The following is a 288,358-nucleotide window of genomic DNA, read 5'->3' as shown; positions in this document are numbered from 1 at the left end:
TTTCTGAGATAGAATATATTTGATGTACATTGTTGTTTATGGAACTAATGGGTTTTTACACAACTCCTTTTAATGATACTTAACAAACAGAATGCAGAAAGTTGTTCTGAACAATTAAACAATATCAGAAAAGTAGAAAATTTTAGTGAGAAATCACAAAGGAAATCCCCTGGTTCAGTTTTGCGTCCACTCCTATTACTATGGCTGAAAGGCATTACAGAGAAACAGGTTGAAAGCAACGAAGTGGCTTGAGCTAGAGTAAAACGTCAAATACGTGGTGGAGGGAGGGGGGAAGGGGTGTAAGAATAAAGACATACGTGAACACCACTAGCCCAAAAGCAAATGTACATTAAATGTATTTCATCTCGGAAAGAATTGGGATAGGACATATTTCCATATAAAGTTTGCTTCAAATGAATATTCCTCTCATATCCCTGAATAATGACTATTCCTCCTGTAACTCTCTGTCTCTTTATTATTGAATTTGTAGAAATGGCGTAGTCTACAGTAGAAACAAGGAACATTAGGGTTCAACATTCCGTCGCCAACGTGACCATTAAAGACTGCAGAATGTATCTGGCCATGCCTTTTCAAAGGAGTAATTCAGGCATTCGCCTTAAGTGTTTTAGGGAAATTCCAAAAAACTTAAAATGGATAGGTATTAGACCAGCCCTCACTCCGAAAACATGTCCAACGTCTTACAATTCCGTGACTTCACTTGTTGCTGTCTACTGTGGGAATTACTGTGGGAAGATACAGAATAACTTAGAACTTTTATTTGGTATGCTGAATGGCAGCTACTCGAAATGCCGAATGGGTCAGGAAAGATCTGTGGCAGATGCCTGTGACCAGAATATCGGTCTGACTGTACCATACTGGATTGAACAAGGGATCTTCATAACATTAGTCTAGTGTGCTAGGCACACATGGTTACCTGTGGAAAAATGTAAATTAATGCAAATGCTTACGAGAAACAATCCGATAATATTCGAATACCGTATTAGGAAAGTGCTGCTTGGCATAGTCAAACTGAATGATTTTTAGGGGTATGTAAAATTGCCTAAGGACATGAAATGTAACGAATACGTACACTGAGGTGATAAAAGTCATAGAATACCTCCTAATAGCGTTTCGGATCCCCTTTGGCCGGATTACGAGGTCCCGGGTTCGGGGATTTTCTCCGCTCGGGGACTGGGTGTTGGTGTTTTCCTCATCATATCATCATCATTCCAAAAAAGTGGCGATACTGTACAGTGAAACGATTGGGACTTTGTACGGGCGATGATAACAGCGCAAATGAGCGCCCAACAAGCCAAATATCATCATCATCATCATCATCATCCTTTCGCCGGTGTAGTGCAGCAGCTCGAAGTGGCTCAACAAGTCGCTGGAAATCCCCTGCAGAAATGCTCAGACATGTTGCGTCTATAGACATCCATAGCTACGGAAGTGTCGCTGGTGCAGGATTTTGTGCACGAACTGACCAACTGATAGGGTCACGAACCCAGAAGAGGCGCTGCAGGCGACGTAGTGCTGTTAGCGAAGGCACTCGCGTCGGTTGTCTGCTGCCATAGAGTACTGACGAGAAATTTCGCAGCACCGTCCTGACGGATGCATTTCTCGTACGTCCCACGTTGATTCCTGCGATTATTTCACTCTGTGTTGTTTGTCTGTCAGTACTGACAACTCCACGGAAACGCCACAACTCTCGGTCGTTAATGCCGTGGGCCTCTGGGTTGTCGATGGTGAGAGATGATGCCTGATACACTATGTGATCAAAAGTATCCGGACACCACCAGAAACATACGTTTTTCATATTAGGTGCATTGTGCTGCCACGTACTGTCAGGTACTCCATATCAGCGACCTCAGTAGTCATTAGACATCGTGAGAGAGCAGAATGGGGCGCTCCGCAGAACTCACGGACTTCAAGAGCGGTGAGGTGATTAGGATTCACTTGTCTCATACATCTGAACACGAGATTTCCACACTCCTAAACATCCCTAGGTCCGTTCTTTCCGATGTGATAGTGAAGTGGAAATTCGATGGCATAGTGTGGGTATAGTGAATGACCGGTGAACGTCATCTGCCAGCGTGTTCAGTGCCACCAGTAAAATTCGGAGGCGGTGGTATTGTGGTGTGGTCGTGTTTTTCATGGAGGGGGCTTGCACCCCTCGTTATTTGCGTGGCACCATCACAGCACAGGCCTTCAATGATGTTTTAAGCACCTTCTTGCTCCCCACTGTTGAGGAACAATTTGGGGATGGACATTGCATCTTTTAACACGATCGATTGTTTAGATGACATTGAATCTGGTAATGTAATAGATATACTATGCCTGTCTGAGCATCACATTGTGTCTGATATGGAAAAGGTAAATATCAGTGGTTATAAACTAGCTGCACATGTGAGTAGAGAGAATAAGGTGAGAGGAGGAGTTGCCATATATGTCAAAAGTTATCACTGTGTAAAATGCTTAGATACAAATAATTTTTGTCTAGAGCAACATATAGAAGAATGTGCCTGTCAACTTAAACTGAAGAAGGGCCCTTTTATAATTGTAACAATATATAGGTCCCCTTCAGGAAACTTTCATTTAGTCCTGGAAAACTTGGATGCCTTGTTGTGCTATCTGTCAGATAGGCGAAAGCAAATTATTATTTGTGGGGACTTCAATGTTGATTCACTGAAAGAGTGTAATAGGAAGAATGACCTGGAAGTCTTGCTCACTCCTTTCAATTTGATAGCTGTCATTAATTTTCCTACTCGGGTAGTAAAGGACAGCAGCACATTGACAGATAACACTTTTATAAACCAAGATAAGTTTAAAAACATAAATTCTTGTCCTGTTGAGAATGGCCTTTCTGATCATTGTGCTCAGCTAGTTACAGTATACGACATAGCTCCATTCAGTAATTCAAAAACTACCCTCCAAAGCTGTGCGTTCAATTAATGACTCAACAATTAGAAATTTCAGAGAAAATCTTCAGCAGTTAGACTGGGATGAGGCGTACAAGGAAACCGATGCTAATTTAAAATATAACTTTTAAGAGAATTTGAAAACTGTTTCCCTAAGAAAGTAGTTAAGCCTAATTACAAGGAACCATGCAAAAAACCTTGGATTACTAAAGGAATAAGAATAGCTTGTAACCACAAAAGGGAACTGTATCTAACAACAAGAAAGAGTAATCACCCAGAAACAGCCAAATATTATAAAAACTACTGTGCTACATTAAGAAAGGCTATTAAAGGTCCAGAAGCATGTGCATCATGTCTGAGATTAATACCTCTGATAACAAAATCAAAACAATTTGGAATATTATTACCAGGGAGACAGGGCAACCAAGAGTACAGGATGACGGACTTACCATCAAAGTGAATGGAAACTTGACAAACAAAACGCCGGAAGTTGAAAACATTTTGAATAATCATTTTTTAAATGTTGTAGAGAAAATAGGATCCAAATGTTCATTAGAAGAAAGGCAGTTAATGGAAGAGGCCTTACCCACACAATTTGATACAATTGGAATTCCACCCACACCTCCTTCTGAAATTAGGAAGATAATAAACTCTCTCAAGAATAAAAGCTCACATGGAATTGATGGCATTTCCAGCAGGTCAATAAAATCTTGTTCCCAAGAGATTAGTGGGATTCTTATCCACATATGTAATAGCTCTCTGAAGCAGGGTATTTTCACAGACAGACTGAAGTATGCTATTGTTAAACCACTGCATAAGAAAGGGGATACATCTAATGTCAACAACCACCACCCAATCTCTCTTCTGACTGCCTTATCCAATATTCTTGAAAAAGTAATGTATTGTACAGTAGCTTCACACCTTTGTGAAAATAAAGTTTTAACAAAATGTCAGTTTGGTTTCCAGAAGTGTTTTTCAACGGAAAATGCTATATATATTTTCACTAATGAAATATTAAATGCTCTGAGTAACCGGAAGTCACCCGTTGGAATTTTTTGTGATCTCTCAAAGGCTTTTGATTGTGTAAATCATGGAATACTTCTAGATAAGCTCAAGTACTGTGGTATGAATAGGACAGCGCTCAAATGGTTTAAATCATACCTAACTGGAAGAGTGCAGAAAGTTGAAATAAGCAGTTCACATAATATGCAAAAAACTGTTGATTTCTCAAACTGGGGAACAATCAAGAATAGGGTGCCGCAAGGTTCGGTCTTGGGTCCTCTGCTGTTCTTAATGTATATTAATGACTTGCCATTTTATATTCACGAAGATACAAAGCTGGTTCTTATTGCCGATGATACAAGTATAGCTATCACACCCAACAGACAAGAATTAACTGATGAAATTGTAAACGTTGTTTTTCAGAAAATCATTAAGAGGTTCTCTGCAAATGGGCTCTCATTAAACTCTGACAAAACACAGTATATACAGCTCCACACAGTAAATGGAATGACACCATTAATAAATATAGACTTCGATCAGAAATCGGTAGCTAAGGTACAATATTCAAAATTTCTAGGTGTATGCATTGATGAGGGGTCGAACTGGAAAAACACACTGCTGAAACATTTGAGTTGTGCTACTTATGCTATTAGGGTCATTGCAAATTTTGGCGATATACATCTCAATAAATTACCTTACCACGCCTATTTTCATTCTCTGGTTTCGTATTGCATCATATTCTGGGGTAACTCATCATTGAGTAAAAGAGCGTTCATTGCACAAAAGCGAGTAATCAGAATAATTGCTGGTGCTCATCCAAGATCATCCTGCAGACATATAAAGAGATAGGGACCTTCACGGTAGCCTCACAATATATATATTCACTTATCAAATTTGTTATTAACAATCCGAACGAATTCAAAATTAATAGCAATGTACATGGCTACAACACTAGGAAAAAGGATGATCTTCACTAATCAAAGTTAAATCTAACTTTGGCTCAGAAGGGGGTAAATTATGCTGCCACAAAAGTCTTCGGTCACTTACCTAATAGCATAAAAAGTCTGACAGACAGCCATATGGCATTTAAAAGGAAATTAAAAGAATTTCTGAATGGCAACTCCTTCTACTCATTTTTGGATATAGTAAGTGGGTAATTTCCCCACCCCCACCAGAAAAAAATTAAGTGTCATGTAATATGTTGTGTAATGTAATATCTTGTAAAGACACCTTTTATCAACCTGACACGTTCCACATCATTACGGAGTGTCGTAGTCATGATCTATGGAACAAGTACTAATATAATCTAATCGAGTACCTGTTCATAATTCATGGCCTGTGGCTGAGTGGTTACACGACAATAATATCCCTGTAATGGACTGGCCTGCACAGAGTCCTAACCTGAATCCTGTAGGACACCTTTGGGTTCTTTTGGAACGCCGACTTCATGCCAGGCCTCACCGACTGACATCGAACCTCTCCTCAGTGCAGCACTCCGTGAAGAATGGGCTGCCATTCCCCAACATTCCTTCCAGCACCTGGCTGAACGTATGACAGCGAGAGTGGAAGCTGTCTCCAGAGTAAGGGTGGGCCAACACCATACTGAATTCCAGGATTACCGATGGACGGCGCCACGAACCTAAGTCAGTTTCAGCCAGGTGTCCGGATACTTTTGATTACATAGTGTATTTATTATTCTCGGCGTACTCCTGGCACTCTGGATCTCTGAATATTGAATTTCCTAACGATTTCCGAGATGGTATGTCCCGTGCATCTAGCTCCAACTACTGTTCTTCCTTCAATGTCTGTTAATTCCCATCGTGCGGCGAAAATCACGCCGGAAATCTTTTCACAAGACTCACACGAGTACAAGTAACAGCTCCGCCAATGCACTGCCCTTTTGTACCTTGTGTACGCGACACTACCGCCACCTGTATACGTGCATTTCTCTATCCCATGACTTGTCACCTCAGTGTAACCTTTTTCACGTATTCCCGTGTACTATGTCTCGTGTCATCCACAAATTGTCGATTAGATTCGAAAGCAGCGTTCATAAAGCTGTGTTTTTATTTGTTGTTAAAACTGAATACGTTGTTTGTCAATACATTTATAGAAATAACGAAATGTAATTCAATGAAGATTTGGACAATGTAAAGTAACAGTCATACCGACAGTTGGAACTATGTAGTGATAGGCGGTATAAAGTAGAAGGTTGTGCGTTCATAATTACGACAGTGCGAGACTATAAACCTGTAGCAGATTAACAGCAGACAGAGCCGACTTTAATCAAAAAATGGCTCTGAGCACTATGGGACTTAAAATCTGAGGTCATCAGTCCCCTCGAACTTAGAACTACTTGATCCTAACTAACCTAAGAACATCACACACATCCATGCCCGAGGCAGGATTCGAACCTGCGACCGTAGCAGTCGCTCGGTTCCGGACTGAAGCACCTACAACCGCTCGGCCACAGCGGCCGGCAGACGTTAATCAGTTTACTAGCTTTGGAGTTACTCACGTTTGCGGACACAGCTGTGGAAGCTCAGTCGTGTACCTTCTCTCACGTTCACACTGCCTCTGCAATGTCTCTGGGAAGTGCAATGCCGACTGCTGACTTGTTTTGACTTCGAAATTACACACGTCAAAATGGCTAACTAGTTGCTCTTTTGCCGCATGCTTTACCACTACTTACAGTATCCTAGCGTTTTCTAGTCTTCATAATATTCCGGTTATAAAATTTCGACTCGTGGATTTTCATAGTAGTTACTATGACAGTGACAGTCTAAGAATCCCTGACAGAAGCAGCGCATCCTTGTGGAACCGAGGCTCAGATATCTTCGGCAGAAGTGATTAGTTCCAATTCTGCGACGAATCTTAGTTTGAACATCGCAACTGGCTACTGGTTAAAATTTTACCACTCTCCCCCCCGCCTCCGCCATCTGACCATCGCAACTGGTTACTGCTGACAACTGTACCCCCCCCCCCCCCCGCACTCCATCACCCCCTGCCATCAATGCCGCAATGTTTCTTCAAATGGTTCAAATGGCTCTGAGCACTATGGGACTCAACATATTAGGTCATAAGTCCCCTAGAACTTAGAACTACTTAAACCTAACTAACCTAAGGACATCACACACACACCCATGCCCGAGGCAGGATTCGAACCTGCGACCGTAGCAGTCCCGCGATTCCGGACTGCAGCGCCAGAACCGCTAGACCACTGCGGCCGGCCGCAATGTTTCTTCCTCGACTTCTTATCGCATAGTAATTCATGTTAACGTCACCGCAACTAGAAACCTTCGTAGTTGCAGGAACATGTATGACGGAAAAGGGGAATAGTCGGCCTGAGTCATCTTTCACTGATTGTAGTTCTGCACACAAACTGATGAAACAGATTCTTTGCACCAAGCAAATGCCTGACTTTTTTTTATGGAACATATAAATGTTGTAATGGTTAACCGGTCTGTTAAACCCTTCAATTTTGTGGTGCCAGGTCCCACGTGAAACGTATTACAACAGTACGCACACGACCACTGCTTTCGATAGTAATGATTTTGTATCTTTTCATTGTCACATTGTTCGTTACTGTTTTGTCTACTTACATCTTACCTCCGCTCATCAGCACTGCCTAGGATTGGAGTGTTTGTAATAATTATTCTCTAGAGTTGACTGTAGACATTCTATGCTGACTGCCACACTTCAAATTTTGGAGAAGAATCTCGAGAAAAATATTTCAGATGAAACGTGTTGCGGACGAAGGCGAGCCACAAGATGACCATACTAATCTCTGCATTCAATGAAAAAGAGAGATACAATTCCTTTTTCTCTAAGTTTTCTGGTACAGTATGACTCTACTAAAATCAATTATCTCTTGGATAGAACTTACAATTACCCTACTATATGATGCTATAATTAGTGAAAACCGTTTTTTAATATAGTAATTGCACGCGAAAAAATAAAAACAATATATCTATAAAAGCAAACATTTGTGAAACTGTCCTTTACTAAAAGTCAGTTAAATCGGAAATAACTTTACCCGATGAAGCCAAGTATAAATTAGGAAAGAGGACACTGCACGTCATGTGGTTTTGACCAAGGGCATTGTTTCTTACTACTTGAGCCTTCGCTTGCACACTACAGCATGCGATGATGTGAAGCAGCTCGCACTGTTGTAACTCCTGCACTGTTGCAAGTGATCGTCACGAACTCCCACAGAATGATTACAAGTTTTAGTCATCTGAGCTGTAGAAATTTGGAACACATCTGAAACGTTACCGAGCAGCCGCAGTCTGTCGTAGTTCAGAAATGGTTCAAATGGCTCTGAGCACTGTAGGACTTAACATCTGAGGTCATCAGTCCCCTATAACTTAGAACTACTTAAACCTAACTAAAATAAGGACAACACACACATCCATGCCCGAGGCAGGATTCTAACCTGCGACCGTGACAGTCGCGCGGTTCCGGACTGAAGCGCCTAGAACCGCTCGCCCATCTAGGCCGGCCCCTTCTTAGTCAGAAGTAATTTACGCTTAGCAATGCAACATAGCGCGAAGGTAATTCCGTCTATTTGTTTTTATGAATTTATTTTTTATCTTGAATCGGCATATCCCGGGAAAATAGGGGTTAATATAAGCACTCAATCTTCAGGCCACGAGTGGCCTCCCGGGACCATCCGACCGCCGTGTCATCCTCAGATGAGGATGCGGATAGGAGGGCCGTGGCGTCAGCACACCGCTCTCCCGGTCGTTGTGATAGTATTCTCGACCGAAGCTCCTCAATTGGCATCACGAGGCTGAGTGCACCCCGAAAAATGGCAACAGAGCCTGGCGGCTGGATGGTCACCCATCCAAGTGCCGGCCACGCAGAACAGCCCTTAACTTCGGTGATCTCACGGGAACCGGTGTATCCACTGCGGCAAGGCCGTTGCGTAGGGGTTAATATGAAAAAGTAAATTTATGCTCTTTTTCCCCAATTACAACGCCATCTAATATGCTCATGGGATAGAAACTTAACATGCAAAAATAGTGTGATTCACATTTTGTTAAAAATGAAGTTTACCCCATATTAATCAATTCCTCAGAGAGTAAGAATGAAAGTAATGTGGTTATGTTGTGATCCCTTTGTCCAAAACAAGATTTATCTCAAAACATTTCTGTCATAGCATGTTTACATCGTAGAACAAATACGACAGTGGTCCCTAATTTTAAAAGAAAGCTGGTTTTGTGCCAACCACGTTTCATTTTATGCAAAAGCCACCATATGATGGTTCAGATAAAAAATAGTATATCAGAAGTAAAAGGGAGAACTTTGCAGTTATCGTTGCTTGAGCAGATCAAGCGAAGCTTTTTCGCGAAATCATCAAGCACGAAACGAGAGTTTCTATCCAGCATTGCAACTGCGCAAAGTTCGAAACGTTATGGGCGAGAAAAAGATTCAATTTCGCCGACGAATCAGTTCGGCCATTACGGCTCCCACCGCGAACTCGCGCGAGTTATTCCGGCCGTTACGTAATAACGAGCGCCGCCCCAGGCGGCTCATGCGAGGGGCAGCGGACTTCCTGCGCGCCGCGCCGGCGGCGTGCGGTCTGCCCCAACTTTTATTTGGATGCGAGGGTTCACGTAAGGGCTGGATTTCCATTCAGACTAGATTGCCTCGTCAAAGAAGACTGATTATAAGTCGTAAACACCACAAGATCCTGGTGGACGGAACACAACCTTGATTTTATCTTTCCTAAGCAATCTGCCTATTTCCCCTGCATGTGGAAGAAAGTTTATTTATAGTTGTCATCAGTGCCCTCAGTGCATTACTTCTCTTTATTATAGCTGTGCTTGGCCTTCCTTGTTTGGTGTGAATCGTTGCCAATCTTTCTAAAAACCTTCTCCAAGTGTCCTAATTCTGCATGGAGGTTCCCATGCATCTGCATCTACATCTACATGGATACTCTGAAAATCACATTCAAGTGCCTGGCAGGGGGTTCATCGAACCACCTTCACAATTCTCTTTTATTCCAATCTCGTATAGCGCGCGGAAAGAATGAACACCTATATCTTTCCGAACGAGCTGTGATTTCCCTTATTTTATCGTGGTGATCGTTCCTCTCTATGTAGGTCGGCGTCAACAAAACATTTTCGCGTTCGGAGGAGACAGATGGTGATTGGAATTTCGTGAGAAGATTCCGTCGCAACGAAAAACGCCTTTCTTTTAATGATTTCCAGCCCATATCATGTATCATTTCTGTGACACTCTCTCCCATATTTCGCGATAATACAAAACGCGCTGCCTTTCTTTGAACCTTTTCATCTACTCCGTCAGTCCTATCTGGTAAGGACCCCACACTGCGCATCAGTATTCTAAAAGAGGACGGACAAGCACAGTGTAGGCAGTCTCCTTAGTAGGTCTGTTACATTTTCTAAGTTTCCTGCCAATAAAACGCAGTCTTTGGTTAGCCTTCCTCGCAACATTTTCTGTGTTTTCCTTTCAATTTAAGTTGTTCGTAATTGTAATACCCATAGCCCGACATTACGTGCGCCCGATGTGTTAAGGAACTAAGAAAACCAGTGGTTTGTGCGGGGTGATGGCTACTAGATCTGTGTGCATGGGTTTTTTGTAGACAGAATGTCACAATGACCCATCATTCTTACGACGCACTAGCACGTCTAGAGATGCTAAAGTCCCATTTTGCTCAGTCTCCATCGTAAACTTGATGTTCTTACGTAATGAGTTTAAGTAACAAAGGAATTTCTCCATTTCTTGTCTGCCGTGAGGCCATACAACAAAAGTCTCATATGCACAGCGCCAGAAAACCGTGGGCTTTAATACGGAAGACTCAAGTGCTTTCTCCTCAAGTCCTCCATAAAAAGATTAGCCGCCACTGGGGACACCGAGCTCGCAATGTCGACGCCCTCTGTTTATTCAAAGAATTCATTATTAAATAACAAGTAGGTTGAGGTGGGAGTATGTCCAAAAGAGGCCGTCAGGTCAGCACTGAATAATACATCGGGCGCACGTAATATAGGACTACGAAAACCTTCACGCAAATTTAGAACACTTGGAGCAGGTTTTGGAATATAATGGCTACACTTCACATAAAATAAGAAACGCCATACGTAGCTATAATAACGAGGAGCATTGAGGACCCTGATGACGACTGTAAGTCAACTGCCTTCCTTCCATAGGCCGGGAATGTGTATTCTAAAATAGACAGATTGCTTAGGAAAAATAAAATCAAGGTTATCTTCCGTCCAGTAGTGAAGAGCTTGGCCTTGGCTGTATCCGTTAAAGACGACTTCCAACTGTAAAAAAGAGGGCGTTTACAAAATTCTCTGCAAGTTTGCTGCTACATATAAGGCCCAGAGACAAGTCCAGCAGAGTTGTACAGAACGCGAAAGATACACCCGTCTCCGGCAACCGTTAAAATCAGCAGTAGCGGAACAGTGTATTTCCATCGGACGCTCAGTGGACTACAGTAGCAAAAATTTTAGCTCCAGCTTCCACATTTTTGGATTCGGTAATCAGGCAATCGGTGGAAATACGTCGTGCCGATAATCTTATAAGTCGTGACTACAGCTTTAAATTGGATAAAAATTGGAATCCTATAATTAAAATTGTCCACTCACAGCGGAATCGACGAAGTCAATCTATACTTAGTGATTAGGGCATCTCTCACTTCCACCACCGAGGGGGCACGCACAACTTGGCTGTCCCGCCCATATCATCACTTGACGCATGCGCCGAAATGCCAGCACATTTCGCATGAGCGAGTTTCGGCATAAATTTCGTGAATGCACCTGGGCCCTTTAGTACTTGTCTACTCACCTGAAGATGGTCGGAAGTTTCTGGGCCGAAATAATGAGGCAGTATGTCGACGGGATACGGCTTCACCCCCGAAAATTATCAGATGAAATACGCAGCGAAAATTTCAGAAATTAGACTAGCCTGGCTTTCTGGAACGTGGACGATCTAATATCCATCAGGATGACATACTGTAAGGCGACAGTTTGGAAGTAGTAAATACCTTAACAACAGTTTTATCAAAAGGTGACGTACATGAAATGCGTACGCAGCATGGACAACCATACCTGTATAATGGAATGAGTACAATGATAATATGTGCTGGACCGGGATTCGACCCACAATTTCCTAGTAAACGTGAGCGGTTGCCTTGTCACTAGGCTGTCTGAACACGACTCACAGCCAGACCCAAACTTCCATATGTCGTCAAGCATGTGTCTCCAACCTGCTCTTGTAGATCCATTATATATATTCCTATACAGGGGAGACATTTTTAATCAAAAGTCGTTTGCCAAGTGTCGGCGGATAAATACGATATTGCAGAGTCTGTGTTGTTCAGAAATACGATGCAATGTTTACTCAGACGTACATCAATTGCATCGTATTTCTGAAAAACACAGGTACTGCAGTACCGTTAAGATGCAACGTCCATTTGCAGAATCGTTACATGGTTACATAAACTATGTGGTCAGAAGTATCCGGACACCTGGCTGAAAATGACTTACAAGTTCGTGGCGCCGTCCATCAGTAATGCTGGAATTCAATATGGTGCTGGCCCACCCTTAGCCTTGATGACAGCTACCACTCTCGCAGGCATACGTTCAATCAGGAGCTGTAAGGTTTCTTGGAGAATGGCAGCCCATTCTTCACGGAGTGCTGCACTGAGGAGAGGTATCGAAGTCGGTCGTTGAGATCTAGCACGAAGTCGGTGTTCCAAAACATCCCATAGGTGTTGTACAGGATTCAGGTCAGGACTCTGTGCAGGCCAGTCCATTACAGGAATGTTACTGTCGTGTAACCACTCCGCCACAGGCCGTGGATTATGAACAGGTGCTCGATCGTGTTGAAAGATGCAATCGCCATCCCCGAATATTCTTCAACAGTGGGAAGCAAGAAGGTGCTTAAAACATCAGTGTAGCCCTGTGCTGTGATAGTGCCACGCAAAACAACAGGGGGTGCAAGCCCCACCACGAAAAACACGACCACACCCTAACACCAAGGCCTCCGAATTTCACTGTTGGCACTACACACGCTGGCAGATGACATTCACCGGGCATTCCCCATACTCACACCTGTCATCTGATCGCCACATTGTGTACCGTGATTCGTCACTCCACACAACGTTTTTCCACTGTTAAATCACCCAATGTTTACGCTCCTTACACCAAGCAAAGTTTGTAACCTCCCCCTCACTTATCGACCTTAATGACAGTGAAAAATTAAACCGCGTGTACCTAATGGAAATTTGGGAAAAGCAATCGTCACCGAAGTTAATTTGTCGGTAAAGAGGGAGGAAAGGGTTACATCTAAATGAAAGGAAAAATGCAAATGAAACTGTTGGAAATTAATTTTGAAAAGGGGTAAAGTTAATAAAGAAAGTAAATGTGCGGCCGTTACGTTAACAATTAACTAGCGGTAATCAGATATTTGAGGTCTGGGGGAAATTACGGTCGCCAGTCCTAAGGACAATTACTATAGTAACTGAAAAAGAAAGGCTATTACACATATAATTAGCACTAGAAGCGTGGCAACTGAAGGTTGACACGTGTAGTGTGAAAACTGAATGTTTGTCAGAAGTAATAAATTTCGCTAAACTCTGGCTTAATTTAGCAAAAGAATTAATAAAACCGGAAAATCGAAAGTTAATTTAGTGACTGAAGTTAATAGTGAGCTTTCTTTCTGAAGCACATCGAAATTAAGTAAATTACGGTTAGTCTTGGACTACCTCAACAATCATTTCAAAAGCTACTTGAATCTATGCAATTTATAAATAAGATATTTAACTTTGAACTTGAATTAAATGATTCTGAACAATTAACAATAGTAAAATTTAGTACGTACCAAGCTGAGCTGCAGTCACAGGTAAGCTAAAATACGGTAACAAAACTCGTACTCTTAATTTGTGCTTGTGTAATCTAAATATTGTAGCCAGCTATGAATACCTTAACTGAACTTTGAAATTAAAGCAGTGAAATCGAATGATGCTGGCGTTTGAATTTCAATGACACTCGGGTTCAGTCCGGAAAAGGAAGGGACCCTGCTTGGTAATGCAATTGGAACAATGAGCAACAAAGGTTCATGCTAAGTTGCTGTAATTTTGTGATGCAACAATTTTATAAGTTTGAAAAGCTGAGGTCTGCCATACAGTTCTAAAACTTTACGTGCTTCCAGCCTTCCTTGTTGGTTGATTGAAGGTTTGAAGCCGTCGATCGAGGAGGTGGCGACAGTAACTCATTGTCGGCCGTCGCTGTTGCAGAAGCTGGATGTTGGCGCGCCTTCTTCTCGACACGGCCACCAGACGAAACGGGCTCTTGATGTGCGCCAGCTAATGCTTCCCGTCCGCGACACCATGTCAGAAACCATCATCGCAAGTCGAGCGCAATTACATGCTGCCAAACCCCGAAAGCGCGGCGAATCGCGGGAGCTTCACACAACACACCTGCTCCGCTGCACCACCCCAGCCAGACTCTCCCTCTGCCCGCGCTCCACGCGACTGAGTTAACACTACCAAAGATCCTAAACACTTTGGTTCTCCACACGACCTATCGATGCATTCGTTCGACAGCATAGTTTTCCCTAGGCCAGACCCAGTGTATAAATACAAATAATATTCACAAAACAAACCAACATAAATGCATAAATATATATATACAAACAGTAAAACAATTACAATATATAAAGACACAGAAATGTCATATCTTGAGGTAACAAAACAAGGAAAAAGAATTATAGTACAATAGATGGAAATAGGAGGATATGCATTTCCGGTGTTACAAGTTTTGTTTGGCATTTACTGGCTTATGAGCAGTCGCTCGACCATGAAATCCAAGTTTTCTCATCTCTCGCCTAACTGACACTGTACTTGCAGTGGATCCTGATGCAGTTTGGAATTCCTGTGTGATGGTCTGGATAGATGTCTGCCTATTGCACATTACGACCAAATGTCGACGGTCTCTGTCAGCCAAGTCAGCCAACAGACGAGGTCGGCCGGTACGCTTTTGTGTTGTGCCTGTCATTCACATTTCCACTTCACTTCGGAAAAAACGGGCCTAGGGATGTTTAGGAGTGTGGAAATCTTGAGAAGAGACGTATGACGCAAGTGACATCCAATCACCAGACCACGTTCGAAGTCTGTGAGTTCCGCGGAGTGCCCCATTCTGCTCTCTCTCACGATCGCTAATGGCTACTGAGTTCGCTGATACGGAGTACCTCGCAGTAGGTTGCAGTACAACGCACCTAATATGAGAAACGTATGTTTTTGGGAGTGTCCAGATACTTTTCATCACATAGTGTGTCAAAGCCTTCTGCAGAGAAGAAAATATACACACTCTCACACAGGCAAGCACATGTCAATTGCGCATGGCCCCTATCTCCAGCTGCGCCAGTCAGAATGGAATTGTATCGCATCGAATGGAAGCAGCAATCAGGAGTGGGATGGGGAAGGGGCAGGTAGAGCAGGGTACAGATGGGGAGAGAAAAGTCATCGCTGCCTGGCGGAGATTGCAGGGTCCAGATGTGGCAGGACAAGGCTGCCAGGTGCAGCGTGGGGGGAGGTGAGGGTTCTAGGCGCTTCAGTCTGGCACCGCGCGACCGCTATGGTCGCAGGTTCGAATCCTGCCTCGGGCATTGATGTGTGTGATGTCCTTAAGTTAGTTAGGTTTAAGTAGTTCTAAGTTATACGGGACTGATGACCTCAGATGTTAAATCCCATAGTGCTCAGAGCCATTTGAACCATTTGGAGGTGAGGGATCAGAGAGTGTAAAAGGAGAGGAGCAAAGTAGGGGAAAATACTGGTGGGTGCGTTCGCATAGAGTGGCGCACATTGAGGGACAGGGGACGTGAACTAGAAGAAGGTGACAGGACAGAGGTGGTGGAAAGTGTTGGGTAGTGGGTGTGGGGACGGTAGGTAACCGTAGTTTGAGACCAGGATGATTTTGGGAGTGGAGAATGTGTTGTGAGGATAACTCATCTGTATAGTTCAAAAAAGCTGGTTGTGAAGGGGATGATCCAGATGGACCGGGTTGTGAAGCAGTCATTGAAATCAAGCATGATACGTTGACCTTCATGTTGTACTACAGGGTTGTCCACTTTGTTCTTGTTGACAGTCTGGCAGTGGCCATTCATCCTTGTGAGAACTGCTTGGCAATTATACCAACATAAAAAGCTGTGAAATGATAGCAGCAGAGCTGCTTTCACATGCAGCCCAGTGTGTGATCCGGTGGCATAAGAAAATGCCTGTAAAAATGATTTTTGTTTCATGAACTGTAATACTATGATATGGCCAGTATCATTGTAAAAGACTCCACAAACTACTACTACAGAAACATTTAAACATTCCTTTCGTCTGTGCCGCGGAGCTTCAGCGGCGCTTAGTGTAGTCCCAGTCTCGTGGCTGCCTCCTGTATACACACACACTGTGCGCTGTGCGGCGCGCTGTTCACATTACGTGCCCCACAGCACCGCGGATTTAATCGGAAACGTTTATCGACAGACGCGAATTAATTCTATACTTTGGAAATTATTCCAAATAAAGGCCGCTAGCCTTGAAACGTGAGACAGGCTTAAATTCTCATCACTCCAGTCAATAAGTAAGGGATCCTTAGCTGTCTCACTCTCCCCCAGTTGACAATTCACACAGTGCCTCCAACTGGATCTTATCAAATTCTGCCGATAATCTCAGCTACAAAACAGGTAACAGCAAAAAATCAATACAGAAAGAGTTACGCCAAAAAACCACAGAAACGAATATAAGATATTGGCTTCAACAAAAAAAAATTCGGGAAGTGCGTCTTCTTCCTGAAACGTCATCGTCCAGCTAGGTACTTGGGTCCGCAACCAAATATGAGGTCTTTGCCCAGAAAACTGTAAATTCAGATTCACGCACAGGAAAGCACGTTCGGATTTAGTTTTTACAGACAGCAACAAATAACTCAGTTAATCACAGAGTATTTCCTCCTTTCAACCTCTGAAATACACTACGAGACACCTCCGCCCCAGAGGGCACACGACATGGTTACCGGCTGACTCCTAAATTTTGCTATGCACTATAGCTCCACGAAATTATGTAACATTTACGCTCTCCAGCCATTCGCAGTCAGTAGAGATCGTAGCCATTTTCCCTGCTCCCACTAACAGCGCTTCCGTTCGAAGTTGCTTCCTGGCACGACATTTTGAAGTTTTCCAGCACTGGAAATCAGCGCAATCATACTTACTCGTCCTTAACATCAGCTTATTCGGCTCCGACCACCCTTCAGGAAAATTAGGGAAAGACTGGCCCTTCATATCCAGACCTAACAAGAACCCATTATACGTCACCCAAAACTATACGAGGCGATTACAGTACCAACAAACGAAGCACATATGGATGCCAGGAAATTATACGTACTATAACTACCACGAGACCTTCTTACAATAAACTGCAAGACACAGTCATGCATAGATGGTAGAATCGGCATTGTTATTGGAACGCCCTGCTAAACCCGCAGGACAGCACAAGTAGTTTGATGATGATAAAGTCTCATACTCCGTGACAGAGCATAGGGGAACGAAGCGCGAGACATGCACCGCCGTACTAGGTAAGGTCCTAGTGGAGGTTTTCCATTGCCTTCCTCCGACCGTAATGGGGATGAATGATGATGATGATGATGAAGACGACACAACACCCAGTCATCTCGAGGCAGGTGAAAATCCCTTACCCCGCCGGGAATCGAAACCAGGACCCCGTGCTCGGAAAGCGAGAACGCTAGCGCGAAACCACGAGATGCGGACACACTACGTTGTGAAAGGGGCCAAAATAAACGGCTGTCACATAGACTCGAACATGCAACCTTTTATCTGAGCAAACATTACACGAGCCAAGAAAAACTTTTTTAAAAAAGTACATAGCTTTTGTTTTGGAACTTAATTAGCGGCTGAATACGCCGTACAATCTCATGCCTTAAGGGCAAGACCACTTGAATTTAAAAACGGCTGAAAGCAAATAACTTAAAGCTCGACCAAAATCAGAAATTTAAAAGGCAAAGCCTTATCTTAAAACAGTTTCTTGATTAGGCTGAAGGCCCAAAGAATCTGAAACTTTAAGAGCAAAACAACTTAAATTCAAAATCGGCTGAAGGCCCAGCACTTAAGACTCAATAACATTTACTTTAAAAATGCCAAAGGCTTTACGTAAAACAGTTCTTAAATTAGGCAGAAGGCCCAAACCATCTGACGCATTAAGGGAAAAACAGCCTTAATCTAAAAATCGGCTAGAAGCAATACAAATACAAACAACAAGAACAAACAAAAAAAGGCAGTACACCCAATGGCGCTCAGAAGTTCCAAAGGTCGACCTGGAAGTCAAACACTAACGCTCGCTTAGGTGAGACAGACAGTCGGCTCAACCATTGTCGATCCGACGACAACCCAACCGACAGACAGTCAATGGGCCCACTAACAAAATAACTTCCGCTTCACCTGACCAGCGCCAACAGGACGTTCAATGGAACAACGCAGAAGATATTGGCGCCCACAACCAATTATAATTTGAGCTGTCAAACGACACACCATGCTGGACAGCGACAACACGATGAGAAAAATACACTGCCTGAATTTATGTCAACGGCCATGGCAGGTAACCGGAACGTTAACGGCCACAAGGCAGAAGAAATCCGCTGCTGCACTTCAATTCAAATAACCAAGTACAGTTAAACTCCACCGGAGGGTGGCTAAAATTTGCCAACTTGAAAACACACGTTGCTGCTCGCGGGAATATCCCAAAAGCCGACAACAAACTCCAAACGGCACAATGTGAACAGTCGTGACTCGCTGGAAGATTAACTTTCATGTCCAGGATCGGTGAACCACGAACCTCGTAGCAGTGGGAACAGCACCACACCCTCTGACACCGAATAGAGGCCGCCAGCGGGCCCAGCTAAACTACATGCCACGGACATTTTCCTCGCTGCTCCACGCCAACCGATCAACTGCGCAGGCCCAGACACGGTGAAGGACCAAATATACGTCGGTCGATGAGACGACCGACCGAACGACCAACCAACGGTCGTCCTGCTCCAATTTCCCTCCGTCGGACAGTGCATGTGTGTCGCCAGTCGTCGGCGAACACTGGCTGTCGGCGCCTCACTGGCGCTCCGTTCCCCGACTTTACTGCTGCTGCGTCCTGATTGCACTGCTGGTCCATCCCGAACTGACTGCCAGACACACGACGACCCGGAAATACTATCGGTCGCTCCAGAGATGGTACGACTGTGCACTTGTCGATACGCGCTGCTGCTGCCGCTCACGGGCAAGTAAGGCGGGAAGTTAGTGACGCCAGTAAATCGAATAAGAAAATGAGGCGGCAGTACCTTAGTAGAAGATGACAAACAATAAATGGGATAAACGCGAGCGACGCACGGCTCAATTATTTTCAATTATCACGAAATGCTGATTCCAACCATATCACTTGATTAGAATGTCACTAACACCGCCATAGGTACATTTGGAATAGTTGGATCGTGTAGGAGACAATTCATCAATAACCATCTGTGTACATCCTGTTATATTCGCACATCAAAGAGTACAGCGTGGAGGTTACCGATGCAGCATCAGTTCCTGTCATATCGTAGAAACAACGTGTGCAAACAATTGGGGCCAAATGATTTTGAACATGGTATTCATCTCAGTCAATTTTGAAATGAATACGTTGAGACTGGCAGTTGTCACTTAGAGCTTGTTGGCACTGTAGTGTATAGCTTGTTTAGGTCAATAACAAACCTAAATATTGTAACGTAGGAAACTAGTAGCGAAAAGTGGGTAGGATGGTGTGGTTGTAAATTCTTAACAATATATAAATGTATTTATTAATCAATTTCAGGAACTCCAAACATATACTCAAGATGAAACAAGTAAAGAGTTCAGCCTTCAGTTATCACAATACAAAGCTTAATACGTAACGCAATATAACACAGGATAAAATAATATGCACCTTTGAATATCACAAACTTTACAGTAAAAGGTGCCAGAAATGTATACCAAAATAGTAACAAAACAGTAAAAGGAGAACAAAAGAACAGACAATAAAGAATCTTAAGGTATAATACAAAACCTTAAAATATAACCAACCAAAAGCCGACACCGTAACTAGCACTAAAGAAGCAATTAACAACAAAACGAAAATCGGCAATAAAATACACCAACACAAGTTAACCCCTGCTGAGAACAATACATGAGAACAACAAAACAGTGAATGGTAGCAACAAGGAGAAATCAAAATTTCACACAACAGAACAAAAGTAAAATAAACTTTTCCATCTTTAACACAGCGGCTTCAGCATCGATTGAAACACTACCGATTAACATGACGTTTGTTATTAATGGAAATATCAGCCTAGTGAAACCCAGGCAACAGGTTCAGGATAGGAAACGATCAAACATCAACACATAGAAGGGAGACCCATCAGATAGTTCGTCGTTTTCACCAAATTAACATTTATTTGAGAAAAACATACTGATCAATTAAATTCCAGATTAACAACTTGAAAACCATCAGATATATAGTGACACGTAAAGTGTCAAACTACTGAGATTTATTAATATAAGCAAAAGGAAACGGTTTTCAATAAACACAAAGCGTCTAAGTTTATAACAGTAAAAATGAAATTTGAATCGTAATTTACAAAGTTCATGAATTAATCACCCTAAACTCCACGGCCTACAACCATGGCGGCAGCCACTCAACCCAGGTATAGATCCAAGGAACAACACAACCACTAACTTTTGCTAGGTATGGCAGACAACGCGGCAAAGCGTTCCCGCCTCAATAGCTTTGACCTCGGGCGTTGGGCGGGATGCCGCCAAGGTAGCGGACCGGAAGTCATGGTTGCAAACATCAAGGTAGACTCCCGTGTTTTGCAATCAACTGTGAACATAAATCACACGCGAGGCGGCACCTTCAAACAACAACAGAATATACACTCACAAATAATGAGATACTCTTTAGCAAAGCAAATACAACTCGTAACTGTAGATAAACAACTAGTTAAAGCCAAACTTAAATAAATAAACTAATGTATATATATATATATATATATATATATATATATATATATATATATATATACACGCCTTCGCAAGGCTTTCAATCAGATCAGGGGAAACTAGCTAAGATTGACTGAGGTAATTAGAATGGATGTTGGACGTACACAATAATTACATACGCCTCTGTCTTGGTAATATGATAACTGTGTATATGTAAATGACAAGGTGCACGTACGACAAGAGCAGTTGCAGTTAAACCCTTAAGCAAGGCAGAAAACTTCACTCAGTTGTAGCCCTACGTAATTCTATTATGACTAAAACTTATCAATATCCGTTAGAATAACCACCCTTTACTAAATCACAATTAGATTTCAAATTCATACCCAGTACCATTGACATTACCACCGGGTACAAGTCACTCGCCGATGTTACCTCTCCAATTCATAACATTGCACCACAAGCGGGTGCACACAACCGGTTTACCAGTTGACAGAATCGCATGGCTTCAAAGAAGACGCACTAACAATCATTGGCCAAACAAATGCACATTCCAGAATGAAATTTTCACTCTGCAGCGGAGTGTGCGCTGATTTGAAACTTCCCGGCAGATTAAAACTGTGTGCCAGACCTTTGCTTTTCGCGGGTAACTGCTCTACAACTGAGCTATCCAAGCACGACTCACGACCCGTCCTCACAATTACTCACAATTTGGATATGGCTCCACACCTCAACCAGAAAAAGCAAAGATAATCCAGATGGGAGGTGACTATTGATACCGGTGCCAGAGGTAGTTAGGCCAGCAAACCGAGCCGCCACGGCCCACCTAGCTTTAATTTTGATGTGACCTTTAACCCAATAGGCAAGTGCTAAACGCATTTAGCTGCCCCTGGAGTCATTTCTAATCATGATGCGGTAGCGCAACGTTCTGTATGCACTACAGTGTTCACTGAGCGTACGAGAATCCTGTCAAATTAAGTTACTTCACAGTTTTGTGGTCACCTGGCAAAGATTGCCATTTGTAATATTCAAATGCGTGCCGATATGACCAGATTTTTTCTGAGCTGCAGCATTGTGACCCAACGTAGCCATCTAAAACTATGATGTTATGTCCCCACTTCAGTATCTCCAGTTTATTATCCACTTTCTACCGTCAGCTTTTTTATCTCCACCAGTACCAACTCAAACAGAAGCTCTGGTAGCATTGCCAGCATCTACGTTATCATCCCCTACTCTGAAAATAATATTAATGAGGATGAAATGATGATGAAAGACACACAATACCCAGTCATCTCGTGGCAGAGAAAATCCCTGACCCCGCCGGGAATCGAATCCGGGACCCCGCGAGCGGGAAGCGAGAACGCTACCGCATGACCACGAGCCACGGACATTGCGCAGATATTCCAATAGAAGACACTGTTCCAATACCTGACCCACCCCAGAAGCCAAAACAGCTCACACTAACTCACCAACACAAAACCATCACGGCCCAAATTCCTACTGCAAGGCATTCATTTCTCCCGTCCCAACTTCTCTCAAAACTTCTTAACCCCAAGATCACATAACTCAGAATCAAAATGTATCTCCGTAGCATGATCGGCAACTAACTTGTAATTAGATCCACAGTTCCTGACTTTCACAGTACTCTGTTACATGGACACCATCACTTCATTCACCATTGCGTTGTTGTTCCTTCTTGGGTCCTCATGTTCCAGGCAGCTCTCACCTCCACGTCACCGGCCAGACATTTCTACTACGATCCAGAGGATACAGTTTTATATCAGGGACGAGGAAATTGAAATGAAGTCCCATCCTGAATCTCAAATCTGTAAAACATCCGCAACAATACTGGCCCCTATTTTATTAACCCTATATATATATATATATATATATATTTAATTTCCATCAACCATTGGTACTCTCATTTACTACTGTGGAACCAAACAAAACCCTGCAGACCCCAGGCCTAAACATACCGCCGCCAAAACTTCCTTACCTAACCAAAGATCTTAAGACTCCCTAATCTGTCTCCATTTTATATCCAGTCACCCTCTAAAACAATGCACTAACCTTCAGTCCTCACTTCAGTGTAACAACTGTAATGTATTCCATTGATCTACTGCTATAGTGGACAGTGTTAAATTCTTGGGATTACAGCTTGATAATAAATTCAACTGGGAGGAGCACACCACAGAACTGCTCAAGCGTCTTAACAAACCTCAATTTGCAATGCGAATTGTGTCAGACGTAGGGGATATAAAAATGAAAAATCTGGCATACTATGCTTACTTTCATTCCATAATGTCATATGAGATTATTTTTTGGGGTAATTCATCAAACCAAGCGAAAGTTTTCCGGGCACAAAAACGTACAGTAAGAGTTATATGTGGTGTGAACTCAAGAACATCCTGCAGAAGCCTGTTTAGGGAACTAGGGATACTAACTACTGCTTCCCAAAGTATTTATTCCTTAATGAAATTTGTCATTAAAAATATATTACTTTTTCAAACCAACAACTCAATTCATGCAATCAATACTAGAAATTAGAATAATCTTCACAAGGATTTAAAGACACTTAGTCTAGTACAAAAAGTGTGCATTATGCAGGAACACACATTTTCAATAACTTGCCAGCAGCCATAAAAAGCTTAACAACCAATGAACTTCATATTAAGAGAAGCCTAAAGGCTTTATTGGTTGCCAACTCTTTCTACTCCATTGACGAATTTCTTAGTAGAACCATCTGAAAATATATATATATATATATATATATATATATATATATATATTTTTCTGCACAATTCCAGTACAGTAACGTGTTCATTGTAAACAAGTGTGTGCGCGCGTGTGTGTGTGTGTGTGTGTGTGTGTGTGTGTGTGTGTGTGTGTGTGTGCGTGTGTGGGTGTGTGGGTGTGTGGGTGTGTGCGTGTGTGTAAGTACAATCTAACTTCTGCACTATCTCAGTGCAGTAATGTGTTCATTGTAAATAAGTATTATAGTAGCTGTATTACACGTTTATTACTATATAAATAAAAAAAAATTATTTTAAATTCAGTGAATCAGCATTTGTAAAATGATTCTTTCATATATTGTTCTTTAAAAATGACGATCATTCCACTTGGAACCTGTGGACTGGTACATTAGTTTATTTGTTTGAGTTGTAAATATTTGTCATGTGTTCTTGTTTTTTTCTGACATGTTCTACATCCCGGAGGACCTCCTCACTACGGATCAATTGGAATGAAAGTAAATCTAATCTAATCTAATCTAATCTGCTATATGTGCAAGGCAAAAATCAACCCTCCACAAAAGTTAGAATGACTCCCTGTATCCAGTCCATTGACACTTTTCTCCACCTTAACAACCCCGTAATCCCCCTCTCTACAACAGAAGATGCAATCAGGTTTATCACACCTGTGCTTCAAAATATTTCTTTGAGCGATTGCGTATCCGACATCAAAATGACAGCCCATTCCATGCATCTATGACAGCCCATTCGATGCATCTTTGTAAAAGCGATCTACGGATGAATAGAACTACTACTACCATTACATCTAGACACTCCTGCTTAATCCAAGTACCATGTGCAGTAGCTGTTCCACAAATAATTCGTATGCTGAATTCTTGAAAGCTGAAAAATGTATCCTGGTTTGATGAATTACCTCCAGACACAATAACTGTTCCCCAACGTCATAGAATTACTATAACCACAATAAGGTAGCTTTTTATACGATGTGACTCTTTCTTACTACTTTCACCCACATCTACACCGATATCTATACTCTGTACATACATGGGATATCTAACCTTTTAACTTACTGATACAAATTGGAATAAGATGTCTAAATTTGGGCCACACATGATATATTTAACACTAGTAATAACCGCCGAACAAAAACAAAACGAAATTATAGTCGGAGGTATATAGTTAACATATTAAAGTAATTTGGATTTATTAATTTGGTTTTCTTCTAGAGTGCTGTGGACGACCTACTGTATCCTGAGCTGCCGACCTCTCACTGCTGCGGACGAGTTACTTCCACACCAAGGTGAATAAAGAAGTTTCGAGTATCATACTACATATGTGCCTCACTGCATGCTGTCATTTGCAGAAAACCTCATTTCGATACCTTCAGTCGTTTATGAACTATGGCGATCGTTATGGCCACATGATTCGCGATGCGCTGGGACGTGAACGTGCACGTAGCGCGCAACTGTATTCGGATATAAAACCCAGTAGCTCGAGAACGAAATGAGATATCCTTCTGCTCTCGGTTTTAAATAAAATTTCTATATATTATCTATACCGAAAAGTATGAGCTAAAATTAACCATTCGAAAAGTTTACGCAATGCGTTTTAGTCTATGAGAACTCTTTAAAACTTCGTGCAACTTTTTGCTTAATTTGATGTAGCACTGTAAGTACGATGTTTAAAAAAAAAGTTCTTCGCTGCGTGAAGGTAATAGATTGTAACATGTGCAAAATAAAATTCCTTCACTCAGTAGTTTCCGAGAAATTGGATGATAAGTTTTTCATATCAGCCGTAACGCCGTATCACAGCATAGGCACCAGGATTAGCCCCTCTGTACCGCCGTAGCAAAAGCAGCCTGAGCACGGAATGTAAAGAGCTCATCTGTAACAGTGAAACGGTTAAGGCCTTACTTGACTTTGTATTTGAGAAAGTGACGTGTCAACATCCAGTTCGATCGAGGTGACGGCAATTCTCGCGTTTCTCGATGTGTTCATCTGAGATTTTGGTTCTATTTTTATTTTTTGAATGCTTTTCTCTTTAAAATAACTTCACAAAGATACGGGCTCCAAATATGACATGTATAGTACATGACTATGCAGCAAGGGTTGTTTGTCTCTGGGCAAGTATGTTTTGTAAAAGTCCAACAAGGTATATGATTATGATTTTTTCTTTTAGTTGCATGGCGGACTGCAAATGTATGCATTTCATCTGAAAATCTTCTGACGGCATATCTAGTGTCTCATTTTTAAAAAGTGTCCATAAATATAAATTGATTATTTTTTCGAAAATCCCCACCGAGTGAGGTGGCGCAGTGGTTAGCACACAGGATTCGCATTCGGGAGGACGACGGTTCAAACCCGGATCCGGCCATCCTGATTTAGTCTTTCCGTGATTCCTCTAAGTCGCTTCAGGCAAATGCCAGGATGGTTACTTTGAGAGATGACACGGCCTATCCATTCCTAATCCGAGCTTGTGTTTTGTCTCTGATGACTTCGTTGTCAACAGGACGTTTAATACTGATCTCCTCCTCTAAAATCCCAAAATCGATTTTCAAATTCTTGCATCAGATCGAAAAGTATGGTTGCGCATTTCATCCTGTATTTAGGACTCTGCTTGGCCCCAAAGTGTTGACATGAAAAAAATTGTTTGCATTTACTTGTGCTTGAACTATTTTGGTTATTTGGAATGTGTTTGAAGCATTCTACTGAAAATAAGGATCGTATCATGAAGACACCTGTTTAAGTCACCTAAAGAGCAATCAAATCCAAAAAAAAAAAAAATATAAATCTGCTATCCCGTGTCATCGACAAGTTCTAATACACATTTTGATTTTGATATAATGAACGATTTGACTTCATTAATTATGCTATAACATCTTTTTAGCATCTGGCCTCGACCGAGCCACCTTACTTCTGCAAAATATACAATATCATCATAGTCATAATCCAAATTTTTGAGGAATTCCTTGGAATTGACATGATTCAGTTCCAAGGGGAGGCAGTCCGATCTATGGTAGAAATTGCGCACAAAAGGATTTTATGAAATCCCATTACAGAGACATTCATATTCAAATGCCAAATTAATCCTTCTGTAACAGAATTACAGGACTCTTACATAGCAAACACTTGCAGTAAATGCAACCCACATAAGATTTCTAGCTTCTACCGACTTGAAGGGATCATAACCACAGTGTAAAAGGTTCTTTATCACAAATGCAGAAAAAGAACACAAAATTTTCCTGTATTTCCATTAATTAATCTCATTATACGTCTCTAAACCCATAGTTTTGCAGTTGCAACTGAAGTACCGTAACACAACACATCAGCGTGTCTGACGGATCGGCCGGTTATAAGAACGATACCCCCGGGCATAAGGTATAGCATAGGTAGCAATGTTAAGAACTGGACGGACCAATGAAGCAATAGCATCGTGTGAGAGGAGTGTCAAATAGAAAATATTCAAACTTCCTCGAAGATTAAAAGTATGTGCCGGACCGAGGCTCGAACTTGGGACCTTTCCCTTTCGGGGCCAAGTGCTCTACCAACTTAGCTACCCAAGCACGATTTAAAACCCGTTATCAGAGCATTACTTCCGCCAGTACGTCATTTCCTACATTTCATACTTCATAGACGTTCTCCTTCGAAACTTGTAGGATTAGCGTTACCTCAGAGGGTACCTGAAGCTACTTCTACATTTGTCGCGAGTCTCCGTTCAAGATAACATGCTGTTTTTCATTACCAAGAGATCCACAATCCAGGCACAAATTTTGCTTGATACGCCGTATGATCGTTCTGCAAGTAAGAATTTGCTTAAGTATTTCAGCAACTTTGTGGTATGCGTCTTTCAGTTTAATTTATTGTTAAGTTTTTTCCGTTTGCTACCTTTTATCTGGACGACGAGTAACGTCCTCCAGGGACACAGTTCACGACCTTGTATACAGCCTATCCATATCTCATTGTTTCTGTTTTTTTCTTAGCAGGCGGCTGTTGAGAAACACGCAGTTATTATATTCTCCCAAAGAACTGTCCTCTCCTTTTACCTCAAACTCCTTTTCTCAATGTTTCCAATATATGATTTCATACAATATTGACTCAGTATAAGTTATGAAGCTGCCACAGTTAACGAAATCCGTAGAGTGAAAATTTGATTCTAAAATAAAATTTCGTATGATTTCTCCTCGCTGATATCCAAAATTACCTCACGCACGAGTGTTGTTTCTTTGCTCTTCTAAATATATACTAGCATCCACTCACTAATTTCTGTGATTTTTCCTGAGTCTTCTCGTGCGGTTGTTGTTAATATTTTAGGAGCATATCAAAGTTATCTCCCTCTACCTTCCTCTCTCACTCTCTCTCTTTCTCTCTCTCTGTCTCTCTCTCCCTCTCTCTCTCTCTCTCTCTCTCTCTCTCTCTCTCTCTCTCTCTCACACACACACACGCACACACACACACACATAGTGGAATCTACTTTGCAATTACGCCTTAGTGCATTGGCTATCGTTTGATTATTATCGCTGTAGCATTACGGGTATTGGAGGATCATTTATCGGCCACAACAGCGGATATAGCGAACCACTTCGTAATTAAATGAGAGGCAGTTTCATATTGCTTACGTACTATATTACTGACTCCGTTTCCACATTAATGCAGTAGTGATACTTTCCTCGAAGCATTCCACTTTGCGGAGACTGTTCAAAATCATTCACTCCGAAATAGGCGAGCAGTAAACACCATCTTATTCGCATCTTTCTGGAAACGGCCTTCATAAACGTTTACACGATAAATGAAACTCCAGAAACATTTTAGAGACCTTCTCCTAAAAACTGAAACATAAAATTCAGCACCGGCCGGCGTGGCCGAGCCGTTCTAAGCGCTACAGTCTGGAACCGCGCGACCGCTACGGTCGCAGGTTCGAGTCCTGCCTCGGGCATGGATGGGTGTGATGTCCTTAGGTTAGTTAGGTTCAGGTAGTTGTAAGTTCTAGAGGACTGATGACCTCAGACGTTAAGTCCCATAGTGCTCCGAGCCATAAAATTCAGCATTGCAACAAAAGTTGTAACAGTGGATAGTAGCAGTTCCGTGTTACATAACTGCTTGGATTGTGGCTCAACATAAGTGTGAGATTTTGCTTCGTTTTAAGACAAAAGACGGAACCGGAAATCTCCTTCCAAATATTCCCAAGAGGGTATTCCTTTGTCACGTTCCCAGGACGCTGAAAAACCTCAAGAAGGTAGAAAGAGCTCAAGAGTTGATAGTATCTCTAGTAGTCCGCCCTGAGTACTGGGTTTAAAGGTAAAAAAGAAATTGAACTGATGTTTGGATGTAAACCTATAATGCTTTAATTTGTGCGCATAATGTAAATTGAGAATGCGCTAGGTGACGATCAGTTTGGCTTTAGGAAAAGTAAAGGGTCGAGAGAGGCAATTCTGACGTTACGGCTAATAATGGAAGCAAGGCTAAAGAAAAATCAAGACACTTTCATAGGATTTGTCGACCTGGAAAAAGCGTTCGACAATATAAAATGGTGCAAGCTGTTCGAGATTCTGAAAAAAGTAGGGGTAAGCTGTAGAGAGAGACGGGTCATATACAATATGTACAACAACCAAGAGGGAATAATAAGAGTGGACAATCAAGAACGAAGTGCTCGTATTGAGAAGGGTGTAAGACAAGGCTGTAGCCTTTCGCCCCTACTGTTCAATCTGTACATCGACGAAGCAATGATGGAAATAAAAGAAAGGTTCAGGAGTGGAATTAAAATACAAAGTGAAAGGATATCAATGATACGATTCGCTGATGACATTGCTATCCTGAGTGAAAGTGAAGAAGAATTAAATGATCTGTTGAACGGAATGAACAGTCTATTGAGTACACAGTATGGTTTGAGAGTAAATCGGAGAAAGACGAAGGTAATGAGACGTAATAGAAATGAGAACAGCAAGAAACTTAACATCAAGATTGATGGTCACGATGTGAATGAAGTTAAGGAATTCTGCTATCTAGGCAGTAAAATAACCAATGACGGACGGAGCAAGGAGGACATCAAAATCAGACTCGCTATGGAAAAAAAGGCATTTCTGGCCAAGAGACGTCTACTAATATCAAATACCGGCCTTAATTTGAGGAAGAAATTTCTGAGGATGTACGTCTGCAGTGCAGCATTGTATGATAGTGAAACATGGACTGTGGGAAAACCGGAACAGAAGAGAATCGAAGCATTTGAGATGTGGTGCTATAGACGAATGTTGAAAATTAGGTGGACTGATAAGCTAAGGAATGAGGAGGTTCTATGCAGAATCGGAGAGGAAAGGAATATATGGAAAACACTGATAAGGAGAAGGGACAGGATGATAGGACATCTGCTAAGACATGAGGGAATGACTTCCATGGTACTAGAGGGAGCTGTAGAGGGCAAAAACTGTAGAGGAAGACAGAGATTGGAATACGTCAAGCAAATAACTGAGGACGTAGGTTGCAAGTGCTACTCTGAGATGAAGAGGTTAGCATAGGAAAGGAATTCGTGGCGGGCCGCATCAAACCAGTCAGTAGACTGATGACCAAAAAAAAAAATGTATTGTTGTCTGCACTTCATTTCACTCTGAATTGAACTTAGTTGTTGTTCCTTAAGTAGGAATGCTATGGGCATTCTACACTTAAAAGACCTTTGACCTTTAGTTTGCCTACTCATCAGGAGCAATGTTGTTATCAATGAACTTCGACCTTGACCTAATGACGTCATTACCCTTGTCAGCGACGTTATCATTATTATGTGACAAGCCGCATTTTCAAGACAGTATCGCTCTGAACAGATGCCTGGAAAGGTATCTCAGCTTGATTATAAGGGGGAATTACGTTGTCAATAGAAGAAAAGTGAAACCTGGTGGTCAAGGGAAGGCAGGTTTCGGTTACAATTGTGGACGAGGCCATAATCAGTTACTATTGGTTGTCTTTTACAGTTACACACAATTTATTTTAAATCAGTAATTCCAGACTCAACAATAAATTTAAAAAACCACCACACGTTATTAATGAAGTAATAAACAAGTGTAAGTAATAGTGTTTTCAATGAGTTACAATTCAGCAAAGCACAATTAAATGCAGATGCAACAGAAAATGTTTTAGAAGCAAGCCACTGTGATCTGGGCAGAAGGCCTTACATGCCAGGATGGCAATAAATTTCAGATATTGAAATATTGAAGTGAAGTCGCCACAAACACCGCAGAAGGCATCAGACGACAGGAATGGCAGTAAATAAGGTTTAAAGCTTACTGCTAAAATACAAATACCAAATAGGTTTTAAAGCAAATGACCACAATCACGGCTGATGGCCTTACACGCCAGGAACGGTAATAATATTAAAAAAAAATTGAAACCTGCTGTAAAACAGCAAATACAATAGCAAAAGTTAATTTTAAGAAAAAAAGCAACTGATCCATACGGTGCTCCAGGAATCGACCTCCGAGAAGGTCCGGCAAAAAACACTTTCGCGAGCGAAGAGATAGGCAGCCAAGAGTTGCATTTGCTTCACAAGATGGTAACTCAGACTAGTGGCAGTCTAATAAACGACTAATGATAATCTTACTGAAGCTACCTGACTTCCGATAAATCAAATGCAACGATGGAACAATACGTCCGCGGAATACTGTGTTTAGGGCGCCCGAAACGAGAAAGGAACCACTACCAGATTTCCGTCCGATTTCACAAACCCGAAAATCTGAACAAGCAAGTCAAGTACAGAACATCAGACAGACTAACAGTAACTAAAACCCCACTCGATTTTCGTGTGAGGCAAAACCGAAATGTAACCAACCAGAATCAGCAACCACACGCCATTGCGGAAACAATCGCAAAGCGAGCCAAAACCAAGTACCAAATGAGTGACATCAAATTCATTAGGCACACGTACGCACACTGAACTCACCGTGACAACTCTGACGACGGTTGGAAGGATGAAACAAGTCTCTTCATTGCTTTATTAATTCACAGTTGAGTAACTACATCGCCTAAGCACTGGGCCAAGTGCTTTTAACACGGTAGGGTCTTCAAGTACTAAGCGGTATGCAGACCCACCAATCTGCACATAACGACGCGATAATAATCTGTCACAACATCACATACTAGTACAGGGCCCACACGGGTGACTGACTCCACTCTACTTGGACTAAAATGCACTCATCTTAAAGTTTGCTGGATCCTGTTTACAATGAGGTCGTGCACTCTCGTGACCACATCCCTTCCATCTAGCAGTCCATGCGTGCCACCAGCAGTCCCGGCGTGTTATCGCACTGCACAGACCTGGCTCCTCATGAGTCCCCAAACGAACTAGCCACTCACACGACCCGTAAAAACAACGACGTCGCTACAAAGATAGGGCAACAGTTACTACACATCGGTAACAGCCGCTGCTGCCACTAGCGGGCAGACAACGCTTGCGAGATGAGTGGCGCCAGTCAACACGCGAAGAAGACAAACAACCGCAACCATGCCAACTAAACGATACCGTCTGGCCTCCAGTAGAGTGCGGAAACCTACAAACAGCACCAATACGAGCCGCAGCACGGCTCAACAAGGAATCTGACAATGAATGTGGTGTACTGCACAGTGCTTTTAAAATATTCAGAACAAGAGTATTAGACAGTCAAGAACTAATCATATCATTTAGTGCGTGAATGCTAGTTTGTATTTAGAAGGGGAAGGAAAGTGTTCATGCATGGAGTAAATGTGGACATTAACGAGGAAAGATCAAGAGACATTTTATTGTTAGAAGTAAATTTTCTCTCTACAGGGTTCTGTGAAGTTTAGAAAGTAGCAGAAAGTTTCTGGCAGGGATGAAGCCCTTGAGGTGAGGGAGGGGTGGAGGTGTGGAGAGGGGTTGAGTCGTACCTAGATAGCTCACCCAATAAGGGCATTTCCAGAGAAAGGCGAGGTTCGAGGTTATGTCTGGGGCACAGTTTTAAACTACCGTGAAATTTCAATTTTTCTGTCGCTACAAGAATGAAGAATTGTTATTCAGTCCACACTGGATAGGCAATGATCGAGTTTTGTATTTCTTTTAATTTTTAATTCTTCCACATAATAGCTAGTATTGCATTTGATAACGTGATCACCAGTGGACTGTTTTATCTCTAGAAAGTTTCTTGATCCCATAATCAATTCACAGAAATCAGAACTATGATCTCACAATGCACACCTGTACAAAATACAAACATGTAATGTCAGCTTCTGTATACATTACTTTCTTTCTTACGGCCTTTGTCCCACTTCAATGCGGGGTCGCCAGTGTTATTACAGATTTGGCAGTGTTAGTTGCAGAGGGTGGCCGGATGACCCTCCTGCTGCCACCCCAAACCCCCTGGGTTTAAGCAGTGTACTGCAGCTGTCTGTGTCTAGTGTAAACGATGAAATACTGCGAACGTTTTCAAATTCTGTGAGTCATGTAACTGAGGTGGAATGTGGGGATCAGCCCGGTATTCACCTAGCAGGATGTGGAAAACCGCCTAAAAACCACATCCAGGCTGGCTGGCGTACCAGCCCTCGTCGTTAATCCGCCGGGTGGATTCGGTCCAGGGCCGGTGCGCCAACCCGAGTCCAGGAAGCAGCGCATTAGCGCTCTCGGCTACCCTGGCGGGTTATCAGCTTCCGCATACATAAATAATAAAATTTCCATCCGAAAATACTATTTTCCTTTACTGGATAATATTCGTAGCTACTATAAGCGCAAATACTACCTAGCAATCGGCTATCCCCCATCTGCCTAATAGCAGAGTACAGCTCCTCCCCCCCCCCCCCTTCCCAGCGATGTCTAGTATTCCGGGTCTGTCGTTTCCTTGTTTACTTCGTTATTCCTACGCCATCGAGTGTACAGCGCTTTCTAGCACTGTTTCTGATGAGCTTTGACAGTGCGTCATTCGATCAAACACTGCAAGCTTTCATTGCCGTATCTGCATCCTTGATGACTTCTGTAACGTTTCGGTGCGTAATTGTCTGTCTCCTAATGCTGAAGACGTCATCAGAGGTATAATGACAAACTTAAAGAAACTCAGGAAACCGAGCTGTTTATACGTATCCACGCCTACGGTCTGGTCGTGACGTCATCAGACCACTTTCTAAGATCGCGCGTCGAGCCTTCGTGTGTTTGGAGCTCCTTTGTTGTTATGGTCTTCAGTCCTGAGACTGGTTTGATGGAGCTCTCCATGCTACTCTATGCTGTGCAAGCTTCTTCATCTCCCAGTACCTATTTTATATAATCTCGAATAAGTATTGAAGCGATGTTTGATATATTTTTGTTATGCAATGTCTTAAACTTTACGTTTCTTGAGGAAATTGAGTTTCCTAGCGCTACATGATAAATCCCTCCATTTCGCGTTGCGGATCAACAGTTTTTTAATAAAACTTGAGTCAAACATTTACACTTTCAATGTTTTTATAAGTACTTCTTATGTTTAAGTAACAGACAGGAGGCTAACTGTATAATTAAAATGTTTCATAGGTAACGCGGCCATTTATATACCATCATTAAGTTTGTAGACGGTTCAGCACTTTGTACCGCTATCGCCCAGGTGCGGACACAGTCTCAAGTGTATTTACAGTGTACTCAACGAATTTGACGAAAGACTTAACGCCTAACTTTATTGATATTTACGCCCGGCAAGAGTGTGATAGAGCACTTACTTGGCGGAGAGGACACAAGAAAGAATAATGGTAATATGGGGAACCCGAAATCTATGCTTTCGTAAAACACTTCTCTGAGTATTCAACAACACGCGACTCACCGCCTTGTTAATGTAGGATTGCGTGAGGCGCCTTTAGAGTCCGTTTAAACTGATGTCTACGTGGAGCGTTCATAGAGACAGAAACGTAAACTTAATCTCAGGGCTTACATTAAGATATTGCTGCAGGATATTTTCACCGTAGAGAAATTAATTAAAAGAAACCTTTTAATTAAAGAAACAATTTCCTTTTTAAACGAAATAATTTTTATTGGTTATAAAGAATCCGTGTCGATTGCAAATGGCAAATTGCAATCGAGGCGAATTCTTTATAATCATTAAATTATTCACGATTGCTGACGCTCTGCAATGTTGAAAGTGCTCAAGAAATAATCTTTGTTTTGCCGAGAAGCGGACAATATCTATACTGAACGAAAAGTTTATAGTTTTTACTTTAATACGAAATAAATTAATTTATGCACTTTCTTTTCTTTACTAATTACTATGCGAGTCTTTTAAAGCGTTCGTTTATCACGGAACGCAGTGAAATTGTAATGAAATTATTCCTACGCAAGATGTCTGCCAAGAATGGTCGATTGTTCGGCCTTTCTTGTTCGTTATCCAGCGTACTGAAAACCTTACAAATAATACATTTACTTCTGCATGAAGGTCACTATGCACATGAAATAAAAATGCACAATCAGCATAAATTGCCGTATATTATTTAAAATTCACAACTTACAATGCGAGATGGCCGCCTTAGCGTGCGTTTTCTCTAAGGCTTGAACAGAAAGTGAGTGTAACAACGCTGGACTTTTTGGTTTCTTGGACCAGCGAGTAAAAGAACAATTACATTGCTACATAGATTCTATACAGTTACCTTATAGAGTCGTTTGCTTCGCTATCATTTCGTTTCATTACGAATTGCCGTTCTGACAGTTAATTACATGCGCATTTTCAGAGTTTTTCATTTTTCGCTTTACTTTGTTTTGTGTCTGACTTGTAGCCGCACGATTTAATATTTTGTACCACGTATCGGTACAACTTCTAGTTTATAGGGGAATATAGTAAGACAATGATCACATATGCAAACAAAGCGAACGAAATTAGGTAATGCCCGACGAGTATGCAACACACCTAACATGCAGGTAATGTGGTTACGATCTGAGCAAAGTTACCAGGAAAACTACCTAGTCTACGCTTACTTATGCTACCATGCTGTAGTTTTACATCTCTAGTCTCGAGTAATTTATGTGTAGCAGAATTCTTGTATTACGCTTCACCCGCGGCCTTCAGCACAACAGAACATTAACGACAGCCCTCACACGGCTTTGTGGGTCCGACCCGCATTGCGTGACCCCTCACGCCTTTAGGCCTACCAGCAGGCAGCAGGCAGGTGCAAGACAACCCCCAACCCCCTTCCCAACCAAAGGACGGATGGCAGCCATCCGTCGCCCGCGCCCTGCCACACACACACCGGCCACACGGGCGGCCGTCCCATTTGCTCCCATTTCCTCGCGAAAGCTCGTTTCTTTCCCCGTTACAAATCAGCCGAGTAATGTACACCCATTCTCACTGAGACCTGCTGCGACATTCGTCTCCCTTTCTGTGCAGCGGCGGCACCGCCTCCGCGAAGTCACCGGAGTCATTTTAACAGCGAAGGAAAGTCGTTTTCTAACGACCCCTTCCCTCCTTTTCTCCTCTAAAGGTATAGTGTTGTTCATTTGTTAGCTCTGTGTCAACACAGTACGGCAAATACTTGAAAATGAAGCTGTTAGTTCTTTCGGTTGCACTCTGAGGTCGTCTTTAATTCCAGAACACTAAAAGGGATAAAATATTAATTGATGAAAGTAGAAAATACAAAAATGCAGTAAATGAAGCGGGTAAAAAGGGATCTCAAAAATGAGATCGACAAGAAGTGCAAAATGGCTAAGTGGGGATGGCTAGAGGAATAATGAAGGATATAGAGGCGTATATCATTAGGGGTAAGATAGATACTTCCTACAGGAAAATTAAAGAGTCCTTTGGAGAAAAGAGAACCACTTACAGGAATATCAAGAGCTCAGATGGAAACCCAGTTCTAAGCAAAGAAGGGAAAGCAGAAACGTGGAAGGAGTATATAGAGGGTCTATACAAGGGCGATGTTCTTGAGGACAATAGTATGGAAATGGAAGAGGATGTAGGTGAAGATGAAATGGGAGATATGATACTGCGCGAAGAGTTCGACAGAGCACTGAAAGACCTAAGTCGAGACAAGGTCCTGGGAGTAGACAACATTCCATTAGAACTACTGATAGCCTCGGGAAAGCCAGTCCTGACAAAACTCTACCATCTGGTGAGCAAAATCTATGAGACAGACGAAATACCCTCAGACTTCAAGAAGAATATAGTAACTCGAATCCCAAAGAAAGCAGGTTTTGACAGATGCGAAAATTACCGAACTATCAGTTTAATAAGCCATGGCCGCAAAATACTAACACGAAGTCTTTACAGACGGATGGAAAAACTGGTAGAAGCCGACCTCAGTGAAGATCAGTTTGGATTCCGTAGAAATGTTGGAACACGGGAGGCAATACTGACCCTACGACTTATCTTAGAAAATAGAATAAGGAAAGGTAAACCTACGTTTCTAGCATTTGTAGAGAAATCTTTTGACAATGTTGACTGCAATACTCTCTTTCAAATTCTGAAGGTGGCGGGGATAAAATACAGGCAGGGAAAGGCTATTTACAATTTATACAGAAACCAGATGGCAGTTATAAGAGTCGAAGGGCATGAAAGGGAAGCAGTGGTTGGGAAGGTAGTGAAACAGGGTTGTAGCCTATCCCCGCAGTTATTCAATCTGTATATTGAGCAAGCAGCAAAGTAAACAAATGAAAAATTCGGAGTAGGTATTAAAATCCAGGGAGAAGAAATAAAAACTTTGCGTTTCGCCGATGACATTGTAATTCTGTCAGAGACAGCAAAGGACCTGGAAGAGCAGCTGAACGGAATGGACAGTGTCTTGAAAGGAGGATATAAGATGAACATCAACAAAAGGAAAACGAGGATAATGCAATGTAGTCGAATTAAATCGGGTAATGCTGAGGGAATTAGATTAGAAAATGAGACGCTTTAAGTAGTAGATGAGTTTTGCTATTTGGGGAGCAAAATAACTAATGATGGTTGAAGTTGAAAGGATATAAAATGTAGACTGGCAATGGCAAGGAAAGAGTTTCTGAAGAAGAGAAATTTGTTAACATCGAGTATAGATTTAAGTGTCAGGAAGTCGTTTCTGAAAGTATTTGTATAGAGTGTAGCCATGTATGGAAGTGAAACGTGGACGATAAATAGTTTAGACAAGAAGAGAATAGGAGCTACAGAAGAATGCTGAAGATTAGATGGGTACATCACGTAACTAATAAGGAGGTATTGAATAGAAATTGGGAGAAGAGAAATTTGTGGCAAAACTTGACTGGAAGAAGGGATCGGTTGATAGGACATATACTGACGTAACAAGAGATCACCAATTTCGTATTGGAGGGCAGCGTGGAGGGTAAAAATCGTAGAGGAAGACCAAGAGATGAATACACTAAATAGATTCAGAAGGATGTAGGTTGCAGTAGGTTCTGGGAGATGAAGAAGCTTGCACAGGATAGAGTAGCATGGAAAGCTGCATCAAACCAGTCTCTGGACTGAAGACCACAACAACATTACATTGAAACTAATCTGTCTTAAATTTTACTACTCCACATATAATTCAAAGAAAGTCATAATATATAGTTTATGCACAAGTTACTTACAATTAGAAGATCACCAATGGTACGCCATGTACTAAATAAGTACAAACTGTCCTGTTTGACACCCTCTGCTGACAATACCAGATTGGCGGTAACCGTGAAGTTGTGGCAACTGCAATCGTAAATTTGATGAGGTTTAGTAGTGTAGAGTTCATTCACTATAGTTATTTTTCACTATCCTTCGCTTTCTTGAACAGTTTTGTTTCGAAACGGGAAAAAATTTTAAATATTGCTGTTACTATCCGATTTCTGAATTTCACTGGCAGATACGCAGTCCCTACGGAAGCTACAGGTATCAAGTGTGGTAACATTAAAATTCAGGTGTTCAGTCTCATGGGAACTGATTTGAAAGCGATTTACTTGATTTGTACATACTCACTTACACTTGAATCTCTTTGGCAGTGTTTCATGTTAGGTCTGAAATCTAAAATCTTCTGTTGGAAGTCAAAATTCGTCATTGATTTTACTTACTGTTGTGAGTTCTTTTTACAAGAACACTTCACGGTTTTTGCACAAAGTTAAAAAAAAATGAAACCCTCCGTGGCATCACTCCGCGTTCTGTTTATTCCGTCATACGAAGTCTGCTGATTTTTGTGGCAAGTTTATTTTATTTTAAAGTCGGGCCGTACGCCATTCCTATCGCCGGTTTACGTCAAGGAGGGAAGTCGTGTGTGAAATCTGTGAATCGCGTGACTTCTTTCTGTACATCTGTATGTTATCTTACTTTCAACTGCTTGTGAATCGCATTTTATGAGACATAAACTGGTAACTAGTCCAGAATTTGCTTAAATGTTCGGGTAAAACAGCCTAAAAACCTCACTCAGTATGGCTGATGTACCACTCATACGGTCATTAACCCAGGCCTGGCTCACTTCCCTCTCTCACAAGCTAGCGTGTTACGCTTTATATGTACAAAAAAATCCGTGAATGGATTACGTAAACATATAAATAAAATAAAAACACTAAAATCACAATACTTCTAATACTGATATTACTATAAAATTATTTGGTACTCGCATGAAACTTTCCATGACATCCGAAATTCTCTTATGACTCTGCTATCCCAGGTTATCGGATATGTCATCATAGGCCCGCTAGCGAAATCGATAAGATTTTGGAGTCATGTTCCAGTCACGTTCTGGTTAAGTCGAAGAATTTCAGTTTTGTATACACGAGAGTTCGAGGAGTCGGCTGCACGGCCGTGATATTTCCAATTACTCTATGAACCTGGTAAACCAGAAGACCAGAATCCGTTGTAGAGCTACAGTTACAGTCGAAACAGAGCCATCCATTTTCTCTGTCTTCTCTTCTACAAGCTATACTTTGTAATAATCATGGAAGAACTTATAGAACTAGAAACAGGGAGAGAAAACAACCGATGGGTTGAGCATCTGACGTAAGTGGTAATGCATGCTCAGGACGTCAAGAAAGAGTCCTACTCGGAATATCAGCAACTAACATAATTTTCGAATAATAAGTAAAACTAAAGATGCAAATACAACCATTAACAACTATTCGAAACACCCACTGACACACAAACATTTACGTTTCAGATACATACTACAAAGCCTTAACAGTGAGAGAGGACAAGTTACTCCCTCACCTATTTTCGTATACAGAAAATTATTAAAGATTTTATCACAACCTGATGCACCTTGAGCGAGACTCTAGAAAGTTAACGGCCTGAGCAGACGTTGATGGAGGCTGGTAGGGCGCTAAAAGCATGAGGTACTTTTATGGGTCTTAGCTTGTAGAAGCGACATGTTTGGAGTTGAAAGCCATTGGCGGCAAGCCCTTCCATCAGTAAATATTGCCGGACAGGCCCACAGCCGTACAGAGCAGACAGAGCAGCCCTCATCAAGATAGGTCTCCAGCAGAACAATGCTGCATTGGACAAAGGCTGGGCTGGGGGCGACGAACTGAAGTGATGCGTCTGCACAGTGGAGTCATAAACCGGTCATTGTGTGCAGAGCCACATGTAATAAAAATTCACAAGTTCTTGTGTTCGCCGATACTACAAATAGTCCTTTGACCCACTTCCATCGGCCGCCTCGGTTGTATAATAAACTCCAGAGTCTGAGAAACGTTTAGAGATAGAATCTTCATTACACCTCATAGCTAGGACTAACAAGCTCCAAGGCACAGGCGATTTAGATAAAGATCTTTAAGATTGTACTTGCTAGCTTGTTGCCATGGGAAGTGACGCGACTTTGGAGAAAAACATCTTCCCTCTCCGAAAAAACTTAAAAAAGCCAGTAATTGGCGATTTCCTTTATTTCCAGAGATGCAGGTTTCGTATCTCTTGCCCTAATTCGACAGGTGTTTGTGCTATCATGTGGGAGGGGAGATTTAGCACCTCTAGAGCCCTGTGATTGGCTCAAGACTCTTGTGCACTTTGCTGGAAAACGGATTTTTTTTCTGAAGAGGTGCAAAGCACTCGGGTGCTGCACTTTGGTCTGGTAAGGGGACTTTTGGTCGACGCTCTGGCTTGTGTGGTTGGTGCTTGGGACCTGTCCTGAGACTGACTTCACTTAAGAGTAGTTAGACTGGAGAGCCTGTGGTCAAGTTCTTACTGTACCAACAGTGTGACTTCAAATGTCTCGCACTACTCGTTTGCCAAGGGCACACTTATTCTTTTTTGGTTAACCGGTCTTGACGTTTGGTATCCATGTGCAGTCTGTCGTATAAGTGAGAGGTATTGATCCTTGGTACGACCAGTGAATGGGTGTCATGCATTGAAATCTATCAAGATCTCAGGGCTCTGGTAGAGAGTAAATTGCGATCTGTCTGCCCGATTTTTGCATTTCTTTCGTGATCGCTATCGATTCACAGGTGCCGCCTCACGTCTCAACGCCGCGGACCCATCTAAACAGCTGCAAGTTACATCGCCGCACGAGTCAAACGGGTAACGTACTGCTGCTCCGGCGTTGTCAGGGGTCTCAGCTGCACTTATGTAGTGAAACCACAGTACATTTAATCAAACGAAGTCTGATCAGCGTCGGGTCGATTCAGATTGCATTATCCACATTTTTAGGGTTAGAGTACTTGATTCACTTCTGCCACCCAGGATCCTTGTCCACTGTACTCTTAAACAAACTGTTAGATGTTTACGGTTTTCAATCAATAACCTGCTTAGCATAAATTATGTCTGTTTTGGGAGAATAAGTGCTGTTAGTAAACTAAATTTTGCATACATCCTCAATCATTTTATAACAGCCCCAAAGGGTTATCTTTCATTGTGGCATCCCCTGCAAGGATTTCGGATTGGTGGCACCTTCTGTGACTGTCAGCCGGTGTTGCCTAGCGTAGTCATTCAATTTTAAGTCCCTTCCGCAGAATTTTGAATTTATGGTACCTTCTGTGACTGTCGGATCGTAGATAGTGTTGCCCAGTGAAGTTTCTATTCCCCATGGTTAAAGTGGTGCACTGGCTGGAGCAGATTCGCCTTGCTGGCGCCTAGACATAGTACTAACACTTAATTATTTTATGTGTGTATTTTCATGTTTTGGTGATGACTTCTGTGTCACTTGATTGTTTGTTTCTGATGGTGAACGACGTTGTGCTGATTTGTTAGGATAGACTGAGATTTTCGTTAGTGAGCATAGATAAGCGTGCTGTTATTTGAATTCGTTGTCAGGAACTAGGAATCAGTAGCTCACTGGAGCGTAATTTAGTGTAGAATCTGTGTGGTACAGGAATGTGCAGTTTTTAAATTCGTTTGCATCAGAATTAGAGCACATGCTTACAAGAAACAAGGCACGTTTGCTGCAGAGTAGCGGGAGTAATTGTGTTTTGTTAACCATGGATCCCCGTCAGACTACTAGCAGTGACCAGGCAGATATTACACGGGATTCTCAGATAAATGAGGTTGCAGACCGGGCAGAAAAGTCGGACGTAGGACCTGCAGTGTATGACGACATGTTTCAGTCAGGTGACGAAAGTGAAAGGGAAACCGCGGCAGAACGAAATGTAGGCGCTGCCGGTACGAGACGCACCATCAGTGAAACTGGCAGACCAGAATCACGAACGAAACGTCACAGAATGATGGAATCTAGTTCATCTGGTCCTGGAGGTTTTAGCGGCGAATCTCAGTTTGAGGCTCTCATGCAGTTCATGCAAGAGGCAGAGAAAGAGATGGGAGGAAAAGGAGGAAAGACAAAAAGTAATCATTAGATGGTTCGAGTGGCTCTGAGCACTATGGGACTTAACTTCTAAGGTCATCAGTCCCCTAGAACTTAGAATTACTTAAACCTAACTAACCTAAGGACAGCACATACATCCATGCCCGAGGCAGGATCGAACCTGCAACCGTAGCGATCGTGCGGTTCCAGACTGTAGCGCCTAGAACCGCTCGGCCACCCCGGCCGGCTTAGTCATAAGAACGGGCACAGACTGTATAAATGGAGTCAAGACAGAGATAGTAAGAATCCAAGAAGAACTAAAGAAAGTCAAGAAAAAGTTAGGAGAAACGCGTGATGTCGCGGACCAGGCGAAGCGAAATGCCAACAGCTCGACAGGTAGCGCAAGTAGAACGAAAGGACGCGTCAGTGGCCAAAGAACAATTTAAACTGGCAAGAGCTGATATGTGTAAGACAAAAAAGGCTCTAGCAACTCTCCAAAAGCAAGGCAAAAAAAATTCAAGAAATACAGGAAAAAATGAGTGAGGTTGCGAATCGAATAGAACAGATAGAAATCAAACAGACCGGAATCTCTGAAGTCAAAGATCAGCAGACCAGATTCGCCGCGCAGCAAAATTAGTTGGCTAAGGACGTTCGGCAGGCACATGAGCGGGTCGCTCAATTGCAAACACAATCTCGTCCGGTAGAGCGCCATCGAGAGCATCACACAAGTGAAGAAAATGTTTTGGGACACACCCCCTGCACATGGGCGAATGCAATAGGAATATGCTCCTGCCGCGGCAGAACGCGTTTCTATTACTCCGTCGGTAACACGCAGCATGTCAGAGACCGAGCCCGAAAACAATTGTACACGTCTTCGGAGGTCAGACACGTTATTACGTGAATCTGACAACACGAGGGGATACGATAACAGTGCACGAGGATCGTTTGGGCACCGATACATGGAATAACGCGCTGCCGACGAGAGGGAAAATTCGACCACAAACTTTTCCTCACCATCCAGAGTTTTCAAGTCTACAAATAGGCAATACCTGGGTGGCACAGTTCGATCACGTGCTAACAAAATCATAGCCACTGAAATACAAGCTCCAGTTTATCTGTGGTTTCTTAGAAGAGTCGATTGCAGGACATATGCTCGGAGTTGCGGAGAGCTGTCGCTCCTACCTAGAATTTAAGGACGCATACGTTAGCACATATTGGTCGCAAGACACACAGGTAAGGATAAAACAGGAGATCATTTTAGGAAAGGACTTAGAAGCATCAGGATTCCGCAGTCCTGTCAAATTCTTCGGATCCCTGGTCAAGAAGAACCGATTCTTGGATTAACAGTACAGTCCCAAGAAAATTATTAGGCACCGCTACATTAGGTTACCTTTACGTTACCAGCATCTGCTCATTGGTAGATGCAGCGATTCAATCGTAGCTTTCAAGAGTGTGCTGTGCTAATTCGATTACGTGAATGAAATTCACAACTCGCGGGAAAGAAATAGAAATAATGTCCGTAACTGGCCAGATTCGCCAGAGAGGCATGACGATGGACGAAATGGGGGAAAACATCGATCGAATCGAAACCAAAATTGAAATTTCAATGGAATAACCAGCCATCATGGGAATATAGAAGAAGAGTAGGAAATTATAATCATAACAACAACAACTACTACCGACGAAAGGGAATCTGGAGAGAGCGAGAGAACTCGAACCAGGATCAGCAGGATTCTATGGACCAACAGCAAAACAATAGCAGGACATACAATGGTGAAGGTTAAGGGAATGTCCAACGTAGCGAATATGTGGAATTGAGGCCACCTAACCCATAACAGGGGTCAAGCAGAGAAAATTCAAACAGGACTTGACGCACAGCTCAAATCAATACCGCAGAAACTATCGGAAAGAAAGATATTAACCTGTATGGCACTGAGATGCAAGAGGACTGTAATGGGAAAAGAAGGTGCAGTATGCAAATAGTCTCCATGGATGAGCTATTTAACGTAATTTAATGTTGGTATTGTGTCGCTTAGCGCATTTGTTCTATTTCGGTGTTATTTTGTTTGTCATTTCCATTAGTTTTCAGCATGAGTCCTTGTTGATGAGTTGCGTATTTGTGACATATTCACGGCAACATTCACTGGCAGGTTGTATTAAAATTCCGTTACTAATCATGTCTCATTACCGACTGGCACTTCCTGTGGCATACCAAACCAGGCACTTTACAATATTGAGCGCTCCAAACAACTGAATACTGCTATTAGTTCTTTGGACCTCACAATTGTTGTCCGATTTCCGCAATTGAGCATCATACTCTGTCATAGCATTCTCGTAGAAGAGCCTTCACGAGTATCACCATGGTCACTGAAATTGTTTCTGTTTGCTTTTCGTGGTTTCTCGTACACTGCCCAAGGGACGGATGTACGTCACTTTATGTTATTCGTTGTGTCTAGACTGTAAATCGTGCCATAGAGCATGTGCGTCTCAATTTTCGGATGTGGTTCGTATGGTGTTAGCGGTCCACACATTGGGCGCGTGTCGGCGCTAAAACTCGGTGTGATATGAGACATTGCCTGTCGTGCTGTATAGCCTGTCTCGTGGTGGAATTTTGCCAGCGCCATTTGAGCGCCATCGGCGAAATATTGTGTATGAGGAATTAGCACGGACAAGTGCAACTCACGGTAGAGTGGCGAACCCTAGACCCGGCAATAGGAAGCAGAAACGAAATGATGGACCATGGATGATACTTATATTAGAAAAAATATATGTATCTATATTCACTCCTGGAAATGGAAAAAAGAACACATTGACACCGGTGTGTCAGACCCACCATACTTGCTCCGGACACTGCGAGAGGACTGTACAGTACAAGCAATGATCACACGCACGGCACAGCGGACACACCAGGAACCGCGGTGTTGGCCGTCGAATGGCGCTAGCTGCGCAGCATTTGTGCACCGCCGCCGTCAGTGTCAGCCAGTTTGCCGTGGCATACGGAGCTCCATCGCAGTCTTTAACACTGGTAGCATGACGCGACAGCGTGGACGTGAACCGTATGTGCAGTTGACGGACTTTGAGCGAGGGCGTATAGTGGGCATGCGGGAGGCCGGGTGGACGTACCGCCGAATTGCTCAACACGTGGGGCGTGAGGTCTCCACAGTACATCGATGTTGTCGCCAGTGGTCGGCGGAAGGTGCACGTGCCCGTCGACCTGGGACCGGACCGCAGCGACGCACGGATGCACGCCATGACCGTAGGATCCCTACGCAGTGCCGTAGGGGACCGCACCGCCACTTCCCAGCAAATTAGGGACACTGTTGCTCCTGGGGTATCGGCGAGGACCATTCGCAACCGTCTCCATGAAGCTGGGCTACGGTCCCGCACACCGTTAGGCAGTCTTCCGCTCACGCCCCAACATCGTGCAGCCCGCCTCCAGTGGTGTCGCGACAGGCGTGGATGGAGGGACGAATGGAGACGTGTCGTCTTCAGCGATGAGAGTCGCTTCTGCCTTGGTGCCAATGATGGTCGTATGCGTGTTTGGCGCCGTGCAGGTGAGCGCCACAATCAGGACTGCATACGACCGAGGCACACAGGGCGAACACCCGGCATCATGGTGTGGGGAGCGATCTCCTACACTGGCCGTACACCACTGGTGATCGTCGAGGGGACACTGAATAGTGCACGGTACATCCAAACCGTCATCGAACCCATCGTTCTACCATTCCTAGACCGGCAAGGGAACTTGCTGTTCCAACAGGACAATGCACGTCCGCATGTATCCCGTGCCACCCAACGTGCTCTAGAAGGTGTAAGTCAACTACCCTGGCCAGCAAGATCTCCGGATCTGTCCCCCATTGAGCATGTGTGGGACTGGATGAAGCGTCGTCTCACGCGGTCTGCACGTCCAGCACGAACGCTGGTCCAACTGAGGCGCCAGGTGGAAATGGCATGGCAAGCCGTTCCACAGGACTACATCCAGCATCTCTACGATCGTCTCCATGGGAGAATAGCAGTCTGCATTGCTGCGAAAGGTGGATATACACTGTACTAGTGCCGACATTGTGCATGCTCTGTTGCCTGTGTCTATGTGCCTGTGGTTCTGTCAGTGTGATCATGTGATGTATCTGACCCCAGGAATGTGTCAATAAAGTTTCCCCTTCCTGGGACAATGAATTCACGGTGTTCTTATTTCAATTTCTAGGAGTGTATATTAAGTAATGGAAACATATTTGTATGCATCATTATTTTCTTTTTATGTAAATGGATTATATCGATGTAATAACATTTACGAGAGAATATGGCATTTGACAACACTTGAGGATTGTGCAGACTCAAGAACCAACATTGCAGACTCGATGTCATGGCCCACACCAGCCAGTGAGGGGCAAAGGGAGTGGGCAGCCATAATGAGTTAACTGTGGCAGCCCAGTTGAGCGGGGGACCAGACCGTCCGCTGCGAGTGAACCGACCTGCCAGCTGACGCACCTACGCCATGCAGTCCGGTCATCTATCAGGAAAGGAGGGACGTCTCACGCCATTCAGACAGCAGGGCGACACCACGTGCTGGCAGCAACCCCCTAGCAGCCAGTGACCCACCAGGCCGCTAGTCGAGGGTCAAGCAAGTTGCGTGGCACCACAGATGTCACATGCACTGAGCCTAACCGACTCAGCGGGTTGCCGTGGGGGCATGTCCTGTCGACAGCAGGCAAGCTAATAAGATGTCCCCCACTGGCAAGCGCGTTCCGATGCAGAGGTAAATGGGAAGAGCGGGACTGCCCCATGTCCCAGTAATGCTGAATGGATTTCCACGCCAGGGGGCGGGCTGCACGTCAAATGAAACACTGTCACGCCAGCCGCTGATGGATAACCGCTTCCTTACTAGGATGACGCCAAGGGTCCAGCTGCAGTCCGTAAGCTGCCCAAGATGCCGGTTGCTGCCCGGACACTAGATGCTGTGAGACAAAAGGAAACGCCAAAGACGTCTGCCGCCACTTCCGCCACGTCATGTGCTGAGTGAGAGACCATTCCACTCTGGCACAAATTGCTGTTTTTCAGTCCTACCAGTCACAAAAATTGTTCAAATGGCTCTGAGCACTATGGGACTTAACATCAGAGGTCATCAGACCCCTAGAACTTAGAACTACTTAAACCTAACTAACCTAAGGTCATCACACACATCCATGCCCAAGGCAGGATTCGAACCTGCTACCATAGCGGTAGCGTGGTTCCAGACTGAAGCGCCTAGAACCACTACCAGTCACAGATTGTGTGAGTACCTAAGTGCCATGTTTTCAGTTTGTGTGAAATTTTCAATTGTACATTTGTCTCCCCAGGTATCCTTGTGGAGGGAGCGATAGGATACCTTTCTGTAATATCATTACGTAATATTTTTTGTGTTTTTGTATGTATCAGTTGAACTGCTTGATTGTGAGATATATATTTGTTTGCGCATTTACTAATGCTCTGATTATATGCCTGTATTTGTTTTCATGTCGTAGAAAATAATACACAAATTTACAGAACTTAGGTAAGAAGACAAACAGATTGCACATATTGCACATCTGATTTTCCTTGTTCATTGAGAATTTGAGAATGTATGTGTTTCATGATTGAGACCAAATGAGTGATAGAGCAGGGGTAAATCAATGCGCTGAGAACAGTTCACACTCCAGGACATTGTAAATGATTAGGGATATTAGACATCTCTGACCTCAGGAAATGGTGTGAATCGGTATAGTTCTTTGCTGCAAGGCCTTTTAACCACCTATAAAATATTTATCAGAAGTCTGTCTAAAATAATTCAGACTACTCATGGCATTGTTTACATGTATTGCTGACCTGCAGCTGAACCCTGGAATGAATGAGATTAACCAAGGATGTGTTTCAGCCATGGGCAATTGTGATTGACAAAGTTACCTTTTTCACATGTATATCGCTTATAAGGATGAGATTTTCCTATTATTTTCAATGATTTCCTCTGGTTTGTATCACACTAAACAATATTGAAGTGAGACACTACCCATGCAGAAATCGACAGCAGGTAGAGTGCAGTGAGAGAGGACAAGTTACTCTCTCACCTGTTCTTCATATATCGAAAATATTAAAGATTTTATGACAACCTGACGCACCTTGAACGAGACTCTAGAAAGTTAATGGCCTAAGCAGATACTGATGGAACCTAGTAGGGCGCTAAAAGCATGAGACATTTTTATGGTTCTTAGCTCATATAAACGGCATGTTTGGAGTTGAAAGCAGTTGGTGGCAAGCCCATCAGTCAGTAAATCTTGCCAGACATTTCCACAGCCATACAGGGCAGACATAGCAGCCCCTCATCAAGACAGGGCTCCAGCAGAACAATGCCATGATACCTGCATTGGCGCCAGCCAAAGGCTGGGCTGAGGGTAATGGACTGAAGGGACTCATCTACACAGTGGTCATAAGTCGGGCATTGTGTGCAGAGCCACACATAGTAAAAACTCACAAGTTTTTGTGTTTTCGATAATGCGAATAGGCCTTTGACCCACTTCCATCGGCTGTCTCGGTTATATAAGAAGCTCCAGTGTCTGCGAAACGTTTAGAGATAGAATCTTCATTACACCTCATAGTTAGTACTAACAAGCTCCAAGGCAAAAGAGATTTAGATAAAGATTTTTAAGATTGTATCTGTTCATTTGTTGCCATGGAAAGCGACGCGACTTCAAAGAAAAGCACCTTCCCCCTCCACGAAAACTTAAAAAAAGCCAGTAATTGGAAGTTTTTTTTCCAGAGATGCAGGTTTCGTAACTCTTGCCCTGGTTCGACAGGAGTTTGTGCTATCATGCGAGAGGTGAGATTTAGCACCTCTAGACCCTATGATTGGCTCAAGACGGTGTGAAGGCTGAGTCGTTTGTGCAGTTTGCGGGAAAACGGATTTTTTTTTTTTTTTTTTTTTTCTCAGGAGGTGCGAAGCACTTGGGTGCTGGATATCGGTCTGGTAAGAGGACTTCTGGTCGAAGCTCTGGCATGTGTGGTTGGTGCTTGAGACCTGTCCTCAGACTGACTTTACTTGGGAGTAGTTAGGCTGGGGAGCCTGTGGTGAAGTTCTTACTGTACCAACAGTGTGACTTCAAACATCTCGAACTACTCGTTTGCCAAGGGTACACTTATTCGTTTTTGGTTTACCAGTCTAGGCGCTTGGTATCCTTGTGCACTCTGTCGTATAAGTGAGCCAAATTCGTCCTTAGTACGACCAGTGAATGGGAGTGTCACACACTGAAATCTAGTGTGATTTCAGGGCTCTGGTAGAGAGTAAATTGTGTTCCGTCTGCCTGATCGCTTGACCGTGAGATTTTTGCATTTCTTTCGTGGTCGCGATCGATTCACAGGTGCCGCTTCACGTCTCAACGTTGCCTCACCCTTACCACAGTAGATTTAATCAATCAAAGTCTGTGCAGCGTCGGGTCGATTCAGATTGCCTTATCCACATTTTGAGGGTCATAGCACTTGACTCACTTCTGCCAGCCAGGATCTTTGTCCATTGTACTCTTAAACCAACAGTTAGTTGTTTACAGTATTCAATCAGTAACTTGTTTAGCATAATTTATGTCTGTTTTGAAAAAATAAATGTTGTTAGTTAACTAAACTTTGCATACATTCTCAATCATTTTACGAGGGCAGTTCAATAAGTAATGCAACACATTTTTTTTCTGAAACAGGGGTTGTTTTATTCAGCATTGAAATACACCAGGTTATTCCCCAATCTTTTAGCTACACAACACTATTTTTCAACGTAATCTCCATTCAATGCTACGGCCTTACGCCACCTTGAAATGAGGGCCTGTATGCCTGCACGGTACCATTCCACTGGTCGATGTCGGAGCCAACGTCGTACTGCATCAATAACTTCTTCATCATCCGCGTAGTGCCTCCCACGGATTGCGTCCTTCATTGGGCCAAACATATGGAAATTCGACGGTGCGAGATCGGGGCTGTAGGGTGCATGAGGAAGAACAGTCCACTGAAGTTTTGTGAGCTCCTCTCGGGTGCGAAGACTTGTGTGAGGTCTTGCGTTGTCATGAAGAAGGAGAAGTTCGTTCAGATTTCGCTGAAGTCGTTTCTTCAATTTCTGAAGAGTAGCACAATACACTTCAGAGTTGATCGTTTGACCATGGGGAAGGACATCGAACAGAATAACCCCTTCAGCGTCCCAGAAGACTGTAACCATGACTTTACCGGCTGAGGGTATGGCTTTAAACTTTTTCTTGGTAGGGGAGTGGGTGTGGCGCCACTCCATTGATTGCCGTTTTGTTTCAGGTTCGAAGTGATGAACCCATGCTTCATCGCCTGTAACAATCTTTGACAAGAAATTGTCACCCTCAGCCACATGACGAGCAAGCAATTCCGCACAGATGGTTCTCTATTGCTCTTTATGGTGTTCGGTTAGACAACGAGGGACCCAGCGGGAACAAACCTTTGAATATCCCAACTGGTGAACAATTGTGACAGCACTACCAACAGAGATGTCAAGTTGAGCACTGAGTTGTTTGATGGTGATCCGTCGATCATCTCGAACGAGTGTGTTCGCACGCTCCGCCATTGCAGGAGTCACAGTTGTGCACGGCCGGCCCGCACGCGGGAGATCAGACAGTCTTGCTTGACCTTGCGGCGATGATGACACACGCTTTGCCCAACGACTCACCGTGCTTTTGTCCACTGCCAGATCACCGTAGACATTCTGCAAGCGCCTATGAATATCTGAGATGCCCTGGTTTTCCGCCAAAAGAAACTCGATCACTGCCCGTTGTTTGCAACGCACATCCGTTACAGACGCCATTTTAACAGCTCCGTACAGCGCTGCCACCTGTCGGAAGTAAATGAAACTATACGAGACGAAGCGGGAATGTTTGAAAATATTCCACAAGAAATTTCCGGTTTTTTCAACCAAAATTGGCCGAGAAAAAAATGTGTTGCATTACTTATTGAACTGCCCTCGTATAACAGCCCTACAGGTTTATCTTTCAACAGAACCCCACTGGACAAACTCATATATACACAGTAAATAAACACAGTATACCAAACAGCCCAAAGGAATGGGTACAACACAGTAATAATAATAAAAAAACTAAACAACAAAATAAGAAAGCAAGGTGAAACAGAACAAATATGTGACAAAAACAGAACTCAAGGATCCAGGTACACTTACAAAGACCACAGCATGGCACTCACTAACATACAGCAACGAAAACGTGCGCAAGGTGGGGAACATTCTGAAGAAACAAGGAGTAGAAACATCATCCCGAACAAATAACTTTGCATAGAAAAATCTAAAAAACTAAGAACATCTCCACAGAGAAGTTTTCCGAAGCAGGAATCTGTCAGCCTGATATTCATGCCAGTCTGTCTACATAGGCCAAAAATGCAGCAGTTATAAAACTCAATATTCTGAGATCCTTAGAGCCTTAAAAAGTGACAGTACACTCCCCATAATAATCATTGTACTGAAATGTTCTCGACTATGCAAAGACCACGGTTCTTCAGTGTCTTCCAAAACTTTTTCTAGCTCTCTCTCTCTCTCTGTCTCTCGCTCTCTCCACACCCACCACACAACTTCTGCCACAGCAGAACACTACAATAGTTTACTCCAAACGTTCAAAATTAGCGCTACACTGAAGAGAAACAATACGATGAACAAGTGAGCGGCGACGATAACATAGCGCTTCTCTGTGAGTACACTGACTTAAGTGCTTGCGAAAAAAAAATTTGTCTGGGAACAGGTAAGATTGAAACACGAAAAATGTGGCGGGAACGTTGCATACAATTGCAGTAGAAAAAGAAAAATCATCAGATTTGCACAACTGCGCAAAAAAACGTAAGTATAGTGATACACGCAAAAACTACTCACGAAAAATTATTTCAAAAAAAAAATTTCTTTACGATTATTTTTCGTATTATATGCTGTCAAAGCGATAAAAAGATATAAAAACAAGCCATTTCCACGAGTAATAGACGCACTGCGAAGGAATTATCCGAATGGGATGGAAATTGGTAGATGTAATTCGGACCGTCGCGTTATTTGTGAAGCTCTTTCTCTTGAATAAATCACCAATTTTTTTTTAATTGTAATCATCTGTTTGTCTGTACATGTGCATCATATCTACCGATTTCTTTCCCATTCGGATAATTCCTTCTCTTTGTGGTGCGTCGTGTTTTTCCGCTTGGAGCGTAATTCCAAGAGAGCTATCGAAAGAAATTAAACAAAACGCACGTGCTAGGGTTTTTAGGCCTAAAACAGAAAAACTACCATAAACTTTGTGTGATATTTTACAGAAATAAATCGAGACACATACAGGATGACAAATAGGTATCGAAATACTTATGGATAAACAGAAGAAGAAATACATTACGTTTTATATAAGGCAGACTTAAAGAGAAAGAGATGGTCAGTGTGGGGATGAAGTAGAAGACACTATTCACTTGGTAGGAAATATTCCTTCAACAAGCACCCGGAATGTTCGTAAACATACCGGTGTTCCACATACAAGAAAATGGCGGATATTGTATTTGCACTCCCTCTAGCCTCATCGTTTACATCGCATTCAACACCTTAGAGAATATGATGAAGACAAAGTTGAAAATTATGTTGTTGGCTAATTGCAAATTGCCGAGTAATCCCATTACTGATGAAATCAGTTTCGCTCGTGGCAGTATCAATAACAGCCGTAAATCAGATCAATGGTCCGACAAAACTACTTTTCTTGGTGTTTTCAAGAACGTTCCTTTGTCAATGCGTGATGCGGTATGACAGAGAATTCAGTTTATCGGGCTTGTGGAGTTACCGCATCTTCTTACCGATTCCGTTTTCTAGGCTTTCTTGAAATCGAGCTTTTACAATTATTGGGATTTCCTTTGAGGAGGCATCGGCGTATAAAGTTCCCTTTCCAGACATTCTTGAAAGCGAGCTTCCAACATTACTGGGAAAGGTTCCTCTGGCTACAATGATGGATGTCTTCTTCCAGAATGATGAGCACCCTGAAGTTACAGTCGAATGGGTACGAACTTCCAGAAAGCTGGAATGTGTGAAAAAATGGCTCTGAGCACTATGGGACTTAACTTCTAAGGTCATCATTCCCCTACAACTTAGAACTACTTAAACGTAACCAACCTAACATCACACACATCCATGCCAGAGGGAGGATTCGAACCTGCGAACTGTAGCGCCTAGAACCGCACGGCCACCTCGGCCGGCTGGAATGGGTGAGCTTCTGTTTATCAATATTACGAAAAACCAGTCCGAAGTTGCAAATTTTATCTTTTTTTATTCACTCGACGACTAGTTTCGGGCCGAGACCCAACTATTCATCGACTGAATAAAAAAAGTAAAATTTGCAACTTCGGACTGGTTTTTCGTTGTACTGATAGTCGTCAGGTGACATAATCTAATCCTGACATTCTCCAGAAGACGGATCGGCAGCAAATGGTCACGTTCCTTGCCCCTCACGGTCCGTGGACCTTGCCCCTTTAGATTTGTGCTTGTGGGGATGTTTGGAAAATAGCATATACAAGATGATCATAATTAAAGTTAAACTTTCAAACCACTGTGGAAATAACACCACTGGTCAGAATGACTTCAGATTGTAATGGAATATTATCGGAGAACGGGGATAACGTATGGCAGAAGAAAAATAAATAGTCACAAAATGTAGTAATAGGTGGCGCTGTAAACATCATAATTTAATAGTGGTTGATGACAAATGACGAATGATTCATACAACAATGCGTAAGGTGCACGTTTGACGTTAAAGAAACTGTACTTCTCAATATGCATGGGTGCACAGGTGTGATATTGTTAGTTACGTAAGGCCATCCACCACGGCAAGGTCATAGCACATCGGATGTGAAAAATCGGTTTTTGATTTCCTGAGGCCAGAAACCGCATAAAAAGCATCACTCACATCGGTTTTTAATTGTCCTGAGCCAAAAAACCACATAAAAAGCATCAATCAAAATCAAATCGGATTCTTAATTTCCGTGTGACTAGTGCAAAACATGTTCAATATGATATCCATCATTTTCTGCAACAAGTTGAAATCAAGAAACAGCATGTTCCACAACTGATCGAACTGTTTCCGGGGTCACGTTTACGATGTGTTGTGCAATGCGTACCTTCAATGCAGCTAAGTTTGCAATCGTAATACTGAACACAACATCTTTCAGATATCCCCACAGACAGAAGCCACACGGATTAAGATCAGGTGATTGGGACGTCCAGGCTGTAGGCAAACGGCGGATGATAATTCTAGCATTTCCGAAATGCGCTTCAGCAGCTGCGTAACTGGATTTTCAATGCGCGGAGGTGCGCCATCTTGCATAAAAATGATCACATCCACGCTGTTGGAGAGCTGGAATGACGTGGTTGCGCGAAAGACACTCATAGCGCTTACCAGTGACGGTACAGGTAACAGGGTCGGAAGCACCTGTCTCATGGAAAAAATATGGCCTACGATAAATGATGCTGTAAACCCACACCACACAGTGACGTTTTCAGGAGGAAGTGATACTGGTTGATTTGCGTGTGGATTTTCCGTTGCCCGTATTCGACAATTTTGTGTATTGGCATATCCTGTCAGATGGAAGTGGACTTCGTCTGTCCACAAAATCTTACACGGCCAATCACTGTCCACTTCCACGGGAGCAAGAAATTCTAAAGCGAAGGTCTCTCTTGCTGGCAGGTCAACGGAAAGCAACTCGTGCACACGGGTAATTTTGAATGGACAGCAAAGAAGGATATTTCGTAGGATTTTACACACTGTGCTCATGGGTATGCCCAATGTCCGGGCAATTCTCCATGCACTAGACGTTTGTACACTACCACTCTTCTCCTCCTGCACTGCTGTGGCCATTGCTTCCACTGACGTCGAATCAATTCGTTTCCTCCCTCTAGCCGGTTGCATACCAAAAGAATTCGTCTTTTCGAATTTCCGAATCATTTTCTCCAGACCAACGGCAGTCATCGGACCAACGCCTTTTTTCAGACCCTTCAGTGTCCGGAACTTCTGCAGAGCGACGTGTGCACAGTCATCATTCCTGTAATACAGCTTTACAAGTAGAGCACGATCCTGCATTGAGACAGTCATAGCGACCGTCGCAGACGCGAAAGGAGGGAAGAAGAGGCCGTCGTGTTTATACCAACTTGAGTAGGTCGTGCGCATGACAGGTATTTTCATTTACGTATTCTGACACATACAGCGTCACCTATTGATCAATTTTCACACTATTTCTTTTTCTTCCTGAAATACGTTTTCCCCATTCTCCAATAATATTCCGTGGCAATTTAACGTCATTGTGACAAGTGGTGCTTCCCGCGCCCAGGTTCCCGTAATCGATTCCAGGTGCGGTCAGGGATTTTCTCTGCCTCGTGATGACTGGGTGTTGTGTGATGTCCTTAGGTTAGTTGGGTTTAACTAGTTCTAAGTTCTACGGGACTGATGACAATAGATGTTAAGTCCCATAGTGCTCAGAGCCATTTGAACCATTTTTTTCACAAGTGGTGTTTTTTCTACCGCATTTTGAAAGTTCAACCTTAATTATGATCATCCTGCATTTTAACAATTAGTAAACCGTTGCCGCTTAGATTAATAATTTTACCATTACCGAGGTAGTCGGATCTTGTACTATATGTACCTCAAGCTTTCTAGAAAACATTTTTTTAAAGTAAGTTTCAAAACGTTTGATGAATTAGTTGATGGACGACAACATCCCACAAACCAATTGGCTCGCTTTGAATAACAAATGTCTGTTATGTTGCAACAGAACCAGTTCTCATCAGGCAAAATTTACGTTATGATGAACAATGAACCATCCGCCTTGCAATCGATCATACAGACTGAGGAAACAGAGTCGAGAATTCAACAGAATTATGACACTGCCACTCATTCCCTGGCAGCACACAGCTCATTTGCTTGCCGCAGATACATTGTGAATATTGGGCTGCAGTCTCTGACACCGCCAGATGTAAACAGTCGTTGCTGTCCATCACAGCGGGCGCCAGCAGTCAGCTGCGTTCGTTAAAGTGGAGCCGCGCCGGTGCGGTAATTACCAGTGACACGGCGTGACAGCCGAAAATAGTGGCCGTAGCTGTGGCTGTGCCGTCTGCTAATGGTGTAGGGGAGGGGAGGTAGGTAGGCGGAGGGGAACCCGACCGCACAGAGCCAGCAGCAACAGGAGTGAACGGAGAGGGAGGGGCACGACGCCCATTACGTGGCTGGTGGCTGCCGGAAAGACAATGGCTGCGATTTGCCTTAATTAGCGCCGCCACACGCCTAATTGACGGCTCCGCCAAAATGCAGGTGAATTGCGCGGTTGTTTAGCGCACCCGAATTCGATTTGTTAGAACTGTACTGGCTTCATGAGAACGACAAAGCGACTGACAGCCGTTCCGCACACACAGTAGGAATACGTCTGGAGTGAACTGAGCGTATTACGTGTCGCCAACAAGGAACGACAAGCATCACACAACATCTGACAGAGCGCTAGTTGTTTACATTTTGCGCTAATATCGAAACTGTCTGGTGTATTTTAAGTGATTTGCAAATTTATTTATTAGTAAAAGCAATAGTCAATAGCTGTGGCTATTACGGATGCAAATCGGAACATGCGAAAGAAGAAGTACACTCCTGGAAATTGAAATAAGAACACCGTGAATTCATTGTGCCAGGAAGGGGAAACTTTATTGACACATTCCTGGGGTCAGATACATCACATGATCACACTGACAGAACCACAGGCACATAGACACAGGCAACAGAGCATGCACAATGTCGGCACTAGTACAGTGTATATCCACCTTTCGCAGCAATGCAGGCTGCTATTCTCCCATGGAGACGATCGTAGAGATGCTGGATGTAGTCCTGTGGAACGGCTTGCCATGCCATTTCCACCTGGCGCCTCAGTTGGACCAGCGTTCGTGCTGGACGTGCAGACCGCGTGAGACGACGCTTCATCCAGTCCCAAACATGCTCAATGGGGGACAGATCCGGAGATCTTGCTGGCCAGGGTAGTTGACTTACACCTTCTAGAGCACGTTGGGTGGCACGGGATACATGCGGACGTGCATTGTGCTGTTGGAACAGCAAGTTCCCTTGCCCGTCTAGGAATGGTAGAACGATGGGTTCGATGACGGTTTGGATGTACCGTGCACTATTCAGTGTCCCCTCGACGATCACCAGTGGTGTACGGCCAGTGTAGGAGATCGCTCCCCACACCATGATGCCGGGTGTTGGCCCTGTGTGCCTCAGTCGTATGCAGTCCTGATTGTGGCGCTCACCTGCACGGCGCCAAACACGCATACGACCATCACTGGCACCAAGGCAGAAGCGACTCTCATCGCTGAAGACGACACGTCTCCATTCGTCCCTCCATTCACGCCTGTCGCGACACCACTGGAGGCGGGCTGCACGATGTTGGGGCGTGAGCGGAAGACGGCCTAACGGTGTGCGGGACCGTAGCCCAGCTTCATGGAGACGGTTGCGAATGGTCCTCGCCGATACCCCAGGAGCAACACTGTCCCTAATTTGCTGGGAAGTGGCGGCGCGGTCCCCTACGGCACTGCGTAGGATCCTACGGTCTTGGCGTGCATCCGTGCGTCGCTGCGGTCCGGTCCCAGGTCGACGTGCACGTGCACCTTCCGCCGACCACTGGCGACAACATCGATGTACTGTGGAGACCTCACGCCCCACATGTTGAGCAATTCGGCGGTACGTCCACCCGGCCTCCCGCGTGCCCACTATACGCCCTCGCTCAAAGTCCGTCAACTGCACATACGGTTCACGTCCACGCTGTCGCGGCATGCTACCAGTGTTAAAGACTGCGATGGAGCTCCGTATGCCACGGCAAACTGGCTGACACTGACGGCGGCGGTGCACAAATGCTGCGCAGCTAGCGCCATTCGACGGCCAACACCGCGGTTCCTGGTGTGTCCGCTGTGCCGTGCGTGTGATCATTGCTTGTACAGCCCTCTCGCAGTGTCCGGAGCAAGTATGGTGGGTCTGACACACCGGTGTCAATGTGTTCTTTGTTCCATTTCCAGGAGTGTAGTTATTTGTCATGAGTATGCACCCAAGGAGGTTGGAATATGGGAAGACACCTTTACGCCGAAGAAATGGACAATTCCTCCCCAATACTGGTGAGCCTTGGTGAAATGACTGTATTGCAGCGCCGCTCTTCGACTTCATTTAAAACAGGATTAAATGGTGTGTTTGTTTTTCTGCGATGTCCACGACTCTCGATAAGTAATAATTGGCATTGAAAGAGTTTCAACAAGGGAATACATTTGCCTAGGTTACATATTTCAGTGATTGACTTTGCAAGTTCACAGGTTAATAAATGCACGAGGACCCATTACAAATGTGACATGCTGGTACGTTAATAACCAGCGTAACCACCACAATGTTGAATACCAGCATGCAATTTTTGGTACAGGTGCCGAATGTCAGTTTGTGGGATGGAGCTCCATGACTGCGCACTTGGTGGGTCAACATGTGGACAGTTAATGTTGGTCGTGTATGACGCTGGAGCTATGTCATCCCATAAATGCTCGTTAAGAGACTAAGCAGGCCAAGGTAACATGCCGGCACTCTATAGATCATATTGGGTTACAACGGCGGTATGTGGGTGACCTTTATCCTGTTGGGAAACACCCCTTGGAATACGTGGGGCGGTGGGTGGAATAATAGAATAAATGTTTTGTATTTATGCTGTTGGTCGCCGTTCTCAACACTGGCTCTCTAACTACAATATTGGCAACCAGAAAGTGATTAGCAAAACGTGAAGCCTGCAATTAGAATTCCTAGTGCCCACTTCATCTGAAAAATACATTTATAGCTACACCTTATAGCTCTGAGGAATTAAGAGATTGTCTGGGATTCATAATCAAAAAACATTCTCTCTAAAATGTTCACTATATTCTGAAAGTCACAGACCGAAAAGAATCCACACAATGCAACTACCAGAGCAGTTCAGAGTCTAATGCGCTGATGCAACTATAACTGTTCAAATTAAATGTTTAAGTGAATACTCGCCATAATTTGATGATAATGTTCATCAAACGCCACGCTAATAATGGTAGAATGTCTGTCCTGTGAAAATACGACATACGCAAACTAAAGATAGATCATTAACGTTATCCCAAAATTAACACTTCGCTCGAAAACGATTTCATGGTTACGCGTATCCCGAGTAACTTATTACTGCATCCCAGGCTGTTTATACCAACGATACCGACATGACGCGATTCCCGGCAAAGGTGGTGCGCTAATCAGCGTCTGGACAGAACTGGGGCCTTCTTTTCTCGCACGGCGTTCTTACATATAAAGTATAAAGCCGCGGTGCGGACGGCTGAGGGAACGCCTGATCAAATCTGCTCTCCCGACTAGCCGCTGGGCTAGTAACGCATCACTTTAAGTTATCGAATAAATCATTGCTTCCTTTGCTGATGGCCGATGAAGCTTGCAATTGAATTGTGCAATCAACACACAAGTAAGTAATCATAAGAAAAGTCTGACATAGCTAAGTCAAATATTTTGGGCGAGAGAACTAATTTAATTACACTACACGCAGTAGACGAGCTCTGAACTTGCTCTTTGGAGATACGCTATAGCTATAGTTTTATAGTTATTCTGTTGAAACTTCTCACATTTTTATGATTATAGCGGATATCCCTTCTACTTAAATTTAAGCATCCTAGCTTTATTTATTCGCCTACTTAATCTATCTTGCTTCCTTAATTTCTAAGACAAAAACCAGAAAATCGTGAATTTTAACTAAAATTTTAATTTGTGAGATCCAGAATACTGTTTCTACTAAATTATTATTCAAAAGGAATCTAAATATAAATTTCTAAGTTTCTAGCTCTTTTCTTTTGCGCCAATGATTTTTACAGAAAAGCGTCCAAATTTCAAAAATGGTTAAAGTTACGGAACTGATATTCAACACTTATTGATTTAGTATTATTCCTGACATGCTAGAAAAGTTTCAGGTTTTTTACTCGATTTTTAAAGTAATGCGCAACGTTTATGACGTCAGAGGTAGTTACAGCGGACTGGCTGGCACGCAATGGAAAGACTGATGTGAATTTTATAAGGCGTGAGTATGCTGCTTCCCTACATCACCCACTACTTAATTTTTTTGAATGTAAATGAAAAAAAGTTAATTACAAAAAGGGAAGCAAGAGTACAGCTTAACTCCCTATGAAAATTAAAATCGAAATTTAAACATATAGAAATATTAAAAGAAAACTTATTACTTAATTCAATTATTTAAATTGCTGGCATGTTCACTGCCTCTTAAGCAACATTATCACTCAAAATATAAGCAAAATAAATGAAACACTTTGGCATAGATATTGCCTTAGACAAACACATAAAAATATGTAAAATTACGAAAATCCATTAAATTGTCTGTAAATACTTTTACATACACAAATTCAAAGCAGATAACACAGTTATTCATGATACATAAACAGATAATTATATCTTAGCAGTCTTTTCTAAACCTGAAAGAAAATTTCACAAATCATGACAATTTCATTTTTACACACGTGGTTGTAGCCACTTTGGCTGACGTTCTACACTTCCATTCACAATGGTAGAGGAGGGGAAGTTGCTATGGTGTGCGTCCTTCACGTTCACTCTAAATTACATGGGGAAAGGGGAGGGGTCACTGTGAGTTTTGTCCAAGTCACTTCACGCTTTCACGCAGCTACCAGGCTGCCATTATCTGGTTTGTCCTGTAGAACAAACAAAAAGAGTGCCTCAGACTCTGTTCATTTGAAATCTAAGGCTGGGTCACAATGAAATGAGGATATATATACATTTTATCTTTCAATATGTTGCTGGAACAAAGTTAACAGAACTTTTTCAATTTTACTCTCACGATTACTTAACTGTCATAAAATCGGTAAACAAATGGCTCAAAACGCCGTTAGTCACATACTAGAGAAAATTTATGCTCAAGGCATACAATCATGAATCCTATTTAATCTCAATTTATTATTTCTGGGCCAGAACACTGAACCAATGCTCGGTACATTCTTGATACATTTGTATTTTATTTACTTAGCTGACTCATCTTCAGTTACCTTATTCTTAGAGATAGTATGAGTATATTTGATTAGTAGTTGTCTTCTCAGCTTCTTTTACATGTGAGTAATTTGTGGTAATAGTACAGTTCTGAGTGTTCAAAACACACTACGTTTAGTTGACTACTAAATCCACTTATTGGTCTTCTGCTGTTGTGTCAGTTCCATATCTGCAATTATGTACTTACTTACTTTGCTAGTGTATGAACTTAAGTAATACTCACTCCATTAAAATTTAAAGCATAGGATAGCACATTTATTTCATATATATAGTGTATTGCAGTTGATCAGTTTGCTCACGTGGCAATCCATTTCCACTCGATCGGACGCTGAAACCACAGGTAGTCTCTCTCGACCTACCACTAAAGTGCATTAAGTAATTATGGACGAGCGTAATGCTAAATTCCTTAAACCTATAGGACACCATGAGCTGCTCTGTCTCATCTAACATAAGGGTACCTATGGTCGCATTCACGCCTCCAACTCATAACCTCAATACATGTAGGTGTGTCAACGCACACCCAACACCAAAATAATGGCCAGCTCCAACCTTATAAATACTTCAGGGACGTGTCCTTCACGTCTCTACCACAAACACTACTCAATTCTATTACACTGCCATTCCTTGCTACACAAGGTGAGTTCATTTTTATAACTTATCTGTCTATTTTTCATAACACTAAGCAATCTCTTTTACTATTAATTAGTTAGCTCTACAGCATACAATAGGTTTCACTGCCACTTCAGATCCTGCTTGTACACGAATTTGTATATCTTTTTAAATTACTGTTGGTGGACCATTTCCAATAAAACAACAACTTTGTACTTATAATATTACCAGGGTTCTATACATACTTGTTACTCAAATACCTTTGTATCTTAATTACATCACACTTCTCTGTTGTTTATGTCACTGTTAGGTTCGTCACATGTGGTATTTTCTTCACTAATCGGTGGATAGAATGGTTACAGAACTCATGGCTTGATAGCCATGACGGAAAATTTTTGTATTGCAAAGAAGGAGTCGAAACTTTGGTGGATAGGAAAGATGAAGAATGAGTGAGACCTGAAGAGGAAAGAAGATCTCACACAGCTGGGACTGCACAGCTCCCACACTGTGTAGAGGTTACAGAACAACCCCCTCCCTACAGAATTCATTAGCTTAATGCTGGCTTGATAGTCATACCGGAAGATTTTAGTATTTGAGGGTAAGAGCCGAAATTTTGGTGAATAGGAAAGATAAAGAATGAGTGAGACCTGAAAAGGAAAGAAGATCTCACACAGCTGGGACTGCACAGCTGCCACACTGTATAGAGGCTACAGAACAACCTCCTCCCTACAGAATTCATTGGTTTCAGAAAAGTTTCGTATTGGAAAGAAGGGGTCAAAATTTTAGGTGGATAGGAAAGCTGAAGAGAGAGTGAGATCTGAAATGTGAAAGAAGATCTCACACAGCTGGGACTGCACAGCTGCGACACTGTGTAGAGGTTACAGAACAACCTCCTCCCTACAGAATTCATTCACTACCTATGAACTTCTTTAGGTCGAACACGTTCCTAAGACCTAATAGCTTTTTACTCTCAGGGTACTCTAGCCTATATGCATTGGCATGTTGTTTTCCTATGATCGTGAAAGGTCCTTGGTATACGAACATGAATTTCTTTGTTTCTGCATTTATTTTCTTTGATTTTTCCTTGGTTTTGACAAGGACTAACTGACCTATTTCAAAACTGGTGGGTACAACTTTTGCGTCGTGACGCTTCTTCCTTTCCAAAGCTCTTTTTCTTATATTTGCCCTAGCCTTTAACTTCTTCTCGTCTGTGTTTAGCTTACTTTTACTAAGATTAACACCTTCGTCCCAATATCTCCCATTTTTCAGAACTCGTATAGGCAGCTCCCAAGTTTCATCATTAGTTACTACATGTTTATCAATAAAAGGTACCGTAATTACTCCGGTTATCGGCAAGACCATTTTTAACTGGCTTCCTTCAAAGTCAACAACACTCTGATATTTTGACAAGAAATCTATGCCAATTAAAACCTCAATACTGAGATTATATACAATTAAGCATGGATGATCAATTAAGTTACCATTAATATTGAAGGGCAGCAAAGCTTCTTGTTTTATCGCTTTTGACACCTTGCCAGTAGCACCAATTATTCTTAGTCCTGATTACGGTAAGCTTGTCTTTACTAGGTAATGCATCAAAGAAGGGCTGAGATATCGCACTCACCTCACTTCCACTGTCTAAGAGACAACGTACATTGATACTCAACATATTCACTATTATTATAGGGTGGCTTATTCTAGGTTGTACAGGTGGTTCCTCAAACTCATCCAATAGTTCCTTTTGGATTTGTCTCCAACTAAAGTGATCGACATCTGTCTTCATTACATTTAGGTTAAAGTGTATAGGGGTTTCCTGAATTACATTTTCAGCTGCCTTTTCCAGTCGGTCTATTAATTTTAAATCGAAACACCGCACGACTTCATTACATTTAGTTTGCTCAAAATGACCCAAATTACTGTAGTCTGAGCGATTCTGCACCTCCAGACCGGGCATAACACTAGTTACAGCTAAACTACTTTCACTATTATCGTCTGGTTCCTTCCCAAGTTACAACTGGTGACAGCTACTGGGTTCATCGACCCACGACAGGCTATCCTCTACATTCTCACTTACCTCCTGTCCTAAATCTATTAGTACAGTATCAACATCCTGCACAGGCACTTTAGATAAGAGCACATCATCCTTATCGTAAATATAAGCATGAATTTCTTCTGCTTCTTCACCTGACAATTCAGTATTTTGTAGCACTTCCCTACCGTTACACTGCTGCGCCTTCTCTTTCTCTTCCCACTTAGAAAGCGTCTCTAACATGGTATCTATTAAAAACTGTGAATGATCTAATATTTCTGCTGTATCCTTAGAAGCTACCGACCCCTCATCCACATGTTCAGTCTGAGTATTCTGATCTGTCTTACCAATTACTGTAATTACTGGCTTAGGAAAAGTAACCGCCTGGTGAGCGCCAGTGTCCTCATAGACGGGAACTAGTTTTCCTGCCTCGCCCTACTACTGTTTCCTTTATTTCCATTATAGTTAACTGGCACAGCATTGCTTTCTGCATTGTTGTTTACCTGCATAATTTTGTTCGGAACAAAATTACTATCATTTGGATGCCATTGTTGGTTCTGATAATTATTTCTCCAATTCCTACCTCTCTTAGGATGGCGAACATCTACTGTTCTGATGTTTACATTGCCATTCTGCTCGTTCTTAAAATTACTACTAGTGTTATTAGCATTTCTGTTATTACGTGCTTGCTCCTCATTGGCAGCAACACGTTCTACGCGTTGCAAATATTCAATGAAACGATCCAGATTGTCTCTAGGGGCAGATATAATTCTAGTTTGCCAATACCATTATAGTTTGGCTTCAAGACCTAGTATTATCATTTCAGGTTTCAGCTTTTCCGCCAAATGTGACAAACGTGATATCCACGACCTAGCAAACTCTTTAATAGGTTCTTTGCCTGCATTGAAGCTTTTTCCACTCCAAAATTCTCTCAACACTTCATTTTGCTTATTGCTAGACCAATACTCATTAATGAAAGCTGTTTTAAATTCCGCTAATGTTTTACACTTCAACACAACATCAGCTGACCAACGCATGGTGTCACCTGCTAAATGGCTTCTAATAAATGAGATTTTCTCTCGTTCCGACCAAGCTGGTGGAATCACATCTTCAAAATCGTTCCATAAATCTAGCGGGTGGATATTTTTATCTGGATCGAACCGCAAGAACTGCCAACACCCGATAAAAGCGGCGTTTGCAGCTACAATTTGTTGCATACTACCATTACCAGAAGTTACTGAAGCTACTTTACTCTCAATGTTAGCAATGTTAGTACTAATATTTTCTACTCTCATTTCAACATTATCTACTCTTTGCACAATATGAGTAGTATTAGTTTTGATTGCGTCTACTTCTGCTTGACATATGTTTACTTTTATATTAACATCTTTAAACCTATCTGAGCACAGTTCAGATTCCGCCTCGATCTTTTCTGTTAACTTGTGCTCCAGCTTCGCATCTTCCATTTGGAAGTCTTTGCGAACCTCAGAAACTTCGAATTTTACTGTTTTATACATCTCATATAACTGCTGAGCAACCTTTTTCTTAATATCCTCATGGTTGTAATCAATTTTATAATTTAAACTGTCCAGATCCTCTTTCAACTTATTGCAGCCAGTCTTGAAGGCAGTTTCTAATTCAGCTTTATTGGATTCTAATTTATTGTCCATTCCCTCAAACCGTTTATTAAAATTGGTTTGGCTGCCCACAATCCTGTTATTTACCTCAGTTATATCAGATTTTAACTCAGCTGTCATTCTAGCATTACTGGCTGACATTTTTTCATTACTGGCAGCTATTGCTTGTAATAGAATTACATTTAAATCAATAGCCCCCCTATCTTTGGGTTGCTCACTAGCTGACTTTTTATCACACTCAGTTGACGAAAAACTAGCTCCAACACCAGAATCATCAAAACTAAATGAGACTTCTGATTGATCAGTCATATCTAACTTCTCCTTTTTAAAATCTACCATCTCTGACGACTGTTTCATTTTTAATTCATCAGAGAAACTATCATCCAATAACTTAACACTTTCTGATTTCTGCTTTACTATAGGGGTCTCTACGATTGAATCGTTGCCCTTTTTCACACTACTGTCAGGAGACACTAGTTCGGATTTCACTTTAACATTACTATTTTCATACATATTTACACTTGAAGCGTTGTCTGGATTTACAGTTCCTTCGACAGACATAGGTCCTGATTTAGGTTTAACTTCTGTTTCTTTTTGCGGTTCCATCGCCGACAGTCTTTTAGTGCAGGTTAGTAAAAGTTTGAACAGCTTTTCACTTAACTCAGTTCCTTCTGCACGACGTATGGCATTGCCAGCGCAGCGTACCAGGATTACTGATGCGACGTGGCGCGTTGAACTGCTGACAGCACTTCAACGGCTGCTGTGTGTTTGCGTGGCCCGCAACTGCAGGCGCGGCTCCGGTTGCTCCGGCGGACGACTGCGGTGAGGCGAAACTGGCTTCTCGCAATGCCGGCAGCGCCGCTAGACTCAGTGCCAGCTCCGTCAATCCAGATGCGTTGTTAATCCAATTACGTCGTCCACATGCACCCGTAACACTATCACGGTTCTATTACTCAGTTGCGTGTCGCACTTCACTCCCGAATCCGAATATTTAAAAATCACTTTCACTTTTACTCACTTTCTTTCCTGGCCGATGCACCACATGTGGGGCGGCAGGTGGAATAATAGAATAAATGTTTTGTATTTATGCTGTTGTTTCCCGTTCTCAACACTGGCTCTCTAACTACAATATTGGCAACCAGAAAGTGATTAGCAAAACGTGAAGCCTGTAATTAGTATTCCTAGTGCCCACTTCATCTGAGAAATACATTTATAGCTACAGCTTATAGCTCTGAGGAATTAGGAGATTGTCTGGGATTCATAATCAAAAACCATTCTCTCTAAAATGTTCACTATATTCTGAAAGTCACAGACCAAAAAAAATCCACACAATGCAACTACCAGAGCAGTTCAGAGTCTAATGCGCTGATGCAACTATAACTGTTCAAATTAAATGTTTAAGTGAATACTCGCCATAATTTGATGATAATGTTCATCAAACGCCACGCTAATAATGGTAGAATGTCTGTCCTGTGAAAATACGACATACGCAAACTAAAGATAGATCATTAACGTTATCCCAAAATTAACACTTCACTCGAAAACGATTTCATGGTTACGCGTATCCCGAGTAACTTATTACTGCATCCCAGGCTATTTATATCAACGATACCGACATGACGCGACTCCCGGCAAAGGTGGTGCGCTAATCAGCGTCTGGACAGAACTGGGGCCTTCTTTTCTCGCACGGCGTTCTTACATATAAAGTATAAAGCCGCGGTGCGGACGGCTGAGGGAACGCCTGATCAAATCTGCTCTCCCGACTAGCCGCTGGGCTAGTAACGCACCACTTTAAGTTATCGAATAAATCATTGCTTCCTTTGCTGATGGCCAATGAAGCTTTCAATTGAATTGTGCAATCAGCACACAAGTAAGTAATCATAAGAAAAGTCTGACATGGCTAAGTCAAATATTTTGGGCGAGAGAATTAATTTAATTACACTACACACAGTAGACGAGCTCTGAACTTGCTCTTTGGAGATACGCTATAGCTATAGTTTTATAGTTATTCTGTTGAAACGTCTCACATTTTTATGATTATAGCGGATCTCCCTTCTACTTAAATTTAAATATCCTAGCTTTATTTATTCGCCTACTTAATCAATCTTGCTTCCTTAATTTATAAGACAAAAACCAGAAAATCATGAATTTTAACTAAAATTTTAATTTGTGAGATCCAGAATAATGTTGCTACTAAATTATTATGCAAAAGGAATCTAAATATAAATTTCTAAGTTTCTAGCTCTTTTCTGTTGCGCCAATGATTTTTACAGAAAAGCGTCCAAATTTCGAAAATGGTTAAAGTTATTGAACTGATATTCAACACATATTGATTTAGTGTTACTCCTGACATGCTAGAAAAGTTTCAGGTTATTTACTCGGTTTTTAATGTATTGTGCAACATTTATGACGTCAGAGGTAGTGACAGCGGACTGGCTGGCAAACAATGGAAAGACTGATGTGAATTTTATAAGGCGTGAGTAGGCTGCTTCCCTACATACTGTTTGTGAATGGCAGCACAACAGGTCAACTCACGAGACTGACGTACAAATTAGGTGTCAGGGCGCTTGGAATAACCACGTAAGTGCTCCTGCTGTCATACAAAATCACACATTAGACAATAATTCCCGGTCTTCATCCAGTGTGTCTAGCACACAGAGAGGTTTGTTGCTGGTTCTCAAATGGTCCCCTTCTGATCAACACACGGCCATCACTGGTACCGATATACAACCAGCTATTAGCAGAAAACACAATACACATCCACCATGCTCTCCAGTGAGCTCGCACTTGACACCACAGTAGTTGCAAATGACGGTGGTTTGGGGTCAGTGGAATGCACACTACAGGGCGTCTGGCTCCTAGCTGTCCTTCAAGTAGCTGATCTGTAAAAGTTCATTGCTCCACCCTGATAGCTTGTCGTACGTTTGACCTTTGTATCTGCTAAGTGAGTGTACTAATGTGTACTTAGCTAACCACCTAGCGCACAAATGGACTAACACAATTGAAATGTCTTCTCAAGCCCAAGGTGTCAAACAGACATTCTAAATAAATATGACCCTGGCCCTGTAAGACAGCTAGTATCAGGTGCAGATCGTAACAAAAATCATTAGAAATGCTGCTGTCACGTACCTAGAATGCATGAATTAATAAAAGTGAAAGTTTGGGGTCTATTCTAGAAAGACAAAACAGCTATTCCGTTTTTCATTCTACCTATAATTTATCGACTGTTGCTTTCTGGGATAAAATGATAAACAACAATCATGTTCAATTACTTTTGACGCTCAATAAGAAAATACACTCCTGGAAATGGAAAAAAGAACACATTGACACCGGTGTGTCAGACCCACTATACTTGCTCCGAACACTGCGAGAGGGCTGTAAAGCAATGATCACACGCACGGCACAGCGGACACACCACGAACCGCGGTGTTGGCCGTCGAATAGCGCTAGCTGCGCAGCATTTGTGCACCGCCGCCGTCAGTGTCAGCCAGTTTGCCGTGGCATACGGAGCTCCATCGCAGTCTTTAACACTGGTAGCATGCCGCGACAGCGTGGACATGAACCGTATGTGCAGTTGACGGACTTTGAGCGAGGGCGTATAGTGGGCATGCGGGAGGCCGGGTGGACGTACCGCCTAATTGCTCAACACGTGGGGCGTGAGGTCTCCACAGTACATCGATGTTGTCACCAGTGGTCGGCGGAAGGTGCACGTGCCCGTCGACCTGGGACCGGACCGCAGCGACGCACGGCTGCACGCCAAGACCGTAGGATCCTACGCAGTGCCGTAGGGGACCGCACCGCCACTTCCCAGCAAATTAGGGACAGTGTTGCTCCTGGGGTATCGGCGAGGACCATTCGCAACCGTCTCCATGAAGCTGGGCTACGGTCCCGCACACTGTTAGGCCGTCTTCCGCTCACGCCCCAACATCGTGCAGCCCGCCTCCAGTGGTGTCGCGACAGGCGTGAATGGAGGGACGAATGGAGACGTGTCGTCTTCAGCGATGAGAGTCGCTTCTGCCTTGGTGCCAATGATGGTCGTGTGCGTGTTTGGCGCCGTGCAGGTGAGCGCCACAATCAGGACTGCATAAGACCGAGGCACACAGGGCCAACACCCGGCATCATGGTGTGGGGAGCGATCTCCTACACTGGCCGTACACCACTGGTGATCGTCGAGGGGACACTGAATAGTGCACGGTACATCCAAACCGTCATCGAACCCATCGTTCTACCATTCCTAGACCGGCAAGGGAACTTGCTGTTCCAACAGGACAATGCACGTCCGCATGTATCCCTTGCCACCCAACGTGCTCTAGAAGGTTTAAGTCAACTACCCTGGCCAGTAAGATCTCCGGATCTGTCCCCCATTGAGCATGTTTGGGACTGGATGAAGCGTCGTCTCACGCGGTCTGCACGTCCATCACGAACGCTGGTCCAACTGAGGTGCCAAGTGGAAATGGCATGGCAAGCCGTTCCACAGGACTACATCCAGCATCTCTACGATCGTCTCCATGGGAGAATAGCAGCCTGCATTGCTGCGAAAGGTGGATATACACTGCACTAGTGCCGACATTGTGCATGCTCTGTTGCCTGTGTCTATGTGCCTGTGGTTCTGTCAGTGTGATCATGTGATGTATCTGACCCCAGGAATGTGTCAATAAAGTTTCCCCTTCCTGGGACAATGAATTCACGGTGTTCTTATTTCAATTTCCAGGAGTGTATTTAAGTCTTGGAGATATTGAAATGACGATTATAAAAATAATTACCTCTACACATGAAAATTTTTTATCACAGGAAAGAACGATTATTAAAAATCTTCATCAGCTCACTTAAATCTACATTGTCGTAGCTGGTCAATGCACTGAGTTGGTGAAGAATAAACTTAATTTTTGAACCAATGAAAATAACTCTCATGTACTCAGTGTGATGGGTGAGGTTAGTTTGGTATCCTAGCTTTTGATATTCAATGGTCAAAGCATATGCAAGTTGGAGTAAGCAAAATCTAGACTCAACATTTACTGTGGCCCAATGCACGATGGTACTTTACCAAGAAGCATCTGCAACTGCATTGTCTCTGTGCTGGATCTGAAATGCTATTCCCTACTCTGGCCATGACTGTATTCACTGAGTCGCAAATTTCCTCCATTCCATAGAATGTTAATCTTTCCCTAATAATAATATAATTGCTATTGAACACTCGCCATGGGTTGGAGCGATGTGCACAATTTCTTTGCCTGCAAAAATTCCTACAGGAAAATTAACTACTACTTTGCTACCTGTCACCACTATACATGAAGCGTATCGTCCTCACTTCGCAGAAACCCTAGCTCTCAATGCCCTCACTTATTTCCACACACTTGTGTGGTCTGCCAAGAGATGAGAGAGAGAGAGAGGAATTTTAGGTCTCAAAATCCTTTTATACAGGGTGTAAATTTTAAGTTGACAAACCAGAATAACTCGAAAAATAAGCTTCACACGAAAAAATGTGTAGAATCCAAAGTTATTTTCGAGGGGGACATCTGCTGGTGCTAAAATTAGCCTGCCACCCCAGCCCCCTGGGGGTGGGGCGGGAGGCAACTTCAAATTTCAAATAGGAACCCCCATTTTTTATTGGAGAGTCAGATTCTACATAAAAAAACTACGTATATTTATTCTTAAACTTTTTTTTTAAATTCTTGGTAGTTGTCACTGTAGTTCAAGAAAATCCATGTTCTCATTTTTGCATGGAAAATGGTTACATATAAATAAAAAATACTTATTTACTTAGTAAATTTTGATTCGCTGAAACTAAAACGCTCCGTATCTCCCCATAGGGTGGGGTTTGAGAGAGAGGAACTAGATTTTTACAAATGTTGCCCCAAATATTAATTTAATATTTGGTTCAACAAATGTTGACGTGTACAGACCAACTGCCAACTCCACCACAGGTCCTCCCCCCTTCTTGCAGACAACTCCATCACCTATGAACATGCAACATCTGAAACAAATACACTGCAGTCGGCTGTACAATGTATGGTGGAGGGTACATCGCGCCAGTATTATCGAATACCACCCATCAATACCTCAGACCCTGGTAGAGTAAAAAATTGCTTATATACTTCCATATTACCCTAATCCACCCCAATGTTTCCAGGAGAAATGCATCATCTTTCCTAGATTTTTTTTTTTCCTGTCACATATTCGAAAGGAGTATGCCTACCTATATGATCCTAGCAGTATCTCCATGATGCTTTTGCTTCGTAGATCAGTCACGTAGCACGAACAGATGTGGGATCACAGGACTGGTATACAGCAACTATGTAGTGCCGAGCTGTCTAATCGATGTTGCTGTCCACCAGTATGTATAATTTAACCACAAATTGATCTATATGTGTTAATGTCGGAACAGCAGCTCACAATTATGTCCACGTTACAGTGGAAATTGAGAATGTTCAGTGTGGTACAAAGGTGGGTCTCATTCAAAGAAACTAAAAGGAACAGACTACGATACTACAAATATAAATATCGTTCCTTCAGAAAACTGGATAAATCATTACATGAAATTATAATATAATCCGGGAGCAGAAGATACCATGGAAGAGAAATAAGAGAAAGGGGTAGATCTGATAGATTTTTCAGTATTAAAGTAGACGTGCAAGAAAACACATAAAACAGTAAACTCAGAGTTCATAATATATGGTGGAACATTTCTTGAATTCAGAATACTCGATCTGTAACAAAGATGTTGGCATACAGGTGAAATACCAGAAAAATGGGGATACGCTAAAGCTATTTACTGTCCAAAAAGAGGCACAGAAGTAGTAGATGTAATTACAGGGAAAGCAGTCTTCTGAATGCTTCTTATAGAAACTACAGTAAAGGAATTAATGAGAAGCTTCGAAACATCTATTGTTCAATTTTAATACAACAATAAGCAGGCTTCTGTAAAGGATGATCTTTGCTGACGATGTTTCCACTTTGAAACAAACTATACAAAAAAGACGAGAATTCAGTTTGGAGGCACACCTAGCGTTTTTCGACTTGTATATGACATTTGACCGCATCCACAGAAAAAAGCTCTGGTTAATAATGGAGAAAAGAGGTTTCCCTAGACACCTGATAAGAATACGCCAAGGTTTATACAAAAACACCAAAACAAGAATAGACACTGGCAAGTAAGTGGTACCAGAAATAGAGATAAATCAGGGAGTAAAGCAAGGCTGTAGTGTGTCATCTGCACTGTTCAACGTCTACGGCGATGAACTGATCAGGGAATGGAGGAAGGGAAGGACAGACCACCTGAAGGTATAAGAACTGGCCAGGCAAATTTCTAAATATGATGCTTTTGCTGATGACCATGTTATCATTCACGACAGTGAAGCAAACACTACAAATTGCGGTACATAGTTTAAACAATGTAAGACAAAAATTATAATTTAAAGATATCAACTACAAAAACTCCTTTTAGGAAAATATCTTGTAAGGATAAACATAACCATCAACAATACAATGATAGAACAGGTGTCCCATTTCCAATATCTAGGATGTGACACAACTTTTGAAGAAGAGAAACATATAAACAAGAAAATTAATACCTTAACATATAAGTGATACAATAAGAAGAAGACTGAAGGGTGAAACGAGAAGAGAAACCCAAATGAAATTTTATAAAGTCATGGCTCTACTCACATTACTATGTTAAGCAGGAAGTTAGACATTAAGATCAAAAGAGCCAATAAAACTTGAAACATCATATGTGAAGTTCCTCAGTTCAGTGAAAGGCTCCGCAAGAGAAAACAGCATAAGAGATGAAGGAATAAGGAAAGAATTTGGGTTACAGCCATTAACTAAAAAAGTAATCCAGTGTAAACAGTATCTGAAAGACTGTGTGTTGCGTATGTCAGTTGAGAGAATCCCTGGACAAGAAATTGAATATAATCCTATTTAAAGAAAGAATAGGGGAAGACCAAGTGTAACTTCCCCTTTCATATTGATTGATTGCTAATGAATGATGCTCAGGCTCCGTCTAGCTCGCGGCAGAATGTTTGCGAGGAAAGTCACAAAAAAGAATTGTCTTGCAGCACTGTATTTACTCCGAGTGTGTGTTAGTTGTATCGGCTTAATCAGATGAATATTTTCTCCCAGACGTGTACGAGCCTAGCTACATGTAAATGCATACAAACTGAGATTATTGCCCTAATCATGATTACGTCTATATATATCCAGAGTTTATCTATAAAAGTTTAAAATTCGCGGGAGCTAAATTGTCTGAATCAGTACGATAACTTTCTAGAGCGCCAAAGATATCTATGAATGATGCGCTCTGTAGATAATCTATGTTGTCGCACAGATAAATGTTTCATGAGCACGTAATATTAAATGTCAAACACTGAAAATTCGCTTTATGTTGAGTTATTCTAGTCTATGCACACTCTATCATTGTCTTAAAGAAGTAACGTTTCTTTCAGATGAGTGGAATTAGTTACGTAAATTCAGCCAAAGAGTTTACAGCAAGATCCAGATCAGGCTATTTACTTTAACGCAGTTTAGGTATATTCCTCACAGTTTACACTATTCATCACTTACTATCAGTTGAACTATTAATTGTCTATCGCATTGGGTCTAAGTTCATTCTTTCGTTGATAATAATCAAATTAAGACAATATATTCGGATATTTTCCTAGTTTGAATTACTTCAAAGATATTTTCAAAGTTGCTGATTTACCTCTTTCAGTTTTTAATCATTTCTAGCAGATCGCAACTCTTCAAAATGTAACAAACCATCTCGTATCGCCTACCAATATTAAGTACGAGTGCACAAGTTCAATTACGACAGCACAAAGCAAGCGCCAGAAGCACATTAACAATGTACATCTTTAGCTTCTGTATTTCGTAGTGTTCTCAAAGAGTACTCACAAGGAGTATTCTTTGAGGTCACCTGTTATGCTCCGTGACCTACAAGTCTACCACCTTGCGATCTACTATTATTTTATCTTGAAACTAATTGATTCTATTTCTTTTTTATTCTTTTTCAAAACATGAAGTTACTTTGCTACCAAGATTCCTTTCTATTTCTTTTTTATTACTTTCTTTTTAGTCTACTTGCTACTAGTAATGCAATGTTAGTACAGAGGGACTTTGTTTTTGTTTTTATGAAATTTGGGTCTTTGGCTTGGGGCTTGTATTGGAGTGTGAGAACTAGATTTATATTTTTCATTTTTGCATCCAAAGGGTAGCAGCGTTACACAAGGAACAGATGGATTATGGCGAAAGAGGCCATAAGGCCTAATCCTGGGTTGGTGGAGCAAGAATATCAATTGTTTTCAACATATCGGAACAGAGAAGTTCCCCGTTATTTTCATATTCGATTATTTTCATATTCATTCTGTTTTTGCGTAATCACATGTCCGAAAAATCTTTCTTGATTCTTTCGAAGCTGCGACTTTGACAAGTTTGCGTTGGCTCCAGCTTTCTTAAACTGTCGCGATGTTCGTTCGATAATGATGAACCAATTAACATATCATCGACATAGGCAGAAACTGACTAATGTAGTTCTGGTCCTAATATCTAATCAAGAGCTCTCATTCAGACAGCAAGACGATACATGAAAGCCAAATGTGGTTGTCGTAATTTAAGTGATTAGAAACGCTTTGTATTTTCGACTTTCAGGGTGCAATAAAACTCAAACACTTAACACACTTAAATCACTGTAATAGCTGCCTGAATTCTCTGGTTGATCCCTCCGCGGAAGAATGATCGTGGTATCCAATAAATCCTTAGAGTTCCGTTTTGCTCCATCTCTGCATGGACTGTACTGCTACACTTACTCTGATCGCTCGATGATTTCCATATCTCGCTTTCTCTGAATCTCTTGAGCAGTGACAGGCTTCTTGATCGGTGTCACAGAGTAATATTTCGCACGAAATTCATCAGGATATTTTACTTTTAGTTTACAAACACACCCTTCATTAGTCCAGGCTGGGTCGGAGATACATCTTCGTGGTACCGCAATACAGTTTTGATAGTCAGCAAGTTTTGCTAACTTACGTAGTTTAGCCTGAATATCTGCAGCGCCTCCACGTCGTTATCTTTCTTTGGAAATTGCGGAGTCGCAGCTCCTACTTCTTGTTTCTTGCTAAGAAAATGAGGATTCGCCTCTGCACCGCCTTCACAATCTTCATCTCTTCTTACTGCACTTCTACAAAATCTAACTGGCAACATCTTTCTGTCATTTAGTCTCTGTCGAACATTATCCCAACTATCAAAACAAAGTGGCTGATCGAAAAATATTCGCATAATTCGCTATTTGAACTGAACTTGTTGTCTGATTGGCTTGCCTCGATTCACAATTGCAGTTACAATTCTTGATCCATTTGCCGGTAAAGAAGGCATCTTCTCGCGAACATTAAGCTCTTGAAATAATTTGTGTTATTCTACTCACCTCTGAGCCATAATGCAGTAATGTATCAAAATCAATAGGACTTACTTCTGTTGTAACGGTAGGGTTAACGGCGTCCTTACTACACTGCTTAATAAGTCTTAATTATTCTTCCATAATGTCGCGTCCTCTGTCATCAGTTTATATTGCTATAGGTGATCCTGTGTGTATTCATTCAGTTACGGAAAGGGCCTCAATCGAAACATATGTCTGTTTTCCTGCAAATCCCGAAGTGAAACCACTTCAAAATTTGTTGTACGGTTTGGCGATCAGTTGAAAGTTTCACAATCGTTGCTCCTCTGGAACTTGTGACGATAATCCCATCACATTTCTTACTGTCCTCTCATCGTCGCCAGTTGTGAGGGTCCGCTTCGTTCCTCACTTCATTGATAATTAGTTATCTCATTTTCTACGATGAGTTGTTTCGTCATTGGTATTATTTGATAACTGGTTGGGTGGATTTCATTGAGCACAGAGAATTGAGATATCACTGTCAGTTATTTAATGCCATAAGATTCGAATAAAACTTCAATTTTCTTGAATGTTTCAGTCTTGGACAACACTCCTTAACTGCGAATTACTATTTAATATTATTCCCACACGCTACCGTAAAATTTAGTTAACTACTTGGTTAACTACTCGGCTTTCTTTAGAATTCTTCCTCCGACCGAGTGTTCATGACAAAACATGTCTGCAGACAGGACTTTAACAATTCCTCGCTGGTGATGCACGCTCGTAATCAAGTAAACGTAAATGTCTTTGTTGAGATCATAGATGCTTAACCGCACGTTGTCGTACCTCGCCAAGATCGTATTTGTTCTCGAATTGATCGAGATGCAGCAACAGTGACCTCACACATTGTATTTACTGTACGGTAATCTAACATCCCGCACTTTTCTGACTGATACAAGGTACTGTCACCATACATTCAACTAGCGGAACAGCCATGTAAAGAGTCATACCCCACAAGTCGTAATCAGTGAGGAGAGGGAGAGGCGGTAAAGATAGCGTTGGGAAATCTTGAGTACAAGAATCTACAGAGGCTTTCAATTACGCAACATTGATAGATGATGCGTAAAATTAATATAAGAGAAGTAAAACGTACAAAGAAAGGTACTGATCACGCAGTGGTAGTGACGATCCAACATTAGCCGAGGCAGCCCATCGTTGAGCTATTTCAGACCATGGCATCATCCCTGAACTCCCAGGCGGTACGATCCGCGTGGATTTTCAGACAAAACCTATCCACGACATTGATCAATTAATCCCATAATTTTCACTAGAATAACAAGAAAAACACCTTACGTGGCATCCAGAGAGGAGAAAGAGACGTTATGGAAACATTCGTTCAATGTCAATGGCTTCTGCCTGACTCCAGACACGTCGTTCACCATACATAAAGCATTGCGAAAACGAACAATTAATTTACCAGTCATATTGAAATGACAAGCAAACCGTTGTGGTAGCATTTTATAAAGAAAAGGGAACACCTGTGGTACATCTAGCTGACCGACATCCCATGTTGCACATCACACAAGGAAAGTATCACAAAACTGAACTTATAGTTCAGCAGACTACGTCAGGGTAGCTAGCAATACACATCTGTAGCCTTAAAAGAGAAAATGATACGCTGTGGAAACTACCATTTGGCGTGTTGCACATTTAACTTACCCGAAAGCTACGTGATCCCCCAGATAAAGGAAGTATCATAAAAATGGTTCAAATGGCTCGGAGCACTATGGGACTTAACATCTGAGGTCCCCTAGAACTTATAGCTACTAAAAACTAACTAACCTAACGACATCACACACATCCATGCCCAAGGCAGGATTCGAGCCTGCGACCGTAGAGGTCGCGCTGTCCCAGACTGAAGCGACTAGAACCGTTTGGCCACTCCGGCCGGCGAAGTATCATAAAAATTGGGCAATTTACATAAGCAGTCTGTATCAAAATACTAAAAACAACACTCCAGTAGTGTTTTAAAGAGAAAATGACATTCTATGAAAGAATCTATTTAGCTTGTAGTGCATACAGCCTATCTACGTCAGTCTCTTTAGCTGAGGAGCTACTTGATCGAATAGTAGCGGCTCTGCGGTCTGGAAAGTCTGCAAAACGGCCGGGAGAGCGGTGTGCTGACCACATGTCGCTCCATGACGCATCATGGCAGAGGATGACGGCCGGTAGATATCCCTTGGCCCTTCCACGCGCTCGTTCTTTTACAACCCATTTAGTCAGTCACACGAAGAAAGTATTACAAAACTGGGCAAGTAAATCAGGAATCTACACCCTAAGAGAAAAAGAAATGCAAGCAGTCGTTGGATGTCCTCCTGAGAGATATCGTGACACACGCTGCCCAACTAGCGTGTTAGGTCGTCAAAATCCCTAGCTGGTTATAAGGTCAAGTCCATTATGCTCCAAACGTTCTCAATTGGGGAGAGATCCAGCGACCTTGCTGGCCGAGGTAGGATTTGGCAAGCACCAAGACAAGCAGTAACTCACCATGCGCGGGTTGACATGTATACATTTGCTGTCATGTATACCGAGAATGGCTCGTCATGAGGCGTAACAAAACGGGGCGTAGAGTATCGTTGACGTACTGCTGTGCTCTAAGAGTGCTGCGGATGACAACCGAAGAGGTCCTGCTATGAAAAGAAATGGCACCCCAGACGATCACTCATGGTTGTCTGTCCGTAAGGCGGACGACACTCAGGTTGGTATCCAACCGCTGTCCAAGGCGTCTCCGGACACACCGCCGGCATGGAATGTCATTGAATGGATTGGAATTACTTTCAGTGATGAATCCCGCTTCGAAATGGGCTCCGATGACCAACAGCAATGAGATACCAATCTAACGGTCGGTCGATGTGGGCCGAGCGGTTCTAGGCGCTTCAGTATGGAACCGCGCGGCCGCTACGGTCGCAGGTTTTAATCCTGCCTCTGGCATGGGTGTGTCTGATGTCCTTAAGTTAGTTGAGTTTAAGTAGTTCTAAGTTCTAGGGGACTTATGACCTCTGATGTTAAGTCCCATAGTGCTCAGAGCCATTTCTGAACCAGTCTGACTGTTGCCCAGATACGGCCCGACAACCAGGTGTTATCCTGGGATGCCATTTCTTTTCATATCAGAACCACTGTGGTTGTAATCCGTGCCACACCTAAAACACAGCGATATGTTGTCGCCCTACGCCCTGTTTTGTTTCCCTTAGCTGCAAGCCACCCTGGACTTACATTTCAGCAGATAATGCCCGCCCGCACACGACGAGAGCTTTTACTGCTTGTTTTCGTGCTTGCCAAACCCTACCTTGGCCAGAAAGGTCGTCGGATCTCTGCCCAATTGAGAACGTTTGGAGCATTATGGGCAGCGCCCTCTAACCAACTCGGGATTTTGACGATTTAACGCCTCCATTGGACAGAATTCGGCGCGATATTCATCAGGAGGACAACCAAGAATTCTGTTAGTCAACGCCAAGTCGAATAACTGCTAGCTTGAGGATCAGAGGTGGACCAGCACATTAGTTACTTCAGAGCAGAATAAAAAATTTCAGCACGCACTAGTATACAATCAATTTTGCCTAGTTCCTTATAATAAATTAACAAGGTAAAAATTATATACAAATAAATATACTAATTCTATCATTATTACAAAAATTTTAAAATTAAATAAATAATCTTAATAAAAACCCTAAAATACTTATAAACTCAAAATAAAAAATAATGAACTAAAATGTAATCTTAGAGATAGCTGGTATAAAGCTTACTATTATATTTTATAAAACAAATTATAGGTTATTAACTTCAAAGCTTATCCCTTAAAGAATAAATAAGTTAATATTTATACTTAAAAAATTAAATAAAAACAATTAACTTCAAAAAATTAAATTTTTTCTTAAGAAACTAGATATCTTGGGAAACGATTAACATCTCATTTCTATAAATAATTTAATAATAATTATGATACATTAACTATAAATTATTTATAAATCGACCCAAATCGAGACAAGTAAAGTAAATACTAAAATTTTGATAAACCCTGATACAAAAGGTACAATAAATAAAATCTACTTTTAAAAATTTAAAATAATATTTCATAAAACAATTACATTACCAATAAACTATAATCTAAAAAATCAATTCTACAAAATATACTAAGACAAAATTCGACAAAACTACTTTTATTAAATAATTAAATAAACAAAAAAATAAATATAATAAAATAAATAATCAAGATATCCTGATTTGCACAGAAAAACTTTCAGTGTAAATGAAACACTTTACTAATAAGTTATATCTTGAAACTCTTCCTAGATACACCTTCCAGTACATCTACTATGTTACAAATTATCTCATCTAAATTTAAGCTAAATTAAAATAATAAAATACACTCCTGGAAATTGAAGTAAGAACACAGTGAATTCATTGTCCCAGGAAGGGGAAACTTTATTGACACATTCCTGGGGTCAGATACATCACATGATCACACTGACAGAACCACAGGCACATAGACACAGGCAACAGAGCATGCACAATGTCGGCACTAGTACAGTGTATATCCACCTTTCGCAGCAATGCAGGCTGCTATTCTCCCATGGAGATGATCGTAGAGATGCTGGATGTAGTCCTGTGGAACGGCTTGCCATGCCATTTCCACCTGGCGCCTCAGTTGGACCAGCGTTCGTGCTGGACGTGCAGACCGCGTGAGACGAAGCTTCATCCAGTCCCAAACATGCTCAATGGGGGACAGATCCGGAGATCTTGCTGGCCAGGGTAGTTGACTTACACCTTCTAGAGCACGTTGGGTGGCACGGGATACATGCGGACGTGCATTGTCCTGTTGGAACAGCAAGTTCCCTTGCCGGTCTAGGAATGGTAGAACGATGGGTTCGATGACGGTTTGGATGTACCGTGCATTATTCAGTGTCCCCTCGACGATCACCAGTGGTGTACGGCCAGTGTAGGAGATCGCTCCCCACGCCATGATGCCGGGTGTTGGCCCTGTGTGCCTCGGTCGTATGCAGTCCTGATTGTGGTGCTCACCTGCACGGCGCCAAACACGCATACGACCATCATTGGCACCAAGGCAGAAGCGACTCTCATCGCTGAAGACGACACGTCTCCATTCGTCCCTCCATTCACGCCTGTCGCGACGCCACTGGAGGCGGGCTGCACGATGTTGGGGCGTGAGCGGAAGACGGCCTAACGGTGTGCGGGACCGTAGCCCAGCTTCATGGAGACGGTTGCGAATGGTCCTCGCCGATACCCCAGGAGCAACACTGTCCCTAATTTGCTGGGAAGTGGCGGTGCGGTCCCCTACGGCACTGCGTAGGATCCTACGGTCTTGGCGTGCATCTGTGCGTCGCTGCGGTCCGGTCCCAGGTCGACGGGCATGTGCACCTTCCGCCGACCACTGGCGACAACATCGATGTACAGTGGAGACCTCACGCCCCACGTGTTGAGCAATTCGACGGTACGTCCACCCGGCCTCCCGCATGCCCACTATACGCCCTCGCTCAAAGTCCGTCAACTGCACATACGGTTCACGTCCACGCTGTCGCGGCATGCTACCAGTGTTAAAGACTGCGATGGAGCTCCGTATGCCATGGCAAACTGGCTGACACTGACGGCTGCGGTGCACAAATGCTGCGCAGCTAGCGCTATTCGACGGCCAACACCGCGGTTCCTGGTGTGTCCGCTGTGCCGTGCGTGTGATCATTGCTTGTACAGCCCTCTCGCAGTGTCCGGAGCAAGTATGGTGGGTCTGACACACCGGTGTCAATGTGTTCTTTTTTCCATTTCCAGGAGTCTACAATAATCAATAATGAGAGCGACAGGCGATGTGTACACACCTCAAAGCCAATATCAGTTAAATTAAATAAATTAAATTACTATCAAATCCACCTTCATTAACAGTATTTCACCATCAAATCCGTTATAAACAAAAATCTATTGTAACCCACCTCCTCTTAACTATAAGCTGCATCTTGACCTGAAATATTTTATAATTATAAATCTTGAGAATTATAACTCTAAAAAGATACTCTGATAACGGAGATATACAAACAAATAAATTAAGTAGAGTAAATCGTGTATTATCAATCACGGGGTAGGTTCCTCTGAATGGAATGAGATACCGCCAAATTCTTTGGGTTTAAAGACCTTAACTAATAGTACCCTGGTAAATATAATTAACATTTAAAATAATAGGGTATCTAATCCTAGTTTATTATTTAAATTTCACAGATTCATAAAAAGAGCTATAAATAAAATTTTAACATTTCACCTTACAAATTTATATTTTAACCCTAAAAATACTGTATAAACAACTGTTTTAACCAATAATATTCACTTGTATCAATCGTATAACCGCAGCTGGTGGCACAGATTATGCCGATACTAAATCAATTGCTAAATCCAAAATCACTTGATAATTAAATCAAATTACTGCAAAATAGAACATTTAGTTTAACAAAACTTACATATAATACAAAGAGAAAGGGAATAAATAAGCAAGAATAAAACTTTTGGAAACAAAATAAGAAATTTAAAAATTTATTAAATTAAGAAAAAATAAAAGATTCAAATATTTAAAGAAAAAAAAGAAAAAAACACAAAAAATGACAAAAAAAAGAAACGCGCCCCCGAATGACCACAACAACTTCTCTATTATATATAAATAAAGATTAATATGGAACATGTATACCAATAAATGTATTATATTCTTTCTTATTTAATCTTTCTTTTCACTAATAATAAAGAAAGATTAAATAATATAATAAATATATTTTATGCAATTATGTTAATTAATTTAATATGTTATTAATATAAAATTAACTTTATATTAAGTTAACTTAAATATTAATTAGTTAAATAATTTAATTATAGAAAATATATTAAATTATATTATTATAATTAATATAATTATTTATATTAATATAATATTTTACATTTAATAATATTAATCATATTTATTATATCCAATTATAATAATATTTAATATTAATTTACATATTATTATATAATTTATGATATAATAACCTATTTTAAGCTAAAAACATAAGTAGTTGTAACCCTAGGTAAATAAATGTATTAAAATAATCATTTAGTAATAATAAAATAACATTATAGGTAATGAAATGTAATATATTAATGTAAATTATTTATTATACATAATATATATTCAAATTATCCGAACCGAGATAAATTAATTAGAAATAACCAAAATAATACATAAACAAATTTTTTAAAAAAATTTTAATTTATATATTAAATATAAATGAAGTGCCTGATTAAAGGGTTACCTTGATAGGGTAAATCAAGTAAATAAAAATTACCTTCATTAAAAATTACATAAGACAGAATTAAACTACCTCCTTTAGTATCAAAAACTAACGTGCATCATACACCTTAATGTAAAAAGGTAAGCTAAAAAAGCTAATGGGTTCATACCCCATTTATAGAGGTATCAATCCTCTCCTTTTTAATGACCAACAACTCTACAAAACTTCTCTTCCTATCAACATTAATTATAGGAACGATCCTGTCCATTTCATCAAACTCCTGATTTGGAGTTTGAATAGGACTTGAGATCAACTTACTTTCATTTATTCCGCTCCTAACAAGAAATAAAAATATAATAATAAATGAGTCATCAATTAAATATTTTATTGTCCAAGCAATAGCATCGACAATACTATTATTTTCGATTTTGCTGATTCAAATAAAGTATCCAATAGGATGAGAAACAGAATTTATTCCATCAGTAATAATTAGATCTAGATTATTATTAAAGGTCGGGGCTGCACCCTTTCATTTCTGATTTCCAGAAGTAATAGGAGCTTCAAGATGAAATAACTGTTTAACACTAATAACATGACAAAAAATTGCCCCAATAATGGTATTATCTTATTGTATTCAACTAAGAACTTTCATTTGAACAATTATCATTCTAAGAATTATTATTGGGGCAATAGGAGGTTTAAATCAAACATCTCTACGAGAACTTCTAGCATATTCCTCAATTAGACATTTAGGGTGAATAATTAGATCCCTAACAGTTAGAGAAACTATCTGAGAACTATACTTTATTATTTACTCACTATTAAGATTAATTATGGTCTTATTATTTAAGCAAATAAATCTATTTTTTATAAACCAAATTTATTCAGCCAGAAATATAAAAACTGAAATTAAATTCATAATATTTTTATCTCTTCTATCCCTAGGTGGTTTACCACCATTCCTTAGATTTCTACCAAAATGAATTGTAATACAATCATTAATAGAAAATAACATAACAACTATTATAACCATTATGGTTGTATTAACTACAATTACACTTTATTATTATATACATATTAGATTCTCAGCCCTAATTATGTCATACACAGAAAATTCATGATCTATAAAAATAAAGTCTAAAAAATCAAGAATTATTCTTCCTATAACAGTAATAATTTCAACAATAGGATTAATCTCAACATCAACCTTAATCTCATTATACTAAGGACTTAAGTTAACTAAACTAATAACCTTCAAAGTTATAATAAAAGAATAATCTTTTAGGCCTTAGTAAAATTTTACACCTCTAGAATTGCAGTCTAGAATCATAATTAAATATAAGGTCTAAAACATGGTAAGAGAGAAACATCTCATAAGTAGATTTACAGTCTACCACCTTAAATTCAGCCATCTTACCACAAAAATGATTATTCTCAGCAAACCATAAGGATATTGGTACTTTATACTTCTTATTTGGAGCGTGAGCAGGAATAGTAGGAACATCAATAAGAATACTTATTCGTGCCGAACTTGGTCAACCAGGATCTCTAATTGGAGATGACCAAATTTATAATGTTATTATTACAGCCCACGCATTTGTAATAATTTTTTTATAGTAATACCTATTAAAATTGGTGGATTTGATAATTGACTCGTACCATTAATAATTGGTGCACCAGATATAGCGTTCCCACGAATAAATAATATAAGTTTTTGATTACTACTGCCTTCACTAACCCTTCTTCTTACATCTTCTATAGTAGATAACAGTGCTGGTACAGGATGAACAGTTTACCCTCCTCTTGTAGGAGCTATCGCACATGGAGGGGCATCTGTAGACCTAGCTATTTTTTCACTTCACTTAGCAGGTGTATCATCTATTCTTGGTGCAGTAAACTTCATTACAACAGCAATTAATATACGATCAGAAAGTATAACTCTAGATCAAACACCTTTATTTGTATGATCTGTAGCTATTACAGCCCTTTTCCTCCTTTTATCGCTTCCAGTATTAGCAGGGGCTATTACTATACTATTAACAGATAGAAATTTAAATACATCATTCTTTGACCCTGCAGGTGGAGGTGACCCAATTCTATATCAACATCTATTTTGATTCTTTGGGCACCCAGAAGTTTACATCTTAATTCTGCCAGGATTTGGAATTATCTCTCACATTGTATGTCAAGAAAGAGGAAAAATTGAATCATTTGGAACACTAGGTATAATTTATGCTATATTATCAATTGGACTAATCCGATTTATTGTATGAGCACATCACATATTCACAGTAGGAATAGATGTTGACACACGAGAATACTTTACATCAGCAACAATAATTATTGCTGTACCTACAGGAATTAAGGTATTCAGATGATTAGCTACACTATATGGAACTAAATTCAAATTCAATCCACCACTATTATGAGCTTTAGGATTTATTTTTCTATTCACAATTGGTGGGCTAACAGGATTAGTATTAGCAAATTCATCACTTGACATCGTATTACATGATACATATTATGTAGTAGCTCACTTCCATTATGTATTATCCATAGGAGCAGTATTTGCAATCATAGGACGTGTTATTCAATGATACCCATTATTCACAGGATTAACTATAAATAATACATGATTAAAAATCCAATTTACAATTATATTTATTGGAGTAAACTTAACATTCTTCCCTCAACACTTCCTAGGACTAGCAGGAATACCACGACGATATTCAGACTATCCAGATGCATATACATCATGAAATGTAGTGTCAAGAATTGGGTCTACAATTTCTATTGTAGGAATCATTATATTCATTGTAATTATATGAGAAAGAATGGTTACAAACCGAGCAATAATATTTAGAGCTAATATAAGAAGATCAACAGAATGACTACAAAATAACCCGCCTGCAGAACACAGTTACTCAGAACTACCATTAATTTCTAGATTCTAATATGGCAGATTAGTGCAGTAGATTTAAGCTCTACAAATAAAGGTTTGACCTTTTATTAGAAAAATTCATTAATGGCAACATGATCAAATTTATCCCTTCAAGATGGAGCTTCACCATTAATGGAGCAACTATCATTCTTCCATGATCATACTATGGTCGTATTATTATTAATTACAGTAATTGTAGGTTATGCCCTAAGTTATATATTATTTATTGCCTATACAAACCGAAACATACTTCACGGACATTTAATTGAAACAATCTGAACAGCACTACCAGCAATTACACTAATTTTTATCGCACTCCCATCATTACGACTACTATATTTACTTGATGATTCATTAGATGCAATAATCACAATTAAAACAATTGGACGACAATGATACTGAAGATACGAATATTCAGACTTTATAGACATACAATTTGACACTTATATAACACCAGAACAAGACCTAGAAAACGACGGATTTCGACTTCTAGATGTAGATAACCGAACAATTCTGCCAATAAATACGGAAGTACGAGTATTAACAAGAGCATCAGACGTTCTACACTCATGAGCAGTACCTGCATTAGGAGTTAAAATTGATGCAACGCCAGGTCGACCAAACCAAGGAACATTTACAATAAACCGGCCTGGACTGTTCTTTGGACAATGCTCAGAAATCTGTGGAGCAAACCACAGATTCATACCAATTGTAATTGAAAGAACTTCAGTAAACTTATTTATCAAGTGATTATCTAAGATAATCTAAGGAGTTAGTTAAAATGTATAACATTAGAGTGTCAATCTAAAATAAGTAAATAATTAGTACACCTTGAAATACATCAGATGACTGAAAGTAAGTAATGGTCTCTTAAACCAAAAAATAGTAAATTAACGACTACTTCTGATGGGGAAATTTAATCCAAATCTCTCAAATATCCCCTCTCATATGATTCTCCCTATTCATTATATTTTCGACTACATTAATTTTATTTAATCAAATAAACTTTTTCTCATTTAAACCAAATCTTATTAAAAGAGCAGAAAAAAGAACAATTGATATAAAAAACTTGAATTGAAAATGATAACAAACTTATTTTCAACATTTGATCCATCAACTAATATCTTCAATTTATCATTAAATTGAACTAGAACATTCTTAGGATTATTATTAATCCCATCAATGTTTTGACTTACACCATCACGAATTAATATTATTTGAAATAAACTAAACTTAACATTACACAATGAATTTAAAACATTACTAGGACCAAAATCATTTAATGGAACAACATTCATCTTCATTTCAATCTTTATTATAATACTATTTAATAATTTCATAGGATTATTCCCTTACATCTTTACTAGAACAAGACATTTAGCATTAACATTTGCAATCGCTCTACCTATATGGTTAAGATTTATGTTATTTGGATGAATTAATCATACCAGTCACATATTTACACACCTTGTTCCTCAAGGAACACCACCTGCATTAATATCATTTATAGTATTAATTGAAATAATTAGAAATGTCATTTGACCAGGTACGCTAGCAGTACGACTAGCAGCAAATAAAATTGCAGGACACTTACTATTAACATTACTAGGAAATACAGGACCATCTATAGCAATAAACTTAATTTCACTATTAATTTTTGGACAAATACTTCTGTTAATTCTAGAATCAGCAGTAGCAATAATTCAAGCTTATGTTTTCTCAATTTTAAGAACTTTATATTCTAGAGAAGTATACTAAACCTATGTTAACAACTCACTCAAACCACCCATTCCACTTAGTAGATTACAGACCTTGACCATTAACAGGAGCAATTGGAGCAATTGTTCTAGTATCAGGATTAGCAAAATGATTTCACCTATTTAACATTAACTTATTTATAATCGGATTTGGAATTACCCTACTAACAATAATCCAATGATGACGAGATGTAGCACGAGAAGGAACATACTAAGGATTACATACGGGATTTGTATCAATTGGATTACGATGAGGAATAATTTTATTCATTGCATCAGAAGTACTATTCTTTGTTTCATTTTTCTGAGCATTTTTTAGAAGAAGACTAGCACCTACTATTGAACTAGGGATATTATGACCCCCAATAGGAATCCAACCTTTTAATCCTGTACCCATTCGCCAGCCCACTTGCTTTAAAACACTCAACTCTTTTTCTACGTCCCATTGGCTTAGGGGAAATCTTAACAACACTACAATATGTCCTCCTGTTTCGTATTGGATGGCATGAACGCTTATTAATTACAGCATCTGTTCATGTGTGTTTTCTTATATATTACACTCACCTACTTTTTCGTTTTTTATTATTCTTGAAACCAAGTAGTTTATGCTGCTACCCTTGTCAAAATCCATAGTGAATTTGATTTCCGGGGGCTGAGAAGTCATTTTACATGCTATGTTTTCAGTGCTATATTCGTCTGCTTTATACACGTACAATAAAATCGAATCACCTGCATATCTCCTGTAATACATGATTTTCTGTGTAAAAATCAGGATTTTCGTCACTTATAAAAATGTTGGCTAAGATTTCAGCTAAAATGTTACCCATTGACAACCCATCTTTCTGCCAACCCATCGTTCTGTTGATAAAGGTTGTCGTTGAGTGGGAAGTAACTGAATTATAACACCAGTTGCAACATTTCCACTAGTTCAATCGCTTCTTCTAATACTACTTTGTATCTGAGGAGATAGTTTTTGATTATTTTGTCGTTGTTTCGCCGTAATATTTGCACAGAAATTGGTGACATGCAATGACACTAGTGCTACACTTTGAGGTATTAATATATGTTTAATTTCCTCAAATTCTTAACTGTTCTTAATATTGAAAGATCGGCGTTATGTATAGGCTATCTTCAATCTACTATTAAAATCTCTATTTATTTTATAATTTGGGCAACAGGAAGAATAGATCTTTCCTCTTTTTTGCGAGCATGGGTTCATTACTTTAAACTTTTCTTCTTCCATAAATAGAAATATATTATTATCTATTATTTTTCCTTATTTCTATTTGAAATTTCCTGTTTACATTTTTATGGAGCCTCTTTTATTCTGTTCTCAGTAAAAAAAAATGATAAGAATATATTTGGGCTGTTCATACATATATTCAACGATCACAATACTGTAAGTTCTCATATTCCTCGTCTAAATTACCACGCAGAAAGGTGTTTATTGCTCGTTGACACTCTTTACTGCTAACTACAGAAACTGCAAACTATGCACAAAATCTGGACTGCGAATCACTAAGCCCATAAAATGGCTGCAATACGATGGCCTGCAAATTTACTTCTGCTACATGCGTAAATTGGCTTGGTTTTGGTGTCCAGATGTGTATAACTGTGTCACCCGACTCTGCTCTCGCTAAGAGGGAATTAACGGACTTACAAGTATTATCAAGCAAGTCCTGTCCAGTGTTTGATCGCCGAAGGTATTTAAATTTACTAAAAAATCTTGAAAATTTACTTGAATATTTTGGAGAGGTGATATCTAATACGCTTACTTGGTGAGAAAACGGGGTCGCATGCGAGTGTAGTGTGGTTCGTCAACGTCTTAATCTTGCAAGATTCTGCGAGGTGCCACTTATAGCGGGAGCGTTCCATCTGCTAGCCTCTTTGTCGAGTATACAACACACTCTGTCCTGCAGTAATTAATTTCACCTGCAGAATGCGCAATGTTCCATCTAGGAAACGTCACCATGCTCAGTTCACGTTTGCGATCTGTGAGAATAGTTTAGCTACCTTGCTACTAAGCTGGTTCGACAGTATTCCGCACCAACAGGAACTCTGCGTGCACTACTAAGTTAAGAGCTGGTACCTCTGGAGCACTTCTCACAATATCAATAAGCAGCCAGCAAGTCTAGCGTCGCGGCAGCTTATTGCGTGCGGCTTAGGCGTGGCGGTATTACCAGATTTAGATCGCTCATAGTGTCTACGTCCAGGCATGGAGCCCAAGTGAGAATTCCCCTCTTTCGCCCCCCCTCCCCCCCCCCCCCCCGCCATCCGGCCATCCGCTATCCCATAAGAACACTTCTTTATTGGCAACAAACATCATCCCCTCGATTTACACGCTCACACAGTCGAACTCTGCAGACCTGTGTTCACAATCGTAGTGCTAACCGAAGTATTGCTAAGCCCATACTTCCACTGACATTGTCATAATTGTCAGAGTGTGCTCCTCAAATTTTAAATGTTTTTTTTAGTTACAATTTCTCGGAAGCTATACAAAAATATACATGTACTAAACAGTGATACAACCAAAAACTAACACAACAACAACGATAACAATAAATGATAACTATTGTTATTATATTACAAAAGACGCACACATACACACACACACACACATATATATATATATATATATATATATATATATATATATATATATATATAATGTCTGTATTTACAAGGAACTCTAACCATATTTAGATTAAAACTGAAGAAGTCACATAAATTGTGGGAAATTAAGATGCTGGGAATTGAATGAACTGAAGAAACCAGAGGTTGTTGAGACGTTCAAAAAGAGCATTAGGCAACGTTAGAGAAACAAGGGAAATTAATACAACGGAGGAAGACGGGTAGCTTTCAGAACCAAAATAGGGATAACACAGGATATATTGAAGTTAACTGAAAAACGGAGTAAGTATAAAAAGTAGCAAATGAAATAGGTGAAACGGAATATAATCGTTTAAACAATGAATCTGACTGACAGTGCAAAATGGCTTAGCAGGAATGGCTGCATGAGAAACGCAAGGCCGTAGACTCCTGTGTAAGTAGGGAAACGTAGAATCCACCGATGGAAAGCTAAAGAAAGCTTTGGGGAAAGGAGCAGTAGTTGAATAAAGAACTCAGAAGGCGAGCTAATACAAAGCAAAGAAGGAAGAAGAGAGTCAGCCATTACAAAATTATTCAATCTGTTCAGCTAGATATATAAGACAAACGAGATACCTCCAGACTTCAGGAAGAAAGTAATAATTCCACTTCCAGAGAAGGAATGTGGTGACAGATGAGAATACTACCGAACCATCATTTTAATGACGTTTCTGAAAAATATTGGCAAGAATTATTACAGGAGAATGGAAAACGTCAGGAACATTTATTTCAGGTTCTGGAGAAATACAGGAACACGTGAGGCAATACTGACCCTACGACTTATCCTGGAAGATCGATTCAAGGAGGGCAAACCTACGTGTATGGCATTTGTCGATTTGGAGATAACTTGTGGCAGTGTTGACTGGACTTTCAAATTTTGAAGATAGCAGGGATAAAATACAGGAAGAGAAAGGTTATTTACAATTGGTACAGAAACCATATTGCAGTCACATGAGTCAACGGACGTGAAAGGGAAGCTGTAGTCTAGAACTCAGTGAGACAGTAGTATCCTATCGCTGATGTTACACAACCAGTATACTCAGAAAGCTGTGAAGGAAATCAAAAAGAAATATGGATAGGGAATTTAAGCTATGGACGAAGATATAAATTCTTTGTTTGCTGATGACATTGTAATTCTATCACAAGTGACAAACGACTGGGAAGAACAAATGAATGAAATGGATAGTGTCTTGTAAAGAGATAAGTGAACAGCAACAAAAGTAAAACCAAGGTTATTGGAACGTGGTACGAATTAAATCAGAGGATTCTGAGGGAATTAGATTAGGAAATGAGGCACTGAGAGTAATAGACGGGTTTTGCTATTTGTGCAGTCAAATGATTATGTTCGAAATAAATAAAAGGTAAAATGTGGAATGGCGAAATCAAAGGAACCATTTCTGAAAAGATGGAATGCTTTCGCATCATTTAAGTGCAAGGAAATCTTTTCTGGAGATTCCAGTCTGCAGTGTAGCCTTGCAAGGAAGTGAAAAGTGAACGATGAGCAGCTCAAACAGAGAACAGAAGGTTCTGAAATGTGGTGCTGCAGAAGAACGTTGAAGATAAGATGGGTAGATCAAATATCATATGAAGAGGTACTGAATCGAGAAAGAAAAAATTTTATGGCGCAACTTGACTAGAAAAGATATTTGTTGATGGAACACGTACTGAGTCATCAACTAATTGTCAAGTTGTAGTACGGGGAAGTGTGGAGAATAAAAATTTTAAAGACCAAAGCTTTAATGGTTGTAGGTTGTCCACTCATGCAGAGGTGAACATAGTTGCGTCAGTATAGACTAGCAGGGAGAACTGCATCAAAGCAGTCATGGGACGCAAGACGACAACAGAAGTGGCACGATGACACTTTGCATTTTTGGTGAAGTAATGCTAACAGTAACAAACTGTGACCATTTCACAGCGAAATCTTAGATCCATGTCTCTCTCTGTTAGCATGTGGATCTCTTCTCGTTATGCACTCATGGTTTTCGGCTCCACATTTTAGATATAATCAAAACAGAAAAGTATTTCTTTCGGTAAAACCGTATCCCATTTCTTCTTTTCGCTTTGGACCATCGCCACAAAAAATCAAGTAGCAGTAGGCTGAATTTTAGCGATACGAATGTCGTAAGAACTCGAGATACATAATTTAACAGGTTGCTACTAGACCAAAGAAGATACTCTGGAATTATTCGCGATCGTCTTAGTGAGACTGCGAAGTTCAACAGTTCATTAATAACCATTCCCTGATGAGAAAATTATTTAAGCTACCGGTACTATACTGGTATGTTCAATAGGTAGAAACTGAGAACTTTCGTATGACATTCCGGAGGCTATTTATTTTATAAACTGATAAAAAATGCGGGTGTTCGTAAGAACATGAGAAAGAAAGGGCGGGGAGGGGGATGGAAGCGAGAGAATGAGAATGGATATAGAGAAGGCGAGGAAAAAGAATCAGTAGCGGCAACAAAACACGGAAAGAGGAGGACCAAGAGAGAGACGGAGATCGAAAGAAATAAATAATGAGAAAACAGAGAGAGATAGAGAGAGAGAGAAGGAGGGAGATCGAGCAACCCACGATGTACAGAGGTACAGTTGTGAAATTGCAAACAGAAAATGAGAAAGAAAAAGGGCTCACAGGGAGAGAACGTACGGTCAAAAGAGAGCAAATTGAGAGTAGATGAGAAAGAGATACGTATAAGTAGGAGGGAGATGGGTATAAGAGGAAGAGGAAAGAGAGGGGCAGGAAGGGACACGATTTACACAGTGGCTAAGAGCGGACTGCTGACATGCTTAACAGCCGGATGGATTACGCCCTTAGAAAATGTAGACTGGTAAATTAAAGTTCCAAATACTTAAAACTACTAATCTTTCATCTCAGCAAGCCTAGGGTGTCACTGGTAAGTTGTGTCACTAGCGTCTGGGCTCATTTTATCCAAGTAGGAAAGGAGATAGTCTTTTCAGGTTTTAGTGCATATACACTCCTGGAAATTGAAGTAAGAACACAGTGAATTCATTGTCCCAGGAAGGGGAAACTTTATTGACACATTCCTGGGGTCAGATACATCACATGATCACACTGACAGAACCACAGGCACATAGACACAGGCAACAGAGCATGCACAATGTCGGCACTAGTACAGTGTATATCCACCTTTCGCAGCAATGCAGGCTGCTATTCTCCCATGGAGATGATCGTAGAGATGCTGGATGTAGTCCTGTGGAACGGCTTGCCATGCCATTTCCACCTGGCGCCTCAGTTGGACCAGCGTTCGTGCTGGACGTGCAGACCGCGTGAGACGAAGCTTCATCCAGTCCCAAACATGCTCAATGGGGGACAGATCCGCAGATCTTGCTGGCCAGGGTAGTTGACTTACACCTTCTAGAGCACGTTGGGTGGCACGGGATACATGCGGACGTGCATTGTCCTGTTGGAACAGCAAGTTCCCTTGCCGGTCTAGGAATGGTAGAACGATGGGTTCGATGACGGTTTGGATGTACCGTGCATTATTCAGTGTCCCCTCGACGATCACCAGTGGTGTACGGCCAGTGTAGGAGATCGCTCCCCACGCCATGATGCCGGGTGTTGGCCCTGTGTGCCTCGGTCGTATGCAGTCCTGATTGTGGTGCTCACCTGCACGGCGCCAAACACGCATACGACCATCATTGGCACCAAGGCAGAAGCGACTCTCATCGCTGAAGACGACACGTCTCCATTCGTCCCTCCATTCACGCCTGTCGCGACGCCACTGGAGGCGGGCTGCACGATGTTGGGGCGTGAGCGGAAGACGGCCTAACGGTGTGCGGGACCGTAGCCCAGCTTCATGGAGACGGTTGCGAATGGTCCTCGCCGATACCCCAGGAGCAACACTGTCCCTAATTTGCTGGGAAGTGGCGGTGCGGTCCCCTACGGCACTGCGTAGGATCCTACGGTCTTGGCGTGCATCTGTGCGTCGCTGCGGTCCGGTCCCAGGTCGACGGGCATGTGCACCTTCCGCCGACCACTGGCGACAACATCGATGTACAGTGGAGACCTCACGCCCCACGTGTTGAGCAATTCGACGGTACGTCCACCCGGCCTCCCGCATGCCCACTATACGCCCTCGCTCAAAGTCCGTCAACTGCACATACGGTTCACGTCCACGCTGTCGCGGCATGCTACCAGTGTTAAAGACTGCGATGGAGCTCCGTATGCCATGGCAAACTGGCTGACACTGACGGCTGCGGTGCACAAATGCTGCGCAGCTAGCACTATTCGACGGCCAACACCGCGGTTCCTGGTGTGTCCGCTGTGCCGTGCGTGTGATCATTGCTTGTACAGCCCTCTCGCAGTGTCCGGAGCAAGTATGGTGGGTCTGACACACCGGTGTCAATGTGTTCTTTTTTCCATTTCCAGGAGTCTACAATAATCAATAATGAGAGCGACAGGCGATGTGTACACACCTCAAAGCCAATATCAGTTAAATTAAATAAATTAAATTACTATCAAATCCACCTTCATTAACAGTATTTCACCATCAAATCCGTTATAAACAAAAATCTATTGTAACCCACCTCCTCTTAACTATAAGCTGCATCTTGACCTGAAATATTTTATAATTATAAATCTTGAGAATTATAACTCTAAAAAGATACTCTGATAACGGAGATATACAAACAAATAAATTAAGTAGAGTAAATCGTGTATTATCAATCACGGGGTAGGTTCCTCTGAATGGAATGAGATACCGCCAAATTCTTTGGGTTTAAAGACCTTAACTAATAGTACCCTGGTAAATATAATTAACATTTAAAATAATAGGGTATCTAATCCTAGTTTATTATTTAAATTTCACAGATTCATAAAAAGAGCTATAAATAAATTTTAACATTTCACCTTACAAATTTATATTTTAACCCTAAAAATACTGTATAAACAACTGTTTTAACCAATAATATTCACTTGTATCAATCGTATAACCGCAGCTGGTGGCACAGATTATGCCGATACTAAATCAATTGCTAAATCCAAAATCACTTGATAATTAAATCAAATTACTGCAAAATAGAACATTTAGTTTAACAAAACTTACATATAATACAAAGAAAAAGTGAATAAATAAGCAAGAATAAAACTTTTGGAAACAAAATAAGAAATTTAAAAATTTATTAAATTAAGAAAAAATAAAAGATTCAAATATTTAAAGAAAAAAAAGAAAAAAACACAAAAAATGACAAAAAAAAGAAACGCGCCCCCGAATGACCACAACAACTTCTCTATTATATATAAATAAAGATTAATATGGAACATGTATACCAATAAATGTATTATATTCTTTCTTATTTAATCTTTCTTTTCACTAATAATAAAGAAAGATTAAATAATATAATAAATATATTTTATGCAATTATGTTAATTAATTTAATATGTTATTAATATAAAATTAACTTTATATTAAGTTAACTTAAATATTAATTAGTTAAATAATTTAATTATAGAAAATATATTAAATTATATTATTATAATTAATATAATTATTTATATTAATATAATATTTTACATTTAATAATATTAATCATATTTATTATATCCAATTATAATAATATTTAATATTAATTTACATATTATTATATAATTTATGATATAATAACCTATTTTAAGCTAAAAACATAAGTAGTTGTAACCCTAGGTAAATAAATGTATTAAAATAATCATTTAGTAATAATAAAATAACATTATAGGTAATGAAATGTAATATATTAATGTAAATTATTTATTATACATAATATATATTCAAATTATCCGAACCGAGATAAATTAATTAGAAATAACCAAAATAATACATAAACAAATTTTTTAAAAAAATTTTAATTTATATATTAAATATAAATGAAGTGCTTGATTAAAGGGTTACCTTGATAGGGTAAATCAAGTAAATAAAAATTACCTTCATTAAAAATTACATAAGACAGAATTAAACTACCTCCTTTAGTATCAAAAACTAACGTGCATCATACACCTTAATGTAAAAAGGTAAGCTAAAAAAGCTAATGGGTTCATACCCCATTTATAGAGGTATCAATCCTCTCCTTTTTAATGACCAACAACTCTACAAAACTTCTCTTCCTATCAACATTAATTATAGGAACGATCCTGTCCATTTCATCAAACTCCTGATTTGGAGTTTGAATAGGACTTGAGATCAACTTACTTTCATTTATTCCGCTCCTAACAAGAAATAAAAATATAATAATAAATGAGTCATCAATTAAATATTTTATTGTCCAAGCAATAGCATCGACAATACTATTATTTTCGATTTTGCTGATTCAAATAAAGTATCCAATAGGATGAGAAACAGAATTTATTCCATCAGTAATAATTAGATCTAGATTATTATTAAAGGTCGGGGCTGCACCCTTTCATTTCTGATTTCCAGAAGTAATAGGAGCTTCAAGATGAAATAACTGTTTAACACTAATAACATGACAAAAAATTGCCCCAATAATGGTATTATCTTATTGTATTCAACTAAGAACTTTCATTTGAACAATTATCATTCTAAGAATTATTATTGGGGCAATAGGAGGTTTAAATCAAACATCTCTACGAGAACTTCTAGCATATTCCTCAATTAGACATTTAGGGTGAATAATTAGATCCCTAACAGTTAGAGAAACTATCTGAGAACTATACTTTATTATTTACTCACTATTAAGATTAATTATGGTCTTATTATTTAAGCAAATAAATCTATTTTTTATAAACCAAATTTATTCAGCCAGAAATATAAAAACTGAAATTAAATTCATAATATTTTTATCTCTTCTATCCCTAGGTGGTTTACCACCATTCCTTAGATTTCTACCAAAATGAATTGTAATACAATCATTAATAGAAAATAACATAACAACTATTATAACCATTATGGTTGTATTAACTACAATTACACTTTATTATTATATACATATTAGATTCTCAGCCCTAATTATGTCATACACAGAAAATTCATGATCTATAAAAATAAAGTCTAAAAAATCAAGAATTATTCTTCCTATAACAGTAATAATTTCAACAATAGGATTAATCTCAACATCAACCTTAATCTCATTATACTAAGGACTTAAGTTAACTAAACTAATAACCTTCAAAGTTATAATAAAAGAATAATCTTTTAGGCCTTAGTAAAATTTTACACCTCTAGAATTGCAGTCTAGAATCATAATTAAATATAAGGTCTAAAACATGGTAAGAGAGAAACATCTCATAAGTAGATTTACAGTCTACCACCTTAAATTCAGCCATCTTACCACAAAAATGATTATTCTCAGCAAACCATAAGGATATTGGTACTTTATACTTCTTATTTGGAGCGTGAGCAGGAATAGTAGGAACATCAATAAGAATACTTATTCGTGCCGAACTTGGTCAACCAGGATCTCTAATTGGAGATGACCAAATTTATAATGTTATTATTACAGCCCACGCATTTGTAATAATTTTTTTATAGTAATACCTATTAAAATTGGTGGATTTGGTAATTGACTCGTACCATTAATAATTGGTGCACCAGATATAGCGTTCCCACGAATAAATAATATAAGTTTTTGATTACTACTGCCTTCACTAACCCTTCTTCTTACATCTTCTATAGTAGATAACAGTGCTGGTACAGGATGAACAGTTTACCCTCCTCTTGTAGGAGCTATCGCACATGGAGGGGCATCTGTAGACCTAGCTATTTTTTCACTTCACTTAGCAGGTGTATCATCTATTCTTGGTGCAGTAAACTTCATTACAACAGCAATTAATATACGATCAGAAAGTATAACTCTAGATCAAACACCTTTATTTGTATGATCTGTAGCTATTACAGCCCTTTTCCTCCTTTTATCGCTTCCAGTATTAGCAGGGGCTATTACTATACTATTAACAGATAGAAATTTAAATACATCATTCTTTGACCCTGCAGGTGGAGGTGACCCAATTCTATATCAACATCTATTTTGATTCTTTGGGCACCCAGAAGTTTACATCTTAATTCTGCCAGGATTTGGAATTATCTCTCACATTGTATGTCAAGAAAGAGGAAAAATTGAATCATTTGGAACACTAGGTATAATTTATGCTATATTATCAATTGGACTAATCCGATTTATTGTATGAGCACATCACATATTCACAGTAGGAATAGATGTTGACACACGAGAATACTTTACATCAGCAACAATAATTATTGCTGTACCTACAGGAATTAAGGTATTCAGATGATTAGCTACACTATATGGAACTAAATTCAAATTCAATCCACCACTATTATGAGCTTTAGGATTTATTTTTCTATTCACAATTGGTGGGCTAACAGGATTAGTATTAGCAAATTCATCACTTGACATCGTATTACATGATACATATTATGTAGTAGCTCACTTCCATTATGTATTATCCATAGGAGCAGTATTTGCAATCATAGGACGTGTTATTCAATGATACCCATTATTCACAGGATTAACTATAAATAATACATGATTAAAAATCCAATTTACAATTATATTTATTGGAGTAAACTTAACATTCTTCCCTCAACACTTCCTAGGACTAGCAGGAATACCACGACGATATTCAGACTATCCAGATGCATATACATCATGAAATGTAGTGTCAAGAATTGGGTCTACAATTTCTATTGTAGGAATCATTATATTCATTGTAATTATATGAGAAAGAATGGTTACAAACCGAGCAATAATATTTAGAGCTAATATAAGAAGATCAACAGAATGACTACAAAATAACCCGCCTGCAGAACACAGTTACTCAGAACTACCATTAATTTCTAGATTCTAATATGGCAGATTAGTGCAGTAGATTTAAGCTCTACAAATAAAGGTTTGACCTTTTATTAGAAAAATTCATTAATGGCAACATGATCAAATTTATCCCTTCAAGATGGAGCTTCACCATTAATGGAGCAACTATCATTCTTCCATGATCATACTATGGTCGTATTATTATTAATTACAGTAATTGTAGGTTATGCCCTAAGTTATATATTATTTATTGCCTATACAAACCGAAACATACTTCACGGACATTTAATTGAAACAATCTGAACAGCACTACCAGCAATTACACTAATTTTTATCGCACTCCCATCATTACGACTACTATATTTACTTGATGATTCATTAGATGCAATAATCACAATTAAAACAATTGGACGACAATGATACTGAAGATACGAATATTCAGACTTTATAGACATACAATTTGACACTTATATAACACCAGAACAAGACCTAGAAAACGACGGATTTCGACTTCTAGATGTAGATAACCGAACAATTCTGCCAATAAATACGGAAGTACGAGTATTAACAAGAGCATCAGACGTTCTACACTCATGAGCAGTACCTGCATTAGGAGTTAAAATTGATGCAACGCCAGGTCGACCAAACCAAGGAACATTTACAATAAACCGGCCTGGACTGTTCTTTGGACAATGCTCAGAAATCTGTGGAGCAAACCACAGATTCATACCAATTGTAATTGAAAGAACTTCAGTAAACTTATTTATCAAGTGATTATCTAAGATAATCTAAGGAGTTAGTTAAAATGTATAACATTAGAGTGTCAATCTAAAATAAGTAAATAATTAGTACACCTTGAAATACATCAGATGACTGAAAGTAAGTAATGGTCTCTTAAACCAAAAAATAGTAAATTAACGACTACTTCTGATGGGGAAATTTAATCCAAATCTCTCAAATATCCCCTCTCATATGATTCTCCCTATTCATTATATTTTCGACTACATTAATTTTATTTAATCAAATAAACTTTTTCTCATTTAAACCAAATCTTATTAAAAGAGCAGAAAAAAGAACAATTGATATAAAAAACTTGAATTGAAAATGATAACAAACTTATTTTCAACATTTGATCCATCAACTAATATCTTCAATTTATCATTAAATTGAACTAGAACATTCTTAGGATTATTATTAATCCCATCAATGTTTTGACTTACACCATCACGAATTAATATTATTTGAAATAAACTAAACTTAACATTACACAATGAATTTAAAACATTACTAGGACCAAAATCATTTAATGGAACAACATTCATCTTCATTTCAATCTTTATTATAATACTATTTAATAATTTCATAGGATTATTCCCTTACATCTTTACTAGAACAAGACATTTAGCATTAACATTTGCAATCGCTCTACCTATATGGTTAAGATTTATGTTATTTGGATGAATTAATCATACCAGTCACATATTTACACACCTTGTTCCTCAAGGAACACCACCTGCATTAATATCATTTATAGTATTAATTGAAATAATTAGAAATGTCATTTGACCAGGTACGCTAGCAGTACGACTAGCAGCAAATAAAATTGCAGGACACTTACTATTAACATTACTAGGAAATACAGGACCATCTATAGCAATAAACTTAATTTCACTATTAATTTTTGGACAAATACTTCTGTTAATTCTAGAATCAGCAGTAGCAATAATTCAAGCTTATGTTTTCTCAATTTTAAGAACTTTATATTCTAGAGAAGTATACTAAACCTATGTTAACAACTCACTCAAACCACCCATTCCACTTAGTAGATTACAGACCTTGACCATTAACAGGAGCAATTGGAGCAATTGTTCTAGTATCAGGATTAGCAAAATGATTTCACCTATTTAACATTAACTTATTTATAATCGGATTTGGAATTACCCTACTAACAATAATCCAATGATGACGAGATGTAGCACGAGAAGGAACATACTAAGGATTACATACGGGATTTGTATCAATTGGATTACGATGAGGAATAATTTTATTCATTGCATCAGAAGTACTATTCTTTGTTTCATTTTTCTGAGCATTTTTTAGAAGAAGACTAGCACCTACTATTGAACTAGGGATATTATGACCCCCAATAGGAATCCAACCTTTTAATCCTGTACCCATTCGCCAGCCCACTTGCTTTAAAACACTCAACTCTTTTTCTACGTCCCATTGGCTTAGGGGAAATCTTAACAACACTACAATATGTCCTCCTGTTTCGTATTGGATGGCATGAACGCTTATTAATTACAGCATCTGTTCATGTGTGTTTTCTTATATATTACACTCACCTACTTTTTCGTTTTTTATTATTCTTGAAACCAAGTAGTTTATGCTGCTACCCTTGTCAAAATCCATAGTGAATTTGATTTCCGGGGGCTGAGAAGTCATTTTACATGCTATGTTTTCAGTGCTATATTCGTCTGCTTTATACACGTACAATAAAATCGAATCACCTGCATATCTCCTGTAATACATGATTTTCTGTGTAAAAATCAGGATTTTCGTCACTTATAAAAATGTTGGCTAAGATTTCAGCTAAAATGTTACCCATTGACAACCCATCTTTCTGCCAACCCATCGTTCTGTTGATAAAGGTTGTCGTTGAGTGGGAAGTAACTGAATTATAACACCAGTTGCAACATTTCCACTAGTTCAATCGCTTCTTCTAATACTACTTTGTATCTGAGGAGATAGTTTTTGATTATTTTGTCGTTGTTTCGCCGTAATATTTGCACAGAAATTGGTGACATGCAATGACACTAGTGCTACACTTTGAGGTATTAATATATGTTTAATTTCCTCAAATTCTTAACTGTTCTTAATATTGAAAGATCGGCGTTATGTATAGGCTATCTTCAATCTACTATTAAAATCTCTATTTATTTTATAATTTGGGCAACAGGAAGAATAGATCTTTCCTCTTTTTTGCGAGCATGGGTTCATTACTTTAAACTTTTCTTCTTCCATAAATAGAAATATATTATTATCTATTATTTTTCCTTATTTCTATTTGAAATTTCCTGTTTACATTTTTATGGAGCCTCTTTTATTCTGTTCTCAGTAAAAAAAAATGATAAGAATATATTTGGGCTGTTCATACATATATTCAACGATCACAATACTGTAAGTTCTCATATTCCTCGTCTAAATTACCACGCAGAAAGGTGTTTATTGCTCGTTGACACTCTTTACTGCTAACTACAGAAACTGCAAACTATGCACAAAATCTGGACTGCGAATCACTAAGCCCATAAAATGGCTGCAATACGATGGCCTGCAAATTTACTTCTGCTACATGCGTAAATTGGCTTGGTTTTGGTGTCCAGATGTGTATAACTGTGTCACCCGACTCTGCTCTCGCTAAGAGGGAATTAACGGACTTACAAGTATTATCAAGCAAGTCCTGTCCAGTGTTTGATCGCCGAAGGTATTTAAATTTACTAAAAAATCTTGAAAATTTACTTGAATATTTTGGAGAGGTGATATCTAATACGCTTACTTGGTGAGAAAACGGGGTCGCATGCGAGTGTAGTGTGGTTCGTCAACGTCTTAATCTTGCAAGATTCTGCGAGGTGCCACTTATAGCGGGAGCGTTCCATCTGCTAGCCTCTTTGTCGAGTATACAACACACTCTGTCCTGCAGTAATTAATTTCACCTGCAGAATGCGCAATGTTCCATCTAGGAAACGTCACCATGCTCAGTTCACGTTTGCGATCTGTGAGAATAGTTTAGCTACCTTGCTACTAAGCTGGTTCGACAGTATTCCGCACCAACAGGAACTCTGCGTGCACTACTAAGTTAAGAGCTGGTACCTCTGGAGCACTTCTCACAATATCAATAAGCAGCCAGCAAGTCTAGCGTCGCGGCAGCTTATTGCGTGCGGCTTAGGCGTGGCGGTATTACCAGATTTAGATCGCTCATAGTGTCTACGTCCAGGCATGGAGCCCAAGTGAGAATTCCCCTCTTTCGCCCCCCCTCCCCCCCCCCCCGCCATCCGGCCATCCGCTATCCCATAAGAACACTTCTTTATTGGCAACAAACATCATCCCCTCGATTTACACGCTCACACAGTCGAACTCTGCAGACCTGTGTTCACAATCGTAGTGCTAACCGAAGTATTGCTAAGCCCATACTTCCACTGACATTGTCATAATTGTCAGAGTGTGCTCCTCAAATTTTAAATGTTTTTTTTAGTTACAATTTCTCGGAAGCTATACAAAAATATACATGTACTAAACAGTGATACAACCAAAAACTAACACAACAACAACGATAACAATAAATGATAACTATTGTTATTATATTACAAAAGACGCACACATACACACACACACACACACACATATATATATATATATATATATATATATATATATATATATATATATAATGTCTGTATTTACAAGGAACTCTAACCATATTTAGATTAAAACTGAAGAAGTCACATAAATTGTGGGAAATTAAGATGCTGGGAATTGAATGAACTGAAGAAACCAGAGGTTGTTGAGACGTTCAAAAAGAGCATTAGGCAACGTTAGAGAAACAAGGGAAATTAATACAACGGAGGAAGACGGGTAGCTTTCAGAACCAAAATAGGGATAGCACAGGATATATTGAAGTTAACTGAAAAACGGAGTAAGTATAAAAAGTAGCAAATGAAATAGGTGAAACGGAATATAATCGTTTAAACAATGAATCTGACTGACAGTGCAAAATGGCTTAGCAGGAATGGCTGCATGAGAAACGCAAGGCCGTAGACTCCTGTGTAAGTAGGGAAACGTAGAATCCACCGATGGAAAGCTAAAGAAAGCTTTGGGGAAAGGAGCAGTAGTTGAATAAAGAACTCAGAAGGCGAGCTAATACAAAGCAAAGAAGGAAGAAGAGAGTCAGCCATTACAAAATTATTCAATCTGTTCAGCTAGATATATAAGACAAACGAGATACCTCCAGACTTCAGGAAGAAAGTAATAATTCCACTTCCAGAGAAGGAATGTGGTGACAGATGAGAATACTACCGAACCATCATTTTAATGACGTTTCTGAAAAATATTGGCAAGAATTATTACAGGAGAATGGAAAACGTCAGGAACATTTATTTCAGGTTCTGGAGAAATACAGGAACACGTGAGGCAATACTGACCCTACGACTTATCCTGGAAGATCGATTCAAGGAGGGCAAACCTACGTGTATGGCATTTGTCGATTTGGAGATAACTTGTGGCAGTGTTGACTGGACTTTCAAATTTTGAAGATAGCAGGGATAAAATACAGGAAGAGAAAGGTTATTTACAATTGGTACAGAAACCATATTGCAGTCACATGAGTCAACGGACGTGAAAGGGAAGCTGTAGTCTAGAACTCAGTGAGACAGTAGTATCCTATCGCTGATGTTACACAACCAGTATACTCAGAAAGCTGTGAAGGAAATCAAAAAGAAATATGGATAGGGAATTTAAGCTATGGACGAAGATATAAATTCTTTGTTTGCTGATGACATTGTAATTCTATCACAAGTGACAAACGACTGGGAAGAACAAATGAATGAAATGGATAGTGTCTTGTAAAGAGATAAGTGAACAGCAACAAAAGTAAAACCAAGGTTATTGGAACGTGGTACGAATTAAATCAGAGGATTCTGAGGGAATTAGATTAGGAAATGAGGCACTGAGAGTAATAGACGGGTTTTGCTATTTGTGCAGTCAAATGATTATGTTCGAAATAAATAAAAGGTAAAATGTGGAATGGCGAAATCAAAGGAACCATTTCTGAAAAGATGGAATGCTTTCGCATCATTTAAGTGCAAGGAAATCTTTTCTGGAGATTCCAGTCTGCAGTGTAGCCTTGCAAGGAAGTGAAAAGTGAACGATGAGCAGCTCAAACAGAGAACAGAAGGTTCTGAAATGTGGTGCTGCAGAAGAACGTTGAAGATAAGATGGGTAGATCAAATATCATATGAAGAGGTACTGAATCGAGAAAGAAAAAATTTTATGGCGCAACTTGACTAGAAAAGATATTTGTTGATGGAACACGTACTGAGTCATCAACTAATTGTCAAGTTGTAGTACGGGGAAGTGTGGAGAATAAAAATTTTAAAGACCAAAGCTTTAATGGTTGTAGGTTGTCCACTCATGCAGAGGTGAACATAGTTGCGTCAGTATAGACTAGCAGGGAGAACTGCATCAAAGCAGTCATGGGACGCAAGACGACAACAGAAGTGGCACGATGACACTTTGCATTTTTGGTGAAGTAATGCTAACAGTAACAAACTGTGACCATTTCACAGCGAAATCTTAGATCCATGTCTCTCTCTGTTAGCATGTGGATCTCTTCTCGTTATGCACTCATGGTTTTCGGCTCCACATTTTAGATATAATCAAAACAGAAAAGTATTTCTTTCGGTAAAACCGTATCCCATTTCTTCTTTTCGCTTTGGACCATCGCCACAAAAAATCAAGTAGCAGTAGGCTGAATTTTAGCGATACGAATGTCGTAAGAACTCGAGATACATAATTTAACAGGTTGCTACTAGACCAAAGAAGATACTCTGGAATTATTCGCGATCGTCTTAGTGAGACTGCGAAGTTCAACAGTTCATTAATAACCATTCCCTGATGAGAAAATTATTTAAGCTACCGGTACTATACTGGTATGTTCAATAGGTAGAAACTGAGAACTTTCGTATGACATTCCGGAGGCTATTTATTTTATAAACTGATAAAAAATGCGGGTGTTCGTAAGAACATGAGAAAGAAAGGGCGGGGAGGGGGATGGAAGCGAGAGAATGAGAATGGATATAGAGAAGGCGAGGAAAAAGAATCAGTAGCGGCAACAAAACACGGAAAGAGGAGGACCAAGAGAGAGACGGAGATCGAAAGAAATAAATAATGAGAAAACAGAGAGAGATAGAGAGAGAGAGAAGGAGGGAGATCGAGCAACCCACGATGTACAGAGGTACAGTTGTGAAATTGCAAACAGAAAATGAGAAAGAAAAAGGGCTCACAGGGAGAGAACGTACGGTCAAAAGAGAGCAAATTGAGAGTAGATGAGAAAGAGATACGTATAAGTAGGAGGGAGATGGGTATAAGAGGAAGAGGAAAGAGAGGGGCAGGAAGGGACACGATTTACACAGTGGCTAAGAGCGGACTGCTGACATGCTTAACAGCCGGATGGATTACGCCCTTAGAAAATGTAGACTGGTAAATTAAAGTTCCAAATACTTAAAACTACTAATCTTTCATCTCAGCAAGCCTAGGGTGTCACTGGTAAGTTGTGTCACTAGCGTCTGGGCTCATTTTATCCAAGTAGGAAAGGAGATAGTCTTTTCAGGTTTTAGTGCATATACACTCCTGGAAATTGAAATAAGAACACCGTGAATTCATTGTCCCAGGAAGGGGAAACTTTATTGACACATTCCTGGGGTCAGATACATCACATGATCACACTGACAGAACCACAGGCACATAGACACAGGCAACAGGGCATGCACAATGTCGGCACTAGTACAGTGTATATCCACCTTTCGCAGCAATGCAGGCTGCTATTCTCCCATGGAGACGATCGTAGAGATGCTGGATGTAGTCCTGTGGAACGGCTTGCCATGCCATTTCCACCTGGCGCCTCAGTTGGACCAGCGTTCGTGCTGGACGTGCAGACCGCGTGAGACGACGCTTCATCCAGTCCCAAACATGCTCAATGGGGGACAGATCCGGAGATCTTGCTGGCCAGGGTAGTTGACTTACACCTTCTAGAGCACGTTGGGTGGCACGGGATACATGCGGACGTGCATTGTCCTGTTGGAACAGCAAGTTCCCTTGCCGGTCTAGGAATGGTAGAACGATGGGTTCGATGACGGTTTGGATGTACCGTGCACTATTCAGTGTCCCCTCGACGATCACCAGTGGTGTACGGCCAGTGTAGGAGATCGCTCCCCACACCATGATGCCGGGTGTTGGCCCTGTGTGCCTCGGTCGTATGCAGTCCTGATTGTGGCGCTCACCTGCACGGCGCCAAACACGCATACGACCATCATTGGCACCAAGGCAGAAGCGACTCTCATCGCTGAAGACGACACGTCTCCATTCGTCCCTCCATTCACGCCTGTCGCGACACCACTGGAGGCGGGCTGCACGATGTTGGGACGTGAGCGGAAGACGGCCTAACGGTGTGCGGGACCGTAGCCCAGCTTCATGGAGACGGTTGCGAATGGTCCTCGCCGATACCCCAGGAGCAACAGTGTCCCTAATTTGCTGGGAAGTGGCGGTGCGGTCCCCTACGGCACTGGGTAGGATCCTACGGTCTTGGCGTGCATCCGTGCGTCGCTGCGGTCCGGTCCCAGGTCGACGGGCAAGTGCACCTTCCGCCGACCACTGGCGACAACATCGATGTACTGTGGAGACCTCACGCCCCACATGTTGAGCAATTCGGCGGTACGTCCACCCGGCCTCCCGCATGTCCACTATACGCCCTAGCTTAAAGTCCGTCAACTGCACATACGGTTCACGTCCACGCTGTCGCGGCATGCTACCAGTGTTAAAGACTGCGATGGAGCTCCGTATGCCACGGCAAACTGGCTGACACTGACGGCGGCGGTGCACAAATGCTGCGCAGCTAGCGCCATTCGACGGCCAACACCGCGGTTCCTGGTGTGTCCGCTGTGCCGTGCGTGTGATCATTGCTTGTACAGCCCTCTCGCAGTGTCCGGAGCAAGTATGGTGGGTCTGACACACCGGTGTCAATGTGTTCTTTTTTCCATTTCCAGGAGTGTATGACGAAAGAAGTTCAAATAACATTTTCTACTGACTCAATACCTCCACCTTAGCCCTAAAAATTAATCTTTCATTTTTCGTCCTGTTGACATAGCATACTGTAAAAATAGAATATGTTGTAAATCAAAATTAAACCGGTATTATGTGTGTGTACAGGATGCCAGACAATCTAATGCAGGAATGGCGGTGATCGATAATCCTTCTTAACGTGATTGAAAGACACACAGTGAACGCGTAAAATGAAATACATAGCTTGAAAGTAATGAGAGTCGGATTCACCAGCGCGGAACATCTAATATTATGGTTACGTGAATATGAACAAAGCAGACCTTTGTTCTAACACACTTCGCATTTTCCAGACCATATATCAAGTAAGTTTCCACTTGAGCGCTTGCGACAGCAGCAGAGATTAATCTCGTGTATTGTCGTCGGTAGAATATTAACAGATCCCCCGAGTATTCTCCTCTCACTCGTGCGTCTTTTTGGTGTTGGATATTAAGAGCAAAGGATATTGAAGGTGAACGTAGAACATCCGAAACTTTCGTGTGATTAATGGAACTGTGTGAATTTCTTAATACTGTCACCTTCAATGTAAAAATGTTTCTACTGTGACAGTTGATCTGCACTAATTACCAGTCAGTCGAAAAGAACTTTATGACACCGTTTGTCTACGAGATTAGTCACCTGATATTAAGATTACAAATACAAAGCATAATAAAACATGAAACAGAGTTATGGGTTCAGGTTTTAGTGTTCTACCGTGACCAGAATCTAGAAGTAATTGAGTCAGATCGTATTTTAATTACCTTCATCAGAAGATAATAAATTACTATTAATTTAGACCTGTGGCTGTGTACCTTTCTTTATATATGTGACCGATTTCGGTTGGCAGCTACAGGACACACACAATGTCAAATAAATGGTAAAGTGCATATACAATTTAAATAACAACAAATATGAATGCAACATATTTCCTAACCGAAATGTAATCTGTATGTTCATATTCCAGGAAAATAAGACAAAAACCCTCTTAGGATGCCACAAACAACAACTGTGGTGAAACATGTTTGGATTTTAAAATAAATGAATGATTTGTGTGCTTGCAAAAAGGCATTCATTTTTCATTCATTAAGGCAATTAGTTAATACGGATGAAAATGTGATTGCTAAATGGATTATTTTTTAGCAACTTGTGGCTGTCTCAATACCAAATTTCTCTTAATTTCTTCAAAACAATGAACCACTGCTTGCACCGGATATTGGTACGAAATTACTTTAGAGATGCACACAAAATGTAAAAAAATAAAACCATCTAATAGAACAAACATAAGAAAAAATAAATATTTTAGTGGAAAGCTGCCTACTGGGTTCACATAACAGTGTTATTTTAGTTAAGTTTCTGTGGCTGGCTTCTTAGAGTTACGATGATGAGAGTCTCATTGACTTTTAACTAAAGGTATTGTTACACGTCATCAGGATCTTCGTTTTCACGGTGTTTCACAACTAGAGGGAATCAGATCCTGAAATCAAATCGCTGAATGACGTTATACAAGGCTGCTTGTTTACTTTTATTTTGGTCCGACCGGTGCAGGGCTACATGTACATCTTAAGCGGTCGTGTAATTTGATATCTTGCCTTCATATAATTTTTGTAGTTGTTTTTGGAGATTCTACTTCAATTTTTAGCTGGTTCCTTGAGCGCATACACACACACACACACACACGCAAAACACATACACACACACACACACACACACACACACACACACACACACACACACACACACACGCACACGCCTAAAAACTAATGTAGAACCACAGCTGAAAAATTAAAGGACAATCACCAAAAACATTTACACAAAATCTGTCCGGCAGAAATACTAGTAAACGAGGCACCTTGTCAGTATAAAGGCTGCAGGAAACGGTGAATACAAAACCCGAGATTAAAGATACAAAACATCAGAAACATAGCAGCCTATGAAATGTTGGACACTTATGTGTTTAAAACTTATTACGTTGTACGATAATGACTATAATAAACGGACTGGGAATTTTATGAAGTAAATATAACTAAGACAGGCAGAGAAACATCAACATTGTCACAGTTAGAACTGGTCTGTACACACACCCATCGACATCCACTTACAGAAGTCATGGAAATTCTGGGTTTGCTACTTTTCATCCCTTCAATTGCCATTCTTCAGGGTACTGTCAACCGTACTACCCATGAGTTGGTAACAACATGCTCAAGAAGGTGGAAGCAGTAAACATGATGGGAAATTATTTTCTAAGACCTCCATGACATAAGAAGGCTTATACATTTAATTTTTGGGCAGTAATGAATAACAGTACATCTTTACTGTTTGCTACTCTTATTTAATCAAAATGTTATATCTGCTTCAAGTTTTTATTGAAAATCTTTTATTCTCCAAAGAAGGAATGAAGGTATTTCTTTCCCTTTAAATAAAATAAAACTAGACGATTTTTGTGATTTTTAAGGTTAAGTTCAATCTGTGAGACCAAAATTACTATTTCTTGGTGGCTAGATTCAATATTGTTTGCTGAACATTCAAAATCGCAGCTTGTAAACAGAAGCAGCACATCGAAAAACGATCTATGAACGTCTGTAAATATTGAAATAATTCGTCCAAATATGTTACAATTCGGTATACTAGATATAATAACCACATACGAAGAATACAAAATTTGTCTAATTTTAAAATTTATGGCAGTTAAGAATGCTTAGCAGCAGAAGTAAATAGAAGAGTAAAAATGTTCTAGAGTGTTTTCTCCTTTCAATTTGGAACATTTTTGAGACTGCAGTTATTGACCGTTCTGAATTTCCGGAAGTGTTGTACACAAGCGTATCTACTAGGTCCTTACCAAATACTTTCAAGTATGAATTTCCATACAAAACAGTATCTAGGAATAAATTATTTTATGGTTATTTTGTTCACCCTGTATGTCACCTGGAGAAAGGAAAAGACTGATTAAATCGACTACGATACAATCATGACCTATCCACATTCACGTAAAAACATTGTCTAAAACAAGTTCGTATTTGCAAAGGGTCGAAAAAGAAATCTGTCATGTACTATCAAGGGATTTATCCCGGTATTTACCTTGAGATACTCAATTAAACCACGGAAAATATAATCCTAGGCACAGGCAAGGGAATGTGAAATCTGATCTGAAAAGGAGTCCAGTCACCTGGGAAGGAAACGTACTCGTCTACACTCTGACGGGCAGTTTAGCGGTTCTTTCTACGGTAGCGGCTTACACTGAATCACGTTTAAACCGAACGTCAGTGGCTGAAATAACACCTTTAGCGGGGAGTACAGCAACGAGGTGTGCTACACACGAATGGTGATACTATCATATTGAGTCGCACGCATTTCTAAACACAATTACTTTCATCACAGGTAATTTTTGGTAGTATTTCTATTTGCGTTTATGTTGATGGGTGTACCGGAATTTAATTACTGATCCATTATCCTCGATTATGTGGAGAAACAGGTGTTTAGTTTTCCAGTGCAGTTGTTGCTTTTGCAGTAGTTGTTCCACTGGCTGTAGCTGTCCACGTTACACTTTCTTGTACAAGTATTTTCATATGCTCATAACTCCTGCAAACTAGTACATTTTAACCTCGTACTGCGTTCAAGCCTTGGTCTCTCTGTACAGTTTGTCCTCCAACAGATTCCTCCATCATCAACTTAAATATTCTTTGATGCCTCGTGATGTGTCCTGTCAATCTCTTCTTTTACTGACGTTGTGCCATAAAAATCTTTTCCCCAAAATTGGATTCATTGTCTATTATTAACTGGCTAATATACAATAACGGCAGAAGGAAAGTGAAAAGTGTCCTCTTGCGGGGAAGCAAAATTTTCAGAACAAGCAAAAATATTCAATAATGTTTAAAACATTTATTTTCGTTTTTTCTATATTGCAGTAATTTACTTCATTCATTGTTTGAATCCAACAGGAGCCAGTAACATCATTAAAACCAATCAAGTAAGTCTTCTGCAAAAGGACTTCTTGTCGTTATGAGCGAATAACAGTGGTGGCACAAGAGGCCTCTTTTCTAAATCTCTAGCCGCGCATGCAGTGCTTCACAAAATAGAGTATCCTAAATTTTACATGCATTTTAAGGAGCTCAGAGTACCTTTCTGTAAAAGAAAAACATTTGCTGAATACAGTAATGCCAAACAAGACAGATGAGGGTTATGAATGGCTACAGATGTTAGCAATTTGCAGTTTACACCCTAAAGATGCCACCTGACAGCTGACGATACTCTAGCAACAAAAGCCTTAACATACAACATATGTTGACTCTGTTGTTGATTTTAAAATGAAAAAGTATGAAGTTACTGTGAATGTGCACGACTGTCTAAATGTCTTGAAGCATAATAATGCTAAGAAAGTACCTCACATAACCAGATATATCTACTTTGATTTTATCGTTAGCTACAAAGGTAGTTTACATTGCGTAATGTACATTGATGGAAATGATCTTGCGCACCACATCTTTCCCAAAGAAAATGGACGTATTAAGTTTCCTGACGTCGTAATTCTAGCAGGTATGAGAATACAGCAAAAAGATTGTCTTTCTAAAACATCAGCATCTATTGCAAAGAAGAACAGAAAAATATCCTGTGTCCTGAAGTAGAACCAGAACCTGAAGTCAGTGACAATGGCGGTCAAAAATGGTTCAAATGGCTCTGAGCACTATGGGACTTAACATCTATGGTCATCAGTCCCCTAGAACTTAGAACTACTTAAACCTAACTAACCTAAGGACAGCACACAACACCAGCCATCACGAGGCAGAGAAAATCCCTGACCCCGCCGGGAATCGAACCCGGGAACCCGGGCATGGGAAGCGAGAACGTTACCGCACGACCACGAGATGCGGGCACAATGGCGGTCCTGAGGAAAAACCTGATTACCAAGATATTCTAGAACCAAAGAAGAAGAGAGGTGATAACGCTGTTTGTGAACGATCTTGCACCCATCCAGACACAAGCATTTTAGAAATAGAAAATCAAATCCTTTGGACACTATAAAATATAAAAACTCAGTAATCTATTTTTGGAGGTTTGTGAATTCAAAATTTTAGTTGGTTTTTGGGCTTGAAAATCAATAATTCGGCCTAAAAAATCCATAACACAGAGAAAAGTACCATTATTTCGCCAAGAAAATCTCTGCAGAGTACGCTAATTTTTCTCAATTTGGGTCCAATATACACTCCTGGAAATTGAAATAAGAACACCGTGAATTCATTGTCCCAGGAAGGGGAAACTTTATTGACACATTCCTGGGGTCAGATACATCACATGATCACACTGACAGAACCACAGGCACATAGACACAGGCAACAGAGCATGCACAATGTCGGCACTAGTACAGTGTATATCCACCTTTCGCAGCAATGCAGGCTGCTATTCTCCCATGGAGACGATCGTAGAGATGCTGGATGTAGTCCTGTGGAACGGCTTGCCATGCCATTTCCACCTGGCGCCTCAGTTGGACCTGCGTTCGTGCTGGACGTGCAGACCGCGTGAGACGACGCTTCATCCAGTCCCAAACATGCTCCATGGGGGACAGATCCGGAGATATTGCTGGCCAGGGTAGTTGACTTACACCTTCTAGAGCACGTTGGGTGGCACGGGATACATGCGGACGTGCAATGTCCTGTTGGAACAGCAAGTTCTCTTGCCGGTCTAGGAATGGTAGAACGATGGGTTCGATGACGTTTGGATGTACCGTGCACTATTCAGTGTCCCCTCGACGATCACCAGTGGTGTACGGCCAGTGTAGGAGATCGCTCCCCACACCATGATGCCGGGTGTTGGCCCTGTGTGCCTCGGTCGTATGCAGTCCTGATTGTGGCGCTCACCTACACGGCACCAAACACGCATACGACCATCATTGGCACCAAGGCAGAAGCGACTCTCATCGCTGAAGACGACACGTCTCCATTCGTCCCTCCATTCACGCCTGTCGCGACACCACTGGAGGCGGGCTGCACGATGTTGGGGCGTGAGCGGAAGACGGCCTAACGGTGTGCGGGACCGTAGCCCAGCTTCATGGAGACGGTTGCGAATGGTCCTCGCCGATACCCCAGGAGCAACAGTGTCCCTAATTTGCTGGGAAGTGGCGGTGCGGTCCCCTACGGCACTGCGTAGGATCCTACGGTCTTGGCGTGCATCCGTGCGTCGCTGCGGTCCGGTCCCAGGTCGACGGGCACGTGCACCTTCCGCCGACCACTGGCGACAACATCGATGTACTGTGGAGACCTCACGCCCCACGTGTTGAGCAATTCGGCGGTACGTCCACCTGGCCTCCCGCATGCCCACTATACGCCCTCGCTTATAATTTGCCGCAGGTCTGAAGTGGTTAACCACTTCGCTTTCCGTCTCACACATTACCTTCTGCATTCTTCTGTGGTATCACATTTCAAAAGCTTCTATCCCCTTCTTGTTTGTAGTAATTATCGTCCACGATTCACTTGCGTATAACTTCTTCTTCTTCTTTTGCTTACGCCTTTGTCCTGCAGTTAGCGCAGGGTCGGCGTGCTTGCAATGGAGTGTGCAGGGTTAATTTTAAGGAGTGGCCGGATGCCCTTCCTGCCGCCACGCTGTAGCCCCCAGGACAGAATCAGAGTACCCCAGCTGTCTGCATGTAGCGGAAATCATGAAATAGTGCGAACGTGTTTCAAATGTATGCGAGTCGTGTTACTGAGGCGGTACGTGAGGACCAGCCCAGTGTTCACCTAGGGGGATGTGGAAAACCGCCTAAAAACCACATCCAGGCTGGCCCGCACACCATTCCTCCTCATGAGTCCGCTGGGCAAACTCGACCCGGGGCCGGCGCGCCTAACTGAATCCAGGAAGCAGTGCATTAGCGCTCTCGGCTAACCTGGCGGGCCACTTGCCGTATAACTCTAGAGACAAATATTTTCAGAAAAGATTTTCTAACTCTAACTTTTCGAGGAACACTTTTCTTGCGACTGCCAATTTACATTTTATACTCTCGTTAGTTCTATGGTCAGTTAGTTTTCTGTGCAAACAGCAAAATACCAAAATTCTCTTAGACTTGCAGTTTCTGATTCCTAGTCCAGTTTTCTCAGCATCGACTGACGTAGTTCGACCACGCATCGTTACCCTTGTTTTACGTTTATTTATGGTCATCATAGAACTTGTTTTCTCCGTTCAGCTCATCTTCTACATTGTTAGTAGTATCAGACAGAATGACAAACTCATTGACAAATCTTAAAGTTTTTATGTCTTCTCCTCCGAAGTACATTTTCCGTTCCAAACTTCTACTTACTTTCTTTTACTGCTTACTGAGCGTACAGCTGTTGGGATATGCCGCAACACTTCTTCCGTTTCCATTGCAGTTCGTCGACTGCATTCGGGTGTCAATACAGATTGCTGATTATTTTCCGTCCCCTGCACTTTATCCTTGTTAGTTTCAAAAATCCAGAGAGCGGAAATACCCAATTCTACAGTGAGTAATGAGTTTCCTATCCCGAGGGCGTCTTTTTTGTCTTAAACTCCGGGGCCGTTATATTACAAGAACCTTAAAATTCGGCCTCAGTCTTGTGCGTGTAACATGAAACTTGCAGCCGGTTTCCCTGGCTGCAGCGGCGGAACTCTCGGCGGCTCCTTTGAGAACGCAACACTTGGGACACAAGAAGCGGCGCGAGCGCTGAGGAAACAGCGCCTCCTGTGGGATATGAGAAATGTACGCCCAAGTCCGGAGTTTGTGCCGGCTAAATGGGCGTCCATCAGCCAACTTGCTCAACACCTGCTAACTTCACTTCCTCTCCGCGCCATCCCGTCTTTTCACTCGCACACCGAACTTGGCAATGTGAGCTCCAACCATTCAAAGTAGAAAGTGGATAAAATCTCACCCAAACTTCAGTAATAACTCGCGTTTTTAACATTAAAAAATAATTTGTTACATATCTGAGGCAATCCGTAAAAACGTAGTTTCTCTCGTTGTTCAACAAAAGACCATCGTCATACAATATTACATATTTGCCATGGAATTATTAAAACATACTGTGGCTAGTATCATTTTTATTTTATTTTCTATAAAAATATGTTTCCAAATTTTTCACTGAGACGATTATGCTTTCCTTTTATGCATTCGGCCCTTCTTTGGCCTTTTGTTTCTGAACCATATTAACTGGTTACTTCATATCACACCTTGTGTATTCTTGTTTTTTTTTTTTTTCATTTTCATCATTTCGATTTCTTACACGTGTAGTTGTTCTGCAGGCTCAATATTTTCCTTCATCACTACATTACATTCGGTTCTCACACTATCGTCTTCACTTTTTTATTCCTTATCATCACCGTTATATCTTCATTCAAATGCATAACTGTATCTGGGTTTCTTTCCCAATCCAAAGGACTTACCTACCATGGTATACACTAATCAGTACCTACACTACCTCTACATCTCGGTGTCACTAGGTCTAATGATATTTGAAAATTACATTTGTTGCAAAATTCCAGATATCATTGCTTTTCGTTTCCTTACCACTTGTAACAAAACATAGCAGTTCGTTTCACGTTCTAGCACAGCATATGATTAGTATTGGAGTATCAACATTTCAACCTAATTAAGGTACTGCCTTCTGCTTCACATACGTGTGTTTCTTTCCAGATCATCTTATTTGCCTCGATTTCGTATCATTTTGGAAAGTATGTCTCACTTTAGTCTTCAAAACGTTTATACTTTCAGCTACAGCTTCTTTAGGTGCTTTGTTATGACAATCAATATCCGACAAGAATATTTTTTCCATCATCTAATCGCTGTTTCATTTAATTTCTTCATTTGTGTGGCCATAGCGTCCGTAGTTGCTTTGCAGTTACTAAAGGTATTTAATCTCTGTCTTTGCCACAACTAAAAAATGCTTATTTACACTATCAAACGGATTTCGCTGTACTGTCTTAAAACATCGTCTGTGGTATGCGATTAATCGTATTTAGAATTTTTGTTCGCTATCAATATGAAAATATTTTATGTAAATAACTGTTTTTTACGTCTAGAAAGCAAACTAAAACCGCACATACGTTTCATTTCAGATCACTGACAATTTTTTAAATAAAAAGAACGAACGGTTATCGTAATATAAATACACCTTTCCTTAGTAGCTGAAAAGATGGATTTTAGGTAAATTAAATACTTTCACTAAGCTAGTCCATCTACGTGTCTCTTCATCTGATCTCTCTTCCTTAAAACAGTCCCGGGTCTGTAATCCAGCTTTCTTCATCATACTCGTAAAAGCTTTCTCTGTCCGTTGATCTAAATTACTGATTGCATTCCCTGTGTAATTGTCCGATTTATCCAGTCTCCGGGAGGCAAAGAGGGCTGATTGTGCTGTGATTACTCTGTGTATTTTTAGTACTTTGTTTTTTCTCATTGCCTCCCGCAGCCCCATTGCATGGATTTTAGTTGAGTCTTTTGCCATCATTTCCAATTTCCGCGACCCCATAAAAGAGGGGAAGGATAAAAATGTCTACCGCGTCAAAAACACACGAAATGATGTCTCAGTAACGAAATATAAATAAATAATGACTCTCGCGTCATAGTTACTGCGAATAAGAATTTTAACAGACCAAAGTTGTGACCCCAGTCTGTAAAAATTCAACTAGCGCTGTCTATTTTACAGTGAAGGTCTGTCCCTTTATGTAAGGTATTGGATTTTTAGATGTAGTCAACGTCATATAAAGTTTTCTAGTTAGATCATTCCATCTCTGAAATTGACATCTGAAAATTCTGAAAACGTCACCCTAGAGATGTCATGACCACTTCAACAGACAAAGAACTTTTTCCAGGAAAAGATTTCTTTAGAAATGAGGACTGGATGGAAGTAAGAGTGACCAGGAATGTCCGAGAAACCTTTACCATTGTAAGCTGCTGTCAAAATATATTATTCGACCTGTTACAATCAGAGACCATCATTTGGAACTTATAGTATAAATAAAGACAAAAGTCTGTCTTGCTGAAAAGCAAGCTGTACATTCAATAGTCAGACATCTTACAGACGACATAGGTTCACGTCAGTATAGAAATGATTTGTTACAAATCACTACACTCTCAATACAGCCAGTGGAAATCTGACTAGAAGACACGAGACATACGTAGCTAAGAAAGCACATTCAGCTGCCCTACCTACGATTTTTATGCAACCCACGACACCTTCAAAAACTACTTGTCAAATGTTCACATTCTCTTGCATACTACATGCGAGCTATTACTCGCAGAAAACATGTTAAGAGGACCTTTCTGTAGGAAATTCAATGTAGTTAAATTATGTACTAGGGTATGCATTCGCTGCAGGCTATAGTTTTCGAGTTATTTAAGAATGACGCGTTTGATGGTTACTTCTGCAAGTTTTTCTTGAATAATTCGTAAGACTCCGGCTTCTATCGGAAACGTATCCCAGTACAAATGTTAACTACATTAAATTTCCTGCAAAGAGGTTTTCTACCATTTTTTCTGTTGGACTAATAGTTCGCGCATAGCGAGTGAGAGTGTATGAAAATATCGCGTGCGGTTTTTGAAGGCGTTGCAGATAGGGGCAGCTGTATCATCCTTTATACAACCACATAAGACTAACCACCCGAGTACCATAATGTGCTTAATGAGTTTGCAGACATCATTTGACCCAGCAGTTTAAAAGCATAAGTGAACTCAGTGAGAGACAGTGCGTGTGTGTGTGTGTGTGTGTGTGTGTGCGTGCATACGTGCGAATATGATGGTGAAAGCTGGTGTACAGAAGCGGAATTCTTATGCATTTGTATGCTTTTTTTTTTTTGCTGTATTTGAGTGTGCGCACAATGCGAGCATTTGCGTGCGCTCTTTGTCATTTGGGTCATACATTTACATAGCGCTAATAGCATTCAATGGCCACAATACTTGAATTTCCTTTCCTTGGAGAGTCTGATTACCTACAACGATACTGAAACGGCTGAACTTTCTGAGTGTGAGTTAGCTCTAATTCTACATGTTATTCTTACAGAGTCAAATGCTACGAAAGGTTTTTAGTACCACAGTGAGAAAGTGTCCTGTGCTGGAATTTCCACAGCAATAAGTTTTCGAAAAACTGTCTCACAGTGATTGTCATGAGATAAAAAGACGTACACTTCTACAATGGAAATATCAGAAACGTTAATGTTCATAAACAATATACAAATTGATTGGTACTTCTACTAAAAGTGAATTCTCAAATAATGCTTATTTTTATTCTGACAGCGGAGGTTCAAGTTTTTACAAGTTTTCATTTCGGACTTAAATTCCTATTGTTAGCAACTAATCTTAGTACTTTTTGGAAAACATGCGGTAACGCGTAAACTATAAATAACTGAGAGGAAGAACAGTAAAAGAAATATCTGCCATCTTTTTTTGGCACGTAATCATCGTAATACTGCTTCAGACTTAAAACGCCGTGACAGGTTTCCGCCGCTACTTTCGGGACAGAACGAAGCAGAGTAGCCACGTTTCCTTCTGCGCCGGTAAAGATGATGGGCGCCTCTTTTCCGCTGCCCCATTTTAAGAAATTGCAGAGAAAGCACGGAAGTGGCTGTCCGGAACACTTTGTTTCTCTCTGCCGCTCTGTGAACGTGCCGAGAGTAGAGAATTTCTTCGAGGAATCTGAGTCTGCGCTTGGGACCCACTGGTTTTCTCAGAAACTGACTGGAGAGCAGGTTGCAGTTTTGTTCACTCATCGATTGACGTATAAAATATTGTATGCAACAGTAGATATTGGGGTATGCAACAGCAGTTATTCGTTTTGATCACAATAACAGAACGAAAACAATTATTTTCAGTAACAACTGCCGTAAGTAAGGAGAATCACGACTGTTGGCACAAAATTTGTTCATAGAGGCATGACGGATGTACTTTCATCAATCGTATAATATTAATTGTTACATATTTAATAACAATTATTATCCGCTGTAATATGTGTGTCATGGACAACATCATGGTTTGTTTTAATACGTCCAAAACAAAAAATAAATACTTACGTTAACTAGCGCTAGAAACCAGAATAGCCGTGTTACAAATGTGAAACATCTCCTCAGCAATTACGCTACCTTCATACTTGTGATGTTTTCTGAGTACTAGTAAAAAAATCTCATACACGTTATTATTGTACTAGCTCCAATTTCCTAGACATACAGACTTTCAGCTGAAAAGACGTTTGGGCCCAATAACAACCCGCGTTCTTCGCTACCGAAGAAATTTTCAATTAATGTCCTGCTGAAAGGTATTGCTGCTTATGGCAGGTCTCAGATTACGAAATCCTTTTTAATATTCTGTTGATATCGATCGGCGTTCGTGAAATATTTTTGCTCGAGAGCCAATACTGACCTTGTGTAGCGGTACCTCGAGCTGCACATGTACCGATCTTATTATTAATTGATAATCTATCCAAATTAGTGGCCGGCCTTAGTGGCCGAGCGGTTCTAGGTGCTTCAGTCCGGAACCGCGCGACCGCTACAATCGCAGGTTCGAATCCTGCCTCGGGCATGGATGTGTGTGATGTTGTTAGGTTTGTTAGGTTTAAGTAGTTCTAAGTCTAGGGGACTGATGACCTCAGATGTTAAATCCCATAGTGCTTAGAGCCATTTTTTGAACAAATTAGTAAATATGCCCCCCCCTCCCCCCACCCCCCACACAACAGACTAGCTACAGCAAGAAGCCACAGATATGTTGGCCGCCGACCACTAAGTGCTAATCGTCAAGAGACGTTACTATTCGGAACACTTTGTGTCGACTGTTCTGTTGTAAATTGCTGCTGCCTTCAGCAGCCCAGAAACTGTGTGTATTTACCTGACGAAGCGTTGTTGAGTTGTCTGTGTGAACGGGTGATTAATTGATTAATAATACTAATTGTACCTATATTTAAATGAATTGTGCAATATGAGACACGATCACAAATGTTTACTAAATGTTTTAATGTCATTTATCTTGTACTCATTGTGTTGTATCACAAACGCCTTAACTAATTCTCATATTCTTTGCTATAAATATGTACCACATTTGACGATGACTGTCTCTGTAAAGTGAATTCAAGAATCTGTGTTACTTCCGTTTGAAATTTATTCCAGAGCAGTTGATCAGAACGAGTTGCACGAGCCCGTGAGTTGTCAGCACTGGAAGCCGTAACTGACCTCTATTAATATTCGACATTATCTTGCCACAAGAGGGTAGTCAAATATTTATTTTATGAGAATGCAGTAATACTTCGTGATGATCAGTTATAAATTCATTGTAACTGAGAAAACGGTTATCGAGTCAAATAGTACCACTGAATCAAACGCTGAATTGTTAGCAATGATTGCATGTAGGAAATTCTTTTTAACTCTTATTTTTATTTAATTCCGTTTTTCTTAAAACAAACGTATTTTATGCTCAAGCCAAAGTTAGTGAGTAGCATCAGATTGTGTGGTTGCGTTTGAAAAATCTATTTACTGAAAATTAGACTAGACTGTGTGACCTAATAAAAGCAACGAACTTCAAACTAAGTAAACTTTGCGCAGATTTTGATAAACGGTACATACAAGAAACTGTTATTAAAAATGAAAATAACTTAACTCTGTATTAAGCAGCTCCACACTAGCTTCCACTACTATGATCGCAATGGCCACATTTAACATTAATTCTTGAGAATTACAAAAAGATGGAAAATTACTTAAAGCAAGTTAAATAACTTTTTCAACTATTACTATTGCAGTAAGACAGTTGCGTAAATACAGGTGTTAAAACTACTGAATATGAAACTGAACGAAAAGTGCAATAGTCACCTGTAGCTGCATCTACTCAAGTCGATTGTAGAATCACATAACCGGTTTCGCACCTTTTAAGTTTCATCTTCTGGTGTATATCTGTGCAGAATAACTCGAATCTACAGATAAACACCAGAAGATGCAGCCTCAAAGTTGCGAAACTGCTTGTGTGGTTCCATTATCGACTTGGATGCATACAACTACAGCGGACTATTGGGACCCTCATTTAGTATCACATTTAATAGTTTTAACACATGTATTTAAATAACTGTCTACTGTATGAATTGTGAATTAATCGTGTATAACTATTTCAGATGTGGCTGACCCATTTTTAATATTATCTATACTGCAGTTACTACAAAGAAACCTAAATTCCTTGTTACAGAAGTGCTTTCAGACGCGATCTCAGTCAGAACAAATACAGTAATACGGTTCATTGTAGTACATGGCAACGTAATACGAAAAATGAAAAAAAAATTTAGGGCTGCTGGCTTCTTAGTGTGGTGATACTCTAAGACGAACATGGAACTGTACATAAATCATATCACTGTAAGACACTTGCCTTTTTGTTATACTTACCTAATATTACTTTAAAAATTGGAAACTCTCACTCAAAATACTAAATGATTCGTAATGAGGTGCCGCAAAGCCCCTTGAATGGTAAAAGTTCGTGTCCTGTGGTACTTTGCTTCCAGCATTCAATACGTACTATTATCTTTGAAAAAAATTTCATTCTTAAGTAAAAAACATTGTTTTCAAAATATTATTTTCATTTACTCTTTTCATTATTTCCTGTGGCATTGGCACAGTCATTTCATATCCCACTACTTGTTAGTAACGTTATAATTCATTCATTAGGTTTTCATTTGCATTACAAACTATATGAACATTTCAGATTATTATTTATGGAATTTACACAAAATTATGGATTAATCACTCAACACTGCTTATGCTTGTCCTTCTCCATCATCATTTTAACGAGAGTCTTTCACTTTATAGTCATTGTTATAGTTTTTTATCAGTATTATACTCATAGGTAGTCCCTGGTATAATTATATTATTTAAATTATATTTCCACTCTTTAAAATTCTATTATCATTTGTAATTAGTGAATGCCTGTTGTAACATTATAAAACACGTCATTGTGCTGCTCATTATTTATTAGTTTTGCTTGAAATGTACTGTAAAAGAAATGTTTTAACTGTGATCAGGAATCCATTCATTGCCATTGGGGCAAAGATTGATGGAAAAATCTGAGCTCAAAGACCATGACGGAGCTGTACTGCATTATTCTTCACATTTACTGACAGTATTTGGTTGATAAGTTTGGATTCGTACATGCTGTTTTCGTGTGAAATTTTATATACACTACTGGCCATTAAAATTGCTACAACACGAAGATGACGTGCTACAGTCGCGAAATTTAACCGACAGGAAGAAGATACTGTGATATGCAAATTATTAGCTTTTCAGAGCATTCACACAAGGTTGGCGCCAGTGGCGACACCTACAACGTGCTCACATAAGGAAAGTTTCCAACCGATTTCTCATACACAAACAGCAGTTAACCGGCGTTGCTTGGTGAAACGTTGTTGTGATGCCTCGTGTATGGAGGAGAAATGCGTACCATCACGTTTCCGACTTTGATAAAGGTCGAATTGAGCCTATTGCGATTGCGGTTTATTGCATCGCGACATTGCTGCTCGCGTTGGTCGAGATCCAATGACTGTTAGCAGAATACGGAATCGGTGGGTTCAGGAGGGTAATACGAAACGCCGTGCTGGATCCCAACGGCCTCGTATCACTAGCAGTCGAGATGACAGGCATCTTATCCGCATGGATGTAACGGATCGTGCAGCCACGTCTCGATCCCTGAGTCAACAGATGGGGACGTTGCAAGACAACAACCATCTGCACGAACAGTTCGACGACGTTTGCAGCAGCATGGGCTATCAGCTCGGAGTCCGTGGCTGCGGTTACCCTTGACGCTGCATCACAGACAGGAGCGCCTGCGATGGTGTACTCAACGACGAACCTGGGTGCACGAATAGCAAAACGTCATTTTTTCGGATGAATCCAGGTTCTGTTTACAGCATCATGATGGTCGCATCCGTGTTTTGCGACATCGCAGTGAACGCAAATTGGAAGCGTGTATTCGTCATCGCCTTGCTGGCGTATCACCCGGTGTGATGGTATGGGGTGCCATTGGTTACACGTCTCTGTCACCTCTTGTTCGCATTGACGGCACATTGAACAGTGGACGTTACATTTCAGATGTGTTACAACCCGTGTCTCTACCCTTCATTCGATACCTGTGAAACCCTACATTTCAGCAGGATAATGCACGACCGCGTGTTGCAGGTCCTGTACGGGCCTTTCTGGACACAGAAAATGTTCGACTGCTGCCCTGGCCCACACATTCTCCAAATCTCTCACCAATTGAAAACGTCTGGTCAATGGTGGCCGAACAACTGGCTCGTCACAATACGCCAGTCACTGCTCTTGATGAACTGTGGTATCGTGTTGAAGCTGCATGGGCAGCTGTACCTGTACACGCCATTCTATTTGACTCAATGCCCAGGCGTATCAAGGCCGTTATTACGGCCAGAGGTGGTTGTTCTGGGTACTGATTTCTCAGGATCTATGCAGCCAAATTGCGTGAAAGTTTAATCACATGTCAGTTCTAGTATAATATATTTGTCCAATGAATACCCTTTTATCATCTGCAGTTCTTATTGGTGTAGGAATTTTAATGGCCAGTAGTGTACATTATCCATCAAAAAATTTTGTCTTGAATTACGTCTCAATCAGAAAGTCTTTAACATTTGGTTTGCATGGTTTTTTGCGAGAAATTTGTTCACTTGCATATAGATTTTCAGAAGAAATTTTACCGTCAAATCACATCAAATATTCTTTTACAAAATGATTTATACATTACACATCATAAATTGAAAGTTGACTTTTCAGTTTTACTCAGAGTTTTACAAAGATCGTCGTTTACATACTTTGTGTCTGCAACTGTCCAACGTGTAGCGAAGCTGGATTGCAGTGCGCCGCCAAGAATAAGTGACGTAGGCGCGACGTCACTCTTTCTGCTGCCCGCGATGTATCTCGTGGCTGCAGCCTGCTGCAGGCGTCGGCAGGTACCCGGCGTAGTCGGAGGCCAGCACCAGGGTAGACACCAGCTCGTACCATTCGATGAACATGAAAAATCTTATCAGAATTTTCTTACTGATAATTCCCATTAACAAAATTTTCTCCTCATATAAAATCACATATTACATGGCAATTATCAGTTTTGTAAACAGGGTTTGTCTTACATCCTTGTGAATAAGGGGCTTAATCTTAAGTTATCGTGTTTCTTGTGGTTAACAAATGCATTTATCATTAGTCTAGTTCTCTAATCTGTTATTCTCTTTTTATGCTTGGTCTGCAAGACCATTCACTCTCACTATCAGTCACTGGTAGCATGCACTTTTTAAGCGGCCCTGTAACTTTCATGAATGACGTAATTTGGTTTCCATCAGTTGAGTAATGCTTGCTGCATTCCTGAGCAACAGTCCGACGCAGCTTTCGTTGCGCGGCCGTCGTTTCAGCAGCCGAATTTCTTGCGTGTTACCAACTTATTTACTCGCAACAGACTTTACTTCGTCTATTGCTGGCTGAGATGATCGATGGTTCTTTGCATTTCATGTGGATATTACACTCGCACTTTCGATAGTCATCATCACGAATATGCAAGTAACTGATTAGTTTCTTGCGCTTGTATCTACATATTCCACAGATATCTGTATCGACGGAACGTATTTGTACTCACAGGAGAGTCCATTGACTATCATTTGAAAAACTGAAACACTAACACCAAATCTTTAACAATTTACGTTAGTACCTTCACTTTCTCACATTTATACACTATCCTGAAACATGTCTATTAGCGTGAGCACCTCTGTCACTTTTAATGAGCCCTTTTCTCAAGTGACAAATATTGAAATAATTCACCCCCACACGGACAGAATTTATATCAGAGGACATAACCTGGATTATCATTCTTTTGCATAAGGTTTTAAAATATATTCGTGTCTTTATTTCAGATCATTTGGCCAGGTAAACGTTAGTGAACTTTGGCTGGAACATATAGGCGGCCACACAAATTTTATGTATTATATCAATGCACCAGTTCTATTTTAAAGAAATTTGGCAAATATGTAATGGTTTTCGCGTAAATATCTAAGATCTGTTGTAAATGCAGGTAGTTAATCCAAGAATGGTTAGTATAGCTCAGTGTCGGATAGACCGTCAGAGACAGAGCACCTTGTATTCCTGTTGCTAATAAAGCGAGTACACCATCAGTTTGCTATATATTTTTAAAATCTTCCAACAGGAGCGACTTATTTGCAGATACCTGTGTAGTTACAAGATTATTTTTGTAATTTCTTACATGTTCGAGTGCTTACTAGGCATAAGCTTTTATTTTAATAACAGTGTAGTGTACAGTAACGCCATTGTTATCGACCCTTCTATCATATAGGCTTTTGTTTGTCTTGGTTAGTGTACCTCAGTGTCGTTTAGACCGTTAGTGAGAGAGCACTTCGAATTCCTGCCGCTAATAAGCCGAGTACTCCGTTCGTTTGTTACATATTTTTAAAAGTTCCAAACACAGGCGACTGCAGAAATGGATAGGAGTTGATAGCCCTTTGCTCACAGCTCCAGGCTGCGTTGGCTTCTGTCACACAGCTTGAGGCTGCTGCCAAGGCGCATGACTGTGGGGGGGAGGGGGGGGGGGGGTCGGACACAGGGATGCAAGGGACGTCGAGCATGTCCCAAACGTCCCCCGATTGGTTTACTGCTGTGGCTGCCCCGGGTACTGCCTGCACTGAGATTGACCCCTACCCGTGGTCGAGTGGGAGATCATTCCAAAGTCTGGCACGCAGCGAAAAACTTTCCGGGAGGCCGATCGTAGGGTTTCCCCAGTTCGTTTGAAGGCCCCCAAGGTCTGGGCATTCACAGAAAGTGGGTTTGCTGGTACTCCGGAGCTCCAACTTTTGGCTCGTAATGGGGCCTCATAGAAACATGGCTGCCAAGGAAGGGAAGAAAGCCTGTGTGCACTCCGTGTGCATACCAGGGGGAGTCAATCCGGATGTGGAAAGGGTGCTTGCAGATGTCATCAAGGGTACAGGATACAGCCAACTACAAGTGGGGGCTCATGTTGGTACCAAAGACGTGTGTCGTTTTGGATCGGAGGAGATTCTCTCTGGTTTCGGGCGGCTAGCGGAAAGGGTAAAGACTACCTGTCTTGGTTGCAAGATGAAGATGGAGTTCACGATCTGCAGCATCGTCGATAGAACCGACTGTGGTTCTTTGGTGCAGAGCCGAGAGGAGGGTCTGAATCAGAGGCTCAGGCGTTTCTGTGACCGTGTAGGCAGCAGATTCATTGACTTGCACCATCGGGTGATGAGTTTTCGGGTTATGCTTAGTAGGTCAGGAGTCCACTACACACAGGAAGCGGCTACACGGGTAGCGGGGACTCTGTGGAAGAGACTGGGCGGTTTTTTGCGTTAGAGGGTTCCAGAGAACCACAGAAAGGGCGTCCGTCTAAAAGCGGACAGGTAAAACACAGTAAGCTAGTTGTAGAAACGATCGCTATTGTAGTTCTAAATTGTCGTAGTTGTGTTGAGAAAGAACCAGAGCTCCAAGCCGTGACAGAAAGCACTGAAACTCAATTAGTTACAGAAAGCTGCCTAAAGCAGGAAATAGGTTCCGCTGAAATTTTTTCAAACTATGTAATTCAGAAAGGATAGATTAAATACAGTTGGTGGTGAAGTATTTATTGCTGTCAGAGGTAGTTTGCCTTGTAGTGAAATTTAAGTAGATAGTTCCTGCAAAATAGAATGGGTAGAGGTTATACATTACAGTCGGACTAAACTATTAACTGGATCGTTCTACCGGCCTCCCGACTCAGAAAATATAGTTGCTGAGCATTTCAAAGAAACCTCGAGTCTCATTTCAAATAGGTACGCCACTCATACTGTTACAGTTGGTGATGACTTCAAACTATCCTCGATATGCTGGAAAAATCATACGTTTAAGGCCGGCGGCAGGCATAAAACGTCATTCGGAACTGTACTGAATGCTTTTTAGAAAATTATTTTGAACAATTAGTACACGAGCCCACTCGAACCGTAAATGGTTGTGAAAGCTTACTTGACCTCATAGCAACAAATAATCATGGACAAACAGGGAGTATCGTGACGAACACAGAGATTAGCGACCACAAGGCAGTTGCTGCTGGGCTAAATGCCGTAACACCTACAACCATCAAAAAGTATATCTATTTTTAAAAAATCTGATAAAAGTGCTCTCTCCGCCATATTAAGAGACAGTCTTCACTTCTTCCGATCTGATCATGAAAGTGTAGAAAACTTGTGGAATTATTTCAAAGAGATAGTATCGACAGCAATTGAGAGATATATACCACATAAATTAATAAGTGACGGTACTGATCGCCCATGGTACACAAAACGGGTCAGATCGCTGTTGCAGAAGCAGCGAAAAAAGCATGCCAAATTTCAAAGAACGCAACATCCCCAAGACTGGCAAAATCTTCCAGAAGTTCGAAATATGGTACGTGCTTCAATGCGAGATGCTTTTAATAATTTCCATAACGAAACTCTGTCTCGAAATCTGACAGAAAAACCAAAGAGATTCTGGTCATACATAAAGCACACAAGCGGAAAGACGCAATCAATACTTTCACTGCGCGATAACAACGATGAAGTCACTGATGACAGTGCCACTAAAGCAGAGTTATTAAACACGGTTTTCGGAAACTCCTTCACCAAAGAAGAACAAGTAAATATTCCTGAATTCCAATCAAGAACAACTGCCAAGATGAGAAACATAGAAGTAGATATCCTTGGTGTAACAAAGCAGCTTAAATCAAATAATAAAGGCAAGGCTTCTGGTCCAGATTGTGTACCAGTCAGGTTCCTTTCAGAGTATGCTGATACAATAGCACCATATTTAGCAATTATACACAACCGCTCACTCACAGAAAGATCCGTACCTACAGACTGGAAAATTGCTCAAGTCACACCAATACCCAAAAAGGGAATAATCCGTTCAATTACAAGCCCGTATCACTAACGTCGATTTGCAGTAGGGTTTTGGAACATATACCGTATTCGAACATTATGAAATACCTCGAAGAAAACGATTTATTGACACATAGTCAGCACGGATTCAGAAAATAGCGTTCTTGCGAAACACAACTACCTCTTTATACTCATGAAGCAATGAGTGCTATCGACAGGGGATGTCAAATTGATTCCATATTTTTTGATTTCCAGAAGACTTTCGACACCGTTCCTCAAAAGCGTCTTCTAATCAAACTGCGCGCCTGAGGAATATCGCCTTAGTTGTACGACTGTATTCGTGATTTCGTATCAGAAAGGTCACAGTTCGTAGTAACAGAAGGAAACTCATCGAGTAAAACAAAAGTAATGTATGGCGTTCCCCAAGAAAGTGTAATAGGCTCTCTATTGTTCCTGATCTATATTAACGATATAGGAGACAATCTTAGTAGCCGTCTTAGATTATTTGCGGATGATGCTGCAAATTACCGTCTTGTAAAGTCATCAGATAACCAAAACGAATTCCAAAATGATTTAGATAAAATATCTGTAGGGTGCGAAAAGTGGCAATTAACCCTGAATAAAGTGTGAAGTTATTCACATGAGTACTCAAAGAAATCAACTAAATTTCGATTATGCGATAAGTCACACATATCTGATGGCTGTAAATTCTACTAAATACTTAGGGATTACAATTACAGATAACCTAACTTGGAACGATCACGTGGATAATGTTGTGGGTAGAGCAAGCCAAAGACTGCGGTTCATTGGCAGAACATTTAGAAGCTGCAACAGGTCTACCAAAGAGGTTGCTTACAAAACGCTTGTCCGCCCTATTCTGGAGTACTGCTGTGCGGTGGGGGATCCGCTTTAGGTAGGATTGATGGGTGACATCGAAAAAGTACAGAAGGGCAGTTCGTTTTGTATTATCGCGAATTAGAGGAGATAGTGACACAGAGGTATCATCTGGAGTGCCCCAGGGAAACTTGGTAGGTCCGCTGTTGTTTTCTATCTACATAAATAATCTTTTGGATAGGGTGGATAGCAATGTGCGGCTGTTTGCTGATGATGCTGTGGTGTACGGGAAGGTGTCGTCGTTGAGTGACTGTAGGAGGATACAAGATGACTTGGACAGGATTTGTGATTGGTGTAAAGAATGGCAGCTAACTCTAAATATAGAAAAATGTAAATTAATGCAGATGAATAAGAAAAAGAATCATGTAATGGTTGAATACTCCATTAGTAGAGTAGCGCTTGACACTGTCACGTCGATTAAATATTTGGGCGTAACACTGCAGAGCGATATGAAGCGGGACAAGCATGTAATGGCAGATGTGGGGAAGGCGGATAGTCGTCTTCGGTTCATTGGTAGGATTTTGGGAAGATGTGGTTCATCTGTAAAGGAGACCGCTTATAAAACACTAATACGACCTATTCTTGAGTACTGCTCGAGCGTTTGGGATCCCTATCAGGTCGGATTGAGGGAGCACATATAAGCAATTCAGAGGCGCGCTGCTAGATTTGTAGGTTTGATCATCACGCGAGTGTTTCGGAAATGCTTCAGGAACTCTGGTGGGAGTCTCTAGAGGAAAGGAGGCGTTCTTTTCGTGAATCGCTGCTGAGGAAATTTAGAGAAACAGCATCTGAGGCTGACTGCAGTACAATTTTACTGCCGCCAACTTACATTTCGCTGAAAGACCGCCAAGATAAGATAAGAGAGATTAGGGCTCGTACAGAGGCATATAGGCAGTCATTTTTCCCTCGTTCTGTTTGGGAGTGGAACAGGGAGAGAAGATGCTAGTTGTGGTACGAGGTACCCTCCGCCATGCAGCGTATGGTGGATTGTGGAGTATGGATGTAGATGTAGATGTAGACATGATACGTGAATTGGAGTGGCAATCATTAAAACAAAGGTGACGACTGGGTGTTGTGTGATGTCCTTAGGTTAGTTAGGCTTAAGTAGTTCCAAGTTCTAGGGGACTGATGGCCATAGATGTTAAGTCCCATAGTGCTCAGAGGCATTTGAACCATTAAAACAAAGGCGTTTTCCGTTGCGACGGAATCTACTCATGAAATTTCAGTCACCAGTTTTCTCCTCCGATTGCGAGAACATTCTGTTGGCACCTACCTACATAGAGAGAAATGATCATCACGATAAAATAAGAGAAATTAGGACTCGCACAGAAAAATTTAAGTGCTCGTTTTTCCCGCGCGCCTTTCGAGAATGGAACGGTAGAGAGACAGCTTGAAGGTGGCTCACTGAACCCTCTGCCAGGCACTTTATTGTGAATAACAGAGTAATCACATAGATGTGGGTGTAAAAACATTTATTCTACACGCGTTACTAAACTGTCAAAATTAAATTCTTATCACCAAAAAACTCATTTTTCATACTGCTTTCGATAAGTGCTTCATGAAATCATCTATTCATTATGATGTAATTTGCACTACTTACATATTCACTGTAAGAAAAGTAAAGTCTTCTTTTATAGGAAAGTTTCACTTCACTTTATATTACAACAGGAAGTCAAATAGAAACATATACGGACTACATCTAGATTTCTTTCTGTTGTACAACAAAAACTTTTAAAGCTTCCTTTAAAACTTATCCTGCTGCTCTAACAACTTCTTAGCACATTCCTCGAGTTTAAGTAACAAAGCTTGAAATGGATCTAGTACAGGTTGCTTTACTGTAATTATTTCCGAAGGTCACGCTTCCGTTTCTGTTCCACTCAAAAATGGGCAAATATTCTCAGTTCCTGTTTCCGTAGCAGTTTCCTCTCCAACCAAATGTTCGTCAGTAGCCTCAGTTGTTGAATCCATGTTTCTGGATTGGGCTACTTTTAGAGTAAATTATTTAAATATTCACACACAGTATACCTTATTATTTACTGCTGAAAATGTCTCCTGGAAAATAATAAATGTGCTAACTTTGCAGAAACGGTTCGGTAACAGTTCAATAATCAACATTCGCTGACCGTTCCATTTTCGTAAAACAAAAGCAGAATACAGCCATCTTGTGTTTGCGTTTTACGAGGGTTGGAACTTAAGTAGTGGCAACTATTTATTCACAACCGATACAAAAGAGTTACATGTTTGCACCTGTTACTGTTTTTCAGAGTAGTCACCAGAGTTGTGTAGAACCCGTTGCCAGCGATGTGGCAGGCGTAGTATACCGTTAGCAGATGCTGTTCTCTTGTATGTCCGAATGGAGCGGTCTAAAGTTACGGTGATTCTCGTGTACGACTGTGATGGTGTTATCCTAACTCATTACGTTCCTCCACGGCAGACCCTCAATGCACAGTATTACTGTTCGTTTTTGGAGCATCATCTGCGACCAGCTTTGCGAAAGAAGCGGCGACACTGTATACTCAATTCATCCATCATTTTGCAAGACAATGCGCGGCAGCATACAGCGCAAGCTGTGGCTGCTCTGTTCGGTCGATGGGACTGGGAAGTACTGTACCATCCACCATACTCCACGGACGTAAGTCCTTGTGACTTTGATTTGATTCTGAAGATGTAGGAACCACTTCATTGCATTCGCTTCAGAACTGTTCCAGAGATTCGACAGGCAGCAGACCGCTCCATTCGCGCCATCAACAGAACGGGCTCTGCTATCGGTATACTACGCCTGGCAACGGATACCACACAACGCTTGTAACTACTGTGAAGGACTGTAACAGGTGCAAACATGTAACTCTTTTGTATCGGTTGTGAATAAATAGTTGCCACTATTTAAGCTCCAACCAAGCACTGTGAGGCAAGGATCTTCTGTAATTGTATTCTTAAACACGATTCGGAGACACACAGGGCCTAGCACAGATGTCCTTACTTTTTACCATATACAGCAATGCGCAGCAGCAATTTGGTCAAAATCGTGAAATTATTGGATATTTCCAAAGTCTTATTCTTGTTTCTGGTCTCAATTAACTTTGACTGGCAGTTTCAGTCCAACTCTCACATGCTGTGGTACATGAAACAGAAATAAATCATTCCCAAAAAAAAAAAAAAAAAAAAAAAAAAAAAAAAAAAAAAAAAAAAAAAACACAATTCGCTCATACATCTTTTCGCGTCCTCGAGCGAGTACCGCTTTATAACTGACCTTTATTAATATTTGACTTTATCATGTAAGAAGACGGTAGTGAAATCTTTATTTTATTGGGGGAGTGGGGCAGTAATATTTCATTTGTATCAGTTATAAGGTCGTGAAAGTCAACCCTAGTGGGGACTATATAAATAATGGACTGTGTTGGCATAATTTTAGTGTTCAAACAACATTTATTTTTGTCTTAAAAACAGACATAAATTATGCTAAACAAGTTATTGATTGAATAACATAAACAACTAGCAGGTGGTTTAAGACTACACTGGACATGGATCCTGGGTTGGCAAATACAGTGTAATTCTGGTTCTAAAAATGTGGATAGCGCAATCTGAATTGATCTGATGTTGAGCAGACTTTGATTGATCAAATCTCTGATTTGCGTTCATGTCCTGTCGTTAGGTTGCATTTATAATCAGTGTAGTCTAGTAAAACGATGTATGATATCTCACTTTCGTAAGAAATAATGCCAGCACATAATCTGCAGGTGTGTAAAATCCTATGTCATCGTGCACGTAGCATGAAAGTTTTCTTAATTTTCAGGATGGTCGGGAGATGTGTCTGGTTCATTTTTCGGTCAGAACTCTATAGATTCTTGCGGATATGGCGGCAGTGAAACATTGACTCTGGGGAACCGGGACAGAAGACAATCGAAGCATTTGCGACGTGGTGCTACAGACGAATGTTGAAAAGTAGGTGGACATATAAGGTAAGAAATGAGGTGATTCTGTGCATAATCTGAGATGAAAGGAATATGTGGAAAAGACTGACAAAGAGAAGGGACAGGATGATAGGGCATATGTTGAGACACCAGGGAATGACTTCCACTGTTGTAGATGGGGCTGAAGAGAGCAAACAGTAGAGGAAGACAGAGATTGGAATACATCCAGCAAATAATTGAAGACGCAGGTTGCAAGTGCTCTTCTGAGATGAAGAGGTTGGCACAGGAGAGGACGTGGCGAGACACGTCAGACCAGTCAGAAGACAGTTGACTCAAAAAAAAAAATCTGGTGCAGATTTTTTTCCGATGGTCTAGCTAGGTTTCCGTCGCTGCTTATGCCTTTCGCCTCCTGTTCCACCACGGCCAGGAACGAATATCATTGTCCTAGATGATGGAAGCTGATCTCTGGACGATACAAGACTTCCCGGTTGCTTTTCCACGTTCCGAAATCTGTCATCCTGTTTCTGCACGTAGGCTCCCAGAAACAGGAGGCAGCGGTTCTATTCTACTACCATGTGGAATATGATGTTTTTATCAATCCTCTTCGGATAACGAAATAACTTATTCATAATGATTACATAGCTTAGCATATGAAATCGAAAACGTTGATACTGCACAGACAATATTTTTCAATGTCTCTTGAAGAGCAATTTTCTTAAAAGGTGGAAGAACTTCAAAACTGACCAAAATATAGTTCCGATCCAGTTTTACAGTCGCCTTCCGCAACCGCGTCCATTTATACTGATGGAAACAGTTGCACAATGAACGCCTTGACCAAACCAACCATACGGACCTTCCAGTATTTCAAAGTTAGCGGGACACTTTTAATAAAAGTTCAACCTTATGTCACATTATTTTCAATACTCTCCGCAGAGGAAAAAAGCTATCCCTCTGTATGAAGAATGATGTGAGTACGTAATGGCTGTTCTGTGTATTAACGTTTTGGAACTTCTCAAGTGGAAGACGCAACACAGTGTGGCCATAGGTCGCTCATGTTCGCCTTTCGGACTATGAAAACCGTAGAATCATCAGAATGAGAAACACAGGAGAATCATATTAACAGATGGCACAGGCAGCTGGTTATAGGGCAATAACTGCAGAACGGACGGTAAGGGGAAGAACTCAGGGCAACAGCGGATCAAGTGTCCTTGAAGAAGGATAACACTACTAGAAGATTACAGAAATGTTCGTTACTTTATTATTTAGTTAGTTACATGTCCCATAGATCACTGCACTACTCTTTTTATCGAAATGATTTGGAACGAGACAGCTGACAGGATATGTATATATGGTTGGTTCTAAAATAATTATTATTAACAGTAATAAACATTATTTAGCAGTCCTAGTCACGCAAGTACAGTTAAAACTAGGGGACCTTTATTTTTAGAGGCTACCTTTCTTTTAAGCAGAAATTTGTCTGTTGATTACAAGGAACTGTTCAGAAAAAATAATTTCAGGTTACACTTAAAACTTGCCTTACTACTTGTCAGACATTTTATGTTGTAGGTTAAGTGGCCAGAAATTTGATTGATGTGTAATAAACTCTTTCTTGAGCTACTGAAGTTTTAATAACAGGTAATAGAGATCATTCTTCCCAAATTGTGAAGGGCTATTTATGATGAACTTCATTAGACGAATATGTATGGTGTATTACGAAGGCGCTCGTAAAATGCGTAACTCCTTGAAGAGATACCCCCCACCCCAGGATGACTGCGAGTAAACAATACAATTTATTCTTATTGTTCACTTTTGTGCAAAAGTACTTTCTTTCTATGTGATGAGCCACCCCAGAAATTCATTCCACAAGATATTCTTGAGTGGAACTATGCAAAACATGTCAGCAGGTCGATTTGTTGCTTGCAAGACTAGCAATTACACGAAGAGCAAAAACAGCTGAACTTAATTGTTTGGGCAGCTCACTAACATGCTTCTTGTAGTTCAAGTTTTCATTAATTTGCACACCCAAAACTTTCGAGAACTGGCAGTGTCTCTAGAATGCTCGTAGATACAATCACGTTCCTCTTTTCAGTTCTGAGCACACAGTGAGAACTTAAAGATTCCTATAAAATATTGTCTCCCGCCAAGTATGGCTGACTGCCGAGGTTTCGCCTGATTTCATTGCAACCCCATATATTATAACTGCCATGCAGTTCATTCCTCATGACAGTTCTCGAACGCACACATCAAGGGCAATGAGGACTCTCTTGCAGCGTTTCTGGTGGGAAGTGATCTCCCACCCTACAGCCCGGACCTGGCTCCCTCTGATTTTCATCTCTGCTCAAATGAATCGCTGACTATGAAGACAACATTTTGACACAGACAACGAGCTTCAGCATAGAAAATTTGCAGAAAGTAGAGGAAGCTGCCTTCTATGATGGGTATAGGAAAGTTGGTATAACCCTAAGACATATGTCTACGTCGGAGCGGCAACTATATAGAGAAGTAGCCGGAACTTGTAGCTAACTGTTGAAAACGAAGCACTTTCGATTTTCATCGTGGTTTCCATTTCGTGACCGAACGTTCCTTACTTTTCGAATAGCCCTTGCTTCAATGTTTCTGACTTCATGTCTAACTTTTACATATTTTGCCATTCCTCCTTTTTCAGACATTTTGTATTGATGGAGTCCTGGAACCTGGAGCTCCACTATCTCGGTCCACATCGTCCACCCTCCTATCTCCCCCTGCCCCTTACATCTCCTCATACCCCCCTCTCTGTCCATCTACTCCTCGTCTTCCACCTTCTCATGCCCCCTCCATCCACATCTTCATCTCCTCTTCGCCCCTCTCACTGTTCATCTCCTCCTACCTCCTGTCTCTGTAACTCTCCTCCTCTCTCCCTTCATTTTCTCCTCCCTTTGCACTCTTTACATTCTCACGAACTCCATAATAGGTGGCTGGTGGTTGTTATATCTTACCCCACAGTATTTCTCTATAATTCGTGACAAATATGTGTACCAAATTTGATAGCAATCGTTCCAGGGGCTTAGGACGAGCTTTTTGCCCGTTCCTTTGACCTCATTTAATACTTTTTACACGTGTATTTCAACTGTATCTACAGCGAATTTCGCCCTGCAGTTTAATTTTCGTGCAACTCAATGTTTATAGCGTCGTAGCTGCCGAACGGTGTCGCGCAATAACGTAATTTTGCAGGTACATCCAGTAGTATATCTGGATACAGTCTGAGATAAGTGTTCTGAATAGAGTTAGTAGTAAAGTAATTATAAATTAAAACGTCATGCGCGGTACGGCAGTTTTCCAACCATCTCGGTGTTTATGGCGTCATATATCCTGAACTATATGTCGTACAATGACATAATTTTACTGCTACGTTCAGTGGTATGCGTGAATACTGCCTGCAAAATCAGTCGCTAATACATGGAACAGTAAAGAAGTGATAAACTAAAACGTCGTTCTTCATGCGGCAATTTCACTGCATGAACGGCGAAAATGTAGTAAGCGATAATATTTTTTGCTTTCATTGTTCTGTGGTGATTGTCAGCGAGAAAAAGTTTCGTCTTGGTTTGAAGTTACGTGTTAAATTTGTTGCAAGTCACAAAGTTCTATCGTTCTTAAATAATGGGTGAATAATGTGTGGGTATTTGTATGTCATGGGATGCAGTGGTTTCCCATCCCCACCCTCACCCTTTTGATAGATGGCTGGTTCTTACCACCACAGCGATTCTTTTCGGACAGTAAGTGTGCCAAATTTGGTTGAAGTCGGCCAGTGATTTAGAAGGCGATTTGGACAATCGTACGTACATACTTATACGCATTTTTATAATTTAGATTAGGTTACCCAGAATTTAACTTTTACTTGGTTTTTAGAACGTCTTCGTAGTGTTACAGTTGACAAAGCATGCTTTATATCAACAGCGTTGCATTTTGTTGTCGACGATATAGGTATTGTAGTTCTGTGCAATCTGTATTTTGCATGATGTGGAAATTCTTTTCTGTTGCTTACCTGAGGTTATATTCCTTTTATTTGATAGTTTCGATTATTGACCGTATATATGTAAGCATTATAGTTATACTGTAATTAGTATAACTTCCGTTAGTGTAGTTCATGAGGTCACTTTGTCTCTTGACGAGTTCTGTATGTAGGAGCGCAACTGTAAAATTTTCGGTAAAATTCTTGTTCCCTTCATATCCGTCTGTTAGTTTAGAATGTTATTCGGATCTTTTTTTGGGTGTGCAAAAATCTGTTTTTCTTCAGGTATATTAAGACATCTGCTTTCGTCGGTTGTGTGTAAAATGTAGAGGCACCATGATATGCTGTTGAGCAAAACTTAAGGACAGAAGTAACTGTCGCATCATGTGCCACTGCTAAGTAACATAGCACCATGATACTCGGACCATAGATATAAAGAACTGATACATTATAGTACGTAAGGTAACTAAAAGGGTTACGTAGTGAAACGAATAGAAATGACACTTTTATTCAAAGACAAGAATTGCATTAAACCACAGCGATTTATGATGATCCCCTGGACTTTACAAATAGCTGTACTTGGTTCTTAACAAGCTTTGCGATCACCTCAGACAGCAGTGTACGCTCTGCAATGTTCTTCCTTGGGAGCTCCTGCAGTAAAACGTTCCATTCCAGAACTACCTCGGTTGACAAATGTTGGATGGACGTTACTGTATGTTGATATGCTAGAATACGTCTCCCCATCGCATGACACAAGTGCTCGGTGGAATTTTCATTTATACAACGGGCAGGTCTACATCTACATCTACATCTACATCCATACTCCGCAAGCCACCTGACGGTGTGTGGCGGAGGGTACCTTGAGTACCTCTATCGGTTCTCCCTTCTATTCCAGTCTCGTATTGTTCGTGGAAAGAAGGATTGTCGGTATGCTTCTGTGTGGGTTCTAATCTCTCTGATTTTATCCTCATGGTCTCTTCGCGAGATATACGTAGGAGGGAGGAATATACTGCTTGACTCTTCGGTAAAGGTATGTTCTCGAAACTTTAACAAAAGCCCGTACCGAGCTACTGAGCGTCTCTCCTGCAGAGTCTTCCACTGGAGTTTATCTATCATCTCCGTAACGCTTTCGTGATTACTAAATGATCCTGTAACGAAGCGCGTTGCTCTCAGTTGGATCTTCTCTATCTCTGTCTGGTATGGATCCCACAATGCTGAGGAGTATTCAAACAGTGGGCGAACAAGCGTACTGTAACCTACTTCCTGTTGTTTTCGGATTGCGTTTCCTTAGGATTCTTCCAATGAATCTCAGTCTGGCATCTGCTTTACCAACGATCAACTTTATATGATCATTCCATTTTAAATCACTCCTAATGCGTACTCCCAGATAATTTATGGAATTAACTGCTTCCAGTTGCTGACCTGCTATTTTGTAGCTAAATGATAAGGGATCTATCTTTCTATGTATTCACAGCACATCACACTTGTGTACATTGAGATTCAATTGCCATTCCCTGCACCATGCGTCAATTCGCTGCAGATCCTCCTGCATTTCAGCACAATTTTCCATTGTTACAACCTCTCAATACACCACAGCATCATCTGCAAAAAGCCTCAGTGAACTTCCGATGTCATCCACAAGGTCATTTATGTATATTGAGAATAGCAACGGTCCTATGACACTCCCCTGCGGCACACCTGAAATCACTCTTACTTCGGAGGACTTCTCTCCATTGAGAATGACATGCTGCGTTCTGTTATCTAGGAACTCTTCAATCCAATCACACAATTGGTCTGATAGTCCATATGCTCTTACTTTGTTCATTAAATGACTGTGGGGAACTGTATAGAACGCCTTGCGGAAGTCAGTCCATTGGTCGCATATGCTCTCGTTCTAAGAACTCCACCACCTGCGATGTCCCATGCGGTCGCGTATTGTCATTTATAAAAATGAAATAAAGGCTGAATGCAACCCTGAAGAAAAACACAAGCGAAAGATGTACAGTGCCACTACGATGTTGACCGGAGAATGGACCATGTTCAAAAATGTGGAGGTCAGTAGGCCCATGCAACATCATGTCTCCCGACACCATAATACCTGGACCATCACAAAGATAACGTTCGACGTTGTTCCTGGATGCATTACATGTTCCCGCCTCTCGCTGTGTGAGGGTACTTCCAGCATTGGCGAACACGGCTATTTGGTGGTCCATGTGTTACGGTGTGGGGAGGTATAAAGTTCCATGGGCGTACCGACCTCCAAATCTTTCGACACGTTACACTCACCACTCAACGTTATTGTGACACTGTATTCCTTCCACATGTGTAGCTTTTGAGGGATGAACTCGGTCCTGACTTCATTTTTGTGGATGACAAAACGAGGTTGAGGAGCTCTCGGAATAAGAGGATATTTGGCGATTGGACTGATCTGCTCTTTCCCCCGACTACAATCGCATGGATCACGTGTGGGATGCGTTGGGGAAAAATTCTGCTGCACGTTGCCAAGTGCGTAAGTGGGGAATGGAAAGCCTTACCACAAGAAATCGTTTCCAACCTTCTAGCCAGCATGTATTTCCGTCAGTTACGATTACACACCCTACTAAGAACCTTGTCCTGTTCTTTTTGATATCCAGAGGATTATCTTAAATTGCAGTGACGTCAGTGTAATTATTGTCTTTGAATAAAAGTGTCATTTAACTTCAACTCATCGAGTATTTAGCTTTCGTAATACTGGGTTTTTATAACTAAACTTTTCTTACTTTAACACTTTACGACAAGGGTACCCGTGGTCTAGGGGTAGCGTCTTTGATTCGTGATCAAAACGTCCTCGGTCCCGGGTTCGATCCCCATCACTGCCTAATTTTTGATAGGTAAACAGCATTGGCGGCCGAAGACTTCCGGCATAAGAAGTCAGCCTCATTCTGCCAACGGCCTTGTCAAAGAGGGCGGAGGAGCGGATAGAGGTTCAGGGCACTCTCTTGTCCTAGGGGTGGGAAATTGCCCCTAAAAGGTGGAAGAATCAGCAATGATCAACGACATGAGGATGCAGAAGGCAATGGAAACCACTGCATTAAAGACACGTAACGTGTATCCACAAGACATGTGGCCTGTAATTGAAGAAGTGTCATGATGATCTCTCCATTGGCAAAAGATTCCGGAGTAGTTCCCCATGCGGATCTCCGGGAGGGGACTGCCAAGGGGGAGGTTACCATGAGAAAAAGATTGAATAATCTACGAAAGGATAACGTTCTACAAGTCGGGGCGTGGAATGTCAGAAGCTTGAACGTGGTAGGGAAACTAGAAAATCTGAAAAGGGTAATGCAAAGGCTCAATCTTGATGTAGTAGGGGTCAGTGAAGTGAAGTGGAAGGAAGACAAGGATTTCTGGTCAGATGAGTATCGGGTAATATCAACAGCAGCAGAAAATGGTAAAACAGGTGTAGGATTCGTTATGAATAGGAAGGTAGGGCAGAGGGTGTGTTACAGTGAACAGTTCAGTGACCGGGTTGTTCTAATCAGAATCGACAGCAGACCAACACCGACAACGATAGTTCAGGTATACATGCCGACGTCGCAAGCTGAAGATGAACAAATAGAGAAAGTGTATGAGGATATTGAAAGGGTAACGCAGTATGTAAAGGGGGACGAAAATCTAATAGTCATGGGCGACTGGAATGCAGTTGTAGGGGAAGGAGTAGAAGAAAAGCTTACAGGAGAATATGGGCTTGGGACAAGGAATGAAAGAGGAGAAAGACTAATTGAGTTCTGTAACAGGTTTCACCTAGTAATAGCGAATACCCTGTTCAAGAATCACACGAGGAGGAGGTATACTTGGAAAAGGCCGGGAGATACGGGAAGATTTCAATTAGATTACATCGTGGTCAGACAGAGATTCCGAAATCAGATACTGGATTGTAAGGCGTACCCAGGAGCAGATATAGACTCAGATCACAATATAGTAGTGATGAAGAGTAGGCTGAAGTTCAAGACATTAGTCAGGAAGAATCAATACGCAAAGAAGTGGGATACGGAAATACTAAGGAATGACGAGATACGTTTGAAGTTCTCTAACGCTATAGATACAGCAATAAGGAATAGCGCAGTAGGCAGTACAGTTGAAGAGGAGTGGACATCTCTAAAAAGGGCCATCACAGAAGTTGGGAAGGAAAACATAGGTACAAAGAAGGTAGCTGCGAAGAAACCATGGGTAACAGAAGAAATACTTCAGTTGATTGATAAAAGGAGGAAGTACAAACATGTTCCGGGAAAATCAGGAATACAGAAATACAAGTCGCTGAGGAATAAAATAAATGGGAAGTGCAGGGAAGCTAAGACGAAATGGCTGCAGGAAAAATGTGAAGACATCGAAAAAGATATGATTGTCGGAAGGACAGACTCAGCATACAGGAAAGTCAAAACAACCTTTGGTGACATTAAAAGCAACGGTGGTAACATTAAGAGTGCAATGGGAATTCCACTGTTAAATGCAGAGGAGAGAGCAGATAGGTGGAAAGAATACATTGAAAGCCTCTATGAGGGTGAAGATTTGTCTGATGTGATAGAAGAAGAAACAGGAGTCGATTTAGAAGAGATAGGGGATCCAGTATTAGAATCGAAATTTAAAAGAGCTTGGGAGGACTTACGGTGAAATAAGGCAGAAGGGATAGATAACATTCCATCAGAATTTCTAAAATCATTGGGGGAAGTGGCAACAAAACGACTTTCGCGTTGGTGTGTAGAATATATGAGTCTGGCGATATACCATCTGACTTTCGGAAAAGCATCACCCACACAATTCCGAAGACGGCAAGAGCTGACAAGTGCGAGAATTATCGCACAATCAGCTTAACAGCTCATGCATCGAAGCTGCTTACAAGAATAATATACAGAAAAATGGAAAAGAGAATTGAGAATGCGCTAGGTGGCGATCAGTTTGGCTTTAGGAAAAGTAAAGGGACGAGAGAGGCAATTCTGACGTTACGGCTAATAATGGAAGCAAGGCTAAAGAAAAATCAAGACACTTTCATAGTATTTGTCGACCTGGAAAAAGCGTTCGACAATATAAAATGGTGCAAGCTGTTCGAGATTCTGAAAAAAGTAGGAGTAAGCTATAGGGAGAGACGGGTCATATATAATATGTACAACAACCAAGAGGGAATAATAAGAGTGGACGATCAAGAACGAAGTGCTCGTATTAAGAAGGCTGTAGCCTTTCGCCCCTACTCTTCAATCTGTACATCGAGGAAGCAATGACGGAAATAAAAGAAAGGTTCAGGAGTGGAATTAAAATACAAGGTGAAAGGATATCAATGATACGATTCGCTGATGACATTGCTATCCTGAGTGAAAGTGAAGAAGAATTAAATGATCTGCTGAACGGAATGAACAGTATGGTTTGAGAGTAAATCGGAGGTAATGAGAAGTAGTAGAAATGAGAACAGCGAGGAACTTAACATCAGGATTGAAGGTCACGAAGTCAATGAAGTTAAGGACTTCTGCTACCTAGGCAGTAAAATAGCCAATGACGGACGGAGCAAGGAGGACATCCAAAGCAGACTCGCTATGGCAAAAAAGGCATTTCTGGCCAAGAGAAGTCTACTAATATCAAATACCGGCCTTAATTTGAGGAAGAAATTTCTGATGATGTACGTCTGGAGTACAGCATTTTTTTTTTTTTTTTTTTTTTTTTTTTGTCATCAGTCTACTGACTGGTTTGATGCGGCCCGCCACGAATTCCTTTCCTGTGCTAACCTCTTCATCTCAGAGTAGCACTTGCAACCTACGTCCTCAATTATTTGCTTGACGTATTCAATCTCTGTCTTCCTCTACAGTTTTTGCCCTCTACAGCTCCCTCTAGTACCATGGAAGTCATTCCCTCATGTCTTAGCAGATGTCCTATTATCCTGTCCCTTCTCCTTATCAATGTTTTCCACATATTCCTTTCCTCTCAGATTCTGCGTAGAACCTCCTCATTCCTTACCTTATGGTAGTGAAACATGGACTGTGGGAAAACCAGAGAAGAAGAGATCGAAGCATTTGAGATGTGGTGCTATAGCCGAATGTTGAAAATTAGGTGGACTGATAAGGTAAGGAATGAGGAGGTTCTACGCAGAAGCGGAGAGGAAAGGAATATGTGGAAAACACTGATAAAGAGAAGGGACAGGATAATAGGACATCTGCTAAGACATGAGGGAATGACTTCCATGGTACTAGAGGGAGCTGTAGAGGGCAAAAACTGTAGAGGAAGACAGAGATTGGAATACGTCAAGCAAATAATTGAGGACGTAGGTTGCAAGTGCTACTCTGAGATGAAGAGGTTATCAAAGGAAAGGAAATCGTGGCGGGCCGCATCAAATCAATCAGTAGACTGATGACCAAAAAAAAAAATAAATAAATAAATAAAAATAACAAGGTAACGAATTACTGTACGAGTACCAAACGTGGTAGCATTAACGTCCAGAGCATGGATTGCATGATTTCCATGTTTTACAGTGCCACCGTCGAATTCCAACTACGGCCAAGAGGTACCGTGATCAGTCATCGCGTTTCATAGTCTCATACACCTGACAGTCCCAGTGCACTTGTTAACGTGTCAACATGAGCTTGGACAAAAGGACCATGGCATTACTGGTGAAGCCCTATTATCAAAACAACAGTAATGCTGCAGCTGCACTCAGAGAATATCGCCAGCTGGAAGGATTACGGAAGGGTCCTCTTTCTCCACTTGCTGTGAGGAGCCTGATGAAGAAGCTGGAAACAACTGGAGATCTGGGCGTCGCTCCGGGAAGAGGACGACGACCGGTTGCACTGCAGTTAGTTGATAAAATCGCTGTTGCTATGGCAGACAACGCTGCGCGTAATTCCCGACCGTCAAGCAGTGAGCATGCTGTGTCACGACCGATGAACATCCCGTGGTCCACTGTACAGAAGGTGCTTCGAACCATTCTCAAATGATGGCCGTACAAGATCAATTTCGTACAACAGCTTGCACCACAAGACGCACAACGACGTGTTGACTTCGCTCTCCAGTTTCTCGCAAGGACTGGAGTTGACGAGAGCTTGCCCTGGACCATCCTATGGACCGACGAAACTCATTTTTCTCTGACGGGTGAGGTGAACACGCAGAATTGCCGAGTGTGGAGATCTTCTCCTCCAGTCACTGTGCGTGTAGTTCCTCTGTATGGTGAACGTGTCACCGTATGGTGTGGCTTCACGGATACGATCATCATTGGCCCATTCTTTTTTGAACAGGTTGACGCTCAAGGACCAAAGACGTGCAGCTTGATGCCCAACGTTACTGCGATATGCTTCACCAGCATGTCATACCCGCCCTAAAGGAGAGAGACGAATTGAACTCAACAGTTTTGTCGTAAAATGGGGCCCCACGGCAAATAGTTCGTGAAGTTCACATGCTTGTCCGAAACACATTTGGAAACGACCGAATTACCAGCCGATCGTTTCCAAATGCTTGCCCGTCACGATCACCTTGTAACGATAGAGCCTTGCCCAAAATTCATATGAGATGTCTGATACCACCTTCTTTTTATATGCATCCGGATGGTTATCGGACAATTCAGTGCTTCCTAAGGCCTTGAATGTGTGTCTTTATATATATCATTCTGTGCTATTTGATAAAACAACTTGATATTCATTGCTAAGGCGTATGGAATGTTCTAGAGGAACGTATATTGTCATCTTCATCAAGAGATTGTTGTCATTAACAAAATTATGTACAAATGCTGGATTGAAAGTATAATAAAGAAGAAGGTATAAATATTTGGCGGAAAATATTAAAATGCTGTGGAAGTGTTGGCGGCGCCTCTAATTAACATAATTACAATCAAGCAACGAGTTAACACAAAGTACCTCAGTATCTTGAGAAACGGCTTGAAAGTTATTAGCAGGCCATGTATTTTCATTTGTTATCTATTCTTATGTCCTGTTCTGTAATTCATATTCTTTGTAATTACAGTTCTAATTAACTCTCCAATTGCTTACATCTCACAGTTTTCCAATTGTAGAAATTGAGGCCTTATTTGTACGTTCTATGCATTTAATCGGATAAGGCACGAGGCCTGTACTACCATTACATTTTAGGAACCAAATCCAATCTGTAATTAATTAAGTAACTAAAATAATACGAGAGAAATTATTTTAATTAAAGTTCAGAATGATTTTCTTATGGAAAACTAAAGATATTACTAGAAAAGATTGTTATTCAAATATTGTATTTTATACCTTATTGGGCTGTAACATCAGTTTCTTCACTTTTGTAAATTTTAATTGTAACATTAAAATTATACAAAATTAATAAAGGAATATTTTGTGAGCAACTATTACAATTCTATACAAGGGAAAGCAGCGAGGCTGTGAGTCAGTCTGCTAGAGTGCCTGTTTGAAAGTGAACCTGTGAAGTCAGATTTGAAGTTACTTTTGGAAGTCAAAGAGATCAGTCTGCCCGTGTTTTGTTTACATGACGAGTGTGCATTTCGGATGTCAATGTGAATAAATCTTGTTAAGCAAGAAAATTTCGAATTCATTCAACGGTGGACCAGGCAGAAGAAACTAAGTAACATTCGATATGAATCGTTACAACCTGATCTCACTCCCTATGATTTTTCGTTGTGGGGCAGGTTTACCGAGGAAACATTCACACATGTGCTAATCTGAAGCGCAGGATATCAAGACAGGTAGTCGGTATACCTACGGATACCCTTCGTTCTGCTGTGAAGAATGCAATCCTCCCCTTTCAGACTCTTCTGGACAGTGTTGAGTGCCATATTGAGCCCCTTTTGTAGCAGTAATGGTACCGGTATGTAAAGGTATGATGTACCGTAAGAGCTCATTAAAAGTATTTCAGTTGAATTGATTCTGCATTATTTATCTTCCCCATGTCCTTGACATTAATGCTACAAAGTTTCGTACTCGTACCGTAATTAGTTTCCGTGTTAAAACGTGTTAAACAGGGAAAGTTTAATTATAACAATCCGGTATGCTGCAGCAGTTCTTCATATGCATGGTCCAAGTTTCATCCAGCTACTATACTTAGCAGTGACACATCATGCGAAGGTTACTTTCGGCCTGAAGTATTGCACACCAATACAAAATTTGATGGAAACTGGTCCAGAAACGCATGAGCTAAGCTTACATGTCACACATTTTTCACCCCCGTCCCTACAGGGTTCTTATTGCCACAGGAACATTCGCGGGCGTTGGCAAAAGAACTCTCTAAGATTTCATCGTAGTCTGATGATTGGTATACGAATACATAGAAGAGGAACAAACAAATATTCATTTATATACTTTAAGGCGGTCTTGTCTGACGTCCTTTTACCCGGCGTAGTGCAGCAACACGACGTCGCATGGACTCAACAAGTCGTCCGAAGTTTCCTGCAGAGATATTGAGCCATGCTGCTTCTATAGCCGCCCATAACTGCGAATGTGTTGCCGGTGCAGGATTTCATGCACGAACTGATTTCTCGATTATGTACCGTAAATACTCGATGGGATACCAGTTGCGTGATCTGAGTGGCCAAATCATTCGCTCAAATTGTCCGTACTGTTCTTCAAACTAATCCTGAACAACTGTGGCCCAGTGAGATGGCGCACTGAAATCCCTCGAAATTCCATCGTTGTTTGGGGACGTGAAGTCCATTAATGACTGCAAATGCCAAGAAGCTGAACATAGCCAGTTCCAGTCAGTTATCTGGTCAGTTGCACCAGAGAATCCAGTCCAGTCTATGTAAACACATCCCACTACATTATGGACCCACCACCAGCTTGGTTCAAATGGCTCTGAGCACTATGGGGCTCAACATCTGAGGTCATCAGTCCCCAAGAACTCAGAACTACTTACACCTAACCAACCTAAGGACATCACACACTTCCATGCCCGAGGCAGGATTCGAATCTGCGATCGTAGCGGTCGCGCGGTTCCAGACTGAAGCGCCTAGAACCGCTCGGCCACACCGTCCGGCCCACCACCAGCTTGCTTAGTGCCTTGTTGACAGGCTGAGTCCATGGCTTCGGGGGGTCTGCGTCGCACTAGAACCCTACCATCAGGTATTAACAACTGAAATCGGTATTCATCTGACCACGCTACGATTTTCCAGACGTGTACGGTCCAACCAATACGGTCACGAGCACAGGAGAGGCGCTGCAGGCGATGACGTGCTGGTAGCACACGCACTCAAGTCACTCTTCTGCTGCCATAGCCTATTAACGCCAAATTTCGCAGCATAGTCTTAACAGATACGTTCGTCCTATGTCTCACATTGATTTGTGCGGTTATTTCACGCAGCGTTGCTTGTCTGCCAGCACTGACAACTCTACGCAAACACCGCTGCTGTCATTCGTCAAGTGGAGGCTGTCGGCTGCTGCGTTGTCTGTGGAGAGAAGTAATACCTGGAATTTGGTACTCTTGGAATACTCTTGACACTGTGGATGTTGGAATATTGATTTCCTTAAAGATTTCCGAAATGGAATCTCCAACGTGCCTAGTTCCATTTACCATTCCACGTTCAAAATCTATCACTTCCCGTCGTGCGGCCTTAAATCAAGTCGGAAACCTTTTCACATGAATCACTTCAATACAAGTGACAGTTTCGCCAAATCATTGCTCTTTTATACCTTGTGTACGCGATATTGTCGGCCGTGGTGGCCGTGCGGTTCTAGGCGCTGCAGTCCGGAACCGCGTGACCGTTACGGTCGCAGCTTCGAATCCCGTCTCGGGCATGGATGTGTGTGATGTCCTTAGGTTAGTTAGGTTTCAGTAGTTCTAAGTTCTAGGGGACTCATGACCTAAGATGTTAAGTCCCATAGTGCTCAGAGCCATTTGAACCATTTTACGCGATATTAGCGCCATCTATATATGTACGTATCGCTTTCACATGACTTGTCTCCTCGGTATCTATTAGATGTACAGTGCACAGGATACGCCACATTACAGAAAGAAGCGGGCTGGCTTTAGCAGTCGGAGCGACACGGCAGGCGCAACGTGCGGCAACTCAGAAATGAAAGAAGTTGTCGGCCAGGGCAGCCGGGCCCCGCGCTTGCCGTGAAATTGGACGGCGTCAGTGGGGGGGAGGCGGCGTATCACTTTGCTCCATCGGCGGCGGCAGGCGGCAGACACGGTGTAGGTGGAGGGAGGGGCACAGCAGCGCCGGCGGCGGCGGCGGCAGCACGCGGGCGCCCGCGCGGCCTCCATTATTAACGGCGGCGCTGCAGCAGCTGATGCAACATTCACGCCGCGACGCCGGCGCCGGCGCCGCCCGCCGAATGCGCCGCGGGCGACTGGGCGGCCGGGCCAGCCGAGGCCACTCCGCCGTAATGGCGTGCTCATCGCCTGCGGCATCCCAAACTCGGCGCCCCGTCAGGTGTAGCGCCCAAATAATGCCACCATCAAACTTGGATGGCGCGTGGCTACCGTACAGGACAAAACTCTTACTACCTGCAGTCTCTCCCAGAACGAAATTCCTCGTCCTATTCATCTAGTGCCAAGCGTTCATAGCCACACAGTCAAAGACTCCAACAAAAAACCTGCGACCAACCTCGTTTTTTTTAAATTAGTGATTTTCTTCGCCGTAAATACACCGCCGGAAAAAAGTTAGTACATCCTAGATGTAGTGGTAATGCTTTCAACGTCGTCCGACAGCAACTATCGTAGTGGCATAGCCACCAGAGTGCCTTTGTGTCTACCATTTAGTAGGGAATCCTCTTAGCCGGAAAACTCATTGTGGTGCTGAATTGTAAAGCAAGCAGGCAACCGAACCGTCGACATGCGCTATTCCTACAGCCAGATGAGGTAGTTTGGAAGAGGCCTTCCAAATGGCAGAATGGTCCTTTCCGAGAATCGTCACACAAACTGGAGACGCTGCGTCAGTTTTACAACGATACTGATACCAGTGATCACGTGACTAATCTGACACTTTGTCAGTGTGTGGGTGTTATGTCGACGAGTTGCGCAACGGACTGATCTGACAAGTACCGTTTGGCTCCTGCAAGAAGCAATTTCCGCCCCACACTGCTACAGAAGTCAGACACACACTCCTAACGTGCCACAAAGAAATACCTGAAAGTCAGCAATAAATATCTTCTGGAGTCGTCCGCTGTAAGGAAAAGACACAAAAACATTCTGTTTCTTTACATAACTAGTGGGATGCTTGGGTATTGGAGTATTGCTAGTTAGTGTAAGAAAAACGTTAAACTAAGGGAAAATATTATTTATTGCAAAATTTAAGAAAAATCAAATGAAACTTTTATTTATAAAATGATACACAAACTTTCGGGTTCTTTTCGGAATAGGAGGTTACCTCTTATGGATAGGAATCCTGTTAATGACATTTATATACAAACTGTGGGAAAGCTCTTTCATCCCTTTTCTTTAAGAATGTTATTTACTTGGCAGAATGGCTGAGAGCGGCGCCTACTCAATTTGAAAAATTATCCGATTGAATTTTTCTAAGTACGGTCGAGGCCGTCGCGTGAGAAATGTAATGGAGTGATGTGAATGAAGTATGTTATTTCTAATGGAGGAAAGATAGGGCTCGCCTACGCTGTAGCGCGCAATACCGTGAGCTGCGACGACTGCTGCCTGCGTTGTTCGCCACTGAAAAATAACAAAACTATCTCTATCTGGACTGACCTTCGCCAATCGAACTCTCACTACGCCTTGATGAAGTCAAGGACTCCTATCTGCCCCTAGTCTAACTATTGGCGTGTACACCGGTCAGATAACCAGTCCACCACGATGCTCGTTCGCTTGCAGGCGCTAACTAATACTCTGTCTGTGTTCACACTGCACATTGTCACAGCCAACACAGTGAACAAACGCTGAATAGCGACCAACTCAATATAGAGTATCACTCCAATTCGCTAGTGACAGAGGTGCTCTCTCAGTGCAGTACTGAGTAGAGACTTTGTTCCTCACTCTCTACATACATGCATGAGCGCACTCGCTCCCGCTATGTGTTCCCGCTACAACAGCATCACCAGAGCAACTTCCCTCCACGCAAAAAGCGAAAGGGTATATCATCTGTTGTCTTTCCCTCACTCCTCCGGCTCATTGCATCAGAAATAGTCCTCCAATCAGCGTTACTCTTACAAACGGGAGAATGGCTAAGCTGACCAATCCGGAAATATGTAGCATCTGTGTTAGGTGTTTACTGTCCACTTGTTAGAACTCTGAAACTGCGCACTACGTTGTAATGGTACTTGAATTACGTAACCATTACGGCACCTCCCCTCAACCTCTCGATACCAGCAATATTCTACTGTGTTTCTGTAAAATAGTTAACATATTTCTGTGACAACATTCAAATTTGATTTCATTAATGTAGTGGTACTTCGATACATCGATATGTATATATTGCAATGATATTATTCTTATGTGTATTCTTTCTTTTGTCACTATGATCATTGATGTACTTGTAACTCTGATTTTTTGGCGCGTAAGTGGTTATTAGAGAATCAAGCTTTGGTCGTCATGTTAAAAAGACGCAAACTGTAGTCAGCTTATGAAATGTGAACTTTAACAGTGAGGAAAATATTTTCAAGTATGTTTTATATTGTGAAGTGATGTTTTGGAACGAGTTACGTGATATTGCAACAAAAGTAATAAAAAAGAAGTCTAACTTAAATTCGGAGTGCTGATTACTTTTTTTACATCACCATTGTCCTAACTTGCAAAAGTTTAATCTTCAAGAATAGTTTATGAAACACATCCATAAAACTTCTGAATATCGCAGAATAACACCTAGGTCTCTTTGCATCCGAGTTTGGAATCATCACTACCTAGATTTTCGACGATTGAGCCATGAGTTCACAACGAGACCAGCATGGGAAACACGAAAAGATGAGTGCCTAGTTTATCCATTATTTCAAGAAATGACTTTATTAACTGTGCTCTAATTACACCTGCTACTTAGTATAACTTTGTTGTTGCCCAAAAATGCAATATTTCGCAGTGTGAGCAACACTACAATCATAATTAATTTTCGACCTTTGTTGTGGTAGGGTTGTTAGAAGGTCCATCAAAAAAATCCATTTGCTGGGGCTCTCCCAAACAATAAAGCAGGTTTTGCTTTTAAGGTGAACACACAGGCCACTAACCCTTTCCTCTGACAAAAACTGTTTTGGTCCATGGGTGGTCAGCCGGCCGGCGCAGCTGCATGCTAACTCACCCTCCTACAGACTTTACAGCGGGTTGGTTGCCTCTGACGAACAGAAACTCCTGTGGCCATCATGTCTTGATTGTTTGCGTACGCCAGCCTCAACTTTTTAATCTTGGTGTGCACTTGCAATTTATTTATTAGATTTGGATATCGATTAATTGGAAATATGTAAAATTGACTCTACCCTCTCAGTTTGGGCTGTTATGAAACGTCTTGATACGCAGAGTAGGAGGATGATGTCGGAATATGTAAGGAATGAAGGTCAGCAGACCACGCCACCTTACAACCTGTTGACGAAGTTCGGACGCCCATGCAGTACAGACACCCACCAGGATCGTCGTATTACAAGGGTGGCAGTGGCAGATCGTACAGTTACCAATGCAGGGATGAGACGGCTTGTGAGCCCAGAGGTGTCAACATAGACTGTTGTTAACCGGTTATTAGCTGTGGGACTACGGGCACGCTCACCTCTAGCCCGTCTTCCACTCAAGCCACAGTATCGACTTCAATGGCTCGACCAGTGCCATTAGAGGATCACTTGGAAGATGGACCGCCATGGTTTTCGGCGATGAAAGCAGGTTCTGCCTGCGCGCAAGTGACGACGTGGACCAGGTGAGTGATGCCTCGTATACTGCATTCAAGTCACAGAGGTCGCACCCCAGGGCTTGTGGTCTGGGATGCGGTAAGATACCAATATATTTCACTCTTGTTTTTCCTGGATGGCACTCTACCATTGTCCGTACGTGCCGAATGTTGTTACACTCGTTATTTTGCTGTTCTCGTAATAGTAAGGCGATGCGTATGGCTTTCCGGGCGGGAAGGAGCGCCTGGTCCCCGGCACGAATCCGCCCGACGGATTTGTGTCGAGGTCCAGTGAACCGGCAAGTCTGTGGATGGTTTTAGGCGGTTTTCCATCTGCCTCGGCGAATGCGGGCTGGTTCCCCTTATTCCGCCTCAGTTACACTAAGTCGGCGATTGCTGCGCAAACAAGTGCTCCATGTATGCGTACACCACAATTACTCTACCACGCAAACATAGGGGTTACACTCGTCTGGTGTGAGACGTTTCCTGGGGGGTCCACCGGGGGCCGAACCGCACAATAACCCTGGGTTCGGTGTGGGGCGGCGGAGGGGTGAAGTGGAGTACGGTAGTCGTCGTGGGATTGTGGACCACTCTGGCTGCGGCGGGGACGGAGCGTCGTCTCTAGGTCCCCAGTTAACATACAATACAATGCAATACAATACAAGGTGATGTGTTGTTGCATCAAGACAATGGTCGCTCCCATATTGCCCTTGAAAATCGACGTGTTCTATACGACATGCAGCAACTTTCCTGGCCAGCACAATCTCTGATCCGCCCCACCTCCCCCCCACCCTCCCAGTCGTGTGGGATATGATGGGACGAGAAGCGACTCGTCAGCCAACAGCTCTTGCAGAGCTACGTGAACAGGTCGGGCAGTCGTGGCATAACGCAGCCCAGGACATTATTCGCCATCTGTACGATCAACTGTCTGTCAGAGAGTCAGAGCCTACATATGCGCCCATGGAGACTACACCACATCCTACCTGTGTTTCAGCATGGGTCGGCACATTGTACCTCTTGAGCGCTTGTGCTATTGATCTGTAAATGTAATCATTTCATGAACTCCATATACACTGTTGCAACAATAAGTCTTGAATGAATGCTGAACCTGTCGTAGTGTGTACTAATTTTTTTTCTTGCAGCGTAGTTTGGGGCCTAGGCCATCGTCAGATGGCAGCGATAATTACTAACAAAAATTTTACATTTTGTCTTAAAAGATTTTGCTTCATAAATTACAGCATAGAGGTCTGCTTCATTGATGTGTGGCATACAGAACTCCTTGGATAAGATGGCAGACACGTTGAAACGTGTGTGTTATTACTCCTCGTTTCATACAATCCACTTCGGATTAAACTATGAATTTCCGATAGGCCTATCACTGGTTTCTGAGAATGTTACTTCTCGGTAACTGCGATTTTTAGTTGCGATTTGTCACAGTTAAAAATCCCTCCAATTCCACCAATGTTAAAATGCATTGCCTGTGATTTATCGCTGTAGATGGCCGGTCGGTTAATTTGAGGGAGGGGACCAAACAGCGTGGTCGCCGGTCTCATCGGATTAGGGAAGGATGGAGGAGGAAGTCGGCCGCGCCCTCTCAAAGGAAACACCCCGGCATTTGCCAGATGCGATTTAAGGAAATTACTGAAAACCTAAATCAGGATGGCTGGTCGAGAGTTTGAACCGTCATCCTCCCAATGAGAGTTCAGTGTGCTAACCACAGCGCCGCCTCGTTCTGTACTGTAGATGTTACACTGTGATTAGTCACAAGTAGCATCTACAGACACAGGCAAGTGTATCTGCTAGCTGGTATATTTTCCAGTGAAATCTGTGTGTGTGTGTGTTTGTGTATGTAACGAAAATTTCACTCTGCCCTTGTTAAAGCCATCCCATACCCCAAAATTATCTTCCATGATAAAGACTTGATTACGTGATTTAAGGCTGATGGTAATCAACTGAAAACTGTGGGAAGTACGAATCTTCCAGTTGAAAGTTGAGTGTAATACTTGAAGAAGATACACTAGAAGTTTACCTGTGTATTGTGGTGCTGAAAAAAAATCCGCTTTCTGAATACACTACTGTTAAATGTTTGGCAAAAGTTACATACTGGACCCCTCTTTGCCTTTTCTGGAGTTTATGTACGATATATGTGTACGTTATTCGTCAAAATACTCGCTGGAGTCTTGTCCATTATCTGATATACCTTTCCTGAATTTACCTTGAGTTTTCGCTTTTTTGTGATGAAAAGTGCGTTAAATATGTATCAGTATGGTGCTAACGTAAACATTAGGCTATGCTATAGGTCAGTCTGTTAAAACAGTCTTTATTTGGCATTCAGACTCCTTGGCTTCGCGATCTCTCAATCAAATTATTAGCTTTCAACTGGGACTATGCAACAAGATTTGGGGGCGGATGGTCCAGTATCACACTCCAGCCAAACATAAATGTGTCGCTACCAAGTACAACAGCATGTGTAGAAGTTTTCTCAGAGCAAATTAGTTTCTTGGTTCATTTCTTTGATAATAGGTAGGCTACACATCCAGAGCGTTAGAGACGAGGTTCTTCGAACGACGCACGAACGTCGGTCAACAGGTGCCACACCGCGTTGAATTTGATAATGCTTAAACGCTACTTCTGGTTGCTACTAGCGAATTCTAGTTGTGACTGTTGAATGGAAACTCGACAGCGTGACACAAGGTTCTCAGAAAGAAGTATGAATTTCTGACAATAGATGACAGATGACATTGTGTATTAAATTAGACTTTTAGCTGGTACTTACTACTTGTGACTTCTATTTGTGAATGAAATAATAACCAAATGCTATGAAACTGTTATTGTCAAGACAGTCACTTCCAATCACTTGTGATTTGTAATAGATGGTTTATTTGCCCACCCCTAGTTTACGTTGTGTATTAGCTACAAACTCACTGCTGCAATTTACGATGATGAAATCGTAACTGCCTTCATGAATACGGCTGGCATAGAATTTATCAAATGTGGCGTCTTGCTTCTTACACTTCCTTTGCGAGCTTGAAGTTGAATAGTGTACTACTGAGCCTCTATTGAGACCCTGGGTACGGTGCCGAGTAGTTTGCTTTCACTGGTGACTCTAACTCAAGAACAACATAGGTGGTGACATCCAAGCAATCCTATAGTGCCTACGTCAGTATCACGTTCACACTAACTCTTTCGAAACAGAAACATGTCTGCTAGGGAATATTTTGTAGGACACTGATTTCATTTCTGCATTTCATGGAGATTCGTGTGCAGTTACTTGTGTTTCCAGTACTTGTACATGTGATGTGATCGCTCTTTTATACACTCCTGGAAATGGAAAAAAGAACACATTGACACCGGTGTGTCAGACCCACCATACTTGCTCCGGACACTGCGAGAGGGCTGTACAAGCAAAGATCACACGCACGGCACAGCGGACACACCAGGAACCGCGGTGTTGGCCGTCGAATGGCGCTAGCTGCGCAGCATTTGTGCACCGCCGCCGTCAGTGTCAGCCAGTTTGCCGTGGCATACGGAGCTCCATCGCAGTCTTTAACACTGGTAGCATGCCGCGACAGCGTGGACGTGAACCGTATGTGCAGTTGACGGACTTTGAGCGAGGGCGTATAGTGGGCATGCGGGAGGCCGGGTGGACGTACCGCCGAATTGCTCAACACGTGGGGCGTGAGGTCTCCACAGTACATCGATGTTGTCGCCAGTGGTCGGCGGAAGGTGCACGTGCCCGTCAACCTGGGACCGGACCGCAGCGACGCACGGATGCACGCCAAGACCGTAGGATCCTACGCAGTGCCGTAGGGGACCGCACCGCCACTTCCCAGCAAATTAGGGACACTGTTGCTCCTGGGGTATCGGCGAGGACCATTCGCAACCGTCTCCATGAAGCTGGGCTACGGTCCCGCACACCGTTAGGCCGTCTTCCGCTCACGCCCCAACATCGTGCAGCTCGCCTCCAGTGGTGTCGCGACAGGCGTGAATGGAGGGACGAATGGAGACGTGTCGTCTTCAGCGATGAGAGTCGCTTCTGCCTTGGTGCCAGTGATGGTCGTATGCGTGTTTGGCGCCGTGCAGGTGAGCGCCACAATCAGGACTGCATACGACCGAGGCACACAGGGCCAACACCCGGCATCATGGTGTGGGGAGCGATCTCCTACACTGGCCGTACACCACTGGTGATCGTCGAGGGGACACTGAATAGTGCACGGTACATCCAAACCGTCATCGAACCCATCGTTCTACCATTCCTAGACCGGCAAGGGAACTTGCTGTTCCAACAGGACAATGCACGTCCGCATGTATCCCGTGCCACCCAACGTGCTCTAGAAGGTGTAAGTCAACTACCCTGGCCAGCAAGATCTCCGGATCTGTCCCCCATCAAGCATGTTTGGACTGGATGAAGCGTCGTCTCACGCGGTCTGCACGTCCAGCACGAACGCTGGTCCAACTGAGGCGCCAGGTGGAAATGGCATGGCAAGCCGTTCCACAGGACTACATCCAGCATCTCTACGATCGTCTCCATGGGAGAATAGCAGCCTGCATTGCTGCGAAAGGTGGATATACACTGTACTAGTGCCGACATTGTGCATGCACTGTTGCCTGTGTCTATGTGCCTGTGGTTCTGTCAGTGTGATCATGTGATGTATCTGACCCCAGGAATGTGTCAATAAAGTTTCCCCTTCCTGGGACAATGAATTCACGGTGTTCTTATTTCAATTTCCAGGAGTGTATGTCATATGGAGCAAGATATTACGAAATTACCTTCAGCGCACAAAGAAGTTGATTTTTTTTCCTTGAATATAGTAAGCAATTGTTAAATTACCTCGTTGTTCTTCCCATAATATCTTGCGCGCTATTCGATTTTTCCCGCCACAGCTAAAACTTGGGTGAGTGCGTTCCGAATTATCGTGGAGTCTAAGAGCTTTCACGTTCTCGTGTACCTTGTTTTCATTGCAGCAAGCCTTTATATGTTTATTTCAGGATCATTTTAGTTTTACCTTAGTAAAGTAAGAACGTGTTCGTGCGGCGAAACACCAGCCACGCGGACCACAAGGTTAATTTTCTGTCTTTCACGACTTAATTCGAAGCAGCAACCCCAGTGAGGATAGTAACAAAAGCGTGATAATGACACATGGCACAAACATGTGTTCTCAATGGGTTTATATCTATGAGGTAAAACCAAATTAACAGTAATGTGAGGGTGCGCACGGTTCACTAAACAAGTATCATCTACTTTCATGGCTCCTCAGGTTCATTCTGATCACCACGAGAGTAAGTATGTCATGGTTGAAAAGCCGTACCTGGTGTGGTCTCGTTAACTGTATCCTACTTAACAGAATCAGTGTTATAATGCGTAAACAATTCTTAGCCTACCATGGGCAGTTGTCTATATAATTCAGGGTTCATAAATGTGTTTATAGAAAGGTTACATTTGGTTTGTTTTTCTAGAAGTGGTTGAGATAGTCACGTTCTTCGCTTTTACAGGCCAAGATTTAACGACGATTAATAGTACTTAGGCTATGCAGTAAGTCTCTAGAGGCTCAATCTGACAATAACATTAATTAAGGTTCAATTTAAATACGGGTATTAGCGTTCATTTGTCCAGGGCTAATATTACAAAGTAGCCGTCTTTTATTTTGCTTTTACATGGCAGCATTTCGCATAAATAATTAAACAGGTCATCTGGACTCGTTTCATAAATGTCAGACGTCTATCATACACAAGTGTGCTCATAATATCGAGCTCATACTACGTGTCACTCAAGAAAACTGGATGATAAGCCTCAAGAGAAAGAATGTTGCAAACTGTTTATTTACTTCACTTGTGTAAGATCTGTCAGTCGCCTCCTTCGTTTCTATGAATGACTGAACAAGAGGATGAGTGCATTTCGACTGCAACTGCGGACAACTACAGTCCGTACAGTAGAGTTTGTGTCTTGCTTCTTACCTTGCTGGAAGGAGATACCAGAGAGTAGGTAGGAGCGACCCGTGTCAGAGATAATGGCTAGTTTCGCACAGTACTGGCATGCTGTTGGTCATACACAGGAACTCTCCCCTCCATCGCCGGCCGTTGTGGCCGAGCGGTTCTAGGCGCTTCAGTCTGGATCCGCGCGACCGCTACGGTCGCAGGTTCGAATCCTGCCTCGGGCATGGATGTGTATGATGTCCTTAGGTTAATTAGGTTTAAGTAGTTCTAAGTTCTAGGGGACTGATGACCTCAGATATTGAGTCCCATAGTGCTCAGAGCCATCTGAATCCACTCCATCTGCCTCAGGGAAAGACGTTTCGGACACACCTTGCTTTAGTCTGGTTCTGGCTGCGAAACTGCAAGTATGCGGAAGTCTGATTACGGTATGAATGATGGCATCAGAATAAGTTAATGTAGTTCGTAACAGTGTTTAAAGTATTTCAACTACGTTATGTTAGGAAAACTGTAATACTTTGTTTTAGTTCACTTTTACTGAGTTTTGCGTGTTGAGCGTTATCTGATTTGTGCTATTTGTTCCTTCAAAATAAGCGCCGTGGGAGTTTTATTCATAGTGAGTGCTTCTCTCCAGTTAAATATTCACTTAATTTCCTAACATTTAGTGGTCTGCATAATGAATCGTGCGTTGAATTATTATTGTTTTAAGCGGGTAGTCTTTGCATACGATGTTGAGTATAAATGCCTTCAGAAATTGTCACTCACATATTTACAGTGATTAGATGGGTAGATCACATAACTAATGAGGAGGTATTGAATAGAATTGGGGAGAAGAGGAATTTGTGGCACAACTTGACAAGAAGAAGGAACCAGTTGGTAGGACATGTTCTGAGGCATCAAGGGATCACAAATTTAGCATTGGAGGGCAGCGTGGAGGGTAAAAATCGTAGAGGGAGACCAAGAGATGAATACACTAAGCAGATTCAGAAGCATGTAGGTTGCAGTAAGTACTGGAAGATGAAGAAGCTTGCACAGGATAGAGTAGCATGGAGAGCTGCATCAAACCAGTCTCAGGACTCAAGACAACAACAACAACATATTTACAGTGTGTTTTTGCTTATCTAGTAAGAATCTCTATTTAAAGGATAGTTGGTTTATCGGGAAACAGTCACACCCATGATGATATTAAACCATCATAAATTGTACTATATATTTTATTCAAAGGAAGACATAATTTATAGTTTACGCACTAGTTAATTACGATTATACGGTCTGCAACGGTATGTTACATAAAAAATAAAAACAGGATATTATCAAAAAACATATATTTTCCAGACTACATGAATACACGAACTACAGAGGAAGAAGCTAACGTAGAACAATAGTAAAGAAGGCATGCCACTGACATCCCAGTGACGTCATGCATCGTGAGACAGCGCGATCGAAAGTAGCGCCCTTGACTGTATACATTGATTGAAAAGTAAATCAAATTGGGTACAGTTAGTGATACCTCTTTTACTTTGCTTGTTGGGAAGTAAATAGGCATCCAACAATATAAATATCCTGAAAACGATTATTTTCTTTTTGTAACACATGTCACTTACATACCTCTTTCAGCATTTGATGTAGAAGGGCTGTGAAACCTTTTTGCTATTTATTCCTTTGTCTGCAATTTATTCAACGTTTAAAAGCCATTTCCCTCATCCTACGAAACGCTCGCCGTAACCAGATCTGGCGTAGCATCACACGGAGTTCATAGCACTCATGGACTGCGGGACCCTATTCAGCAATCTACACCCGTACTTTTAAAAAGTGTTACTTTATTTCCATATGGTATTTGAAAGTAATATACAATGAACTGCAGTTTCTGTAATTTATTGCACTAACAGATGCTATGCACTTCGATTTTTGAACCATTATCTGACCAACATACTAAACGTAAGACATTTAGTCCACAACATACAGGTGGTTACAATTAAAGTGAAGTTACTCATAGACGTTCACTGTGGGCTGTAATTATCGCATGGCAACGAAAACTTGGTAGATACTCTAATGCATTAATGTGGAAGCGATTTAGTCCGGAAAAAATAGTTGCAATTTTCGCCACCAGGTGCAAATCCGGCGCTATGACTGCAAGAAAGAAGTATAGAAATGTTTCCATATGTAATGCAGTAGAAACGGGACGTGGGCAGAACAGGTCAAAGAAGTGAGAAAAGCATAATGTTGATTTTCTTATTAACCGCCGCTTACACAATTTGTTCAATGTGAGCACCGGAAACGTCGAAGAGATGCTGTACAGGGCCAGATTTTCACCTGGTGCTCAGAATGGGAACTAATTTATTCCAGGGTAAATTGGTTCCGTATTAACGCATTAAACTACCGATTACGTTTCGCTGTCATACGGTAATTACAGTCCACACTAGACCTCCGTAAGTAGCTGTACTTTATTTATAACCACCCGGTAGTTAGACGACACCATATGTTTCGTTTCCCGTCTCAATAAGAGAATTGTTAACGGCGAAGTACTTCTGCAGTAACGTTTCATATTGTCTTATCGTGGAGACGAGTGCTGTATCGATTCGACACCAGGTCTTTCCGGGTTGTTCTCTTAGCCATCCTCAGTGCGGGTTTCAGGCGGTTAACCACACTCATCTAGCAGCCGGCGAACAATGTGGGATATATTTCTCGGTTACACTTCGCCCAAAAGGTTGAAGATGATAAAACATCTCTGCAGGTTGCGCCTGAACTCCTCTGACACACTTTCAGAGGTTGTGCAGGAACACATTTTGAGTATTTTGGAATAAGGTACCCACGGTCTCTGGCGGCTACTTGCAGAGTTATTGCATTTCGTTTCTTTAGTACTGCAAGTAAACAATGCAAAAGATTTTTTCTCGGCCAATTTCGGTTGAAAAAAAGCACAATTTGTTATGGGACATCTTGGAATATTCCCGCTTCAGCCCCTATGGTTTCATAGAGTTCCAATAGTGGTGCTATAAGTAGCCTTCAACATGCTGTCTGTAACGGAGGTGCACTCCAAGGAGAGAGCTGTCACTGAGTTTCTTTTGGAGGAAAACCAGAGCATCGCAGATATTCATAAGCGCTTGCAGAATGTCGCCGGGGACCTGGAGGTGAATAAAAGAACGATGAGTCGGGTGAGACGATGTCATCATCGCAACAAGGTCGCGCAAACCTGTTCAAAATCCCGCGTGCCGGCCTGACGCACACAGCTGTGACACCTGAAACGTTGGAACGTGCGGACACTCTCATTCGAGTTGATCACAATCAAACACCTCGCTGCTCAACTGGACGTTTCTATCGGTAGTGCTGATACACCCGTCCACCACTTTATTTTATCAGTCATACACCCTCCGGAAGATCTGATCATCCTTTCTGCAAGGAAATAAGTAAATACGAGGGTTGGAACTTTAATAGTGGCAACTATTTATTTACAGCTCGTGCAAAATAGGTACGTGATTCAAAGTTCTACTGACCATCAGAGTAGTCACCAGCACTGTGTACAACCCGTTGGCAGTGATGTGGAAGTCGTAGGATACTCTAAGCAGTGCCAGATGTGTTGACAGTTCGAGCGGCGCTGTCTATTGCCCGACAAATTTGTAGCAGTTCTGAAGCGAATGCCGTGAAGTGTTTCCTTCAGTTTAGAAACCGACTTGAACTCACGAGGGCTTAAGTCAGGGGAATGCAGTAGGTGGTATAGCACATAGCAGCCCCATCAGTCAAACAAATCAGTAATAGCTTGCATCGTACGTGCTTGAGCATTGTCCTGCAAAATGATAGTCAGGTCCTTCAGAAAGTTTTATCACTTCTGACTCGAAGCTGGTCGTAGGTTGCGTTCCAAAAATGAACAGCATAGAGACAGAAATGATGAAACTTTCTGCAGGACAATGCTCAAGCACATACGATGCAAGCTGTTACTGATTTGTTTGACTGATGGAGCTGCTAAGTGCTATACCACCTACGGCACTCCTCTGACTTAAACCCTCGTGAGTTCAACACGATTTCCAAACTGAAGGCAACACTTCGCGGCATTCGCTTCAGAACTGCGACAATTTCGTCTGGCAATAGACCGCGCCGCTCGAACTGTCAACACAACTGGCACTGCTAAGAGTATCCTACGACTTCCACATCGCTGGCAACGGGTTATACACAATGCTGGTGACTACTTTGAAGGTCAGTAAAACTCTGAGACACCTATCTATTGTACAAGCTGTAAATAAATAGTTGCCACTATTTAAGTTCCAACTCTCGTAATTAAACGGTAATATATATTTTGTCTGCCCCGATAGCTGAGTGGTCAGGGTGAAGGATTGCCGTCCTACAGGCCCAGGTTCGATTCCTGACTGGGTCGGAGATTTTCTCCGCTCAGGGACTGGGTGTTCTGTTGTCTCCATCATCATTTCAGCCCCATCCGGCGCGCAGGTCGCCCAATGTGGCGTCGAATGTAATAAGACCTGCACCAAGGCGGCCGAACCTGACCCGCAAGGGGACTCGCGGCCAATAACACCAAACGCTCATATCCATTTACGTCTCAACAAAAATCTGTTAACCGATCAGGCGGTTCTCCATGTCGCTGGAGGAGCTAAGCGTTCCCATTGATGGGAAAAGTGTGCAAATCACTCCTATTTTCAAGGCTTCGAGGCGGGTCGTCGAACAGAATCATAAAACTATTGGTTTGTATAACTGTTGTAGAATCTTTGAAGAGCTTTTATGCCCTCCTATTATGTAATTTCTGGAGATCGAAAATATCCGCTGTAGGAATCAACGTGGATTCCGAAAAGAACGATCCTATCACACCCACCTCTCTTTGCTTTTCCTCGAAATCCAGAAAGCAGTAAGTACAGGCATCCGGGTCGATGATGTATTCCTCAACCTCCTGAAGTCACTGGATACAATTCCACGCTGCCGCTTGATGAACAAAATACCAACGGTCGATCAGATCAGCGGTGTGCTGTATTGAAAAGTTTCTGGCAAACAGAACACTACATGTCGTTTTCAGATGTAAAAATACCTTCGTGCGTACAGTCTACATCAACATCTTCATCTACGTACATACTCCACAATCCACCATATGGTGCGTGGTGCAGGGTGCCTCGTACCACAACTAGCATCTTCTCTCCCTGTTCCACTCCCAAACAGAACGAGGGAAAAATGACCGCCTACATGCCTCTGTATGAGCCCTAATCTCTCTTATCTTGTCTTGGTGGTCGTTCCGCGAAATGTAAGTTGGCGACAGTAAAATTGTACTGCAGTCAGTCTCAAATGCTGGTTCTCTAAATTTCCTCAGTAGTGATTCACGAAAAGAACGCCTCCTTTCCTCTAGAGACTCCCACCAGAGTTTCAAAAGCATTTCCGTAACACTCGCGTGATGATCAAACCTACAAATCTAGCAGCGCGCCTCTGAATTGCTTCTATGTGCTCCCTCAATCCGACCTGATAGGGATCCCAAACGCTCGAGCAGTACTCAAGAATAGGTCGTATTAGTGTTTTATAAGCGGTCTCCTTTACAGATGAACCACTTCTTCCCAAAATTCTACCAATGAACCGAAGACGACTATCCGCCTTCCCCACATCTGCCATTACATGCTTGTCCCACTTCATATCGCTCTGCAATGTTACGCCCAAATATTTAATCGACGTGACTGTGTCAAGCGCTACACTACTAATGGAGTATTCAACCATTACAGGATTCTTTTTCCTATTCATCTGCATTAATTTACATTTATCTATATTTAGAGTTAGCTGCCATTCTTTACACCAATCACAAATCCTGTCCAAGTAATCTTGTATCCTCCTTCAGTCACTCAACGACGACACCTTCCCGTACACCACAGCATCATCAGCAAACAGCCACACCGTGCTGTCCACCCTATCCAAAAGATTATTTATGTAGATAGAAGCCGGCCGCGGTGGTCTGGCGGTTCTGGCGCTGCAGTCCGGAACCGCGGGACTGCTACGGTCGCAGGTTCCAATCCTGCCTCGGGCATGGGTGTGTGTGATGTCCTTAGGTTAGTTAGGTTTAAGTAGTTCTAAGTTCTAGGCGACTTATGACCTAAGATGTTGAGTCCCATAGTGCTCAGAGCCATTTGAACCATTTTGTAGATAGAAAACAACAGCCGACCTACCACACTTCCCTGGGCACTCCAGATGATACCCTCGCCTCCAATGAACACTCACCATCGAGGACAACGTACTGGGTTCTATTACTTAAGAAGTCTTCGAACCACTCACATACTTGGAAACCAATCCCATATGCTCGTACCTTAGTTAGTAGTCTGCAGTGGGGCACCGAGTCAAACGCTTTCCGGAAGTCAAGGAATATGGCATCCCTCTGATACCCTTCATCCATGGTTCGCAAGATATCATGTGAAAAAAGGGGCGAGTTGCATTTCGCAGGAGCGATGCTTTCTAAAGCCGTGCTGATGCATGGACAACAACTTCTCTGTCTCAAGGAAATTCATTATATTCGAACTGAGAATATGTTCGAGAATCCTGCAACAAACCGATGTTAAGGATATTGGTCTGTAATTTTGAGGATCCGTCCTTCTACCCTTTTTATATACAGGCGTCACCTGCGATTTTTTACAGTCGCTCGGGACTTTACGTTGGGCAAGAGATTCGCGATAAATGCAAGCTAAGTGAGGAGCCTATGCAGTAGAGTACTGTCTGTAAAACAGAATTGGAATCCCATCAGGACCTGGCGATTTATTTATTTTCAACCCATTCAACTGCTTCACAACCCCAGGGACGTCTATCACTATGTCCTCCGTACGGGAATCTGTACGAACTCAAACGGCGGTTTGTACGATCTTCATCATTGTATGGTTAGGGGGAACTGTAGAGGATAAAAACTATAGAGGAATAGAGAGATTGGGATACATCCAGCATATAATGGAGGATTTAGGTTGTGAATGTGTGTATGAGTCTCAGACATTGTTCCCACTGAGGTGATGCGATTGGTGATGCAACTTGCAGTATGACGCAGACACAGCTCGCATTGTCGGACAGCATAGGAACGTAGCTGAAGCGACTTAACTGGTTTACACTGAGACTAAAACAATACAACACTGAAATTTATCCTCTCGTATCGTCTGGCACAATGGAAGTGCTGGTTGCTCCACAGAACTCTGTCATACGAGACACAGAGAGGTGAGGATAACCAAATTTCGAAAAAAAGAAAACAATATTTCATGTAAATCAAGCAAAGCTACGTTCGTCTCTCTACTTAGTTTTTCGATAAAGCTTTTACTTTTTGCACAAAAAATTCTTTTTATCTTTCCCTGCGTTATTGATCACCGTTATTGTGATTCTTCGAAGTTTTCTAACACAACACGCATATTTTGAAAGGTTTTCAGTGAAAAATGTAGTCGCTGGCCAGTTTATTTTAGCTGCGTTGTAGGTCATACATCGCTACGTACGAAATGTAACTAAACACCGAAACTGTTTTCGGTGCAGGGAGGACAGCCATACTTAATTTCAGTCTCGAGTAAATATGTTTTAAATTTGGGCTTTTCCGCGACAAGGTTCGCTACAGCGTCTCACAAGCGAAGCTATTGCCACGTGCTATGTCTTGTTGCTCGTCGTATCGCCCCTGTGGGAACACAAGTGTCACACAGATAAGCATGTATCACGCGGCCTTTACTGCAAAGTGGCGTATCACGTATCGTATCACCTTAGTGTGAATCACGCCTTATAGGGCATTTAATTTTCAAAACAGATGTAAGTGACCTAATACGAGAGTGGTTCGGAAAGTAAGTCCCGATCGGTCACGAAATGGAAACCACTTAGAAAACCAGAAATGTTTTATTGGTAACAGTGAGCTAGACCTTCCAGCCACTTCTCTACATAGTCACCGCTCCGACATAGACATTTGAGTAGCGTCGTACTAACTTTCCACTACCCTCGTTATAGAAGGCATCCACCTGTGCTTTCCAGCAATTCTGTACGCTGATCTGCAGCTCTTGTCTCTGCAAAAACGTTGTCTTCATTGCCAGCAGTTCGTGTGAGCAGAGATGAAACTTAGCTGGAGCCAATGACTGGCTGCACACTTCCCATCAGAAAGGCTGCAGGAGTGTCTTCATTTCCCCTGCAGTATGCGGCCGAGAACTGTCGCGAAGAGGGAATTGTATGACAGTTATGTTATGTGGGCTGCATGCCATCAGGCGAAATCTCTGATCAGGGCCTCATACTTGGCGGGAGGCATTATTTTCTAGGTAGCTTTTCGTGCTCATCGTGCACTCAGAATTGACAAAGAGCTACATAACGGGCATACTAGAGACACTGCCCAACGAATATGTGCAAAGCTTCATCGGGTTTTCACAGTGGTTTCCATTTCATGGCTGATTGGAACTCCGTTTTCGAATAATCCTTGTAGATGACATTGGAAGTGTGTGTGTGTGTGTGTGTGTGTGTGTGTGTGTGTGTGTGTGTGTGTGTGAATTCCGAAGAGACCAAACTGCTGAGGTCATCGTTCCCTAACTTACACACTATTTAAACTAACTTAAACTAACTTATGCTAAGAACAACACTCACCCCCCTGCAAGAGGGAGGACTCGAACCTCCAGCAGGATGGACGACGCAATCCGTGACATGGCACCACAGTCCGCGGGCCAATTCCACGCTGCAACGTTGTAAGTTCCTTGAGGACTTTCACCGAAGATGCTGTTGTGGATAGAGACGTTTCAACGATAGGAAGTTTTAACGAAACGTAGGAAGACCTGTTGAGGATCGACGTTTGGCATGGAGACTGGCAGTTAACTCCCAATCTAAAGAAATGTAACAACAATACAAGGAATAGAGTAGAATGCTACTCACCGTAAAGATGATCTGTTGAGTTGCAGACAGGAACAGCGAAAAGACTGTTACACATGCCTCTCCGACCAGAATACAGTCGGAGCTGCCAATGGCGTCAGCCGGGTGTACATCGTGTGTGCTTGCTTGCTTTTGTGAATGTGTGTATGTTTTCTTTGCTGAGGAAGGCAGTGGACGATAGCAGTATGTGTAACAGTCGTTTCGCTGTGCCTGTCTGCAACTCAACGGATCATCTTTATGGTGAGTAGCAATCTATGCTATTCCTTATATTATTGTTATTCCAACCTGCAGTTTCCATTGTTTGATAATGCAATTCATTCCATATAGATAGGCAGAAAGAACCATCATTAATGGTTAGGGGCAACTGTAGAGGATAAAAATAGAGGAATAGAGAGATTGGAATATATCCAGCAAATAATGTAAGATTTAGGTTGCAGTTGCTGCTTTAAGCTGAAAACGTTTGACAGGTGAGGAACTCCTGGAAGGCCTCATGAAACCAGTCAGAAAAAATATGATTAAAAAAAAAGACTGATTGCAGAACAACCAGTAGGAGCAGTCACACCCACAAACTAAAGAACTGAAGTGGAACAACCATAAGAAACTAACCACAGTTAAGGCAGATGCCAGACTGAGATTCATTGCAAAAATCCTCGGGAAGTGTAGTCCAAAAAAATGATTCAAATGGCTCTAAGCACTATGGGACTGAACATCTGAGGTCCTCAGTCCCCTAGACTTAGAACTACTTAAACCTAACTATACTAAGGACATCACATACATCCATGCCCGAGGCAGGATTCGAGCCTGCGAGCGTAGCAGTCGCGTGGGGTTATGGACTGAGGCGCCTAGAACCGCTCGACCACAGCGGTCGGCAAGTATAGTGCACCACCAAACAATGTAGCTTACAGAACCCTCGTTCGACCATTACTTTAATGTTGCACGTCAGTCTGGTACCAGTACTATATGTGACTGATAGTCTAAATAGAGAAAATCTAAATAAGAACACCATGTTTCGTCACTGGTTCGTTTAGCAAGAGCGAAGGCGTCACGGAGATGCTCAGGCAACTGCAATGGCGGACGCTGCAACAGAGGCGTTCTGCGCCACTGTGTAGTTCACCATTAAAATACGCAGAGAGTGCGGTTCTAAAAGAGTCAACCAATACACTGATTCGTCTATCTCTCGGTAAGAGCACGGAGGTAAAATTAGATTCGAGTTCACCCGTAGCCTCACACAGACGCTCTCCAGCAATCGTTCTTCCTGTCGGCCTTAGAGGACGAATAGGGAAGCGGTAAACAAAGCACCCTCAGACAAACACCGTGAGGTAGCTTGCGGACTACAGGCGCAGATGTGGATCTGGTTTTGGCAAATCGTACGCAGAATGCTAGTCATACGAACAACGTGAAGCATCTCTATGTAAGTCGCTTGATTGAATTTTCCCGATTGATACATACTTTTACATCCTTGAACAGCATCACGTAGGTGTCGGCGCCCCAGTAAATTCAAACTGAGTGGATGATCATCTGGGTGCTCTGTCTGGCAGCCATAGTGATATTTTATTACTAAAATACCGTATCTGAACTGTATCTCATATCTAAGTAATATTCCACATTAGCTAGACACATTTTAAGAGTTTAATTTGATACAGAAAAGCATTCATTACATATTTTCGTTGTCACACTATATTTACATTGTTCCATCCCTCTGGTTGTCTTCTTGTATATGTTCAACACGCTGTTGACTGTTGTAGTGTTCGTGGTTAATCGTACGCAGCCAAATACTAAATATTTAGTTCCTTCCCATCCGATAACTGTGCAACAATGTTTAGTACCATTTTCACCTGAACTACGCAATCGTTGTTTTAAAATACATATTTCCTTCCCTACCGACAATTTTGCAGCAAAATTTTACACAATTTTTAACTTAACTACGCATGTCGTCTGCTTGAGTGTGTACACTTATCAGTTGGGACGTTATGACCACCTATCTAATAGCTGGCGTGTCAACCTTCGACATGGATAACAGCGGCCACGTGTCGTGGCATGGAAGCAATGAGGCCTTGGTAAGTCTCTGAAGGGAATTGGCAACACATCTGCACACACAAGCCACCTAATTTCCTTAAATTCGTGGGACTGGAGTGATGAACTCTGACACCACGTTCAATCATGTTCCAGATGTGTTCGATAGTGTTTAGACCTCGCGACTTGGGGGGCCACTCTATCAGTTGGAACTCGCCACTGTTTTCCTCACCACTCCATCACACTCCTTGCCTTGTGCCATGTCACATTATACGAGGTGCATTCAAGTTCTAAGGCCTCCAATTTTTTTTCCAATTAACTACTCACCCGAAATCGATGAAACTGGCGTTACTTCTCGACGTAATCGCCCTGCAGATGTACACATTTTTCACAACTCTGACGCCATCATTCCATGGCAGCGGCGATGGCTTCTTTAGGAGTCTGTTTTGACCACTGGAAAATCGCTGAGGCAATAGCAGCACGGCTGGTGAATGTGCGGCCACGGAGAGTGTCTTTCATTGTTGGAAAAAGCCGAAAGTCGCTAGGAGCCTGGTCAGGTGAGTAGGGGGCATGAGGAATCACTTCAAAGTTGTTATCACGAAGAAACTGTTGCGTAACGTTAGCTCGATGTGCGGGTGCACACGCGCAGCCCTTCCTGGACGTTTTTGCTGCAGTGCAGGAAGGAATTTGTTCTTCAAAACATTTTCTTAGGATGCACCTGTTACCGTAGTGCCCTTTGGAACGCAATGGGTAAGGATTACGCACTCGCTGTCCCAGAACATGGACACCATCATTTTTTCAGCACTGGCGGTTACCCGAAATTTTTTTGGTGGCAGTGAATCTGTGTGCTTCCATTGAGCTGACTGGTGCTTTGTTTCTGGATTGAAAAATGGCATCCACGTCTCATCCATTGTCACAACCGACGAAAAGAAAGTCCCATTCATGCTGTTGTTGCGCGTCAACGTTGCTTGGTAACCTGCCACACGGGCAGCCATGTGGTCGTCCGTCAGCATTCGTGGCACCCACCTGGATGACACTTTTCGCATTTTCAGGTCGTCATGCAGGATTGTGTGCACAGAACCCACAGAAATGCCAACTTTGGAGGCGATCTGTTCAACAGTCATTCGGCGATCCCCCAAAACAATTCTCTCCACTTTGTCGATCATGTCATCAGACCGGCTTGTGCGAGCCTGAGGTTCTTTCGGTTTGTCGTCACATGATGTTCTGCCTTCATTAAACTGTCGCACCCACGAACGCACTTTCGACACATCCATAGCTCCATCACCACATGTTTCCTTCAACTGTCGATGAATTTCAATTGTTTTCACACCACGCAAATTTAGAAAACGAGTGATTGCACACTGTTCAAGTAAGGAAAACCTCGCCATTTTAAGTATTTAAAACAGTTCTCATTCTCGCCGCTGGCGGTAAAGTTCCATCTGCTGTACAGTGCTGCCATCTCTGGGACGTATTGACAATGAACGCGGCCTCATTTTAAAACAATGCGCATGTTTCTATCTCTTTCCAGCCCGGAGAAAAAAAAATCGGAGGCCTTAGAACTTGAATGCACCTCGTATTAGTGAAAAATGCCATTGCCGTCGGGCAAGGGGTGTACGCCGTCTGCAACCAGCGTACGATACTCCTTGGCCATCATGTTGCCTTTCAGGAGCCACACAGGGTCCATGAATGCCCACGTGAATGGTCCCCAGAGCATAATGGAGCTGCCGTCAGCTTATCTCCGTCCTGCAGTACAGTTGTCAAGGAGTTGTTCCCATGGAAGACAACGAAGAAAGTATTGGGATTCATCAGACCATGCAGTGCTCTTTGTATAGTCATGTGCCCATTTCAGTCACAGTTGCCGATGTTGTATCGTTAATATTGGCACATGCATGGAACGTCGGCTGCGGAGGCCCATCGTTAGGAGTGTTCGATGCACTGTGTGTCCAGACACACTTCTACTCTGCCCAGCATTAAAGTCTCATGTTGGTTCCGCCACAGTTCGCCGCCTGCCCTACTTTACCAGTCTGCCCACCCTAAGTCGTCCGACATCTATAATGAGGAGTGGGCATGAAATGCCTGGGCTAGCAGGACAGAGCGGATTAGGTTGTGGAAAGGGGCCAAAATAAGTTCCTGTCAGTTTCACTCAAAATACGAACTTTATTTATCAACACACAATATAACAACAAGGATGCAAAACACTCAAAACTTTAATCGACCTCCTTTGATCAACTTTAGATCGGCTGAAGGCCACACTCAAAATCCAAAACACAAGGCCTAAGCAAGAAATTGAAATACAAGGTTCTTCTGGAGGTTTCACCCAAAAATATTTTTGCGTCTTCAATCTAAACAGGCTGGAGGTCTTAGCAATTTAATTTTAATGGAACTTTACAGGAGGCCGCATATTAAGCAAAAAGAAGAGCTTCAATCCAAAGGCAGAAGGCCTTATCTTAAAACATTTCATGCAAAATTCGGCTGAAGGCCCCGTACAAAGCATAACAATCTTATGCTTTAAGGGCAAGACAAGAAAATTAATTTAATAGATATTAAAAATCGACTGAAGGCCGCACATCAGCAAATAATTTAACGGCTTAAGCCCTAGAAAGAAGAGATTCAATTTTTAAAAGGCTGAAGGCCTTATCTTAAAACATCTCATGTAAAAATCGGCTGAAGGCCCTATATAAAAGTGTAACAATCTCATGCCTTAAGGGCAAGGCAAGAACATTAGTTTAAGAGATATTGATACTCGGCTGAAGGCCACACATCAACCAAATAACTAAAACCCAAACAGGGAAATTACTATGTAACACACAAGCAATGGCGCTCAGAAGTTTCCAAGGGTCGGCCTGAGATTGTAACACTAATCCCCATTTAGGTGAGACAGGCGGCCTGTCCAACGACTTCTTAATCTGAAGGCAACCCAGCCGACATGTATGAGCTGTGCATATGTCAGTCATACTGATAAAAGACAGATTTCAGTGAGTTTTCTTTGTGCTTGGTTCGTAGTGGTTACCACGTGCTTTGATCGTGATATGTGCGTTAGTATTCCATACTTGCAAATGAATCCGTTTCCTTTCTTAAATAAATTCTCGTGCTTTATTGTTTCATTTTGTGATCTTTCTTGTTGTGATTTTTTTTGTTTTTTGATTTTTTTCTTTGTAATGGGTAACTAAGTGGTTACTTGCGATTTTCGGCGAATCCCACCTTTGGGAACAGTTCTTCCCAGGACGTACTTACCATTCATTGTTCTTACTTCCCATCTCGCTAAAGTATTCAGCCATCGAGGCTAGTCTCTCTGGAACCCAATTCATATATTGTTTCCTTTATTAAATTATTGAACAACTTATTTCTCTGTGATGAATGTTCAATTGGAATGTTGCGTTTGTAACCCATCTTTCCCATAGCACTCCCGATATAAAATGATCGTGTTATTCACGTATACATTTCACTGCGTTTTACCAGCAATATTCAGCACCAACATTCCATGGTAGGTTAACGTTTTTCTGGTAAGTATATGCGTTTGTTCGTGTGTTTCCCTTTTAAAGATTTCCTCTTGAAATAACTTCATAGTAAAAGGCACTCCTGATGGTCAATAACTCACCCGCTATTTATACAGTTTCCTATCGAGGCTGCTCCCGACCTGCTTGGTTCGCACGTGTATGATTAGTGGTATACTGAAGAAAACTTCCCAAGCTGATTCTCCAACAGGTTATCAAGGTATATCAAGTTTTCATTAATTTTTCCTTAATTGAAAATTCATATGATAATGTATCAGGCTACGTAATAGAATAATTTTCCATGAGCCAAGCTATGTAATCAAACGGGTACGTTCCAAATGAGTACATTGTTAGCCACAGGTTAGGAAAAATTCTCAATCTCGGTTGACATTCAGAAACTGTGTTTTTACCTGCGGCCTTGATTTGATTAACGCACAGGTGTTGCATTATGGATACATCCTAAGAACAAATGTAAACATATTTGTGGTACATACAGATAAAATACAATTTCTGAGGGAGGGCAGGGGGAGTGGTGTAATGAAGGAGAAGTCAAAATTCATGAAACTTGAATCTTGCATGAAACAAATAAGAGATAGGAAAAGTGTGTAAAATGGAAGGTATTCATATTACAGGTTTAATGAAAATATTCTTGTACAAACAATCGCAACTCACAGTCACTATCAAGGGGTCGGTAAAAGGAAGAGACCTACAGTTTGATAAAGATTGGTTTTATCACATTATCTCTTGTTTCCAAACGCGCTATATTCTGGTAGTAAGCACTTTCATATGTGCTGTTAAAAATCACTGTCGACTGTATAATTTTTTTTCTTTTTCTGTTTATCTTCTTGACGTTGAGCTTAACCAAATATCCGAAATGCAGTAAGTCAATATACCCTTTTGTGGGTTATTACTTTCTTCCGCCGTATTATCCATATTATTTAATGTTACGGAGTATACTACCTGATTATCGTGGTGTCCAGAGTGCTTAGCACCTTTCCAACAGTGAGTGTACAGTGTTCCATTGTTTACCATTTTACCGATAACATGTATTTTATGGGATCTGAAATAGAATTCCTCTGAGATGAGCTACGCTGTGCAGGTCAAAAACGAGAGAGGGCCGTCTGGTAAGAGCACAGTGAGAGAACAGTACCTTCTGTTTCTATCACTGGCAAAAGCATGAAAGAGAATCAACGTGACCTTTCGACGCAGAAAATACATTCTATATGAGTTATGAAAATGTATCTTTACTATCTGAAAGGACCCACCCGTGTTGAATGGGAATGAGTGCAAACTAAATATCAAAGGACGTATATATTACGTTATCAGCCAACTTCTGCTCTACTTTTGTTGACGACACGTGTAGCAAAGGCGCTAGAGGAAACCTAGTAATTTGTAAGCATTTCTGTAGCAGCCACGGTCCAAAGAAAAATGGCTGATATGTATGACAACTGGTTGCAGCAGCAGAAACGTATCGACCTTCATCAAAAATGTAGAAGAGATATTATGACCGGTATAGATTACAGAGAAATAACATGAATGTAATACGAGAAGAAAAAATATTTTCAGAGAAAGTTTCAGCGGCCAAGCGTAACACAATTAGAGATGTTTATTTAAAAATAGCTGCAGGGGAAACAAGGCAAATATAAATAGCCTTCCAAAATACGAAAAACAGCAACGGATTTTATAAATTAATGTAAAGGTTCCATTCATTTTTGAATCTGGCAGAAATGTGAAGTGTAGAACTACCATGAATATACATCCCACATAAATATACGTCTTGCTGAGTTTAAAATCCATGCACAAACATCTGTAGAACAGAATAATCCGTTACTTAATTGCATGGTCGTTCGTGTGATCGTGTGTACAATGCCCTGACATGTAATTTTATTACCGTCTTCTGTTTCTTAGTAAAGCATGAAATTTTAAAATTAATGTCTGGCGTTCGATGGTTAGTTCATTTCATTTACTTGAACATGTCATTCATAAAGTTAGAACGTAGGAGTGTAATATGAGCCACGGTGTCACCTCTACACGCAGAAATGTAACCTTTTGTGACTGCTTCAACACAGCTCTCTTTGTAGGCTCCCGATTTTTAGTCCAAATTCTTCGGTGAAGTGTTTGTGCTCAGTCGGATATATAGCTACTCCCACCGCTAATTTCCTCTGCTGTTACATCTTTAGGTCGACAGTCAAAAACATAAAATTAAATATTGTGACCTGCGTGGTCTTTATTAGTGAATCTCCTTAATGGTTTTTAGCAAGAGTCGACATCATAGCCTTAAGATGAAGAGTAGATGTTAGGTCTAAATAGGTAGAAATTTTTAGCGACGAAACCCAACTTAATCACAAAATTCCACTTATTTAATTATTTAAATTGTATTTGGAAACAACTGATAACGTGATTAGACCAAACATTACTAAACTAAAGATACTTCCACCCGCCGACTTCTCCATATTGACGCTATGAGTTAAGGTTGCCTATAAAATAGTATTTTCATTAAACTTACTATCTGAATGCCTTGCAGTTTATTTCTCTTCGTTGTTTCGTATCTATCCCCTCTGTATTCCGGCTCCTCCCGTAGTTATGCCCATATGTACCACAAATATATTTATTTGTCCTTAGGGCACACCCATAATGCAATACCCATTTGTCAACCACATTAAAACATCTACGTAAAAACGCCGTTTTAGAATATCAACAGAGACTGAGAAGTATTCGCAATCTATAGGTAACAATGTGACCATTGTCCGTATAAATAGCATTCTGTGCATGTTTTGGCAAAAGAGGATCTACTCCACAAGCTAACTTACAATGTTTGACACAGGGTACTTTGTGTACCATTCTCATTTACCCCTTTCCTATTTCAGCCACGAAACACATTATTTATTATGTTTTACTTCGACCACCATATAAGCCCGATCTGTGAACAATTGACGCCTCTACCAATATGTGATGTCAGTCGCTCTTTGGTCAAAACTGCTGCTGGTGTGGAAGCAATTTCAATGGTCATATGAACGTAATGGAACTAAAACACTCTGTCCACTAAATTTCTGTCAGTTTCAACAATATACACCGCAAGCCTAAACAGAACACCTTTTCAACAGCGAGCAGCTCCACATTTGGAACGCCACACAGCAGCGATTCTTTATATCATGGATTCGACAAGTCCTTATATTTCTGGATTTATATGGCACAAGATGTCAACACACAAAGACTGGAAAGCTGCACAGGTCACACCAATATTCAAGAAAAGAAGTAGGAGTAATCCACCAAATTAAGGCCCCATATCATTAACATCGATATGCAGCAGGATTCTGGAACATATATTGTGTTCGAACATTATGAATTACCTCGAAGAAAACGGTCTATTGGCATACAGTCAACATGGATTTAGAAAACATTGTTCTTGTGAAACACAACTAGCTCTTTATTCGCATGGAGTTTTGAGTGTTATTGAGAAAGGTTTTCAGATCGGTTCCAGCCGCGCGGAGTGGCCGCGCGGTTAGAGGCGTCATGTCACAGATTGCGCGGCCGCTCCAGTCGGAGGTTCGAGTCCTCCCTTGGGCATGGGTGTGTGTATTGTTCTTAGCATAAGTTAGTTTAAGTAGTGTGTAAGTCTAGGGACCGATGACCTCAGCAGTTTGGTCCCTTAGGAGTTCACACATTTTCAGATCGATTCCGTATTTCTGGATTTCCGTAACGCTTTCGACACTGTACCACACAAGAGGCTTGTAGTGAAACTGCGTACTTATGGAATGTCGTCTCAGTTATGTGACTGGATTTGTGATTTCCTGGCAGAGAGATCACAGTTCGTAGTAATTGACGGAAAGTCATCGAGTAAAACAGAGGCGATTTCTGACGTTCCCCAAGGTAGTGTTGTAGGGAGACAATCTGAGCAGCCGTCTTAGGTTGTTTGCAGATGAGGCTGATGTTTATCGACTAACAGAGTCATCAGAAGATCAAAACGATCTAGAAAAGATATCTGTATGGTGCGAAAATTGGCAGTTGACCCTAAATAACGAAAAGTTTGAGGCCATCCACGTGAGTGCTAAAAGGAATTCGTTAAACTTCGGTTACACGATAAATAAGTCTAATCTAAAAGCCATAAATTCAACTATATACCTAGGAACACATTGAAAATGAGGTGGGGAAGGCTAAGCAAACACTGCGTTTTATTGACAGGACACTTAGAAAATGAAACAGATCTACTAAGGAGACTGCCTACTCTACGCTTGTCCGTCCTCTTTTACAATACTGCTGCGGAGTGTGGTATCATTATCAGATAGGACTGACGGAGTACATAGAAAAACTACGTTTTGTATTATCGCGAAATATGGGAGAGAGTGTCACTGAAATGATATAGGATTTGGGCTGGACATCATTAAAAGAAAGGCGTTTTTCGTTGTGACGGAATCTTCTCAGAAATTCCAATCACCAATTTTCTCCTCCGAATGCGAAAAAAGGTTTATAAGTACTGTAATATGTATAACTAAATTTATAATGAATAATGTTTTGTTACATTTGCATGTTAATTAATCTTCCCATGCTGAATGTGTATAGTGGCGTAAGGCATCTGGCATAGCGAACGCAAAATAAATAAATCGCACGCAGGGAAATCTGAGAAAAATCGTCCGCTGAGTCATAAGGCGAGGGAAAGTGTGTTGAGTGATCGTGTCGGACGGTGATAGGAGAGGGTTGTGATGAATAATAAAACGACAGTTGCAAAAGTCACTGCAGAACTGAACGCCACACTCGTTAATCTGTCAAAAGCAGAGCAACACGAAGGGATCTCTATATTGGGAAAACTGCAGGCCGAGCTGGAATTCCAGAACCACTCATCAGTGATTCAAATCCCCGTAACAGGAAAACGTTGTACCTAAGCCATCGAACCTGCACTATGGAGCAATGGAAGAAAGTCGTTTGGTCTACTCAGTCTTGTTCCACTTTGTTTCCAACTTCTGGTCGAGTTTACACCCAAGAATGGAACATGTCGAGGATTTTGTGATGATTTGGGCAACCATATCCTGATATTCGATGGGCCCCATTGTTACTCTGCAAACTTGCATTTCTGCCAAGAATTATGTGACCATTTTCGGTCGATCAGGGCCATAATATGAGACAATGTCACTTCCACAATGGTGATGTTTTGTTCCCGACTACAGGACTCCTGCTCACAGCTTCCATCGTCCAGGACTAGTTTTGTGAGCACGAGGATGAATTGTGGCGTCTCCCCTGGCCATTTCAGTCACCAGATCTCAGTGTTACTGAACCTTTGTGGCCAATTTCAGAGAGAAGAGTGAGTGATCCCTATCCAGCCCATCATCGTACCTGGCTTTGCTGCTTTTTGGCAGGAAGAGTGGTACAAGAGTCCCTTGAAAACCAAACGGTCCCTCTATTCATCCTTTTTAAGACTACTGGAAGCTGTTTTGAATGGCAAAGGTTTTCCTGCAACGTATTACACATGGTGTTTGATGTTTCCATGTTTTTGTCCATTCTCCCGTACAATAAGTTCCTACATAGGAAGAAATATAAACTGAGAGAGGTGGCGCTGTGGTTAGCACACTCGACTCGCACTCGAGAGGACGACGGTTCAATCTTTGTAAATAAATATTTTTTACATAACTATTTTTATGTTATTATTGTACTTTGTTTTTTTACGTTTTGACGATTATGTGAACCCATTTTATACTGGTTGTTTGACGTGAGGTGGAGGGAGAAGAGGTAGGCGGAGCATCTTCGTACTTAAGCGTATGGCACCAGTTGACATCACAGCAGCTGAGAAGAGTGCTCCACCTACCATCTTCGAAGGATGCCATGGGTATAGCACGTCTTATTGTATTTTATCCTTATAACCATTTTGTCATATTTTATTGTCAATCTAGTAAGGTTTCTATTACTTACTAAATTAAATTACAGGTCTGATGATGGTCATGTGATATGACTGAAACCGGTCACCTACGTTCTTGTAACATACGTGGTGTCATCAAGATTGAATTTTAAAAAGAAAAATTTTAAAAACTTTTGATCACTGTTCCAAAAATGTTTATTAAAATTGATGATGTGATGGCCCAATGGTCACCGATTGCCAATTGTGCGATACCTGAGTCGAAAAATTCGTGTCTCTCGTCACCACCAGGTCTAAGATGTAACTTTCACGAGTGGATTCTCTGTTTAACAAAAAAATGGTTCAAATGGCTCTGAGCACTATGGGACTTAACATCTGTGGTCATCAGTCCCCTAGAACTTAGAACTACTTAAACCTAACTAACCTAAAGACAACACACACATCCATGCCCTAGGCAGGATTCGAACCTGCGACCGTAGCAGTCGCGCGGTTCCGGACTGAGCGCCTAGAAACGCTTTTTTTTTTATCAAAATTTAGGCAGTGGCGGGATCGAACCCGGGACCGAAGACGTTTTGATTATTGATCAAAGACGCTACCGCTTTTTTTAAAAAAAAAAGCCCCTTAGGAAAATGGAACTAAAAAAATAAATAAATAAAAAAATAAAAAATAAAAAATAAAAAAATAAAAAATAAAAAACCTAAGTGCCACCGCCACTTGTCATCCTATAACAAAAAAATCTGATCCACTTCAGGCGTTGGCTCCTGAGTAAACCCACCCCAGAGAGCTGCCTATAGACCAGGGGAAGTATGGGAAATCGAGGTTAGGGCTATCCGTTGCCACTTTTTGTTTTTATATGATTACATTTATGGAGCGTGTACAAATGAGAATTCTAGTAACTAAGTGTTACAAGTAAGTGTTACAGCAACAAAGGTGGCATAAAAGAGTAATCAAAAAATAAAAATATAAACCACTGATGTAATTCTAACTAAAAGGTTCTTCAATAATGTAACTGGTTCCACTTGGAGCCTCGCCATCGTTATCTGAAATCTCCAATAGCGTCTTTGAAGGGCATCTGCAACGGAGGCATTCTGCTTCGCTAGTGCCTCAAGGAAAACAGTATCCTTGCAGCAGCTTGTCTCTTCCTTCGGTCATGGCTGACAAGGCAGAACGTTGAGCCGTTAGTGTGATGCGGCACAGCACATTAACCACAGCCTGGCACTCCCCAGCTGAGTGGGGGGTTAACGAAAACGCTGCGTAAATAATTTGCGAAGAGCGTACGGTATTTCGGTGTGCGTTCGAGGGCATTGTGAGCATTTTGTAGGAACCACCAGTAATCAAGCTGCTCTTTCTCTCCGTCGCTAAAGATGTAGGCGACGGTAAGTCCTTTGAACCATGTAAGCGCATGATATTTTGCAGCCGGAAAGTAAGTTTCATCGGGACAGAGTAGGGTCTGCGGGTCAATCATATCAGGTGTGATCCGGAGGTAACAAGCCAATATCTTCTGTGTTAGTCGCCAAACTCCGGACGATGATGCGCAAGTAAAACGATGTTCATCGGTATCCAAAAGGTGACAATCTGGGCAATAAGGGGAGTCTGCCAGTCCAATAGTGTGAAGTCGCTGGCGTGTGGCATATTTTTTGTTGGCGATCTGATACAACTTGGAACGCACCGTGGATGACAGAAAGTGGTGGTGTATCGTTTTCCACACTCTTGGCCAGTGAACCGTAGGGTACTTGTTTTCCACCACGTTATGGTGAACAGCCCGCAGAAGGTTGGTATAAAAATCTTTCGCCTTTGGTGGACGTGTGGCGGAGAGGTTCGAGCTGACATAGCTGTAATCAAGAATGAAGGTCGACACATGGGAGAGCTGTGGTGCGACGTGCGCAACCGACACCGGCGGGACGTTAGCGGCTGGCATCAGAACCTGTAGTAAACGACCCGTGAGAGAGGTATATTGACTTTTCCATCGTTTCCTCATGTTGCTCATGTAAAGGGCAGCTGCTCTCGCCCTGACGTTGACCAATCCCAGCCCTCCTTTGTGCACTGGGAGGGTAAGAGTGTCGTATCGTACTTTAAAGATATGACCTGCGGAAACGTAGTAACTGAAGGCCGCCTGAAGCCGGCGACCTATCTACAGCGGTAGTGGGAGGACTTGTGCCACGTGGTTGAGTTTTGATGCTACGTAGAGGTTCAGGTATTCAACACGTTGTAGCTGATTCAAGTCCCGGAGCAGGTTCTGTCACACCATTGCGCGTATGATCTGTAATAACCGTCGGTAGTTTGCTGCAGCTGTTTTACGTACATCTTTCTTGAACGTGATTCCCAAATATCGCAGATCAGAAACTGGTGGGAGGGGAGCGAGGGCTTCCGGTCCGAGACCACGCCCAATGTCCAACGCCACCGACTTGTTGATGTTCAGAAGACTGCCTGCGGCCTGTCCGTATCGCTCAATCCAGGTTAGTACGCTTTGAACTTCGTCATTGGAACGAACCAGCAGTAGCAGGTCGTCAGCGTATGTCCTATAGCGAAAGGTGACGTCCCGCAGCGTGATGCCAGATAGTCGGTGGTTAAGGGCCCCTAGGAGTGGCTCGAGTGCGATTGCATAAAGGTAGGTAGAAAGGGGACAACCCTGTAGTAGAGACCTCTTAATGGGTACTGGTCCTACCGTCCTTCCATTGACCTGGACGTGTGAGCTGGCTGCGGTCCAAAGACGCCGTAGGGTGTCGATGAGGCCCGGGGGGAATCCCATACAGTCCATCACTCGTAGGAGGAAGTTGTGGAGCACTCTATCAAAGGCGCGGTTGAAATCGACGGAGACGATCGCCGCTCTCAGACGGCACGCAGAAGCGATCGCTATTAAGTCCCTGCAGTCACCGGTGGCCATGTGTATGTTGGCTTCTCCCCCCTGCGACGTCTGTTCTGGAGCGAGGATCATCGGCAAAGTCGTCTTAATACGGCTCGCCATAATCCTGGTGAAAATCTTGTAATCGGCGTTCAGCATTGTAAGTGGCCGATAGTCGTTAATCGATAGCCCTCCACCTGGCTTGTGTACTGGTATGAGGAGACCTTCTACAAACGCTGGCGGCACAACACAGTCTGGAGACATAAGTTCGCGGAACATTATAACCCAGCGAGGCATCATGATGTCACGGAAAGTCCGGTAGAATTCGATGGGCAATCCATCAGGTCCAGGAGATTTATTGGCCGCACCTTTTTCCACGGCGTCTTCGACTTCTTCGAGTGAGATTTCCTCTGTTAGTGCATTCACGGTAGCCTCGTCGATAGTACGTGTTACCTGCTGTAACACTTCAGTAGTGGCCTCGTCATTGACGGTTCTTTCCTTGTAAAGATGACGAAAATGATCCTCCACCGCCTTTACTATGGTTGCTTGGGTCGTACATAAGCGACCGTCGTGTGTCCTGAGTTGTGTGATTAAATGTTGGCGTTGTCGGCGCTTATCCGCCACAACGTGGTGCATAGTGGGTTCCTCTGCAACCGTTCGGTCGTGCCGTCGCGAGCGGACTACTGCACCTTCTAGTCGACGCTTCGTCAATGATAGTATGTGAGCCTTGATTCTACTTTGGTCATGTTGTCTCTCCGGGGAAGGGGGTAAGGCGTCGAGGTCCCTGAGTGCCGCGTAGTAAAAATCGAGGGTCTGTCGATGCCACGCAGTCACGTCCTTGCCATATTGCATAAGCGTCCTACGGATTGCTGGTTTGGCACAGAGGAGCCACCACTCCAGGGTCGAGGTGTATCGTGGGTGGCGGCGTTCACAGTCAGTCCACGTTGCTGCAACTTGCCGACGGCAATCCAGGTCCTGGAGATGAGTTATGTTGAGCTTCCAAAAGCCTTTGCTGCTCCAGACTTGTTGGGGGCGTAGGTGTATAGTGCAGATATAGGCACTGTGATCGGAATAGGCTTGAGGCCATAATTCGGCGTCCACCACACCTTGTGTGAGATCTTGTGACACATATATGCGGTCAAGTCGGCTGGCCGAATGACTGGTAAGATGAGTGTGGCCAGAGCGGTTACCGTGGACTTTTTCCCACGTGTCGCACAAGTGAAGTTCTTGGATCATCGCACCCAGTTCCGGACAAGGCATGTAATGTGGGATTTGGTCCTTGGGGTGAAGTACGCAATTAAAATCGCCGGCGAAGACGCTGTGGTCGTATCGTCCAAGGAAAAGGGGAGCGACATCTGTGGAGTAGAATCTGGCGCGGTCGTGACGTCTTGTGGTACCCGACGGCGCGTAAACATTAATGAATCGGGTGCTGAGTGCCGTAAATGCTATTCCTCGCGCGGAGGGAAGAAACGTGACGTCGGTAACTTCAATACCTTCACGCGCTAATATTGCCACTCCGGTGTCTGCAGGGCTACCGGGCGTCACATGTGTGGCGTAACCGTAAAAGTGCGGGAGTGCAGTCGTTTTCACTTCTTGTAGGAAAGCAAAGTCAACTCCCATGGCTCGTATGGTTTCTTTCAAAAGTTGGATCTTGACAGGAGAACTGATCATGTTGATATTCATTGTCGCCAGGCGGTAAGCCTGGCAACGCGTTGTTTGGGCGAGGTTATCCATGTTGAAGTTGGAGAGAAGCGAACATCGGAAGTGATGTTAACCCCCCGCCGAACGCGGTCCTCCTTGTGCTGCTTATGCTGCATGATCCGGCGGCGCCTCAGCTGGCCGCGGGTCGGGATCTTGTGTCTCGACGTCCTCGGCCCACGAAGCGGGCGCGGATGTCTGTTCATGTTCCATAGCCTCGGAATGTTTGGTAGTAAGGGACCGGGCGAATTCGCTGCCTGCACTGGTACCTTCCCGCTGCTCACTGTTTCTGTCAATGGGCTGATGTTCGAAGGCTGCATGTTTTTCTGTCTGTTCTGCAAGGTTGGAGTCAGTGGAAACAGCCTCAGCTTCGCGGCTGGCTTCTTGAGTGGTCAGTTGTTCTTCCCCGGCCGAATGCGAACCGCTGTGTTCCGACACGGTCCGACGACGGCGCTTTCGGCGTTTCGGTGATCGCTGTTTCCGTACATGACCTTCATTGTCAGAAGACGGCACTGACTCACGCTCCGCCGGAACAAACGCTTCGGTCGGTACAATAAGGAAATCAATTGCCATCTTGCCGGCGTCAATGTCTGTCGCGTTCGGTAGCTCCAGAGTCGTAGTACTATTTTCCACCACTGGCCAGGTCGGCGGATCATCCAGGTTTTTTTCCGTGGAAAGTGATTCTTGTACCGCTGAAGCGGCCGGCCGTGTCTGTTGTGTGGAGAACGTCGTGAGCGCCGCCGCGTAAGTCACGGGTAGAATAGTCTTCGCCGCTGGTGGTGCAACGTCCTTCGGTGGGAGTTGTGTGATCCGACGCTGGAGGCACTCGGAACGAAGGTGTCCTTCTTTGCCGCATCCGGAACACGTCTTCGGCTGGCCGTCATAAATAACTATGGCCCGGCATCCTCCTATCTGTAGATAGGATGGCACGTGTCGTTGGAGATCTATGCGCACTTGGTGTACTCCATTGAATACTGGATACGTCTTAAATTGGGTCCATTTTTCAGCCACTTGTTCGTGTACCGTGCCGTAGGGGCGGAGCGCCGCTACAACTTCTGCCGCCGGGAGTTCAAATGGAAGTTCGAATATGCGGATAGTCCGCGGTCCCATTGCGGCGTGGCCGACCTCGACGTTGCCAACATTGCCATCTGCGTGGCAGAAGCGGAGTTCTTGTTTCATCTCACGAAGCACCTTGTCGCATGTAGTTTCGTTTATGAGCTTTACATAGACCGTGCTACTGACGATCGAAAAGTGAATGCCGACAATGTCGGCAGCCGGGATCTTGGCTTCCTCTTTTAAAAAGCGTTCGACTTCGAGCGCCTTTGGTCGGGTAAAGTCGTTCCGAAAGGTGAATTTCAAGGTTGATCTTCTGTATTGGTTTGCCATGGTCTTGTAGCGCTACGGCGTCACGTTAGTGTCGGCCGAAGAAAGTAAACAAGGCGCGCGGGCTCTCTCTGACAGCGGAGAGCACACACCGCACGTCTGCTTCGCTCGGCTGCGAGAGCCGCACTGACATACGTGGTGTTATCAAGATTGAATTTTAAAAAGAAAAATTTTAAAAACTTTTGATCACTGTTCCAAAAATGTTTATTAAAATTGATGATGTGATGGCCCAATGGTCACCGATTGCCAATTGTGCGATACCTGAGTCGAAAAATTCGTGTCTCTCGTCACCACCAGGTCTAAGATGTAACTTTCACGAGTGGATTCTCTGTTTAACAAAAAAATGGTTCAAATGGCTTTGAGCACTATGGGACTTAACATCTGTGGTCATCAGTCCCCTAGAACTTAGAACTACTTAAACCTAACTAACCTAAAGACAACACACACATCCATGCCCTAGGCAGGATTCGAACCTGCGACCGTAGCAGTCGCGCGGTTCCGGACTGAGCGCCTAGAACCGCTAGACCACCGCGGCCGGCTCTGTTTAACAGCTCGAGGTAGTTTTGTAATGAGGCCCTACTACCTGCCCTAGTCACTTGAGTCTCCCAGCCTATAAATGGTAAGTTAAAATCTCCACCTAAAACTATTTTCCGCGAAATATTCTTCTAGTTTTCCCTAAAATGTTCCACCGCTACCGCTGTTGAGGTAGGAAAGCAGGAGGTCCATAAAAACATCCGATGACCGTGATTGATCCATCTGTAACTCTTATCTTCTAAGTTTCTTCGCATTACGAATCTGTACTTAAATGTTACATTTTGTGTGGTTATAAACACGACTCCAGCACCAGCGTTCATTCCATTTTTGCGACAGACATTCCAATCACAGTTTATAATGTCATTTGGAACTGACCTCTGATTTTAGCCAACTTTTAGTCCCTAGAAGTATGTGTGCATTTTTACCGTTTATAAACGAGACTAGTTCCGGAACGTTTCCATAGACGACCCTGCAGTTACCTAATCCTACGAGGGTGAGTCAATAATCGCAAACTGCGATGGAGATGTCAGAGTTACGTGTACCAGCCTGAGGTTTACTTTCTGTTTCAATGTAACTCCCTTTGTAAATTTAAGCGCTTATTCTATCCCTTGACAAAGCGTTAAAAGGCAGTCCAGAAGACCGATGTGTCGTGGGGGGTGGGGTGGGAGGGGGGTTGAGAAGTACGAACATGGTTATATGGTTATATGGGGAATCAATGTGCTATTACTGAATAAGAAGGGCGACGAGGACGCTCCTTTTTACTGTTTTTTTTATTTTTTATGCTGTGTTCCTGTATCCAATTGAACAAAGGTTACCATGAAATACAGTTCAGTACATACACGGGACGAATTGACATGCACTGAAGACAGAAGACAGTCCCTCTGCTCACAAAAATTGCGTTGTTTTAGTCGGGTACAAATTCGTAGCACACCTGCCATCTTGGTCTGACCATCACTAATCTTTGGCCGTGGAATGATGTGTATCGGCTACCTTCCAGACGACATTTGCTGACACCTTCTAGATATGTATAGGTGCGAAATTTGAAGCGATGTGCTATACTCTGACGTTTGAGACTTATTTATTGACTCGCCCCCGTAAATTAACATATTCTGTCCCCGAACTGCTGTGACGAATGCTACCCTGTCTGGAATCAGAACGCATCTTATCAGGCATGAGGAGGGATTTCTCCATCCGTCCCCATGTATACTTCTTAGATAACATCCATCAACAATGATCCCCAACTCACATCTCACGTCTGTCAGGATGTTCTCATATGGACCACCTGGACTCTTGTGTTCGCATAATATCACACAGATGAAATTCACATACTTGATAAAATTGTGCCCATCAAGGCCGTCCTGGTATGTCTGCCATGCACTAATAAACCAGTACGACGCTCAGAATAACAGACAATATTAAAGAAAGTCAAATACAGTTGACATAGTCCCAATGTCTTCTGCCCAGTACATTGTAGCAGTTCCGTGCTCCTGCAACAGAAATGTATGAATATCGTAACAAACGTAGGAGCGAAGTAATTGGATATTAAGATTCGCCGCTTGACCTCGAGCATGTCTGCCTAAGCCGGAGACTAAACGTAAAGTGAAAGTTTTACATATCGACCATGGATTGTCAGACCGAAAGTTTTAAGTGAAGTCTATTTGCGTGTGATCAGATTCTGTGCACTGACTTAGTGACTGTGTAACAGTCAGCCCTCAACAGTAAGTCGTATAAAAGTACGGCATATCGCAATGAAATAGAAAAAGAAATGATTCTCGGAAGGACTGGCTTCGCATACAGAAAAGCCAAAAACAACCCTGGAGAAATTAAAAGCAAGGGCGGTGACATTAAGAGTGCAGTGGGAATTCCACTGCAAAATACAGAGGACAGTAGGTGGAAAGAATTCATTCAAGGCCTCAATGAGGGGAAGAACTAGTCTGATGACTTGATGGAAGAAGAGGTAGATCTCACCAGGGAAGAGGTAAGTCATTCAGTATCAGAATCAGTTCTTGGAAAAAAATGTCCCCACAATTTCTAATATAGCAAAGGTCGACAAGAGCGATGGATAACACACAATCAGTCAGCTTAGCAACTCGTGTATCCAAATTACTGACAGAAATAATACACAGAAGAATGAAAAAGAAAATTGAGAATCTATCAGACGACGATCATTTTGCCTTTAGGAAAGATAAAGGTTTCTAGAAGCAGCTCTGGTTGATATTGGAACAAAGACAAAGAATTGAGACACATTCTTAGATTTCGTCCACCTAGAGAAAATATTCGATAGTGTAAAATGGTGCATGATGTTCAAAATTCTGATAAGAACCGAAGTAAGCTGTAGGGAAATACGGATAATATATTATAGGGAAATACGGGTAATATATTACATGGACAAGAACCAAGAGGGAACCATAAGACTGGAAGACCAAGAATGAAGTGCTCAGGTTAAAAAGGGTGCAAGTTAGCAATGCAGTCTTGTCTTTCGCGCCTATTGTTCGATGTGTACATCGTAGCAACAGTGACGGAAATAGAACAATGGTTCAGGAGAGGAATTAAAATTCAGGGTGAATGGATATCAGTAATAAAATTCGATGGTGAAACTGCTATCCTCGATGAATGTGAAGAAGATTTACAGGATCTGTTGGCTGGAATGAACAGTCTAATGAGTACGGAATGAGAAACTTTTGAAAACTGGTGACCACAGCCAGACGAAGTTTACGAATTCTGCTATCTTTGCAGCAAAATAACCCATGATGGACAGAGCAAGAAGTACATAAAGAATAGACCAGCACTGGCAAAAAGGGCGTACTTATACAACACAAGTTTACTAGCATCAAACAGGCCATAATTTGAGGAAGAAATTTCAGACATTGTACGTTTGGAGTATAGTATTGTGTGGTAGTGAAACGTATCAACTAACACGGAAATTTCAGTCAGATGGAAATGTATTTTAGAGCAAATTTGTTTGGTGGATGAACAAAGCCAAAGCCGAGATGATTTAGCGCAATCCACTAGTTGAATCCCAAAACGCATTGGCTGGAGAACACACCACAGCAATGAGAGTAATTCCTCGGACAATGAAGAGAAAGGGCGGAAGAACACTTTTCCCCAGAGTGCTGTTCAGTTGGCTTCTCGGAGGAGTCAAGAGGCATCACTTGCAGCCGCAAGCCATACGCCGTGGGAGAATTTTGATGTCTCAGTAGCTGGTCAATATTTTTTTCTGTTTAGTCTGTTACACACCTTAAAGATTTTGTCATGTTGTTTATCCTTCTTACAACAGCAACAGTTCCAGTTTCAGCAGAAGCTGGTCGAACGGAGCTGTGGAGACTGAAGTCCCACGGAGGATTGACAGGGCTTCTGAGGTTGAGAACAGGTGTGACAAGGTGTGAGACTGATTTGAAGTAGTAGGGTGTCAATGATGGTGAGCTTCCTGAGCGTGGGGCAAGGCAGGACTCTGAATACGTGTTGGTGAGCATTAATCTCAGGGAACCCGGTGACACAGCAGACTTGTTTGCTTCGAATGACCGTGCCCTTCTGACTGCCCAACATTCGACTTGCGAAGTGCAAAATTTTTTTCAATCGTTAGACTTCAGTTTTAGAATGATATTGTGTTTAATGTTTTTCTCGCTTGGATAAATAAATAAACGGTTGGATACTACACACATCAAAAAAAGTTTTGCACTACCTCGGTTCCAAGAGTTCCGGAACCTTTACAGAGCCGGCCGGAGTGGCCGTGCAGTTCTAGGCGCTACAGTCTGGAACCGAGCGACCGCTACGGTCGCATTTTCGAATCCTGCCTCGGGCATGGATTTGTGTGATGTCTTTAGGTTAGTTAGCTTTAAATAGTTCTAGGCGACTAATGACTTCAGAAGTTAAGTCGCATAGTGCTCAGAGCCATTTGAACCATTACAGAAAATTGGAATACAGACCAACATAAACATCATTTCCGCCCTTTTTATTGCTAATGAAAACCACACATTGCGTGTTGTGCCACCATACAGCGAGACCTAAACCTTCCGAGGTGGTAGTCCTGATCGCTGTACCCATCAGGACCTCTAATACTCTGGCACTGATGCATGCCTGTATTCGTCGTGGCATACTATCCATAAGTTCTGCAAGGCACTACTGGTCCAGATCGTCCCACTCCTCAACGGCGATTCGGCGTAGATCCCTCAGAGCGGTTGGTCGGTCACGTCATCCATAAACAGCCCTCTTCAATCTATCCCAGGCATGTTCGATAGGGTTCATGACTGGAGAAAATGCTGATCAGTCTAGTCGAGCGATGTCACTAGCCTGAAGGAAGATGTGCATAACGGGGGCGTGAATTGTCGTCCACGAGGACGAATGCCTCGCCAATATGCTGCCGATATGGTTGCACTGTGTCGGAGGATGGCATTCACGTATCGTGCAGCCGTTACGGCGCATTCCGTGACCACCAGCTGCGTACGTCGGCCCCACATAATGCCGCCCCAAAACAGCAGGGAACCTCCACCTTGCTGCACTCGCTGGTCAGTGTATCTAAGGCGTTCAGCCTGACCAGGTTGACCCCAAACACGTCTCCGACGATTGTCTGGTTGAAGGCATATGCGACTCATCGGCGAAGAGCGGTCCATTCGGCATGTTGTTGGGCCCATCTGTACCGCGCTGCATGGTATCGTGGTTGCAGTGGCTGCACGAAAAGCGTTATTCAACATGGTGGCGTTGCTGTCAGGGTTCCTCCGAGCCAAATCCGTAGGTAGCGGTCATCCACTGCAGTAGTAGCCCTTGGGCGGCCTGAGCGAGGCATGTCATCGACATTTCCTGTCTCTCTGTACCTCCTCCATGTCCAAACAACATTGCTTTGGTTCAATCCGAGGCGCCTGGACACTTCCCTTGTTGAGAACTCTTCCTGGCATGAAGTAACAATGCGGACGCGATCGAACCGCGGTATTGGCCGTCTAGGCATGGCTGAACTACAGACAACATGAGTCGTGTATCTCGTTCCTGGTGGAATGACTGGAACTGACCGGCTGTCGGACTCCCTCCGTCTAATAGGCGCTGCTCATGTATGGCTGTTTACATCTTTGGGCGAGTTTAGTGACATCTCTGAACAGTCAAAGGGACTGTGTCTGTGATACAGTGTCCACAGTCAACGTCTATCTTCAGGAGTTCTGGGAACTGGGGTGATGCAAACCGTATTTTGATATGTGTATGATTGCCACCGTTAATGTTTCACTTCCTAACATCTTACATTTCCGCATCACATTCTTAATGTCTTCTCTTTCACGACTGCGTGTTCACTACCTCACGTATCAACTGGTTTGTAGTAAGAAGTCTCGTGCGCAACAGGTCACTGAATTAATTGAATCTCGCAGGCATGCACTAATGTTGTAGGACTTAATTATTCTTGAAATTAAAATTTGCGTTTGATGAACTCACGACGTAACATTTGTTTGTGTGGAAGACGCCTGAACAGACATTATTTTCCTATAAGCAACTGCAGACATAATGTTTCTTTTCTACATTGCAGTGTTCTCTATTACTGCCTTTTCAGCCCTCTATCAATGCCAAATGCCGTAGTGAATCTACTGTATATCCCCTGTTTCGAAGTATTTTTTTTCCAATTTGCACTAGTGTATTAATGTTATGTCTTCGTATTGATATTTGGAAGCTTGGTGGATGGTGTTTCAGCTCAATGTGCAGATGTTGCTCCTCTGCAAAAGTTGGCTGTACGTGTTGGTGTGGAAGTCCAATAAGCACACCATCATCATTAACCTGCAAGTTGCCGAAGTGGCGCCAACTAAAACGGACTTGCAATACGGCGACCGAACTTCCCAGCATGGGGCCTCCCGGTCAACAATGCCATACACTCATTTCATTTCACAGTGCGAATTTTAAAGTAAAAAGAAAAAAGGAAAAATAATGGGGAATAATGAATGTCATTAGCGATAAACAAACAACAATAAAGAGACACACAAAAATTGGGGACGTCGAAGTGGCAAAGTAAAGGAATACTGCTACCTAGCAAGCAAAATAACACATGACGGATGTAGCGAGAACATAACACGAAGAAGAGAATAGGAAAAGTTGGAATTCCTGCCCAAGCGATAAAGTTCGTTAATGGCCAAGGCAAACTTCATAGTGGATGTTCTTGATCTCTTTTGTACGGTAACTGCTGAGAAGAGAAACATTTCAAAACGAAGACAAATTTTTTGCTAGCTAAAACATACCCATACAAACTACGTTACAATAAATGTTACAAACATTGTTAAAGACAAATACATAGCGCCAGTTAAGTTATTTTGTGAAAATTGCTTCATGTTCTTATCTATGCACATTGTAGGTTACAGCTTTGTTCTTTTATTTCAGACATCTGGCCTCGCTTACGGAAGAATACTCTTGGGAAAAAATATCCAAGTCACTATGGAACATTTGCACACTGTCACGAAAACAAAGGAAAATAATAAAATAAATTTTATGTAGACACACAATCAGGAAATCCACTACTTTGTGTGAGCATGGCGAAAGCAGGTTCAGTTCCGATGTTAGCAGAAGATGACACAATTCGCCTTTACCTACGCCAACGTCAAAACTTTCTTCCCAAGACAGGTTGACAGTGATGTGACATGGAATTCCGTCATCGTTCTGTGCCGCGGATGGCCTGTGCGAATGCCGCCATTTGAAAAGCATTGTGGAATGTTTTCACGCGACGTTCCGTTCCATCAAGTGCGAATCGCCCTTTTATATGTCACAAGCTTCCTCTCTGATCGCATTAAAACTTGGTTGCTTTGGATGGGGAGGGGGGAAGGGGCGAGGGGGGAGGCAGGGGAGGAAAACTTCGCCTTAATCTTACTGGCGGATAATTGCAAACTTCGTGGTACAAATGGCTCCGAGCACTATGGGACTTAACATCTGAGGTCATCAGAAACTACATAATTCTAACTAACCTAAGAACATCACAAACATCCATGCCCGAGGCAGGATTCGAACGTGCGAGCGTAGCGGTCGCACGATTCCGGACTGAAGCGCCTTCAATCGCTCGGCCGCAATAAACCCGGCGGTAAACTTCGAGTTTTACAACCATTCTCCGACAGCAGAAATTCGTATTTCCCTGTAAGTCCACCTTTGTACACGATGGATGCGGGGATCCAGCTGTTCAGTATAGAATGTTAAATGCAGAAACACTCTCAGTCGTCTATATTTCGAATATCATTTATTTTTGTAACTAGTTTCGGCGTTTCACTGCACCATCTTGAGGCGTTCTGACAAATGTGTAGGAAGAATCGAACCTCACGTGCAATGGAATAGGGCCCAGCAGTCAGTAACTGGACTAACAGGTACTGAATACGAGTTACTGAAAGTTGGCCCTTGTTTCGATTGCGCATGAGGTTGGATTTTTCCTATACATCGGTGCAGTTACTGACGCCTGGCCCCTATTTCGGTTGCACATGAGGTTGAATTCTTCAGAATGAAATGAACACCCTGAGGTGCTTACAGGCGTTTACATGCGCCAACGGGGACAGATGAAAATGTGTGCCCCGACCGGAACTCGAACCTGGGATCTCCTGCTTACATGGCAGACGCTCTATCCATCTGAGCCACCGAGGACACACAGGGTAGCGCGACTGCAGGGGTTTATCTCTGGCACGCCTCCCGCGAAACCCACATTCTCAACGTATGGTCCCGCACTACATTCGTGGTGCCGCCGCCCATTATACTCATTACTCGCGGCGCGTTGCCGATTCCCGTAAGAGTTCGGGCACTGTTTGTGCATTCGCACAGAAGAAGAAGATGGTCAAGTGGCCGGTGAGCCTTAACTATATATTTTTACTAAGATGGTATCTGTTCTTTCGGACATGTCCGAAAGAACAGATACCATCTTAGTATATACAGGGTGTTTCAAAAATGACCGGTATATTTGAAACGGCAATAAAAACTAAACGAGCAGCGATAGAAATACACCGTTTGTTGCAATATGCTTGGGACAACAGTACATTTTCAGGCGGACAAACTTTCGAAATTACAGTAGTTACAATTTTCAACAACAGATGGCGCTGCAAGTGATGTGAAAGATATAGAAGACAACGCAGTCTGTGGGTGCGCCATTCTGTACGTCGTCTTTCTGCTGTAAGCGTGTGCTGTTCACAACGTGCAAGTGTGCTGTGAACAACATGGTTTATTCCTTAGAACAGAGGATTTTTCTGGTGTTGTAATTCCACCGCCTAGAACACAGTGTTGTTGCAACAAGACGAAGTTTTCAACGGAGGTTTAATGTAACCAAAGGACCGAAAAGCGATACAATAAAGGATCTGTTTGAAAAATTTCAACGGACTGGGAACGTGACGGATGAACGTGCTGGAAAGGTAGGGCGACCGCGTACGGCAACCACAGAGGGCAACGCGCAGCTAGTGCAGCAGGTGATCCAACAGCAGCCTCGGGTTTCCGATCGCCGTGTTGCAGCTGCAGTCCAAATGACGCCAACGTCCACGTATTGTCTCATGCGCCAGAGTTTACAGCTCTATCCATACAAAATTCAAACGCGGCAACCCCTCAGCGCCGCTACCATTGCTGCACGAGAGACATTCGCTAACGATATAGTGCACAGGATTGATGACGGCGATATGCATGTGGGCAGCATTTGGTTTACTGACGAAGCTTATTTTTACCTGGACGGCTTCGTCAATAAACAGAACTGGCGCATATGGGGAACCGAAAAGCCCCATGTTGCAGTCCCATCGTCCCTGCATCCTCAAAAAGTACTGGTCTGGGCCGCCATTTCTTCCAAAGGAATCATTGGCCCATTTTTCAGATGCGAAACGATTACTGCATCACGCTATCTGGACATTCTTCGTGAATTTGTGGCGGTACAAACTGCCTTAGACGACACTGCGAACACCTCGTGGTTTATGCAAGATGGTGCCCGGCCACATAGCACGGCCGACGTCTTTAATTTCCTGAATGAATATTTCGATGATCGTGTGATTGCTTTGGGCTATCCGAAAGATACAGGAGGCGGCGTGGATTGGCCTCCCTATTCGCCAGACATGAACCCCTGTGACTTCTTTCTGTGGGGACACTTGAAATACCAGGTGTTCCGCCAGAATCCAGAAACAATTGAACAGCTGAAGCAGTACATCTCATCTGCATGTGAAGCCATTCCGCCAGACACGCTGTCAAAGGTTTCGGGTAATTTCATTCAGAGACTACGCCATATTATTGCTACACATGGTGGATATGTGGAAAATATCGTACTATAGAGTTTCCCAGACCGCAGCGCCATCTGTTGTTGATAATTGTAACTACTGTAATTTCGAAAGTTTGTCTGCCTGAAAATGTACTGTTGTCCCAAGCATATTGCAACAAACGGTGTATTTCTATCGCTGCTCGTTTAGTTTTTATTACCGTTTCAAATATACCGGTCATTTTTGAAACACCCTATATAAGGTTCAATTCTTCCCACAAACCGCTCAGGGGGCCTGAAGATTGCACAGCGAAACGCCGAAACTAGTCGCAAAAATATATTATATTTGAAACATAGACGGCTGAGGGAGCTTTTAATTCTACCTTTAAAGAAATTCTTATTTGGTCTAAACCGACATTCTAAATCACCTATCTGTTGCCAGCTTGGCGGACTTGATTTACAAAGCGAAGGGCATCTTTAAAAGAATTGTATATTTCGGCGGTTGCAGCGGAAATACACCGGAATTATATACCGGGTGATCAAAAAAGTCAGAATAAATCTGAAAACTTTATAAACCACGGAATAATGTAGATAGAGAGGTAAAAATTGACACACACGCTTGGAATGCCATGGGGTTTTATTAGAACCACCCCATATTGCTAGACGCGTGAAAGATCTCTTGCGCGCGTCGTTTGGTGATGATCGTGTGCTCAGCCGCCACTTTGGTCATGCTTGGCCTCCCCGGTCCCCAGACTTCAGTCCGTGCGATTATTGGCTTTGGGATTACCTGAAGTCGCAAGTGAGGAATGATGGTGGACATATTGAGCATTTCCTATAAAGAACATCATCTTTGCTTTGTCTTACTTTGTTATGCTAATTATTGCTATTCTGATCAGATGAAGCGCCATCTGTCGGACATTTTTTGAAATTTTGCATTTTTGAACTTTTGCATTTTTGAACTTTTGTACAAAACCCCATGTCATTCCAAGCATGTGTGTCAATTTGTACGTCCCTATCTACATTATTCCGTGATTTATTCAGTTTTCAAATTTATACTGACTTTTTGATCACATCTACATCTACATGATTACTCTGCAATTCACATTTAAGTGCTTGGCAGAGGGTTCATAGAACCACAATCTTAGTATCTCTCTACCATTCCACTCCCGAACAGCGCGCGGGAAAAACGAACACCTAAACCTTTCTGTTCGATCTCTGATTTCTGTTATTTTATTTTGATGATCATTCCTACCTATGTAGGTTGGGCTCAACAATATATTTTCGCATTCGGAAGAGAAAGTTGGTGACTGAAATTTCGTAAATCGATCACGCCGCGACGAAAAACGTCTTTGCTTTAATGACTTCCATCCCAACTCGCGTATCATATCTGCCACACTCTCGCCCCTATTACGTGATAATACAAAACGAGCTGCCCTTTTTTTGCACCCTTTCGATGTCCTCCGTCAATCCCACCTGGTAAGGATCCCACACCGTGCAGCAATATTCTAACAGAGGACGAACGAGTGTAGTGTAAGCTGTCTCTGTAGTGGACTTGTTGCATCTTCGAAGTGTCCTGCCAATGAAACGCAACCTTTGGTCGCCTTCCCCACAATATTATCTATGTGGTCTTTCCAACTGAAGTTGTTCATAATTTTAACACCCAGGTACTTAGTTGAATTGACAGCCTTGAGAATTGTACTATTTATCGAGTAATCAAATTCCAACGGATTTATTTTGGAACTCATGTGGATCACCTCACACTTTTCGTTATTTAGCGTCAACTGCCACCTGCCACACCATACAGCAATCTTTTCTAAATCGCTTTGCAACTGATACTGGTCTTCGGATGACCTTACAAGACGGTAAATTACAGCATCATCTGCGAACACCCTAAGAGAACTGCTCAGATTGTCACCCAGGTCATTTATATACAGGGTGTTACAAAAAGGTACGGCCAAACTTTCAGGAAACATTCCTCATACACAAAGAAAGAAAATATGTTATGTGGACATGTGTCCGGAAACGCTTACTTTCCATGTTAGAGCTCATTTTATTACTTCTCTTCAAATCACATTAATCATGGAATGGAAACACACATCAACAGAACGTACCAGCGTGACTTCAAACACTTTGTTACAGGAAATGTTTAAAATGTTCTCCGTTAGCGAGGATACATGCATCCACCCTCCGTCGCATGGAATCCCTGATGCGCTGATGCAGCCCTGAAGAATGGCGTATTGTATCACAGCCGTCCACAATACGAGCACGAAGAGTCTCTACATTTGGTATCGGGGTTGCGTAGACAAGAGCTTTCAAATGCCACCATAAATGAAAGTCAAGAGGGTTGAGGTCAGGAGAGTGTGGAGGCAATGGAATTGGTCCGCCTCTACCAATCTATCGGTCACCGAATCTGTTGTTGAGAAGCGTAGGAACACTTCAAATGAAATGTGCAGGAGATCCATCGTGCATGAACCACATGTTGTGTCGTACTTGTAAAGGCACATGTTCTAGCAGCACAGGTAGAGTATCCCGTATGAAATCATGATAACGTGCTCCATTGAGCGTAGGTGGAAAACATGGGGCCCAGTCAAGACATCACCAACAATTCCTGCCCAAACGTTCACAGAAAATCTGTGTTGATGACGTGATTGCACAATTGCGTGCGGATTCTCGTCAGCCCACACATGTTGATGTGAAAATTTACAATTTGATCACGTTGGAATGAAACCTCATCCGTAAAGAGAACATTTGCACTGAAATGAGGATTGACACATTATTGGATGAACCATTCGCAGAAGTGTACCCGTGGAGGCCAATCATCTGCTGATAGTGCCTACACATGCTGTACATGGTACGGAAACAACTGGTTCTCCCGTAGCACTCTCCATACAGTGACGTGGTCAACGTTACCTTGTACAGCAGCAACTTCTCTGACGCTGACATTAGGATTTACGTCAACTGCACGAAGAATTGGCTCGTCCATTGCAGGTGTCCTCGTCGTTCTAGGTCTTCCCCAGTCGCGAGTCATAGGCTGGAATGTTCCGTGCTCCCTATGACGCCGATCAATTGCTTCGAACGTCTTCCTGTCGGGACAATTTTTTTTTTTTTTTTTCAAATTTGTGAACCATGCATAACCCACTTTCTGACACTTTTGAGTTGGTGTATTAAGACTAACTATCTCTGCTATTAGTACTACAGAAGTGGTTTATTAATGCATGCACACTATCTATTTATTACGCAACATTGTGCACTACATGAATGATCGGCCTCTTAGCCTCTCTGGAATCTTGCCAGAGAGTTGCCCGTCCCTAGCCACGTGGAGGCGGGCCGCTACTACTAGAAGAAACCACTCCATTTATACTACTCTTTTATTCCCCCCACCACCATACTGATCTAACTACAACTACCAGCTACTACAATTCAAAGACTTAAACAAACGTAGTATTTACATATTTACAATTGCGCATTAGATCTGAAGCGCATTTACCCTCTCCCAAGGTAGGCTCGCTGGGACTCCCTTGAGATTTTATTCACTAATTTTGCGAAAATGCTAAATAATTCGCCATTTGTTAGTATATCATTTATATCCCTTGTCTGCAGAAGCTGTCTCTCAACTAAGACAGCCTGTTCGTATATTGGACACTCAAACACTGTGTGTTCTGGCGATCCTGCGTGGGCACCACAGTCACACTCCAGTGTTGGCATTTTGCCTATTTTATGCAGGTACGTGGGGTAGGGACCGTGGCCTGTAAGGAAGTGGACTAGGCCCTGTGAGGGCTTCATTATCTTGTTCTTTAGTCTTCCCCTTACTGTGGGTAGAAACCCATGGACTCTACGGCCTGTACTGTACCCATCCCATTCGTCCTGCCAAATGTCAAGCATTTTTTCTCGAATGGATTTGACGCTTACCAGAGGAGTGCCCATTATATTTTGCACCATGTCGATGTTCTGTTTGCGCAGCCAGTAAGAGGCTGCGTGCTGCCTTATTATCAGGTCTAGTGGACATAGACCCATAATTACCAACAGTGCATCTGTTGGACTTGTGTTGAATGCTCCAATACATCTCAACAGAACGTTCCTCTGCATTCTCCTGACAGCAGCGGCAGGCCGCACCAGAGCTAGCCTGTGGGCCCACACACTGGATGCGTGCCCTACTATTGGTGCCAGTATACTGTTGTGATAGATATTTATTGCCTTTGACGGCAGATGAAACCTTCTTTGTCCAATTGATATTATCTTACTGAACAGAGCTAAGGACTTTGTCGTTATTTGCTCAATATGCGGAAAGAAACTCCAATTCTCATCTAGATATACCCCTAGGTAACGGGCATATCTCTGACGCGACACTGCCTGGCCATTAATTTTGACTGTTGGGTCCCTATTTACCTTGCCTTTTACGAGCATATATAGCGATTTTTGTGGTGCAATAGACATTTTAGTCTTCTCACACCAGTTGGTTAACAGTCCAATAGCCAGTCGTGATCGGTCTTCGATCACATTGCGAGTGTCACCTTCCACTAGAATTGCGAGATCATCCGCATAAGCAACGACACCCAGAACTGCAGTCTCTCCCTGCAGGACGTTCAACAATGATTCCATGTTGATATCCCAGAAAATGGGACCACACACCGATCCCTGTGGACAACCACGGGATACTCTTTTAGATACGACGGCTCCAGGAGCCGTTATTTTAGCAGTTATTACATCGCAGTAGGCCTCCAGACGTCCATACAGCAGCTGCGGGCACCCAATCTCTCTTAGGCGAGAGAAGAGTGCCGGCCACCACAGGTTGTCGAAGGCTCCTGAGATGTCTATCATGATGCCAACAACATACTTCGATGTCGCAGAGTGAACAATCCGGCAAACCTCATTGATCGCATCCTGAGTGGAGCGACCCTTTCGGAACCCGAACTACCTATCACTCATACCGTGCAGAGTTCGGTAACTCAAGAGTCGGTCAGCCAGCAACTTCTCAAATGCCTTGCCCATTACATCCAGCAGACAGATAGGCCGATAGGATTGCGGCATCGTTGGATCCTTATCAGGGCCTTTCCTGATAATTACAACTTCTGCAGTTTTCCACTTCAGTGGATAATAGCCCTTTTGCAAACAGGTGTTGTAAATACGACTTAGTGCTGCGGCGACCAAGTGTGCGAGTCCCTGTAAGATCTCCACAGGGATCCCATCAGGACCAGGTGCCTTCTTCCTTGCAAAAGTGTAGATGGCTGCTCCTACCTCTTCTGCAGAGAAGGGGTTAACGTTTGTGTCGTTAACGTACGGATTCGAGAGCGCCTGACGTATTTCCCGCTGCTCGTGCGAATCCTGGTCCTCGATGTCATCTGGCAGTAGTGTGTTCAACAGCAGTCTTGCTGTTTCTTCCCAATTCTTGGTCGTGCCACCATCCCCAGCACGTAGTGTAGACAACATCATGGGTGATCTAATTTTTTCTCGAACAATTTTGTAAGGAACCCCCCAAGGGTCTGTTCCCAACTGATCGTTCACAAATCTTTCCCAGGACAGGTGCCTTACACCGTCCAACTGATCCTTATACCTCTGCTTCAGACGACGATAAATACGCAGGTGGTATTGCCGTTCGTCAAGGGCAAAGCTTTTTTGGCAGTTGCTTCGCGCCCTTCTGACCCACCGTTTAAGCACAGTCAATTCAGGGGTCCACGGGGTGGACTCCCTGCAGATGTATCTCGCTATTCGAGGTACAGCCAATGTGATAGCTGTTTGCACGGAGCTCACAAGCTCCTCCACAGCTTCATCAATGTTTCCTATGTCCTCTCCAAACTCTGGAGGACTGAACACCTGCACGAGTTGGTCCCAGTCTGTCCGAGCATAATTAAACCGTTCCACTCACTCGCCTGGCACATCCGCGATGGTTGTCGCTATTTCAAATGTTATGCAGTTATGATCACTGATAGTCAAGTGTTCTCTTACTTGCCAGTTATGGACGTGGGGTGCTGGCCTCTCGCTTGCATGTGTGACATCAATATTTGACGTTGCTCCCGCCCTCCCTGAATAGGTTGGGGGGTACCCAGGCAAGTTTAGCACATGCATGTGCATTTCCATTATCAAATCAACAAGCTCCGCACCCCTACCGTCCTGTACATCTCTGTGCCAGAGTGGGGACTTAGCATTGGAATCTAGAGCTACAATTATAGCCTGCCCGGCTAAAACTCTTAGTATCCAATGCAACTGATCAAGATAAATCTTGATGTCATGTCTGAATTGGCAGTAGACGTTAACAACGTACATACTGTAAGACAACAAATTGAGTTGTACAACCGTATTATGCTCGGTACAGAATTGACTTAATATCGTAGTTTTTATAGTTTTGTTCAATATTATGATTGCACTCATGGGGTTCCCACCAGAGGAAACCACTTGTGCTGTTGCAGGAAAGCAAGGGACTCGACCCGCACACGAGTTCGGTTCTTGTATCAGAAGAACATCTATTTGTTCTTGTTCCGCTAGTTTCCTTAGCTCATGCGCAACCATCTGGCTGCGCATTGCGTTTACTTGTACCATTTTAAACATCTCCGTAGTCTGTTCTTTGTATAAGTCTATCTAAGAACATCTTGTGGGTTGGACAATCTTTAGGTCCACCACACTTACGGCCTCGTCTTCTGCATGGTACACATACTGCTGCTTTGTCCTTATTAGGACAGCCTTTCTTTATATCTCCAGACAGGCCACAATGGCCACATATGACATCGGGTTACGTACAATACTTATTAGTATGATTTATGTCCTGGCACTTGGTGCATCGTGGCACCGCCAGGTAATCTTTTATGTTCAACGCAGAGTAGCCAGCACACAACCGACCCACTCTCGTTGGTAATTTCCATAAACTTGGCGAGACTTCTACCACGTGGTGTACTGTTAACTTTTCACGTGGACCTAATTTGAAGCGTAATTTGAACTGTTCGTCAAATTCTCCTCTAGACATGTTTACATCAAAATTTTGTGTATATATTGCGTCAACCAGATTGTCTGTTGTCATGAATGTCGGTACATCATACAGACACATCAAAGGTCGACGCTTGCGAGGAGGTTCACACTTCACTTTGTTACTTAATTGTTCATTGTTTAATATCTTTTGACAGTCCTCTTGTGAGGCCGCTTCTACTATCTGCACGTTCTTTGTTTATCTTTATCTTATCCTTCTTAGGATCAATGAACTTCTCAAATGCTGACTTAACAGCCTTAATGTCATCGCCAGGTTTAGGTTTTATGAACACTGTAGGAGTAACTTTTTTGATGTTCTCCTGTATAGTTTCTTTCGCTGTCGGTGCCTTGGCCACTGGGGCTCTTGCAACCGCAGCGTAAGTCCGGGCCGGTTGGCCTCTGAGTCTTTCATTTCCCTTTTCTAATTCAGTTACCCTACCCTCTAACTGAGAGTGGGCGATTGCCCAGTTGGCTACGAAGTCCCTAATATGATTTATAGCGTAATTGCTTATCTTACCGTTTTTGATGCTCGTATCCAGTAGTCTTAGGAATTTTGCGTGACGCTCAGCGACAGATATATTCTCGAGGCTCGATACTTCACCAGTATCTAACGCATTAACACTCTCTTGATTCTCAGCCATTTTAGAATAATTAGAGAGTGAAAAGATGGAGGCCCGTCTCTTGCCCCGGACAGGCCTCTCTGGCATGAGGGGAGGCTATATGCAGCTCGCTCACCGGTCCCGCCCCTTGACCAAGAGCTATCAATAACTGAGCTGCCAGGTTTAGCACGCCGTGGGTACAGCGCACTAGTCCTCTTCAACAGCCACACCACCGCAGTTTTCACCCGCTCCCTTATCGGTGAATGCCACCCGCATTCCGGGAGAGCGGATTCACTCTCCGTCCTTCGCCCCCTACTAGGCCAGGTTCCCACCAAAGGCCAGGACCCGGTCCAACTCAGGTGCCGGGCCGGTCGCCCAGACGTTCGGAGGTCTGGACCCATCTAACCTGACCGGGGACATGTCACCACGCCCCGGCTTGTCAGAGCATGCCTTGGAGTCCAAGACAAGGCGAGTGGCCTTCGCCGACTTGGGGCAGGATCCCACCACAGCAAATGCAGCCATCAGAACCAGTGTACCAGTTGTTCAGCACACTGTCGCGCCCCTACCCTTCAGTTGCCCGAAGGCTTAACAGCTCCACCTCAAGAAGGCAGGTAGGAGCACTTGAGAAGGAGAGGCTGTTTGAGACGCATCCTTCCCCACACTGCCTTTTACCAACCGAGAGCCCGCACAGCTTGAGGGCCCACAGTATGAGACAGCCGGGACACCTTCGTTCTGGAAATCTGTCTCGATACAAACGAACCGCGCCACGGCTATTGCCCCGTACTAATCCATACATCAAATGGTCATCTGCCAACTCCGCATTTGTAAACATTGTACTGACTGCAAAACCACGTTCGTGATGAACACTAAACTGTTGATGCTACGTACTGATGTGCTTGATGCTAGTACTGTAGAGCAATGAGTCGCATGTCAACACAAGCAACGAAGTCAACATTGCCTTCCTTCAATTGGGCCAACTGGCGGTAAATCGAGGAAGTACAGTACATACTGACGAAACTAAAATGAGCTCTAACATGGAAATTAAGCGTTTCCGGACACATGTCTACATAACATCATTTCTTTATTTTGTGTGAGGAATGTTTCCTGAAAGTTTGGCCGTACCTTTTTGTAACACCCTGTAGATCAGGAACAGCAGGGGTCCCAGGACGCTTCCCTGGGGAACACCTGATATCACTTCAGTTTTACTCGATGATTTGCCGTCTATTACTACGAACTGCGACCTTCCTGACAGGAAATCACGAATCCAGTCGCACAACTGAGACGATACCCCATAGGCCCGCAGCTTGATTAGAAGTCGCTTGTGAGGAACGGTGTCAAAAGCTTTCCGTAAGTCAAGAAATACGGAATCAACTTGAGATCCCCTGTCGATAGCGGCCATTACTTCGTGCGAATAAAAAGATAGCTGCGTTGCACAAGAACAATGTTTTCTGAAACCATGCTGATTACGTATCAATAGATCGTTCCCTTCGAGGTGATTCATAATGTTTGAACACAGTACATGCTCCAAAACCCTACTGCAAACCGACGTCAATGATATAGGTCTGTAGTTCGATGGATTACTCCTACTACCCTTCTTAAACACTGGTGCGACCTGCGCAATTTTCCAATCTGTAGGTACAGATCTATCGGTGAGCGAGCGGTTGTATATGATTGCTAAGTAGGGAGCTATTGTATCAGGGTAATCTGAAAGGAACCTAATCGGTATACAATCTGGACCTGAAGACTTGCCCGTATCAAGCGATTTGAGTTGCTTCGTAACCCCTAAGGTATCTACTTCTAAGAACTCATGCTAGCAGCTGTTCGTGTTTCAAATTCTGGAGTATTCCATTTGTCTTCCCTGGTGAAGGAATTTCGGAAAACTGCGTTCAATAACTCCGCTTTAGCGGCACAGTCGTCGGTAACAGTACCATCGCCACTGCGCAGCGAAGGTATTGACTGCGTCTTGCCGCTTGTGTACTTTACATACGACCAGAATTTCTTCGGATTTTCTATCAAATTTCGAGACAATGTTTCGTTGTGGAACCTATTAAAGGCATCTCGCATTGAAGTCCGTGCCAAATTTCGCGCGTCTGTTAATTTTAGCCAATCTTCGGGATTTCGCGTTCTTCTGAACTTCGCATGCTTTTTCCGTTGCCTCTGCAACAGCGTTCGGACCTGTTTTGTGTACCATGGGGGATCAGTTCCATCTCTTGCCAGTTTATGAGGTATGAATCTCTCAATTGCTGTTGCTACTATATCTTTGAATTTGAGCCACATCTCGTCTACATTTGCATAGTCAGTTCGGAAGGAATGGAGATTGTCTCTTAGGATGGCTTCTAGTGACACTTTATCCGCTTTTTTAAATAAAATTATTTTGCGTTTGTTTCTGGTGGATTTGGAAGAAACGGTATTGAGCTTAGCTACAACGACCTTGTGATCACTAATCCCTGTATCAGTCATGATGCTCTCTATTAGCTCTGGATTGTTTGTGGCTAAGAGGTCAAGTGTGTTTTCGCTACCATTTACAATTCGCGTGGGTTCGTGGACTAAGTGCTCGAAATAATTTTCGGAGAAAGCATTTAGGACACTCTCGGAAGATGTTTTCTGCCTACCACCGGTTTTGGACAAGTATTTTTGCCAACATATCGAGGGAAGGTTGAAGTCCCCGCCCTATAACCGTATGAATGGGGTATTTATTTGTTACGATACTCAAATTTTCTCTGTACTGTTCAGCAACTGCACCCGGTATATCGGCGGTGCAGCGGAAATACACCGCCTTGGAGACTTGGCTTTCAGAACGCTCTCAGCCCGTTATGCGGCCGCCGCTTCGGCAGACGGTCGTAATAAGATAGCGCCAGACATGCGGCAGATTGCCGCGCGGGCGGAGGGAAGGCCCGCATCCGCAAAGGGAGGCGCGGCATGGCGGCCCGGCAGTTTGCCGGAAGTAATTCCCTCAAAGGCAGGAGCCGAGCGGCGGGCCAGATTTTGTCAGTCAGCGATCCGGGCGCGGGCGGGCAGGCAGTATATCCAGCCAGCTCCACCGCCTCCTCCTTCCCCGGTTCGCCGGCGGCGGCCGTACATCCCCGGAGACGAGACGCGACTCTCTGCGCAGCTGGGGGATTCCCCGGACCGGCCGGGCAGCGCGTATTTATCACCCGACCGGGCGGGCGCGCGCAGCTGTCCCCGGAGAGCACGCCCAGCCGGCCAATCCCCGCGGGCCTATCGCCGACGCACCAGCCGCCGCCGGCTGCCGCAGTCACTTTGACGCCCCCGCGCCAGGTTGAGCTCATACGTCCCCGGCACCGGAGGAATCTCATACGAGCGACGCTCTCCTGATGGAGACGTCAGAGTCTGCATTCCACAATCCACACGTGCGCGCCCGTAAAACGACAGTCGTACTCCTCGCTGTGAGAGGTCTCCTTCCTTCCATACCATCACACATGAAATATAGGATTTTTTAGATGAAGCATCCTGGATATTCCCAGACACCGCCAGTGCGACAGACATAAAATTCAGCACCTGACCGAGGAATCTAGATTGCTTATTTGAGATAGAGTGCCCACGAACCAGAAAACATTTTTTTGTGGAGTATTGTAGCATTTCATCACGTTCTGCTCGCTGAAGAACACCTTGCTCTTCCTGGTTTGTTAAAAACAAAATAAGATCTAACATCGACGTCCCAACAGGACAAGCGATGAATGACAGTCCCTTCGTAAGAATGCATCTGGGCCGCCTTGACTGACTGAGTCAGGTTTTGGGGTTGGGTTGGCTTGGGGTTGGGTTGGGTTGTTTGGGGGAAGAGACCAAACTACAAGGTCATCGGTCTCACCAGTTTAGGGAAGGACGGGGAAGAAAGTCGGCCGTCTCCTTTCAAAGGAACCATCCCGGCATTTGCCTGGAGCGATTTAGGGAAATCACGGAAAACCTATATCAGGATGGCCGGACGCGGGATTGAACCGCCGTCCTCCCGAATGCGAGTCCAGGGTGTCAGGTTTTAATACGTTTTGTGACACTGTAAATAACTCACTTCTACTGTACTGGGATAAAGGCGCATGAGCGCTGCACGAGTAGTGGAGGAGAACCTGCCCTACAAGCGATGAAAAATTTGGAGTCAATTTTTTTCTTTAGCTGCTGTATTTGCTGAGCTCAACGCCAGTACAACAGGCACAAAATAGCATGCTGAGTAGAAGGTAAGTTACTTTTCTTTGTTGTGAGAAAACAGTGCGTCGTCAAAATTTTCATGTATACTCCTTAGGAAGCAGATTAATTCACGATGAACAGCGAAGGTAATATTAAACAGTTATTTTCTACCGTGTCGACCAGTAACTTATTTTGTGGATACTTCAAGTCAGACATTTCATTTCATGTTATGTAATTTTTACAACATACTTCAGTGCTGAGTTTCAGTTAAATGTTGTAACTTCCCAACAGATAAATTTCGTAAACTACTAACAGTAAAAACTAATTATATCATTCACATTCAATGTAACCCTCCAACAGTTTATTATTCCGTAACCTTGCAATAATAACGTGTGACTAGTCTCGCAATAAAATTGTCTCTCACTTATAACCTTTCAGTAATTGACTGTGAATTTAAACTGCTAAATTTTGGACGTCAGCAGTGCTGCGTCATGGCCCTGAAAGATAGTTCTGAACAAATTGAAAATTCTTACCTCAATAAGGTCGCCGGATAACGCATATATATCTCCTCCTATAAGAAATTTTTCTGGCACAGCCCAGTGCAATGCTGGCCGATAGATTTGTCATGTATAAAAAGGAACAACTGGTTTTTCTTTACAATAATCGGGATGACCATGGATTGGAGAAATTAGTAAATTCTTTAAATTGAGATGAATGATTGTCAAAAGTTATTTTTATAAGAAAGATTATTATTAAGATATTATTTTAAAAAAACATTTACATGCGACTTAATATAACAATTGTACATATGCGCTAGGCTGCTTTTACCTTATACCACATCGCTCAGGTACCGCCATCGCTCCCCACGACCGGCCCAGCCAACTCCATACACCAGACTCCTAGCTACTTCTTACTCCTACTGCCACACAGTTCCTACTGCAGCCAACACTGCTCTTTGGTCTAAGATTCTCTTATAGCTTACATATCGCAAGCAGCGCGTGATCAATCCATCGAAATTACATCTGCTCGAGTGCGCTAGCAATAAATTCCTTAGTCATGGACCTCTTATAATGTTTATCACTGAGTGCCCAGTTTGTTTCCTTTGGGATTTAATCAGATTCATTTTCAGTATTTCAGATTCTGCATTTCACTAAGATTAAAGTTTTGTTTCGCGACACTGTTCACGTACGCAACACAGGGCCAACTAGCAGTCAGTTTTGCTCAGAAATTGATTACGATATCTACAGCACACGTTATACCAGGAGACAGTCTTTGAAAAACAATATTCATTATTTCGCACATAGATAAATTATGTATAAAGCTTCCAACTGTGAACGTAAGCGACAGCTTTACAGGGTGAGGGTGGGGTGGGGGTGGGGGGGGGGGGTGCTATCTGTCCGCAGCTCGTGGTCGTGCGGTAGCGTTCTCGCTTCCCGCGCCGGGTTCCCGGGTTCGATTCCCGGCGGGGTCAGGGATTTTCTCTGCCTCGTGATGACTGGGTGTTGTGTGATGTCCTTAGGTTAGTTAGGTTTAAGTAGTTCTAAGTTGTAGGGGACTGATGACCAAAGATGTTAAGTCCCATAGTGCTCAGAGCCGTTTGGACCATTTGGGTGTTATCTATGACTTACTTGCACGTGCACGTTAGCAGTGAGTTCATCTCTACCAAATCAAGCGGCTAATGCGGAAAAGTGAAGGTTTGCCGCTACTAAAGAAAGAACCAATGTTCTGATACAATTACGTAGATTCATGAGGCGCGTTGGCCTCTAAAAAACCTCCTTGCAAACTTTTACAAACTCCACGACTTTTGCACTGTGCGACTCAGAATCCACTACGTCCGTGTGCTGCAATTCACAGCTTGAAACCATATACACTAGGTCGGTGAAAGGTGGATAAAGATGTGAATGATATCTACTGAATACCTACCCATGACCCCTTCACCGCTTGTACATTTCGAGGTCATACCTTGATCTGACATGCAGTGGTTACGCATTTTTTTCCAGTTCATTACTTCACGGGCGTCGGGTCGGGTAATGTTGTGGAAGTTCAACAATATTTCGACGAGACAGCTGCTCGTCGTCTTCAGGTGCTTAATGAAGTGTTGCTGCAATTGCTCTCCAATATATACGCTGACTCGCTATAAAAGCGCAGGCGGCAAGGTTTGAGGATATAATGTCATCGTAGACGAATCATAGAGCACGGCGACATCCAGTGTCCCTGCCGGACAAATAGGCCGCGGATTTCACATTCTCGACGCGGGAAAAGCTCGGCCGCAAGCAGCGGAGCAGCGCGCATGCGGTCAGAGTGGTGGAGCCCAGTTTGAGTGTGAGGACTTTGATGCTTCTTCGTCTTTGTTGACTCGGTTTCGTCTGCGGTCGACTACACCGTATGACGGAGTCCCATGCCAGTGCGTGGAAGTGGACGAAAGGACTTCGTCTCTCCACAGTTCATGCTGTGTCCCATGTGAAGACCTTTCTGGCTGACCCAGTCTGGCGTAGCATCAGCACATCTATCCTTAACAGTGCGGCACGGCTGGCCAATGTACGATTTCCAACGCTGGCACCGGATTTTATATATCTCTGGTCTCCTTAGACCTAGGATGTCTAACAGAACCCAGCACAATTTGCACTCGCGCTGGAGGGTGGAAGACACGTTTTATTCGATGTTTTTTGAACAGCCTGCCGATCTTAAAGGATACACCACCAACATACGGTAGGAAAACCATCCTCGTGTAGCTCTCTGTGTCTTCTGACTGTTCGTGAGCTTCAGTGCGTGCACGTTTAAATGCATTGCTGTCTGTTTATCAGAGTACATCAAGAAAACGGAGGTCGCCATTTTTCTCCGCTTCCATGGTGAAGGCAATGCTGCGATGGAGGGAGTTTTATTTTACTGTTTACCATGGTATTAGTCAAGGAATAGAAATGAGTACGAATGTATGCCAGTAGAAAAATAAGATCCTAATTTTTTTTTTTTCTTTTCTTAACAGGAACCTTTGCGAAGCGAAGTGAGTTGGGTGAACTCTGAGACGAAATAAAGTGCAGCTCTTGATCCCGAGATGATGAATCCTACACACACCTTGTGATCCAGAGACAATAAAGGTAACAGATGGATTCTTTGAAAGACTCACACGAAGTAATGAAAAAAGCTCTAAAAAGCTGTAGACACTGTGCAAAACAATTCAAAAGCCCGTGACGGATTCCTAGCTATCTGCAGGCAGGCAGTCCTTTGACACCTTTCAGTTGAGTCTCTGTACAGATAGATTTTAAAGAGGATGTTGCCGAAGTGGGGGCTTTTAGAGCTACCATTTGTCGTTTTATTCATCCATGTATCCATCTTGAACCACCACCCACGATCCCAACTAAGAACGACGAGAAACAGGATGGTTGAAGAAGCATAAACACATATTGCTGCTTCGATCACGTTCAGATTTTATCTAATGGTTTTGAAAGGTCCCTACTGGCTAAAAATGGCTCTGAGCACTATGGGACTTAACTTCTGAGGTCATCAGTCCCCTAGAACTTAGAACTACTTAAACCTAACTAACCTAAGGAAATCACACACATCCATGCCCGAGGCAGGATTCGAACCTGCGACCGTAGCGGTCGCGCGGTTTCAGACTGTAGCGCCTAGAACCGCTCGGCCACTCCGACCGGCGGTCCCCACTGGTTCCACTATGTACACTAGAGCAAAAACTGCTGTCATCCTGCGCTCCAAAGGGGTGTGATCACGTACCATGGTGGTGCAGGCCCGCAATGTCCTTGAAAAGCAACTAGCCATCTGATATGTCCGTTCTCATTTAATACAAAACAGCACTCTAATTAGAAAATAATGAGGAGTAGAATATGATAATAATACAAATAAAAGCGAACTGAACTGCAGTGACTGTAATTGCTGATTTCTAACTAACTTCAAATCTTAATTATATTTAGCATGCTGTGGGTCTTCTATCCTGAGTAGTGACACCTTTTTATCTCTGGCGATCCTCGCGCCACTGCGTGAGCGCTTTCCGGGTTTCGGCCAGCCAGTCAGGCCGTGTCCGCTGCCGCGCGGCTCCTCTCTGCTGTCACGGTATGTTTTAATATGTTTACATGGCCCTAATTCCGCGGTTTGTTCGTGCTAATGTTTCCGCTCTTCGTCGTTCGTGTTTAGGAGAGTTTTATCAGCATCGTATTTTATTTTTATTTTCTAGGTCATTGTCGCTCCCATCATTTTAAAAACAGTTTTTAAAAAAGATTTTTAAACTGTAACTGCCGCTTTCACCAGATGACGGTATATCGGACGTGAGTGGTGGGGAGTGGCTACAGGGCAATGATCAACGTTACCATGTTATAAATAGCGTGTGTGAGTACTTTCTTGTCTCATTCAAAAAAACTGGTTGTTTAAAAGTTCAGTTTATACCTCAGAATTGAGGGATCGAATAGTTTATATGAGCTCTTATTATATTATTTTTTGTACAGATTGCCTGAGGATGCACCGATAAGTGGTGCGAAACCGGTCGCAGATTTAATAAAATCATTGACACAGCCAGTGCGGAACACAAAATAAGCATACGCCGATGACTTAGTTGTGATGGCAGATTCGATTGAAAGTTTGCAAAGTAATATTTCAGAGCTAGATCAGAAGTGTAAGGACTATGGTATGAAGATTAGCATCTCCAAACCGAAAGTAATGTCAGTGGGAAAGAGATATAAACGGATTGAGTGCCAAATAGGAGGAACAAAGTTAGAGCAGGTGGACGGTTTCAAGTACTTGGGATGCATATTCTCACAGGATGGCAACATAGTGAAAGAACTGGAAGCGAGGCGTAGCAAAGCTAATGCAGTGAGCGCTTAGCTACGATCTACTCTCTTCTGCAAGAAGGAAGTCAGTACCAAGACTAAGTTATCTGTGCACCGTTCAATCTTTCGACCAACTTTGTTGTATGGGATCGAAAGCTGGGTGGATTCAGGTTACCTTATCAATAAGGTTGAGGTTACGGATATGAAAGTAGCTAGAATGATTGCAGGTACTAGTAGATGGGAACAATAGCAGGAGGGTGTCCACAATGAGGAAAACAAAGAAAAACTGGGAATGATCTCTATAGATGTAGCAGTCAGGGCGAACAGGCTTAGATGGTGGGGTCATGTTACACGCATGGGAGAAGCAAGGTTACCCAAGAGACTCATGGATTCAGCAGTAGAGGGTAGGAGGAGTCGGGGCAGACCAAGGAGAAGGTACCTGGATTCGGTTAAGAATGATTTTGAAGTAATAGGCTTAACATCAGAAGAGGCACCAATGTTAGCACTGAATAGGGGATCGCGGAGGAATTTTATAAGGGGACTATGCTCCAGACTGAACGCTGAAAGGCGTAATCAGTCTTAAATGATGATGATGATGAGCCAGTGCGGAACTTTCTTTGGAAAAACTAGTAGACTTCTCTTGGCCTGGAACGCCGTTCTTGCCAGTACTAGTCTGCTTTTCATATCCTCCTTGCTCCGCCCGTCATTGGGTATTTTGCTGTCTGGGTAGCAGAAGTTCTTCGTGACCAGCAATCCTGATATTAAGTTTTTCGTTGTCCTCATTTCTGCTACTTCTTATTAATTTCATCTTTCTTCGATTTTCTCTCAATCCATATTCTGTACTCATTATACTATTCATTTTATTCAGCAGATTATGTAATTCTTCTTCACTTTTACTCAGAATAGCAATGTCATCAGCGAATCGTATCGTTGATATCCTCTCACCCTCAATTTTGATTCCACTCCTGAGCCTTTCTTTTTTTTTCATCATAGCTTCTTCGATGTGTAGAATGAAAGGCTACATCCCTGTCTTAGACCCTTTTTAATCCGAGCACTTCGTTCCTGGTCGTTCAGGCTTATTATTCCCTCCTGGCTCTTGTACATATTGTATATTACCCGTCTCTCTCTATAGGCTACCACCATTTATTTCAGAATTTCAAACACTTTGCACCTTTTTACATTGCTGAACGCTTTTTCCAGGTGGACATGTCCTATGAACGTCTCTTGATTTTTCTTTAGCCTTGTTTCCACTATCAACTGCAGCGTCAGAATTGCTTCTCTGGTGTCATCACCTTTCCTAATGCCAAACTGATAGTCATCTAACACATCCTCAAATTTCTTTTAAATTCTTCTGTATATTATTCTTGTAAGCAACTTGACTGCATAAGCTGTTAAGCTTATTCTGCGATAATTCTCACACTTGTCAGCTCCTGCAAACTTCGGAATTGTATGGATGATATTTTTCCGAAATTCAAATGCTATGTGGCCAAACTCATACAATCTACACATCATCGTTAATAGTTGTTTTGTTGCCAGTTTCCCCAATGATTATAGGAATTCTGATGGAATGTTATCCATCCCTTATTCCTTATTTGATCTTAACCCTCCAAAGCTCTTTTAAATCCTGATTCTAATACCGCATCCCCTACCTCATCTAAATCGACTTCTGTTTCTTCTTCTACAACATCAGACAAATCTTCCCCCTCATAGAGGCCTCCTTCAAAATACACTTTCCACCTATCCGCTCTCTCCTCTGCATTTAACAGAAGAATTCCCACTGCACTCTTAGTGTTACCTCGCTTGCTCCTATATGCTGAGTCAGTCCTTCCGACAATCACTTCTTTTCCGATTTCTTCACGTTTTTCATGCAGCCATTTCATCTTAACTTCGCTGCACTTCCTATTTATTTCATTCATCATCGAATTGTATTTCTGTATTCCTGAATTTCCCTGAACATTTTGTACTTCCTTCTTTTATCGATAACCTGAGGTATTTCTTCTGTTATGCATGGTTTTCTTCGCAGTTACTTTATTTGTATCTATGTTTTCCTATCCAACTTCTGTGATTGCCCTTTCTAAAGATTTCCATTCCTCTTCAACTTTACTGCCTACTGAGCTATCCTCTATAGCCTTAGAGAACTTCGAGCGTATCTCATCATTCCTTCCGCTCCTTCTCCTACAATTGCACTCCATTCCCCCATGACTATTAGATTTTCATCTCCTTTTATGTACTGTATTACCCTTTCAATATCATCACATACTTCCTCTACCTCTTCATCTTCAGCCTGCCACGTCGGCATGTATAACTGAACTATCGTTGTTGGTTTGCTGTCACTTCTGATAAGAACGAGTCTATCACTGAACTGTTTATAGTAACATACTCTCTGCCCTACTTTCCTATTCATAGCTAATCCCTCGCCCGTTGTACAATTTTCTGCTGCTTTTGTTATTACCCTACTCTGATCTGACCAGAAATCCTTGGCTTCTTTCCACTTTACTTCACTGACTCCAACTATATCTAGATTGAGCCTTTGCACTTCCCTTTTCAAATTTTATAGCTTCCCTACCACGCTCAAACTTCTGACATTCTACGGCCCGACTTGTAGAACGTTATCTTTCCGTTGATTATTCAGTCTTTTTCTCATAGTCAGCTCATCCTTGGCAGTCCGCTCCCAGAGATCCGAATGGGGAACTATTCCTGAAACTTTTGCCAATAGAGAGATCACAAAGACAGTTTTTCAATCACTGGCCACATGTCCTGTGGATACACATTGTGTGTTTTTAATGCAATGGTTTCCATTGCCTTCTGGATCCTCATGCCGTTGATCATTGCTGATTCTTCCACCTTTAGTTGCAGTTTACCAACCCAAGGACAAAACAGTGTCCTGAACCTCTGTTCGCTCCTCCGCCCTATTTGACAAGGCTGTTTGCAGAATGAGGGTGACTTCTTATGCCGAAAGTATTCGGCCGCCAATGCTGACTATTAATCAAATTGTCCGCAGCTCGTGGCCATGCGGTAGCGTTCTCGCTTCCCACGCCCGGGTTCCCGGGTTCGATTCCCGGCGGGGTCAGGGATTTTCTCTGCCTCGTGATGACTGGGTCTTGTGTGCTGTCCTTAGGTTAGTTACGTTTAAGTAGTTCTAAGTTCTAGGGGACTGATGACCATAAATGTTAAGTCCCATAGTGCTCAGTGCCATTTGAACCATTAATCAAATTATAAGCAGCGACGGGATTCGAAACCGGGATCGAAGACTTTTTGATTATGAATCAAAGACGCTACTCCTAGACCACGGGTGCCCGTTATTTACGCGAATTACATGAACTGTGATTATACACTCCTGGATATTGAAATAAGAACACCGTGAATTCATTGTCCCAGGAAGGGGAAACTTTATTGACACATTCCTGGGGTCAGATACATCACATGATCACACTGACAGAACCACAGGCACATAGACACAGGCAACAGAGCATGTACAATGTCGCCACTAGTACAGTGTATATCCATCTTTCGCAGCAATGCAGGCTGCTATTCTCCCATGGAGACGATCGTAGAGATGCTGGATGTAGTCCTGTGGAACGGCTTGCCATGCCATTTCCACCTGGCGCCTCAGTTGGACCAGCGTTCGTGCTGGACGTGCAGACCGCGTGAGACGACGCTTCATCCAGTCCCAAACATGCTCAATGGGGGACAGATCCGGAGACCTTGCTGGCCAGGGTAGTTGACTTACACCTTCTAGAGCACGTTGGGTGGCACGGGATACATGCGGACGTGCATTGTCCTGTTGGAACAGAAAGTTCCCTTGCCGGTCTAGGAATGGTAGAACGATGGGTTCGATGACGGTTTGGATGTACCGTGCACTATTCAGTGTCCCCTCGACGATCACCAGTTGTGTACGGCCAGTGTAGGAGATCGCTCCCCACATCATGATGCCGGGTGTTGGCCCTGTGTGCCTCGGTCGTATGCAGTCCTGATTGTGGCGCTCACCTGCACGGCGCCAAACACGCATACGACCATCATTGGCACCAAGGCAGAAGCGACTCTCATCGCTGAAGACGACACGTCTCCATTCGTCCCTCCATTCACGCCTGTCGCGACACCACTGGAGGCGGGCTGCACGATGTTCGGGCGTGAGCGGAAGACGGCCTAACGGTGTGCGGGACCGTAGCCCAGCTTCATGGAGGCGGTTGCGAATGGTCCTCGCCGATACCCCAGGAGCAACAGTGTCCCTAATTTGCTGGCAAGTGGCGGTGCGGTCCCCTACGGCACTGCGTAGGATCCTACGGTCTTGGCGTGCATCTGTGCGTCGCTGCGGTCCGGTCCCAGGTCGACGGGCACGTGCACCTTCCGCCGACCACTGGCGACAACATCGATGTACTGTGGAGACCTCACGCCCCACGTGTTGAGCAATTCGGCGGTACGTCCACCCGGCCACCCGCATGCCCACTATACGCCCTCGCTCAAAGTCCGTCAACTGCACATACGGTTCACGTCCACGCTGTCGGGGCATGCTACCAGTGTTAAAGACTGCGATGGAGCTCCGTATGCCACGGCAAACTGGCTGACACTGACGGCGGCGGTGCACAAATGCTGCGCAGCTAGCGCCATTCGACGGCCAACACCGCGGTTCCTGGTGTGTCCGCTGTGCCGTGCGTGTGATCATTGCTTGTACAGCCCTCTCGCAGTGTCCGGAGCAAGTATGGTGGGTCTGACACACCGGTGTCAATGTGTTCTTTTTTCCATTTCCAGGAGTGTATATCCAATGCCACATACCTCCACAAACCGAGCAGCGAACTGTCGGATCACTGATACGCAGAATCGATTATGTGTTTTGATTCAAAGGCGAACAAACCAGCTATTAAGCCGGTGGTCATAATATTTTGGTTCGTCAGTGCAGACTGCAACGCAGGTACTGGGATATCTTACAGTATGTGGAAAAATGGGCTCAGACTCCAATCAGGGTGGCCCTCTGAACGATCTTATATCCTTGCTATCCCTAAAAGAATCCAAATGACGGAAAGTTTTCTTATGGTTGATGGTCATATCCTCAAGTAGCTGTTTTAATATTTGAAGTACTGTGCGGTTAGAGCAACATTTCCTTCGTTGTACCTCCAGACAGGAAAATAAGGGTCTAGATAGGATAGTGGATGATTGCTTCTCCACTTCTGAAGTTACTGCTCAACCCAACATCTTTATTTAATCATTACTTTCAGTAATAATTATCATCCGATGGGCGTCGGTGGCGGCTCTAGAAATAATCGGAAAAGTCGTGGTAGTGCACCTAACCAACACATCAGTTACCTTAACAAGAGGAAACCTGGGAAATAGATTCTGTTGCGTACAGCTAGAAATCATGGAACTTGAGCCTGCTTGCAGGCGTGAATCATGCAGTGAACAGTTACAACGATTAATCAAGGTTAATCATAGATGTATTATCATATTTGCTAAGGGCGGGTTAAGGGCGGGGGGGGGGGGGGGGTAGCTGTTTCCATCCATATAGCATGCAATCTATATAGGAACAATGACTGTGCCTTCTACAAATAAGCTAAGTACTCTACATCAATATGGCAGGAACAAAACACTGCCATAAAAAACTACTGAATGAATTCGAAGTTCGAATGTAAATATTTCATTTCATAGTAGTAATATAATCAAACACGCACTTGAAGGTAACTTTAATAATTACATAACTACAATTAATAAGTATATAATTACAGAAAGCAACTGTTACAATTAGTATATTGGGAAAATTCAGAGAAATTGAGAGGCATGGTACAAGGAACTTATTTAAAACTTTATAACGACTTTTAGGGCATATATTTCGACAAGGAAGCACTCCATTACGTACTGAAGAAAATTTAAAACATCTGAATACAGCGCTGAAAGATAATTTACAAATATTTTTGAAGAATTTGAAATCTACACTCAAATATGAGCTAACACAGCAGTGCTAATCGAATACAGTGGCTAAAATAGGAGCACTAAGCAAAAACATCTACGTTTCGTATTATTATTATTATTATTATGCTTCTTGGAGAAAGAATACGAACTAGGAACAGAGTTCCACTAAATATACCGCTTCTTAAATAGTACCAAACTGAAACTCTATTCTTCAAAGTTCACATTTCGTTTCATAATTTTGTATTTTGAGTTACTTAGTCTAATGTGGCGAAACGGCATATTTTGTCTATTATTCGTCAAGAAAAGGTATCAACTTGGGACTCGTCGCTGCTTGTGAGAGGAGCTATTCGGCTTTCAATAATTTAACACTTCCAGTCATTCGCGTTTTCCGGAAATTAATTGTCTGAAGTAACTATTTTATTTTCGTAAAATGGAGAACAAACCACCTTCAGTCACAAGTTGCGTTTATTTACTGTACTATGCATTTCGAGCCCTGGAGGCTCATCTTCAGGTGCTTTTTAGTGATTTGCATCATTTGAAGATGAGCCTCCAGGGCTCGAAATGCATAGTGCAGTAAATAAACGCAACTTGTGACTGAAGGCGGTTTGTTCTTCATTTTACGAAAGTAAAACAGTCGCGGACGAAACACTGAAAAACAATGGATAAAATTAAACTATTTTATTGTCTTTCGAGTAGCTTATCTGGTCAAATTATTATTGCATTGTAGGAATAATCCCATATGTACAGCATAGCACTGTAGTTAGTGTTCTGACGGTGGAGTGATAGCAAAAACAGACTTACGACTCTTTTTTTGGTCTGACACACAAGCGGAGATGTAATTCCCCAAGAGGGGATATTGATGAGTCATCAATATGGAAATCAGGTTCACTGGAAATCCATATTGAGCTGATACTTATATAGCCATCCACAAAATTTTCTCCCCTGCTTCGGTGGAACTATTACCGGATATCTGTTTTACTCGTCAGATTACTAGCGAAGGCATTAATATTTTGTGCGTTTATATTTTCCATACTAAAATCTCCGTTGCCTATCCTCATACACTGGTGTCCAAAATTAAAGCAACAAACATCTGTTTCTCATTACCATGTCTAATTCACGATATAATAATACAAACTGTCAACAGATGTCCGTACAAGCATGTTCTGCATGGAACATGGTATTCCAGTCATGGACAGCCACACCAACGATGACGTCAGGGCGTCTGTCACACGGGACAGTGTTTGCCGGGTAGTCCCACATCCGTTATTTCTCGAATGTGGCGACATTTTATAGAGACCGAAACTGTATCCTGAAAACCAGGACACAGTCAATCAGGTGTGGCATCAGAAAGATAGGAACGTTATTTGGCTGTAAGGGCACGACTGTACCGCCTGAGTACTGCATTCAACCTCGCAGCATTCACTACACGTGTTGTATCGAGGCAAACAGTGTACACAAGACTTCGGCAAAGTGGCCTTTATTGTCGAAGACCTGGCGTATGTGTATCTCTGACGTCTCTTCAGAGGAGGGAACGTCTAGAGAGGAGTCGTCAACAAGCCATCTTACAGTCAAAGAGTGAGCCATTTTCACAGATGAGTCGCGATTTGGTCTGGAGAATGATTCTCTACGGTTTCGCATCCGGAGGGAACGTGGAACACGATTTAGGGCCCCAATCGTTGTGAAAAGATATCAAGGAGGATCCCTAATGGCGTGGGCAGAGATATGTTTAACACTCGAATACCTCTTCATGAATTTGTGCGGGTGAATCGACAAGGTTTAACTGCTATCAGGTCTCGTGAAGAGCTCTTGGGACATCATGTGCCGTTGTTACGAACTGCTATGGGCCCAGAGTTCTTATTGACAGATAATAATGTTCGACCTGATAGAGGATGGGTGGCTGATGTTTTCTTGGAAACGGAAGGTAATACACGCATTGGCCTGCACGCTCTCTCGATTTGAATCCTATAGAGTATCTCCAGAATGCAGTAGGGAGACGGGATGCTCCACGTCAGCATCCACCAACCACTTGCATGCAGCTCTGCAAGAATAATGGGCGTTTTGCCTCAACAAGAGACTGATGACGTCATTCTGGGCATGCTCCGTCGTTATCAGGCCTGTATTGTTGCCAGAGTTGGTCACACCCCATACTGAGCACATTAATCGCTTGTCGGAATGTGTGTGCAAATCCGTTAAGTTGGAAAAAAACGAAGAACATATTTGTCTACCGTTATGCATGTTGCAGTTGTTAATGTTCAGTATTCTTTGCTTTTTTTTATTTTACTATCACCCCTTTATATTGTTTTCTGGCAAAATAAGCGCAACCTTGTAACATTTCCATTTGTTGCTTTGATTTTGGACACCAGTGCACTTCGACTACAGCCAGTAATTTCCTGATAGAGCATTCAGTATTGACAGACAACTATCCCACTCCGTTGCCAAGAAGATTCTCAATGTTTTTGCAGAACTTCATTTTGGCAAAAACTCGAACTTTCGACAAACTCCGCTGTCGTCAGAACCTACTTTCCTGTCTGCTATTAGGAGCTCCTTTTGCAACCTGTAGCATGATTGTAATCGTGACGGTATGGGAACGGGAGGGGTGCATACGACAATAGACAACACCGATCAATCGCTCTACTTTCCTGTTGCAAGAATCAAAAGAAAACTTACCGAAATTTATCATTTAGAGAGTAACAGAAAGTTCAAATAAATACCACTCAACATCAGTTCACAGAAGAGAAGCATGTAGCGCACAGCAAGACTGTTTCGTCATTATGAGTGACATGATGAAGATTCGCATTAAATATTTCATTATTCCAGACCCGTGTTTCGTGCTGAGCAGAGGTTTGGGAATTCCAACCTGTTTTGCCAGCTCCATAATGGTGCTGGTTGCAGAAACAGATGCTGACTGAGTTATGAGAGCACTTGAATCATATTATCTCTGTGACCTAGTAACTAAGTATTTATTTGCTTCTACTATTACTCTTCGTTAATAGCGCCCTATTACTAGTCGTGTACACGTTTATCAGCTTGGACATCGTTAATGCGGACATAAACGAGCCCTCCTCCAGACATTTCCTCTAACGAATTTGTCTGCAGAAACCTCTCATGCTGAAATGGTGCGCTTCAGTTTCACACACATGGCCGAGTAGGAAGTGTGATGAACACGTAACACACTTTTCATTGTCCTGCAGACCCGCTCGTAACGTCACATTCCGGAACACATGTCATTCCGCTAATTATGATTTATGTGTTCCGTTCTCAGCTGTCTACGTATCTCATCAGGGAAAGTACATATCAACATTGTTTACAATCCTTTCTGAAGATTTGCAATTTCTGTGCCTCGTGTGCCCGCCGGTGTGGCTGTGCGGTTCTAGGCGCTTCAGTCTGGAACCGCGTGACTACTACGGTCGCAGGTTCGAATCCTGCCTCGGGCATGGATGTGTGTAATGACCTTAGGTTAGTTAGGTTTAATTAGTTCTAAGTTCTAGGCGACTGATGACCTCAGAAGTTAAGTCCCATAGTGCTCAGAGCCATTTGAACCATTTTTTTGTGCCTCGTGTGATGCAGTTATGTACTAGAACGGAGAAATAACTGACAAATGTTGAACAAAACAAACTATACATTGCATTTATAAATGAATGGTGCAGTTTTAAAAATTAATAAGGCAACTGTCCAATTTTTTGGTGCATTAGCCACAATCCTTCACTATGTGCACCCTTTGCCACACAGTAATCGAAATCTTCCCATACTCGGCGTAATATGTCCTCCGTGACGGTCTGCAGTGCATGCTTTATGCAATCACAAATTTCCTCAAGGGATATGGGCATTCGTGGTACATAAACTTGGTCTTTAAGCAACCCTCACCGAAAGAAATCGCTGTGTGCTAAATCCGGCGGACACCGTGGGCAGGACAGGGGAAAAAGTTGTCTGCTGCTGCTGCAGCCCGTCCAATCCAGCATTGGTGAAGAAGACGATTAAGAAGCTCTCGCACAGTCTCGTGAAAATGGGACGTAGTACCGTCGAGCTGCAAACTGCAATCATCAAAACTGGTGTTCAGGTGTGCTGAGCTAACCGTTCGAAGAAAAATGGGCCTCGAACTTTCTGCACATAACACGTCCAATTTGGTGAGTCACGCTGATGCTCTATCCGCGTATGTGGTTTCTCGTTTCCCCATGTACGCACATTATTTTCACCTTTCCACCTACATGAGAAGTTGCTTAATCGCAGGAGCGCGGCTTCATCGTAGGAGATGAGTCTTTCTGCAAAACCAATGTCCTCCAATTTCAACTGCAGCTCTTCAAAAACGACACGCCGTTTCACTTTCCCTGCTTATGCACTAATTAAACTTTGTACGGTGTAAATCACAGCTACTTACGCAGCTGCTACCACACCGTAATCTTTGCTATGAACAATACGTTGCTTGCTTTACTAAGTGCCTTGCGAGGACTTCAGTGAAACGCCTCGCGCACTCTTTCGACGTTTGCTTCAGACGCACGGGAGCGATCGGACTCAAAAAGGCAGCCGTTTTTCACGAACTGCTGGTACCACCTAACTATGTTATTGTCGTGTGGTGGATCTTTCCTAAACCGTACACAAAATTCACACTGCACTGTAATCACAGATCTGGATACCAAGAAGAGGAGCACAAAGAAAATCTTTTCCTGTTACAGCGTTATCTTGGAAGCAGACGCTACGCATGCGCAGTAAGCGTGACAAGCAGACAGCGCATCAAAAACTTGGCCAGATGCCGGTGCTTATGCTGTAAGGTCTGCCCTTATAAAGTAATAAATCAGATTGAAACTTCCTGGCAGATTAAAACTGTGAGCTGGACCGAGACTCGAACTCGGGACCTTTGCCTTTTGCTGGCAAGTGCTCTACCGACTTTTTTTTTTTTTAATTTTCATTTCGTTTGCTTTAGTTCGTTGCATCTGCTCGGGGCGGACGTCGTAAGACATCCATTTTAAGTTCGTTGTTGATCTGTTAACTCAGTTTTCTTATTACAGAGGGCACGTTACCCTCTGACCGAACACGCTGAGCTACCGTGTCGGCATGAGCTACCCAAGCACGACTCACGCCCCGTCCTCACAACTTTACTTCTGCCAGTACCTCGTCTCCTACCTTCCAAACTTTACAGAAGCTCTCCTGCGAAACTTGCAGAACTAGCACTCCTGAAAGAGAGGATATTGCGGAAACATGGCTTAGCCACAGCCTGGGGAATGTTTCCAGAATGAGATATTCACTCTGCAGCGGAGTGTGCGCTGATATGAAACTTTCGGGAATAAATCAGATTACTATTAATTTTTAAAAATCGCACAATGAATTTATAAACACCCTGCATATTAACAGCAATAGATTACACTGTAGAAATAAACATTCGGAATTATAATAATAATACTAGTAATTTTTAACTTTTCAAGTCGTATTAGTACCATCTGTACACGGGGCATTATGACAGAGGAGACGAGTGATAGCGTTAAGAAAAAGAAGCCAGACTAAACAGAGGGGCCGGCCGGGGTGGCCGAGCGGTTCTAGGCGCTACAGTCTGGAACCGCGCGACCGCTGCGGTCGCAGGTTCGAATCCTGCCTCGGGCATGGATGTGTGTGATGTCCTTAGGTTAGTTAGGTTTAAGTAGTTCTAAGTTCTAGGGGACTGATGACCTCAGAAGTTAAGTCCCACGGTGCTCAGAGCCATTGGAACCATTTTTTAAACAGAGGGCTTTGTGAATAAGTGGGAGAACACGGGGGTAATCAGAGACAAATGAGCTGCAGGCTGTCTTGCGGAAGAGACTAATATTATTATAAGCGCGTGCCAAACTATGGCCTATAAATCACGCTCTTCAAAATCATAAAGCAAAAAAACGTTTATCTTTAACATAGTATTTACAGTTTACACACTAACAAAGGTTTTTATTAGCCGTTTCGAATGGAATCTTTCTCAGATTGATTATTAAAAGCGGTGTTAATGTTCATCATCTAGTTGAAAATTCGAGTAGACAAGAAAATAAATCCTAATGACAAATGAAGGGAAAATAAATATGAATCCTGAATCTCTTTATTTACCGTCTCACAGAAGTGCGAAGTGGGGCTGCGCCACCATATTTCTGCGACTCGCGTAATATGTGTCAGCGAGCAGCATGTGGTTTTGCGGGCTGCGGCTCGCCACCACGCATTTCAGCATTTTTTTTTCCAAATAACGTTCTGTTGACTCTTGTTCCTTAATATCAGTTCGTGGTTTTGCACAATTTTAAAATGTTTTGCAATATTCTACCCTCACAAGTGAACATAAAATGTGACTTTCAGCTGTATGTTAAAATGATCATGTTTTGTACTTCTGCAGTAGGAGCAAGCACAAAATTCACGCAAAGTAGCTAGAAAATATATCTGCCCTGTACAATTTTCTTAGCGTGTACCGGTCTGAGGCTGTTCCTCAAAGCATTGTGGGAAACCTCGGACGGCCCCATTAAGCCGCTTGTGCAAATGTTCCAGCCCTTAATTGTCGGCGGTTCTTCTTCTCGTGGAACTTAACGCTCCCGCCACATCGGGGTCGTTAGAGAGTCATTAAGTAATCCTTATGCAACAGGCGACCCGCCTCCGTTACTGCGGTCAGTAAATCAAAGTATTAACGGGTTTCGCTTCCTCACGCAGGTAGCCTGCTCGAACCTTGACGCAGAAAGAAAGTTGTCTCTCTCTTTTTATTATGGGAACTGTCTTTCACACCGGTAACGTCGTCTCAGCATGGGGCACCGATGTCAACACAAGCCGATGTGAAGCCTTCGCCGCCGCCCCGCGTACTTCTTCTGCCACCGGTGACACAGAGTAGAGAGCATACAGAAAGGAAAGCAGAGGTCTGTTCCTTTGAATTCTATCAAGTGTTGCGTTCGACGCCATATTGAAACCGAGTAAAAGCAAAACGATAACTTCTTACCACCACCACTGGAAATGGACAGTCTTACAAAACGAAACTAATGTAACCGACTAAATGGGAACGTTTACGAAAGAAAAATTTAATGGAATAGGTTATGATAGATATTTAGCTAAAGGTGAGAGTTGGCATGCCTTTAGATGCACACAGTGATTTGCCCCCTCTCATATTTATATCTTACTCCAAGTTATTCAATTTCGGGAAGTATGGCCGAGTATTGTCATTACAAGGCTAGTATTGAGAACTCAGAAGATATGAATATTTTCCTCTCTAATTACATGTGGTGAAAATTTGCTATTGTTTCACATGCGGACTTCCCACGCAGCATCTCTTGTCACCCGGGTGGTCCGGTGACAGGCGGGTTCTGCTGATCTTGAAAGTGTTATGCCGATGGGTGTGAGGGAGTCGAGTGGATGCTTTCCAGACGCTGACATTGTCATAAGAGCGGTGGCGACACGCCCACAGGGACCTGAAGGAGCGGCTGGGGCTAGAGATTCCGTTACTTCGCAGAAACTTAGTGAAAAAACTTTCTGACTGCTACCAACGAGGTGTGGGAATGACTTGTGTTCCCAGGCAGCCTTGGCGGGGAAATTCCAACGTTTTCTGCAAAATCATAACTGTGATTGGCTTGCTCCGTGACGTAGCAAAATCGCCGCAGAAATTGGTGGAATATTCATATCTTGGTGGAATATTCATATCTTGGTGGAATAGTAGTGCTTTGGCAATAGTGGAATTTTCCGCCAGTTTTCGAGTTGCTGATTGGCACATTTAACCACGTCCACTGCCGTGGGGGCAGGAATGTTCTGGTTCGGCTTGTACAGGTGCTCTAGTGGGATCGTCTCTCGCCTTTCGGTTGGAGTAGATTACAAGACTGAGCTCTCCATGCTCTGTACAGCCTTCCTTCCGTTGGCTGTCTAATATACTTTCATTTAATTGTAACTGTTTGACGAAGTTGCTGAAGTTTCGATTTCAATGTAACTTTCCGAGTACAGTTGGCAATTGAGCATTGTATACAAGTGGCCTATGTTGTCCGTCTTGAGCAGTTTTGGCTAAAGTTGACTGTATCGGAGTTATTGTGTGACTTCACTTGTTAAAATCAATCATTGTACCATCAGTGATTGTGTAGCAAACCTTCTTCATCTCCCTCAGAGGCGCATTTGTGTTGCTGGGAAGTCTTTAGTCTGGAATAACCAGACTAGGATAACTTGTTTCGGGCTATACTCGCGACATTATCATCACCACAATGGGATGTCGAAGCAATCAGCCATCGCCTCTGGTATGCCAGATCGTGTCATCGTGTCGTTGCAGTTAAGAAGACAGGTTGGTAATGTATGTCCACAGCACCGGCAGATTAGGGAATTTAGCTATGTGACAATCAGCGCTCAACAGAGCACGCCTGTTCCCGTCTTTTCTAATGTGGTTCTGTCTTGGGTATTCATTGTCTGAGTTCTCACTACTGTAGCAGCAATTAATGTTAAGTTGGCTGGGTGTTTCTGTTAAGATCTTAGTTGCAAGGAATTGGATCCACATACCACTTGGTCATAAATTTCACATTCTAGTTTATGGACAACTTCACCTTCACAGCATTTATTTGAGTATCCAGTTTCACGTATTGTAAATGTTTCATGTGTTTTGTTTATTATTTTGAGTTAAGTCATAATAAATCAAATTGTTACTTTGGACAGAACTTTCATTCTGTTAATCGGTAGAGCACCCTTTCATTTCTCAATACATTAATGAAACTTTCCTTTATCAAATTAATTTCTATCAAATTAAATTATTGCAGGTGCCAAACTCTTTTCTACTCCACTTGCAGGGTCGATTACAGTCAGTTCGCGTTTCTTCTTAATCCATGGGCAACATCAAAAGTCTGAGTTAGAAAAGGGGGGGGGGGGGGGGTAGAGCATCATTTCCATATTAAGATTATAGAAGAATTTAGTGTTAAATACACTGCTAGCCCCAGCACCTCGCAAAGGTTATCACATCAGTTTTTAAATTCATTACTGTTCACATCTGCAAGTTGTGAATTGCTTTTAGCTTTAGATGACAATGAGGCTAACTATTTAATATCGGTTTTTTCCTTACTGAAATTTTATTTTACTCCTTAATTTTTTTTCTGGGACTATGAGCTGATATATCAACCTAACTTCTAACAGAAGCAGTTGTTACGGGACACGCTGCTGGAGTCTGTCTTTGTACCAGTACTGAATTTTTCCACTCATGTTGTCAGCCTGAAAATAACACACAGGTATTACTTTAAATGAAGACAGCAGACTGCATTAAAGTTTATCTTACACAAATATTTTGAGCTAGGCCTACACCTATATGTTTATTCTTTTTTCTCTAATATGAAACATTCGTTTAATAAATGACGATTGATAAGTGACGTAAAGAAATTTTTGTTAAGCTTTCTCGTAAGTATGAGACGTTTTCCAGCTTTTCTATTATGCAACTATTTTGTGCAGCGTCTTCTTCACCATTTTCTTGCAGCAGCAACTACAACAATAAATAGCGATCACCAATTTGAAAACGTGCTCCTACTTGCACGAACTGTTCGCCAGCGAGCTGCAGGCTTCTTGCACGTGGCGCCTCGGGCATCAAGCACAGATCAAATACACTCCTGGAAATTGAAATAAGAACACCGTGAATTCATTGTCCCAGGAAGGGGAAACTTTATTGACACATTCCTGGGGTCAGATACATCACATGATCACACTGACAGAACCACAGGCACATAGACACAGGCAACAGAGCATGCACAATGTCGGCACTAGTACAGTGTATATCCACCTTTCGCAGCAATGCAGGCTGCTATTCTCCCATGGAGACGATCGTAGAGATGCTGGATGTAGTCCTGTGGAACGGCTTGCCATGCCATTTCCACCTGGCGCCTCAGTTGGACCAGCGTTCGTGCTGGACGTGCAGACCGCGTGATACGACGCTTCATCCGGTCCCAAACATGTTCAATGGGGGACAGATCCGGAGATCTTGCTGGCCAGGGTAGTTGACTTACACCTTCTAGAGCACGTTGGGTGGCACGGGATACATGCGGACGTGCATTGTCCTGTTGGAACAGCAAGTTCCCTTGCCGGTCTAGGAATGGTAGAACGATGGGTTCGATGACGGTTTGGATGTACCGTGCACTATTCAGTGTCCCCTCGACGATCACCAGTGGTGTACGGCCAGTGTAGGAGATCGCTCCCCACACCATGATGCCGGGTCTTGACCCTGTGTGCCTCGGTCGTATGCAGTCCTGATTGTGGCGCTCACCTGCACGGCGCCAAACACACGTACGACCATCATTGGCACCAAGGCAGAAGCGACTCTCATCGCTGAAGACGACACGTCTCCATTCGTCCCTCCATTCACGCCTGTCGCGACACCACTGGAGAAGGGCTGCACGATGTTGGGGCGTGAGCGGAAGACGGCCTAACGGTGTGCGGGACCGTAGCCCAGCTTCATGGAGACGGTTGCGAATGGTCCTCGCCGATACCACAGAAGCAACAGTGTCCCTAATTTGCTGGCAAGTGGCGGTGCGGTCCCCTACGGCACTGCGTAGGATCCTACGGTCTTGGCGTGCATCCGTGCGTCGCTGCGGTCCGGTTCCAGGTCGACGGGTACGTGCACCTTCCGCCGACCACTGGCGACAACATCGATGTACTGTGGAGACCTCACGCCCCACGTGTTGAGCAATTCGGCGGTACGTCCACCCGGCCTCCCGCATGCCCACTATACGCCCTCGCTCAAAGTCCGTCAACTGCACATACGGTTCACGTCCACGCTGTCGCGGCATGCTACCAGTGTTAAAGACTGCGATGGAGCTCCGTATGCCCCGGCAAACTGGCTGACACTGACGGCGGCGGTGTACAAATGCTGCGCAGCTAGCGCCATTCGACGGCCAACACCGCGGTTCCTGGTGTGTCCGCTGTGCCGTGCGTGTGATCATTGCTTGTACAGCCCTCTCGCAGTGTCCGGAGCAAGTATGGTGGGTCTGACACACCGGTGTCAATGTGTTCTTTTTTCCATTTCCAGGAGTGTACTTTTTAACTTCTCTTTTCTCCACACTGTAATGGGTTGTAATTTTGCTTCCAACTTCAGGAATAATTTAGATATGTTAGCTACGTTTAGAACACAGCAATGTATCACCTAAAATGAGCCAAAGCAAAGTAGTGAGCAAACACATTTTTCGCTACAAACCCTTGAAATTCCTACTCTACGAAAGGTGAATCCATTCCTCTCACTCAGGCCAATTTTGCAACCATAGTCCATTCAACAAGTGGTCTGGTTCCCCATAACAAACTCAGATTGATGACCTCCAAGTCTTGGCACCAGTGTGGCATAGCGATGAAATTCAGACGGAGCTAGGTGACGCAGTGGTTAGAACACTGGACTTGTATTCGGGAGGACACTGTACAAGCCCGCGTCCGGCTATCCTGATTTAGGTTTTCGTGATTTCCCTACATCGCTTCAGGCTAACCCTTGGATGGTTGCTTTGAAAGGGCACGGCCGATTTCCTTTCCCATCCTTTCCTAATCCGAGCGTGTGCTCCGTCTCTCATGACCTTGTTGTCGACGGGACGTTAAACACTGATCTCCCCTCACTCACTCCGCGAAATTCAGGAGCAGGCCTAACGTGCAAGATTGTGCTCCACATTCTCCGCATGATCTTATTTGCAGATAAAACTACCGCCCAAATTTCCCAGAAGCGTGCTCTTTGCTCTCCGGACAGGGCCGTGTGTAACACCGTGAAATTTCAACGTCAGCCTAATGGGTGCATGACTGCTCCTCTACAGCCTCTGCAAGATACTGTCAGCAGACAGCGCTTCTGCCCAAATTCTCTGGACACTTCCTATGTAGTCGCCAACGCGGCGCCACACACGATGCCATTATCGAGCAGTCATCGTCAGCCGGGATGTACGACATTGTGGGATGAGGTAGGCCGGACCACCCAGGAGCTGGCAACACGCTTATATGAGGGCCCCAGGTAGCCGCTGCCCATGCCCACTACGCACAACAGGATCATTTCGATGCCAACCCAGAAAATGTACTAGCCAGATCCCACATGCAACAGACAAACTAATGGAAAATATTTTGCTAAGGGAAAACTGTCGCCTCTTCAGTCGTCATGTAAGATTCATTTGCACGTAAAAACGTGCATTGCACTAACAGAAAAAAGGAAAAACTCTATATATGGATTAAGTAGTACTCTCAATAAAAATATAACCAACAGGCTGGCTCCTGCCTGATTCATTTCATAACTTTCCAATACCAGGGAAAATTTGTGCGAATGGTCTCATACTTAAATTGATCACGGTAGACAGCAAATTTTGTAGTTCGAGTCACCTATATTTAGTTACCAGAAAGGGTTAACGTGAAAAATAGGTAACACGGTATAGCGTCGATACAGCTTTTTTTTTTATTTATTGTTTGTGACGTTATAATCTTCATAAACACCGGCCTCCCCATCACCCTCATTCACACACGCTAGTTGTGTGAACCCAGACTCAAATACACAAAGACAAATTGAAATCAGCTCAAGCCTCATTCACCTATTTCATCAAAACTTGTTTACAAGGAGCCTATCATACACCTCTCGCAACCCAGTGAACCAACAAACGCTCACTCTTTTACCGTCACAAGCACTCGTTCACTTAATCTAGTGATTTTGTATCTCCATCCTTTTAGCAGGAGGACTCTGGGAACACGGCCGTTTACTATAACGACAAAAAATAAAAACACCTACAGCTGTCCTTATGATTTTTTTATTTTGCCGCTACCAGTTACAACGCTTCAATGCGTCATCTTCAGGCTGTTTTTGATGCGGTACAGGTTGATATGATCCCCATGCATAACCCATCAGTTGCCAACATTACTGGATACGCAGATAATGTGTCAGCACTCCAACCGTCTACTGCCAACTGGTGGTTGGAGTGCTGACATATTATCTGCGTATCCAGTAATGTTGGCAACTGATGAGTTATGCATGGGGATCATATGAAACTGTACCGCATCAAAAACAGCCTGAGGATGACGCAATGAAGCATTGAAACTGGTAGCGACAAAATAAAATGAAATCATAAGGACGGCTGTAGGTGTTTTTATTTTTTGCCATAATCTAGTGATCACTATATTGTAATGTATTCATTCACATTGTTAACTTTTACAGAAAAACACACTGACTCTGAACAGTAAAATTATCACTAAACGTTGCCGCTAACTATAGACATTAACCAGCTTAAGAACTTTAATGGCACATTTGCGTGCTGAACTTGTACTAGCAGAAAACGTAATTATAAGTAATGGAATGAAGAAATAATTTGAGCCACAGGTATAGTCCACAGCTGTATAAATATTGTATGCAGCTGCTGGAAACATTTGATGATTTTTGATCGTCATATTATTGGTGAAAGAAGAAGAGTCGAGTTTTGTTTTCTAGTTCTTGTCCACATTTGACACATTTTGCGATACCGCCATTAATACTACATTATTTCATTCACGAGTCGCAACCAAACGGCACTCGTAATTGCACAATGTGTCATACTTTAAATTGTGTTTTCATCTCAGAATATACCGTTATTACTAACCTATGTATGTTTTAGTTTGTATCTGTACTCATTGTAAGATTGTTGGGTGACTTGGCATGGCAAAAGGTTTCGTACTTCTAAGCAAAAAGTCGTCCAGCTCGATCCTCCGTCGTCTTCAGGTGCTGTCTTTTCACAAAGTCCGAATTACTACAGAGAGAAGAAAAATCGTTAAAAATACATGAAAGGACCTTTAACAACAAAAAAAAAAATGCTCAAGCGCCGTGAGTTTGAGAGGTTGCAGGGCACTCTCACTTTTGATTCGGTGTAGGGAATACGATCTACGGCGATTTGACTTCATACATTGTGATGAACTGGTGGGCAGCAGTTTATAGTCTTGTTTGCGTGCTCGAGGGAAAGAAATACGGTAAGCTTTACCTGCGTTCAAAGGGACAGTGTGCCGACTTAAACAACTGCAGTAAAAGCGCGGCATTGGTGGGGTGACAAAGCGCGTTTTTTTCTGAAGAACGATGAAGAGACATTTCCAGATGGCCCCTTGCTGCAGTCGCATTGTGCAGAAACACATTAAGCTTGGCGCCACGGACAGGGGCAGGCGTCCAGGTATACGGCCTAGCACCGAAAAGTCGCCAACGTTGCATTCTAGGCTTTGTTAGCGAGCAAGCCGCCAAAAGAAATGTAAACGTTCTGCACATGTCCATGAGACAGGAAAACTGGCGCCCAGATGTGCAGACTCTACATCTACATCTACATTATTACTCTGCAATTCACATTTAAGTGCTTGGCGGAGGGTTCATCGAAGCACAATCATACTATCTCTCTGCCATTCCACTCCCAAACAGTGCGCGGGAAAAACGAATACCTAAACCTTTCTGTTTGAGCTCTGATTTCTCTTATTTTATTTTGATGATCATTCCTGCCTATGTAGGTTGGGCTCAACAAAATATTTTCGCATTCGGAAGAGAAAGTTGGTGACTGAAATTTCATAAATCGATCTCGCTGCGACGAAAAACGTCTTTGCTTTAATGACTTCCATCCCAACTCGCGTATCATATCTGCCACACTCTCTCCCCTATTACGTGATAGTACAAAACGAGCTGCCCTTTTTTGCACCCTTTCGATGTCCTCTGTCAATCCCACCTGGTTAGGATCCAACACCGTCCAGCAATATTCTAACAGAGGACGAACGAGTGTAGTGTAAGCTGTCTCTTTAGTGGACTTGTTGCATCTTCTAAGTGACCTGCCAATGAAACGCAACCTTTGGCTCGCCTTCCTCACAATATTATCTATGTGGTCTTTCCAACTGAAGTTATTTATAATTTTAACACCCAGGTACTTAGTTGAATAGACAGCCTTGAGAATTGTACTATTTATTGAGTAATCGTATTCCAACGGATTTCTTTTGGAACTTATGTGGATCACCTCACACTTTTCGTTATTTAGCGTCAACTGCCACCTGCCACACCATACACCAATCTTTTCTAAATCGCTTTGCAACTGATACTGGTCTTCGGATGACCTTACTAGACGGTAAATTACTGCATCATCTGCGAACAACCTAAGAGAACTGCTCAGATTGTCACCCTGGTCATTTATATAGATCAGGAACAGCAGAGGTCCCAGGACGCTTCCCAGGGGAACACCTGATATCACTTCAGTTTTACTCGATGATTTGCCGTCTATTACTACGAACTGCGACCTTCCTGACAGGAAATCACGAATCCAGTCGCACAACTGAGACGATACCCCATAGGCCCGCAGCTTGATTAGAAGTCGCTTGTGAGGAACGGTGTCAAAAGCTTTCCGGAAATCTAGAAATACGGAATCAACTTGAGATCCCCTGTCAATAGCAGCCATTACTTCGTCCGAATAAAGAGCTAGCTGCGTTGCACAAGAACGATGTTTTCTGAAACCATGCTGATTACGTATCAATTGATCGTTCCCTTCAAGGTGATTCATAATGTTTGAATACAGTATATGCTCCAAAACCCTACTGCAAACCGACGTCAATGATATAGGTCTGTAGTTCGATGGATTACTCCTACTACCCTTCTTAAACACTGATGCGACCTGCGCAATTTTCCAATCTGTAGGTACAGATCTATCGGTGAGCGAGCGGTCGTATATGATTGCTAAGTAGGGAGCTATTGTATCAGCGTAATCTGAAAGGAACCTAATCGGTATACAATCTGGACCTGAAGACTTCCCCGTATCAAGCGATTTGAGTTGCTTCGCAACCCCTAAGGTATCTACTTCTAAGAAACTCATGCTAGCAGCTGTTCGTGTTTCAAATTCTGGAATATTCCATTTGTCTTCGCTGGTAAAGGAATTTCGGAAAACTGCGTTCAATAACTCCGCTTTAGCTGCACAGTTGTCGGTAACAGTACCATCGGCACTGCGCAGCAAAGGTATTGACTGCGTCTTGCCGCTTGTGTACTTTACATACGACCAGAATTTCAGAATCTGTTTCAAAACATGATTTGTCAATGCGATTTTAGGGCCGTTCCCTGGAAACTTTAAAATGGACACAACAGGGGAGATAACAAGCTGTTTATGGATGACTGTGCTTCCAATCTGTATTGTGTTAGCAAAAGACATGGCAAACGTGTGGGTAAGAGACCGCGAAGCTGAATTTTTTTTCCATTTTCTGCCAATTAACTTTAAGTCTCTGATTGGTCAAATCGGTTTGCAGTGCAAAGACCGTTCACCGAGCTTAGAATGCCGGGCTCCAGCTCGTGATTGGCTTGTGCGAAATTGGGGGAAGTCAAAAAAAAAAACAGAAATTTGCTTTTGGAACCGAGCTAAGGCGGCAACACAGAGAAAGGGAGATCAGCATTCTTGTACAAGTCTCTTGTACTGGCGCTTCGCTAGTAAAGAACTGGAGGTCTCTACCTAAACGGTGAGACTTGTGTCCTTTGGTAGTGTGCCACTTAGAGCCTGTGGCAGTCACCTTCCGAACTGTCAGAGGTACTGCTTATATCATTACAGTCACAACGAGTGACGCGTGGGTGTACTTATTTGTCTTGTGTCGGCCGTCTAAACATTTGACGTATTCCGACACGCACAGCAGTGGCACGGAGTCAAATTGGTTTGGCAGACCAGCAAACGGGTCCACCTGCACACTGGAATCCGCCGGGTTTTCAGAGGCTCTTAGGGCAGTACCTGCGTTCTGAATTAACCGAACGTGAGGTCACCGGCCGGTGTGGCAGAGCGGTTCTAGGCGCTACAGTCTGGAACCGCGCGACCACTACGGTCGCAGGTTCGAATCCTGCCTCGGGCATGGATGTGTGTGATGTCCTTAGGTTATTTAGGTTTAAGTAGTTATAAGTTCTAGGGGACTGATGACCTCAGAAGTTAAGTCCCATAGTGCTCAGAGCCATTTGAACTATTTGAACGTGAGACCGCGTACTTGCATTTTTCAGGAACGCGCATTTAATAACAGATTGGCACCTTGCATGGCTTCAGTCGCCGAACGCATCGTAGTGTGGCACCTTGACCAGTAGGATGGTAAAGTATTCGCTGCTTGACGTAGAGCTATGTATCTATTTCTCAGCACCCTGTTCTTTCGAACCATATTTTTCCTTTTTTTTGTATAGTAGAATATAGATGATTGGTGGTGGCGTAGTTTGGTGCCATTACCTGGATCCACGTGTATGAAGTGAGATAGAGCGAGTAGTGTTCTGGTTAGCGTCGTGTGTCGATCCCCAGCAGATCGCTTTGTCCATCTTCGATCCCATTTTAGTATGGGCTTTGTTAAATAAATATTTTTGTGTGATGTTTCTTTAATAATTTAGTTGTCTTGTCTTGTTTGAGATCAATAAATCGATTGTGAATTAGACTACAAATTTTCCCTGAGTTCTGATTAACAGTTCCTTCGCATTTTTATGGCAGTCTAGATCAGAAAAATAAGGAGTAGCTTTTCCATTTGGTGTCCACTGCGTGGATCTTTTATTTCATTAATAGTAATCGTCTTTCAAGTTTGTGTGAAATTTTTTTATATTCATTACTATAATTCATTGTATTGTCTCGATCTAGGAACGAATGAGCCAAAAAAATATTAATTAAAAAACCTTATTGATCTTATATAGTGAAAGAAAAACATATACAGTTTTGAACATGGCTGTTATTCAGCAACCGTATACTAGTTTCAATATAAGATTTAACAGCCTACCGGTTGCACATAAACGTTAAGTAGATTGAACTAGGTTTTGACACTTAGCGTAATTGCTCAAAAATTCTGACTATTGCTTTTTAGCAATGTAATTTTACTATTTAGCAACTGTTCATTCTGACGAGAACGCCCCTAGTAGGTGTCGAAACCTAGGTCAATGTACCTAACGTTTACGTGCAGGGGGTTGCGTGTTTAATCTTATATTGAAAAAAGATATAAGATGAATGCGAAAATATTAACAATGACTCTAACATCCAATAAAAATGCAACTGTACATCAATAACATGTAGAGTTGGGAAACTACCGTGGGCTATCGTTGACTATCATAAGTAAGAGTAGGCTACGGTAGTTTTCCCAATGTATTTAGTTGGTTCAGATACTACCCGCTGTACGGTGAGTCGGGCATTAGCTCATTTTGATCGCTTTGTTCAGATATGCGATCAGTGTCTTAATGGATTTCCCTCGGAACCGGAAGCGTTGAACCGTCTACAAACTGAGTGAGTATATATACAGAGTCCCGTAATCTATGGGAAATTAGTAAGCGACCAGCATTCTTCAGCATGCGCCACCGTTTGAAAGTGTGGGAACACAAGGACCATCGATAACAAAACGGAACCCATGCCTGAATGCCGTGGAATCACACGTATAGCCGCGCTGGATTAGCCGAGCGGTCTCGGGCGCTGCAGTCATGGACTGTACGGCTGATCCCGGCGGAGCTTCGAGTCCTCCCTCGGGCATGGGTGTGTGTGTGTTTGTCCTTCGGATAATTTAGGTTAAGTGGTGTGTAAGCTTAGGGACTGATGACCTTAGCAGTTAAGTCCCATAAGATTTCACACACATTTGAACATTTGAATCATACGTATATCGAATGCATTGGCGACCCATCTAGGAGATAACCTTCAGAAGCATAGACCCGTCCGAAACGTATCAAACGTGTGGCTCAGGAACCTTTACAGTAATCAGGAAAAAATTCGAGGACCATTTCTGAAACAACTAACGAAGCTTCGATGACTACTACGAGTATATCTGCAACCTCGCCTGACGAGCGATTTCTTCTCTCGAACGCCACGTCATCAGTTGCATCAGGCACTCCTACAACAATTTCTGACATTCAAATGCTGTCGCTGACGGAAGGACAGATGCGTCCGGACACCAAGTGTTTAATTTTACTGTTACGAAATCAGAACCAAGTTTCTTGGAGATTATTCGTCCTGCAGAGAAACAGTACAAATTAAGATATAAAACACACATTGGATGAAACCTGAACAACGTGTGGTTCTGATTACGTGTAAAACAAACAAACAAAAGAACAGAAGTCATCGGCTCCCAGTTTCTCTCTCACACGTTCAGTTGTGTTTCTTTTCCTGTCAATAATGCCCTGTACTACCGATAATCCTTCCATTTACTTCCTCATGTATGTATTGTACCAAAACTATCGGACCGTAGTTTTAGTAGAGTGCAACTGTAATAACATATAATTGTGCATCAAAAATGGACAGGGGAAAATTTCTCACTTAAATAGGTACAAATGTAATGGGGTACAGATATTCTATTGACTAGACAGTCAAAGTACTTTTCACATACAAGAACTTGTAAAATAAATTTTGTTAACGCAATCACATCTCCTTAGGCGAAGTCCCCTCAACTGGGATTTCTCTTACAAAACAAATATCTGATCATACGTACAAACACAAGAAATGTATCATTTAAAAATGCAAAGAAATTACAGACAGGATAAATTGAGTATAATGTTGCTCACGTTTGAAGATCACTTGTCCAACCTGAAAGAAAGGCAACTTACATAAAAGAGCAGATACCATCGGTGACCAGGCAGCTCGTTGGAATGAAATTAGAATGAAATGAATTCCCCCCAGCTGCATACAGGCATTGATATAGGTCAACGGGGACAATGTCCTCGGTGGCTCAGGTGGATAGAGCGTCTACCATGTAAGCAGGAGATTCCGTGTTCGAGTGCCGGTCGGGGCACACATTTCAACTGTCCCCGTTGACTTATTTCAACGCCTGTATGCAGCTAGGGGTATTCTTTTCATTGTAATTTCATTCTAATGAGCTGTTCTAATGAGCTGTTCTGTTCTTTCAGACATGTCCGAAAGAACAGATACCATCTTCGTACATATACAATTAAGGCTCACCGGCCATTTGACTATCTTCATCTGTGCGGATGCACAAATAGTGCCCGAACTCTTACGGGAATCGGCAAAAAGCTGCGAGTAATGAGTGTAATGGGCAGGGGCACTGTGAATATAGTGCGAGACAGTAAGTTGGGAATGTGGGTCTTACGGGAGGCGTGCCAGAGATAAGTCCCTGCAGTCGCACTATGTGTCCTCGGTGGCTCAGATGGATAGAGGGGCTTCCATGTAAGCAGGACATCCCGGGCTCGACTCCCCGTCGGGGCACACATTTTTAACCGTCCCTGTTGGCTTATATCAACGCCTGTATGCAGCTACGGGTATTCTTTCGTTGTAATTGCAATGAACTGTTGTGCAATTAGAACGTTCACGTGCTTGACACACTCCGCAGTCACACAACAAGGGCTCGAAGATGGACAGTTCGGAACGTGAAAGTGGCGGTGCCCTGCGAGCGTTGACTTTGTTGCGTCTCGCTGTCTCGCCACAAAGTCCATCGTCGTACTCCGTTGCTTCTACCGTCTCAGCTGGTGACGTCCAACGACTTATAGCTGCATAGCAGGCTTGTGACAGAAACGTGGTCCTCCTTGTAGGCACAAGATGTACGACACTATCTTGCGGCAATCTTGTCCACGTACGACAGAGCACAATGATTCCTTCAGTGGGGTAATGGGTTACACTTAGTGACACTACTAAATAGTATTAGTTTCTTAAAACTTGTAACACTCTTCACTACAATGAAAAACCAGTCCAAAGTTGCCAATTTTGCATTTTTATTCACTCGATGACTACTTTCGGTCCAAGATCCATTTACAAATCATCGTAACATAGTCAAAATGGTATTTCCGAATACGTGAAAACCATGTCAAAATACGTGCAACGAGCAGCGAACAGTTACAGTACATACAGCTGCTGGAAGTTCGTAAATTGTTACACTGTTGATTAGGTCATTAGTCCTCTGTTGTACCCTGAGGTAGTCAGCTTACACATGACACCGTACAGTCTATGAAGAATTTCATCTTTCTTCTGAGACGTTCTGATGATGAACTAATCTCGATGATGATGAAGATGATGTTTGGTTTGTGGGGCGCTCAACTGCGCTGTTAGCAGCATCCGTACAAATTCCCAACCGTTACTCAGTCCAAACTCGCCACTTTCAACCAGTCACCTCGAGGCAGGTCAAAATCCCTGACCCCACCGGGAATCGACCCCGGGACCCCGTGCTCGGGAAGCGAGAACGCGACCGCGAGACCACGAGCTGTGGACACCTAATCTCGAAGCGGGTAATAAATGTGTATTATTGTACAATAAGTGAAAAAATTGTTTCCAGTGACCTAACCAGCAGTGTTACAAGTTTTAAAAAATCTTGTATGATATGGACATAAACCTAAACGAATTCATGTAGCGCCTTAAAAAATGGTAGTAGGCTACATGGTGACAAGGACAGGAACCACATGAAATGTATTTGGAGTTCCGATTATTGACAACCATGAGCTGCATAATGGACTAGCGCCAATTAAAATTTGTGCCGGACCCAGACTCGAGCCTGGATTTTCCGCTTATCGCGAGCAGTCGCCTTACCAGTAGGCTCTCCGAGCACAACTCTGTGCTAGCACCCTAACTTTCGTAAGTCGTCAACCATGTGGGCATAGCCTGCACTAGTGCATTCATTACATTCAGGCTGGAGAAAAATTGTGTTACGAAATTTTAACCCTGGATAGCTGATGCCAGTAGGAACCGAAATTACTAATGTTGTGTATGTCAACAACACACTATTTTTAAACTACGGGAACTTGGTGCCACAGGCTCCGATTTTCCGCGGGATTGCTCTGTTGCCAAATGCTCTGGACAGCGCATGATGGCGTGTCACGTTGGGGCCGTGACGGGGCGAGGGACGTTTGTCTGTGTGAACCGACAACCATAGCAGTGCCCGTCAACCGACGAACGCCAACAGGGCAATCCCACTGTGGTGTCACCGCCAGACACCACACTTGCTAGGTGGTAGCTTTAAGTCGGCCGCGGTCCATTAGTACATGTCGGACCCGCGTGTCGCCACTGTCAGTAATTGCAGACCGAGTGCCACCACACGGCAGGTCTAGAGAGACGTACTAGCACTCGCCCCAGTTGTACGACGACTTTGCTAGCGACTACACTGACGAAGCCTTTCTCTCATTTGCCGAGAGATAGCCTTCAGCTAAGTCCATGGCTACGACCTAGCAAGGCGCCATTAACCATTTCTAGAGAGAGTCTCACTTGTATCATCAAGAATACTGTATACAAATGATGGATTAAAGTTAAGTATTCCAGCAGCTACGTACTTTATAGCATTCATTACGTATCCTGTTTCAGACCTACCGCCCACCTGCGTGAGTTGACGCGTGCATTTCGGCCTCCTCTTGCGACACAGTGTTGGCTCTTCTGCCAACACTACACCCACGGCCCATCGGAGCTCGTGGCGCCAAGTTTCTGTAGTTTAAAAATGGTGCGTTTTCGACCTACACAACATTACTAATTTTGCTTGCTACTGGCATCAGCTATTCAGGGTTAAAATTTCGTGACACAATTTTTCTCCACCCCGTATATTCCCGTACAGGAGAGACATTTTAACTGAAAGTCGCCTTCCCAGTGTCGGCAGATAAAAAAAAAATATTGCAATGCCTGTGTTGCTCAGAAGTACGATACGATGTTCCTAATTTGCTACTGGACTACACAAAGGCAGGGACATGTAATTAGGCCCCCTCACAGCAAAGGAAAGAAAATATTATTGGAACAGCAATTACGTGGTGTGGCATTCCGTCCAAGGGTTACATGAGAACAAGGTTTTCTCAGACCGATGAGCTTTAGTGGAAGAGGGTTGTGCTCCCCATACAGAAAAGAGAAGTGTGGCAGCTATTATCCAAGGCATAGTTTCAGAGAGCACCGCAGAGTTCTCTCACAAGGGGACTATCAGACATGTTAATCACGGATTCTGATGGAACCAAAGTATGTGTACCTGGCAGGCGGCTTTTCGTACAACGGCACCTACTTCCCGAGAGAATAGATGTTGTTTCATGCTTACCTGTTGCAGCCGTAATGTTCGTGTTGTTTCGACCAAGCGAGCGTGGTGGAGTGGTTAAGGTAAAAAAAATGGTTCAAATGGCTCTGAGCACTATGGGACTTAACATCTGTGGTCATCAGTCCCCTAGAACTTAGAACTACTTAAACCGAACTAACCTAAGGACATCACACACACCCATGCCCGAGGCAGGATTCGAACCTGTGACCGTAGCGGTCGCAGGTTAAGGTCCACAGATATCATGCTGGCGATATGGGTCCAAACTTGGCTGTGTATTTCCTAACTTTGTTTCTGTTTCATCGTGCAGAATGTCGTTACATAGTATATGTCATGCAAAATTATACAAAATTAGTCACTTTAGCCATAGCAGTGCCATTAATATCTCAATCAGTTTCGTTTTGTTAGAGAACAGATTACGAAATCTGTAACACAACAACACAGTGTCTAACATAAGCATTTTCGCAGTATTAATGTTATAATTCTGTGTAATGGGCTAATTTTTTATGTAATTTTTTATGTATTATATTTTCTCACTAATTTGTAAATATTTTCTTATGAATGAATATGATTATGTTATTTAAATGCAGTATCTAAAAAAGGCTTATGTAATAACTTGTAGTAAATATGCTGGTCTAGTCAGGGCGATTTGCCATTGTGAACAATCCAAGGGTATATCTCAAGTAGGGAACATTGTCGCTGGGCGCGGATGCGCGCAGTGCGGTTGACTGCCGGCTCTGTGACCGAGCGGTTCTAGGCGCTTCAGTCTGGAACTGCACGACCGCTACGGCGCAGGTTAGATTCCTGCCTCGGGCATGGACGTGTGTGGATGTCCTTAGGTTAGTTAGGTTCAAGTAGTTCTAAGTTCTAGGGGACTGATGACCTCACATGTTAAGTCCTATAGTACTCACAAGGGAACCTCCCCATCGCACCCCCCTCAGATTTAGTTATATGTTGGCACAGTGGATAGGCCTTGAAAAACTGAACACAGATCAATCGAGAAAACAGGAAGAAGTTGTGTGGACGGACAGGTCTGAAAATAAAAAACTAAAATTTTCACTCGAGGGAAGAGTTGAACCAAAAACCTCTCGTTCCGCAGCTGTTCACGCTATGAAAAAATAAGCAAAATATACAAACTGAGTAGTCCATGCGCATCATAGGCAACATAAAGCCAAGGAGCGCCGTTGTCCCGTGGTTAGCGTGAGCAGCTGCGGAGAGAGAGGTTCATGGTTCAAATCTTCCCTCGAGTGAAAAGTTCATTTTCTTCATTTTCGCAAAGTTATTATCTGTCCGTTCGTTCATAGACGTCTCTGTTCACTGTAATAAGTTTAGTGTCTGTGTTTTGCGATGGGAACCTTGTTATTGAAGTCGCGAGCTATATTTGCTGTATTCATATTGCCCACGGAATACATCTCACGTATTTAATGCACTCTCGTCCAAACTGCCAGCCAGCCAGCCAGGGAGCCTCATTAGCAGGAATTCTCTCTCTTCCGTGCGCTGTAGTCGGCTGACGTCGTGTTTTTCGATGTTTGTTTAGGTGTAGCGTCCCCATTCTACAGCGCAGTTACCTTGCATCGGACGGACGGACGGACAGGTCTGAAAATAAAAAACTAAAATTTTCACTCGAGGGAAGAGGTGAACCAAAAACTTCTCGTCCCACAGCTGTTCACGCTAACCACTGGACCACGGCGCTCCCTAGCTCACCTTATCCTTGATATTGCCTATGTTGCGCATGGACTACTCAGTTTGTATATTTTGCTTATTTTTTCATAGTGCCACACAACTTCTTCCCGTTTTCTCGATTGATCTGTGTTCAGTTTTTCAAGGCCTATCCACTGTGCCAAGTTATAACTAAATCTGAGGGGAGTGCGATGGGGAGGTTCCCTTGTCAGAGCCATTTGAACCATTTGAACCCATCAGAATCCGTGGTCCACACGTATGGCGTCCTCGAATCAGTGTAATACCCGGAAGACCATATATCACACAGAAGCGTGATGTCTCGGAACTGTCCCAGCGAAGCAAGCAGACAAAGCTGCACACGCTCACCGCTGCATTCGTGCAACAAGTTGCCAGACGCCCTCAGGACGGCTGCTCACTCAGTCAGTAGCGGAGCACCGCACGCACAGGTCGTTTTTCCGCCTGCCACAGCGGGACGCGTCGGGGACTGTGAGCCGCGGCGCGTTTCGCCTCCTTCAGACGCGATGCACTCGAGCGAGTAACACAGCCGCGCGCCCTCGCAGCGAAACCACGGCACCAGAAACTGTTTCAGTGCACACGTGGCGGTATCACAGCGATGATCGCGCAACAGTGCTAGATTGGAAGCCATCCAGTAGGCAGGAGAAAGTAGGCATGTTTGCTTATTTCGTTTGTGATTCATTAAGAAACGTAACAGAAAGTTTTGAGGTTGCCTAGGGGTTGGTCCACAGCTGCTGAAAAGAGCATTAGTGACATTCTTTATAGGTTTTATAAAAAATAAATGTTTTTACTTTCGACTTAATGTACCCTAATTTGATGAATTAACAGTAAAACAACAGCTGTGACGTCAGCTGTTCATCTTTTCTAGATGCCTGTGTAGTGGGTTCACTGTAATTGATCTGCATTATCAGTACAGAATCAGCCACACAACATTGTGTAAAACAGGAAAATTTGTAAGAATGTATGTGAAGTCTTGCACGAAGAGTGCTTAACGAAATTCACGGAAGAAAGGCGACTGAAAAACGGCAGGACATTTGAAAAGCGATTGGGACAATGAAATCCAGTGAACCTAAGGAGGAAGTTTGTAAGTATGCTGTTTATGTTTTCTTATTGGCAACGTTACGTAGCGCTCTGTATGAAAATCACTGGCTGTGCTGTGTGCAGTCTGTGGCTAGTTTGCATTGTTGTCTGCCATTGTAGTGTTGGGCAGTTGGCTGTTAACAGCGCGTAGCGTTGCGCAGTTGGAGGCGAGCCGCCAGCAGTGGTGGATGTGGGGAAGTGAGATGGCGGATTTTTGAGAATGGTTAATCTGGAGGTGTGTCCATCAGAAACAGTATATTTGTACGAATGGATGTCATGAACTGCTATATATATTATGACTATTAAGGTAAATACATTGTTTGTTCTCTATTAAAATCTTTCATTTGCTAATTATGCCTATCAGTAGTTAGTGCCTTCCGTATTTTGAATCTTTTATTTAGCTGGCAGTAGTGGCGCTCGCTGTATTGCAGTAGTTCGAGTAACGAAGATTTTTGTGAGGTACGTGATTTGTGAAAGGTATAGATTAATGTTAGACAGGGCCATTCTTTTGTAGGGATTATTGAAAGTCAGATTGCGTTGCGCTAAAAATATTGTGTGTCAGTTTAAGCACAGTCATGTATAATAGTTCTAAGGGGACGTTTCAAGTTCAGTTAACAGGAGAAAAAATGTTTCCGCTGATTACTGTATAAACAATGTGGCAAGGTACTATGGAAAGAAAAATATATCTCAATTTCGTCGGTAGCAACCGCAGTCAGCATTGAATCAGTTTATTCCTGAACGTGGAAAACTATTCAGTTATTTAACTATTAAAATGTTTGACATTATATAATCTCTGACTTTAATGTATAAAAGGACTGATTACACTGAACCGGCTGAGGTTATTCTTAACTGCAGATTTTTTCATTCAGATGAACCGGCTCCCGCCAGGAAGGAAGGTCTATGCTTGTTAGCGCTACTTTAGGTTTTAAGTGGACATAAAAAGCACTCCGTCTTCAGACCACGAGTGGCCTACCGGTACCATCCGACCGCCGTGTCATCCTCAGAGGAGGATGCCGATAGGAGAGGTGGGGTCAGCACACCGCTCTCCCGGTCGTTATGATAGTACTCTTGATCGAAGCCGCTACTATTCGGTCGAGTAGCTCCTCAGTTGACATCACGAGGCTGAGTGCACCCCGGAAATGGGAACAGCGCATGGCGGCCCGGATGGTCACCCATCCAAGTGCCGACCACGCCCGGCAGCGCTGAACTTTGGTGATCACACGGGACCCGGTGTATCCAATGCGGCAAGGCCGTTGCTTTAAATGGACGTCTTCGAGCAAAAATGTCACCTTTAGAACACAAACAGAAAAGCGTTTTAACAGAAATGTTCACCTACACCATTTTTATCCTGCTGCAGTTTCGCAGCAAATCCCTCACAAAACTTCACGCACGCTTCAAACGACGCGGTTCCCTTTGTAATCCTATCGTGATACCCCTTGCGAGACGTATCCCATATTTCGGGATATTTTTCCACCACTTCAATGAACAAGTCCACATCTGTAGTATCCACCGCTATTAAATCTCAGCACCGAGCAGCGGCGCGATCCATTACACCCGGCCGAGAAACGCATCGCTGGCCGCACTTCACCGCGGAACATCGCAAGCCGCCTTCGCGCGCGCGCGCGCGCGCGCGCGCTTCAAACCACAGCGACTGGCCACCCGTAACACCCAGCAACTGGCGGCCCAGAACATACAGTCACCCCATCCGCCGGCTCCATTAACTAAGGAGCCTTATTTAACGTCGCTATTGACGTCTACAGGCCAGTTCTCATAGTGATATGTTTCTACTCCACAACCCGGAAGTGTTAACGTTGCGGTGGACCCGCTGAATGCTATACTGGAACTTAGATTTCAACGTTCACTGGGCTTAGTATGTCAACGGACTTGTGATTTCCCCCGGAATTCGGAATTTCACTTGCACTTCATATAATTTTCCATAAAGTTTTCACTACAACTTGGCGCTTGGTAATAGAACTGAGCCGTGGTAAAATTTGCTGTTTTCAAGAGCGCGCCGCAGCGCGTAGTGTAAAGCAGTCGCCCTCCGTTTCTGGCGGTGGCGCTGCTCTGGCAGTTGCAGCTTTGGTGTCTCCCTCTGGTGGGAGAGGGGAGAGGTTGCCTGTTCAAGTGCATTTAAGGAGCGCTATAAGCTCGCCATGGGCAGTTGGTCAGTCTCGGCGAGTCTGGTCAGTTGGTCAGCCGAGTAGTGTGCGACAGTTAGTGCCTGTCCGTCGTTCGGAGTTCTAGCATGACTGTCGTTTGGATCAAATTTTAAAGCCGGCACGAGGGGGCGAGTCTGGGCAGTTGGCCAGCCGGGGCAGTGTGGGCCAGTCAGACTGTCTGTCGTCCGGAGTGCTAGTATGTGATGGGCCGCCAGTCTGCTCGAGTTGCTCAGGGAATGGACATTGGCGGCTGGATCGATCGGTTGGTCGGTCGCGCACTGAGACACAAGATGACTTGTCCGCCTGGAGCGTCGGCGCATGTGAGGTCAACACGTCAGTCCAGTGGGCCGCCCCGTATAGCGAGGGGTAGTGGCTTCGCGGCCGACACGAGAGCAACAGGAGTCAACCCACGACATCGGTCTGGCCTGTCCGGGCTGCGACGCCGTGAGACGGGAGATCGGCGCGCCTTCCTGCGTCCGTTGAAGCAGCTGGCAGCGGACGGTTCGAAGAGCGTTTTGGGGGTGCTGCGCCAGGTCTTCGCCAGAAATCGCAGTCATTAGAAGTTAAGTGATTAGTGATATGTTGTTTCAGTTACTTGTTAAATTGTACTTGTGTTCTTGGTCAGTCTCTCGTCCCCAGCTTGCTCGCCTGTCTCGTCCGCATTTGTTAGGCAGTTAGTGTCTGTCTGTCTGTCGGTCCGCCGTACGTTAATACTGCCTCTGTCATGTTTGTCGGATTCGGTGTTAACGAATTTACTAATTTATTGCTTAAAGACCGAATTCTTGAAGTATGTTTCTATCTTGCCTATCATCTTGCGAGGTGGTATATGTGTAATATAGAGCATGTTGTACATTTTATGTAAGTCTGCATTGTATGGGTTTTATTTAGTCATTGTAGGTTATAAGCTTGCCACCCTTCCACGGTAAGAGTCCCTTAAAAAAAATTGCACTTTCGGTGGCAAATTATTTGAGGGTCGTACTATTTCCATTCCTCTTACGGGTGCATTGTTTACATGTTTGTGTGAGTTGTAAAAAATTTTTGTTTAAAGTAATCAGGTGTGTTGCAGATTTGCACCAGTGTACTCTTTCAGAGGTTGTTGTGAGCGGTCATGACTACGGCCGTGTTGAAAGGGAGAAGGCAAGCTTCTCAACTCGAAGGCTCCTACTGTTGCCGCTAAATAAAACTGTAACTTTATATTTCGAGGGTGCTTTTCTGCTTATAATTTTAAATCTGTTTTGAAAAGACTTTTAGGAATAAAATTCACATTTGTTAAAAGTAATTTTCCATCAGTTACTTCCTGGCAACTACTTCCATGATCACCTAGTGTGATTAAATGTGTCAGTGTTCTTTAAGAATCGACAATAAATAAATTCTTTAAGAAAAAAAAATTTGGAAGTAAATTCTCGGTTTTTTTTATCAGTGTTGTGTCAATAAACCGTAGAACGGTGATATATTTGTTGTGTTATTCCTAGTTATAACAACATCCAAACCCTCTGCATCAATGGCAGGCTGACAACAGCTGTTGCTGTGGTTGCGAGCGTGTGCGCACTGTCCAGTTCTCTTGCAAAGAGAGATGGCTGCGGTGCAGCAGTGGTTGGCGAGCAACGTTCCCCGGTCCGTAGCTCGTGGTCGTGCGGTAGCGTTCTCGCTTCCCGCGCCCGGGTTTCCGGGTTCGATTCCCGGCGGGGTCAGGGATTTTCTCTGCCTCGTGATGACTGGGTGTTGTGTGACGCCCTTAGGTTAGTTAGGTTTAAGTAGTTCTAAGTTCTACGGGACTGATGACCATAGATGTTAACTCCCATAGTGTTCAGAGCCATTTGAGCAACGTTCCCGCGTGGTTACCGCCGTACTGTGCCCGGCTCCGTTGTTCCCACGCACTGCTGAAACGCTCGAGTAAATAACGCTGCGAACTCGCGGTAGTAAATCGCTCGTGGGCATCGAGCCTCAGACTCCAAGCAAACAGCGCTACCCGACTGCACGGCTCCTTCCTGCGACACCCTCGTAAGACGTCGGGAAGGAGGAAAGCATCCGCGGTTCCGTGACCGCCTACTGGCTCCGTTCCACCTTAGTTTTCCTCCAAACTGCCGGCCCTTCAGTTTTCTGGCGGCTATCTGGCTTGCGGAGCTGTCCCTTCCATTCGCCGGCCATGCCAGACGTCAATCACCATTGTGTCAGCCATCTTGGTGTGTGTAACCTGCGCAGAGCTCCTGATAAATTATTAACTTGGCAATAATTCACTGGAAATCATGAATAAGAACTATTACGAAAATGGATACATGGCAGATACTGGAATAAGCAAGTTGCTTACTACTGCCATCAGCCAACTACATACAGACAATGCTCTGTTGTCAGATGTGCCTCATCACTTTACTAAAAGTGCAGTACAAGTGAACCATCTGAAAAACAATAGCTCACTGATATCTCCAGAATGCCAGCTATGTATTACCGTTCGCAATTACAAACAGACCAAAATCTACCTGCAAGCCAGTCTATGCTGCGGGCATTTTGTCAGATCTATGATATAAAGGCACTACTAGAATTCTGGATATGAAAGCCCATCATTGCAGCCCATCAGATCTTCGTGTCAATTTCTGAGGTATGAAAGAGGGCGTATGCTGGCTAATGTCATTTAAGTTAATTTTTACAATGTTTTCTTCTCCTCAGATGATGTGTGGGCGGAAAGGATATTGTACAAGTCAGTAGCTAAGCTGTCTAACCTGCAAACTTCCCAGCGTATCACGATCAACAGCTGCCAGCCAGAGGAATTGGGTCGCGAATGTAAGAGACATTCCAACCACTCCATTAATTCATTTTAAGAAGTTCTTGACCGAGAGGCAGCCGCGCTTGCGCTGAATCTGGAAAAGCCGACGTAATATTTAAAGTCGATAACGAGCCTAGGACGCGTAACAGCGTCTCTATTGCAGGGTCCAAAAACGTAAACCAGGAAAATTACAAGTGTACCAAATATGGAGGGCATCACCCACTAACCGCGTGATCAATGATGCACAGGGTACATGGCAGAATCGTCGAAACTTCTAGTAGTAGTCCAAATGAGATCATATAGATAGGACCCTCCCTTGCTACTGGAGAGGATGGAATGCTCGTCAGCCTGATCAGGACTTAGTTTACTTCGCTAGACTCGGCTAAAGAGGAACGCATGTTGTACTTAGAGAATGTAGAATTAAGATATTGCAATTGGGGACTTGTATATACCGAAATTCCGTGTAGTGGAATTATCAATAGTCAGCCACTTCTACCTTTCTCCCTGAGCAGTCCTACCGAATTCCGTACTCTGCATCACTCAAAGCCTGCTTTTCAGCCGAGGTCGGAGAATCAGTAGGTGGCCCACCACCAGTTAACCTCAGCGAATTCCACCACACGAGGTAAGCTCTTGTGTCGCTCTTACCGTCCCCCGCTTGACACACGACAATTGATTGGCGAACGGACGGATCCATAGTAAAATCAGAAACAGGCTTTCTCTTGCAAGAACCTAAAAGTTAGTTTCCGTGCAGTGGAACTTACGCTGCATAACAGACAGTTAGTCTGTGGTTTCAGAAACTTTAGGAAGCTCCACTGTGTTTACTACAGTTCAGATAGAAGACACTGATGGGATACGTATTAATGTCATTTTTGTACTGAAAAGAATAATTTTTATTTTGATCACACTGACCACTGTCACAACTACAAGCAACAGTTTTTGGTGATCGTCGTTCATTTAATTTCTCATTAATTTTCTTAATTCTTTGTATTTTGTGTTAAAAATTATTCTACAAAATCGAATTAAGTTCGAGAAAATTTCGGAAAAAATACTGCCATGTGACTGAAATTACATTAGTTTACAAGTAAATAAAGTAAGAGTCATGAATGGTTTTCACAATCTTTAGACACATTATTTTTACTTCACATCATGAAGTGTCAAAGTACATCCATGTTAGTTATCCTTTTCAATATGGCCAAACAGCAACATACGAAAAATTGTAACGTTTTTGTTCTACATTGTTATCTTCATGTTTCTCACTTCAACTTTATTTATAGCAAAATTGAAACTGTCAATGTTTAATTTAGGTTTTATTAGAAAATTGTTGGTTTGTATCCTGAAACAGAGAGATGTTGTATGTAACTCTGCCATTTACTACTTCAAGTACCGTACCAAAATTATCGTACCATAGTTTTTGTAGAGCGCAACTCTGCTAAATTCTGTGAATGTCAGATTGACTCTTTTCGCCTTCTATTGATACTACACTTCCGTTCCATATGTAAGGTTATAGCCACCAGCATTGCTGTTATTCGCAATCGATAGTGCGGTGACGCTACTAGTTTCGCATTTGTTTGGCGCGTTTTGCTAACGGTTGGTGCCAAGTGATCTGTAGTGTGTGATTGGTACTCAAGAATAACATGGTTAGAATGTGAGCAGTGCAGCCCTATAAAGTGCACAAACATTAATAATAATCAAAGTTCTATCGGATTAGCGTGACGTCACTCTGTAGTGAAGCAACTGCCACCCCCCCCCCCCCCCACACACACACACACACACGCCTTTCCCTCCCGCCCTATTCCCGTATGTTCTGAAACGTCCCCTTTGAAAAATTATATACGACTGTGCTTATACTGACACACAATATTTTTAGCGCAACGCAATCCGACTTTCAATAATCCCTACAAAAGAATGGCCCTGACTAACATCAAACTATACCTTTCACAAATCACTTACTGCACAAAAATCTTCGTTACTCAAGCTACTGCAATACAGCGAGCGCCACTACTGCTAGCTAAATAAAAGATTCAAACTACGGAAGGCACTAACTATTGATAGGCATAATTAGCAAATGAAAGATTTTAATAGAGAACAAACAATGTATTTACCTTAATAGTGGTGAAAAATCATAATATACATAGCAGTTCATGACATCCAGTCTTACAAATTTCAAAACTCCGCCATCTCTCTCCCCACATCCAGCACTGCTGGCGGCTCACCTCCAACTGCGCAACGCTATGCGCTGTTCATATCCAGCTGCCCAACACTACAATGGCAGACAACAATGCAAACTAGCCACAGACTGCACACAGCACAGCCAGTGATTTTCATACAGAGCGCTACGTGGCGTTACCAATAAGAAAACCTAAACAGCCTACTTACATAGCCCCCATGCTCCCCACAAAAAATTTTACAAATTGTTTTGGGCAGTGGCCAATAATGATTTGAAAAAATTTTTCATAATTACAATAACTAAGATATCAAATGCACACACTTATTGATACAATGTTGGTCAAAAGCTAAAATTTTCTCACAGTCCATAAATACAGTCCTGATCATTCATCACAGTAAAATTGCAGTGTTTTTCTCAAAGTCTGAGCAGTAAAAGAAAATGCACACAGAAGTAGTGGATTTCCATGCAGTCTTGAAGAAGTAGTGTTATCCTTCCAACGGAAAGACAGTGCTGACTCTTGACATGCAGACAGGTAATGGGCCACAACAGAGCAAACCCACAGCAGAGTCATTCGAAGTTTTGAAGAATATTGGTAGGTAGGTCATCACAGAGTAGACCCACTGTAGTCCTGGTAGAGATTATGGTATTGGTGGGCCATCAGAGGTGCAGACCCACTGCAGTCCTTGTAGAAATACTGGTATTCGTGGGTCATCAAAGGTGCAGACCCACTGCAGTCCTTGTAGAAATAATGGTAATGGTGGGTCATCAAAGGTGCAGACCCACTGTAGTCCTTGTAGATATAATGGTATTGGTGGATCATCAAAGGTGTGGACCCACTGTAGTCCTTGTAGAGACGGCCAGCAGCCATCTGTTGCGACTGTGCAGGTGCACAATCACCATCGCAGAGTCTTGCGGAGAATATAGCAAGTCCATAACCACCACTTGTGCGCTCACAAAGTTTTTGGAATTGTCCTTAGAACCAGCAATGCTGTTATCCAGTCCCTTGCTGAATTATTAACACACGTGCAAACACTAACAGTCCCTACTTCTCACATATTGTCCATATACTATGACCAACAGAAACGTGTGCAGTGAAATGGAACTTACAAGTTCATAATATGATGAACTGGTGTCAATTACAATTTTATAGCATAAGAATACAATTACGAAGGTACAAGATTCATCATTAAAGAACATAACAATACAGATAAATTTGTAGTAGTACAGGCTTTACAAAAGAATAGAAATAAACAGATACATCAGTGTTACAGGAATTATGACATAAGTACATACATAAAAGATCAGAATAACTTTTGAAACGTCAACTTCACACATGAGCAACAAAACAGAACAGATAAATAATGTCTAAGCATATTTACAAGGTAAATAACATATTATTAATGCCAATTATATTTGAGGATAACAGTATTCCTCATCATAGTGAATGTAGCTTAGTACTAGAAAATTTCTACAACATAAATCTTATTAGCTAAACACATAAAGACAGGAAAAGCACAAATACACAAGAGTACACAAACACATAGTGGGATAACACAAAAGGAAAGGACAGGGTTCGTTTTCAGTGTAACATTTGGTACTGCAGTCCAACCCAAAACTTCATTCCATAGATCTTTTTTTTTCTTATTTCAACATTTGTTTCCACCAAAGAAAAAATCCTATCCAAGCATGCTTTCTGTATTCTGTTCACATCCTCTTTCAAAAATAGTTTTTCTCCACTGTACACTACTTTTTTGGCCTAACCATTTTCTTATAGCTTCTCAATGCATTTCTTCCAATTCATTGTAGTTAGTTTCTTATATAGCCTACCCCATCTTAAGCTAACTTAAATCTACTGAGCTCAGATGCTAAACTAAGGGACGAGGCAATGCAGCAGCACAAAACAATTAACACAAACAGCAATGACAAAAAAATGCAAATTGGCAAAGCTAACAGCAGGAAATCTAAATTAGCATAGCAATTACAATATTACAACTAATATAAGACACTGTGCAGCAAACAAGAAAAATAAATCAGTAGTAAAACTGGTTTAACAGAGTAATACAAAATCAAATTCAGTAACACTATGCTTGGCAAACAGCAGCAGCAAATGCTATAACTTATACCTAAACATGACAAAGCTCAAGCAGAAAAAATATTACACTAAAGACAACAATGCAGAAAAGGGAAATGTCTATTCACATCTTAATATCTATGTCATTAAAGTGGTGCACCACAAGAAGTTATTCTACAAAAAAAAATTACCAAGTAGTTGAAAAGAAAATTATGTATGCAGTAACTGTTATTAATCCCTGTTTATTGTTCTTTCCTTTCCAAGTGCTCCTTTTTCGAAGAACGTGGATCATAAAATTATTATTTAATAGATCTGTTGACAGAAAGCGTTCACATTAGCAAATGCATTTTATTTTATTTTATAAAACCAATGCTGCAACACAGTTGGAAACCAGATATCAAATGAAATAAGCAACTATGAAAAGCAAAGCATAAAAATATCATTCAATAGTCATGTGACATTTCATAAGTTAGTAGAAATTCTCTCAGGTGTGCAGATGTAAATATCTTTCCAAGTAATGAGCGTGTCGTATTTGCGATGCTTTCTGCCTCTGAAGCTCGCCAGTTCTGATGGAATTCAGGTCTGTCATTTTGCCAGTAGTTTACGTAGTTTCTTGTTTGTCGGTCATGTGGTGGAGAATTTCTCCCGGAATAGTAACTGCGTGGTGGACCGTTGCGTCTGAAGTTATTCTGTCTCCCTTGATAATAATTATTTTGGTTCCCATATTGTCTGTTTCTGTGGTTGTCTCTGTCACATTCATTACTATGGAAAAGCGATCTTTCTCTGTAACTATTATTCTGCCAATGGTTGCCATACGGATGGTGTCTGTTTTGGTCACGATTTGTGTTGTGAGAATAGCCTTGTTGTGTCCAGTTATTATTTCTTTCGTCGCAGAATTGCGATGGATGTGACCTGTAATTGTTGTGTTCCAATTTTCGCATTCCGCGATTTCCACGATTGTCGGTGTCAATTTCCAGTTCTTGTAACAGCCCCTGGAAAGCTTCAGTGTCGTCTTTGCAACGTCCTGCCAAAATAATATGTCGTAAATGTTCAGGTAATTTGATTAAGCAAATGCGGATGAGTTCTGAGGGGCTGTATGGGTTTGACAGGTACTGATTCTTGTGCAACATGTCTTCAAAATATTTGACAAGACTGGAAAATTCAGATTGTTTAAAGTGTTTCATCATGATGATGCTATGTTTTCCTCGGTCTTGTGTAGCTTGAGACCAATATACTGAGAGGAACACATGGTAAAATTCTCTTTCACTGTGACAATCGTGAATGACCGATTGCATTCTTTCAACTGGTTCATCCTCTAAGTAGCCACACATAAATACTAATCTGTGCTCTAACGACCTGTTGGGAGGAAAACAATGAGAGAACTGATGGAGCCACACTTGTGGATGAATGTCGTTGCCAGAATTCTTAAATGTTTTGAATTTACGTGTAGTATTGAACAGCTTATTGTCAAAATCATCATGTCGGCGAGTCACATGTCGGTCATTGTTACGTCGTTTCGGCGGTTCCATCTCAAAATTCGGTGCGCCTTGCCAATTTCTATCATAATTTCCGAAGTGTCCTGTGTTATTATTTTGTGGTTGTTCCGTATTTCTAAGTCCCTCTTCCCATGTTGGAGCGCGAGTGTCCTCTGAAATATGTAATTGTTGTATTACTTGTGCCAACTGATCTTGTACTTCCCAGATTTCTCTTTCGTGTTGCGTATTAATTTGATTCTGATTTTGTTTGAATTTCTTAATTTGTTCATACTCTTCTGTGTCAGTGATGGCTACAGGTCTTGTGTCATTCAGATCATCATCTACCTTTGTAGATAAGTTAGTGAACTGATCTGAAAGTTCTGCTACTTTATCCGTTAGTGAAATTATTTCCTCTGTGTGTTTTTCTGAACCAAGTTTCAGAGTGTCCATTTGTGTTGAAATCGTATCTACTGTGTCCTTTAAGTTTTCCTGAGTTCTTGCAAGTTGCATAACTGAATCAGTAGATGCAACTGAGTCAATTTTAGCTTGCAAGGTCTCATGATTTTCATGAACAGTAGTTTGCAGTTCTTTTATGGCTGCTTCGTGATTCTGTAATGCATTTTCATGACGCGAAAAAAATAGGTTGGAAATGCTCACAAATTCGTGTTTTTACGTCATTACAGACTTTTTGACATTTCGATTCGATTTTATGTAACTCAGTAGTTATATCTTCTCGTGTTTGTTCAAGTGTGGTGTCTAACTTTTGAAGATTTTGTTCCATTGCGTCTAACTTTTGAAGATTTTGTTCCATTGTGTCAAACTTTTGAAGCTTTTGCTGTGTTTGTCTCTGGTGTTGTTCCATTGTGACTAACTTTTGAAGATATTGTTCCATTGCGTCTAACTTTTGAAGCTTTTGCTGTGTTTGTCTCTGATTTTGTTCCATTTGTTGCATTAGCTGTAATAACAATGCCTTAGTGTCTGGAATCTGTTCCTCTACGCTTTTCGGCAGTGCATTTGCACCGGCAACATTCACATTTTGACAAACAGAAAATGTGTCTTGACTCATTTGAGAAAACGGTGAGGACGCTAAACCTGAATCTACAGTATTTGCAAAATTATGTTCTGTCATTTCGGATTCCTGAGGCGAGCTGTTGCCGAGCGATCGATCGATAATGCTTCCCTGTTCGCTAATTGTTTCACTGCCTACGCCATTGTTTGCCGCCCGCTCCATTTCCCTATGCACAATTACCAAATTACTATGTTGAACATTAGTTAATTCATTACACGGTGGCGCTAACACACTGCTTTCGTCTTCACTGTCATTTCTCAGTTTACTTTGGAGCCTAGTATTACGTTTTTCACACGCCATTATTGTCACAATATTTCACACGACAACACAGAAAAACACTATTTGAAGAGCAAAAATAGGGGATCACATTAACATAGCACTGAAAATAATATCTAATTAATTGCAAGCGCAGCTGCGAAATACTTGGTGCAAATCTACGTGCATGCCACAACTGTTTTACTGTACAAGAATGAAAAACTACAAAGAAAATTCTCTCTACAATTACACGCGCTAGCAATAAACAAAGGCTGCACTAATTGCACAAACTACAAGAAAAAAAATCAGAAGATTCCAGTGAGGTATCCTCGGCTAAGGGTCGACATATGAAACGTCCCCTTTGAAAAATTATACACGACTGTGCTTATACTGACACACAATATTTTTAGCGCAACGCAATCTGACTTTCAATAATCCCTACAAAAGAATGGCCCTGACTAACATTAAACTATACCTTTCACAAATCACTTACCGCACAAAAATCTTCGTTACTCAAGCTACTGCAATACAGTGAGCGCCACTAGTGCCAGCTAAATAAAATATTCAAACTACGGAAGGCACTAACTACTGATAGGCATAGTTAGCATATGAAAGATTTTGATAGAGAGCAAACAATGTATTTACCTTAATAGTGGTGAAAAATCATAATATACATAGCAGTTCATGACATCCAGTCTTACAAATTTCAAAACTCCGCCATCTCTCTCCCCACATCCAGCACTGCTGGCGGCTCACCTCCAACTGCCCAACGCTACGCGCTGTTCACATCCAGCTGCCCAACACTACAATGGCAGACAACAATGCAAACTAGCCACAGACTGCACACAGCACAGCCAGTGATTTTCATACAGAGCGCTACGTGGCGTTACCAATAAGAAAACCTAAACAGCCTACTTACAGTTCTTATTTGAACATTGTAGGGATGTTCCAGCATCGCTCTAGTGCAATACTACAAGGGAACAAGCGAAACTGGTCTAAACACTGCAAGGTGAGTGGAAATTAAGTAGGCATGCGGTCATTCCTCTCGTACCAACAGCCGAAGGTACTTTCGCTTACACATAGAAACGTTTTTCATCGATAAGATGAACTTCTTCAGCATAGTGACCCTTTCAAATCTATTTCAGAACAAAAGAATAGAACATATCACCTTAGTCAGGTCACTTCATAACGCTTACATGTGCTTCGCTTATGGATGCTGGACGCCACATCCTTCTTTTCGGTTAGCTTCTTTCTCATCTGTGACTCGTCCTATATCATCATGCTGCGGGGGAACTTTCCCGCTGATCATCTCTCTTCATGACCCTAAGATTACAACCAGAAAAAAGTAGAAAATTAAACATCGTCATCCATTAAACAGTGTCCTCACCTCGGAACATTGGCCAATAACCCTCACAATGGTCCCAAAAGCTCAATAGGCATCGACAAAAATCTCCCCACTTTCTTTCTCAACTCGTAAACTCTCCCAGACTATGGACATCATAAGACAAAATCTTAACGCTAAAATTCCAAAGTGCCAATGAACACTAGGCGCTGGCCTGCAGCACACAACTAACGCTCAGCTCTTATGTTACTAATACATATACTCATCACAACCAAAGAAACCTCCCTGCTGCTGTGGTATTCTCAAATTAAAACGGTCCGTTATCCACGTGAATCTACCGATTTCTCAACTCGACATAGACTTCATCATTATGCGGCGTAATTCACTGGAGTATGGAATTCCGAAACAATACTTCTTTCGCTATCTTGGCGGACAACAGAAGCTCTAGACGACGGAACATTACAAAGATAAATCATCATCGTACACGATCAAAAAATTGTTCCCCCGTTTTGTCCTACGAAACACTCAAAATTTGCCATTAATTATGAGCTGAAGACCATAACCTTTCTTATACCGAAATATATTTATCCCCAATGACGTAATCAAGCTCCTAAACCACACCTCTCACCCTTGTTGTCTCTCTTCTACACTTTTATTCAATGAAGGGTTTAATATTACTGATATATGTTCCACAAGACGTCCATGACTTCAGAGATACCGCCTCTACTTCTGCGTTAGTCTCCCTGCTAATCCATATATACCTTAAAACTAACAAGAAGGTAGAGAACGTGTTCTCAAAAACAGAAAAATAGAAATAGTGACGCGATACTAATGACCTTAACATAGGCACTATAACATATTTACTAAATGCTCAGACACACAGGAGAATAATTAGGCTGACTACTACTTACATTGATCGTAAACACTTACACCCATTACTCCCAACTATGGTGCATCTCATAATATAACAAGTCTAAACGCTCGCCTTTCCCCCGTACTCCTCCAATTACTGTCACACCTTCCCGTACACACTCTGGTATGCCCTTGATCGTATCGTTTCTTTACTCACTGCTTCTGAAATTCCTGTCACCAGAACTATCTTGTGGCAAACCCCTCCCTTCACAAAACCATTATCGTGCCATTACACAACAAGAGGATATTACCAACTAACACAATTTCCTTCGTTATTTACACACACTCTAATGATGAGAGGCAAGAAATTACAGACATTCAAAACCCCTCTATTACGTTAGAGAAGAAAACCACAAATCCCTGACACCGACGACCAGCACCAACAATAACGCAGCCATCCTCAATCCTACGGGCACGCGGCATAGGCTAAAGTCATCCTCCTCGTTACACCACACTTTAATCAATCGATCCCAAACAGGTCCTATAAACTCCTTTGTGTGAGCTATTCCATTCCTTACTAAGTGAAATGTCAACAATATGCTGTTGTTCTTGTGGTTTGTTACAATAGTCCCTACCAAAGCCCTATCGACAAACAAGATCCATCTCCTAATGCAGTGAGGCATTGAACATTTTTTCACGATACTAGATGCAGTGCTTTCAACACCAACAAAAGTTCCCACATATTACACACATAATGTACCTTTCCATAGCTTCTGAATATATTACTCTCTCTCAAGTTACTGACTACCCCAGAATCGATTTCTGCTTACAGTAAGAACTACTAAACACCACTACACTGCATATACTCCAGCACAGCATGAACCCCGCAAGTCAATCTACCGAATTCTCACATAATATGACTTAGACCATTATCAGTACACCCAAGGCCCAATCACATCTTCCTTCGAAAAAAGATCTCATAATAACGTCTCAGCCTGGGATATATAGCACACATTCTTCTTTCCCTTCTTCGCTTCCTTTCTCATACACTGGAGGTTGTAACCTTTTTTGTACATTACTGCGGGGAACTAATCACTAAGCTAACTATCAGTTCTCCTTACAAAAAAAAAACGTGCAGTGGGCATGGAACAAACATTTACCATTAAGCTGTGTGCAATTCATCTCGTGTACTCCGAGGCTTGGCACGAGTTCCTCGTCGGTTCTCCCGGTGTTAGCTCTTCTTCATCGCCAAGATGACAAACCAGGAACTGGGTTTGATCGTGGTTCAGAAGAACGAACCTTAATTATCTGTAGTTTTGATAGGAGTCCTTTCGGGTTATTATCTGCCGGCCTGAACCTAAGGTGGTTGTTGCCCTGGACGCGGTTCCAGCCTCCTCTTATCGGTTGGTACGGCCGGAAATTCCGCACCGTTTCTCGGAAAATGATTGTTTCTGCGCTCATTATGAGGTCACAGGGGTCCTGAAGAATTGTGCGCTAGTTCATACTACCGGCGTCAACTCTAATACTTTGCACGAATTCTGTCTCGTGCAGCAAGTTCTTGAAAACCTCAGTGTCTTCCCCATGCTGTCAAGCAAGAATCTGCTGGTGATTCGCAAACAATTTCTGGTGACAAAACGGAATAATTTCGGGCGGACTATATTTATCTTTAACATGGCTGCCAAAAATTTTACTAGTCTGCGACCTCTGGATCTGTCTAAATCACGACCTATGATAATCTGATTCACTCTTTCTAGTGCAGCCCGCGACCAGTAATTTTCTAGGAACACGTCAGCAAAACTCTTTATACGGAGAGCAATTCAGCGTGATTGGACGCAATGGTACTGCCTTTTGGTCTTCAGGAAGCACATACATGGGCTCTAATAACCCTATCAACCACCAAGAAGATGCGAAACACGAGTCAAACCTTTTGATCAAGCCTTGCGGTGCAAAATATTTCTTCTATATCAGAACGGCTGAAATTTCTGTATAGATAAATTACGTCTGTAATCGAACTCGGGTGACACTTTTCGTGCTCGGGTGCCCGCATATTGGCTAACATCAATACTGATGCAGAAAAACCTGATCTCTCACGTTTAGACTGCTGCGCATCATTTCAGATTTTACCGCACAGACCTAAAACTTCTGCAACTTGGTGCTGACATCGGCATAGTGAAAAGTGCTTCAACAGGGGTAAGGTCAAGGCCAGCACATGAGCTTCGGAGTGGAAAGGTAACAACAGAAACGCCATTCACAGTTAGAAAATTTTAACAGAAAATTTATTCAAGAATTGGCATTCTTAATTTGATACAGGTACCTCAACTAATTGCATGTATTTATGACAATAAAATCTTAAGAAGGAGAAAATCTTCTTTCTTCAGCTCTCACTCAGCTTGAACAATGTCAGATACATTGAAAATAATGACCTCTTTAAAAAAAAAAGGCGAAAATAATAATTTCCCTAAAGAAGATAATAAATTTTTAAACACACTGTATCATAAATAGCTGTAACAAATCTCAAGAAAAAATTAAGAATAATGGTTTTTAAGTAAGATGTTTGCTTCACATATTTAGGAATTATCAAGGCAATCAATATATTTAACTACTAGCAACTCCCTTAATTTGTGACAAAACTTAAAGCTAACAAAAAATGGCTCTGAGCACTATGGGACTTAACTTCTGAGGTCATCAGTCCCCTAGAACTTAGAACTACTGAAACCTAACTAACCTAAGGACATCACACACATCCATGCCCGAGGCAGGATTCGAACCTGCGACCGTAGCGGTCGCGCGGTTCCAGGCTGAAGCATCTAGAACCGCACGTCCAAACCGGCCGGCTCAGCTCCAAGTATTAAGCTCGATTCAGCTTGTGATGCAGCTCGTCACTTCGTTACACTCGGATTTGTCCGAAGCGCAGCAAGGCTCACCGTTTTCAATCGCCGAACTTCGTCCCATCAGGCAGGGTACACGGTGGTATCAGTAGTCACTGGGCCACTATTTCACAGCTCCACGTGCTAGCTCAGCGAAAAACAACCGTAGCCGACCAAGGCAGCAGCAGCCCACGGGCTACGGACCAGTCTCCACACCCCGTGCGCACTCACAGCACTCCAAATCCCCTCTCGCGATTGCCGTCTGCACGTCTCTCTTCGTTAGCGCTACAACCCTGACCTGTCGCGCCTAGTTTCCTTACTCGACCTCTCTAAATTTTCTCCACTATCTTATTGCCGAAGGAAAGCGTCCCATCTGTTCACATATTTCTCTTCTAAACACGCTGCTTTCCTTCACTATTGCTTGTTTAAACTTTCCTATGGTTCTCTGAAAGCAAGTGCTTGTACTTCCGATAGTTCTTCTACTGGTACCGGAAACGTTCATTCCGATTCTTTGCGCACGTTCCTTACCTCTTTCCTCATAATATCATGATAAGCAATCTTAAGACGATCTGTTGCTTCACAACGAAGTTCAGTTTGTGCAGATGCTTATCCTCGAGCGTTCAAATGGTTCAAATGGCTCTGAGCACTATGGGACTTAACATCTGAGGTCATCAGTCCCCTAGAACTTAGAACTACTGAAACCTAACTAACCTAAGGACATCACACACATCCATGCCCGAGGCAGGATTCGAACCTGCGACCGTAGCGGTCACGCGGTTCCAGACTGTAGCGCCTAGAACCGCTCGGCCACTCCGGCCGGCCTCCTCGAGCGTGGCTACCCGTTTTCCGTCTTTTTAATGCGGCTTTCATTCACATCTTGCGGACCATCCACTTCGCTAACCAGTTTTTTGACTGTCGGAATCTGCTCTAAAGTCTTCGCCTTTTCATTGACCTGCGTTGATACGTTCGACAGATGTGTGTGAGTTTTCTTTATGTACTCCCTCGTTTCCTTTGACTCGGTTCCGGCTTCGTCCATTTTTTTCTTTAACTCATCTATTTCCTTAAGGAAATCAAGATCACCTCTGTACATCATTTGGTTCCGAGGGTGTAGGTGAGGATGGCATTGGCGACCTCACTTGAGCATTTAACATGGGTGTGCCAGATATGTCTGCGGTGTCCTCTTCGTGGTTTCGAACAGTAACTACCGCGTCCACGGGATATGGAAATAGCGCGTCCTTATCTTCGTCAATATTCCCCCTTCCTCCAGCTATGTGAGTCCGCAGCTCGTGGTCTCTCGGTCGCGTTCTTGCTTCCCGGGGTCCTGGGTTCGATTCTCGGCGGGGTCAAGGAATTTCACCTGCCTCGAGATGACAGAGTGTTTGTGTTGTCCCCATCATTTCATCAACATTCATGTAAGTGGCGAGACTGGGTTGAGCAAAGGTAGGGAATTTGTACGCGCGCTAATAAACGCGCAGTTGAGCGCCCCACAAACCAAACATCATCATCATCATCTTCATCATCCAGCTATGTGGCCCACTTACATCAAAGCATTATACCGAATTGAGAAAATCTTTTAGCGTGACAGAACGATTCGTTGTAGCTTCGAGATCTGTAGCATCAGGTAAGTAGGTACTAACACTGTTATATGAAACAATATTTTATTTATATTAAATTTCAGCCTCCAGTTGCATAAGCAAAGAAAGTTTACCTAGGTTTCGGCTGTAATAATGTAGCATTCTTCAGAAATGTCACAATATAAAATTAAAACATGACAAATATTGGCCTTATCAAACTTAAAATGTTAGCACTACAGTACATAGTCATAAGACTGCGATATGCCACACAAACGGGCCAGACAGGTTGGCCGCGAGTGCTGAGTCGTAACTACTCGAGTACTAACATTTTAAGTTTTATAAGGCCAATATTTGGCATGTTTTAAATTTAATATTATATTGTGACATTTCTGAAGAAGGCTACATTATTATACCCGAAACCTAGGTATAGTTTCTTTGCTTATGCAACTGCAGGCTGCAATTTAATGTAATTACATTTTACAGCTGGTGACTCTGCTGCACTGTGCAAAAAATATTCAAATATTTTATTTCATGAAATTTTTATTAAAAGTGTATTGTTTGAGGCGGAACACCATCCGTTCATAGGTGATTCTCACGCATGCCTGAATTATTTATTCAGATTTGCCATATGTACAATAAGCCTTATTGTTCCTGAAGTATGCAGACCAGTTTTGGCCGCATTAAAAGAGGATTACATTAAGGTAACTGTGGTTTAATCGGTGACAAGATACTTTTAGTTTCAGTACCTATGCAAGATGCTAAAGTTTTTTTGGTTGTAGATTTATATACTATTCACTATTGCTTGACGAGTCGAAAAATCAACTACCCGAAGTAAATGAATTGATTACTATAGCCATGAGAAGCAGGATTGGATAGTAGCTCATCCTCCCCATTTACCTCAAGTATGGCTTGCTGAAGTTTTCATTTTTTACGTTAATATTCGGAAGAGAGATTTCTCATTTCTGCTAAGAAATTTTTGTCAAAAACATCACACTGATCCTCTTCTTCGTTCAATGTGTGTATAGTTTTTTGCAGAAATAAATCATTTATTGAAACAGTTCAAATGTTGAAATGTGTGTGGATTTCTAAGAGACCAAACTGCTTTGGTCATCGGTTCTTAGACTTACACACTACTTAATCTAAATTAAACTAACTTATGCTAAGAACAACAAACACACCCATGCCCGAGGGCAGCCTCCTCCACTTCAACATTCTAGTCAAAATGTATTGACGGAAAAAAATTGTGATACCAAGAGGAAGTCGCGCAACACAGATGGAAGTTGGTGGGCGTGTTTCTACATCTTAAAGATGTCGTCTATTCAAATTTCACGCCAGTCGCAAAAAGAGGATACAAATCAGGTTTGCTTTAAATACACGCTGTAACGGTCGTGAGAGTTAGTCACTTCTGTTATTTGACGTGGTGAGATGATGTCAGTCAGGAATGTCTTTAGGACGACAAAGACGCAATTATCAGCAACTCAGTGAGATTGAACGAGGCCACTGCGTGCTCCTTCTGCGATATTTCAAAAAGACTTGGCCGGAGTCTAGCAGCTGTACATAATTGCTGGTCACGAGAAAATACAATCGCAAGAAGACACGACACAGGAGGGCCACGTAGCACTATTGAGTTCGGCATATGGCTCTGGCGCAACGCACTTCATGTACAGCAACGACATAAGCAGCAGTTGGCACCATAGTGATACAACAAACTGTTACATATAGGCTACCTCAAAGACAGCCCCGAGCAACACGCCCTGTAGCGTCCTTTCCACTGACTCCGAACCACCGCCGTTTGCGACTTCAGTGGTGTCAGGCGAGAGCCCATTGGAGGTCTGATGTGTTTTCTTATGAAAACTGGTACCCAGTAATGGCCGTGTGTTGTTTATAAAGAAGCGTGCTAGACGCACTGGACCTACTCCTGGAGTCATGGCCTGGGATGCGACTTAGTATGACAGCAGAAGCACTCTCATTGGTATCCCACGTACCCTGACTGCAAATCTGTACATCCTGGAAATGTTATGTTCGACTACTTGGAGACCATTTGCAGCCAATCATGGACTTCATGTTTCCAAATGACGATGGAATTTTTATGGATGACAATGTGCCATGTCATCGCGCCTCAATCGTTTGCGATTTGTTTGAAGAACGTTCTGGACAATTCGGCGTATAATTTGGACATTCAGATCGCCCGACATGAATCCCATCAAACACTGATGGGGCATAATCGAGAGGTCAGTTCGTGAACAAACTCCGGCACCGGCGACAGATTCGCACTTATGGACGGCTATAGAGGGAGGGTGGCTCAGTACGCCTGCAGAGGACTTCTAGCGACTTGTTGAGGCCACGCCACTCCGAGTTACTGCTCTAAACCGGGCAAAAGAAGGTCAGACTCGATATTAGAATGCATCGCATGACATTTGTCACCTCAGTGAAAGTATCGAGTTAATATCAGTGACAAAAAAGAGTGATTAAAAAAATGGTTCAAATGGCTCTGAGCACTATGGGACTTAACTTCTAAGGTCATCAGTCCTCTAGAACTTAGAACTACTTAAACCTAACTAACCTAAGGACATCACACACATCCATGCCCGAGGCAGGATTCGAAACTGCGACCGTAGCGGCCGCGCGGTTCCAGACTGTAGCGCCTTTAACCGCTTGGCCACCAAGAGTGATTAAAAGTTGAAATTGAAGAATTAATTAATATGCACTACAATAAACCTGAGCTACGGGAAATTACATGGAATAGTCATAAAGATAGTTGGGAGAAACGTAATACCTTAACGGGATGGCAGAAAAATTTAGTAACACCGTAGAAGAGATTAAAAGAAAAATTCGAAAATTAAAAAATGAATTTTGAGTTGAATTTTAAAAATTTCCAAAGACAAAATCCGGCCAGAGCACAGAAGAACTGCATGTATCAAAATGACAATAATGTGGTCTTATTTATGCGATGTAGTTATAAATTCTCGTGGAACATAAATTCTCATAACATAAATTCACATGAAACTTTGACTACTAAATGGGCCATATAATATGAGGTAGTAAAGAATGGACAGTGTCTTGAAAGTAGGATCTAAGATGAACATAAACGAAAGCGTAACGAGGGTAATGGAATGTAGTCGAATTAAATCAGGTGATGCTGTGGGAATTACATTAGGAAAGGAGACACTTGAAGTAGTAGATGAGTTTTGCTGAGCAAAATAACTGATTATGGTCAAAATGGAGACGATGTAAAGTGTAGACTGACTATGGCAAGGAAAGCGTTTGTTAACAAAGGAAATTTGTTAACATCGAGAATAGATCTAAGTGACAGGGTCTTTTCTGAAAGCATTTGTATGGAGTGTAGCCATGAATGGAAATGAAACATGGACGATAAATAGTTTACACAAGAAGAGAATAGAATCTTTCGAAATGTGGTGTTACAGAAGAATGCTGGACATTAGACGCGTAGATCACGTAATTAATGAGGAGGTACTCAATAGAATTGGGTAGAAGAGGAATATGTGGCACAACTTGGTTAGAAAAAGGGATCGTCTTGGTAGAATATGTTCTGAGGCATCAAGGGATCACCAATTTAGTATTGAAGGGAAGCGTGGAGGGTAAAACTCGTAGAGAGAGACCAAGAGATGAATACACTAAGCAGATTCAGAAGGATATAGCTGGCAGTACCTACACTGAGATGAAGAAGCTTGCACAGGATAGAGTAGCATGGAGAGATGCATCAAACCCTGGACTGAAGACCGCAACAACAACAACAACAAAAACAAAGAAAAGGCATCGTCAGCTACAAAAATACACTCCTGGAAATGGAAAAAAGAACACATTGACACCGGTGTGTCAGACCCACCATACTTGCTCCGGACACTGCGAGAGGGCTGTACAAGCAATGATCACACGCACGGCACAGCGGACACACCAGGAACCGCGGTGCTGGCCGTCGAATGGCGCTAGCTGCGCAGCATTTGTGCACCGCCGCCGTCAGTGTCAGCCAGTTTGCCGTGGCATACGGAGCTCCATCGCAGTCTTTAACACTGGTAGCATGCCGCGACAGCGAGGACGTGAACCGTATGTGCAGTTGACGGACTTTGAGCGAGGGCGTATAGTGGGCATGCGGGAGGCCGGGTGGACGTACCGCCGAATTGCTCAACACGTGGGACGTGAGGTCTCCACAGTACATCGATGTTGTCGCCAGTGGTCGGCGGAAGGTGCACGTGCCCGTCGACCTGGGACCGGACCGCAGCGACGCACGGATGCACGCCAAGACCGTAGGATCCTACGCAGTGCCGTAGGGGACCGCACCGCCACTTCCCAGCAAATTAGGGACACTGTTGCTCCTGGGGTATCGGCGAGGACCATTCGCAACCGTCTCCATGAAGCTGGGCTACGGTCCCGCACACCGTTAGGCCGTCTTCCGCTCACGCCCCAACATCGTGCAGCCCGCCTCCAGTGGTGTCGCGACAGGCGTGAATGGAGGGACGAATGGAGACGTGTCGTCTTCAGCGATGAGAGTCGCTTCTGCCTTGGTGCCAATGATGGTCGTATGCGTGTTTGGCGCCGTGCAGGTGAGCGCCACAATCAGGCCTGCATACGACCGAGGCACACAGGGCCAACACCCGGCATCATGGTGTGGGGAGCGATCTCCTACACTGGCCGTACACCACTGGTGATCGTCGAGGGGACACTGAATAGTGCACGGTACATCCAAACCGTCATCGAACCCATCGTTCTACCATTCCTAGACCGGCAAGGGAACTTGCTGTTCCAACAGGACAATGCACGTCCGCATGTATCCCGTGCCACCCAACGTGCTCTAGAAGGTGTAAGTCAACTACCCTGGCCAGCAAGATCTCCGGATCTGTCCCCCATTGAGCATGTTTGGGACTGGATGAAGCGTCGTCTCACGCGGTCTGCACGTCCAGCACGAACGCTGGTCCAACTGAGGCGCCAGGTGGAAATGGCATGGCAAGCCGTTCCACAGGACTACATCCAGCATCTCTACGATCGTCTCCATGGGAGAATAGCAGCCTGCATTGCTGCGAAAGGTGGATATACACTGTACTAATGCCGACATTGTGCATGCTCTGTTGCCTGTGTCTATGTGCCTGTGGTTCTGTCAGTGTGATCATGTGATGTATCTGACCCCAGGAATGTGTCAATAAAGTTTCCCCTTCCTGGGACAATGAATTCACGGTGTTCTTATTTCAATTTCCAGGAGTGTATGTCTGAAGTGCCATCTTCTTCCTGGGAGAGGCATAGTTCCGGAACCTGTTGCTGCGGTTTCAGTGGAACCTACAACTCCACTGGTTCTGTAAATTCCCCCACCTGATACGCTTCTATAGCTGCAACTGTGACGATGAGAAATTTGTACGTGGCGCCAAAACATACCATCAAGACAACAGTATTCTGTGGAGCTTAAATAAGGAAATGTTTGCCGTAAGTATCATCCAAGCATCTGAGGAAGCTCAGATTCAATTCTGAATTTGTTGGCAACGCTGCCGCTATTATGATGCAGACGCGGCCATAAAAAAATTAAAAAACAATGGCCTTTGATAGAAGCCATGCCTAACATAATTAATTAATTTATTTTATTATATTCTGACACAAAAAATTCACAACATCAAATAATAGTTAATGTAGAGGAATAAAATTTCGAGAATACGTTTGTCTACGTAACATATTTAAGTGATTAACATTGCAGGGTGACAAGTTAACGTAAGCGTGAGATAAGCCGTTGCAAATGTGAAACGCTGGCACATTAATAACCAATGTAATGTTGAATGTAAGCACGCAAATGTACATGCTTTGTGTTGCACAGGTGCCGGGTGTCAGTTTGTGGGATGGAGACCCATGGCTGTTGCGCTTGGTCTGTAAATACAGGGACGGTTAATGCTATTTGTAGATGAAGCTGGAGTTCTCGTCCGATGATGTTCCATACGTGCTCGATTGGAGACAAATCTGGTGATTGTGCAGTCCAAGGTAACATGTCGACAGTTTGTAGAGCATGTTGGGTTACAACAGCGGTATTTGGACGATCATTATCCTGTTGGAAAACACCTCTGGAATATTGTTCATAATGGCAGTACAACAGGTCGAATCACCAGATTGATGTCCACATTTGCAGAGCATGCAGACCAAGGTAACATGTCGACAGTTTGTAGAGCATCTTGAGTTACAACAATGGTATTTGGGCGATCATTATCCTGTTGGAAAACACCTGTGGAATAGTGTTCATAATAACAGCACAACAGGTGTTAGATGGCGCAGAGGACCAGCCCACTCCATGTAAACACAGCCCGCAGCTTATGGAGCCACCATCAGGTTGCACAGTGCCTTGTTGACAACTTGGATCCATGGCCTCGTGGGGTCTGCACCGTACTCGAACACTGTCGTCATCTCTTACGACCTGAAATCGGGACTCATCAGTCCAGGCTAAGGTTTTCCAGTCGTCTAGGGTCCAACAGACATGGTCGCGAGCCCAGGAGAGGCACTGCAAGTGATGTCGTGCTGTTACGAAAGACACTCGCGTCGTTCATCTGCTGCCATACCCCATTTATGCCGAATTTCGCCACAATGCCGTAACAGTTACGTTCGTCGTACGTCCCACATTGATTTCTGCAGTTATTTCACGCCGAGGTGCTTGTCTGTTAGCACTGACAACTGTACGCAAACTCCCCTGCTCTTGATCGTTAAGCGAAGGCCGTCGGCCAGTGCGTTGTCTGTCGTGAGAGGTAATGGCTGAAATTTGGTATTCTCGGCACACTCCTGGCACTGTGGATCTCGGCATATTGGATACCCTAACGATTTCGGAAACGGAGCGTCTCATGCGACTAGCTCCAACTATCATTACGTATTTCAAGTCTGCTAGTTGTGTCGTGAGGCCATAATCAAGTAGGAAATCTTTTCACATTAACCACCTGAGTACAAATGACTGCTCCTCCAAAGCACTGCCCTTTTTGTACCTTGTACCTTGCAAATAAAGACGTGTCGACACATGTCGCTGGTGGAATGTCTTTACATAGACAGAATTTCTCTGTGACATGTCAGATGTAAACACCACAGGACACTAACCAGTCTCTACTGCCTCCACAGAACGAGCTGGAGGAGAGCTGGGGGACATCTCGTAGCTTCCTGCTGGTACACTTTCTTATATCCCCGGCTTCTGACGTCACAAATCTGCCTCAGAATGCATGTTAAAAGAGCAGTTCAAATACTTTACACGAGCTAGAAGCGTCGTTCTATGTGTGCCATCAAGGCAGGAAAAATGACTACGGGGGTAATCCCAAAAGTAAGGTCTCCTATTTTTTTATAAGTACATAGACCTGTTTATTTCTACAATGGTTTGCATCAGTTTACAGTTTAACATTTAGTTATTTTTCGACATAATCACCATTTCTGTCGATGCATTTTTGTAGACGCTGTGGCAGTTACTGTATGACCATGTGATACCAGCTCGCCGCCATGCTGTTCAGAAAGTTATGAACTTCTTCTTTCACCTCGTCGTCGGAGCTGAATCGCTGGGACCACAATTAACGCTGACAGGTACTGTGAGACTCTGAAAAAACTGAGACGGGCAATTCAGAACCGGAGGAGAGGAATGAATGTTGAGCAAGGGCGTACACGTTCTCCATGGCAACGCTCGCCCACACATCGCTCGGCAAACCGTTGCTCTCCTGCAACAGTTTCAGTGGAACATAATCACCCACCCACCCTACAGTCCTGACTTGGAACCCAGCGACTATCGCCTGTTCCCTAGGTTGAAAGAACATTTGGCCGGAAAGCGATTCAGTTCCGACGACGAGGTGAAAGAAGAGGTTCATAACTTTCTGAACAGCATGGCGGCGAGCTGGTATGACATGGACATACAAAAACTGCCACAGCGTCTACAAAAATGCATTGACAGAAATGGTGATTATGTCGGAAAATAGCTAAATGTTCAAGCTGTAAACTGATGTAAACCATTATACAAATAAACAGGTCTATGTACTTATTAAAAAAATAGGAGACCTAACTTTTGGGATTACCCTCGTAAATAATTATCCTATATCAACTGCTACACAACATTCACTGTTTAATGTTCTTCATAATTTTGAAAATTTACCGTACGAATGATGCATATGTAAGTCAATTGATGTCTATGTACACATGGTGCCATCCCAACATGAAACTGTTTCCTCTTTCTACTCGAGCATTCAGATTGCTGATATCTCTCACCGTTCTCCCGTAATTTGCTCACTAAACCTTAAAATTGTTGTTAAACACTCTTTCTGTGTACTGTGAATACATTTCATATTCTCAAAGTGTTCTATTATGCTACAAAGCTTCTTCTCATTAGTATAAGTGTCTTACTGCTCCTTGATTACAAACTAATTGATCATGTAATAACAAGCTTCACGTCTTGGTGCCAATCTGATATATCACATTGCAGTACTGAGTAGCTGAACTGGTATTTTTACCAACAGCTGTCCAACGACGCTTCAATTGTTAAAACGTGATAAGTACTTTTCGTGGCATTAATTTGCAAGCGTCCGCGCACTTTTCTTTCTTTCATTGGGAAATGTTTTGATACATTTGCAGTACCGAGAAGCCATTACCGCCGGTATCTTCCCTTTCGTGTAGGTCGGTGTACTTGCTTATTACATAGCAAACCGGTGACCTGTGTTTACTACGTTCCTGTCTGGCAATATTCGATGTATTCTGCTTCAGTGCCCGTGTTCAGGACGGAAGCCATTATCGGCCTCCGATCTCCTGGAGCGCGTCGGATTTTCCGCTACGCCACTGCCTTTGTCTAGCTTGGTACCTGTGCCGCTCCCACCGCTCTCTGCTGTCTGCAGGCCAGGCGCGCCGTCTACGCATATTGAGCCGAAAACAGGACCTAGAGCATATGATCCGCCAAACTGCATTAACGTTCGTGTCTGTTACGCCACACAAAGGTAAAAACTAAAACGTAAAACAGTAATTAATTAATTTCTTTCTGCACGTATGCGTGTGTGTTTGTGTGTGGAATTGTGGTACTCCATGCGCTTGTGTGAATACTTTACCGTTAGGCGCAACCACCCCAGCCTCGCAGATTTACAATGGTTTCTGTCTGGCGGACCACTTGGAACGGAACCAAGCTCTTGCTGGAACTTATCAGCGACGTAAGACGATGCTGGAAGATTGTTTTGTAACTCAACCGTCCGGCCTATGGTGACTACAGAGACCACTGAAACTCTTCTAGTTGGTGGCTGCACCTCGAAATACACGCACTACGAAAGGAAGTGCCCAGGTGCGTCGTGGCCACCGTCTGAACTTGCCTGGCTAACAACGGTAAGTGTGTCGCCATGAGTCCAAGCTATAACGCAGGAACACGAAAAACATGGCATTACACAGGATACATCCTGAATCAACATTACAACATTACAATCCGTAGAAATCAGTACAGAGGGAAAGAGAGAGAGATGGAATAGTCGCTCTTACTGATATCATCAACAAGGAACTTTCTACGGAACGTACTGAAATGACCTGCTCTCAACGGGCAGCCTGCATAGCCTGTAACGACATGGAAACATGGAATTTTAGGAAAATATCATATGGCCTTTTTCAAACAAGATTAATATTTGCTACAAGGAAGCTTTATGAATGATGAAGTGGCATTTAACTGGAAGAGTCAGTAGTTACAATGCCCCGATATTGGGCTCCTAGTGACCCTACGGTGTTGAGATCCAGCTGACATTTTACAAGTAAAAGTGGTAGTCGTCTCCAAACGACAGATACTTCATTCACTTTTTATTACCGACGGAAGAATCACAAGGCACCTAGACCAGTGTTCGATATCCACCACAAAACTAACTTCTTTATTTATTTTGGTCAGTTTTATTAGAAATCGTAACGAGACGCAGTAAGAGTAGTACACACAGCGTTATCAGGAAACGGGACAGACTTTTAAAAGCACCAATCCGTTTGTTCACGCGCTAGAGGAGTGCAAATGAGACAGTTCAGTGATGACGGCTAGCCTAAGTTGGAAGTTAAGTTCAAAATTATTCAAATAGCTCTGAGCACTATGGGACTTAACATGTGAGGTCATCAGTCCCCTAAACTTACAACTACTTAAACCTAACTGACCTAATTACATTACACAAATCCATTCCCGAGGCAGGATTCGAACCTGCGACCGAAGCAGCAGCGCGGTTCCGGACTGAGGCACCTAGAACCGCTCGGCCACAGCGGCCGGCGGAAGTTGAGTGACCCATACACTGTCTAATCAGAAGTACGCGGATACCTATTAGTGGTCACTGATATGGGGTATATCTACCATTAGCCTTTATGAAAGCTTGAACTCTGCTGGTGACACTTTCCGTGAGGCGTCTGAATTCCCTGAGATGACAGCTCAATCTTCCTCAACAACCAAAACCAGAGAAGGCAGTGATTTTGGATGCTGGAAGTCTGGAGCGAGGTCGACGTTCTAATTCATCCCAAAGGTGTGCCATTGGCTTAAGGTCCGGACTCAGGGAAGTAATACTGTTGTCCACAAACTACTGCCTCGAAAATGCTGCTTCATGAGACGGAGTATTGTAATGTTGACACAAACTCCGTCTCCGAACTCTTTCTCTATTGTACTCAGTAAAGATGCTGTAAGATGTTCCATATTCTTCCGCATACTGCATTTTCCTAACCGCAGTAAGGGAACCACACTCTAAGCACGAAAAGCACCCCATGCCTCCTCTGTACTCACTGTTGGCACTACACACGACGGCTGGTAACATTCTCGGGATGTTCGACAAATACGAAACCTTCCACAGTGTTACTACAGAGAACAGCTTGATTCATCTCTCCAGATCACTGTTTTACACCCATCCACCATCCAATGGCGTCGTTCTGTATGCCACCTCAAGGATCGCTTAGCAGCGGCTACAAAAACAAAAACTAAAATTTGTGAGGACCTGCTCGACCTTTGTACTCCATTATCTTTACCTCACTACGCACAATCATTGTGTTAGTTGGACTGTTGGTAGCACTTCGGAACTCACGAAGGATTCCTTCGGCAGATTTCACGCAATTTTTTACAACCATTCACCTCAACGCTCGATGGTCCCTGTCCCTTGGGACAGACGGTCTGTTTAGTCTTGAGCCAACTGTGGATCTTCTTTAGCGTTTCCATTTTGCAATACATTGCTAACAATCGACGTGGGCAGCTTTAGGAAGTCTGAAACGTCCCTGACGGATTTGTTACTCAGGTGACATTCCGTTAGCAATCCACGCTCAAAGTCTCTGAATTCTTCTGACCGAACCATCCGACCCATTTTGCTGTTACTGCTTCTCCACCGACCATACAGCACCCCCCGCTTCCTTTCATACTAGCGGGTCCGCCGGTCACGACATCTTGTGGTCAATTCCGCATTACGTACGGGTGTTGCCTGCTGTTGATCAACTAGTGTAGCTGTAGCCATGGGTATGAACGTTCACAACGCTGACGTGTGAAAGGGCTGACGATGTAGCCGACAAACTGCAAGTAATTACTGTCAATTGTTAATGAGCTCTGATTCGTCAGCTTAATATGCAACCTTTAATACAACGAGCCGGAGAAAGACATGGAAAACAAAAGGAACACGAATCGGTCTTCGTTTACTGAAGCCTATGCGGTTTCTTTTTCTTCGTACATCCCTGGTAGAAATGGTTTCCTGACATCCCGAATTCAAACTGACGGCAGTCTGGCTCATCGTTGCACGGCGGGCCACAATCCCGAAAGCCTGGCCAACGTTTCAAAATTGCTCCACTATAGCCTTCTGATTTTTATATCAAAATTGGAAACTTCAAACACACGGATGTAATACGGCGGAAAGAATCTGGAAAAAATTAATGATGTGACAAAAAAATATTTTCAGTGAACTTTTATACTTTTGATGATAAACTTTTTTACAAAACTGCCTCTATTACTGTCTTTATTACAGAAAATATACATTAGTAACAAAAATTGAAAATTTTAAAAGTCTTCTTAATTTTCTTCCCTTACGCTACTTCTTAATCTTCACCTCATTCATCAACTTCTTCCTCGCCGATATTTGTATCCTCTTCATCGTCCGCAACATCTGATTCCTCCTAATCCTATGCAGCAGGCACCAAGAGGGCAGGATACAGTGTTGACTTTCCTCTGAGGCGGTGTCCGCAAAAACAAATATAATGATCGGTTGTTACCAGAACTCTCCGGAACACATCCTTCATATTTTTCGCGCGAGAAGACTTTCGGGAAAAGCTTAGGCGATATTGCCTTGTTAACTTGCTTGTTGATTTCTGCAAATCTTCCGACAGCTGATCTACTGGTAAAAATGTAGAGGCAATTAAATCTGGTCCTTGTATCAAGAGCCTATGGGCCTCTGTTGGCATATTGTACCATGAATACTCTTTGGCGTAATCTCTGGCTGCTACAGTGGAATAGCTTCGAAACTTTTCGACCGCAGTTTCTATTTTCTCGATGTCACTAACGGCATTTTCCGACTGTCGCTTAAAAATGGTTCAAAGCCGGAGATGGCGGCAAGCAGCTGGATTTTAAGGCTGATTCGTGAAGATAATAGTACGTACTTAGGGACAGAATGAAAAAGGAGGCAGAATGTCGTGGAATCTAAAACATATCTCTTTTTTTCGTCTGCATTTTACAATTTTCTTGGTTGCATACCGGTAAGAAGTTATTTAAAAAAAATAAGTGTTAGTAATTAAGAACATACCTTCTGGAATAGCCGTCATTTTGAAAAAAAAAATCGGTCTGATATCCCTGAACAAAAATGTTTCATCCAAACGTCGCAGTACTTTTCCGTCCCGGCTAGCGTGGCGTGCGGCTCACAAATGAATGCCACGTTGGGCCTGAAATTCAACCTTTCGAAGAAATACCTGGCCGCTTCTAAGACCAGGATTCAGTTGCCCCCAACATTACTCTACCAAACTGATTAACAGATATCTCTTAACTCCGAACTTTCTTTTATTCATTGCCACTTTTCCGGGATTCTGGCTCAAAGTGTGTCGACCGCCCCGCTTGCTTCTGCGCAGGCGACGTGTCGTCCGTCCGTCAAATACCTGTCGTCGTCCTGTGTGGCGATTTACGTGAGTAGAAATATTGCCTCTGCGGTACTGAAGATACACCCTGCACACTGGTAGCCTCGGAAACCCAATTTCTCGTGCAATCTCCAATGAGGTATAAGCTATGGGTCTTGAATCGATTGTCATCCCACGTTCAGAGTACTACTACACACCTGCCTACGTATGATTGCTCACGTGAAGTTTCTACCCTCGCATCACACGCCGCTTCTATCGCGAACATTCGAACTTCATACGTGACATCTTCGAATGAGAAAACCCTTCCCGCGAGTCATGTAATACAAAACGATTGATCTTTCTGACCTGAAACTGTCAACTGCGAATGGATACAAATATATAACACGTGTCACTGAATGTCAGAAGCACATACGAGAGCGTGCTGGAAAGAAAAGCGTTCGATTTCTTTATGTGAAAACTTTCAAACCTTTTTAAATAAAACGAACGTTACTAACATTCCATATCTTTATTCGTCATATCTACATATTTATTTTTCAGTATAGTCACCCAGGCGACGAACACATTTCTCCCAAAGAGATTCCAACTTATTGATACCGTCACTGTAGAGTGTTCGACTTTGTTGACGGAACTACAACCTCACCGCTGCTGGTGCCGCTTCGTCACTATCAGAGTGAAGTTCTCGTAGGTGCTCGTTAAGGTTTGGAAACAAATGAAAATCAGATGGGACCATGTGAGGATTGTATAGAAGACGATCGATGACTATGAGACCAAGGAGTCGGACTGTTGGTAGCGTCGCAGCGCCCGTGTGTGGTCTGGCATTGTAATGCTGGAAGAGAGACTGCTCCATAAGTGGACGAACAACTCGAATTTGAAATTCGATTACAACACGCAGTTCCTCATGCACTGGTATACGAGTAGTTACGTTACATTCCGACATAATACACACTACAATTGGGACCCCTCTAGCGCCAGACGGCTGAAAATTTGTAGACATGAAGAATAAAGATGTATAGTGTTAGTAACTTTCGTTTTATTTAAAGAACTTTAAGAGTCTTCACTTAACAAATTCGGAGGCAGTGCTTTTCAGCACGCCTATGTACGAGAGTTGGAACTTTAATAGTGGCAACTATTTATTTACAGCTCGTACAAAACAGATACGTGTTTCAAAGTTTTCCTGATCTTCAAAGTAGTCACCAGAATTGTGCATAACCCGTCGCCAGCGACGTGGAAGTCTCAGCATACTCTTAGCAGTGCCAGTTGTGTTGACAGTTCGAGCGGCGCGGTCTATTGCCAGACGAATTTGTAGCAGTTCTGAAGCGAATGCCGTGAAGTGTTTCCTTCAGTTTAGAAATCGAGTTGAAGTCACAAGGGCGTAAGTCAGGAGAGTGCAGTAGGTGATACAGCACTTAGCAGCCCCATCAGTCAAACAAATCAGAACCAGCTTGCACTGTATGTGCTTGAGCATTGTCCTGCATAATGATGGTCAGGTCCTGCAGAAAGTGTCATCACTTCTGTCTCTACGCTGGTCGTCGGTTACGTTCCAAAAATGAACAGCTTAGAGAAAGCAGTGATGACAGTTTCTGCAGGACGTGACCATCATTATGCAGGACAATGCTCAAGCACATACAGTGCAAGCTGGTTCTGATTTGTTTGACTGATGGGGCTGCTAAGTGCTGTATCACCTACTGCACTCTCCTGACTTACGCCCTTGTGACTTCAACTCGATTTCTAAACTGAAGGAAACACTTCACGGCATTCGTTTCAGAACTGCTACAAATTCGTCTGGCAATAGACCGCGCCGCTCGAACTGTCAACACAACTGGCACTACTAAGAGTATCCTACGACTTTCACATGGCTGGCGACGGGTTATACACAATGCTGGTGACTACTTTGAAGGCTAGTAAAACTTTGAAACACGTATCTGTTATGTACGAGCTGTAAATAAATAGTTGCCACTATTAGAGTTCCAACCCTCGTATAAAGTTCGTATAAATGAAAGTCGTAGCTCTTACACGATCCTGCTAATACTTTCGCGTCAGGTTTAGTTTTGTATGATAGTATTAATCAGTACGTTATCAGCTCTGGGTCCGTGTATAAGTAACAATCGTCATATCTATGTCACGTCTCATCATTTTACGCCATTGGTACGTTAGTTTACCACCATCTACAACAATGTTTATATTCACGAATAGCCAGGCTGCCGAGAGCCACGGAGACGACGTCAACCAGTGAGTGGCAAGGTACCAGTCGTGGTAGCCACTTACTAACCAGGGTACAGACACTTCTCTCTTACTCTCTCTAAGTTTCTCCTGTATCATTGGTTTACCCGACGTAGTTGGTACGACGCGGCGATTGCACTAAAGCTATTACTACGGTGGTATATCTTACTAGGAGGTAATGATTACCCATGATTCTGTCATGTACCACCCAATCGCTTGGTTCGGTGCTGCTAGGGTAACAGACTTCCTTGGCAGAAAAATATGTACTAGAGGTTCTAGAAAGTGTCCTCAGCGCTTATTGGTCACATGTTGCAAGAGCAATCTTACAAAGACGAGTAGCATGGAGATTTGTCATATGAACAAGTGGTAACCACTGGGAAAGCCATTTGAGGTGTTGCGTTAGACGGTACCGTGAGAATTACTATTGCCCTAGGCCCTGTGTGCACATGGCAATGTGCCTTGACAGACTGCATGCTATTTACTCAAAGTGCTATCTGGTGCACAGGATGCACGAGGACATGGTCGAATACTATTTACTGCTTTTGGTGGAGAAGAAGTGGCTCAGTCTCAAAAATGGTTCAAATGGCTCTGAGCAGTATGGGACTTAACATCTATGGTCATCAGTCCCCTAGAACTTAGAACTACTTAAACCTAACTAACCTAAGGACAGCACACAACATCCAACCATCACGAGGCAGAGAAATCCCTGACCCCGCCGGGAATCGAACCCGGGACCCGGGCGTGGGAAGCGAGAACGCTACCGCACGACCACGAGATGAGGGCAAGGCTCAGTCTCAGACTGATCATTGTCACACAACATTGTATTTCAAACGTCTAGCAGTACCGGACTGGACTCGAAATTGCCAGGTCACCGGCCTCATCGTGCGCACACAGTTTCCTCACACTTTTGCCTTGGTCGTTGTACTGTGTGCTTTTCGCCCTGTTTGAATCCAGACGGTGGAGTTTCAAGGACATAGTTTACGTCTCTCCAGTTCCAAAGAGGTCAACAGAATTGAGAACGGACATTACTACACTGAGGCTCCTGGTTTACTAGACATGAAACTCATCTAGAACAACTGCAGATCACTGTAAGAAATTAATTTCCTTATGTTATTAATACCTAACGCTGAAGTAGGTAAGATATTACGTCACCAACTTGACGGGGCGCAGGCAGAACACCCTAACAAATAGCGGCTATCGAGACCAATCCAACGAGGTGTAACAGTAGAGTCTTTGAAGCTCAACGAAGGTCACAAAGGTGACATGAACGTCCATTTGCAGAAAGTGTTCGAAGTGATGACCATTGGTATGAATGCAGTGCTGCAATCTTCTTATCATGAATTGAGTGGTGTTCCTTATCACATCGGCACTTATCGAAGCACATGCTCTGACAATTCTGTCTCGCATATCTTCAGGTGTAGTTGGAACACATTTATAAACAATGTCTTTTACGAATCCCCACAAGAAAAAAATCCAGAGGCGTCAAGTCTGGCGAACGAGCCGGCCACGATACATCTCCTCCGCGTCCAATCCAAAGATTTGAGACTTGTCTCTGCAACTCGTTTCTAGCCATCATCGAAAAATTTTCCGGGTACCCATCGTGCTGATACCACATTCTGCTCCTTGTTCCTAAAGGTATGTCTTCCAGCAACAGACCAAATGTTTCTTGCAGGAATGTGGCGTACTTCCTACCACTGTGATTTCCATCGGCGAAATAGAGGCATATAATTCTGTCCTCCAGAATCCCACAGAATATATCCACCGACCACGGTTTCTGGTGTGCAACTAGCCGCATCCAACATGGATTTCAATTTGCCCAACAATGCATGTTATTCGAATTAACATTTCCATGGTTAGTGAATTTAGCCTCGTCAGTAAATAAATTCAAATTAATAAATATGTCATCCGTCTGAATCTGAAGTTGAGCACATTGGCAGAATTCAATGCGACGCATACAATTCGTACCAGTTGATTCTTGGTGGAGACTGATATGGTAAGGATGATACTCGTATTATGGTGATGCAAAACACGAACAGCACTACTCTGGCTCATGCCAGATTCCATTGCGATTTGACGCGAACTAACCCAAGGATCTCGAACCACAGTGGCAAGAGTACCAATTTCCGTTTCCTCGTTAGTAACTTTCCTTTGCCGGATATGTTTTCGATGCGTTGAAGATTCAGTTGTTCTCAATTTATCATACACATATTTAAATGTCCGACGTGCGGGGTGCGTACGTTGAGGATGTCTTTCGGCGTATAAGTCTCTAGCTCTCACTGAATTTCCTTCGCATTCTCCGTAAATCAGACGCATATCGACTTCTTCTTCGAAGGAATACATCATTCGCATTCGCTTGATTCGACGATACTAGTCTTACCTTTCTTACCTTTCTTATTAGTGTTGTATTGCGAAACCGTCGAATTGTGTTTACATGTCAATGGCACGTTAGATGGATACGCCGTATCCGGCGAATATCTACTACACTCCTGGAAATGGAAAAAAGAACACATTGACACCGGTGTGTCAGACCCACCATACTTGCTCCGGACACTGCGAGAGGGCTGTACAAGCAATGGTCACACGCACGGCACAGCGGACACACCAGGAACCGCGGGGTTGGCCGTCGAATGGCGCTAGCTGCGCAGCATTTGTGCACCGCCGCCGTCAGTGTCAGCCAGTTTGCCGTGGCATACGGAGCTCCATCGCAGTCTTTAACACTGGTAGCATGCCGCGACAGCGTGGACGTGAACCGTATGTGCAGTTGACGGACTTTGAGCGAGGGCGTATAGTGGGCATGCGGGAGGCCGGGTGGACGTACCGCCGAATTGCTCAACACGTGGGGCGTGAGGTCTCCACAGTACATCGATGTTGTCGCCAGTGGTCGGCGGAAGGTGCACGTGCCCGTCGACCTGGGACCGGACCGCAGCGACGCACGGATGCACGCCAAGACCGTAGGATCCTATGCAGTGCCGTAGGGGACCACACCGCCACTTCCCAGCAAATTAGGGACACTGTTGCTCCTGGGGTATCGGCGAGGACCATTCGCAACCGTCTCCATGAAGCTGGGCTACGGTCCCGCACACCCTTAGGCCGTCTTCCGCTCACGCCCCAACATCGTGCAGCCCGCCTCCAGTGGTGTCGCGACAGGCGTGAATGGAGGGACGAATGGAGACGTGTCGTCTTCAGCGATGAGAGTCGCTTCTGCCTTGGTGCCAATGATGGTCGTATGCGTGTTTGGCGCCGTGCTGGTGAGCGCCACAATCAGGACTGCATACGACCGAGGCACACAGGGCCAACACCCGGCATCATGGTGTGGGGAGCGATCTCCTACACTGGCCGTACACCACTGGTGATCGTCGAGGGGACACTGAATAGTGCACGGTACATCCAAACCGTCATCGAACCCATCGTTCTACCATTCCTAGAACGGCAAGGGAACTTGCTGTTCCAACAGGACAATGCACGTCCGCATGTATCCCGTGCCACCCAACGTGCTCTAGAAGGTGTAAGTCAACTACCCTGGCCAGCAAGATCTCCGGATCTGTCCCCCATTGAGCATGTTTGGGACTGGATGAAGCGTCGTCTCACGCGGTCTGCACGTCCAGCACGAACGCTGGTCCAACTGAGGCGCCAGGTGGAAATGGCATGGCAAGCCGTTCCACAGGACTACATCCAGCATCTCTACGATCGTCTCCATGGGAGAATAGCAGCCTGCTTTGCTGCGAAAGGTGGATATACACTGTACTAGTGCCGACATTGTGCATGCTCTGTTGCCTGTGTCTATGTGCCTGTGGTTCTGTCAGTGTGATCATGTGATGTATCTGACCCCATGAATGTGTCAATAAAGTTTCCCCTTCCTGGGACAATGAATTCACGGTGTTCTTATTTCAATTTCCAGGAGTGTATTTGCACGATATACGAGAAAGAATTGTCAGAGCATGTGCTTCGATAAGTGCCGAAGTGATAAGGACTGCCACTCAATCCATGATAATAAGATTGCAACACTGCATTGATACCTATGGTCATCACTTCGAACACCTTCTGTAAACAGACGCTCATGCCACTTTTGTGACCTTCGTTGACCATCAAAGATCTTACTGTTACACATCGTTGGACTCGTCTCGACAGCCGCCATCAGAAAATAAGTACCGAACTATAACATCCCATTTTAAAAAACAAAGTTGAGCTTCATATCTCTGACGCGACCGCACCAAGCAACAAAAAACCAACGTCATGTTATGGCCCCCGTTGTCGCATGCAACATTTGTCCCAAACTTTTCAGCTACTGTCATACTTTCAGAGTTATTCTACGTGGCAATAGTTAGTGACTCATCCTGTGTATTGACTCTTAATTTCTCGAATTTTCTCCTAGTTGTCATTACGCGAGACGTATGTGGGGGGAAGTAATAAGTTGCCCGACTTTGCTCGGGAAGTTCTCTCTTGAGATTTCAATAGTTCAAAATGGTTCAAATGGCTCTGAGCACTATGGGACTTAATTTATGCGGTCATCAGTCCAATAAAACTTAGAACTACTTAAACCTAACTAACCTACGCACATCACACACATCCATGCTCGAGGCAGGATTCGAACCTGCGACCGTAGCGGTCGCCTGTTCCAGACTGTAGCGCCTAGAACCGCTCGGCCACTCCGGCCGGCAATTTCAATAGTAAATCTCTCCGTGATGCGCAATGCCTTTCTTGTAACGCCTGCCAATGGTAATCCCGTGACGAAACACACCGTTCTTGGTTGGACCTTCTCTACCTCCTCTGTCAGTCCTGTCTGGTACGGATCCCAGGCAGATGACCAATACTGAAGAATCGGTCGGACAAGCGGCTTATAAGCCACTTCCTTCTTGGATGAGTTACGTTTCCTTAAGATTCTTCCTATGAATTCGTGTCTGGCATCTGCTTTTCTCACTACTTGTTTTATGTGCTCATCCTACTTAAGTTCGCTCTGGATAGTTACTCTTAGATATTTCACGGTAGATACTGTTTTCAGTGGTTTGTCATCAACAGTGTAGGTATACAGTATAAAAAAACAGTCCAAGTTGCAGTTAATATTTATTTATTCTGGTAAACCGTTTCAGTCAAACATGACCATTTTCAGACCACCAAGATCTCCGTGAGGTGTGGAGCCGGTCCACGGAGCTGCTGGACGTACCAGTGAACAAGCCGTTGTTGATTCAGCAGCTTCGTGTACTGGCTCCACACATCAAAAAGGATTTGAAAGTCTGATGATGATCATGTTTGACTGAAATAGGTTACCAGAATAAATAAATATTAGTTGCGGTCTAGAGTGACTGCCTGTGTTATACATCCAGATTTAGGTTTTCCGTGCTTTCCCTAAATGACTTAAGATAAATCCCGGGATGGTTCCTTTGAAAGGATACGGCCCATTTCGTTCCTCAGTCTTCATCAGCCGGAGTATGTACTTCGTCTCTAATGACCTCCTTGTCGAGGCGGCTTTAAACATTCATCTTCATTCCCTTTGTTGAATTCCGACACGTAGACATTTCTCCTTCTTACAAGAGGCTTTGCATGATCTTCTCACAAGCAAACAACATTCACATGCGATTTATGACTGCGAAATCAGATGCACAATCTTTCATTACACTGGGTGGTCAGAGACAGTCTGAAAAGTTTGTAAGGGTGTTGTAGGAGAGGTTTTGCTCAGAAATAACTGCTAAGCACAAATTTCGATACGTTGCATTGAAGTTGACCGATGAGGTCGACGTACGCAAATTCAGGCAGACTTCCAGAGGTGATGTCGCCAAACGTGTTCTTTCATTTCCTCAAACCGAACAAACGTAGCTTTTGCTCACCAAGCTATCGAAAAAGGCATATCTTAACTGGTAAAGAGCATTTCAACAAGTGGCAACGGACGGACCCACAAATTTCTGTACACTGTCGCTTGTTAGACGTGTTTGAATTTGCACACTCAACGAGCTAATTGGCTTCTAAATTAAAAACAACTTATCCTTGTAGCATCTAACTTTAATTTGACAGTTAAACATAATAATTATTGCAAACTGCCGAAGCACCTAGTCACCTCACTAAACTGTCCCCTACTTCTACTTATAAACTCTTCGCTCGTAGCTAAGCAACAGCCTCCGCGTCAGGGAAAGCGGCATACGCTCTCTGTCGCGGACCGGATGAGGTCGTTCTCATGCGTTGACCACCGATAATCGGAAGACGGCAAGTGGAAAATGGACGCTACAAGCAACTGAAGAAATCAGATATCAGTCCCGACGAAAGCATATGATGCTAATAATTTAGAAATCTGAAAAATATACCACTCGGATTTGGTGGAAGACGACCTTGGGGCCGTGCGGGATTAGCCGAGCGGTCTGAGGCGCGGCAGCCATGGACTGTGCGGCTGGTCCCGGCTGAGGTTCGAGTCCTCCCTCGGACAAGGGTGTGCGTGTTTGTCCTTAGGATAATTTAGGTTAAGTAGTGTGTAAGCTTAGGGACTGATGACCTTAGCAGTTAAGTCCCCTAAGATTTCACACACATTTGAACATTTTTGAACGACCTTGGTGTTGAGTGTACTGTTTGATATGGACAGAAATCACGATAAAGGTAAAATGGATGAGCCTTATTGATTGTTTGGTGAGCATTTGGATATACAGACTTGACGAGCTACCCCCCGTGTCGTAGGGTTCTGTGCCCTGTGTGTTTTAGGCTGGAGTTAACCTTGGCCTTATTTAAAAGAAGTACTGGTTGGCCTAAGTTACATTGGTAATTTTTTATGTCATTATTATTTCTGTTTATTGGCTTCATGGCCTGCTGATAATTTATGAATATTATATGAGTTGCTCCTGTAATCTGTTCTGTATTCAGCATAAATCCGTATGGGCGTTTTGGTTTAAACTTTATTTATACAGCCGGCCGAAGTAGCCGAGCGCTTCTAGGCACTACAGTCTGGGAGCGCGCGACCGCTACGGTGGCAGGTTCGAATCCTGCCTCGGGCATGGATGTGTGTGCTGGCCTTAGGTTAGTTAGGTTTAAGTAGTTCTAAGTTACAGGGGACTGATGGCCTCGAAGTTAAGTTCCATAGTGCTCAGAGCCATTTGAACCATTTCTTTAAATTTATACACTCCTTTGTGGTTCTGGTCTCAGTAATCTCAATTTAAAATCAAGCTATGTAGATTGCTAAAGGTATCTCTTAGTCCATTTTACAGATATGCCTTTCTATCGGATTTGATCCCAGTTTGCAATTTATCAGTATTATTTGTGCTGGTTTTGGTATTCAGTGTTAGTTTTACTTCTTGTTGTTGAACCCAGCTGTTAAAGTTGTATTGTCCATTTGCTTACATTCTTTTTACTTTCTTAGACTTACATGTGTAACAAAATATTAGCTATTTCGAGTACCTCTCTCAAAATAAATTTTTCTTTTCCGGTTCAAACGTTATGTTTTGTGGCATGGCCTCTTATTACTCGCACCTTGTCGTTTGCTATAATATTTCAGTGCGTCTGTAAGTGCTTCGAGGACCACAGGGAAACCGGATGAAAAGGGAACCGAAATTTTTCAGATTTTGTGTAACAGGGCACTTTAACCAATATAAGAAAATATTTCCTTCCAGAGAATCGTCGAGGAAAGGGGTAAGCAAAAACGCAAAGTAGAAATAGCGAGTCGATGACAGAACATGCGTTAAGACACCAGAGAATAACGAGCATGGTACTAGGGGGAACCGTACAAGAAGGAAACTACCGGGAAGACAGGAACTGGAACATATCCAATAAATAACTGATGAGGTTGGCTGTATATGCTACTCTGAGACGAGGGGATTGTCAGAAGGAGGGAACGGGTGCCGAGGCGACTCAGACCACTCAGAAGATCGACTGTTCAAGAAAGTAAATAATACATAAGGCAGAAGTACACTGAGATGACAAAAGTCATGTGATACCTCCTAAAACCGTATCGGATCTCCTTTTGCCCGACTGCAGCAACTGGACGTGTCACGAACAAGTCGTTGGAAGTCACCTGCAGAAATATTGGTCCATGCCTATTGCGAAAATGCTGCCGCTGCAAAATTTTGTGCGCGAACTTACCTCTCGATTATGTCCCAGAAATGTTGGATGGGATTGATGTCGGGCGACCTGGATGGCCAAATGATTCGCCCGAATTGTCCAAAAAGTCCTTTAAACCAATCACGAACGTTTGTTGACCGGTTACAAGGCCCATTGTCATCATTAAAAATTACGTTGTTGTTTGGGAACAGGCGCGACTGCTGCGGTCGCAGGTTCGAATCCTGCCTCGGGCATGGATGTGTGTGATGTCCTTAGGTTAGTTAGGTTTAAGTAGTTCTAAGTTCTAGGGGACTGATGACCACAGATCTTAAGTCCCATAGTGCTCAGAGCCATTTTGTTTGGGAACACTAAGTCCACGAAAGTCTGCAAATAGTCTCCAACTAGCCGAACATAACCATTTCCAGTGAATGATTGTTTCATTCGGACCGGAGAACTCAGTCCTTTCCGTGTAAACAGAGCTCACACTTTAGGCACATCAGCTTGCTCAGTGCCTTGTTGACAACTTGGGTCCATGCCTTCGTGGGGTCTGCGTCATACTCGAACCTTACCATCAGCTCTTACCAACTGAAATCGGGACTCATCTCACTCAGCCCACGGTTTTCCAGTCGTGTAGGGTCCAATCGACATGGTCACGAGCCCAGGAGAAGCGCCGTAGGCGATGTCGCGCTGTTGACGAAGGCACTCCTTCGGTCGTCTGCTGCCATAGACCATTGAAGTCAAATTTCGCCGCACTGTCCTAACAGATACGTTCGTCGTACATCCTACATTGATAACTCTACCCAAACGCCGCTGCTCTCGGTCATTAAGTGAAGGCCGTCGCCAACTTAATTGCCTTGATTGGCGGTAACACCTGATATTTGGTATTCCCGACGCTCTCTTGACACTGTGGATCTCGTAATACTGAATTTCGTAACGATTTCCGAAATGGACTGTCCCATGCGTATAGCTCCAACTACATTCACAACTCTACCCAAACGCCGATGCTCTCGGTCATTAAGTGAAGGCGCCCGCATCTCGTGGTCGTGCGGTAGCGTTCTCGCTTCCCACGCCCGGGTTCCCGGGTTCGATTCCCGGCGGGGTCAGGGATTTTCTCTGCCTCGTGATGGCTGGGTGTTGTGTGCTGTCCTTAGGTTAGTTAGGTTTAAGTAGTTCTAAGTTCTAGGGGACTTATGACCACAGCAGTTGAGTCCCATAGTGCTCAGAGCCATTTGAGCCATTAAGTGAAGGCCGTCTCCAACTTAATTGTCCTTGATTGGAAGTAACACCTGATATTTGGTATTCGCGACACACTCATTTGTGCATCTCGGAATACTGAATTTCGTATCGATTTGCGAAACGGACTGTCCCATACGTCTAGCTCCAACTACCATTCAGTATTTAAAATCTGTTTGTTGCTGTCGTGCGGCCATGCTCACGTCGGAAATCTTTTCACATTAACCGCTTGAGTACAAATGACTGCTTCGCCAACACACTGCCCATTTTGTACCCCGTGTAAGCGATACTACCGCCATTTGTTTAGCATATTGCTATTCCATAATTTTTTCACCTCAGTTTATACGGAGGAATAGCCAAATTTCCCTATAGAGCCAATCTTGAGTGTTCTCGACGACGGAGGTTCAAAATGGCTCTGAGCACTATGCGACTTAACTTCTGAGGTCATCAGTCGCCTAGAACTTAGAACTAATTAAACCTAACTAAACTAAGGACATCACACGCATCCATGCCCGAGGCAGGATTCGAACCTGCGACCGTATCGGTCACGCGGTTCCAGACCGAAGCGCCTTTAACCGCACGGCCACACCGGCCGGCAACGACGGAGGCGCCTGAAGCTCGTCAGCATACAGTTGATTCACCGCGACGACGAAAAACTGTTGCGACTGTTCCTCTCACATCTTACGGGGGGCTGAAAATTCCCACTACGTTGTACTCGAGCAGGAAATTTGTAATCTCCTCGAAATCAATAATTCAGGGTGACGGATAATCCATAACAACGATCATGGCACGATGTGCTTCCGCTCTCACACCCTTTTGTTGTGCGCGCGTGTGTGTGTTTCGGCTGAAGGCGCGTGCCCTGCTCTGATAGTGCGAGAGTAACGATCCGGGATTAGCACGGCAGCGTGCCGCAGTGTGTTCTCAGCTACTCATGAATATCCCGTCAGAGGCGTAAAATAAAAGTTAAGGATTACGGGAGGGCGAAGACCGGTGGCACATTACGGCGAGCTAAGCTTTATGCACACAGAAGGGAAGCGACGCGGCGAATGTTTCCCCTGGCGGCAGTCCTTCCCCTGCTGTCTGCGCGCGCCAGGGCAAGAAATGTCTGCGCGAGGTAGAGGCGGCGGTCCCTGATCTCATCATCACGCTGTTTGCACCGCCAGCGCCGTATACAACATCTGCCGGCCGTGACCGCTCCCGCTGGGCCCTGCACAGTAGCGGCGCTGCTCCACCCCACACCACCTCACCTCACATCACATCACATCACATCACGTCCGCACCGTGGGCGCTGACGCTGCGCCTGGCCGCAGATTTTAAGATCGTGCTCTCTGTCCGGGGAGAGAGAGAGAGGCATTAGTCGGCGCTTTTTTTAGCAGCGTCAACTCACGAGATGAACAAGGTAATGGAAGCCTCTGAACGTGATGTTATGATTGCAGTGCTGGAACACTTTACTTCCTTGCTTCCTCTTCTGGGATTAGGCTATTAGCCTGTTCCGACTTTAGTTTTCCTGCCATCTCTTCGTGATATAGTACACCGTGTTACAAACCCTTCATCTACATCTACATACATACTCCGCAATCCACCATACGGTGCGTGGCGGAGGGTACCACGTACCACAACTAGCATCTTCTCTCCCTGTTCCACTCCCAAACAGCACGAGGAAAAATGACTGCCTATATGCCTCTGTACGAGCCCTAATCTTTTTGCTCTTTCCGCGAAATGTAAGTTGGCGGCAGTAAAATTGTACGGCAGTCAACCTCAAATGCTGGTTCTCTAAATTTCCTCAGTAGCGATTCACGAAAAGAACGCCTCCTTTCCTCTAGAGACTCCCACCCGAGTCCCTGAAACATTTCCGTAACACTCGCGTGATGATCAAACCTACCACTAACAAATCTAGCAGCCCGCCTCTGAATGCTTTCTATGTCCTCCTCAATCCGACCTGATAGGGATCCCAAACGCTCGACCAGTACTCAAGAATAGGTCGTATTAGTGTTCTAAAAGCAGTCTCCTTTACAAATGAACCACATCTTCCCAAAATTCTACCAATGAACCGAAGACGACTATCCGCCTTCCCCACAACTGCCATTACATGCTTGTCCCACTTCATATCGCTCTGCAATGTTACTCCCAAACATTTAATCGACGTGACAGTGTCAAGCGCTACACTACTAATGGAGTATTCAAACATTACAGGATTCTTTTTCCTAGTCATCTTTTCTTAGAGAAAGCTTTTGACAATGTTGACTGGAATACTCTCTTTAAAATTCTGAAGGTGGCAGGGGTAAAATACAGGGAGTGACAGAAACCAGATAGCAGTTATAAGAGTCGAGGGACATGAAAGGGAAGCAGTGGTTGGGAGGGGAGTGAGACAGGGTTGTAGCCTCTCCCCGATGTTATTCAATCTGTATATTGAGCAATCAGTAAAGGAAACAAAAGAAAAGTACGGAGTAGGTATTAAAATCCATGGAGAAGAAATAAAAACTTTGAGGTGTGCCAATGACATTGTAATTCTGTCAGAGACAGCAAAGGACTTGGAAGAGCAGTTGAACGGAATGGACAGTGTCTTGAAAGGAGGGTATAAGATGATCATCAACAAAAGCAAAACGAGGATAATGGAATGTAGTCGAATTAAGTCGGGTGATGCTGAGGGAATTAGATTAGGAAATGAGACACTTAAAGTAGTAAAGGAGTGTTGCTATTTGGGGAGCAAAATAACAGATGATGGTCGGAGTAGAGAGGATATAAAATGTAGACTGGCAATGGAAAGGAAAGCGTTTCTGAAGAAGAGAAATTTGTTAACATCGAGTATAGA

Source organism: Schistocerca cancellata, chromosome 1 (genome assembly GCF_023864275.1).
Source record: "Schistocerca cancellata isolate TAMUIC-IGC-003103 chromosome 1, iqSchCanc2.1, whole genome shotgun sequence".
Taxonomy (NCBI): Eukaryota; Metazoa; Arthropoda; class Insecta; order Orthoptera; family Acrididae; genus Schistocerca; species Schistocerca cancellata.
Note: the sequence above shows the minus strand (reverse complement) of the source record.